General features: G+C 39.8%; 1 protein-coding gene across 2 annotated transcripts; it reads left to right on the top strand.

Moving 5' to 3' along the window:
• The first annotated feature begins 48,055 nt into the window (after positions 1-48,055).
• On the top strand, positions 48,056-257,472 carry LOC126248094 (protein GPR107). Of its 2 annotated transcripts, none has more exons than XM_049948772.1 (13): positions 48,056-48,250; positions 65,666-65,776; positions 92,595-92,740; positions 99,444-99,613; positions 140,291-140,376; positions 144,772-144,876; positions 179,123-179,256; positions 195,151-195,300; positions 203,157-203,274; positions 203,362-203,489; positions 203,599-203,740; positions 211,548-211,708; positions 255,679-257,472. In XM_049948772.1, exons 1-13 carry the CDS (start codon positions 48,176-48,178, stop codon positions 255,812-255,814), a joined length of 1,662 nt encoding a protein of 553 aa, XP_049804729.1. In that variant the 5' UTR covers positions 48,056-48,175; the 3' UTR covers positions 255,815-257,472. The 2 variants fall into 2 exon arrangements, with proteins under 2 accessions (XP_049804729.1, XP_049804722.1); XM_049948765.1 differs by having other exon boundaries at positions 48,058-48,250; positions 140,288-140,376.
• Positions 257,473-288,358: the final 30,886 nt, after the last annotated feature.

Below are 288,358 nucleotides of genomic sequence, written 5' to 3'. Positions count from 1 at the left end.
GGAAATCTGGGGCCATATTTTTTGTTGAAAGGAGGAATGGTAAGGGACTAAAAGCATAGTAGACTTGGAGCAGAAGATGGAGCCAGAACAGTAATCAGGCCAAAGCCAGCCAGCACTGGTCACTGAACTGTATGCTCAGTGGAAGTGATCACCCCTGTGTTGTCAGACCACATGTACCACTGCCAGGACAAATCAAGTCTCCAGGCAGTGCTTCAGCCTGACCCTCTGCCAGGTGTGACGGCCATCAGTGTCTGTGTCCCAGATTGTTTGGTGTGTCATGCATATGCAGCCACTACCACAAATTCAGCAGCAGGCTGCAGCATTTAAACCAGGCAAAACCAACACATCATCATCGAACAGCTGGGGCTGTCACGTGATGCCTAGTCTGCGATGAACAGAGCCATGCTGATTACACAGCTGTATCTACTGCCACTGGGCCTCGAATACCTGCCTGTCGCCTGGGCACTTGGACACTTGGGCAACTCAACACTTTGACACCATCTCGGGAGGATGACACAAGGGCCCAGTCATCCCTGCCTTCACCAAGACATCAACAGAGGACTTCTGCACTCTGGGACACTGGACCATGACACAGCCAGATCTTCTTACAGCCACGACCACAGCTGTAGTATTTTGGCAAGAGGATACAAGCTCCTTACAACACAGGAGCAGCAGCAGCAGCTGCTGCTGCAGGACAAACAGTCACCAACCAGAGGCCATTGTATCAGGGGATGCTGTGATGGAGTATTTACCTTGTATGCTATCATCACTTTCATTTTCGAAGTCCCTTGATTGTAAACAGACAGCATTAAGGATGTTAATGTAACCTCACCAGGACATTCTACTACTACACATGCATCCATTCTTGACAGAGAACTACTGCCCACACCCAGCCATCCTGTTATAGTCTACCCTAAATAGTATTATCTTTGTGTCTGATACATTCACCAGAGCAATAACCACCTGAAGTTTTGAATGGGAAACTAATTTACCTAGGGGAAATTCATTACAATATTTTTAGCAGAAAATTGAGTTTACTGGGGAAAGATAAGGTGATGTTTTTTTGTTGCATACTGAATTACATGTGTGTGTCAACCACACCACAAGCACAGGTAACATCACAGTTGCCATAGCAATCTTCTTAATTTTGGCAACTATGACTTCTGGAGGCACTTCTGTCTTCTTCCAGAATGAGGTTTTTCTGTGTAGCAAGCATAACAGAGACCTTCTGCTTCCACTCTGTGATGCTGTCAAGAGGCCTTTATAAGGTACTAGTGGTTGGGCTAGTCTGACCAAGGTGTGCTACACTTTCATCACTCCTCCTCCACCTTGGCCTGACCTGCCTTCCAGGCGGCATTCTTATACTTTTGTTTATCATCATTGTACTTTCTTTTTTACCTTATTTTTTATGTAAGATTCCATCGGAACATCTGAACCAAAGCTACTTGGTAAGGAGGAAATCACACTGTGATTTAATAAAACTGATAAGAAAATTTGAAAACCAGGACAGAAGAGTATAAAAATAATTTAAAAATCAAGAAAAGATTTGTACTACTGCATACAATAAATAACTTGTTACTGCATCAGGCTTTAAACTACTGTGAGGAACTCCTGTAAAAGAATAAAGTGGTGTGCCACAAGGAAGACTAACAACTTAAATTTCATGAATTTAAGGTTGATTACTAAATTTTTCAGTTTTGCTTATTGGAAACGGAATGTACAAAATAGTGCACACTATTCTGTTCATTGTTTCAAGAAGTATCATCCAATTGGTAATTTTTTTCTACCTAGTGTTTACTGTATGCAGTCTCTTTAGAATATGACCATTTTATTAACCGTGAGCCCCCTGAGGAAGTATGTGTACAGGGGTAGCAGAGCTAGCATCCACATGCTTGAACAATTGTTTGCATATCTTCCAAACTGCACTTTTCTGTACTAAGAGTATTCTTTGTGAATGCACAGAACTGTCCCAAAAGCCACAGGATGCACTTGTAACAGAGTGAAAGTATGTAAAGTACACCAGATTTCATATATCAGTATCAGAGACAATGGAGATTATTCTTGTAGTACACATAGTAACCATTTGGTTTCTGCGAGTTACGGTGAATGTGATATTATCAGGGAAGATTTTCTTCTGTCTTCAATTCTGAGAATTTAAAATGTTCCATTTAACTGATTATCTGACCACGTTGGGCAGTAAAATTTCACTTTTAAAGGAGTTGAGTGGGGGGAGATTGGTGCTAAACATCCCGTCGACAACGAGGTCATTAGAGATGGAGTGCAAGTTCAGATTAGGGAAGGATGGGGAAGGAAATCGACCATGCCATTTCAAAGGAACCATCCCAGCATTTGCATAAAACAATTTAGGGAAATCATGGAAAACCTAAATCAGAATGGCAGGAGACGAGTTTGAACCATCTTCCTCCCAAATGTGAGTCCAGTGTGCTAACCACTGCGCCACCTCTCTCAGTAAAAGGAGTTCAGTGTCAAAAACTGTATGTACCTTATTTTGTTAAAGTTATGCATGAATCACTTGTCTGTAAGTCTCAAAGCTAATCATCAACTATTCTATTTTTTCTAAATCATTTTCATTAATGTGTCATCCTTTCTTTCCATTTGATCTGCTTGAGTGAAAGGTTTACCTAATTATCCTAATTTTACAAGGACAGGCAGTATTGTCTTCCAGAGGTACTTCAGCTGTTAATGAGGCACAGTTGTGACTGAAATAAGTAATCAATGTTGTTGTTGTTGTCTTCAGTCAGAAGACTGGTTTGATGCAGCTCTCCAAGCTACTCTACCCTGTACAAGTGTCTACATCTACGAATAACTATTGCAATCTACATCATTCTGAAGGTGCTTACTGTATTCATCTCTTGGTCGCCCTCTATGATTTTTACCTCCCAAACCTCCCTCCAGTACTAAATTGGTGATACCTTTATGTCTTTGAATGTGTTCTATCAATGGATCCTTTCTTTTAGTCAAATTCTATCACAAATTTCTTGTCTCCCCAATTCTATTCAGTACCTCCTCATCAGTTATGCGATCTACCCATCTAATCTTCAGCATCCTTGTGTAGTATCATAATTCAAAAACTTCTTTTCTCTTTTTGTCTAAACTATTTATCGTCCATGTTTCTCGTGTCTGCACTTTGGAAAAATAATTTCAGAAAAGACTTTCTAACACTTAAATCTATATTCAGTGTTAACAACTTTCTCTGTTCCACTCACACCTTTCTTGCTATTGACAGTCTACATTTTATATCCTCTCTGATTTGGGCATCATCAGTTATTTTGTTGCCCAAATAGCAAAACTCATCTACTACTTTAAGCGTCTCATTTCCTCATCTGATTCCCTTAGAGTCTCCTGATTTAATTCAACTACATTACATTATCCTTGTTTTGCTTTTGTTGAAATTCATCTTATATCTTTCTTTCAAGACACTGGCTATTCTGTTCAACTGCTCTTCCAAGTCTTTTGTTTTGCCTAACAGTATTACAATGTCATTTGAAGACCTCACAGATTTTATTTCTTCTCCCTTACTTTAATTCCTTCAAATTTTTCTTTTGTTTCCTTTACTGCTTGCTCAAGGTACAGAGTGAATAACATCGAGAATAGGCTACAACCTTGTCTCTCTCCTTTCACAACCACTGCTTCCCTTTCATGCCTCTTGACTATTATAACTGCCGTATGGTTTTTGTACAGGCTGTAAATAGCCTTTTGCTCCCTGTATTTTATCCCTGCTATCTTCAGACTTTAAAGAGAATATAAAATTGGCAACTATGACTTCTGGAGGCACTTCTGTCTTCTTCCAGAATGAGGTTTTTCTGGGTAGCAAGCATAACAGAGACCTTCTGCTTCCACTCTGTGATGCTGTCAAGAGGCCTTTATAAGGTACTAGTGGTTGGGCTAGTCTGACCAAGGTGTGCTACACTTTCATCACTCCTCCTCCACCTTGGCCTGACCTGCCTTCCAGGCGGCATTCTTATACTTTTCTTATACTTTTTCATCTCTTGGTCGCCCTCTATGATTTTTACCTCCCAAACCTCCCTCCAGTACTAAATTGGTGATACCTTTATGTCTCTGAATGTGTTCTATCAATGGATAGAACACATTCACATGAACGATCGCGGACCTCCCAGTGAGACAACCATGTCTTGTTTTGACAAAGAGAATATTCCAATGAACATTCTCAAAAACTTTCTCCAAGTCTACAGATGCTGTAAATATAGTTTTTGCCTTTCCCTAACATATCTTCCAAAAGAAGTCAGAGGGTTAATACTTCCGCATATGTTCCTACATTTCTTTGGAATCCAAACTGATCTTCCCCGATGTTAGCCACTACCAGTTTTCCATACTTCTGTGAAGTATTCCTTTTAGTATTTTGCATCCATGACTTATTAATGATACTTTGGGAATCTGTCAGCATCTTTTTTCTTTGGAATTGGAATTATTACATTTTTCTTGAAGTCTGAGGGTATTTCACCTGTCGCGTTCATCTTGCACACCTGATGAAATAGGTCTGCTATGGCTGGCTCTCTTAAGGCTGCCATTAGTTCTGATGGAATGTCGTCTACTCCAGGGGTCTTGTTTTGATGTAGGTCTTTCATTTTTCTATCAGATTCTTCTCGCAGCATCATATCTCCCGTCTTACCTTCAACTGTGTCCTCTTCCCTTTCCATTGTATGGTGTATAAGTTCAGCTCCCTTGCACATACTTTCTATATACTCCTTCCACCTTTCAGCTTTCTCTTCTTTGCTTCATACTGGTTTTTGCATCTCAGCTGTTGATATTCATACAGTTGCTTCTCTTTTCTCCCAGGGCCTATTTAATTTTCTTGTAGGCAGTATCTGTATTTCCCCTGTAGTGAAATACTCTTCTAAATCCTTACATTTGTTCTCTAGCCTTTCCTGCTTAGCCTTTTTCCACTTCCTGTAAGTCTAATTTTTTATGTGTTTGTATTCCATTTCATCTGATTCATATGCTGCATTCTTATAGTTTCTCCCTTCATTAATTAAATTCAGTATCTCCTGTGATATCCAAGAATCTCTACTAGGGTTTGTCCTTTTACCTATTAGATCCTTCACTGCCTTCACTATTTCCTGTCACAAGTCTACCCATTCATCTTCTACAGTATTCCTTTCCCCTAATCTAGTCAATCGTTGCCTAATGCTTTCTCTGAAACTCGCAACAACCTCTCATACTTTCAACTTCTCCATGTCCCACCCCCTCGAATTTCTACCTTTTTGCATCTTCTTCAATTTTACTCTACAGTTCATAACCAAAAAATTCTGGTTAGAGCCGACATCTGTCCCTAGAAATGTCTCTCAGTTTAAAATCTAGTTCTGAACCTCTGTCTAATCATTACATTATCAGTATGAATCCTTCCGGTGTCTGCAGATCCCTTCCACATACAGATCCTACTTTCAGGTTCCTTAAACCAAGTAATAACAATGATTAAATTATGCCCTGTATAAACTTCTACCAGGTGGCTTCCTCTTACATTCCTTTCCCCATTCCATATTCACATACTATATTTCCTCTGTTCCTTTTCCTGCTATTGAATTCCAGTCCCCCATCAGAATTAAATTTTCATCTCCTTTAAACATCTGAATAATTTCTTTTATCTCAACATACAGTTCTCCTGTCTCTTCATCATATACGGAGTTAGTTGGTTCTTGTTGTTGTTGTGGCCTTCAGTCCAGAGACTGGTTTGATGCAATTCTCCATGCTACTCTATCCTGTGCAAGCTTCTTCATCTCCCAGTACCTAATGCAACCTACATCCTTCTGAATCTGTTTAGTGTACTCATCCCTTGGTCTCCCTCTACGATTTTTACCCACCAAGCTGCCCTCCAATACTAAATTGGTGATCCCTTGATGCCTCAGAATATGCCCTACCAACTGATCCCTTCTTCTAGTTAAGTTGTGCCACAAATTTCTCTTCTCTCCAATTGTATTCAATACTTCCTCATTAGTTATGTGATCTACCCTTCTAATATTCAGCATTCTTCTGTAGCACCAGAATTCGAAAGCTTCTATTCTCTTCTTGTCTAAACTATTTATCGTCCACGTTTCACTTGCATACATAGCTACACTCCATACAAATACTTTCAGAAACGATTTCCTGACATTTAAATCTAAACTCAATGTTAATAAATTTCTCTTCTTCAGAAATGCTTTCCTTGCCATTGCCAGTCTACATTTTATATCCTCTCTACTTTGACCATCATCAGTTGTTTTGCTCCCCAAAACTCCTTTACTATTTTAAGTGTCTCATTTCCTAATCTAATTCCGGCAGCATCATCCAATTTAATTCGACTACATTCCATTATCCTCGTTTTGCTTTTGTTGATGTTCATCTTATATCCTCCTTTTAAGACAATGTCCATTCCGTTCAACTGCTCTTCCAGGTCCTTTGCTGTCTCTGACAGAATTACAATGTCATCGGCGAACCTCAAAGTTTTTATTTCTTTTCCATGGATTTTAATACCTACTCCATATTTTTTTCTTTTGTTACCTTTACTGCTTGCTCAATATATAGATTGAATAACATCGGGGACTTGAATTTAATTTATGAGAGGAGAAAATACACAAATGCAGTAAATGAAGCAGGCAAAAAGGAATACAAACGTCCCAAAAATGAGATTGACAGGAAGTGCAAAATGACTAAGCAGGGATGGCTAGAGGACAAATGTAAGGACGTAGAGGCATATATCACTAGGGGTAAGATAGATACTGCCTGCAGGAAAATTAAAGACACCTTTGGAGAAAAGAGAACCACTTGAATGAATATCAAGATCTCAGACGGAAACCCAGTTTTAAGCAAAGAAGGGAAAGCAGAAAGATGAAGGAGTATATAGAGGGTCTATACAAGGGCGATGTTCTTGAGGACAATATTATGAAATGGAAGAGAATGTAGATGAAGATGAAATGGGAGATATGATACTGCGTGAAGAGTTTGACAGAGCACTGAAAGATCTAAGTCGAAAAAAGGCCCCGGGAGTAGACAACATCCCATTAGAACTAATGACAGCCTTGGGAGAGCCAAGCCTAACAAAACTGTACATTTTAGTGAGCAAGATGTATGAGACAGGCAAAATACCCTCAAACCTCAAGAAGAATATAATAATTCCAAACCCAACGAAAGCAAGTGTTGACAGGTGTGAAAATTACCATACTATCAGTTTAATAAGTCATGGCTGCAAAATACTGACACGAATTCTTTATATACGAATGGAAAAACTGGTAGAAGCCGACCTCGGGGAAGATCAGTTTGGATTCTGCAGAAATGTTGGAACATGTGAGGCAATACTGACCCTATGACTTATCTTAGAAAATAGATTAAGGAAAGGCAAACCTATGTTTCTAGCATTTGTAGACTTAGAGAAAGCTTTTGACAATGTTGAGTGGAATACTCTCTTTCAAATTCTGAAGGTGGCAGGGGTAAAATATAGGGAGCAAAAGGCTATTTACAATTTGTACAGAAACCAGATGGCAGTTATAAGAGTCAAGTGGCATGAAAGGGAAGCAGTGGTTGGCAAGGGAGTGAGACAGGGTTGTAGCCTATCCCCGATGTTATTCAATCTACACTCCTGGAAATTGAAATAAGAACACCGTGAATTCATTGTCCCAGGAAGGGGAAACTTTATTGACACATTCCTGGGGTCAGATACATCACATGATCACACTGACAGAACCACAGGCACATAGACACAGGCAACAGAGCATGCACAATGTCGGCACTAGTACAGTGTATATCCACCTTTCGCAGCAATGCAGGCTGCTATTCTCCCATGGAGACGATCGTAGAGATGCTGGATGTAGTCCTGTGGAACGGCTTGCCATGCCATTTCCACCTGGCGCTTCATCCAGTCCCAAACATGCTCAATGGGGGACAGATCCGGAGATCTTGCTGGCCAGGGTAGTTGACTTACACCTTCTAGAGCACGTTGGGTGGCACGGGATACATGCGGACATGCATTGTCCTGTTGGAACAGCAAGTTCCCTTGCCGGTCTAGGAATGGTAGAACGATGGGTTCGATGACGGTTTGGATGTACCATGCACTATTCAGTGTCCCCTCGACGATCACCAGTGGTGTACGGCCAGTGTAGGAGATCGCTCCCCACACCATGATGCCGGGTGTTGGCCCTGTGTGCCTCGGTCGTATGCAGTCCTGATTGTGGCGCTCACCTGCACGGCGCCAAACACGCATACGACCATCATTGGCACCAAGGCAGAAGCGACTCTCATCGCTGAAGACGACACGTCTCCATTCGTCCCTCCATTCACGCCTGTCGCGACGCCACTGGAGGCGGGCTGCACGATGTTGGGGCGTGAGCGGAAGACGGCCTAACGGTGTGCGGGACCGTAGCCCAGCTTCATGGAGACGGTTGCGAATGGTCCTCGCAGATACCCCAGGAGCAACAGTGTCCCTAATTTGCTGGGAAGTGGCGGTGCGGTCCCCTACGGCACTGCGTAGGATCCTACGGTCTTGGCGTGCATCCGTACGTCGCTGCGGTCCGGTCCCAGGTCGACGGGCACGTGCACCTTCCGCCGACCACTGGCGACAACATCGATGTACTGTGGAGACCTCACGCCCCACGTGTTGAGCAATTCGGCGGTATGTCCACCCGGCCTCCCGCATGCCCACTATACGCCCTCGCTCAAAGTCCGTCAACTGCACATACGGTTCACGTCCACGCTGTCGCGGCATGCTACCAGTGTTAAAGACTGCGATGGAGCTCCGTATGCCACGGCAAACTGGCTGACACTGACGGCGGCGGTGCACAAATGCTGCGCAGCTAGCGCCATTCGACGGCCAACACCGCGGTTCCTGGTGTGTCCGCTGTGCCGTGCGTGTGATCATTGCTTGTACAGCCCTCTCGCAGTGTCCGGAGCAAGTATGGTGGGTCTGACACACCGGTGTCAATGTGTTCTTTTTTCCATTTCCAGGAGTGTATATATTGAGCAAGCAGTAAAGGTAACAAAAGAAAAAAATATGGAGTAGGTATTAAAATCCATGGAAAAGAAATAAAAACTTAGAGGTTCGCCGATGACATTGTAATTCTGTCAGAGACAGCAAAGGACCTGGAAGAGCAGTTGAACGGAATGGACATTGTCTTAAAAGGAGGATATAAGATGAACATCAACAAAAGCAAAACGAGGATAATGGAATGTAGTCGAATTAAATTGGATGATGCTGCCGGAATTAGATTAGGAAATGAGACACTTAAAATAGTAAAGGAGTTTTGGGGAGCAAAACAACTGATGATGGTCAAAGTAGAGAGGATATAAAATGTAGACTGGCAATGGCAAGGAAAGCATTTCTGAAGAAGAGAAATTTATTAACATTGAGTTTAGATTTAAATGTCAGGAAATCGTTTCTGAAAGTATTTGTATGGAGTGTAGCTATGTATGCAAGTGAAACGTGGACGATAAATAGTTTAGACAAGAAGAGAATAGAAGCTTTCGAATTCTGGTGCTACAGAAGAATGCTGAATACTAGAAGGGTAGATCACATAGCTAATGAGGAAGTATTGAATACAATTGGAGAGAAGAGAAATTTGTGGCACAACTTAACTAGAAGAAGGGATCAGTTGGTAGGGCATATTCTGAGGCATCAAGGGATCACCAATTTAGAATTGGAGGGCAGCTTGGTGGGTAAAAATCGTAGAGGGAGACCAAGGGATGAGTACACTAAACAGATTCAGAAGGATGTAGGTTGCATTAGGTACTGGGAGATGAAGAAGCTTGCACAGGATAGAGTAGCATGGAGAATTGCATCAAACCAGTCTCTGGACTGAAGGCCACAACAACAACAAGAACCAACTAACTCCGTATATGATGAAGAGACAGGAGAACTGTATGTTGAGATAAAAGAAATTATTCAGATGTTTAAAGGAGATGAAAATTTAATTCTGATGGGGGACTGGAATTCAATAGCAGGAAAAGGAACAGAGGAAATATAGTATGTGAATATGGAATGGGGAAAGGAATGTAAGAGGAAGCCACCTGGTAGAAGTTTATACAGGGCATAATTTAATCATTGTTATTACTTGGTTTAAGGAACCTGAAAGTAGGATCTGTATGTGGAAGGGATCTGCAGACACCGGAAGGATTCATACTGATAATGTAATGATTAGACAGAGGTTCAGAACTAGATTTTAAACTGAGAGACATTTCTAGGGACAGATGTCGGCTCTAACCAGAATTTTTTGGTTATGAACTGTAGAGTAAAATTGAAGAAGATGCAAAAAGGTAGAAATTCGAGGGGGTGGGACATGGAGAAGTTGAAAGTATGAGAGGTTGTTGCGAGTTTCAGAGAAAGCATTAGGCAACGATTGACTAGATTAGGGGAAAGGAATACTGTAGAAGATGAATGGGTAGACTTGTGACAGGAAATAGTGAAGGCAGTGAAGGATCTAATAGGTAAAAGGACAAACCCTAGTAGAGATTCTTGGATATCACAGGAGATACTGAATTTAATTAATGAAGGGAGAAACTATAAGAATGCAGCATATGAATCAGATGAAATGGAATACAAACACATAAAAAATTAGACTTACAGGAAGTGGAAAAAGGCTAAGCAGGAAAGGCTAGAGAACAAATGTAAGGATTTAGAAGAGTATTTCACTACAGGGGAAATACAGATACTGCCTACAAGAAAATTAAATAGGCCCTGGGAGAAAATAGAAGCAACTGTATGAATATCAACAGCTGAGATGCAAAAACCAGTATGAAGCAAAGAAGAGAAAGCTGAAAGGTGGAAGGAGTATATAGAAAGTATGTGCAAGGGAGCTGAACTTATACACCATACAATGGAAAGGGAAGAGGACACAGTTGAAGGTAAGACGGGAGATATGATGCTGCGAGAAGAATCTGATAGAGAAATGAAAGACCTACATCAAAACAAGACCCCTGGAGTAGACGACATTCCATCAGAACTAATGGCAGCCTTAAGAGAGCCAGCCATAGCAGACCTATTTCATCAGGTGTGCAAGATGAACGAGACAGGTGAAATACCCTCAGACTTCAAGAAAAATGTAATAATTCCAATTCCAAAGAAAAAAGATGCTGACAGATTCCCAAAGTATCATTAATAAGTCATGGATGCAAAATACTAAAAGGAATACTTCACAGAAGTATGGAAAACTGGTAGTGGCTAACATCGGGGAAGATCAGTTTGGATTCCAAAGAAATGTAGGAACATATGCGGAAGTATTAACCCTCTGACTTCTTTTGGAAGATATGTTAGGGAAAGGCAAAAACTATATTTACAGCATCTGTAGACTTGGAGAAAGTTTTTGAGAATGTTCATTGGAATATTCTCTTTGAAAGTCTGAAGATAGCAGGGATAAAATACAGGGAGCAAAAGGCTATTTACAGCCTGTACAAAAACCATACGGCAGTTATAATAGTCAAGAGGCATGAAAGGGAAGCAGTGGTTGTGAAAGGAGAGAGACAAGGTTGTAGCCTATTCTCGATGTTATTCACTCTGTACCTTGAGCAAGCAGTAAAGGAAACAAAAGAAAAATTTGAAGTAGGAATTAAAGTAAGGGAGAAGAAATAAAATCTGTGAGGTCTTCAAATGACATTGTAATACTGTTAGGCAAAACAAAAGACTTGGAAGAGCAGTTGAACAGAATAGCCAGTGTCTTGAAAGAAAGATATAAGATGAATGTCAACAAAAGCAAAACAAGGATAATGTAATGTAGTTGAATTAAGTCAGGAGACTCTAAGGGAATCAGATGAGGAAATGAGACGCGTAAAGTAGTAGATGAGTTTTGCTATTTGGGCAACAAAATAACTGATGATGCCCAAAGCAGAGAGGATATAAAATGTAGACTGTCAATAGCAAGAAAGGTGTGAGTGGAACAGAGAAAGTTGTTAACACTGAATATAGATTTAAGTGTTAGAAAGTCTTTTCTGAAATTATTTTTCCAAAGTGCAGACACGAGAAACATGGACGATAAATAGTTTAGACAAAAAGAGAAAAGAAGTTTTTGAATTATGATACTACACAAGGATGCTGAAGATTAGATGGGTAGATCGCATAACTGATGAGGAGGTACTGAATAGAATTGGGGAGACAAGAAATTTGTGATAGAATTTGACTAAAAGAAAGGATCCATTGATAGAACACATTCAAAGACATAAAGGTATCACCAATTTAGTACTGGAGGGAGGTTTGGGAGGTAAAAATCATAGAGGGCGACCAAGAGATGAATACAGTAAGCACCTTCAGAATGATGTAGATTGCAATAGTTATTCGTAGATGTAGACACTTGTACAGGGTAGAGTAGCTTGGAGAGCTGCATCAAACCAGTCTTCTGACTGAAGACAACAACAACAACATTGATTACTTATTTCAGTCACAACTGTGCCTCATTAACAGCTGAAGTACCTCTGGAAGACAATACTGCCTGTCCTTGTAAAATTAGGATAATTAGGTAAACCTTTCACTCAAGCAGATCAAATGGAAAGAAAGGATGACACATTAATGAAAATGATTTAGAAAAAATAGAATAGTTGATGATTAGCTTTGAGACTTACAGACAAGTGATTCATGCATAACTTTAACAAAATAAGGTACATACAGTTTTTGACACTGAACTCCTTTTACTGAGAGAGGTGGCGCAGTGGTTAGCACACTGGACTCACATTTGGGAGGAAGATGGTTCAAACTCGTCTCCTGCCATTCTGATTTAGGTTTTCCATGATTTCCCTAAATTGTTTTATGCAAATGCTGGGATGGTTCCTTTGAAATGGCATGGTCGATTTCCTTCCCCATCCTTCCCTAATCTGAACTTGCACTCCATCTCTAATGACCTCGTTGTCGACGGGATGTTTAGCACCAATCTCCCCCCACTCAACTCCTTTAAAAGTGAAATTTTACTGCCCAACGTGGTCAGATAATCAGTTAAATGGAACATTTTAAATTCTCAGAATTGAAGACAGAAGAAAATCTTCCCTGATAATATCACATTCACCGTAACTCGCAGAAACCAAATGGTTACTATGTGTACTACAAGAATAATCTCCATTGTCTCTGATACTGATATATGAAATCTGGTGTACTTTACATACTTTCACTCTGTTACAAGTGCATCCTGTGGCTTTTGGGACAGTTCTGTGCATTCACAAAGAATACTCTTAGTACAGAAAAGTGCAGTTTGGAAGATATGCAAACAATTGTTCAAGCATGTGGATGCTAGCTCTGCTACCCCTGTACACATACTTCCTCAGGGGGCTCACGGTTAATAAAATGGTCATATTCTAAAGAGACTGCATACAGTAAACACTAGGTAGAAAAAAATTACCAATTGGATGATACTTCTTGAAACAATGAACAGAATAGTGTGCACTATTTTGTACATTCCGTTTCCAATAAGCAAAACTGAAAAATTTAGTAATCAACCTTAAATTCATGAAATTTAAGTTGTTAGTCTTCCTTGTGGCACACCACTTTATTCTTTTACAGGAGTTCCTCACAGTAGTTTAAAGCCTGATGCAGTAACAAGTTATTTATTGTATGCAGTAGTACAAATCTTTTCTTGATTTTTAAATTATTTTTATACTCTTCTGTCCTGGTTTTCAAATTTTCTTATCAGTTTTATTAAATCACAGTGTGATTTCCTCCTTACCAAGTAGCTTTGGTTCAGATGTTCCGATGGAATCTTACATAAAAAATAAGGTAAAAAAGAAAGTACAATGATGATAAACAAAAGTATAAGAATGCCGCCTGGAAGGCAGGTCAGGCCAAGGTGGAGGAGGAGTGATGAAAGTGTAGCACACCTTGGTCAGACTAGCCCAACCACTAGTACCTTATAAAGGCCTCTTGACAGCATCACAGAGTGGAAGCAGAAGGTCTCTGTTATGCTTGCTACACAGAAAAACCTCATTCTGGAAGAAGACAGAAGTGCCTCCAGAAGTCATAGTTGCCAAAATTAAGAAGATTGCTATGGCAACTGTGATGTTACCTGTGCTTGTGGTGTGGTTGACACACACATGTAATTCAGTATGCAACAAAAAAACATCACCTTATCTTTCCCCAGTAAACTCAATTTTCTGCTAAAAATATTGTAATGAATTTCCCCTAGGTAAATTAGTTTCCCATTCAAAACTTCAGGTGGTTATTGCTCTGGTGAATGTATCAGACACAAAGATAATACTATTTAGGGTAGACTATAACAGGATGGCTGGGTGTGGGCAGTAGTTCTCTGTCAAGAATGGATGCATGTGTAGTAGTAGAATGTCCTGGTGAGGTTACATTAACATCCTTAATGCTGTCTGTTTACAATCAAGGGACTTCGAAAATGAAAGTGATGATAGCATACAAGGTAAATACTCCATCACAGCATCCCCTGATACAATGGCCTCTGGTTGGTGACTGTTTGTCCTGCAGCAGCAGCTGCTGCTGCTGCTCCTGTGTTGTAAGGAGCTTGTATCCTCTTGCCAAAATACTACAGCTGTGGTCGTGGCTGTAAGAAGATCTGGCTGTGTCATGGTCCAGTGTCCCAGAGTGCAGAAGTCCTCTGTTGATGTCTTGGTGAAGGCAGGGATGACTGGGCCCTTGTGTCATCCTCCCGAGATGGTGTCAAAGTGTTGAGTTGCCCAAGTGTCCAAGTGCCCAGGCGACAGGCAGGTATTCGAGGCCCAGTGGCAGTAGATACAGCTGTGTAATCAGCATGGCTCTGTTCATCGCAGACTAGGCATCACGTGACAGCCCCAGCTGTTCGATGATGATGTGTTGGTTTTGCCTGGTTTAAATGCTGCAGCCTGCTGCTGAATTTGTGGTAGTGGCTGCATATGCATGACACACCAAACAATCTGGGACACAGACACTGATGGCCGTCACACCTGGCAGAGGGTCAGGCTGAAGCACTGCCTGGAGACTTGATTTGTCCTGGCAGTGGTACATGTGGTCTGACAACACAGGGGTGATCACTTCCACTGAGCATACAGTTCAGTGACCAGTGCTGGCTGGCTTTGGCCTGATTACTGTTCTGGCTCCATCTTCTGCTCCAAGTCTACTATGCTTTTAGTCCCTTACCATTCCTCCTTTCAACAAAAAATATGGCCCCAGATTTCCATCGAAAATTTTGCTGTAACATAGGCACTAATTTACTTACAAGTATGTACAATTTACATTTTTAATTTCACTGAAGGTCACCCTTGCTTCTTTTTCACTATTTATACTTCTTTCGACAACACTAGCAATTGGCTTGCACACAGAGTGTTCATTCACAATTAATTCTATCTTTTGTCGGTCTGTTTCTCATTGGTGAGCACCTTTTGGCTCCACTATGTGGGAGGGAGCAGGTACCAGGATGGCTTCCTTGTACTGCAATCTAATTTGCTCTTATCTACTTTTCTCTATATCATTGTCTGCAAGTTTACACTACACTACCTGTTGCTAAAGAGTAGCAAGGAGAATACACATACTGTGGGCTAAACCCTTCCTTAATCTATGGAGAATAAGACTGACTATGGAAGCAGAATGTTATGTGCACTGCCCTACTGTTTGGCAATACTAGACTATGTGAACCCTCTGATTTTCAAGACAGTTGGTCGTGGTGTCAAGACACTGAGACTGGGGATCTATCCAAACTCCTATACTGTAATTACTCTTTTCAGTCTTTTTTAATTCTTTAATAATTCCTCTCACTCTGTGAGATTTATTCAGTGAATACACTGGCCCACCTATGGACACTATATCAGCCCACCTGTGCTGCACAATAACCCTACCATTTTCCCGGCTACAGGCACTGCCTGTAGTTCTTTTCCGACTACAGGTGCTATATTGGCCTCATCTGTGTCATATGTAATAAAAATCCCTTTAACCTCGCATGGTATCAGCTCTGGAAAAACATATTGTATGTCTGGGGTCTTTTTTGACCCCAAAGTGATTCAAGCAACTTTATGGCGATACAATTTCAAATTTGTCCACAAAAGGAATTATAATTTATTGAGAAACATATGCACAATGTTTATATTACAACTCCATAGTTTCTTGACATAATTAATTTACATGTCAGTTTTAATTATTTACTACATTTGTTTAAAATATGAACACAAATTTTGTTTAGTTCCAAAAATTATTTTAACACAATATATTCATAACCCACACACTATGTAACAATACTGTAATTGATTATTAATGTTAAGAATGGCAATCATCCAACTGAGGATAAAAAGTAGAATTGGCCACCCAATGACATCAGAGCTGTCCACAGATTTCATGGGCACCTAGAAAAACTGTTGTGAGTGCCCCCAAGCCTTCTCAGTCCATAGGAGTTAGTTTCTTCAGTACATTGTTTTGACACATGAGCATTATATAAATGTTACCAGCACAGTGCATTGCCAATAATTACTTGTTAATTGAATGTACTGTATTTGAAAAGAAACAAATTTTAGTACACACAATAATAATAATGATAATAATAGCAGTAGTAATAATAGTAGCTGCTAAAAGAAGCAAACCTAACATTTACCTGAGAAAGTTTTGGCATATACTTTATCTTGATTTAAAAAGTCTGGTTGAAACTGTCAGTGTCAGCTGAAACAATTTCAGAAAACTGTGAATGGAACACTGAAATCTTCTGTTCTTGCAGCTGTTGAAGTTATTCACTACATCACTGAATCTCATTTTAGAAGCAAGTTCATACTCTATTGATATTAGTGCTAGATGATTAAGTTTCTCTTGGCCTAAAATTTAACTTAAGTGGTTTATAATTAATGCTAATTTATTAAATCCTGTCTTCCTGAAGCAACAGCCACTGATAGGTTAATGAGAATCCTGAATGCAATGTGAAGATTATATTTTGATTTGATCCATTATAAATGGTTTCTGAAAGCCTGCGACTGTAGATACAATAGGTTTGTTTATAAATAAATAAATCTTCTGCTACCAGTCACGGTTTTTTCTTTATTTTACTATTCGCACGACGCGTTTCGAGAAATAATTCTCATTTTCAAGTGCGTTTTTTTGATGTGTGTTAAGCCATTTCTTTTGATGTTGTCAGTGTGTGTGAGTCTGCTTCATTTTGTTGACTCACACACACTGACAACATCAAAAGAAATGGCTTAACACACATCAAAAAAACGCACTTGAAAATGAGAATTATTTCTCGAAACGCGTCGTGCGAATGGTAAAATAAAGAAAAATCGTGACTGGTAGCAGAAGATTTATTTATTTATAAACAAACCTAGTGAAGATTATAACCTCAACATATAAATTTCATTAGAAGAATAAATGGAAGCCCTTTGATTTTGTTGTCTTTGTCAAATCCAGAGAAGCACTTGCACTCACTGATTTAAACATTTGTATTTCTTTGATAAGATTATCACTCAGATGATCAGCAGACAGGCCATGAAGAGATCACTCACCAGTGTATTTTAATAACCCTCCTCATCTCCATGGGCTTGAACCAAAGGATTGTATAGCTAGTTCGGACAGCTGAAGAATATGCAGAATAGTTCATTACCTCTCGCAGCAAGTAAACCCACTAAATACAAGTATGAGCTGCACAAGCAGAAAATGTTGACAGTGGATAAATGTGTCTAATTTTTGCTTGCACATCTTTTATTTGTCCAGCCATATTTGATCTGTTATGGATGCATTGATCATGATAGTGCTGTGAAAAAAAAATCATAATGCAGAAACATCTCTTGACTTTCCCATTTATTTTCTTGTTCACCACCACCACCACCACACTCAACCTACATGTGGAAACACCCTACTTGCATACAGTCATGCCAACTTACTTGTAAGTCACCAAAGCTAAAAGGTATTCAGCTTTCTTGCATATTGTCATTTCACCCACCATCACTTACTAGCTTCAGGAAGTGCTGACAGGTGAATCTGTTCCCATTCTGCCATGGTTTATTTAACAGCCCAGATCTAGAATTATTTTTTTTATGCAGATGAAAAGTTAACATCTTGTCAGAATAAAGGGCATAGTCTCCAACTAAGTAAGTAAATACGTTCTAATGTGGCAAAAATGTTTTTAGACAGTGCTGTAGGGACATCATTCTAGCATTTGGCAACTCTTTATAACAATTTATTTGTAATGGAGTAACACAACACCTTTTGATGTGAAGAAAGAATTAAAAAGTTTTGTGACTGAGTGTGAACTTGCTGAGGTTCATATTACTGCAGAACAGTCAATACTGTAAAGGTGTATTTTATTTCAGTATAATGATTATAATTTTTGCTTTAGTGATCGAGTGTAACTATTTTGGTCGAATGGAAATTTACTTCTGTCTTTAGAATTTCAAACTACTCTTCACCCTCATTAAAATCCCATGCAAATACCACAGTGTTTGTATTGGAATTATCATTGAATAATCACTGTTCTGCAGTGTAGTACAAAGTTTGGTTGCAAAGTTAAGTACAGTACTGCACTGAAAAAAAAAAACGTATATTTATAGCACCTGTGACCTATTAGAATCTTGGCAAAGCCTTAAAATAAAAACAAAGCTGAACAGTTCAGACAAAATCCTTACTTTCTAATATGCATCCCGGAGGGGGGGGGGGACCAACATATCTCCCCCGTACAGCAATTTCAGGAGCATCAAATTCATATTCTTTAAGAGAAAAACCTTATTGCCAAAAGCGCATAGCATGCAGTGCATGTTGGTGTATCGATTATTCATATCATTTTGATACGTATCTGTTGGTTTTTGAACACATTCTAAGTTGATTTCTGAACGAATCGTAAGTTTATTTTTGGATGGGTGCATTGTGTACGTGATCTCTGCCAGGGGAATCCCCGTCACATCTAGAAACCCAAAACTTTCTCGCAGACGAAAGGCAACGGGCTATAACAGCTGAACCGGATAAATGCGAGCGGGTTTTCGCCGATCTTTGTTTATTTATATGGTTGACTGGGTGTGCAAACTATCAGCGCTGTTGTAGTTATTAGCGGAATCCCATAGATTCAAACTACCAGAGTAGAAATAAAGGCCTAACAGGAAAACAGGTAAGAAAGATTATACACTCCTGGAAATGGAAAAAAGAACACATTGACACCGGTGTGTCAGACCCACCATACTTGCTCCGGACACTGCGAGAGGGCTGTACAAGCAATGATCACACGCACGGCACAGCGGACACACCAGGAACCGCGGTGTTGGCCGTCGAATGGCGCTAGCTGCGCAGCATTTGTGCACCGCCGCCGTCAGTGTCAGCCAGTTTGCCGTGGCATACGGAGCTCCATCGCAGTCTTTAACACTGGTAGCATGCCGCGACAGCGTGGACGTGAACCGTATGTGCAGTTGACGGACTTTGAGCGAGGGCGTATGGTGGGCATGCGGGAGGCCGGGTGGACGTACCGCCGAATTGCTCAACACGTGGGGCGTGAGGTCTCCACAGTACATCGATGTTGTCGCCAGTGGTCGGCGGAAGGTGCACGTGCCCGTCGACCTGGGACCGGACCGCAGCGACGCACGGATGCACGCCAAGACCGTAGGATCCTACGCAGTGCCGTAGGGGACCGCACCGCCACTTCCCAGCAAATTAGGGACACTGTTGCTCCTGGGGTATCGGCGAGGACCATTCGCAACCGTCTCCATGAAGCTGGGCTATGGTCCCGCACACCGTTAGGCTGTCTTCCGCTCACGCCCCAACATCGTGCAGCCCGCCTCCAGTGGTGTCGCGACAGGCGTGAATGGAGGGACGAATGGAGACGTGTCGTCTTCAGCGATGAGAGTCGCTTCTGCCTTGGTGCCAATGATGGTCGTATGCGTGTTTGGCGCCGTGCAGGTGAGCGCCACAATCAGGACTGCATACGACCGAGGCACACAGGGCCAACACCCGGCATCTTGGTGTGGGGAGCGATCTCCTACACTGGCCGTACACCACTGGTGATCGTCGAGGGGACACTGAATAGTGCATGGTACATCCAAACCGTCATCGAACCCATCGTTCTACCATTCCTAGACCGGCAAGGGAACTTGCTGTTCCAACAGGACAATGCACGTCCGCATGTATCCCGTGCCACCCAACGTGCTCTAGAAGGTGTAAGTCAACTACCCTGGCCAGCAAGATCTCCGGATCTGTCCCCCATTGAGCATGTTTGGGACTGGATGAAGCGTCGTCTAACGCGGTCTGCACGTCCAGCACGAACGCTGGTCCAACTGAGGCGCCAGGTGGAAATGGCATGGCAAGCTGTTCCACAGGACTACATCCAGCACCTCTACGATCGTCTCCATGGGAGAATAGCAGCCTGCATTGCTGCGAAAGGTGGATATACACTGTACTAGTGCCGACATTGTGCGTGCTCTGTTGCCTGTGTCTATGTGCCTGTGGTTCTGTCAGTGTGATCATGTGATGTATCTGACCCCAGGAATGTGTCAATACAGTTTCCCCTTCCTGGGACAATGAATTCACGGTGTTCTTATTTCAATTTCCAGGAGTGTATATTAATCTTCTCAGTGTATCCAAGAAAATGAAATTATGTCAGAAAATTTTTGCCATATCGCTATACTACTAAGGGCGAACTGTACATGTCCTGGTTAGCAACTGCACAAGTTCTATTCTCGGAATAGCGCGGAAAACGCGTTGTACGAACACGTAATAACGCTTAACTGGTGAATAAACGTGGGATAACTAAACTGGTGATTCTTGCAGGGTTAGTGAAGTCAACCGAAGAATAAATTTTGACAATGGCAGGAATAGTTACAGAATTGGTAATGACAAGATTGTTTATTAGAACGAGGAAGGAGAAGGAACACGAAATCGCCAAATCATATGGAAGAATATGATGATTTCAAATTTATATAAAAATTTCGTACTACTGCTTTTCGATCTCATGCTTGAGAAGCTGGAGCACATGAGTGGAATATGAAACCTTTTCCTAATATAAAACTTTTTGCTTGTAGTGGGCCTAATAGGCATTTGATGTTGGTACTTCGTGAGTTATAGGCTGTCGTGTTATTTATGTAAATGAGGTAAATAACAATGACCATTTGAGCCAAAACAGTCTTACTTATTTGGCATGTTCTACAACTGCTGCATGTTATATTTCGTTTGATCTAACAGACAGTGACAAAATAGACCTAATCAAATCGACAAACCACAACAGTCTAGGGTACTATTCGTATTAACAGCTTTTTCAGTGTTGGACAATCACATTTCGATTTTTCATGGTGCAAAACTTTGATGATAGATTCTTTCGCAGAAAGGAAAGCATGCTGTGACAGCTCTAGCAAGATCAGAAGAAAAAAATGATGGGACCCAAGTATTGAAGAACTGTGTACTGTCTTGCTTGTATCTTGTCTTTACTGATTTTATGTTCCTTATATTTAATTTTATATCATCCAAAAGAGAAAGTTATTAGATAATAGGCAATAAAAGTGCAAATTTTCTGAAGAGTTCTTATTCTCCTAATTATAAATAAACCCAGTCAGTATTAATTGTGATTTTTTTTAATGGGAGGTAGAATGTCAAATCGGCCAACTGTGACAGGAGAGGTACCATAAGACATTTTAATTTCCAGGATTGATGGCTCCCATTACAAAATATACCCATTTGAATTCCACAGAGCAAAATGCAGTGACATATGACATAAGAGTGTTGTGTGAAGGGTCATGGCACTGCACCTTGCTACACTTAAGACCACATAAGATGTCTTACATTTTCTTGAACATATATGTTTTATATATCAAACTCTTTAGAATGATGAGCACTACAAAATGAACATATTTTTAAAAAATCTTTTTTTTTCATTTTTAGCGACCTATCTCAATCGCTCGAGGGGGGGCGGGGGGGGGGGGGGGGGGAGCGGGATGCCACTATCAAGTTTTTGCTCAGGTTCGGAAATATTGTAGATCTGGAACTGTAGTTTACATAAAAATTTGGAGACAGTACTCTTCGGTATGCAATACATGTGTTGCAGTGACTCCAGTTGCCAGATATTTCAAAGTTACCTCTAAATAAATGTGGGATACCATGGCATTTCACATATTTATATTAGACATTTGTACATAGCCTGGCCGGCCGGGGTGGCCGAGCGGTTCTAGGCGCTACAGTCTTGAACCGCGCGACCCCTACGGTCGCAGGTTCGAATCATGCCTCGGGCATGGATGTGTGTGATGTCCTTAGGTTAGTTAGGTTTAAGTAGTTCTAAGCTCTAGGGGACTGATGACCTCAGAAGTTAAGTCCCATAGTGCTCAGAGCCATTTGAACCATTTTGTACTTAGCCAGATATATTGCTCAAAAACATTTCAAAATTGTTTTTACTTATTCGAAAATCATTATTGAATGAATCTCCATCCTCAGCAAATGTGTACTGGATGTTCCCGAGTGATTGCTACAAGCTGCCCATTCCCACACAACATTTCTGGGTCCGAGTTTTGTTCGTCAATGTCACTATAAGCTCTTCATCTAAAAGCTCCAAAACTCCCATAAAAATAATTTCTGTTATCACCATCTTGAAAGTTGTATACTAGTATTAACTACCATTTCAGCATGTTGAAAGCACATGAGTTTTGTCACAATGACAAAAAGTTTCCATCACTATCATGAACATCATCAAAGTGGAGTGCACTCACAAAGGATGACAGTCACCACCTTTTTTTTTTTTAATCCAAGTGCCATCCATTGATATGGATTTTGAGGAGATGGTCATTATCTGTTAACTCATGAGCTGCAAAAGTAAATGTAATAAAAAAGAATAGTGAGTACATACTTTTAGTGTGACAGGCTAATAACTGGAAAAACCTTCACAACATTCAAAGAGTTTTGTTTTCAACATTTTCCAACAAGTGTTGAAAGCCTTGATGAAAATACTTTGCATTTCACCTGCATTAACATATGTCAAAGTCTGACAGATGGTCATCCAGAATTTAAAAATAAGTTATAAGAATTTATCAATGACAACTCATTCTACTCAATATACAATATAAATTAGTAATCACATGCTCATTAAAAGAAGCTGAATTAAGACATTTAAAGAAACATTTGGTAAACTGACAATTTCCACATCATTACAAAATGTCGTATTCATGATGTATGGAGCAAGTATTAATCTAATTAACAAAAATATGAACATGATGTTTTCTGTCCCAAATGAACTGAAGTTGTCCCAAGTTTTTGAAAATTTTGTTCAACTGATTTCTTCCCCTTCTTTAATTTTACTATTTCAGTTCGAATAATGCTTCAAATTTGTGGAAAAGTGCTGGCCTTGTTTCCACCTATGCTATAATAACAGGATTATCAATATCAAATTTGTTCATAGTCACATTGAGCAAAGATATTGATGCCATGTCTGTATGTCACTGTGTCGATAGTTGGAAAGCAAATGGGTAGTGGAGAATCCACGGAGAGCTACAATTGTGTCACTTGCGTGCAAAAAGCTAATGAAACCTAGCAGTGCACTTACAGTTTTGTCATGGGCTTGTTTGTGAGTTGGCTGACTAAAAAGTCAACCCGGCTGTCATGTTGTAACATGTATGAATCTATGCGTATCTATGTACAGACTTGAGAAGACTACAGAGGCACTCATGGTGACGAAAAGCACCCATTTGTGGTAACCATAACTTGCATGTAAGCATAGTGGTGAGGGAATGCACATGTAAGTAATTCATGTATGCAGAAACCTGGTTTAGACACATCTGGAGATAATAAACAAGTAGAAAAAAACAGTGCTGCTGCCTTTCTTCTATAATTTTCTGTAATACATTATCTCCACATAAAGATGAAACCCCAGTCTGTGCTCTCGAAGATAAACAGTGTGCCATTTATTCACGTTTGTCTTGATAGCTTTTAACATAAATTGTACATTCTCCTAAAAATGGCTTACTCAACAACTAAATTAACCCCAAGATATTACCATTGTCTTGCTCTCCTAACTGGTGACTGCTTCCCCTAAAAGGTATATTTTGTGAGGATAAAAAGACAGTAACATCTAAAATTCTTTTTAACAGTCATGTAAAAAGTCTCTTTTTGTCAACAATAGTTTTTAGATAGTGAAATGCACACTGCTACCTGTTAAGCTTTGTTCATAACATAACAAACTATTCTTGTTATCAGGAAAAATAGAGTATAACTCTTTCCAAGTGGTTTTTGTGTAATCACATACCTCATCTAGTTTAGCTAAGCTTGATGTAACAGGCTTTTTGGGATCATTCTGAAATAATAGGCATGGTCAACAGAAAGGATTTTTTCTGACTGTCACTCCACATGAACCATCTCTTTTTACTCCAGTTTTGGTGTTAGAGCATTTATACTGCAAGTGATGCTTGGTAAATTTTCTGCTTTATCTACAAACTGTTGATATGTTCAAAGGTCAATAATTGAAACACCCATTCCTAAATTGTAGATATCCCTTCCTGGAGTTTCTATTGTTATTAATTGGATGTGGGAGTTGTCCATTATCACTTGGATTCCAGTCTGTCACTATATCCATCGGATTCAGATTTTTGTTTGTTTACCACTCATTCATCAGATGGCAAAATGCCTACACCAGGCACAGTTTAGGTTTTTGCTCAGAACAAATTCCTGCTGACATTGAAGGGTTATTTAGTTCAACAGTGGATTATCTTTTGGTAAAAAGGATGTAACTATTTTTTTATTTTCTCTAGGTCTTTCACAATTTTTTCGTTGCTTTTACGTTTTTCTGATTGCCCCTTCCACCGGATTTACGTGTATTATCCTGGAAATAAATAATTAAAATACCTATTGAAATATGTTCATACAAAAAGGAAAGCTTTAAATAACAGTGAAAGCAGTAGTACTAAATTATTTTTAAAATTTTGTAAATACCTCAGATTGAAAACGATATTAAGAGAATTTCCTGATGGATTCACAGATACCTGTAGTAACTGCAAATATGGAGCCCAATTTTTACAAAAATAAACAAATTCCATCATTCATAATGCTAAGTGAATAAATGAAAATAAGCACAGACTTAAATCAGAAACACACCACATGTAATCCACCAGCCATTAACAATAGAGCCAAGTGTGAAAACAAAGGCCGTCAGTATTGTTGCCATTTTCATATTGTACAATCACATGAATATTACCACCTGTTAGAAGCCCGAATAATCACCTTTGTCAGTGTGGACTGCTGAGTAACCTACATAAAGAGAATCAATGAGGTTGTGGAAAAAACTGACAGAAATGTGGAGCCAGGCTGACTCCAGTGCCATCGGCAACTATGCTAGCTTCCTCAACTGAGTATCCATGCCTGAAAGCCCAATCGAGATGTCCCACAGTTTCTTGGTTGGACTCAAACACTGGTAGGTGCCACTGTGCTGAGGAAAATCAAACTGCATGTAGAGGTTGACGTGACACCAAGGGTAAATGCATACTTGTATTGATCCATTGTGCGCTCCAGAATGATGAGATCACCCAGGGAATCCCACGAAAATATTCCCCAGATTATAATGCTCCTTCTTCCAGTCTGGACCCTTCAAACGGTTGTCACAATTTGTTTGTATTCAGACGATGCTGATGGAGCATAAAACGTGATTCACCTGAAATGGGTGCCTGTTGCCACACAGTGGATGTCCAGTCGCACTACTAACATACAAATTCCAGCCTTCATCGCTGATAAACAGATGTCACCATAGGTGCATGAAACAGGCGTCTACTGTCGTACACAGCTGTGGTTGCTGAACGATCTCTGAGAAGATGCTGTTGGTAGACCCTTGGTTCATCTGTATGGTCAGTCGCATAACAGTGGTATGTCTATTTGCCTGTACGTTCTCCACAGTTGTCATTCACTTTGCCATCTATGGACCTTCATGCACCACAGTTCCCTCAGTGCCTGTTTTGGATAGCGCCATTTTGCCATGCATGATATATTTTGACCATTGAGTCACATTAGCAGTTTAAAAACTTGGCCATTTTGTAAATGCTTCCGCCCTTGGCCCAAAAGCCAATTGTCATGTCCTTTTGACTTATGATAAGTCACATTACGACAATGACTGCATTTCTTTTTGTGTCCTTCAGACATGCTTTATATATCGCCCACAGCCAGTGCTGCCACCTATCATTTGTGAGTGAATATTGTATGTTGACGTCGAAAATAGGTGGTAGTCACATCAATGTGACTGAACCGTGTATGAAAGTAGCGAAATCACAGTAGTAGAGTCACTAAATTTCTGTAGGCTTATTATCAATGGAATAAACTTGATTTTTGTCATCAAAGGGCTTTTGGAAAGTCGCTCAATCCATGTTTAAGTATATTTCATCTCTATAAAAGTTAACGTTATTTGTCTCTGACAAATGTGACAAATGCCATTTGTGGAGATTTATCATTTAATTTGGCGATAGTAGTGTTCAGTCATCACCGCAATCGATTATCAGTGTGTTGTACAACTGATTTCGATAGTTAGGAGGCTGTAGCTTGTCCAACTTTACTTGAGTCGTCTCAGATGGTAGTGCAGGGAATGAAGGGTGGCCGTGGGGTGAGGAATGTCAAGCGGGGAACATTTCCAGCAATGATGACAACATTGTAAGCTCGCACCACATTCTGACCATGTGCTGTAAAGCAAATGGTGAACAGAAGTAACAAGGCTTCATGAAAGTATGTTAAAATGATGTTCATTTGCACATAATGTACTTACTTGCAGCAACAAAATTGGTATGAAATTTAATTATGGCCACGGTTCAATGTCAAACAGTAAGCGGAGTGTTGTGTAATTGATGCTGCAGTGCCACTCAGTGTCATCTTGAATAGATTGGTAGCAGTGACAAGAACAATGGCCAACATTAAAAAACTTAAGAGCTCTGTCTATGAGAACCAAGAAGTATTAGGGGTCATTGCCCCAAGAAAAGTTGGACAAGTTATAAAATCTTTTGATTGCATCAGTGTATTTTCTGTCACTCTAAATTTATAAACTAAATAAAAAATGTTTAGCATCATTGTCGCTCATACGATCACACAGCTTAGACATAGAAATATAATTTCTTTCCATGGACTCCCCAAAAGTCCCGTCATACTAATATTCGTCGAAGTTGCAACTGCCTCCTCCCCCCCCCCCACTTATGGGCGACCCTGATGACAGAACACACTCCTGAGCACAACATGCTAGAATTTAATGGCTGATTCACATGTGTGTGTGTGTGTGTGTGTGTGTGTGTGTGTGTTCTCCAGAAGCATGTACTGTTACTAATATTACAACAAATATACGCAAAATATGAGGGCGACTTCGAAAGTCATGTACACTGCGCATGCGCGACCATTACAGTGACATGACGAAGTTGAAAATTGTGAGCGACACTTTAGGTGCAATGGTCGTATATGTGTTAGCTGGTTCGCGTACCTGCGTTTTGAGTAACTCAGTTTTAAAATGAAGCTGAAACCGAAGCAAGTCACATTACATGTACTGATCAGAATTTCTACATGAAAATCGAATCCATATGTGGGACGAACCCAACAGAAATTTACAATGCTTTGACAGACGTGTAAAGGAATAGTGAAGTAGGTTGTAGCGCAGTATCACAGTCATCTGCACGATTTCGTGAATTGTGCGGAAGCACTGAGGGTAACCCAAGAAATGGAAGGCCATCAACTGCAGCAGAGTAAACCTCTCAGGTAATTGCTAATGACATTTTGTGGGAGGATCTACGAAAAAGTCAGAAAATTGCATATAATGTCAGAATGTCTGTCAGTTTATTTTAAGAATCATAAGTTAATCGGTATCAAGGTTCATAGAGACTCTCCAAAAAATTTCTTTACTGATAGTGTTATGAATAATAACAACAGTGTCATCAGAAAGTAAATCTAATGTCTTTATTCTGTTACAGATCTGGAGATAGTATCCATTAAACTTACATCACTTGCTTTTCTCTGCGGTTTCACTATGGAGGAAATTAGAAAAGGATTTTTACTTGTGGATCGCGCTGTAGCCCAATTCGACAAGAAAATTGTAGTCCTCCATTGATGGATATTATTTTTAAACAAAATAACTGTAATATTTTCTTCTATCATTCAGAATTATTGGTGTGATTAGTAAACTTTGTATACGATTTTGTATGTGTAGATTGCACAATTTTAACTATGTCAGTTCTTACAACACGGCTCAAGTGAGACTGCAGATCATACTGAGAAATTAGGCCAGGTAATCTGCAATACTATTATATCATCCCTCTTATAACGCTGGAGACGAAATGACTGAACGTTTCGAAAGGTGAGATATTTAAATAACAAAACGTTCAATAGAAAAATAATCCGGCTGCAGCATATGTGGTAAGTCCGTGTATTGTTCTGGTACACAGAAAAAAATACAAGTACCATTTCTGTATACTATATGAAGCTGTGTCTGTTTAGTTTACAGTTCATTGTTAGCTATTGCTTTGTACCTTCTAACCCTTTCATGCAGGGTAAATTTCACAATTATTCTGCAACGTTTACATACATAATATCTGTACTGTCACTAAGGCTGCTGACAAATTAATTTCCTGAATGACGAAACCACATAGCGATACAAAGTGTTCAAAACATTGACATGAAAAATTTCTTCCTATAATCAGCTCATCAGATATGGGGCAATCGCAGTAATACGTTTGATTCAAAGTGCATTTCTCTACACCCACTGAGAAAGTTCTGTACACATCATCAGGCAACAAAACTGTTACACCATTGCTTTGTCGCTAATTTCATATGCTAATAGCGGAAAAATCTTTAATGTTAATATGAATCACTTTACAGGCTGTTATGTTAACAGGCAAGAATTTTGGGGAGGGAAGGAGGTGGTCAAATTAGTAATATGTAAACATCAAATTTTAATACATTGATTTTCTTCATTCAGTATATATTCACATGTCATACTTTGGCAAATATAATTAGCTTCCCCAACGTCTGCCTCGTGTGATAATTGTCACCCTGTGTAGCAGCTGTTGCTTTTCTGTGTTTGCCTTTAATCTAACTTGGAGGTACACAGTAGCAATACGTTTAATTAACTGTGACTCATGCATGTCATCACAGGTAGTGGCAGAGATTAGCGTATGCACTTTGCTAAATACACACATAAAAAAAAAGTTTTGGATCACCCCAGTTCCCAGAACTCCTGAAGATAGACGTTGACTGTGAATATTGTGTCACAGACACAGTCCCTGTGACTGTTCAGAGATGTCACTGAACCGCCCAGAGATGTACACAACGATACATGAGCAGCACCTATTAGATGGAGGGGGTCGGACAGCTGATCAGTTCCAGTCAACCCCCCAAGAAGGAGGTAAACTGCTCATGATGTATGTAGTTTAAGCACGCCTAGACGGTCAATACCGCGGTTCGATCACGCCCGCCTTGTTAATTTGTGCCAGGAAGGGGTCTCAACAAAGGAAGTGGCTAGGTGTCTCGGAGTGGACCAAAGCAATGTTGTTCGGACATGGATGAGATACAGAGAGACAGGAACTGTCGATGACATGCTTCGCTCAGGCCGCCCAAGGCTTACTACTGCAATGGATGACCGCTACCTGCGGATTATGGCTTGGAGGAACCCTGACAGCAACGCTACCATGTTGAATAATGCATTTCGTGCAGCCACATGATGTAGTGTTATGACTCAAACTGTGCGCAATAGGCTGCATCATGAGCAACTTCACTCCCACCGTCTATGGCGAGGTCCATCTTTGCAAACACGACACCATGCAGTGCGGTACAGATGGGCTCAACAACATGCTGAATGGGCCGCTCAGGATTGACATCAAGTTCTCTTCATTGATGAGTGTTGCATGTGCCTCCAACCAGAAAATCGTTGGAGACGTGTTTGCAGGCCGCCCAGTAAGACTGAACGCCTAAGACACACTGTCCAGCAAGTGCAATAAGGTGGAGGGTCCCTGCCATTTTGGGGTGGCACTATGTGGGGCCGACGTACACCGCGGGTAGTCATGGAAGGCTCCATAACTGCTGTACCATATGTGAATGCCTTTTTCCGACCGATAGTGTAACCATGTCGGCAGCATATTGACGAGTCATTTGTCTTCATGGACGACAATTCGCGCCCCCATTGTGTACATCTTGTTGATGACTTCCTTATGGATAATGACATCGCTTGACTAGAGTGGCCAGCATGTTCTCCAGACATGAAGCGTATCGAACATACCTGAGATAGATTGAAAAGGGCTGTTTATGGACGAAGTGACCTACCAACCACTCTGAGGGATCTACACCGAATCGCCGTTGACGAGTAGGACAATCTGGACCAACAGCATCTTGATGAACTTGTGGATAGTATGCCACGACAAGTAGAGGTATTCATCAATGAGAGAACATGCTACTGGGTATTAGAGGTACTGGTGTGCATGGCAATCTGGACCATCATCGATGAAGGTCTCGCTGTATGGTGGTACAGCATGCAATGTGTGGTTTTCATGAGCAATAAAAAGGGCAGAAATGATGTTTATGTTGATCTCTATTCCAGTTTTCTGTACGGGTTCTGGAACTCTCAGAACCCAGGTGATGCCAAACTTTTTTTTTATACGTGTATTATACACTCAAATAAGACAACAGAATTATAAACCTCCAATTACAGGCGACGTGCTGCAACAGTACGAAATTTTTTTTGGGAATGTAGGATATTAATGCATTGTTCCGTTCACTCTTCTTTTCTGCTTGCTATGATAAAAGTAAATGACCAATGATGAAGTTAATCACTGTTGTTTCCACAAGACATTGACTTGTGAGCTCCCACATTCACCTGAACAAATGAAAAACTAAATGATGCAGAAAAAACACTGTTGATACGGCCTCATAATGCGTGGTTGAATTTTAAAATTTTGGCTGAGTCTTTGACCAAGGGACAACCAACGCATTCATCAAATTGACCCAAATGAATACAGTCACAATTTAATAAATATTTAGGCAGGAAAGTGTGCTGAAGGCATATTCACTTCTCACTTTTTACAGACTGAATTTATTGCAGAAAAATTAAATGAAATGTCATTTCACACCATTCACATCAATGTACTATTATAATAGTATTTCTCAGAGTGAGACCCTAAATGAGTTCACCAGCATCACATATTCACTTATCATTTAGGAAACCTATGGAAAATATTTAAAGTGCTTCAACACACTTCTATGTTGAAGTTCTGTAATCACATAGTAAATATATTTTTCACTGTGGGTCACCATCAAAGTTAACTTCAGAAATGTTCACAGAAGTATATATTAAGGCACCAAGCCTAAAACTGTTCAGAGTCCTCACACAAATAACTGTTTCAAATCCTTTGTGACTGAAACTCGTGAAATGTTTACAAGTCCCAACCAGCCAATTCACATGATAAGATTTTTAAAATTCCACACAAACTAAAAAGGATTTCAGAGTTCCTCATGATCATCAGACATGAAACATTTACAACTCCGTGACTAAAGACTACACACAGTGGTGGCTTGTGAAAAATTTTGCTAGTATGCTACAATATTAAAAAATAGACAGAAAACAAATTCATAAAAAAACATATTAAAATAAAACTAGTACTCATTCATTGACGAAAAATGAAGCTAATAAGCCACTGTTTTCTGCTGTAGAATTTATCTATAACTCTGGCGTTGAAACCCTCAACGTTGGTTGCCACATTCTTCTCAGTGAAGAGCATTGTAAGACCATTATGTCATTGCGCTGACATGGTAATCCAAAGAAAGGTCTTGGTCCTCTTCAGAGATGAAAAACAACTTTAGTTCAGCAGTGTCATAAGTATGGTCACTATTATTTTCAGACGTTTTGCTACCTGAGAGAAGGTGTCCTGCATATTGTTGTTGGATGCAACGGTACTGGGCACTGTTTACTGAAGTTTGAATAGTTTGGCTCGAGCCCCCATGTGCTATGGCACGAATATATATATATATATATATATATATATATATATATATATATATATATATATATATATATATATATGGATAATATATATAGCCAATTCACATGATAAGATTTTTAAAATTCCACACAAACTAAAAAGGATTTCAGAGTTCCTCATGATCATCAGACATGGTGGTACAGAGATGTGGCTGGTCTCAATGTTTGGCTACGTTCTTCGTTTTATTGCGCCAGCTCACACCTGTCATAAACTCAGTTTTGAAGCTGAAATAAAATATAAAAACACCATGCAGGCCTGTATTGCGATGAAATTTAAAATATTGAGTCACTCACGTTGATTTATAATTTGAACAAGTAGTTTATTTTCCTACAATAAGTTCACTAAAAACTTAAAATGTAGTCTGAGGGGCTCTTACATAAGGGCTGCTTTTAACAACTGATGCTACAACACTTCGTATGTCGCGATCACGGCACTCGACAGTCTGTTCACAATTCACAAAATGCACTTTTGTCTGCTGTCCTAAACCACTATATTGCGCTCCACTTGATCCGTTTTGAACGTGTCTACCAACGCACTATTACCTCTAGAAGCGCAGCAACTCTTAGCGTCGCTCAGGATCCACCCTCCACTCAGATATGCAGCACATCTGGGTTTAGCCTCGCTCAAACTCAACTCCCCTGTCATCAATGATGGCCGCCCTATACACTGGCTAAGTCAAAACAATGTTTGACAAAAATAATTACGAATACTCTAAAACTAAACACAAAAAATATGATACATTGAAAAATATGGAAAATTTCCGGGCAATAACAATTTAAAGTCCAATTTTTGTATCTGCCACCGTTTTTTCACAAATAATGTTCTTGTGGCGTGATATTGCTTTTCCCGGGTTTTTATACTAAACATAAATAAACAAATAAAATACATACTTAATTACTGATCTACCTCTTTAAACTTTAGAATGCCACTGCTAGTTTCGTCTCTTTAAATTTATTTATTACCAAAAACACAGTTTCTCTCAGTCGAATCCCATATTCCGACCTCTCATTCAAAAATGGTACACACTATGTTAAATCGGCTCTGATTGCTCGATGTAGCTCTACTAGCCGTATCTGTAGACACTTTGTTCATATTAATCAGCCAAAGCATTGCCAAGATAATAGCTTTTGACCTTTCATAAATTTACAAATTTGAAGACAACAATAACTTTCAAACTATTATATATTTTTGTGGCGCATCTAGATAATCTAGCTTTACATATTTTTCTTTCCATGAGTGCCAACTCGCACCTCCACGTCACTCTCAGTTTTGTGTTTTTTCAAGTTTTCTCTGGCATATAAATTTCTCCAAGTGCGCAGACACGGCCATACGCGCCACTGCCCAGCTCTTGGGTTTTTCCAAGGCCGGGTAGACGCCAGCCGCTCGCCATGGCCCTGTAGCAACCGTCAGCCATGTGCTCAGCGGCTGGAAACTGGAGTAGTGATGCAGGTACAGCAACCTGAAGGCTGATTGTTGCTATAATACCAAGAACTCCATCTTTGGCCTTCATTTCTTGTACATGGTGTAAGCCTGGACAGGAACATTACGTTCTCTCTCAGGGACATGTCTTGAGTATTTTTCAAACTTTGAGGAAACCAACATTGTTGCTGTGTGTAGATGATCTAGGGTATGGAAACGATTGTGGGCCTCTCTGATCTTTCCATTGCAGACTTCTTATGCATCAGAATGTCGGCAATGTCTGGTGGTGACTCTGTGAGGTAGCACTTGTTGTGACTGCAGAATGAAATGGGGTACTGAGCTTTTTACTCTTACAGCATCGGCTGATGTTGCCCACAATTGACAGTACATGACAGAGTGCAACTGCTTGACAACAAGTTTGGTCAAACGTTATTTTTCCAGCACTGATAAACCCAGCAGCAAGATTTTATTAATACACATTACATGTATAGTCCGTGACTTTAAATTCTATCTGGCAGTTGGTCTTCTAGGAATCCTTCATGCACGAATGCCACTAATGTGGAAAGTCGTTCTGGCTGAAAAACCTGATGAATTTGTAAAGAATACCACAGCTGACTGATTTTGTGAAGCAGCACGTTCCATTGTTAAATTTAATTGCTGCACATGCATGAGCATTAGAACAGACTGTTTTAATTTTTGCTTCCACCACACTTTTACAACCACTCATTACAGATACACTGTCATATACTTTTGCAAGAATTTTGTGTGGCATGATTTTGAACAAAGGATGTATAACATTCAAAACAAATGTTGTTAGAACATTAGCATTACACCCTTCAGGATTGGGAAAAACTTAGAATCTTCATATGAAACACTATTGTTTTCATACTGCAACACTTATTCTAACTGCATATTTTCGGAAACACCTGTCTTTTTGTCTGCCATTGTAGCAGCAAACTCAGCCTGCTTTATTTCTTCCAAAATAATGTCATGAGATTTGTACATACGTTCAGTAGCTCATTTTGGATGGATTTTGAAATACCCTCAAAAACCTAATTACTCTCTGTATGTTCTTTCATAGCACTGTCTGTATCAGAAATGAAGTCTATCAAATCGAAAATGTCACCCATAATTTTCGGTGTTTCTGACTAGTCAAGCCCTTCCAAAGCCAGTTAGAAAGCAACAAAGAGTTTTACGCCATCGGTAATTCTAGATAGCACATATCCGTTTTTTCTATTTGCTGATTGTGTTGAACTACATGGTCATGAAGGTGTGACTTAAAATTATTGCAATATTAGCTTTGCCTAATGCCCTAAGATCAAGTATATTTTTCATATGTTTATTATTTCCACTATATTTTTTATTAATGCTTTAATATGTCCTATCTCTTTCACTCTCCATGTACCCCATCCATTGTTGTTCTCAAAAAACAAAGATGGGAAAGAAAAAAGTGCATTGCAAACATTACATTTGCAGATTTAACTATTCCCCTCCTTTAGCCTTTTGACTTACATTTAAATTTGGAGTAGGTTTTTCCTAACTCTTTGACTTTCAGTTACTCCTCCAAAGATCTGCTGGAAAGGGGCAATTTAGGAGATCATTTGCAGAATACGCCATGTCGCTTGCTCGCACAATACGTCAAGTACACTTCCAATAAAAAACACACCATGAGACACTCCTTTCAAGAACCAAAGCACTCCATAACAGCACTCTACTGATGTAAGAATGGAAATAAAAGGGATCTAGCAGTATCTCCATCACACCATCTGAGTTCTAACCATGCCATCAATGAGAAGTTGTAAATGGAACACCAATCGAAAAGTTGGTTGTTTTTTTTAGCGCATTGGAGAATTATCACTAACAAGTCACGCTTGGTATGATTTCTTGTAATTAAATATCAACTACTGACACAGTGGGAATAAAAGCCTTCAGAAGATCCTAACATGACCAATAATATTGTTGCCACTGCAAGTATTCAGTGGGGTAGTACTTATCACTGAACTGAATACATTATTTTTGAATATGTAAATTGAACTGTTTAAATATATTTAAATTTTATAATTAATTGTTTAAAATTGCAAGGATAAAATAAAATTACAGAAGAAAAAAATGTTGGTAGGAGTCGGGTATCAAACCCATGCTCAAAACTTGAGAGACAATGTATCTGACCACTCTGGCGTGGAGGCCTTATCACAGTTTCTGCTAAAATATCCCTCATACTCTACTCTTGCGCAATATGATACAGAGTTTCAGAGAAAACTACTGACCTGTTTCTGTGAGTAATGTAGCGCTCCTAGTGTCAGGAGGAACGATGTCACATCAGAGCATGCAGAATCGAAAACAGACATCTACTACCATTCTCTGAATTGATTGTGGCGGGACTGAGTATCATTTCATCACTCAACTCCAATTCCTAGTTACCGCAGAGAGAGCACAAAGAAATATGTTTTTGTCCCTTTTATTTGCATACCACCATGCATTCAAAGAGAAATGGCGTTAATTTCAGTGGCATTTTGGGCTTACATTCGAAGAGAAATTGCATAATTTTGGTGCGATATTTACACTGTGCTGTAGCACATAAAGCAGATCATAACCAGTCGCCCTGGGTAGAGACACAAGGCAACTCTCAGCCCTGCATATGTCCTATCTGTATGTGAACTCTGCTCTAACTGCCTGTAACGAAGCGAATTATTACGAGTTGTCACATTGCATTGAAAACGTAGCTTGCCGTGGAACCAGGAGGAGAGAAAATGTTAGTTCTCACGCTCGCACAGCTGACACTGGCTACTGGGCCAGACGTTCGGTTTATGTGATTAACGCTGCGTACAATACATTACACATACTCTCTATGAATATGAAGAAGTACTATTAAGTATTAATCGATGTTTTTCATACATAGAAAATGGAAATGAAGTCCCATGCTTCTTGACAGAGCACAGGGAAATGATGCGGGAGACCCGCACTGCCGTGGTTTGCCGTTGCCTTCCTCTGACCATAATGGAGATGAATGATTATGATGAAGACGACACAATAACACCCAGTCACATTGGAGCAAGTGAAAATTCCTGACCCTGCAGGGAATCGAACCCAGCACCACATGCTAGGGAGGCGAGAACGCTACCACGACACCACGAGCTGCGGACTTTTCATACATAGTGTACCAAACTCTATGGATAAGAGAACCATACTGCTAAAATTACAAATCAATAATTTCAATACCTTTGGAGATATAAATTTTTACGTAAAATACATAATAATCGTGCTGGCATTGTGGAACTGTGTAGGGACTGTAATATATTGATCTGTAGTATCAACTGAAACTGCAACAAAGAGGATAGATTCATATAATATAATTTTTTGGAATTTTCTATTGTTTCATTGCCACAAATTTCTGACGTAATTAAAAGTAAAATAGAAAATTATTATTTCAATGTGTTTTGGCTGTGTTAGTGTTTTGGAGAGACTACTATACATATGTAAACGTGAGAATATTGTTGTGCAATGGAGGAATTTGCGATATATGTCCGAGTGAGCTTCATTTTGTTTAGGGCAGCCAGAAGGGCCATTGAGTACTACGGGGGTGGTTTGAACAGCTCTCAGAACAGAATAGAAAAAAAGTACTTACATCACTGAAACTTTTTTATTTTTCAATGTAGTTTCCTTTTAGATTAATGCACTTGATCCAACGATGTCCCAGTGCCTTGATCCCATCTCGAAAATGAGTTTCATCCAAGCCTGCAAAACAGTTGTCAACTCAGGCTACCAATTCTTCATTTGAAGTGAATCTCCGTCCACCAAGAAAAATTTTCACTTTTGGGAAGAGATGAAAGTCTGACAGAGCCATATCAGGTGAAAAAGGGGCATGTGGCAACAATTCATACCTAAGTTCGTGTAATTTTGCCATGGCGACGGCACATGTGTGCGGCCGTATGTTTTCTTGATGCAAGAGGACTTCTTCCTTGTAAAACAGGCCTTTCTGTGCGTATCTTTTGTTGCAGTCTGTCCAGGAGGTTAGCGTATCATTCTCTAGTAATGGTTTGCCCAGTGGGGAAATAATCTACAAAGAGAATCCCCTTCACATCCCAGAACACTGATACGATGACCTTTCCCACTGAAGGAATTGTTGTTGCTTTCTTGGGTGGCGGAGAGTGAGCATTCCACTGTTTTGACTGTTGTTTTGTCTCTGAGGTATAGTAGTTCACCCAAGTTTCATCTGTGGTCACAAATTATCGCAAAAAATCTTGTTCGTTTCTCCTAAAACAGGCCAAACAGTGTTTTTGATCCAGCTTGAAGAGTCGCGGCACCTATCTTGCAGATAATCTTTTCATTTCTAATTCTTCGGTTAAAATGTGACATACCCTTTCAGATGACATCTGGCAAGTGTGAGCAATTTCACGCACTTTCAATCGGTGATCCTCCATGACCATTTTGTGCGCTTTTGCAATGATTTCTGGAGTAGTGACAAATCTTGGCCGACAACTGCGTGGATCATCATTTAAGATCTCCCGACCAAATTTAAATCCGTTTGTCCACTTGGCAACAATTGACTACGAAATAGAAGAGTCCCCCCAGCGTATTCTGTAAATCGGCATGAATGTCATTTGTTTTCATACGTTTCTTTACGAAGTACTTAATCACTGCTCGAATCTCATTTTTTCCATCTTCACAAATCGCTAAGGAGGAACAACAACAGAGCCACGTCACCGCTACAACTCTCTTCCAAGAGCACTGACGTGGCACGTGTTAACAGGCAACAGCCGAATGAATATCACGTGAACAACTCGTTGCACTAGCACTGACATCTCAAGGTGATTCCAAGAACTTTTCAAACCACTCTCGTAAATTTATTGGCAATTTATTTTGTGGAAAAGAATCGTATTTTGTTTCCATTAAATTTTATATAGTTTCGGAATTAAGAGATTTCTAGTCTAAATTACGTGTGGTAATCAGATTAGCTGACAATCGAAATACCACGAGTATAGAAGTGCTCGAGATGATTTGATTGGCTGCTTAACTTACTAGTCAATAGGAATTCAGCATTTCCCGCGCTTTTGGGTAGAGCTTCTAGAAAACACCCATGATAAACCACACTGATCAAAATTGTACCAAAATGAAGAAATGTGCGCATTTGATCGGTTCTCGTGTAGGTGATGAAAAGCGACTATAGTGTTGAGTATTCTGAGAAATTTTGAGTTTTGTGAGTGATTTATTTTAGGAGATTTCGCGTTTGTACATTTCAAGTTGTTTATAAACTCCGTGTGGCCTGTTACGTGCAAATTACGAGACATTATGGCGAGCACTTTCTGTACAAGAAGACTATTGAACGACTGACTGTGTTAACTAGCAAATGAGCGTGGATCAGTGACTCTTTAGGACATTTAAACTATTTGCTCGGACTGGCTGCTTTTGTGTGTGAACTTGCTACAGAGACATTCAGTAATATTTTATAATTAGCGTTAGGACATTAAATACTGACTTGATAGCCAAATTCCTTGCTTTACAGACAATAAACCAACGAAACCGAAATTTTTGAAATTTTAAAAAAAAACGACTGATGCAAGGATCTCGAATGCTCAATAGTGTATCTAACTTTCAGATGCTATCCATGGGCTGGAGTTATGTGGCCTTTGCGTGGTAGATATTTAACCGAATTTTCATCAACGCTGCTTCTGTCGTCTAAGCCAGTATCTATTATCGCAGAGTAAAGGGACAGACAACCTTAAGTCTATCCAGGTAGGTGGACAGATTGTTTAAAGTATAGTGAGAGAACGACACGCCCCGCCACCTACCTAGAGGTAGCAACAAGTATCTTGCCTGATTGAAAAACCAGTTACTTAGGAGAAGCAGTTATTGTAATAACCGCTCAATGTGTGGCGCCCTCTGTTTATCAAAGTGCATATTATGCTTGTGTCATATGAGATCTTGGATGGAATGAACAGAGTAGAGGAACAGACAATCTAGAGGGTATTCTGTAGCCCATGACAATAACAGTGAGACTGCCTCCATCTGCGTATCGAAGTGTGTACTATGCATTCATGCTGTCTGCTGCCTGCACAAATTAAGTTGACACTCAGCCCAGTGGCTGATGGGAGTGACCGTAAAGGCATTTCCCATGTACAGTCGTGCCCGTTAGTCACTGTGCCTTTAGTCAGCTTAATTTGTGTGGACAGTACATTGAGTGATTATAAGGAATTCGTGTGACTATGGAAATAACCATCAGAAATCAGTAATGAGTATTGTCCTGTGGCAGTTATGGTATTCACTCACAGTTCCTGTTCTCTGGGAGTTAACAGGCTACCACTAAAGGCAATATGAATTTTGGTAACTGTATGATTGATTCCAGTAGGTTGCAGAAGCCTATGATATTTCCAGAAATGATAGGTACTAGAGTGAATGACAGGTAATAGTGGTTTGGATACATGTGTATGTTACAATACATTCAAATGGAATACTATTGCTGTTATGTAAATAGTGGCACTTGTTAACTCAGAGGTCCAAAAATCAGACAACAGTAGTAGATTTCACACAGTTATAACAAGGTAAATTTTAACAATAAGGTAATAGTGGCTTGGACACATGTTTTGAAAAATTGACCCTTCACTTAGAGTGGAGGTACATTTGCAGTGAGTATAGCATTTTTAATGTTATGACAAACTTAAACGGATTACCAGTAGTAGATATGCAAATTTTAGTATATATTAACTTAAAGATTTGTTTCAGCAATGGCTTCACGATTTCCATCATTGGCTGCCACTATATTCTGTCCAAGGCAGATAGCAGCAGTGAGCAGATTGCAACCCAATTAACTACACTCCTGGAAATGGAAAAAAGAACACATTGACACCGGTGTGTCAGACCCACCATACTTGCTCCGGACACTGCGAGAGGGCTGTACAAGCAATGATCACACGCACGGCACAGCGGACACACCAGGAACCGCGGTGTTGGCCGTCGAATGGCGCTAGCTGCGCAGCATTTGTGCACCGCCGCCGTCAGTGTCAGCCAGTTTGCCGTGGCATACGGAGCTCCATCGCAGTCTTTAACACTGGTAGCATGCCGCGACAGCGTGGACGTGAACCGTATGTGCAGTTGACGGACTTTGAGCGAGGGCGTATAGTGGGCATGCGGGAGGCCGGGTGGACGTACCGCTGAATTGCTTAACACGTGGGGCGTGAGGTCTCCACAGTACATTGATGTTGTCGCCAGTGGTTGGCGGAAGGTGCACGTGCCCGTCGACCTGGGACCGGACCGCAGCGACGCACGGATGCACGCCAAGACCGTAGGATCCTACGCAGTGCCGTAGGGGACCGCACCGCCACTTCCCAGCAAATTAGGGACACTGTTGTTCCTGTGGTATCGGCGAGGACCATTCGCAACCGTCTCCATGAAGCTGGGCTACGGTCCCGCACACCGTTAGGCCGTCTACCGCTCACGCCCCAACATCGTGCAGCCCGCCTCCAGTGGTGTCGCGACAGGCGTGAATGGAGGGACGAATGGAGACGTGTCGTCTTCAGCGATGAGAGTCGCTTCTGCCTTGGTGCCAATGATGGTCGTATGCGTGTTTGGCGCCGTGCAGGTGAGCGCCACAATCAGGACTGCATACGACCGAGGCACACAGGGCCAACACCCGGCATCTTGGTGTGGGGAGCGATCTCCTACACTGGCCGTACACCACTGGTGATCGTCGAGGGGACACTGAATAGTGCACGGTACATCCAAACCGTCATCGAACCCATCGTTCTACCATTCCTAGACCGGCAAGGGAACTTGCTGTTCCAACAGGACAATGCACGTCCGCATGTATCCCGTGCCACCCAACGTGCTCTAGAAGGTGTAAGTCAACTACCCTGGCCAGCAAGATCTCCGGATCTGTCCCCCATTGAGCATGTTTGGGACTGGATGAAGCGTCGTCTCACGCTGTCTGCACGTCCAGCACGAACGCTGGTCCAACTGAGGCGCCAGGTGGAAATGGCATGGCAAGCCGTTCCACAGGACTACATCCAGCACCTCTACGATCGTCTCCATGGGAGTATAGCAGCCTGCATTGCTGCAAAAGGTGGATATACACTGTACTAGTGCCGACATTGTGCATGCTCTGTTGCCTGTGTCTATGTGCCTGTGGTTCTGTCAGTGTGATCATGTGATGTATCTGACCCCAGGAATGTGTCAATAAAGTTTCCCCTTCCTGGGACAATGAATTCACGGTGTTCTTATTTCAATTTCCAGGAGTGTATCTGTGAGGCCCAAGGTACACAAAAAATTTAAGGCTTATTGGCACCCATTTCAAGGCATGACCGAGTATGGCTCTTCAAACTGCAAACATAACAGTATTTTGCGTTCACTGTCTTGCAATATTTTCGCTGTAGTATCTAGTCTGAGAAACAGTTCCTTTGAAATTCAAGTTCCATGAAATGACACTGGCATTCATTTCATGTGCATTATGACCAGTGACTCTGGCAGTGTTAACGCTAATTCTTATAATATTGAAAATATTTCCAACCATTTTGTTCAGTTGCTAACTTCAATTATATTTTATTTTAGTAATCAGAAAACTTCTGTATTTTACCATTTTTCAATATAGGTTATCTGCAAAGAAATGGTTACTGGAAGAAACCTATAATATGTGAATACAGCACATATAGAGTAACAAATGATTGCATGAACAGGACACAAAAATGAATACCACTGAAAATGCCAAAAAGAAACAGGCGAAATATGTCTAGTATTCAAGATTAGATTAGATTAGATTTACTTTCATTCCAATTGATCCATAGTGAGGAGGTCCTCCAGGATGTAGAACACGTCAGAAAAACAATAATACATGACAAATATTCACAACTGAAACAAATAAGCTAATGTACCTTCCATAGGTCCCAAGTGGGATGATCGTCATTTTTTTAAATGAACACAATATGAAAGAATCATTTTACAAACACAAATGCACTGAATTTAAAATAAAAATGTTTCATTTATTTATAAGATAATAAACATGTAATAGAACTACTATAATACTTATTTACAATGAACACATTACTGCACTGAAATGTTGTACTTACATACACACACACACACACACACACACACACACACACACACACACACAGAGACTTATTTACAATGAACCGTTACTGCACTGAAATTGTGGGGAAGTTATATATATATATATATATATATATATATATATATATATATATATATATATATATATATATATGCCTTTACAAATGTCTGCTTGTGTCTGTGTATTTGCAGATGGATATGTGTGTGTGTGCGAGTGTATACCTGTCCTTTTTTCCCCGTAAGGTAAGTCTTTCCGCTCCCGGGATTGGAGTGACTCCTTACCCCCTCCCTTAAAACCCACATTCTTTCGTCTTTCCCTCTCCTTCCCTCTTTCCTGATGAGGCAACAGTTTGTTGCGAAAGCTTGAATTTCGTATGTTTGTTTGTGTGTCTATCGACCTGCCAGCACTTTCGTTTGGTAAGTCACATCATCTGTGTTTTTAGATATATTTTTCCCACGTGGAATGTTTCCCTCTATTATATATATATATATATATATATATATATATATATATATATATATATATATATATATATATATATATAACAGAGGGAAACATTCTACGTGGAAAAAATATATCTAAAAAGAAAGATGATGAGACTTACCAAACAAAAGCGCTGGCAGGTCGATAGACACACAAACAAACACAAATATACACACAAAATTCAAGCTTTCGCAACAAACTGTTGCCTCATCAGGAAAGAGGGAAGGAGAGGGAAAGACGAAAGGATGTGGGTTTTAAGGGAGAGGGTAAGGAGTCATTCCAATCCCGGGAGCGGAAAGACTTACCTTAGGGGGAAAAAAGGACAGGTATACACTCGCACACACACACACATATCCATCCACACATACAGACACCAAGTCTCATCATCTTTCTTTTTAGATATATATATATATATATATATATATATATATATATATATATATATATATATATCAGTTGGCTCTACTGAGAAATTCATCAATGGAGTAGAAGGAGTTCTCTTAAAATGAATTTCATGGGTTGTTAAGCTTTTTATGGCTGCTGGCAAGTTATTGAAAATGTGTGTTCCTCAATAATGCACACCTTTTTGTACAATAGTAAGTGACTTTAAATCCTTGTGAAGATTATTCATATTTCTAGTATTGATTCCATGAATTGAGCTGTTGGTTTGAAAAAGTGATATATTTTTAATGACAAATTTCATTAAAGAATAAATATATTGGGAAGCAGTAGTTAGTATCCCTAGTTCCATAAACAGGCTTCTGCAGGTCGTTCTTGAGTTCACACCACATATAACTCTTACTGCACGTTTTTGTGCCTGGGAAACTTTAGCTTGGCTTGATGAATTACCCCAAAAAATAATCTCATATGATGTTATGGAATGAAAGTAAACATAGTATGCCAGCTTTTTCATTTTTATATTCCCTATGTCTGACACAATTCGCATTGCAAATAGAGATTTGTTAAGACGCTTCAGCAGTTGCGTGGTGTGCTCCTCTCAGTTAAATTTATTATCAAGCTGTAATCCCAAGAATTTAACACTGTTCATTTCTTCTATCTGCTGTCCTTGCGTGTTAGGCATATACTCGTGGGACACCCCTTACAAGTTCTGAACTGCATGTAGTGTGTTTTTTCAAAGTTTAGTGACAAAGGGGGGGGGGGGGAGATTAGTGTTTAACGTCCCGTCGACAACGAGGTCATTAGAGACGGAGCACAAGTTCGGATTATGGAAGGATGGGGAAGGAAATCGGCCGTGCCCTTTCAAAGGAACCATCCCAGCATTTGCCTGAAGTGATCTAGGGAAATCATGGAAAACCTAAATCAGGATGGCCGGACGCGGGATTGAACCGTCGTCCTCCCGAATGCGAGTCCAGTGTGCTAACCACTGCGCCACCTCGCTCGGTTTTAGTGACAAAGAAAACAGTGATTAATGTCCACAAATATTTTATTAGGTCATCTTTCTAAGACTACACCTGATTTGCTAGTTATTGGTAAGTTTGTATTATTCACAAACAAAACGAACTTGGCATCTCGAAATGTTACTGATGAAAGGTCATTGATGTACATAAGAAAAAGTAAGGGCCCTAAAAATTGAACCTTGTGGAACCCCACATGTAAGTAGTTCCCAGTTGGATGATGCCTGATAGCTTAATACATGTTTCTTTCATAATAACAACTTTTGATTCTTTCCAGAGATATAAGATTTGAACCATTTTGCAGCATTTCCTGTTACACCATAATATTCTAATTTACTTAGAAGGATATTGTGATTTACACAGTCAAATACCTTTGACAGACCACAGAATATACCAGTTGACTGCAATTTTTTGCCTAATGAATTAAGCACATTTTCACTGTACGTGTAGATAGCCTTCTCAATATCAGAACCCTTTAGAAATCTGAACTGCAACTTTGTTATTTGAGATAAGATGGTTATAAAGACGACTGTACATTTCTATTTCTAAAATTTTTGAGAATGCTGGCAAAAGTGAAACTGGACGAAAATTTGATGCTATTTCTTTATCTCCCTTCTTATAGAGTGGCTTAACTTCAGCATATTTCAACCATTCAGGAAACATTCCACTGATAAATGACTGTTTACACTGATAGCTTAATATGTTACTTAACTCAGAATCACATTCTTTAATTAACTTTCTTGATATTTCATCTTACCCACTAGATGTTTTTGATTTTAAAAATTTTCTGCTGAGGTAGTGAGGGTCAAATTCGTAGTATGGAAGTTACTTGAAATGTTTGGTCTGAGGTATTCCATAGCAGCATCTACAGAACCTGACAACTCCATCTTTTCAGTGACCGTTATTAAATGTTTTTAAAAAGTACACATCTTTCACCAGTGTATCATTTACTGTTAATGCTATTTGTTCCTCTTCATGTCTGGTTCTACCAGTCTCCTCCTTCACTATATCCCATATTGTCTTTATTAACATCCGTTCGGAGGTTTGCTTTGTCCGTTAATAAACTGTATTGTTGCTAGTTCTTTAATTCTTATACTATATTCTGACTTTTTGTAGTGCAGATGGCATCTCATAAATTCACTTTCACTGTTTCACTGAGCTAAGCAAAGTGAAATTTTGTTGATGTTCCAACTAATAAGAACACACCACTGTTTGATGGCGACGTCTAGTGTGAAACGACCTTATTTCTGATGTTATATACCACCTTTTTGTATAACAGGTTACAGCTGATATTAGGTAATAGTCTAAGCGAGGTGACATTTTGTTGACGCTCCATCTAGTGTGAAGTAATGAGCCCAATTCAGCCGACTAGGCTGAAAACACAACCATTTGCCGCTGATGTCGCGTTCTGTTCTGTTCCATTGGCATGAAGTCCAAAGGGAATCCGCCTGTATTAGATATAAATATCTATAGTAAGGTGAAGATTAATCTCTAAAACTACGTCATTTCCATGGTTTTTCTATCACCTACACACTCGCCACAGGGCGTATTCATTGCAAAACCTGTTTCGTTATTTCTTTACAATCTGAGAATGGTCACAGTCTAACGTAACAGTTGCGACAGTCACTGCTGTAAAAATTTTTACCATTTGACACGTGGAGCGACACTAGCGCACCAAGAGGCGAGAAAAGAGAACGTCATCTGCGTCGTAAGCATGATGTTTGTTTTACATCCCTTTCCTACGTCATTTACGGAGCAAGTAGGAATAAAGGACATAAATTCAGTGGCAAGCTACAACACACTCATGAAGAAACATTTGTGATGTTGGATAGAACTGCAGTTTACCATGTTGATATCCAAAGAATATAAACACACAGAGTTCACACGTAAGAAGCACAGACACTGTGTGCAAAAGGGATCGATGCCCCATTTGTTGTACCATAGGTCTACTGTGTTTCAGTCACTGTCATCTGTTGCCTCATTATATTATTCTAAGTGGGACAAGCAACTGCCAAATACTGGGAGAAATACGATGTGCGTGTAAACCCCAAGCCCTCAAAGACAATAACATTGTCAGAATTGCTGTCATATATTAAATTTGCCATTAGAGACATTTCATCCAATGACATATTCACTATTTTACCAGTATCGCAGAAATTCTGTACCTTCTATTTTAAAGGGTGGAATATATTGTCACTTATTCCACATTTTATTTGTATGCCTTCCACATCCCTCTGTAATGTACGCACTGATGGAAGTATAAAACATTTTGACAAAACCTGAATGCCTTAGTGCCATAACACAATAAATTTAGAGCAGACATCTTATTTTCGTCTTTCCATCTCACAGCATGTTTCTCTTCAATGGCATTCGATTCGGTTCGGTTGTTTGGGGGGGGGGGACCAAACAGCAAGGTCATCGGTCTCATCGGATTAGGGAAGGATGGGAAAGGAAGTCGGCCTTGCCCTTTCAAAGGAATCATCCCAGCATATGCCTGGAGCGATTTAGGGAAATCACGGAAAACCTAAATCAGTATGGTCGGACGCGGGATTGAACCGTTGTCCTCCCGAATGCCAGTCCAGTGTGCTAACTGTTGTAGTTTATGCAGATTAACGCAGCTAAATGACAGGTAACACTATTTATGGAACAAAATAAACTTATGCTTTATTCGCACAACACATATTAATACATTTGACTACCAAATTATATTACGTTGCCCCATCAAGAAACACGGAACACGTATATTCCATAGAGTCTAATGCACTCTGCACATCATATCTTGTGCACCACTATGCACGCTGGAAAATGTTTGTTCACATATCCCCAACGCTAAGCACTGCGCTACCTCGCTCAGTTCAATGGCATTCTAATCTGACTTGACAACAAGTCAAAGGCATTCTTTTTAAATATCGAGATCCTATAGTCTTCAAAATTTGTTTGTCCTTCTTCACTCGATCCTTGTGATTCGGTTTCTGTTGCTGTCTGTACTTAAAATGATAGGCGCTCTTCCTTTTCCCGTAGTAGTTTTGCACGAAGTCTAGCGATCTGCACATTCTGACACTTCACGCGCTTTTTCAAGACATGAATAACTGCACTTAATCTAACCATTTCATCGTCAAAGTAGGTCTGTGTTGACGATTCAGATGAATCTGGTACTGATATATGGAGAGTCGGAATGGCTGCTTCCGTGCCGTAGGACTGTTTTACAGCTTTAGACGGATTATCGGACCTTTATGGAAGTTGCCTCTTCGTCGTCAGTTGAGGTAGCTTCTTCGGGATGTCAAACAGTGTAAGTGCAGCATTCCACATGAGTTGGGATGTCAAACAGTGTAGGTACTGCATTCCATAAGAGTTTATTATTGTCTGCATTCATGAACTAGTTTGGTTCAAAGTGTGGCGAGCAAAAACGTTTAACATTATTGTAAAAGTAAATAGGGTCTTTTTTCATAAGGTCTTCTCGTCTGCTATACACTAACCATTTTCTGCTCCTAAAACGAAACATTAATCATTAATACATCTGCAGTTTGCAAGCGAATCCTGATGATACAGTTTAGTAACATGATTATGTATACCCCTCAGGGTTCTCAGGAAACCTAAATAAAGACAGATGTAGTATCATTTTCTTGTTGCTGCATTTTAGTGCGCTACAGACGCTACCGTTTTCAAGAACCATTTTGGAAACCAAAATAAACGACTACCATTAGCTTTCACGATCGCACCGAACTCAATAGTTGTATACTTAATGGCTGCTTGGCGCGTTGCTGGCGCAGTAGGCAACAAAATCGAGGCGAAATGTCGCGACTGTTATTTAAGGCTGTGGTATGGTGCGGACTGCGGATGCTGCTCCTGCGATTTTATTGTGATGTGTACAATTTCATCATAGATTTAGCTTTTGCGCAGAGTTTAACACATCTCTGGCGCATATGTCAGTAGATCGTGGCGTAAACAGTTGTATTTTTTGTTTATATGATATTACCACACTATGTTTATTAAGTTTATGATAATTATTTCATTCGCTTGTGTTGGATACGCCAGGATACATAAGCTGGAAATCAAGGTTAGTTTGTCAAACTGTCTTTACGTCGTGTGTCACATGAAACTGTGTTTCAACAAATCTTTGTCACTTATTCCGTAGAAGCGTGTATTTTGGTTCTCGACTTGCAACGCAAAATATTTTTCCCGTTCATGGTTTGTGTTACTTTAAACTGTTCACCGCAACGTTCCTAAGGCATGGTTTGTGTTGCTTTAAACTGTTCATGGCAACATTCCTAAGGGATCCATCCATCACCATTTACGTGCAGCCGACGTCTTCGTGAATTATTTGAAACAACGTGTACACTGGGAATTGACATGTTCTACAAAATGCTTACGTGTTCTGTAATACTACAGAATAACTAGTCTGTAAAGGATCAAATAACAAATGTATATAAATTGTATGAAAGAACATCACAAGAAGAAATATATAGCTTCTTGATTGATAGTATAATCATTAATTCGGTTGTCATAGTGCTAACGTGGTTTTGAGTTTAGGTAGTTGGTGTGAAAACGTGGGTTGTGGAAGAATTTTCAGTGAGTTGTTACGATTTTTTAAAATATAGATCTGATTAGTTTAGTGGTTGTTGTGTGGAAAGAAGTCTAATTTTTTAAAGTTGCTTTTATGTTATGTGTGGATATGACAGTTAAGTTCATGAGTGTATTGTTACATTTTGAGATGGGTGGTTATTTCATGTCTGGCAAATAGTTTCTGCAGATGTTCGGCCTTATTGCTGAATATGTTAGATGTGTTTGTGGCAACAACATGAGGTTGACGAGAGTTCCATCTGCTCGAGCCCCGGACGTGTGTATGTGGCGTTGTTGGAGCGCGCGGTGGCGTGTGTGTTGTAACGCAATGCCGTAAATTAATTGTTTTATTATGATATTCGTTTTGGAATGGTGCGGTGTTCTTATTGTTGTATTTTTAGCATGTCCCCTCCCTAAACTCCCAATTTTCCGCGGTTGTTTTGCAAGTTTCATATTATTGTTGAATTATTTATTTATTTATTTTTATTTTATTTATCTACCTCTGAATTAATACTGTACATGACATGCACATGGTGATGCACAAACATACATTTGATGTTGGACATTATGATAATTTGCTGGTATGAAGTAATATGCCAGAAGTTTACACAAACATGAGATTACATACATATTTTCTGAGAAGTTATGAACACACAAATTACATACCTAGTTACACATCTATATTTTAGTGATGTATTCCTGTCACACATATACACAACAGTATCTGGTCTGATATTCTCTCTGCACTTAATTTACTTAGTAGCAGATGATATAGATGCAATATTTTTGCACATACTTGCATTAATGTTTTATTCTTTACAAACTTCTTTGCTGCAATTTGTTTCATGTTTCAAAACTTAGGCAGTAAGAATCATTCCTGTCGACATGAACTACAGTTGGCAGCCAGTTGTTCCCATTGTGTTCAGTTGCCCCAGGCAGAGCCTCCTCCACATGTTTGACAAGACATTTCAGCAACCAGTTTGTTCTTATTTCCTGACCTGCCTGCTAGTTCCCTGAATGGTGCCATTAACTGCATAATGTTGGAGCTCCAAATCAACATTTGGTTTTAAATATTTCACGTGCTATTGTGCCATATTTCCATGTATTCTATTGAAAGTCCCTATGAAGTCCAGTGCATGGAAAATTTTAATGTGTTTAATAGTTCCACCTATTAAAGCTTTTCCTGTATAACCTTCGCTTTTTTTTTAAAGTATGTTGATGAACCCATCTCTCAGCAACCTTAGGGAAAGGGGGGAGGGGGGCCGTAGGGTGCCACCAATTTCAGGTGTGTTACATTTGAGCAAATAATTCGTCATTTCTTGACAATTAGTCATACTTGAGCAGCCTTGCTCATGAGGTTTAAGTGAAGTTTTAACAGGTGCAACATAGAGCATGGAACTGAATTTGTTTATGAGCTAGAAATAAGTTCTGAGCCAGATACTATTTAGACTTACTTCAGGGGGGTAAGGAGAACGCGAGGCCTCCTTGAGTGGGAAGGTGTATTATACACAAGTATCAGTGATGCTGTGCATGAATGGAATACAGACAGTGGTTTTCTACACCATGGAATCTGCTTGCCAATTGGGATAGACATAGCAACAGAGAACCTTAGAATATCATAGTAGAAGCAAAATGTTTCAGACAGATGAAAATTTAAATTATTAGTGATGAACAACAAAAGCTTTCATGAAATGTACAGAATTCGAAGGACTTTTGTAAGTCAGGTGGATTAACATAAAACTTTGTACCAAATGTCAGAAAAAACTCAAAATTTGTTGCAGAGAAGACCTCAGGGTGCAACTATATGGATACTGAAATCACAGGTTAAAGTGGATTGATGAGGATGTGATCTTAGCCACTATGTAAGCAACTAGGGTATAAGCTGATTGTGTTTAGAGAATTGTTTGGTTAAGATTCTTGAAGAATGAGCCATAAATATGAAATTGGACATTCTTCCGGCTGCCAGATTCACCTGCAGGGTTAATGGGGAACCTGAGCGTACCTCAGTTTTCAAGTACATTTATTTAAGGCTTCTACATTCCTGTAATACACTGGGCAAATTACAATTATATATATGATTTATCATTGAAAACTTCCTTTGCAGGCAGTGTTAAACCCTTCCATGAAAATGACCAGCAACAGATAGTTTAAAAATACATTTGCGATGAAAATATGTTGATGTTTTGCTAATTAAACACTTGACATTATTGAGGATATTTGCATCTTCATGGGGATCAGTGATCGTGATGTGGCTGCAGGCTGAAGTGATCACTAAGATACAAAGGGCTTCTAAAACAAGTATTAAATAAAATATGTTAAACAAACTCCGCAGATCACATCAGGCAGAAGAGGGATTGTGATCTGAAGTATTGTTGTTCCTGAGGAGAAATATTCCTGAATAGGCCAGCATTTGGATCTTCAGAAGAATTGTGCACTGAATTAAATTAAGATAAGAAGAGGACAAGGGAAACATCTCTGTTGGGGATTGCTGCATGGAATTTGAAGACAGTGAATAAGAAGGAAAAATAGAAAATTTGAAGAGAGAAATGGAGAGACATAATATGCTTCTTTTAGGTTTAAGGAAAAGGGGAATTTATTGTTGAGACTACAGTATGAGTTACAAAGGATTGGAGAGGAAGGAAAATGGGGTTGGAATTATGTGCAGGAAACATCTAGGCAAGAAGACATGAGGGTTGTTCCAGTTTGCGACCGAGTGCTACCACTGAAATTAAAGAGTAACCCTGTGGTTGCGTTGATCATTCAAGTTTAAGTGTCAAGATCAGATGTACAAGAAGAGTAAGTGGACAAAATATTTGAGCAGTTTGAGAAAGTAAATGAAGACAATGGGAAAGAACAAATAAACTGTAATGATAGGAGACTGGAATAGTATCGTGAGAAAGGGAAGATGATAGTTGGAGACTATAGACTGGGAAAGACCAATGAAAGGAGAGAAACTGATCGTCCTCTTTGAACAATTTGATCTCTGGATTGGTAATATATGGTTTAAGCACTATCAACGAAGATTAGCTACCAAGAATAACTCTGAAAGTATGATAGGAGCTGAAAAGTTTGTGGGACAAAAGTTGCATGGGACAACGGGGGCCATAATATGGCATTGGTTTCTTGTTGCTAGGTGGGGTCACTTCAGAGATAAGAAGGTCAACTTTGTTTTTTTTTTTTAAATGGGATGCTATAGTTTGGTACTTATATTCTGATAGCGGCTATTGAGACGAATCCAGTTATGTGCAACAGTAAGGTCTTTGAAGGTTAATGAAGGTCACAATTGTGGCATGAACGTACATTTAGAGAAGGTGTTTGAAGTGATGACCATTGGTATCAATGAAGTGCTGCAGTCTTCTTATCATGGTTTGAGTGGTATCCCTTGTCACAGCGGCACTTATTGAAGCACATGCTGTGACCATTCTCTCTCGCATATCTTCAGGTGTAGTAGGAACAACTGTCCTTTACGAATCCCCACAAGAAAAAATCCAGAGGCATCAAGTCTGGTAAACGAGCCGGCCACGATACATCTCCTCCGTGTCCAATCCAAAGATTTGGGAATTGTCTCTGCAAATCATTTCTAGCCATCAGCGAAAAATGTGCCAGACAACCATCTTGTTGATACCATATTCTGTTCCTTGAAAGGTATTTCTTCCAATAACAGACCTAATGTTTCTTGCAGGACTGTGGTGTACTTCTTACGTTAAGATTTTCTTCGATGAGATAGGGGGCTGTAATTCTGTCCTCCAGAATCCCACACCATACATTCACCAACCACAGTTTTTGGTGTGCAATTTGCCGCAGCCAACATGGATTTTCAGCTGCCCAATAGTGCACGTTATGCAAATTAACATTTCCATGGTTCGTGAATATAGCCTCATCAGTAAATAAAATCAAATTAATAAATGTGTCATCCTTCTGAATCTGCAGTTGAGCTCATCAGCAGAATTCAGTGCAACACATACAATCTGTATCAGTTAATTCTTGGTGGAGACTGATATGGGAAGGATGATATTTATGGTGATGCAGAAAACGAATAACACTACTCTGGCTCATGCCAGATTCCCTTGCAATTTGACGTAAACCGACACAAGGATCTTGAACGACAGTGGTGAGAGTACTCATTTCCGTTTCCTTGTTAGTAACTTTCCTCTGCCGGATATGTTTCCGATGCGTTAAATATCCAGTTGTTCTCAATTCATCATACAAATATTTACATGTATGACATATAGGGTGAGTACGTTGAGGATATCTTTCAGCGTATAAGTCTCTAGCTCTCACCGAATTTTGTTAGCATTCTGCGTAAATGAGAAGCGTATTGACTTGTTCTTCGAAGGAATACATCATTCACATTCTCTTAATTCGACAATACTAGTCTTATGGCTACTATTAGTGTTGTATTGTGAAACTGTCGAATCATGTTTACATGTCAGCAACACGTTAGATGGATACGCCTTATTTAGTGAATATTTACTATTTGCATGATATACAAGAGAGAATTGTCAGAGCATATGCTTCGATAAGTGCCAAAGTGATGAGGAATACTACTCAATCCATGATAAGAAGACTGCAGCACTGCATTGATACCAATGGTCATTACTTCGAACACCTTCTGTAAATGGACGTTGATGCCACCTTTTTGACCTTCGTTGACCTTCAAAGACCTTACTGTTACATATAATGGGATTCATCTCGATAGTCGCTATCAGAAAATAAGTACCAAACTATAGCATACCATTTAAAAAAACAAAGTTGACCTCCATATCTCTGACGCGACCCCACATAGCAACAGGAAACCAATGTCATATTATGGCCCCCATTGTCCCATGCAACATTTGTTCCTCAAACTTTTCAGCTACTATCATACTTCCAGTGTTATTCTAGGTGGCAATAGTTAGTGACTCACCATGTATATGTGGAAAGCTACGGGAGATATTGCTAGATATCAAATAGACTTTGTTATAATCAATCAGAAAGCCAAAAACAGCTTAAGAAGCCAAAAACCTTTCCAGGAACAGACACCGATGCAGACCATTATTTACTTGTAGCTGATGTTAGGACAAGATTACAGTATTTTAAGAACAGATTATAGGTAAAGAAATTGGATGTTGGGAAACTGAAGAATGAGAACTTTAAGAAAGAATATAGTCACTATGTCAAAAATAAAGTGGAATGTTATAACTACCAATTTTGTGTGAATACCGCTCCATAGTTAGTGAATGAAATTTGTGATTGATTTGGTCACTAGAGGCCATGCAGCCTGCTAATACAATAGCAGTTGCTTGTGCAGCCTGCTGGCTGCACCCCGTGTTGGAACTAATGAATATATAGTGCAAGGCTCCGTCTGCCTGTGTATTGGTAACTGTGTTGTACCCTGACTTCCATGTGTGTGTGCTGTTCAAATAATAAATTACAGTGTTCTTGGGTTAGAATATGGAACATGTAAGGAGAAGTGCAGAAATCAATGGAGAGTGATATACTATTAGAAATACAATGTTGAAATGATTAGAGATAGAAATTGGAGAAGTGAAAAGATCAAGAAATAAGGAAAGTGGGTACCCTGAATTTGTTGGATAAAATGAAGTGCAGGAAATGGAGAACCAACAATTTTGGAAGAAGGCAGAAGACAGTACTGAAATCTGAACAATTAACTAAGAAAGTTAACTGACTAGGCTAGAGATGATTGGATAAGGAAACAATATGAGGAAATAGAAGAATTAGAATAGAACATAAAATTGGAAGAAATGTACAGAATGTTGAAATCTTTAACCAGAATAGAAGTGATGAAAATAACCAAACAAGGAATGTTTAATAACCATGGGAAGAAGACAGTATGTGTGAAAGAAGAGAAGCATGTTTGGAAGGAGTATGTGGAAGAGTTATACAGTACATTGGCATATAACACCAAGCTTATTTTGGAAGATGAAGGGGCATAGAATGAAGAAGATCAAGGTCCTAAGATATCAGAATGGGAATTAGAGAAAGTAGTCCAGCAGCTCCTGGAGCAGAAGACATTGGGCTGTCATAGAATACCATCCGAGACACTGAAAGTCTTAGCTCCAGATTCAGTAGGCCCATTAACTGAGGTAGTAAACGGAATTCGTGACACAGGAATTTGACCTCAGTGACTACCTAAGATCATTCTACTACCTTTACCTAAAAAGTGCAATGAAAAAGAATGTAAAGACTGTGGGACAGTTAGTTTTGTCAGTCATGTTACAAAGGCTGTAGAGAGAGTTGTTCTAAGGAGAATTGAAAAGAAAATTGAGGGAATACTTGGGAAGACCAGATCAGTTTCAGAAAGGATAAAGGAGCAGGAGATGATACAGGTTGTCTAAGGGTGATTGGAGAAAGAGTAATAGAAATGAACAAGGAGGTGTGAATTTGTTTTATCGACTGGGAGACTGGAGTATACTGCTGAGAATTTTAAAAGATATTCTTACAAATTGCAGAGATAGAAAGTCAATAAAAGAGATGTACACAAAGCAAAAACCGAGCGAGGTGGCGCAGTGGTTAGCACACTGGACTCGCATTCGGGAGGACGACGGTTCAATCCCGTCTCCGGCCATCCTGATTTAGGTTTTCCGTGATTTCCCTAAATCGCTTCAGGCAAATGCCGGGATGGTTCCTTTGAAAGGGCACGGCCGATTTCCTTCCCTATCCTTCCCTCACCCGAGCTTGCGCTCCGTCTCTTAATGACCTCGTTGTCGACGGGACGTTAAACACTAATGTCCTCCTCCTCCTCCACAAAGCAAAAACTGACATAATAGGGAAGAGGGGACGGAAGAGGTGAACATTGGAAGGGCTTGTAAGGCAAGGGTGCTCACTGTCACCAAAGCAGTTCAACATGTATCTAGAAGAACTGATGTTGTTGTTGTTGTGGTCTTCAGTCCTGAGACTGGTTTGATGCAGCTCTCCATGCTACTCTATCCTGTGCAAGCTTCTTCATCTCCCAGTACCTACTGCAACCTACATCCTTCTGAATCTGCTTAGTGTATTCATCTCTTGGTCTCCCTCTACGATTCTTACCCTCCACGCTGCCCTCCACTACTAAATTGGTGATCCCTTGATGCCTCAGAACATGTTCTACCAACCGATCCCTTCTTCTGGTCAACTTGTGCCACAAACTTATCTTCTCCCCAACCCTATTCAATACTTCCTCATTAGTTACGTGATCTACCCATCTAATCTTCAACATTCTTCTGTAGCACCACATTTCGAAAGCTTCTATTCTCTTCTTGTCCAAACTATTTATCGTCCATGTTTGACTTCCATACATGGCTACACTCCATACAAATACTTTCAGAAATGACTTCCTGACACTTAAATCTATACTCGATGTTAACAAATTTCTCTTCTTCAGAAACGCTTTTCTTGCCATTGCCAGTCTACATTTTATATCCTCTCTACTTCGACCATCGTCAGTTACTTTGCTCCCCAAATAGCAAAACTCCTTTACTACTTTAAGTGTCTCATTTCCTAATCTAATTCCCTCAGCATCACCCGACTTAATTTGACTACATTCCATTATCGTCGTTTTGCTTTTGTTGATTTTCATCTTATATCCTCCTTTCAAGACACTGTCCATTCCGTTCAACTGCTCTTCCAAGTCTTTTGCTGTCTCTGACAGAATTACAATGTCATCGGCGAACCTCAAAGTTTTTATTTCTTCTCCATGGATTTTAATACCTACTCCAAATTTTTCTTTTGTTTCCTTTACTGCTTGCTCAATGTACAGATTGAATAACATTGGGGAGAGGCTACAACCCTGTCTTACTCCCTTCCCAACAACTGTTTCCCTTTCGTGTCCCTCGACTCTTATAACTGCCATCTGGTTTCTGTACAAATTGTAAATAGCCTTTCGCTCCCTGTATTTTACCCCTGCCACCTTTAGAATTTGAAAGAGAGTATTCCAGTCAACATTGTCAAAAGCTTTCTTTAAGTCTACAAATGCTAGAAACTTAGGTTTGCCTTTTCTTAATCTTTCTTCTAAGATAAGTCGTAAGGTCAGTATTGCCTCACGTGTTCCAGTATTTCTACGGAATCCAAACTGATCTTCCCTGAGGTCGGCTTCTACTAGTTTTTCCATTCTTCTGTAAAGAATTTGTGTTAGTATTTTGCATCTGTGGCTTATTAAACTGATAGGTGAGGTCATAAAGGACACAGAAGGTGTAATTGGAGGAGAATGGTATAAAGACTAATAAATGTGTGGACAATCAAACAGTGATGGTGGGGTCAGATGACGAGGTACAGCAGATATTGAAGAGTATTGCAAGAAGGAACGAGGTGTGTGGCATGAAGGTCAGTGTGGTAAAGACAACAGTAATGAGAATAAGTAAGAAGGAAGCTCCAGTTAACATATTTTAGATGCAAAAAAGAGATAATAAGTAAAATTTGTTCTGTATATGGGAAGCTTAATGACGTGGAATGGAAACTGTACAGATGAAATAAGGAGGACGATATCTTTGGGAAAAAGAGCATTTGAAAAGGTGAAGCAGTTAGCCTGATAACATCTAGAAGAGTTCCAATGGAGATGAGGAAAAGATTGGTAAATGTTCTATCTGAAGTAGAGTGCTATACAGCAGTGAATCGTGGTAGTTAGAAAAAATAAATAAAAAAAATAAAAGAGAAAGATATTGAGAAAGCTGAAAGTTTTGAAATATGACTGCAAAGAGGAATGGTTAAGAATGAAGAAGTAATGAAGAAATTAGGGGAAGCAAGATGATTATTAGAAGGAATCAGAAAGAGGAAAATATCCTGGCCGGCACATATATTGTGTTGGAATTGTTTGCAACACGAGTTACAGAGGGAAGATTGATAGGAATGAGAGGAAGAGGTAGGAAAAGAATTCTAATGATGAGTGACATTAGAAGACGACAAACTTACAAACAGATGAAGGAAGATGCTCAGAAGAGGACACAATAGAGTCTCTAGTCGAAACTTTCATAAGACAGACACACTAAAGAAGGAGTTAGAAATATCCATTCTAATGGATAGTGTTTAGAGGAATTGTGCTCCAAGTTCATACACGTAATTGATGAAGTCCTAATCAAACGTCTATGAAGAAGGTCTGTTAAAGTTGCCAGAGAAGTACTTTCCCCATTATTTCCATCTCCCTACCATTACATACAAACAATAATGGAAAGAATAAAATGTTCTCAGTCTTCCAGTAATTCTGTATCTGTACAATAAAAGGAAAGTTAAAAAAGGGCACTTACTGTACTGTACACCCATCAGTCACCATTATTGTGACACTATACTCGTTCCCCATGTGCATCTTTTCAGAGGTGCATTTGGCCTTGACTTAATTTTTACAGAGGACAATGCAGGACTGCATTGAACAGCGCAAGTCGAGGAGCTCTTGGAACGAGACGATATTCAGCGAATTGACTGGCCTGCTCATTCCCCCATCTTAAATACCACTGATCACATGTGGGATGCATTGGGCAGATGTATTGCAGCATGTCCACATGCACCAATGACCATCCAGCAGTTGTCAACTGCGCTGGTTGAGGAATGGAACACTCTACCACAAGAACTGCTTATGAATCTTGTGGCCAGCATGGGAGCGTGTTACAGAGCATACATTGCCATCCGTAGTAATCACACACACTATTAAGAAGTGTGTCCCAACTTTTGTAATGTCCAGGGAACCATCATAAATCGCAGAAACTTCAGTGTAATTATTGTCTTTTAATAAAAGTATCATTTCTGTTGGTCTGTGTATTTCTTTCAGTTACCTTGAGCAACATACTAAAAATCCTGGCTGGTGGGTATGTGGGGATTTTTGAAGGTCACTTTTTATGTTTTTCATGACTAACAGTAAAACAGCAGCTACCAACAAAAATGTTTTCCAATACAAAATTTAACTACATGACATTTCCAACACAAAAATTTTATTCATTTTTTTATTAGGACTAATAGTTTCCACATTGCAAGGGATGGAAGTAGAAGGGAAGGTAGATCGCTGATTTGTGATCATGCGCTTTCCTTCTTCATAGCTCTGCAAAATGGAGAGTGAAGAGGTGATTTCCCAGTCTCTCTACTGCAGTATGTCACAAAAAGCAAATACAGTGTACTTCACAAAATTATACTGATCCTTCCGCAGCACATCTTATGAATGATTGGCAGCACAGTGTACAAACATGCCTGGAATGGGGGAGGAGGAGGGGGGGGGGTTGCTTATATTCCACAAACACAACACAGATTACAGATATGAATTACTATAATACTATCACAAGAAATGTAAATGGACAGAATCTAAGTAAACCTCTGCACACTGTTCTGCACTGCTTAAGAGGAAATTAATTAGCTTACTCAACTTGTACGGCAGCTGTGGTGTTCTTCTGGGAAAGCTGACTTCCTCTATTACCAGTGCTGCTCACTTTTCAGTTTACTTTCAGACTATTCCTCCCCAGCATTTGCTGTCCAGTTTTCTTATGTGAGTAGACAAAATAAATTCACTGAACCTGCATTTATATAGTGAAGTTATTTTTGTTAAGTGAGTATGTATTTGCAGTTTTTAAGTGAGCTGTCATGGAAAAAAGCTCAAGAACAGGAGCTGTCATCTGCCTACCATACTGAAGAACCCCCAAAGTGTAACTTACAAATGGTTCTGAACATTATGGGACTTAACTGCTGAGGTCATCAGTCCCCTAGAACTTAGAACTACTTAAAACTAAGTAACCTAAGGACATCACACACATCTATGCCCGAGGTAGGATTCGAACCTGCGACCATAGCGGTCACACGGTTCCAGACTTTAGCACTTAGAATCACTCGGCCACTCCGGCCGGCAAAGTGTAACTTACCATCATTATGTATTTTACAATGTTGGTTTCGTTGTCATTGCTATCAGACACTGGAATACTTTCCACAGCATGAGAGGTATCAAATGCATCACCCAAGCCTCAGCTGTCCCAACATCTGAAGAGGCCAAGTGTCTTAAATTGTCTCCCTCTGCAACAGAAGTAGGCCACCTAGGTGTTATGCAGCTTCAGAAATTTCAACATCATTTAAGCAATGCAATACAGCAGATTATTGTTCTAGACTTGAATGTGATCAGTCCCAATCCATCTGACATTTTCACATCCATCTTGTGAGATTGACTGTGGATGTGTGGTAAGTGGCTCCATTCAGTGTAGCCCACCATTCAAGTGCCAGCAATTCCCAAATGGAAGAAATTTATACAGTTCATCAGTAACACAATGGTAGGGGAAGTGCAGTAACTTTCTGGCCATTCATTAATTCACCAAATGACAACAACACGATTACACAACTCTACAATACTCAGCCAATGCTAGATAGCAGCAAGGTGTCACATTTACCAACACAACCCCTTTTCCAGCCACACTGCATAGATCATTAACATCACACTTGCAAAATATTCACTTCTCAGTGATTGTTTATAGAACTGTATTTTACACAGAAGCACACTTAACAACTCCCATTTTAGTATTCACTTGATGAAGGGAAAATAACTCCACTGTATAAACATGAGCTCACTGAAGTTATTTTTTCTGCTCACATAAGAGAATGGGACAGGAAATTCTGTAAACTTGACTGTGAAAGTAAGCAGCTCCCATTGTGGGAGAAATTGTCTTTTCCAGGAGAACGTTACAACTGCTGCACAAAATGACTAACAATCAATTTCCCCTCTAGCATTGTAGAACAATGCGTAAAGATTTACATAGAATCTGTGTGATGTGTTTCCTGCATTTGTTTTATTAGCAACTTATATTTGTATTATTTGTAGTGTTAATGCACCTAGTGGAAAATAAATACCCCTGGGCCTGTCTGCATACTGTGTCACAAGTGATTCATAAGGTGAGCAGCAGAACTATTGGGTTAACTTTGTGTATAAATTATGTTATAGGGTGTGATGGGCTGGGGTGAAGTGTAGAAGTGCGAGAGAAGGCAGGTCGCCACATTGTGGTCATGCACTTCCCTCCTTTGTAGGTCTGCAAACTAAAGAGCAAGCAGGCAATTCGCACTCTCTCTACCACATTATGTCACAAGAAGCAATTATGTGGTGTTTCACAAAGTTAACCCTACCGTTCCGCTGCTCACCTTATGAATCACTGGTGACGCAGTATGCCGATAGTACAATTCTTCTGCACTTAGATGTGCTGGACACATTTAATGTTTGTTCTCAACCAGTTAGATTAACAATAAATGTGAATTTTATACCATTAAACCATTATTTTTAATCATAGCTGGGATTTTCCCATTTTCCCATCACCTGCGACATGTAAATTATTGGTCCTAGAAAAGAAAAAAAGAATAGGGCTGTTTTTGTAGGAAATTAATTTTAATTTTGTGCGTGGAACCATTTTTCAGTAAAAACTGTGGTTTTCGAAGTATTCAAGAAAAACATAAAACAGTGACCAGCCACCCCCACCCCCCAACCCTTTCGCTCACACCTCACCAATCAGGATTTGTAGAATGGTGCTCATGGCAGACCATCCTACCATTATACAGAATTTTGTCTACCCAAGTCTTTTCCCCTATTCAACATTTTTGGTCTTCGTTGACTGGCCTATTTATTTTTTATTTATTTATTTATTGTTCCGTGGGACCAAATTAAGGAGAAGTCTCCATGGTCATGGAATGAGTCAATACATGAAATTATAACATGATATTAGAAACAGATAAAATGAAATATAAAAAAACATATTCGGGTGACAAGTCGTAAGTTTAAATAAAGAAAATCAACAATGTAACACTGGAATTTGCTTAATTTTTTAGCTCTTCCAGGAGCTCCTCAACAGAATAGAAGGAGCGAGCCATGAGGAAACTCTTCAGTTTAGACTTAAAAGTTTTTGGGCTACTGCTAAGATATTTGAGTTCTTGTGGTAGCTTATTGAAAATGGATGCAGCAGAATACTGCACTCCTTTCTGCACAAAAGTCAAGGAAGTGAATTCCACATGCAGATTGGATTTCTGCCTAGTATTAACTGAGTGAAAGCTGCTAACTCTTGGAAATAGGCTAATATTGCTACCAACAAACAACATTATGTTGTTGTGGTCTTCAGTCCTGAGACTGGTTTGATGCAGCTCTCCATGCTGCTCTATCCTGTGCAAGCTTCTTCATCCCCCAGTACCTACTGCAACCTACATCCTTCTGAATCTGCTTAGTGTATTCATCTCTTGGTCTCCCTCTACGATTTTTACCCTCCACGCTGCCCTCCAATGCTAAATTTGTGATCCCTTGATGCCTCAAAACATGTCCTACCAACCGATCCCTTCTTCTAGTCAAGTTGTGCCACAAACTTCTCTTCTCCCCAATCCTAATCAATACCTCCTCATTAGTTATGTGATCTACCCACCTTATCTTCAGCATTCTTCTGTAGCACCACATTTCGAAAGCTTATATTCTCTTCTTGTCCAAACTAGTTATCGTCCATGTTTCACTTCCATACATGGCTACACTCCATACAAATACTTTCAGAAACGACTTCCTGACACTTAAATCTATACTCGATGTTAACAACTTCCTCTTCTTCAGAAACGATTTCCTTGCCATTGCCAGTCTACATTTTATATCCTCTCTACTTCGACCATCATCAGTTATTTTACTCCCTAAATAGCAAAACTCCTTTACTACTTTAACTGTCTCATTTCCTAATCTAATCCCCTCAGCATCACCCGATTTATTTTGACTACATTCCATTATCCTCATTTTGCTTTTGTTGATGTTCATCTTATATCCTCCTTTCAAGACACTGTCCATTCCGTTCAACTGCTCTTCCAAGTCCTTTGCTGGCTCTGACAGAATTACAATGTCATCGGCGAACCTCAAAGTTTTTACTTCTTCTCCATGAATTTTAATACCTACTCCAAATTTTTCTTTTGTTTCCTTTACTGATTGCTCAATATACAGATTGAATAACATCGGGGAGAGGCTACAACTCTGTCTCACTCCTTTCCCAACCACTGCTTCCCTTTCATGCCCCTCAACTCTTATAACTGCCATCTGGTTTCTGTACAAATTGTAAATAGCCTTTCGCTCCCTGTTTTTTACCCCTTCCACTTTCAAAATTTGAAAGAGAGTATTCCAGTTAACATTGTCAAAAGCTTTCTCTAAGTCTACAAATGCTAGAAACGTAGGTTTGCCTTTCCTTAATCTTTCTTCTAAGATAAGTCGTAAGGTTAGTATTGCCTCACGTGTTCCAACATTTCTACGGAATCCAAACTGATCTTCCCCGAGGTCGGCTTCTGCCAGTTTTTCCATTCGTCTGTAAAGAATTCGCGTTAGTATTTTGCAGCTGTGACTTATTAAACTGATAGTTCGGTAATTTTCACATCTGTCAACACCTGCTTTCTTTGGGATTGGAATTATTATATTCTTCTTGAAGTCTGAGGGTATTTCGCCTGTCTCATACATCTTGCTCACCAGATGGTAGAGTTTTGTCATGACTGGCTCTCCCAAGGCCATCAGTAGTTCTAATGGAATGTTGTCTACTCCTGGGGCCTTGTTTCGACTCAGGTCTTTCAGTGCTCTGTCAAACTCTTCACGCAGTATCTTATCTTCCATTTCGTCTTCATCTACATCCTCTTCCATTTCCATAATATTGTCCTCAAGCACATCGCCCTTGTATAAACCCTCTATATACTCCTTCCACCTGTCTGCCTTCCCTTCTTTTCTTAGAACTGGGTTGCCATCTGAGCTCTTGATATTATTACAAGTGGTTCTCTTCTCTCCAAAGGTCTCTTTAATGATTCTATATCCTCGACCTGTCTCTGCAGACCAGCCACTTCCTTTACGACTGACCATATGGTTTTAATTTTATCCTGAGACTTAGCTGTTCTATCTGCATACCACATACTTTTTGCCTTCCTAATAACATTTTTAAGCACCTTACAATACTTTTTGTAGTGGGCTGCTGCATTTAGATTTTGACTGTTTCTAACGTTTTGATATAATTGCCACTTTGTTCTACAAGATATTCTTATCCCTCTAGTCAGTCACCCAGGCTGCTTGTTTGTGCTAGTACCCTGTTTTGAACGTTCTAATGGAAAGCAACTTTCAAAAGCACGAGAAACGTCTTGAGAAAAGCATTATATTTATCGTCTACTGTATCGGCACTATAAACATCTTGCCACTCTTGTTCCTTGATAAGGTTTACAAAGGTCTCTACAGCAACTGGATCAGTTTTCCTAAACAGCTGATGACTATATTTAACACGTGTTGCACCACAAAAATCTTTTAGAGTTAAAATTTGTGCATCATGATCTGAAAGGCCATTCACCTTTTTGCTAACAGAATGCCCTTCTAGTAATGAGGAATGAACAAAAATGTTGTCTATGGTTGTTCTACTGTTCCCTTGCACTCTCGTTGGAAAGAATACGGTTTGCATAAGATTATATGACTTAAGGAGGTCTACCAGCATCCTCTTCCTTGCACATTCACTTATACAATTAATATTGAAGTCACCACATATAACTAACTTTTTGTATTTCCTATAAAGTGAACCAAGAACCTCCTCTAGCTTTAGCAAAAATGTTGTGAAATTGGAGTCTGGGGATCTATAAATAACAACAGTTAGAAGTTTAGCTCCATTAAATTTAACCACACCTGCACAACATTCAAACACCTTTTCAGTGCAGTACTTTGAAACATCAGTTGACGTAAATGGGATGCCATTTTTCACATACATGGCTACTCCCCCATACCGCAAAGAGCTCCTCGAAAAGCTGCCAGCCAACCTGTATCCTGGTAAAGGAAACCTCTGAATTATCTCCTTATTTAAGAAGTGTTCAGATATACCAATAATTTCAGAGTCAACATCTATAAGCAGGTCACTAACTTTATCTCTAATACCTTGTATATTTTGATGAAATACACTAATTCCCTCATTACTCGGATACCTAAGCTTTGTCAAAAGTGGTTCCTTTGTTAGAGAGACTTCCCTTAAGCAGGAATACCTATCAGCTGACTTCAATCTAAAAAAGGTGCAGCTCTAACACCTACTACTGCAGGAATTTTCTCATGAGTGATCCCACCAACCCCACCTATGCTTACACCTATAAGCTTTGCCAACCTCCCCTTCCCATACCTGTTGAGGTGCAGGCCATGTCTAGCGAAACCCGTCCTGCTGATAGACTCCACCGACACCACTGAAATGTGACCCATGCTTTCCGTCATCAGCGCACCCCCAAGTCTCATGTTATTACGCCTGACGGCTGTATTAAGATGAGGCCGATCGTGGCGCTGAAACAGTTCCACAAAATGCACATTCGTGTTGCCAGTCTGAGTGGCTATCTTTTCCAGGTTACCATCTATGTCATACTCCCCATCCCTATCAATACTATTACCAGCCCCACCCACAATCACTACCTGATCCTCTTTAGTAAAGTCCCTACATAACCCCCTATGTTAACAGTCACCTGAGCCAATCCTGCATTAGGCTTCACAATGCTGGTGCCTACTATACATCGTCCAAGTTTCAAATTATGTTACTTGGCAGTGACACATCAAGCAAAAGTTACTTTCATCCTTATGTTTTGCACACCAGTTTGCATACTGTTGGTAGTCCATACACATTGTCCAGAAGAATCTAGCTATGCAACTGCATGTTTCAAAGACAAAATTAGTTGTTATAGAGTGTGTATCAGTGCGGTCGATTACTTCATGGACTTTCTGTAATTCCTCCCAAGGTAGCTATATATTATTAAATCAGTCACATCAGTTTGTAGGCAGAGGATACAGAGTTTTGTGTGTGTGTGTGTGTGTGTGTGTGTGTGTGTGTGTGTGTGTGTGTGTGTGTGTGAGAAAGAGAGAAAGAGAGAGAGAGAGAGAGGAATATATATTCAATTGTGAATGTTTTACAGAATGCTTTTGTTATTTTTAACATTTGATATAATACTTTGTTATTTAATGATGCATAATTATGACTATTTATTGTTGCAGAATGATGCCCGAAAATACATTGCTCTTAGCACATTTGGTTTTTACAAACGTGGAATATTAGATGTGAAACTTACAGACTTCCATGCGCATCCTTTTGATGAAAATGCTGTTGTGAGTATAATACATGATTACTGGAGCTTTTGCATTATTTTTCTTTACATATGGTTCTTGATTTTAATTTGTACAGATTGTGAAAGACAACAGCTGTATAGAGATGTATTTTTTCTTCATTTTCTCTGATTGTATGCCCTCGGCCTTCTTTCTGCTATTTGTACTTGGCCTTCAGAGGAATAAAAAACGTGCGTTATGACCTTGCATTGCCATTTGCATTTGCACACTGTACAACAATATTCACGATGGAACATTATGGATGATTGAAATTGTGTACTGGACTGGTGCTTGAGCTTCAAGTACCCATGTCCGGCACACCATTTTAATTTATCAAGCGTTTTCATAAAAGCTCACAGTGCGGGATGAAATATTAATTCAGGACACTGATAGTGATGTTAGATGACATGTTTGTTTCCAGATATATTCCAGATAGAAACAAGAACCTACTGATGCGATTGTTTAGAGATTTAAGATGACCTTTGACAACAGGTGATGCCCTATGTACAGGGTGTTCCTAAACTGTTAACTGAGATTAATACAGGAGGTAGAGAACATCAAAACAAATATATTTTGGTAAGCAACTTGTATTCCTAGGAAAGGTTTTTTTAGTGGTGCTGAGATAAGCCTTTGTGTCTGTCACTGACTGGAATATGTACTGACATGCAAATATTCACAATTCGCGTGTTTGGGCACATGAGAATCCATGTCGTACTCAACCTTGTGCTTATAAATAGTGATTCGGTGTTAAAAGTGTTGGCCAGCATTCTCGGTGATAGGTTGATTGGACCATACACTTTTCCATTCCACCTCAATGGACATAGATACTGCTTCTTTGTGGAAAGAGTATTGCCAGAACTGCTGGATGCTGGAGTATGTACCTCCAAATGTTAGACAGAGGACGGACTTGCAGCACAGTGGGGCACCTGCCCATTTCAGCATTGCTGTGAGGAATCATCTGAGAGCTTTCTTCGGGAAATGATGAGTTGGCCGAGGTGGCCCTGTGGCCTGGCATCCAGGTCACCTGACCTCATGTGTCAGGATTTCTACCTCTGGGGACATATGAACCAGCTGTTGTATGAAACTGTTGTGTAAACAGAAGATGACCTCATGGTTAGAATTTCTGTTGCTGCTAGCACCGTACGAACTCACCAGGAATTTTTGGAGGCACAACAGTCAACGATCCGATGATGTACAGCATGCAAACAGGCCAGTGGTCGCACATTCGAGCATTTCCTTTTAATGCCACTGTTGTATTTAGCATGCTAAACGACCTTCTGTATAAATCATCCCTAGCATCAGTAATTGCTGTCAGGGACCGCATGACCTGAACTAAATATATTTGTTTTGATGTTCTCTATCTCCTGTATTAATTTGAAAAAATAGTTTTGGAACACCGTGTGTACTTAAGTATTTATCTTAACTGGAAAATTAAGCAAGAAGGTTGAAGCACTGATCAGTAATATGATATATACTACTAACTTTTTGATTAATGTTTCAGCAAGTTGAGGGGCATGGGCCAGGTGCCAGCCAGTTGTATCTCTCTTTCGAGGGCCTTATTCTTACTGTGTTGTCTGTTCTGTAGGTGCAAGCAGGCCCTGTTGACCATGGCTGACTGCACACTGATAACACAGCTCCCTGACCACTGCAAAGTGTCAATCCTAAATTTATTTTATTCAAGCTGTACAAGTAGTAATAACACATTGAACAACATGGAGCATTGGTTAAGATGCTGTATTTAGTGAGGAGTGGGCTTCAGATACTGGCATGGTATCCCAGATTTAGTGTTTTTACAGTTTCTTGAAGTATAACGTCACAATATTTGTTCGACTTTATACATACTACTTTAAATGTATGGCAACCAAACCCAAAATATTCCATGACTTTAATAAACAGGACTGCTGTGTGACTTCGTAGGCTTTTCCAGCATAATATGTCTTGAAAGTCTCTTCAGATTTGCTGCCGGATCCAAAAACCAACTCAGTTCAATATTTGAGAACTATGCACCATCTTCAAGTGCTTATGCTGATGAGTCCCTCTAAGAACTGATGCCAGGCTGCAGATTGACGTCCTATATAGGCCTCCTTACCATACATGGTGCATGTGCTGCTCGTCAGAGTTGCTCCTCTCCAAGACTAGACAGGTGATGTCACCCTTAGTAGAACACCAACAGCAATGATATATTGCAGTCAGAGGCGATTTTCAAACACTTGGACTGTCCGTACTGAAGAATGTTCTGTTTTGATGTGGGATAGTAAGGGGTTCCACGTCCTGCTAAGAGGAAACCCATTGTCTCTATTAATTAAATTATCCACCAACCTAATTTCAATTGCCTCTTTATACACATTGTTCCAAAGACCAGAAGTGTTGGTAACGATAATAGTTTTGTAAAATTTCATACCATGTCCTTCGTTTAAGCAATGTTCTGCAACCACTGATCTTTCCAGCTGTTGTAGACTTGTATGATGTTCCACGCACCTGTCATGAACTGTGCAAATCGAACAGCCGATGTAAGCCTTCCCACATTGACCGGAATTTTGTATGTACCAGGCTTCAGATACCTATATGGAGAGGAGATGGTGAAACTTGTACGGAAGTTAGATAAACTTCGGAGGAAAAAAGGAAAGCTGTTGAGTACACCCGCCTTACAGTTGAACTTGCCATTGCAGTTTTCGAGAGATGTGTCGCCCTGAGTTGACGATTCCACATGGGCACTATCAGATTGGGCACATCGGAGCACCATTACCAGACAGTCCTCTAAATTTGAACGGCTTCTGTCTCATCCTACAGCATCAGAAGGGGAATAACGGTGATGCACTGTGGTTAATCTTTCTAACAAAGCATTGGCTGGGCCCACAGTGGCAATGTTTGAGAAACATTTAAATTTTGCTTCCACTCCAAAGAGACTTACTTTCACAGAGTTTATCTGTTACGTAGAACAAGCAGTACACAGCCTCCCAGAGGACCAGATAGAAGAAATAAGGCAAGAGGTGTCCCACACACTACGTTGGGCTCGGCCACCATGGGATAACATCTCTTCTGCAGAAAGAGCAGCCATTCGTCCCCTTAGGAATGATGATGAAGTCATAGTTTTACCAGCTGACAAGGGGAATGCTACAGTTGAAGTGACATGGGATGATTACATCCTTAAAATGGATTTACTACTCAATGGCCTGGCTTACAGAAGACTATCTTGTGACTCCATAGAATGGATTAAGTGCTAGAAACTTTCTCTTTTGAAAAAGAGCTTGTTGTCCAAAGATTTACGTAAGAAGGGGTTCCTCTACGTCCTGTTGTTAGTAATTTGGGTGTATCCACTTATAACCTGGCAAAGTATTTAACATTGTTGTCAGTCCTTATGTTGGCAAGTGTGAACAGCATATCTCCAGTTTGGTGTATTTTATTTGACGATTGAAATCTGTGAGTCTGGGTCCTTCAGATTTGTTAGTGAGTTTTGATGTGGTATCTCTGTTTCCATGAGTCCCTCTAGAAGAGTCCCTGAGTTTGAGTAGTGAGAAACTAGATGAAGAGTAGGTGAAGCTTTGTTGTCATGTGCTGATATCCACATATATTTTATTTAACAGTAACAATTTTGAACAGAATGACGGAGTGGCTATGGGTAGTCCTCTGTCACCCATAATCGCCAATTTATTTATGGAGGACATTGAGGATATGGCACTGAGGACTTTGGCTTTGCGACAAACGTGCTTCTGGAGGTATGTGGATGATACCTTTTCTGTGTGGCCACATGGACATGGTGCTCTCAATGGATTTTTGGACCACTTCAGCTATCTTCATCCCAGGATTAAGTGTACCATGGAGGTTGAAAGTGATGGGATGCTTCTATTCTTGGACGTTATGGTTTACAAAAAATCGAGTGGTACTCTGGGACGTACTGTTCACTGGAAGCCAATGCAAACAGATCGGTATTGTATTATAAGAGTTGTCATCCACCACACCAATGCAGTGGTGACCTTAGGACTCTGGTATGCAGAGCATATGCCATTTCCGATGCATACAGTTTAACCCAGGAACTGGCACATTTGATTGCTGTTTTTATGGAGAATGGATACTCTGAGAAGCAGATTCATCAAGCTATGGAGATTGGACCATCACCAGAGATGCAAGAGGAGGAGCTTAGATTGGTGACCTTTATTCCTTTTGCTGGGGGCATATCCTTCAAGATTGGAAGAATTTTAAAGAGTTTTAGCATTAAGAGTGTAAGAGCATGTTCTGTCCACCTTCCAAGATTAGGGGACCACTCAGCTATGTGAAAGATGAGTTGGGGTGTAGGAAGCCTGGTATATACAAAATTCTGTGTCAATGTGGGAAGGCTAACATCGACCGTTCGATTCACACAGTTTATGACGGGTGCATGGAACATCGCCGTCATATGAGGCTACAACAGCCGGAAAAATCAGCAGTAGCAGAATGTTGCATAAACGAGGAACACGGCATGAAATTTGATGAAACTGTGATAATTACCAACACTTCCGGTCTTTGGAGCAGTGTCTATAAAGAAGCAATTGAAATTAGGTTGCCAGATAATTTAATTAATAGAGACAATGGGTTTCCTCTTAGCAAGACATGGAACCATGTACCATCCCACATCAGAACAAAATGTTCTTTGGTGCGGCTAGTCAGAGTGTTCGAAAATCATTTCTGAGTGCGATACATCATTGCTGCTGGTGTTTTGCTAAGGGCGGTGTTGCCCAATCTTGGAGGGCCGCAACTGTGATGGGCAGCACACGCACCGTGTGTGGTACGGAGACCTGTATAGGACGTCGATTTGCAGCCTGGCATCACTTCTCAGCAGGGCTCATCAGCAGAAGCAACGTTCTCCTAAAGATAGTGAACAGTGGGATCCCTGAAATATTGAATTGAGTTGATTTTAGTATCCGGCAGAAAATCTGAGGAGATATTCAAGACCGCTGTGACTGTTAGAATTAACGTGACCAGTTTCACAAATTAAATTTGCTTCTTTGGGTGCTTCATGTCAAAAGATTAAACGTTCTATTTAAACTGAGTAAAGCCATCTGTTGACAGATAGTGGTTAGTCGGTGCCGGCAAGAGCAATGCTTCCTCACCAGGCTGTCTACAATGGAGGTTGGGGATGGTCCTAGCCCCCAGTACATTTAATCATAGATGCTTGCACATTTGTGACTCAGAGGTTTTAAATACCGGTGTATAAACGTTGGAAATGGCTTTATCTGGTTTAAATATAACCTTTAAACTTGTGTCTTGGAGGACCTGAAGATGCAAATTTTAATTTACCAAACTGGTCGTGTTCTCCAATAAAGAACTCTGTCACAGTGGTCTTGTTTATTCAAATAATGTTCAACTTTAATAAAGCAATACACTCTTTGTAAATAATAATAATAATGATAGTAGTAACAATAACAATAATACACTCTTTGAAATTCTGAAGATAGCAGTGGTAATATACAGGGAATAACAGGTTATGCTCTACATTTACAGAAGCCAGATGGCATTTAGGATAATCTAAGGACATGAAAGGGCAGTGGTTGAGAAGGGACTGAGACAGGGTTGCAGTCTATCTGTACATAGATCAAGCAGTAAAGGAAGCCACAGAAAAATTTGGAGAAGAAATTAAAGTTCAGGGAGAAGAAATAAGAACTTTTAGGTCAGCAGATGTTATTGTAATTCTGCTAGAGGCAAAAAAGGACATGGGAGTGCAGTTGAATAGAATTGACAAATCTTGAAAGGAGGGTGTAAGATGAACATTAACAAAAGCAAAACAAAGGAATGGAATGTAGGTAAATTAAATCACATGACGCTGAGGGGATTAAGTTAGGAAATGAGACACTAAAAGTAATTGGTAAATTTTGCTATTTGAGCAGCAAAATACTTGTAAATGGTGATGACCAAAGTAGAAAGGATATAAAATGTAGACTGGCAATGGCAAGAAAACCATTTCTGAAGAAAAGAAATGTGTTAACATCAAATATAGAATTAAATGTTAAGAAATCTTTTCCGAAAGTATTTTGCTGTAGTGTAGCCTTGTATGGAAGAGTAAAATGTGGAAGATATGCAATTCACACAAGAGAATAGAAGCCTTTGAAATTTGGTGCTACACAAGAATGATAAAAGATTAGATGGGCGGATTGCATAAGTAATGAGGAGGTACAGAATGGAATTGGGGAAAAAAGAAATTTGTAGCCTAACATGATTAAAAGAAGGGATCAGTTGTTATGACACATTCTGAGACATCAAGGAACCATCAGTTTATTATTGGAGGGAAATTTGGAGTGTAAAACTTACAGAGGGAGAGCAAAAGATGAGTACAGTAAGTAGATTCAAATAGATGTGGATTGCAGTAGTTATTTGGAGATGAAGAGGCTTGTACAGGATAGAGTCATTTAGAGAACTGCATCAAACCAGTATTCGGACTGAAGACTACAACAACAGTGATGAAGCATGGCTTTCCTTGATAAATTGATACTGACCAGTGTAATGATTTTTTTCTTAACTTGGTTCATAAAAATAACTCCATAATGCATCGAAGTATAAGTTAACTATCAGTAGGAATGACGAAAAAGCTGTAGTAACTTGTTTTATTTCTGGAGAACACTGCCTTAAAAGTGGTGATATCAGCTTGAAAAAATCATAGGCTACAATAAGCAGAAAAAATCAGGTTTGGAGAATCATGCATTCTAGTAGAGCAATGAAAACTTTGACAGAATTTTAATTGCTTATACAAAGATTCATTTTTTATAGTTACTTCTTCTTAGTCTTGTTAGGATGATTAGGATGTGTGCGTGCAGTGTGTGGATGCAGGAGGCGCTGGCCGCAGTTTATGAACAGCTGAATGGATTTTCAGCTATGTTCAGTCGCCTTCAGGCTGCTGCCTCGGGGTGTAGTGGTGGCGGAGAATCGGGCTCGCCACATGGGACGCCTCAGGTATCACTTGTTTTGCCCATGGGTTCTGCTTGAGAGGCACTTCCCAGTCCACCTGGCACAGTGGATCCAAACTCACAGCAGCGTGAGTGGCAGGTGGTAATGTGTCCATGTAGCTTGAGGCGGAGGGCCAATGTGGAGACAGGCCATCGCCTGGCATCGCCCATTCTCCCTGTGAGTGATGTATGGTCGCTTCTTCAGTGGGGTGTAAGCAGTTACACAAGGGGGGGGGGGGGTTGGAGGTTTACTAGTTATCAGGAGCTCCAACGTTAGACATTTTATGGAGCCCCTTAGGCAGATAGCATTCGGGTCTGGAAAGAAAGCCAATGTGCACTTGGTATGTCTGCTGGGGTGCCTCATCTGAGATGTTGAGGCAGCTTTGCCTGTGGCTATTGAGCATGCAGGGTGCAGTCTTCTGCAAGTTGTGGCTCACGCCGGCACCAATGATACCTGTCGAATATGTTCTGAGGCCAATGTCTGTTTACATAGGCAGCTGGAGGAGGTGGTGAAGACTGCTGGCCTCACGTGTGAAGTGCAAGCAGAGCTCACAATTGGCAGCATTGTTCCTAAAGTTGATAGTGGTCCTTTGGTTCGGAACCAAGCAGAGGGTCTCAACCAAAGGCTTCATTGACTCTGTGATGGTCTTGGCTGCAGATTTCTAGACATGTGTTATCATATTGGGATTTGTAGGACTGCCCATGATAGGTCGGGGGTGTACTACACAAAGGAAGCAGCTAATCAGCGAGCAGATCACTTGTGGAGTGCACATGAGGGTTTTTTAGGCTACGAGGTAGTTTGAGGTACCCTGATGAACACTCGCCAGTCAAAACGCAGCAAAGGGAATCAGACGGCATTTCGAATAAAGACACTTCAACTGTCAAAATTTTATCAGTAAACTGTTGAAGTATTCATAATAAAGTTCCCGAATTACTGCCCTCTAGGAAAGTTCACACACTCAAATTATTCTTGGGACTGAGAGCTGGCTGAAACATGATATGGAAACCTCTGATATTTAGTGAGCCTTGGAATGTTTATTAGAAAAGACAGGTTTGATACCATAGGAGAGGGAGTTTTCATTGCAGTTGACAAAAATATTGTCTCTATTGAGGTCAAAGTTGGGTGTGAAATGAAGTTATCTAGTTGCGTATAACAGGTGTAGGTGAAACCAAGTTAATTATTGGATGTTTTTAAAGGCCACTTGATTCTGCTGTGACAGTTCGAGAGTCATTCAAAGAAAGTGTACAGTAACTACCGCATAAATACTCAGATCATGCAATACTGGTTGGAGGCGACTTTAACCTACAAAGTATAGATTGGGATGTCTAGCGATTCATTGCAGTTGGTACAGTCAGTCAGTCATGCGAAATACTTCTGAATATGTTTTCTGAAAACTGTCTTGAGCAGGTAGCTCGGCAGCCCACGCACAATTGAAATACCTTAGACCTTGTAGCTACAAACAGTTCTGGCCTTATCAACAGTTTCAGTATAGAAATGAGGATTAAAAACCATGAGTCATTATATCAGTTACGATTACGAAAGTTAATAAATCAGTCATGAAGGCTAGGAGAGTATTTCTTCTAGATATAGCAGATAAACAGTTGTTAGCATCTCACAGAGACAGTGACTTGACACCACTTAGTTCCAGTAAGATGGAAGTAGAGGAATTATGGGCATAGTTTGATCAGATTATAAATTGTGGGTGGAGAGTTACGGTCCTAGTAAGTGGATAAAGGATGGAAAAGATCCACCATGGTTTAACAACGAAATTTGGAAGTTGCTGAGGAGGTAGAGGCTGTTGCACTCTCTGTTCAAAAGAGAACGCACATATGATGATGACAGGTGAAGGTTAGTAGAGATTAGTGCATCTGTCAAAAGATCTATGCATGAAGCATGCAACTACTAACATTGTTGCATCCTAGCATAAGATCTTCCAGAGAACCCAAGGAAATTCTGGCCCTAAGTAAAATTTCTAAGAGGGTCCAAAGCTTCCGTTTGGTCACTTGTTGACCAGTCTGGTGTGTCAGTTGAAGATAGCAAAATAAAAGCCAAAGTTTTAAATTTCATTTTCAAGAAATCATTCACACTGGGAGGATCAAACAAACATAATGTCATTTGACCGTCCGACAGACTCCTGTACGGACAACATAATAATAAGCACTCCCGGCATTGAGGTACAAATGAAAAATTTGAAAGCAAATAAATCACCAGGTCTGGATGGAATCCCATTTCAGTCTTACAGAGAGTACTGTACGCCATGGCCCATTACCTAGCTTGCATTTAATCTGTGTAATATTGTAATCAGTATCAGTTGTGGTCCTTCAAAAAAATTCATTTCAGACTTGAGATATTTGACCATTCAGCCCTTTTTATCTCAGTCCCAATTTAGTTGAAACCTATACAGTGAAATTTCATGAACTTTATTCAGTGAAACATTAATATATTTGTCCAGAAACTGAACAAAACGTCTTGCTAATTCAGCAACCAGAGCTAAATAAGTGTGAACTATAATTATTTCTTATCAGAGTTCATGAGTGTATTCTGTGAATGTTTTCCCTTCATAGCCGTATGTGGCAAATTCAGTAAAACAAACTCACAGATAACTAGAGAGACCATGATCTCTAGCATCAGAAAGACAAAACTGCACATGGAAGCAAAAATCAATTGGATGCAGAATTTCTCATGTTGTTGCTGCTGCCATTGTTGTGTTGCTGTGGTGGTAGTTGTTAGCCTGAAGATTGGTTCAGTGCAGCTTTCCATGCTGCTCAATCCTGTCCAAATCTCATCATCTATGAATGATTAGTGCAACCTACTTCCTATTGAAACTGCTTACTGTATTCATCTTTTGGTCTCCCTCTGTGACTTTTACTGCCCCTCTCCACAATCTCTCTCTCTCTCTCTCTCTCTCTCTCTCTCTCTCTCTCTATCTCCCCCTCCCCCTCCCCCTCCCCCTCCCCCTTGAACTCCTTCTCAAAATTTTTCTTTGATTTCCTGCACTGCTTGCTCAATGTACAGATTGAATATCATCATGGATTTCCTGTCTCACTTTCATCTCAGCTGCTGCTAGCTTTTCACACAATTCAACTCTTATGACTGCCTTCTCACTTCTGTGCAGGTTGTAAATAACTTTTCACTTCCTCTGTTACTTTACTCCTGCTACCTCCAGAATTTCAAAGAGTGTGTTCCAGTCAGCATTATCAAAAGCTTTCTCTATCTTTACAAATGCTATAAACATCTACAAATGCTTTGATATATCTTCTAAGATAAGTCGTAGGATCAGTATTGCCTTGGTGTGTTCCTGCATTCCTCTGGAACCAAGACTGACTGTCACCGAGGTTGGCATGTACTACTTTTTCAATTCATGTCAATATTTTGCAACTGACTTATTAAACTGATAGTTCGATAATATTCACACGTTAGCTCCTGCTTTAATTGCAAATATTACAGTCTTCTTGAAGAATGAGGGTATTTCGCCTGTAACATTTGTCTTGCACATCACGTGGAATAATTTTGTAGGCTAATGATTGAAACCCAGTGAAAGAAGGTTGTATACATGGAAGAACCCTGGAGATACTAAAAGGTATCAGATAGATTATATAATGGCAAGACAGATATTTAGGAACCAGGTTTTAAATTGTAAGACATTTCCAGGGGCAGATATGGACTCTGACCACAATCTATTGGTTATGAAATATAGATTAAAACTGAAGAAATTGCAAAATGGTGGGAATTTAAGGAGATGGGACCTGGATAAACTGAAAGAACCAGGGGTTGTATAGAGTTTCAGGGAGAGCATAAGGGAACAATTGACAGGAATAGGGGAAAGAAATACAATAGAAGAAGAATGGGTAGCTTTGAGGGATGAAATAGTGAAGGCAGCAGAGGATCAAATAGGTAAAAAGACGAGGGCTAGTAGAAACCCTTGGGTAACAGAAGAAATATTGAATTTGATTGATGAAAGGAGAAAATATAAAAATGCAGTAAATGAAGTAGGCAAAAAGGAATACAAACGTCTCAAAAATGAGATCGACAGGAAGTGCAAAATGGCTAAGCAGGAATGGCTAGAGGACAAATGTAAGGATGTAGAGGCTTATCTCACTAGGGGTAAGATAGATACTGCCTACAGGAAAACTAAAGAGACCTTTGGAGAAAGGAGAACCACTTGCATGAATATCAAGAGCTATGATGGAAACCCAGTTCTAAGCAAAGAAGGGAAAGCAGAAAGGTGGAAGGAGTATATAAAGGGTCTATACAAGGGCGATGTACTTGAGGACAATATTATGGAAATGGAAGAGGATGTAGATGAAGATGAAATGGGAAATATGATATTGCGCGAAGAGTTTGACAGAGCACTGAAAGACCTGAGTCGAAACAAGGCTCCCGGAGTAGACAACATTCCATTAGAACTACTGACAGCCTTGGGAGAGCCAGTCCTGACAAAACTCTACCATCTGATGAGCAAGATGTATGAGACAGGCGAAATACCCTCAGACTTCAAGAAGAATATAATAATCCCAATCCCAAAGAAAGCAGGTGTTGACAGATGTGAAAATTACTGAACTATCAGTTTAATAAGTCACAGCTGCAAAATACTAATGCGAATTCTTTACAGATGAATGGAAAAACTAGTAGAAGCCGACCACGGGGAAGATCAGTTTGGATTCCATAGAAATTTTGGAACACTTGAGGCAATACTGACCTTACGACTTATCTTAGAAGAAAGATTAAGGAAAGGCAAACCTATGTTTCTAGCATTTGTAGACTTAGAGAAAGCTTTTGACAATGTTGATTGGAATACTCTCTTTCAAATTCTGAAGGTGGCAGGGGTAAAATACAGGGAGCGAAAGGCTATTTACAATTTGTACAGGAAGCAGATGGCAGTCATACGAGTCGAGGGGTATGAAAGGGAAGCAGTGGTTGGGAAGGGAGTGAGACAGGGTTTTAGCCTATCCCCGATGTTATTCAATCTGTATATTGAGCAAGCAATAAAGGATACAAAAGAAAAGTTCGGCGTAGGTATTAAAATCCATGGAGAAGAAATAAAAACTTTGAGGTTCGCCGATGATATTGTAATTCTGTCAGAGACAGCAAAGGACTTGGAAGAGCAGTTGAACAGAATGGACAGTGTCTTGAAAGGAGAGTATAAGACGAACATCAACAAAAGCAAAACGAGGATAATGGAATGTAGTCGAATTAAGTCAGGTGATGCTGAAGGAATTAGATTAGGAAATGAGACATTTAAAGTAGTAAAGGAGTTTTGCTATTTGGGGAGCAAAATAACTGATGATGGTCGAAGTAGAGAGGATATAAAATGTAGACTGGCAATGGCAAGGAAAGTGTTTCTGAAGAAGAAAAATTTGTTAACATCGAGTATAGATTTAAATGTCAGGAAGTCATTTCTGAAAGTATTTGTGTGGAGTGTAGCCATGTATGGAAGTGAAACATGGATGATAAATAGCTTAGACAAGAAGAGAATAGAAGCTTTCAAAATGTGGTGCTACAGAAGAATGCTGAAGATCAGATGGGTAGACCACATAACTAATGAGGAGGTATTGAATAGAATTGGGGAGAAGAGGAGCTTGTGGCACAACTTGAGTAGAAGAAGGGATCAGTTGGTAGTAAATGTTCTGAGACATCGAGGGATCACCAATTTAGTACTGGAGGGCAGCGTGGAGGGTAAAAATCGTAGAGGGAGACCAAGAGATGAATACACTAAGCAGATTCAGAAGGATGTAGGATGCAGTAGGTACTGGGAGATGAAGAAGCTTGCACAGGATAGAGTAGCATGGAGAGCTGCATCAAACCAGTCTCAGGACTGAAGACCACAACAACAACAACAACAACAACAACAACAATGATTGGCTCTCCCAAGGATATCAGTTGTTCTGAGGGAATGTTGTGTACACCAAAGGCCGTGTTTTGACATAGGTCTTTCAGTGCTCTGTCAAACTCTTCTTGCAGAATCATATCTCCTATTGCATCTTAATTTACTTCCTCTTGTGTTTCTATAACATTGGTTGCAAGTTTATTTCCCTCGTTTAGCCCCTATATATGTTCCTTCCATTTTTCAGCTTTCCCTTCTTTGCTTTGCATTGGTTTTAAATCTGAGCTCTTTAAGTGCGTACAATTACTTCTCTTTTCTCCAAAGGTCTCTTTAATTTTCCTGTAAGCAGTGTCTATCTTTCCCCTAGTTACACAGCCTTCAATAGACTTGCATTCACGCTGTAGCCATTCCTGCTTAGCCAACTTGCATGTTCTGTCAGTCATACTTTTGAATTGTCCGTACTCTTTCACCTGCTTCATTTGGTGCTTTTTTTATATTTTTTCCTTTCTTCAATTAAATTAAATATCTCTTGTGATATCCAAGGATTCCTACTGGGCCTAGTCTTTTTACTTATTTGATCCTCTTTTGCCTTCACTATTTCATCTCACACAACTGCCCATTCACCTTCTAATATATTCCTTTCCCCAGTTTCAGTCAATCATTGCCTAATGCTCCCTTTGAAACTCTCAACAACCTCTGGTCCTTTCTCATATGTATAAGCAAATACAAAAGAATATTTCACAGAATTGTTAAACAGGCAAAACAAGTGGCAAAGAAAAATTCATTAAGGTATCATAAGGAAATCGAAAGCTACGTGGCAGATTGGCAAGACTGAAGTAGGTGCTGAGAAAACTACTCAGTGTAACCTTAAATTAGAAATTGATGAGGAAACTGTTAGAAACTCCAGACAGAAATGTGAAGAACTCGACAATACTTTATAACTTCAAATAAAATGGATGGTGTCTTTCCTCCTCACATAAATTCAAACATAATCCAGAACAGAGCTTGTGAATTGTCTTCTGTCATGAATTGACTAATATTGGGAAGTCCCTAACAATTTGAAATCTGTGGGCCTGAATGCAAATCTAACAAAAATAATAAAGAGAGGCTATCGCAGTCTTGCATCTCAGTTGTGCCAAATAATAAATCAGTTATTTGATGAGGGTTGCTTCCCCAACAGGTTGAAAAATGTGCAAGTTTGACATATCCATAAAAGGGCAGACAGAATGCAACAGGACATTACTATTCAGTATCAATATTATCAGTTGTTTTTGTACAATATTTGAGTGAACAATTAGTAATCAGTTAGAAAAATATAACAAAACTTAATAACATTATTCCCAATAATCAATATAGATGTAGGAAGGGGTGAAGTACTGTAGAGACTGTTGTTGTTGTTGTTGTTGATGATGATTTCTTCAGTCCAGAGACTGGCTTGATGCAGCTCTCCATTTTGCTCTATCCTGTGCAAGCTTCATCATTGCACCCTAAATCCTTCTGAATCTGATTCAGATTCTTTATTAGTCATTCAGCATTGTTACATGCAATAGACTTCGTCAGTTCACTTAACCTATTAATTTTACAAAATAAATTTTTACATATTTAAGTTGATATTGGGCATTTCTAAAAATTCTTCTAATGAATAGAATGGATTAGTTAACAAGAAGTTATGAACATTGTCTTTAAATAATTTGTCAGGCTTGATTGACCCATTTTTAGACAATTTGTTATATATTTTAATTGCCATATACTTATGACTATTGTTAGTTTTAGCTAATCTATTTTGTGGCAACAGCAGAGAAGTACACGTTCTTGTATAGTAGCCATGTCTTTCATTTGTTACACTTAAATTAGGTAGTTCAGCAAGTAGGTAGTTAACACTGTCAAGAATATATAAATTAATTACTGTTAAAATTCTATATTTAATGAACAATGGTTTACAATGTGTTCTATTATCTACCTTAGCCATTACTCTGATTGCTTTCTTCTGGATCACCATAATTTCATTTATTTTTCTGCTGTTTCCCCAGAGTATTAACCCATATCTTAAAACAGATTGAAAAAAGGCAAAGTACGCTGTCCTTACGTACTCAAATGTCACACAACACATCAGTCTCTTCAACAAATATATAACTCTTGACAACCTAACCACTATGTGATTAACATGAGAGTTCCATGTTAGACTGTTGTCAAGTACAATACCTAAAAACTTTGCCTTTTGTTTTTCTATTTTTTTAGTCTTTGATAGACTGAACCACATATTCTGGGTCTTTTCCTCATTTAATAGCAGACCATTGGCATTAAACCATGATGTTGCATTGTCTTTTGCCAATTTCATATCACTTACAAGGTTATCAAGTACATGGTTTACAGATAGAAAAGTTGTGTCATCTGCATACAGATATGTCTTTACATCTATATTTCCTGGTAAGTAATTTATGTGTACAAGGAAAAGAAGTGGTCCCAATTTAGATCCCTGTGGCACTCCATGTTGAACCTTGAGTATGTTTGACAGATGACTTCCTGAACTCACCACCTGGTCCCTTTTATTGAGGTATGATTTGATGAGTTTTAAACTTTTATCACATATTCCATAGTACTCAAGTTTAGAGAGCAGAAGTGAGTGGTCAACTCAGTCAATAGCTTTGCTCAGATCACATAAGGTTACCTGTGCATGCACATGGTCCTCAAATGCTGCTAGAATGTCTCTGACTAAGAGCTCTATGGCATGTATAGCTGACCTTCCTTTTCTGTAACCAAACTGTGATGCACTTAACATACCATTTAGTTCTAGGTACTCATACATCTGCTTATATATTATGCCTTCAAAGACTTTTCCTAGTACTGGAATTAGTGAAATTGGTCTGTAGTTTGCAAGATCTGATTTGACACCCTTCTTAAAGACTGGAGTTACCTTGGATAGTTTGAGAGGATCAGGAAAAAACCCTTCTATGAGACACAGGTTTACAGAATATGTTAATGGTGCTGCAATGTAATGTATGATTTCTTTCAATAGATTGTTTGACGTATTAAAAATATCTGTACTGTATGAATTTTTCATTTCTTTGACTATTTTAAGAACTTCATGTTGGCATACCTCTTTGAAGTGTTTCAATGATGATCTGGCCCTATTATGATTTAGGTTTGCTCTCTTCAGATAATCTATACATGTTACATTGGGTTTACTGATCAGCTTTTTGATATCATCAGCACAGCTTACAAAATATTTGTTGAATGTATCTGCTGGTATTGGGACTGTCTTGTTGAGTTTTCTGACTTCACCTTTAACAGTATTAATTACTGACCAGGCTGTTTTGCATTGGTTTTTACTATTTTTTATGAAATTTGTGTTGTATCTTAGTTTCGCCAATTGCAACTCTTTCTTATACAGTTTCTTAGTGATTTTTTCGAGATCCTTAATTTCATTAGAATTGTTTGCTTTGGCAAGGCACTTCAACAGCAGTAGCTTATTTTTTAGATTCTCCAGTTCTTTGGTGTACCAAAATTTACCCTTTCTTGTTTTATGGTATTTCTTTTGAACAAGATGGGCTTTTAAAATACCTGTTAAGTAATTGTGGAATGTTTCATCTCTTTGTCTCCCTCTACATTTTTACCCTCCATACTGCCCTCCAAAACTAAATTGGTGATCGCTTGATGCCTCAGAACATGTCCTACCAACCGATCCCTTCTTCTGGTCAAGTTGTGCCATAAATTCCTCTTCTCCCCAATTCTATTCACTACCTCTTCATTAGTTACGTGATGTACCCATGTAATCTTCAGCATTCTTCTGTAGCGCCATATTTCGAAAGCGTCTATTCTCTTCCTGTCTAAACTATTAATCGTCCATGTTTAACATCCATACATGGCTACACTCCATACAGATACTTTTAGAAAAGACTTACCCTGCCACATTCAGAATTTGAAAGAGAATATTCCAGTCAACATTGTGAAAAGCTTTCTCTAAGTCTACAAATGCTGGAAACATAGGTTTTCCTTTCCTTAATCTCTCTTCTAAGATAATTCGTAGGGTCAGTATTGCCTCATATGTACCAAAATATCTATGGAATCAGAACTGATCTTCTGCCAGGTCGCCTTCTGCTAGTTTTTCCATTCGTGTGTAAAGAATTTGTGTCAGTATTTTGCAGCTGTGACTTATTAAACTGATAGTTCGGTAATTTTCACACCTGTCAACACCCGCTTTCTTTGGGATTGGAATTATTATATTCTTCTTGAAGCCTGAGGGTATTTCGCCTGTCTCATACACCTTGCTCACCAGATGGTAGGGTTTTGTCAGGGCTGGCTCTCCCAAGGCTGTCAGTAGTTCTAATGGAATGTTGTCTACTCCGGGAGCCTTGTTTCGACTCAGGTCTTTCAGTGCTCTGTCAAACTCTTCACGCAATATCATATCTCCCATTTCATCTTCACCTATGTCCTCTTCCATTTCCATAATGTTGCCTTCTGGTACAACGCCCATGTATAGGCCCTCTATATACTCTTTCCACCTTTCTGCTTTCCCTTCTTTGCTTAGAACTGGTTTTCCATCTGAGCTCTTGATATTCATACAAGTGGTTCTCTTTTCTCCAGAGGTCTCTTAAATATTCCTGTAGGCAGTACCTATCTTACCCCTAGTGATATATGCCTCTACATCCTTACATTTGTCCTCTAGCCGGGCCGGCCGGTGTGGCCGAATGGTTCTAGGCGCTTAAGTCTGGAACCACATGACCGCTATGGTTGCAGGTTCGAATCCTGCCTCGGTCATGGATGTGTGTGATGTCCTTAGGTTAGATAGGTTTAAGTAGTTCTAAGTTCTAGGGGAGTGATGACCTCAGATGTTAAGTCCCATAGTGCTCAGAGCCATTTGAACCATTTGTCCTCTAGCCACCCCTGCTTAGCCATTTTGCACTTCCTATCGATCTCATTTTTGAGATGTTTGTCTTCCTTTTTGCCTGCTTCATTTACTGGATTTTTATTTTTTCTCCTTTCAGCGATTAAATTCAATATCTCTTCTGTTACCCAAGGATTTCTACTAGGCCTCGTCTTTTTACCTACTCGATCCTCTGCTGCCTTCACTATTTCATCCCCCAAAGTTACCAGTTCTTTGTCTACTGTATTTTTTTCTCCTGTTCCTGTCAAGTGTTCCTTAATGCTCTCTCTGAAACACTTCAACTTCTGGTTCTTTCAGTTTATGCAAATCTCATCTCCTTAAATTTCTACCTTTTTGCAGTTTCTTCAGTTCAAATCTAGAGTTCATAACCAGTAGATCGTGGTCAGAGTCCACATCTGCACCTGGAAATGACTTACAATTTAAAACCTGGTTCCCAAATCTCTGTCTTGCCATTATATAATCTATATGAAACCTTCCATTGTTTCCAGACCTCTTCCACATATACAACCTTCTTTCAGATTCTTACATGAAGTGTTAGCTATGATTGGGTGTTGAAAAGCAAACTTCCTCAGCATTCAAGATACAGAAAAAATTCATCAGAGCTATGATGGGAACAAACAACAGGCCATTAATGAAACCACTATTCAGAAACCTTGATTTTTTTGACAGTTCTTCGTTTGTTTATGTGCTGATCATCATTAAAAGAGCTACAGCCAGAAGGACTCTTAACATTTCACTGCAAACTGGATGGGTATGTTGCACACTGTCAGTTATGCCAGTGATAAAAAATATGCTGCGTTGGCCATGCACTCGGGGAACTTGTATGGGGGCTATGACGTCTTACCCATCAATTGATGTAAGAGTGTCCATACAGCCATGCTGGCCAATACAATAGCAGCTAGTGTCATTAGAGCAGCACCAGAATGTGCACTATGCCGAGGCGATATGTTTGACAGCATGTTGCCCAGCTATATGAGTTCAGCAAGCACCAAATTGTGGGGCTGTGGGAGCTTGCTTGATCATATTGGGCTGTGGGAGCTTGCTTGATCATATTGCATGCCACACCAGTCATATGGACATCACTATTGCCTGTTGTTGATGGCAATGGATACAGGAAGGCATGCATGTTGAACATGTAGGATCTGGACATCTGACACACACTGCAAGGAAGGAGGGCCGACAGATTGTTCACCATTCATCAAACCACGTCCATTGGCAATGATAGGGGCCATTCAGTGTGCTTGACTGTCTTCTATGCAAAATCCCCCAAGTGCTTGTACCATGGTAGGCTGTTGCATAATGCAGGACTCACCCCATGCTGACCATTGTGATGCCTACCACCCACACCCCACAACATTGCATCCAACTCACCTGGTGTTGATAATGATGGACATGTGGCAGTGGGTCATCTTCACCCTGCTTCTGCTTTGGAGGTGACAACCACTGGGTCCATAACTGTTGGCGTAGTAAGAGCACCACAAGGAGTGGTTTGTGGTCTTCCATTACACGTCCCACCAGCATGGTGTGGGGAGTTATATCCTGTGGTGCCTGTTAACTGTCTGTGTTCCTTAGAGGCTCCACAACAATTACACTGTATGTGGAGGAAGGCTTGCAAATGGTGGCTCTTCCGTTTGTGAACACCTACGACCATGTTTTGCTCATCATCGTATGTTACCACCTCCTCAGCATGCTTTGGAACTGTGGATACACTGCCATGGCCAGCTGTATTGCCCGATCTTTCTGCTATTAGGAATGCATTGGGGTGCCACAGAACTTGCCATCAGGACTCTTATCTTCACCCATCTGTTGTGGAAACTGTATGCTCAGATGCAAGTGGCAGTGATTCGAGTATCACATGGCTACACCCAAGATCTCTACAACTCCATTCTGCTGCTTCAAATCCATGGGGGCCTGAAGCCTCAATAATAGTATGTTTTGTGGCTGTGTAACACAATAAACATTGGTTCTTCAAAGTTGAAAGTGTAGTCATATCGTATACAGGGCACAGTCTACGTTCCTGCCAACAATGACTACATTCCACCTTGTCCTTCTGGGTGCATCTCTTTTTATGATTAACAGTATATATGAATTACTCCTCCTTGAGCTAAAAAACCTACAACTTTTCAAAGGAAATCCTTTTGCTCATTCTTATGAAACAGCACATAGAGTAGACATGCTGCTTTGTAACAGACTTAACTTGGCTGAAAATAGAGCTTGCAGTAGAAGAGAGATGTGTTCCACAGTATAAAAGGTGAATAAGTGCTCATAATCTTAAGGTATGCATTTTAGAGTGCTTGTTTACTAGACTTGTTTGCTTTGAATGCGTGCCCCTGTCATATCAATGAATATTGACCATACCTCCTGTGATACTTGGTATGACTGTTCTTTTTATACACTGAAGTGCCAAAGAAACTGGCATAGGCATACGTATTCAAATACAAAGGTATGTAAACAAGCAGAATATGGCACTGCAGTCAGCAACACCTTTATAAGACGAGGAGTGTCTGGTGCAGTTGTTAGATCAGTTCCTGCTGCTGCAGTGGCAGGTTATCAAGATTTAAGTGAGTTTGAATGGGGTGTCATAGTCGGCACACGAGCGATGGGACACAGCATCTCCGAGGTAGTGATGAAGTGGGGATTTTCCTGTATGACTGTTTCATGAGTGTACTGTGCAGGAGTCCAGTAAAACATCAAATCTCTGACACTGCTGCGGCCGGAAAAAGATCTTGGAAGAATGGGGCCAATGACAAATGAGGAGAATCGTTCAAGGTGGCAGAAGTGCAACCCTTCCACAAATTGCTGCAGATTTCCTTGCTGGGCCATCAACAAGTGTCAGCCAGCGTGCGAACCATTCAGTGAAACATCATCGATATGGGCTTTTGGAGCCGAAGACCCACTCGTGTACCCTTGATGATTGCACGGCACAAAGTTTTACACTTCGCCAGGGTCTGCCAACACTGACATTGTACTGTTAATGATGGAAACATGTTGCCTGGTCAGTTGAGTCTCGTTTAAAATTGTATCGAGTGGATGGACGTGTACGGGCATGGAGACAACCTCATGAATTCATGGACCCTGCACGTCAGCAGGGGCTGTTCAAGCTGGTGGAGCCTCTGTAATGGCGTGGGGCACCACATTTGGAGTGATATGGGATCCCCTGGCATGTCTAGATACAACTTTGTAAGCATCCTGTCTGATTACCTGCATCCATTCATGTCCATTGTGCATTTCGACAGACTTGGGCAATTCCAGCAAGACAATGCGACACCACACATGTTCGGAATTGCTACAGAGTGGCTCCAGGAACACTCTTCTGAGTTTAAACTCTCCCGCTAGCCACCAAACTCTCCATACAGGAACAAATCTGGGATGCCTTGCAAAATGCTGTTCAGAAGAGATTCCCCCCACTCCCCCATAAATGTCAGTGTATATACTTATTGAACCATTGACAAGTCACCAATGTTTCAAGCAAATATTGTGTATGAATGTATGACAATAAAATTCTATTATGTTCTTGCTGAAAACTGTTGTAAGTGAATAGAATTTCCTGCAGCGTGCTGTGTAAAACGCATGCGAGACCCTGATGCCTATTCGCACAGTGCAGACATACAGTTACTCCACAAAGTATTTGTCTAATACACAATTTAAGGGTGTATAAAGGATGGAAAAATGGCGGACTGAAATAAAGCAGGGACAAGGATGCCTTTATTGACTAGTGAAAATGAGAATACAATAAAGAAACACAGATTGCTATGTAAATAAACATGGTTAAGCATTCAGAGGTACAGACAGGCAACGTAAGACACAAAATAAGTATTCGTCTACAGTACTGAAAATCACACTTTGAACATAGAATGTTGTTCTTAATACTTAGTAAGGCCTCCTTTCCTATTCTTAATCATTTGCATTGTTCTTGGCATGGAATTCACCAGAAATTCTGTTGTTTGCACTGTAATTTTACACCATTCCTTTTGTAGAGCGGTATGTAAATAATTTCTATTGGATATCTGACAATTCTTGATGTTTTTGTCAAGTAAATGCCACAAATTCTCGATAGGTTTAGTGTCTGGGGATTGCGGTGGTGTCTGCATCCAGTGGGACATGTACAGCTTTCTATCTAGAGTCGTCTGTTTTGGGTCAGTATCTTGTGTGAAAACATAGCCACCATTAAGATCCATATGATTCACACTACTGGATAGAGGTGTTTTTAGGATATTTATGTAGATCTTGTGGTCCATAATGCCCTTCAATAAAACACAAACCCCTCACACCATCTGCACTCATGCACCCCCACACAAGTACTGAAGCTCCTCCATGTTTAACTGAGGCTGTTATACTTCTCTCTTCAAGTTCTTTTTTCTCCACACTGTTACACGCACTTTAGACTTAAACATCTCGAATTGACTCTCGTCAGTAAATACAACCTTCTTCCAGAAATCAAACCCATCTGATTTATGTTCGCTTTCAAATGCAAGTGACTTTGTTCTGTTGATTTTACTGATGATGTACAGTTTTCTACAGGCTCTTCGGCCTCCATACCCAGCTTCATAAAGCATATTTGTTACAGTCTGTGCTGAAACAGAGTTTCCTGTGCGCATGTGAAAACCAGTAGCAAGGTGTGGGGTGCTCAGTTTAGGATTTTTGATGACTTCTCAAAGTAGCTGTTGTTTCTCCATCTTGGACAGAACCGCAGGACGGCCGCTTCATGATTTGTTTTTGTACTTTTTGCTCTGATTAAACCGGTATATAATACTCTTCACTGTACTGATAGGTCTACTGATGGTTTCTCCAATTTCTTGAAAACATTTACCTTATCAAAACAACCGGACGCAGATTTTTCTCTCCTCCTTTGTAGTTTCGCAACGTTTTCGACCCGTATTACGTAAATATCACTCAATGGTTTTCAGACCGGAGAGACACTAATCACTGTGCTGGATGGAACACAACTGCATAACAAACATGAGAGTGGTGTGTGTCAGTGCGGCCCAATACCACAGATATTGCTTACTAGACGAATCCTTGTTTGGCGTCCATTGCGATGTGATTTTACATAGCATGTATTTGGTCACAAATTAAACGACATATGCACCATAAAGAGCATTTCATTTCCAAGTGTAGAAATCAACCAATGTAAGAGAATAGTTGTTATTCATTTTGCAGCTATATTTGTATGACTGTGCGTATTATAGTCTATGCACCACGGTTGGACGAATACTTTGTGGAGTCACTGTACGAGACCCTTTTCCTAGGGTGTGGACAATGCAGTGCCGCAGTGGGCTCCACCTGCGAGAAAGGCTCGCGTGCTTTGGATGGAGTTTGTACAGCAAGTCGCAGCGATTTACTTGGCTGGGGGAGTGGGGGTAGTCGAACTGGGCACCAGCAAGATGACAGCTGCACTGTTTGTTTCGCGCGCGTGGGCAACAATAGGCAATTTTTAACCAAGTTGTAATAGAAACAATCACCAGAAATGTTGACTAACCGCTTCTCTGCATTAAATGATAAGCAATTTACCGAACTGGTTTCCGAAAAGCAAAATTTGTTGAATATTGCCAACGCTGATTGGAAAAATCAAATGAAAAGTCTTAATTCGGGCAGAAATCAGAAGAAAAATGAATAAAACAAGTAAGTAGAAATGTCACTCGGTTACAGGAATTACTTCTCAGTTTGCCTTCAGTTAACAAAAGAAGATAATGAAACTGGTTGGGTATGAATCAGAAAAATTCCTTAAGCTTCTCCGCATCATCGAGTAAATGTTTTGTAACTAAAATTTTATATTCTCCTTCTTCTTCACGATACAAGAACATTTGTCTCACTTCTTTGCGCTTCCTGGGTACTCTTTCGAATAACATACAATCCTCCTCCTCTTCCCTAACTTCCACGTACTTTCAGAGTGCCAAAAATAACAGTTTTCTAGCACGAGCACTGTGCTACATGTATAGCCTTTACTGCCTCCGCTGCACTGCCCCGGGCCTAGCAGAGCACCTCGCAGCACACAGGGAATAGCGTCACACCAATGAACCGCACGGAACTGCTCTAGTCTAGGAGAAACCTGTAGCACCCACTGACTTCCAACAAACTGTAAAAATTATTTCAAACCTTTCAGAAACTTTTTCTCGCTTTCACCCTCACAAAAAATGTGACGGGGAAAAGTTTGTCACTTACTACATTTTGGACGTTGCTCTGATAAAAGTCCCGCGTCAGACATTACATTTTAATTTGTTACTTCACTATTACCAATTCTATTGGCCAGAACTTTTGCAGACGTTATCGACATATACTGCTGAAGGCAACTATAAAGTTATGTTGTTGTACGACTCTTAGTTTAGGAAATATGGCATGATAAATATCAAGTAGCGCGAAAGATCAACTTTTCTTAAAATCTTAGATATTTATCTATTTCAATAGCACAAAATGTTCTTTGAGTTAAGAAAAAGGTATCAGGAGATAGCTCACGTATAACTCTATCAGGCGCAGTTGCCAAATTCTAAAAAAGAAATTTCATTATGTAGGTTCTGACGCGCACCATTCCGCGCCTAGGAAAATGTTTCACACATCGCCCTGCGACCCGCATCGCACTGCGGAAGACACAAGCGTATTCTGCAGCTAGGAAAAGTAGCTTTAGTGTCACTCCTAAAAGTTCAAAGTGCTATTTATTTTATGTCATTTCTGCTATAGATTATGCTTGGTTTTCATTCTATGGTGTGTTCAGAATGATCTCTGTCTGAAATCTCTTTGCTGGCAGCAAAAACTAACACACATTTCATGAGCTGTCAAGATCTAGGGAGTGGGGGAGTTACATGCCCTGTCATGAGCAGTAGGTATATTTCGCAGCCCAACCTGTTTTTTGCATGAACTGCAGGATGTCTGCTATATCTATGTATTAAACAAGTAGCAAAGAACACCTCTGAAGAAATTATTTGAAGTGATTTCATCTCAGATATGTATCTATATAAATTCTGTAAAGAAGAAAGACGGAAAGGACTCTCAGTTTGGTAACAGCTATGAATAATACCAATTATGTTAAGTGGTTACCAAAATGGCTTATTTCAGTACTCCTGGCTGTTTGTTTGACAGTGTACTATTTCACAAAGTTAAAAAAAGCCCCTATTTTTCTTTTTCACAAATGAAATATTTGTTCTGGTGGTAGAGAAGACATGACCAAACAGCAGCTGTTAAAAATTGTTAAGGCAAATCTGTAGATGGATTTGAAAAGAAAAGATAGTTTCCTCCTCTATAATGTATTCCCTTTCACTGTCACATTATTCCACTTAATTTAGAACATAATTAGATAACAAGCGCCATTCAGATAATCTGAAGGAAGTTCTGCTGATACGGCTTAAAATTTACTCCAATTACTGAAGGTGTATTCAGAATTTATGAATACAGTACTCATTAGGAATCATCATTGGTAATTAATATGTTTGTTTATATTACTTACAAGCATATGGTGTTTACATTTACATTTACCCATGCACTCCCTGCCAAGCATTAAAGTTGTCAGACAAGTAATATTACGTCTTATCATCACAATATTTTAAAATTATTATCAAGGCTGAAACATACAGATTTACCGATAGTATACAAATCAATCAATCTGCATTTACAAGGAAATCACAACACGTGATATGTTATAACTTTGTTCTTCATGCTATGTGAGCCCAGAATTTTGTATCAAGGCACTTAATGAGTACTTGCAGATGCTGAGCACTGAGGCTATTGGAACACATGATTTCCGTTACTGATTGCTGTCACAATTCTTGTCACTTGTTTGAGGCATTCATGATCGTATGTTCTCTTTGGATCATCCTGTTCCTGATTGTAGTCTGCTCATTGCCTTTCAACTCAGCCACAACTTCAATAGTTTCCAGAGCACTGTTGTGCGTTTGTACTCATCCGTCCATGGAGGTGAGGTCATCTTTCATATTTCCTGCTTTTCTGTGCTGAAGAAACAGTAAGAAGATTGCAGGACCCCTCACTGTGTGTCAGAGAAGATTGTAGGAAGCTTCACTGGTGTGTAGGCATTACTGAGTGGAGATATGTCTGTGCCATGAATGGACACTATCCAGTTCCACTTTGTCCCTCTTTACAGAGGGTAACATTATTGTGAAATGTAAACATGCACAGCCAGAAATGTCACAATTAATAAAATATTCTGGGCTATATGCTGTGGTCAGATGTATTTCACATTAATTCACTCAATTTCATCCGCACCTGCGGAGGACATTTTCAAGGGGGTAGTAGATTCTTCGAGTGTCCAGTTCACACCCTGATATGCTAATGACTGCAGCAAAATTTCATTTACCTGTGCTTCTGCTCAGTGGTGTGATATCACACGCTGTAACCAGCCACAGTTGGCCATTGTCAGTTGCTGTCATCCACTGTTGCTGTTGCCCCATGGTGGAAGACTTGTACAAATCTTCTTCAGCATTGGGATCCAAATGTCATTCACTTTCATGCTCTCTTGCTTTCTATTGAAATTCCTGGTGTGTTTAATAATCTTTGTGGCCTTTCTGAATAATCTTTCATGGTATCCGCTTCTGATTGCCAGTACTTGAGTCCTATCAAAATGAATGTGGTGGTCTTCTGTCTATAAAGCATGTTTTGCAACAACTGATATGTCAATCTCTCCACTTCTACAGTTGTCCTTGTACTCTTCTTTTTGTAGTATCCACATACTCCTCCACATAACTACATGGAATCCTATAAATTCGTGCATCATTGGCCAATTTGAGTTGATCCTCTAGTGTATGGGTGGGTTTGTAGACTACCACAATATTTCGTTTTGTCGAGATTTTCCCTATGCAGTCAGTAACATTCTCAACTAAAGGCAAGAAAACTTTTGATTTCACAGGTACTTGTGCATCACGATTAGTTTTGTACAACAGTCTTAATGCTGACCTTGTCTGTCTGTAGATATATATTAACACATTCACATGTATAGACACTTGGGCATATGTTACAATTTGAACTGCCCAATGTTAAAATTACTAAGAATTCCATTGTTATAGGCAATAGAGGTTATAAAAGAAATCTCAAGAGTTTTATTCTGTGCTGTCCAGTTACAAACATAGTTTACACTGCAGTTTATTAAAATCCATTCATGTTCTCTTTGAAATTTTGGAACATATCGGTAACAGATTATTTTTCTATGCAGTTTCCATTTTGCAACAGCTATATTTTATTCTTTATTCTTGCAGTTTGGATTCAGTCTTGACCGGACATTAAGTGATGCTATGAATCCATATTTGGATAGCCATCAGGATGGTTGTCTCCTACAACACCCTCCAAATGAAGACTCCACTGGAGCTGTTATTTATTTTATAATGGACCTACAAAATCAAAAGTAAGGCATTTTAAGTTCTTATTTGTTAGTGATTTATTGTTAACTGCAAAAGTTATACATAGGCTAATGTGAGTATTGGTGTGATACGCAATTTATATATTACACCTTTTGTGGCTAGCACTGTGTAGATTGCTAAATTATTATTTTTTATTTATTTTATTATTTAGTAATGTATTTGACTACTGCCATCATCAAGTCTAAATTTACAACTGCTGAAACAAATGTTGGTGATAATTTGAAGTAAAACAATATTTGCACTCTGACACCAAGCTTTGTTTCGGAATTTCGAAGTTTGAAAATGATGATGGTAATAGCCAAAACATGTTATGAAATAATAATAAATTTAAAAAACTCAATTCAGCTGGAAAGTATTATTCATAAAAGTTCATAATAATCTTCGTACTCCAACAAATTAATTTCCTGTTTTAGTATCACACCTATGTTTGCTGCTTAATGTAATTTTAATACATTTCTCTCTTCAGTATATTTTGTGCTATATGATTGTTTTCCGTGCAGTAACTTAAAACTTGTGAGGATCAGACTTATTTGTATAGAGGAAAATATACATCAGTGAATGGAAATCTAATTTTGCTGCATACAGACGTACAGGGAATAGAATTCTAAGGAAAAAGAGGAGGAGATGGGAAAAATGTAATACACTATTTGTCGGAAAGTGCTGCAATACAAAGAAAACAAAATTAAAAATGGAATTAATATTTCAATGATCTGAAACTGCATAAAATTTCATAAGACTGAAAATATAAATAACCAAAAATTTTTAACTCATAAATGGAGTCTTTCATTTGACATTTGAAGGAAAATGTGGCATTGCAGATAAAATATAATAAAAAAAAAAACAAGTGAATTTATCAGAGATTAAGTAATAACATAAATAATCAAAATATTTTCAATTGCTTTTGAATGGAGAACTGGCAACTGCTTTTAGGGGTAGTGTTTATTTTATGTATAGAAAAACCTCACTAATTACCTGCCTACACTGTAAAAACAAAACATGTTTTTAAAAGTATAGATACAAACTTATGAATTATAATGTAAAATCTTGTGCAAATTAATTGTATTATTGACTTAATGCAGTACTTGTTTATGTGAAACATTCTCAGTTTTCCCTCCAGATGAAGGAATAAATAAATTGCGATACCATATATTCGACAGTAATATTAACAGCATAAGGAAAAGATAGATTGCTACTTACTGTAAAGGTGACACGTTAAATTGCAGACACACACAACTAAAAGACACTTACCTGTTAGCTTTCCACCTCAGCATTCATCATAAAAGGAAACACACACACACACACACACACACACACACACACAGCAGGCTTCCTGTCTGCAACTTCATGTGTCTTCTTTCCAGTAAGTAGCAATCTATCTTTTCCTTATATTGTTGATATTCTAACCTGTATTTTCCATTGGTCCACAGTAATATTGATCATTTTCTATTATTTTTATATTATCTTCTTCATATTATCGCTAATCAGTGTCCAAAATTTAGGATTTGAAGATAATGTTGATTCTTTTTGACTGTTTTCTTCTATCACCTTCTTCTCACCCTGAATGCCATGCCTAACATCGTTGAGTGTGTTTTATACCCACAGTATGGTTTCCTAGATTGTAACCCATATGCGTACAGGTTTCTTAGAAATTTTCTCCATGTGTTCCAGAGGTATGCTTACATGTCCTGTCTTCCCTCCTGTACTACCATCTTCATCTGTAGAAGTGCTAGAATTTTCTAGTCCCTCAGTACTTCTTTCCAGGTAGTATATCATGTCTACATGAAGTTTGGTTGAAATTGCTCAAAGAATTCCAGAGTTATGCTTTACCTGTCACCATTCTTACACCCAGGGCCATCTCTAGGGGTTAAATGTCATCGTCACTGTCACTAGTCAGCCCAGAAACCTCAGATACTATGGATTCTACTGTCTCGCCCAATGATGCTAAGGCTGTTTTACCCCAACAGTGTATTTTCAAGTATGTGCGAAGTTTTGTTGAAATTTCATTGGACATCCCAGAGTTACATTTAATTTATCACCCTCTCCCATTCACCCAAGTATTAAGCTTAGGGTGTGTTACACCAAGATAATTGTGTCCTGGTACTAGGTCTAGAGTTTACATCTACATCTACACTCTGCGATATAGCTGACAAGTCACAGAAGTTGTGCATGCACAGTAACACCCTTGGCATTGTACCACCATGTTTGTTTACAAATGCCTGTTTGATCTTGAGTGTTCTGTGGAGTCAATTGTTGTATTCTTTGCACTTTGTGGGTTTTCCTTTTTTTTGTACAAAGGGCCAAGTGCACCAGAACATAAAACGGTAAAGTCTTGGGAAGCCATTGCAAATTCTGAACAGCTGTGCATTACCAGACACACAGATACAAATCACAAAATGTAAATGCATGATCACACGTGTATGACTTGCAAGTAGCTTACTTCTACGAGTGCCAGTACATGTCCCAGATATGTCTATATATGTCGCGCATACTTGAACCGATACAAATCCGAGATGTAAATGTACCTTTAGGGTTTCTTCTCATTTTATTCATGTGTGAAGTATGGGGAGGGTGATTGTTTGAATGCCTCTGTGTGCTTATTCTAATTTTGTCCTCATGATGTCTGTGTGAGCAATACATAGAGGGTTGTAGTATTTTCCTAGAGTCATCATTTAAAGCCAGTTCTTGAAACGTTGTTACTAGACTTTCTTGGGTTAGTTTATGCATATCTTCAAGAGTCTGCCAGTTCAGTTTCTTTGGCTCCTCAGTAACACTCTCCCACAGATCAAACAGACCTGTGACTATTCGTGCTGTCCTTCTCTGTATATGTTCAGTATCACCTGTTAGTCCTATTTGAATGGGTCCCCACAGTACCTGTACGAAGTATATGTGAAAACGCACTAGACATTCCAGAAATATGTTTTCTAAATTACTTTTGAAAATTGTAGTTTAACTTTGTAAATAGTGCAGCTGGGCATTACTTTCATTATTGGTTTCAGCATATCTATGAATGCTGTATAAATGTAATGTATTATACCCTCAGATTAAATGAGGATCTACCTCAAACCTCAGTTATGTTGTGATACAGAAATTCTTGTTAAGGATATTTGTGTAATAATGTGCATAAAAAGTAGATTGTAGATTTATCAACACATTACACAACATTTATTTCAACATCTTTATCACCCAACTATATCCTTGAGTCATGCTAGCCGGAAGCATGATGTGTGTAACAGTATCTCAGCAGAGCACAATAAAGATCATTTTGTTTCACCATCCTTTGTACTTAGAAGTAGTTGAAACTATGTACTTGAGCGTTACACACTCTTCCTAGCAAGCAGTTCCCCACAACCTACAAACCATGCAAATAGTGGACCTAAATGTCTCAGAAGAGAACAAACAATGGAAATATCTTCATATTCATTTCAATTTGAATGTTGTTATCTATTTTCAAGAGAAACTTACTGAAATCTTGAAGTTGGGAACACTTGTGGTTTCTCCCGTCATGTAGGTTATTATTATTATTTCTCATTCGATCTGCCAGATACGTTGTAGAAAGAACAGATAAGATTAATATAAATCATAATAAACGTTTGGAACTTACAATGTGGAAACAAATTATATCAGTTATTACATTACAATTATGTAGAAATTTTACAGCATTAGATTTTGAAAATTGTAATTTCAACAAACCACCAAATACAGATTTTATGCAAACAAGTATGCCTAGTGACAGTAATAGCATATTTAAAACAAGCACAAGTCCGTATAGAAAGGTCTGAAAGCTAAAACTGCTTTGTAGAAGAGTGTCATTAATGTACTTTCATTGAGTTGTCACAATAAAGCATTCAGAAGTAGCTTTCCGTAATGGACTCAATCCAAAAGCCCTGCTAATACATTTCTGTGGCCTTCATATCCTGGTCAAATTTTTTACCCATCTCTTCACTCACAACAAGTTGTTTGGAAAGAAAACTGAATGAGAATACAAAAAGTTTTAGAGACGTACAGCAACTCACGTCTCTGTATGTAACCAGAAACACCATTATGTCTGGTCCTTCTAGAAGGCCTCCTTGTGGCTTGTCAGTTGAAACTGTGAGAAACTTTCTATAAAATGCAGGAATCATTTTGACTCCCTCTTCCTTATGGGTTTTGCAAATACTTTAGCCAGGCCAAGCTTAAAACGGAACACTGGAATCTGCATTCTGAGTAGACAATTTGTGGTTGTGTTCGTTATGTAATATTCTCATGTATTTCACCTGTCCCAAGAGACTAAGGAAATGGGAGCATTTAGTGAAACTCCCCTGTATTCTCATCAACTTGGCATGGACTTTTAAGTCCCAGTTTAGTAAATTACATACATAAATGCATAAATTTGTGTACTTACTGATAATTGACAAAAATATTCTGAACATAGAGTTGTATCATGATTCTCTTGCTCTTCCAACCCAGTGCCTAGCTTATTGTCAAACATCTCTTTCTCCTTGCTGTTTTGATATTTCCTTTTTTTACTTTTGCAGAATTTTTTTAGTATATTGTAGTCATCAATTTTGCACATGAATTAAAATCATTTTTTTTTTTGTTACACCACCTTACAGTCACATGTAAAATATCAAGAGATTCCAAGATTACAGAAGTATGAGTTTCTCTGGATTCAGGGATGGAAGATAAAAGATAATGTGCAAATGGATAATATTACAGAGGAGTTATTTAATGGTGGAAAGGCACATCAAAAAGTGGCAGTTATTGTTGTGGTGTCATTGAACTTGGAACTTTCATCAACACTGACTAAGAGCATAAGTTTGATAGCTGAGTGACAAGTAATCACTAATTAGTGTACTTACCTGCTGCTCAACAGTAAATAATGTAGAACTAATTTTTGTTATGATTTTATGACTCGTAGTGTATAATACCCATGGAACAAGTGCAATTTTCAGGTGCATTTACACTGGTCAACCAGAACATTATGGCCACCGACCTACTATCAATATAATGTGTCCAGTTGATAGCAGGGTCACCTGGTGAGGAATGACTGCTAGTCAGACACATGCATGATGCACATAGTACCACTGAGCGTGCTGTCTGTGTGTAGAATGGGGAAGGCACATTATCTATCTGAGTTTGACTGAGGGCAGATTGTGATGGCCCTGAGGCTCAGCAAGAGCATTCAGGAAACTACACGACTTGTCAGGTGTTTGAGGAGTGCTGTGGTGAGTGTCTTCAACATTTGGGGAAACCAGGGTGAAATCACATCCAGACGTGGTGGGATTGCGTGTCCACCTCTCATTACAGATTTCGGACGTCATAGGCTGGGCAGACTGGTAAAATAGGATAGGCGGTGAACTGCACCAAAAATAACATCAGACTTTAATGCTGGGGAGTGTAAAAGTGTGTCTGAACACTCCTAACGAAGGGCCTCTACAGCCGACAATACATGCATGTGACAGTGCTAACACCACGATGTTGGCAACTACAACTGAAATGGGCACGTGACCATTGGCACTGGACCTTGGCGCAGAGAGAGAGCATTGCATTGTTTGATGAGTACCAACACCTTCTTCATCATGCCAATGGGAGGGCACGAATCCTTTGTTTTCCGGGGAAACAGCTCCTTGACACCCGTAGTGGCGGATGGAGACAAGCTGGCGTTGGCTCCATTATGCTCTAGGGAACATTCACGTGGGCATCCATTGGTCCAGTGGAGGTCGTGCAAGGCACTATGACAGCCGAGGAATATCGTACACTAGTTGCAGATGACATACACCCCTTCATGACGATTGTGTGTCCCAATGGCAGTGGCATTTTTCAACAAGATAATGTGCCATGTCACAAGGCCAGGAGTGTGATGGAATGGTTTGAGGAACACAGTGGTGAGTTCCTGTTGATGTGCTGGCCCCTCAACTCTCCAGATCTGAACTTGATTGAATACATCTGGGATGTGATTGAATGTGGAATCAGAGATCATCGCCGCCACCCTGGAATTTACGGGAATTAGGTGACTTGTGTATGCAGATGTGGTGCCAACTCCCTCCAGCAACGTGCCAAGGCCTCATTGGTTTCATGCCATGACATGTCACTTCTGTTATCCATGCCAAAGGTGAACATCCTGGCTATTAGTCAGGTGGTCATAATGTTTTGGCTGATAAGTGTATATCAGTATAATAATTTCAGTGGATTCTGTTGTATAGCTGTCACCTGTTTTCAGAGTTATCACTAGACCCAATAAATTTCACCCTTGGCCACATGCCTAATATAGTTGCTACAGTTAGCGTAATAATTCTAGATCCAAAATAACAATGTATTCTTGCACTGTTCGCCACAGTTGATTTATTGTTTCCCAAGATTGTAATTGAAGGTTCTCCATAATGTCAGCCTAACTATATTAACAATAATGTGAGGAGTCATCAGAAACTACATATGGTTCGGATAGCTCTTTAAACTGTAGGTCCCCTTCTTTCTGGATGGATAACTTGGGTAGATTAGGTACGCATAGGTGTCACTTGGAATGTGTGTGTTCTTTTTGTTTTGTGGCTTAATAACATTAATGGATCAAAATTGGTCCAATATTGGTATCATGGCTAAATTTCATCTGTTTGCAAATAAAATAGCTACTAATTTTAATTACAGGGTACTCACACAGTGACAATGATATGTATATCAACATTTAAACAACATTATTGTCTCCCAAACTAGGTTACGTGTGAACTGCAGTGGTGAAATGCAGAATCTTAGAATTTACAAGAATCGAAATGACATGCCTCCTGCAATGAGACCCAAGAGAGAATTTGGTATATCGCCACTTACACATACAACACTTTTTAATCAGAGAACAAGACGCAGCATACTTCGGCATGACAAACAAGGTATTTTTCTCTTAATTTTGTCATGAAAGAGTTATTTTTGTACTTTTTTATCAGGGCCGTTTCGTCATCTTCATTAATTGCTTTATAGCTTACAACAGTATGGTCATTTAAATTCCAACTTCTGTAAATTCTTTTCTTGACATGGCATTAAGTCAGAAGACATAGTATTTTGGGAAAGAATCAACAAAATGTTGAGGTAATTATATGCATATTTTGTTACAAATTTGTATCTGTGGTGTCTCATCAGTTTATTGAATCTCGGTGAGATTAATTTACTCGCTGGTTCTCTCTCTGTCAGGCTCCCCCTCCCCCTCCCCCTCCCCCTCCCCTCCCCTCCCCTCCCCTCCCCTCCCCTCCCCTCCCCTCCCCTCCCTTCCCCGTGTGTGTGTGTGTGTGTGTGTGTGTGTGTGTGTGTAAAAGGGACCTTTTTGTTTTAGTTTGCTTCCATATACTATTTTGATTTGTGTACTTAACAAATTATATAGACAGTTTTCTCAAAGGCGGACATTACATTTGATGAATGAATGAATTCAAAAGTCACACTGATACCTTTTAGGAAGTAATTCCAAGTTTTATGTTTCTGGAAAGCCACCTTCACACCTTGTCTAAGTACTTTCCTTCAAGTTGTATTCACAGATGCACATTCTAAACGTACTTGAGCCATAATATGCCTTTCTAGAAAGGATGCTCAGAAATACTCTGTGCGTAGAGGCAGCGACTTGTAGTGACTAAAAATAAGTTCACAGATAGTTTCTTTTCCTTTGGAAAGAGAAAGATGTTGCATCAGGAGAGACTGTGAACATAAGGTGGATGTTTTGGACACCTCAACAAGGTTTGTGTTTTGGCTCCCTTTTAGTGAAACAAGATGTCTGCACAGACCTTATCTGGTATGGAGGCAGCCGATGTCAAGGATGGGAGAGGGATCACTTTTGAGTGCCTGAAGGGAGGTGGTTTTAAACGAAAAGAGAGACTTAAAGGAAACTCAGGGTGTATTCTGGAAATACATTATAGATGAGACCTCATCTGGGCTGGACTGTAGGGGAGTACGCGTCTGAGTTTTAGTCGAAATACGGAAATAGGAAGGAGACAGAAAGGTGGTTCATGTTTAAACTAGCCAGTGGTTGGTCGGGGAGAGCAGAGACAGAGTCAGGGAGCATGAGATTGCCTGCACTGCCTGAAAGGAAGAAACCAAGAGCACCTGCTCTGTCCCGGGGCAAGAACTCAAGAGAGAGAAACAACTGCTCTCTGGAATTCAGGATATGGTCGGTAGCAACCACATGATCCCTTTCTCATATCTCCCTATTGGCTAGTTGGTGGCAGGGGCACGTTTTAGTGTATTCAGCAGAGGGCTGAAAAGGTATCCTGTCAACAGATTTTACCAGAAAAAAATCCTTCTGTTCTGGGGAAACAGGTCGGTTGGTCATATGGGCACTGGAAGAACTCGTGCAAGTTTCCAAGTCTAATAAATTGTCCATGAAATACTCGTACATTTCTTTTAGGTCCACTGTTGGCTAAATCTCATGAATTCTGTTGAAAAACATAAGGAACATACTTCAGTATACCAAACTACAGTTTTTCTCCCATCTTTGTTCAAGTGTCATTTTGGCAATAGTCAGTTGCAGGAAATTGACATTCAATGCTGTGAGCTTATTCCATATCTTATTGCCATCACAGAGCTGTATCTCCTATGAGAGATCTTTATGGAAGCATTGTATTTTTTTGTTTGCTCCTGGAACAATGTTATCATGTCAACCTTGTAAGAGAATTGTATTGTGTGTGTAGTGTGCCAGTTGCCTGTTTACTAGCCTGTGGACTGTAGGCAGGAAATGCGACTTTCAGGGTGTTATTTGGCGCTGTTCCTGCTGTATTAATTTCTTTCCTTGCTACCTGTGGCACCTCCCCTTGTGCCCTGTAGGTGTTAAGACATTGGTATCTCAGGCCTGACTGCATTCCATAGAAATCCATAATTGCAGGTGAGTAGGTCTACTTCTGATGTGGACACTTGACATTTATTTATGGAAGCGTCGACTAAGCGTCAACCAGGTTTTACAGTGTGAGGGTTCATGGCAACAAAATGCAACTTCTTGCAGTTTTGAGTCCGGTGCTGGTCGGACGACTACCGTACAAAATCTCAAAAAAACTCTTCTTGTGGTGTTTTCAGGCTACTGGTAGAACGTCCTTATACTGTGCAACTACTTTCCATGAAATTATTTGATTAACAAAAGTGATATGTTATCCCTCTATAATTACTACAATCCATTTTGTCGCCCTTCTTAAAAATTGGGATCAGAATCGACTCCTGCCACTCTTCAGGTATCATCTCCGAGTTCCATACTTTAGTTATCACTTTGTGAACTACTTCCACCAATTTCTGTCCCCCATTTTTAACTAATTCTGCAGTTATGCAATCTGATCCTGGTGCTTTATGGTTTTTCAATTTGTTGATTGCATCTCTTACTTCCTTTAACATTGGCTCCAGTATCTGGGGTTCTGCTGTATGTATATCGTATGCCTGCTCATTTCCTGCTTCCTGGTGTACATTTAATAGATGCTCAAAATACGCCCTCCATTTACTTAATATAGCACTGGGGTCTGTCAGTATTCCCCTGGCATCCCCTCGAAGTGCATTTGTCCTAGCCTTGAACCCCTTCCTATACCCATTTATGTCTAGGTAAAGTTCTCTAATGTTTTCTGTTTTACTGTTCGTTTCCATTTTTTTAATTTGATTGTTCAAATAATCCCTCTTCTTTGCCCATAGCCTACAACCAACTTCCCTTCTCATATTCAAGAATATTCACCCTGCGTCAAATTTTGGAAAAGAAATGGGAATACAATAAACCAGTTCATAATCTTTTCATAGATTTTATAAAACCATATTGTTATAACTTCAAGTTGAATAAATACAGGGTGTTACAAAAAGGTACGGCCAAACTTTCAGGAAACATTCCTCACACACAAAGAAAGAAAATATGTTATGTGGACATGTGTCCGGAAACGCTTACTTTCCATGTTAGAGCTCATTTTATTACTTCTCTTCAAATCACATTAATCATGGAATGGAAACACACAGCAACAGAATGTACCAGCATGACTTCAAACACTTTGTTACAGGAAATGTTCAAAATGTCCTCTGTTAGCGAGGATACATGCATCCACCCTCCATCGCATGGAATCCCTGATGCGCTGATGCAGCCCTGGAGAATGGCGTATTGTATCACAGCCATCCACAATACGAGCACGAAGAGTCTCTACATTTGGTACCGGGGTTGCGTAGACAAGAGCTTTCAAATGCCCCCATAAATGAAAGTCAAGAGGGTTGTGGTCAGGAGAGCGTGGAGGCCATGGAATTGGTCCGCCTCCGCCACCGAATCTGTTGTTGAGAAGCATACGAACACTTCGACTGAAATGCACAGGAGCTGTGCATGAACCACATGTTGTGTCGTACTTGTAAAGGCACATGTTCTAGCAGCACAGGTAGAGTATCCCGTACGAAATGATGATAACGTGCTCCATTGAGCGTAGGTGGACGAAACTAAAATGAGCTCTATCATGGAAATTAAGCGTTTCCGGACACATGTCCACATAACATCTTTTCTTTATTTGTGTGTGAGGAATGTTTTCTGAAAGTTTGGCCGTATCTTTTTGTAACACCCTGTATATTTCAAGGAAGACGCAATACATGAAAGTCACAGATCAAGTAAACAGAGTAAGACGTGTGTACACTTTAACAGTCAAATCATAACTGAGTCTGAGTCTAGTGGCCGCTGGCTGGCTGGCCGCTTAGGTGGTGCTGCTGCTGCATGGCTGGCAGACAGCGCCGCATGTAGAGGACACGCGTAACTGCGCGGCGGCACTTTGAAAGATCGGCGAGTCACAACACTTTTCCCCCCTTTGAAGTTTTTGCACAGGTCTTGATGGAGGTGGCCTGTAGATTGCTAACGTCCATAGGTGTTGTTTGACTGGCCGTAAAGTCTCGAGGAGGAGGCTTCTCGTACGGACGGAAGTGTCCCCTGTGATAACAGGTCGAGATGACAGGAGACGTGGGGGTTGAATCTGCTGGGGCCTCGAGCACCAATCTGCCCGTTGCGGCAATTCCGGTTGTTATAACAGGAGTAATGGGCGATGTGTCCACGTCTGTAGGAGAAGGAGGCAAGTAGAGTTGCTCCGACAGATGATGGTCATCTGGTTCCTGCATGGGCATGTCTCCTGGTGGCATCAGTTCTTGTGCTGGCACCGATATGATTGTGAGAGGACTGTGTTGTTAGTAATTAGAGATTCCAGTATCCCAAGCGTCAGGTAGAGCCGAAGGTGGTGTAGCAGCATCCGGAACAGGTGTTGCCGGCACACAAGGCTGGAGCTGGTCCGAATGACACACTACAACACCCGTGCCCGTCTGGATTTCATACAAGCGTTGGCCACGGTATCGTAAGATGCGGCCAGGACTCCATTTTGGCCGCCTGCCATATCCCCATACCCATAGAAGGTCGTCGATGGTAAACCGGCCAAGTGAAGGCACCCGTGGCCGTGAGATGGAAGGCCGCAGAAGATGAAGTAGCATGCGGGGCTGTCGGCCATGTAAGATCTCAGCCGGGCTGTGGTCGCCCATGGCGGTGAAACGGTAAGAAGCCAGAAATTGGGGAAGCCATCATCAGCAGTAAGGAGTTTCCTCATTTGAGCCTTAAATGTGCGGTCCAGTCGTTCAGCCTCATCGTTTGACTGTGGATGCAATGGAGGGGCCATGACATGCATGACGTCATGATGGGCACAAAAATCTGCAAAATCGGAAGAGGCAAATTGTGGACAATTATCAGTAACAAGAGTAGAGGGAAGGCCTTCCAAAGAGAAAATGCGAGTTAGAGCATTGGTGGTTGCCGCGGTGGTAGGCGATGTGCAACGGACAATGAAAGGAAAGTTAGAGTAGGTGTCAATAACAAGAAGCCAATAAGTACCTAAAAAAGGTCCCACGAAGTCAGCATGAATACGCTCCCAGGGCTTCTCAGGCGAAGGCCACGGTGACAAAGATGACTTGGGGGCAGCGGCCTGTGACGCACAAGGGCCGCAGGCAGCGATCATATGTGCGATTTCAGAGTCAATGCCGGGCCAGTACACATGACAGCGCACCAGAGATTTTGTGCGAGAGACACCCCAGTGCCCTTGGTGAAGGGGGCGCAAGACTGAAGCACGCAAAGACGCAGGTACCACAACACGCGGCGAAGCATTTTCAGTGGAAAGGAGGATACCACCACCCCTTGCTTTAATTTTGGCATTTACAATATGAGTATAGTAGTGTTTTTTAACGAGCAGTGTGTTTAAACTTCTATTTGGTAACAATGGAGCTTCCATCAAATGGTGATTTGTATAACATTTGAGGTTCAGTAATACATCAGGGTTCAATTCTTAAATATTATTGTTTTCCATTTTTCGTGGTTGTAACTTATTGTGTGTAAATTACTGTCTTAATTAGCCTTCTTGAAACATTGATTCAGATCCTTTAAGTAGCATTACCAGTACATGAGTTAATTACAGTGTACAACATTTCTGATGGATCAACTTCCACTATGTTCCTAGGTGTCTAATTAACCCTTTTTGCTGTGGTATCTGACCATAACTGAATATTTATATGTATGTTCCCATATAGGAAAGAGTCTTATTATCTATACTTTTACATCAATTATCAATACTAGATAATAGAGTCTTCCCTTTATAGGAGGGAGGACCTTATTTTCACCATCAATTATACCATAAGAACTAGTGAACATTAAATTGATTAGGAGTTTACTGAGGCTTGACTGCCTCTGACATTATCGTTATTTGACTGGAAACATTTTGATCCATTGGTGCCCTGTCAAGGTCCATATATTATTCTTGCACACTGACCAAAATCGGCAATCAAGAGCAAATAGTCTACTTATAACTACTTTCCCCTAGAAAACTATACAAACCATCACCCAAAAATTATTTCACCAAAACAGATAGAATCATCTTACCCCACAAAAAAGGATTACTTATTACTAAATAAGTAATGATCATAGATTATTAACCTGTATGTCATTATTACAGTTTTGTTTCAAAGAGTGGAGAAATATTGAAAGGTGATTGGTAGTTAGAGGGCAAACATGTCATTTGCCATGGATATTGTTTGCAATGCAACAAAACTTATGAACTCTTATAACTGTATTAATAAGCTCAGTCACTCCACAACACTACATTAACAAAGGAAGAGAAAATTTTCATTTTACGGAGCAACTTTATAGTCTTTATATAAAAGCAATAAAGAATAATTCACCCATACAAGAGTAGTTGTGCTAGTAGTACTCATTATGTACCTGAATATCTGTGTGTGTGTTCCCGTCTCCCCCCACCGTAAGGCAGTCGACCATTGTGGTTCACTTCGAAAACTGACATTATCTATAACTGTTCAGTTATTATTTGTTATGAAAGGTTGCAAGTCTTGAGTATTAAAAATACCTTTCACCTTTTTAGTAGTTGGGCCATTCAGTATTGCGCTTTGGGGGAATGCATTCTTGTAATTACAGGAGGTCCTTCATACAATGGGCAGAACTTAATTTATCAATTTCTCATTCTTAGAACTATTTTTATGGCGTTTCAATAATACCAGGTCCCTAGTCTTATAGTATGTTGGACTCCCTTTTTCCACCTCTTTTTCCTTCTTTACTTAATAATTCCTCAATATTATTTCTTGTCACATTTGTGAGGGTTCATTTACTTTGGGCTCTTCTATATGTTTCAACATAGATTCTCCCTCAACTTGTCTACCCCTACTTCTAATGGAGATATTTTAGTGACTGAATGAGGCATTTTGTTCAGTGTTTTTTGAATTCCCCCACCAGATCTACCCACATAGATTGTTGGGTTGCACAATACGTGCGACGCAACCTATTTAGTGCACATGTAATTTCCTTGGCCATATTTCCTTGTGGGCGATATCTGGAAGTTAATATATCATTTACTATCTCCTCAGCCAGAATTCTTTGAATTGCTTAGATGTAAATAGGGTGCCGTTGTCTGATAGCAAATTCTTTGGTTTCCCCACATGTTTAAAGTAATTACTCTTGAGCTTCGACACAGTGCAGTTGGTTGTGGTGCTTCTCAGTGGATACAACTGAAATTTGACCAACATTCAACCACAGTGAAGACGTACACCATTCCTCCCCACCCTCAAGGCAGTGGACCGCAGAAGTCCACAGCCATTAAATCCCAAAATGCTTGTGGTATTATGGAGTAGATCAAGGTGCACATCTTCCAGGTTCGTGTTTTGCCTGTCTGACATGTACTACTTGATTCAGAATTTTTCTAACTTGCCTGGACATGTTTCTAAAATGATAACCCTTTCTGATGTGCATTATGCACTTTTTCAATCCAGGATGAGCTTACCCTAAATGAATATACCAGGTTATTAGATCTATTTTATTCTTAGGAATACATAGTAACCAATTGTTAATATTTTTGTTTTTATGGAAAAGTTTAAGGAGCTTCCAGTCATTATTGTCATTTGGATTTTGTTCTAAGTAATGAATATAGTTGCCCAACACATCGTGATTTTGTCATTCCATTTCTAAAGTTTTACTAAGCAATTTATTATTTTTTTTTTTAATTGTTCACTTTCAAGAAGTAAATCATAAAATTACCTCTCTCCTTTATGTCTTCCATAGGTTTTAATCTACTGGTAATCTTGACAGTGCTTCTGTCACAACATTGTCTGTATCCTTTACATAGTGTATTTAAAAATTAAATTCTTAAAGGAATAACACCCAGTGTGTCAACTGTTTGTATAAAAGCTTACTTTTAAGTGGGAAGCTCAATGCACTATGGTCGGTGTGCACTATTGTTTCATGTCCCGCTACACAGTATTTAAACTTCTTGAATGACCAAACAACTGCCAGCATCTCCTCTGTAATTCCGTAATTCATGAGATGTAAACATCCTACTAGCAGATGCAATCGGGCAGTATTTCATTCTATTCACAGAACGTATTTCTTGATAGGGATGGGATCCAGTGCCATATTCTGATGTGTTGGTAGCCAGATGAGAAGATTCTTTAGAGTTAGGATGTACCAGTAGTGGTGCTTCCACCAAACTAGTTTTCATGTTGTTAAACTCTGACCTACATTCCTGTGTCCACTGGCAAGAGGTGTTTTGCTTTAGTAACATTAATAAATGAGGTGTGTTCAGCACCCCCTGTAGTAAAAACTTACTGTAATAACCTATCATGACTTTAATTGTTTCTTAATAGATGGTTCTAGACATTTGGTTATAGCATTCAATGTATGTAGGTCTGGTTTTTATACCTTCAGTATTTAATACATGACCTAAGAATTTAACTTCATGACATAATTATGATTTTAAGAGCATAATAGGTATTCTCTGTGAATACAATCTTGCAGAAAGTTGTTTTAACGGTTGAAGCTGTTCAGTCCAGTTTTTGGAAATGACTGCAATGTCATCCACGTAGTCTTAGATCTTTCCACATAATTCCTCAGCTATGGCTCTATCCAAATCTTTAATAAATACAGATAGTGAGATCTTGAGCCCAAGCTCTTCAGCCCCAATGGATGTACCTTAAAAATAAAAAATAAATATAAAATATCCTAGACTATGCATGTAACTTGATCTGCCAGTAGCCCACGTTAAACCCATCGTGCTTATATATTTTGCTCCTGTAAGTTTTGACAATAATCCTTTGATGATAGGAGGTCTGTATTGTTCTGGTTCTATGATTTTATTAACTGTCCTTGCATCTAGTACTAACCATACCAATCCATCTGGTTTTCTGACAATAAATGATAGACTGTTATAACAACTGTTTGATGGTTCAATAGTCCCTACTTTCATTGCTGCTGTTATGGGATGTAAAAAAAACAAACACCATCTGAACAGGCCTTGAAGGCCGAACAGTACTGACTGGCTGTCATGTCGTCCTCAGCCCTTACACGTTGCCAGATGTGGACGCGGAGGGGCAAGTGGTCAGTGTAGTAACACTGTTCACGTTTACGTCGCACTTCACTTAGCGTAGACCGGGACTGGGTCCTAGGCATGCCCGATGTTGACTCACTGGGCACGGCCCGTGCTGCTGGAGTTGTTGTTGTTGTTCTTGTTGTTACGCCGGCAGAGGTCGCGTCCGAATTCTCGCGTGCCCTCTGGTGGACGGGACTCTACTTGCGGCAACTACCGCCCGTGACGCGCTGTGCCAATGTGCGCCTCCCGCAATCTTTCTGGTGGCTACTACACTCCTCCTCCTTCGGGGGGTGAAGCCACTGTGATCCACTGCGTCGGAAGGTGGAGCGTCGGGCAGGAGTGATGACCTCCACATCCATTGGATGGCCGGAGTCGAGGGGATCTGCCAACCCTCGAGCTGGAACCTTCGAATACAGCTGGAAGTGACCCACACGAAGAGGCCCCCGTCGTCCCACAACCGGAGCTCGGGACAGAACGGGTGACAAGCTGTCGAACTCCGGATCCCGTCCCACCTCGGGAGGGGCAAGACCCAGTGGTGGGGATGAAGGGGAAGGGACAACCACAGGTGAACTAGCCCCCGGAGAAACCGAACCTGCTAGGGGGGCCGGCTCTCGCTGGGGCATCTCGAATGATGGCGATGCCGGTGCTGGAGCTACTGGAGGCTGCCAAGGCTGAGAACCATCGCAGTGCGGCAGAGTCACAGCGGGGAGAGGAGGTAACGTCCCCTGTGAAACCAATACAGGTGCCGGCAATGGGGAAGCCGGTGTCCGAGAGGTCAGAGGCTGGGTGCCCGAACGTGGACGTAGCTGATTTTGGTGACGACGTACCACCCGATCCCCCGCCTGCAAGGTATAGAGCCGGCGGCCATTTCGGCGCAGGACCACCGCCGGTATCCAACGTGGATTGCGACCAAACCCACGGGCCCAGACCGACCTACCCAGTGGAAAGCCAGGTACTTCGTTTTGTGAAGACTGGCGAGGACCAGGCCGGAGGAGGTGCAGCAGAGTCCTAGGTTGACGCCCATGGAGGAGCTCTGCGGGGCTGCGATCGCCCATTGGTGTGGTCCGGTATGCCGTCAAGAAAAACGTCAAGGCTTCCTCTGCAGGAAATTCTTGCACATACTTTTTCATCTGCGTCTTAAATGTGCGCACCATGCGCTCGGCTTCCCCATTCGATTGTGGATGGAAGGGGGGAGAGCAAACGTGCCGAATACCGAAGCGCCTACAAAAATCCTGGAAGGTCTGCGAAATAAACTGCGGTCCATTGTCTGAGACCAGGGTGATTGGCAGACCTTCCACAGAAAAGATTTTTGCTAGTGCCTGGATTGCAACTTCTGAAGTGGTTGAGGAGCAGCGAACCACATATGGGAATCGGGAATAAGCATCAATGACAATGAGCCAAAAGCCATTGAGAAACGGGCCCGCAAAATCGATGTGAACACGTTCCCATGCTTGTGTTGCCGGCGGCCATGAAGAGAATGCTGCCCTGGGAGATGCTTGTTGGCTCGCACACTGGGAACAGGCGGCCACCAAGTGCTCAATTTCTCTGTCAATACCGGGCCAGTACACATGTCTGCGAGCCAAGGTTTTAGTACGGGAAACACCCCAGTGCCCCGCATGTAATAACATGAGGACCTCCCTTCGTAAACCTGCAGGAACAACCACGCGAGGAGCTGTATCATCGGTAGCCAGAAGGAGAACCCCTTCCAAGACCGAGAGGCGGTCTCGTAGAAGAAAATAATTACGAAGAGGGTCCGAGGCCCGGCCTGGAGGGCGGGAGGACCACCCCTGCTGAATGAGGCGAACTACTTGCCGTAGAACCGGGTCAGCCGCCGTTTCCCTGGCGACTCGAGAACTAGTGATCGGAAAGCCATCAACTGCTTGGCGGGATGCCACATCCAGATGAAAACACATAATCTCCTCTCGATCGAACGTAGGATCCGGGCCCACCGGATGACGGGAAAGAGCGTCGGCGTTGGCATGCTGCCCTGTAGGGCGAAAATGAATGTCATAATGGTACTTAGAGAGGAACAAGGCCCAGCGCTGTAGTCTGTGGGCCGCCCTATCTGGAATCTGAGAGGTGGGACCAAATAACGATATTAACGGCTTATGGTCAGTGATTAACTGAAACTTCGTGCCGTACAAGAAAGGGTGAAACTTGGTAACAGCGTAGACAATGGCCAAAGCCTCTTTTTCCACCTGGGAGTAATGGGCCTGCGCGGGACTAAGCGTTTTAGACGCAAACGCCAGTGATTGCTCGGAACCGTCTGCGTTGCGATGGGCCAGGACCGCCCCCACCCCAGACTGCGAAGCATCTGTAGCCAGGACCAACGGCTTACGGGGATCAAAAGTAGCCAAACAAGGGGCTGAAGTGAGGAGGCCCTTCAACGAGGTGAACGCTCGCTCGCATGCAGGCGACCAATCAAACGGAACACCCTTGTGCAGAAGGCAGTACAGGGGGTGGGCTATAGTGGAAGCCCTGGGAATAAACCGGTGGTAATAGGCTATCTTGCCTAAAAAAGCTTGTAACTCTTTCAGCGAAGTGGGCCGAGGAAGGTTGACGAAACCTTGGACCAAACTTCCTAGTGGCTGTATGCCATGCCGAGATATGTTGTAGCCCACATACTCAATGGACGGTTGGAAGAAGGTTGACTTACGCAGGTTGCAACGCAAGCTCACAGACCTGAATTTAAGAAAGAGGGTGCGAAGGTTGTGCAAGTGTTCCTTCGTGCTGCGGCCTGTGACAATTATGTCATCCAGGTAATTAATACAACGAGGGATTGTCGACGTGACATGCTCAAGATAACGCTGGAATATCGCCGAGGCACTGGATATTCCAAAAGCCAACCGCTGGTATTGGTAAAGGCCAAACGGGGTGTTGACGACCGCCAGCCGTTTGGAGTCCTCATCAAGAGGTATCTGATGATAAGCCTCCGACAGATCGATTTTCGAAAAATATTGGCCACCCGCTACGGCGGAGAACAATTCATCAGCACGAGGCAAAGGATAGGTGTCCACCACCAATTGGGAATTAATGGTGGCCTTGAAATCGCCACAAAGACGTAAGTTTCCTGAGGGCTTCTTGACAATAACGAGGGGCGAAGCCCACTCACTGGAAGAAACGGGAAGAACGACCCCTAGGGCTGTCAGCCGGTCTAGCTCTTCCTTTACCTGAGGGCGGAGAGCCAAGGGGATCTGTCTCGCGCGTAGAAAACACGGGCGAGCCGACGCCTTCAACGTTAAGTGAGCTTCAAAATCGGAAACACGCCCCAGGCCCTCCTCAAAAATATCTGTAAAGTCTGAGATCCAAGATTCCAATGAGTGATAGGGAACGTCTTCGGAGACCAACTGTATGGTGTCAGCAATAGAAAAACCGAAAGCCTGAAAGGCATCCAGGCCAAAAAGGTTAGCGGAGCTCGCATCACTGACAACAATAAAAGTAATAGGCCGAGTGACTGATTTGTACGTCACGTCGGTAGTGAATTGACCCAGTAGGGGAATGAACTGTTTACCATAACCGCGTAGACGCCGGTAAACTGGCGCCAACGGGGGCGATCCAAGGTCGGAATAAGTTTGTGCATTCAACAACGAAACTGCCGCCCCCGTATCTACTTGCAGTTGTAACCGGCGCGACCGAACCGACACCTCAATAAAGAGTTTGTGGGCCGATGCGTCGGGAGCCTGGCCCGATGAAACTTCCTGAATGTCAACGTCCATGTCCTCTGTACTTGCTTCCTTCGATGCCTTTGAGGCTGAGCGGCAAACTTTAGCAATGTGACCTTTTTTATTACATTTGCGACAAACGGCCCAACGCTGGGGGCACTCTGACCGATCGTGATGTATATAGCACGACGCACAGGACGGCAACAGGGGCCGGCGGCCGGAATTCTGTTTACGCGCCGTGCGGGAGCGGCCGTAACGGCCGGATTGTACCGCTCGCACGTCGTCCACCCCGGACACAGTGGAAGCGGCCGCGCCACCCTGAACCTCCGCGACGTCGCACCACGCTTCCAGCTGTTGACCTGCCGCGTGAGAGACTTCATACGATTGAGCAATGGACAGAACTTCCTCGAGGGAAGGGTCTTCTAACTGCAGGGCCCGTTGCCGGACCTCCCTATCAGGGGCCGAACGAACAATGACGTCGCGTACCATAACGTGGGCATACGACTCTCGCGACTGCTCCGTGACAAAATGACACTTGCGACTAAGACCGTGCAGGGTAGCAGCCCACGTCCGGTAAGACTGATGGGGCTGTTTCTTGCATTGATAGAACTCGACCCGAGCCGCCACAACATACGTGCGGCGGCGATAATATGAAGACAGCAACGAACACAATGCGTCAAAAGTCAAGGACGAGGGTTCCTGCAACGGCGCTAGCTGCCGCAAAACTTGATACAGCGAGGGAGATATCCAAGACAAGAAAAGAGCACGACATACCTCCGCCTTGGCAACATGAAACGCCTGGAAATGCTGCCGAAGGCGATGTTCATATGCGTCCCAATCCTCCGCCGTCTCGTCATACGGGGGAAAGGGAGGAGGGAACTGCGCCGGAGCAGACGGCGTGGAGAGCAACGCCGGAAGCACCTGTTTCATGGTGGCCATGAGTTCCGTCTGCTGCGCAACCAAAACTCGCACCAAATCCTCCATGCCGTGGAGAAACTGCGAAACCGGAACAACGACGCAACACGCGAAAGAACGACCCTACTCGTCGCCAATTGTGTAGTAACACTATTCACGTTTACGTCGCACTTCACTTAGCGTAGACCGGGACTGGGTCCTAGGCATGCCCGATGTTGACTCACTGGGCACGGCCCGTGCTGCTGGAGTTGTTGTTGTTGTTCTTGTTGTTACGCCGGCAGAGGTCGCGTCCGAATTCTCGCGTGCCCTCTGGTGGACGGGACTCTACTTGCGGCAACTACCGCCCGTGACGCGCCGTGCCAATGTGTGCCTCCCGCGATCTTTCTGGTGGCTACTACAGTCAGCACCCTGCTCTTGAGGGGCATGTGGTCAGCACACTGCTTTTCCACCCATTCTCAGTCATCATGACCAGTGCTGCTACTCCTCAATCAAGTAGCTCTACAATTGGCTTCACAAGGGCTGATTGCACCTTGTTTGCATACAGCACTCGGCAGATGGCCGTACAAAAAGTGGTTCATGTGGCTTAACTTTCAGAATTCACTCAATGTCTGTAATTATCTCTGGTTTTAAAGAAAGAAACGTCCATTTTTGTAATCAATGATGATATTGAGTCTAACTTCTCATGTAATGAAGTTCCTGAAGCCTTGTTAACTATATTCATTATATCTTCCTCCTCAACTCTCATATTATAATCTAAAATACAATTCTCTGTATTATTGTACATAACCATTTCAGCAATCAAGGATTTCTTATCATTGCGCAGAGCCATTGCATCAAAATTTAATGTTACTCTTCTCTTATCTATCCCATAATGAAACGTTGGTAAACTCTCATTATAATCTAATAACTCGCTATGTTCTGATAAACAGTCTTCTTCTGTGGCACTACAGTCTAGGATGAACCTTGGCCTTCCCCACGAGCTTCTGCCCTCTATCATGGTCACATGCTACCTCCTCCAGTTTCTGCATCCGAGCTTCCGTAGGTCTTCTTCTACTCCATCCAGCCATCTTGCTTGAGGTCGATCTCACCCTCTTTTTGTTCTTGGACTACCAAAGGGAATCTTCTTTATCACCTCAGGCTCCTCCATTCTTGCCACATTACCTGCCCATCTTATCCTTCCTGATCGTATGATTTTTGTTACAGGAGCATCGGCTTATATAGTGTACAATTCTGCATTTTACCTTTTCCTCCATTGTTCTCTCTCATACACGGGGCCAATTATTCTCCTCAAAGCTTTCCTCTAAATCTGTTGAGCAGCCTTGCATCGGTTTCCTTCACGGGCATGTTTCTGAAGCATAAGTGAGAACTGGTCTAACAAGAGTTTTATAAATGGTGAATTCCGTTGGGCAGCTGAGGAGTCTTGACCGGAATAAATTACTCAAGGCAAAATATGCCTTATTTGCTGATATCAGACTAATCTTAATTTCAGTTGAGATGTCATTAGTGCAAGTGACTGTGGATCCAAGATACTTGAAGCTATCAACTCTTTCAAATGTGTATCCATTCACACTGAAATCTGACGGCATATTGGGTTGATATACTTTCCAACAGGCAATGTATTTAGTTTTATCTTCAATTTATCGCAAGGCCCATCTTCTTACTTGCTCGACTTAAGGCTGTAAAAGCTTCTTTCATTGCTGGTGCTGTCCGTGCTATGATGTCTACGTCATCTGCATATGCTAAAATCTGCACTGACTTGTAAAAGATGGTGCTCATGTTCTATTGGCCTGCTTCCCTAATCACCTTCTCGAGTGCTACATTAAATAATAAGTATGCTAATGCATCTCCTTGACATAGCCCATTTTTTGTTTCCAGGAGGTCTGAGTAATTTCCTCGAACTCAACTGCAGATTCTTACGTCAGACATCATCATTTTAACCATTCTCAGGAGTTTTCCATGTATCCCCATCTCCTGTAAGGCATGAAACAACTGGTTTCTATTGACGCTGTCGTAGGCAGCCTTAAGGTCAATAAAGAGGTGATGCGTTCCAATTCTATATTCAACAGTTTTCTCCAAAATTTGGCTCAGATTGAAAATCTGGTCTATTGTTGACCTTCCTTGTCGAAATCTGCGTTGGTGTATTCAAATTTGTTTATCCACCTGTGGGAACAGCCGATAAAAAATAATATTAGATAACACCTTGTACCCCAGGTCCAGGAGGGTGATTCCATGGCACTCCGTTCGGTCGCCCTTTTTATGAATGGGTCATAGTATTGCTTCATTCCATTCATTTGGCATCCTGTCCTGTTTCCATATGAAAGTGATAAGTTCAAACAGAGACTGCTCTAATGTTGCTACTACACATTCTAGCAATTCTGCAGGAATGCTATCAGTGCCAGAGACCTTGTTATTCTTCAGTTTCCTTAAAGCTTTTTTAACGTCCTCTAACCTTGGGCCATCCAGTAGCTGTTCATCATCCATTCCTTGCTCACAATCATTACAGATATCCTCTGCTTGCTTTGTCTCTCGATTCAGCAGGTCATTAAAGTAGCTCCGCCATCTTTCCAGAGTCTGTTTACTCTCACTTATTATGTTTCCTTCTTCATCTCTAATCTAGCTGGTTATTGGAGCAAATTGTCTTCTAGCATTGTTTACTTTTATAAAGAACTTCCTTGTTTCATTCTTCTTCTTGGACAATTCCATACATTCTATTTCAGCCTTAGTCCATTCCCTTTTCCTTCGACGATGTGTCATCTTTTCGATCCTCCTTTTCTCTCAATAATCGTCCAACAAGCCTCTTGTGCATTTTTCCTGTTCTTTGCTTCAGTCACTCTCTTTTGCTCATCATCAAACCATGGGGGCCTTATTGATTTTCTCTCCATCCCTAGTGTTTCCTTAGCTGAAATGTCTATAGCTCTTTTTATAGTCAGCCATTTTTGTTCTATGTCATTACTGTCTCGCATTGTTACATGTTTTTGTTCTTGTTCCAGGACCTGAGAAACTTTCTGACAGTACGATTAGTAAGTTTCTGTTAATTGCAGTGCTGCAATATTGTACTGTTCTTTCCTAGTGTGTCTTTCTTTCTGGCATTTGATATCCTACTTCCTTATCTTGGCGATTATAAAAAAATGATCTGAATCCACATTAGGACCACAAAAGGTTCAAACATCCAACAAGTTAGATTTATGTCTCTGGTCTATCAGTCCATGATCAATTTGATTAATGGTTCTACCATCAGGTGACTTCCATGTGTCCTTGTGTATCTCCTTATGGGGAAACCAGGTAGATCCCACTATCACATTCCAGGAGGCTGCAAAGGGGATCAATCTTATTCCATTATCATTAGTGGATCCATGTTTACTATGGGCTCCAATTACGGGCTGGAACATGTCTTCTCTGCCAAGTTGTGCATTAAAATCACCCAGCAAGATCTTGATGTCATTCCTTGGACACTTATCATAAGCTTTTTCAAGGGCATCATAGAAATCATCTTTTAGGTCTTCAATAGATTCTTCTGTTGGTGTATGTCCATTAATTATACTATAATTAAAGAATCTTCCTTTATTCTAATTACTGATAGCCTTGGATTAATAGGTGTAAAATTCATCACCAAATGTTTCAGACCTTTATGAACAAGGAAACATGTACCAAACTCATGTCTGTTATCATCACAGCTATAGAACATAGTGCCCTCTTTCTTTTCCAATACCCCACTCCCTGTCCATCGAATTTCTTGGAGGGCAATAAAGCTCTCCTTGAGCTGGGGGAGGGGAGATAACCAGTCTATTCCTATAATTATAGGTGAATTTAACCCAGGTACTAAAAGCATTGAGTATTCAAAGGCGTAATTTTGTCGAGTAAATTTCACTAATAACTCTAGAGATTTGCTTGCCTTTTGACCATGTAATGCCTATGTCTTGCTCGAAACATTCCTGACGGACTAGTTGTAAATATATTTCTCACGCAAGACATTGCATCCATTGTGAAAATTCCCAAATATTTCATCAGCACAACTGAATGACTTCACCAGGTGTGGCGAACACATTGTTCAGGATGTGACCGAAGTCTTCTGTTTATGACTATCAGAGAAGAAACTGTGCAGGCTTGAAAGCACCAAATTTTGGTGACCATTAGTGCAAACATGCAGATCGGTAGCAAGAGAGATGGCTACTCCACCTGTCAGACGATACACACACATGCAGAGGCTGTCAGTCGTACTGTGAACTGCTGTCGGCTGCCTCAGCACTTTTTGTTAGGAGCTGCTGGCCGAAATACGTGTCCACAATAGCGTGTGCCTGTCCTCTCCATTGTCAAAAAAATAACTATGTCACCACCGCAGTGTCATCCCTCGTACAACCAACAGTTGTTTCTTGTGATCACTTTGATTTTATCGTGGCTGGCACTGGATCCCATGCTGTACTGAGTTAATATCCTTTGTCCCTGTTATGCAAATTAGTCGAGCTGCAAATTTCCACTTCTTCTTTAATAACGCTGTCCCAGTACGAAGGTGCCATTGACAGAATTTTGGTAATCTGGTATTCCATACAATGTCCTGTACTGAGGCAATGCTTGGCCATTGAAGATTTTTCTGGCTGGTCCAGACGTGTGTGTCATCAATGCTCCACAAATCTGCCCTCCACGGGGTGATAAGTCTGTTCAATGTATAACATCCTGCAGCTACAGGGTATCCAAGCCTTCTTAAGCACAGATCGTCTTTGACTGAGTTTAAAAGAGTGCCAAGTTACGTTGGTGGATGAAAGATGCATTTAACTTTGTTTCTCCAATAGTCTTCGTATTTTCAAAGAAACAGCACCAATTTATGGTAAAACAACCATTACTCTTAGTTCATATCTTTCTTCCAGCTCCTGACTTTCATTAACATGCACCGGACATAAAGCATGGCCAGTCTCTCATTTAGAATATCCATTCTCTCAAAATATGGAATGGAGGTGGTGTGGCTCATCAGACAAGCTGTCAGAATCTGATATGGTTTGTGCTATGTGGACCAACAACCTGAGCACTCCACTTCATTGTGCAGGATGGTGACAGCTGGTGTCCTGTAAGTATAAATCCATTTGTGTAAGTTTACAATACACAGGATGACCCAAACTGCCATCCTCTTTTCTCCATACAAAAATATCCAGGAATGGTAGTTCACTGTTTTTCTCCATCTCCACCATGACCTTGATGTTCAAAAAAGCTAATAGTATCCAGAGTGGGTGGTATTCTTGGGGTGGGTGCAAAGTTCAGTCCCTTCTGTAAGCCTTATCTCTGAGGTTGTGGCCAGAAGACTCTGTACATAGGCACCTGCCGCCCCCCTCCCAGAATATATATGGACTGCTTAAGATTCACAAGGATATCATGCCTCTTCGACCAATATTTAGCAATATTGGGGTGCCAAAATGCAACCTGGTTAAACATCAAGCAATGTAGTTGAGTGCTGTTGCTTAAGAACTTGTGACTTGCACCGTCAGATATTCTCATTAACTTTGTTGTGGTCTCACTTTCCACTCAAGTGCCATTGCCGGAATCACTGTTGCTCATTGGTGAGAAGCTGGAAAGGAACTTGTTGATTTATTTAAGCTTGTGCTCACATCAACTTACTTTTTGTTCAGTGACCAATACTTTGAACAGACTGATGGTGTCACAATTATTAGGCTCTTGTTATCCATTGTGGCCAATCATTCTATGGAATATTTTGAGGAGGGAGTTCTCCCATCAGCGAAGTTGAAACATACGTGCTTTTGGCGATATATGGATGACATCTTTGTTATCTGGCCCCGTGGCACTGCATCGCTGGGTACGTTCTTGCAACACCTAAATTCTACATCTACATGTGTAATCTGCAAACCCCCATGAGCTACATGGCAGAGGGTACATCCCATTGTACCAGTTGTTAGGCTTTCTTCCTGTTCGAATCATGTATGGAGCCCGGAAGAATGAATGTTTGAATACCTCTGTGCATGCAGTAATTATTCTAATCTTATCCTCATGATCCTTGAGTGAGTGATACATAGTGGGTGGTAGTAAATCCATAGAGAAATCATTTAAAGCTGGTTCTTGAAACTTTGTTAATAGACTCTCTCAGGGGTCTGATTCTCTTCATTCAAATATCAAGTTCACTATGGAGATGGAGAAAACCAGCGAACTACCGTTTCTGGACGAGTTGGTGTGGAGAAAAGAGGATGGCAGCTTGGGTCACGTTGTGTACCATAAACCTATGCACATGGACTTATACTTACAGGCCACCAGCTGTCACCTTCCTGCACAATGAAGTGGAGTGCTCAGAATGTTGGTCCACAGAGTATGAGCCATATCGGATTCTGACAGTTTGTCTGATGAGCTAAGCCACCTCCATTCTGTATTTTGAGAGAATGAATATTCTAAATGGGAGACTGGCTGTGCCTTACGTCCAGCACATGCTAGAGCAAGACAGGAGCTGGAAGAAAGAGATGAATAAAGAGGAATGGTTGTTTTGCCATTCGTTGGTGGTGATTCATCAAAAATAGGAAGATTATTGGAGAAACATAAAGTTAAATGCATCTTTTATCCACCAACAAAACTCGAAGCTCTTTTAGGCTCAGTGAAAGGTGACCGGTGCTTAAGGAGGCCTGATGTCGATAAGATTCTCTGCAGCTGCTGGATGTCATACGTTGGACAAACTTATTGCATTGTGGAGGACAGATGTGTGGAACACTGATGACACACACATTCTGGACCAGCCAGAGGAATCTGCAATGGCTGACCATTGCCTCAGTGTGGGACACCATAGGGAATATAAGAAACCTACATTCTGTCTTCTGGGACAGCGTTATTAAAGAAGAAGTGGAAATTCACAGCTCAACTAATTTGTTTAGCAGGGACGCACGATACCAGCTCAGCATGGCATTGGATCCAGTGCCATGTTAAAATCACAGTGATCAAAAAAAAAAAAAAAAAGGCTGTTGGTTGTGCAAGGGATTATGCTGTGATGGCAACATAGATATTTGGCTGACAACGGCGAGGACGGGCATATGCCAGTGCGGACACACATTTCTGCAGGTGGGGCTCTCAACAGAGGGCACTGAGGCGACCAACAGCAGCACACAGTATGGTTGACAGCCTCTGCGTGTCATCTGACAGATGGTGTAACTGTCTTTCTTGCTACCAATCTGCATATTTTCATTGTTGGTCACCAAAATTTGGCACGTTATTGCCAGCACAGTTTCTTTTCTGATTGTCATAAATAGGAATCTTTGGTTACAGCCAGGGCAATGTGTTCACCACACCTGAAGATGCTGGTCAGTTGTATCAACGAAATATTGTTGAATTTTCACGATGACATCCAATGTCTTACCCAAGAACTGTATCTACAATTCCTACTATTTTTACACCATTTACAGGTTATCTAGGGAACGTGTGCAACATATTGAGCTGTTCTAAGAAGTATTGACCTGTAACACAGGTTTCACAACCAGAATCCACAATAATGGTCACAGGACTGGTACCTACTGTTCCATCCCATTACGGTTGTAAATGTTTCTTTGAATTTTACTCCTTTTCATGTAATAATTTGTATGATATAAATTTCCCTATAGCATACCTAGTGAAAGTAGAATACAATACCTGTGACTTGTTTTCAGCAGCTTCTGGGGATCAAGCTCATCCCCGGAAGCTGTCTAATTTCACCTTTCAGTATTATTATAATTAGTTCTGCTGGACATTGTAAGTTGGAATTCCCTAAGATTTATGATGATGTCGTTGTTGATGGTATACCCCTCCACTGCTGTCTATACCAAATTTTTCTTTGTTCATTATTTTCAGCACTAACATTTCTTGGCTGTCGATTATTGTTCTTTTGATTAACATTATTAGATTAGTGTGCATTACCATTAAAATGCCACTGCTCAGATTGAGTTTCTATAGTCTTTAACTGTTCAAGGTGGTCTAAAAGATTATTCAGTTTCCCCCAATCTCTGCCCAGGAGCTTGTCCCTTACTTGCCAAGGTAGTCAACTCATAATTACTTCCAGTAAATGTTCTTCCCTAAATGTAGCTTTTCTAGCTACTACTGTTATACAGTTTGGACCCTAATAACTCTAAACATAATTTCTTGTGAGCTCCATCGCTCCAATATTTTAATTTAAATACATTTTCAGAGTTCCTGTAGGTTATAAATTAATCTAATTTGAGCATGCTGTATTGTGTCATGTTTCCTATGAAATGACTGATGACAAATCGTAACTTACTGTGCTCACTCCACATTTCAGATTGCATTCCTTCAAAAGCGGTCAAAAAATCACAGTTTGTATATGACCAGATGGGAAAAACTTTGAAAACTTATTGTTTAATCCCCTACTCAACACAGTAGAAAAAGCATCACATTATCAAACACTGACTTACCTTTATTTAAATCAACAGCATGAGTTTTTCTTTTCTCTTGACGTGCATAATTGGCAAACAGTATGCTGATACTCGCATTATTTGTATACATGATACTGTTATCTCTTCCTAGTTGGTAAAGATTATTTGAATTCCTGTAGAAAATTAATGAAAAGGTGGATCTGTTGAAATTTTTATTATACTGCCGTTAGGATTAGTATGTGTACTATTAATCACAAGTTCACTTTTACACTCTAACTTCTGTATTCTGGGCTGTAATTCATTAATCGTCAACATTATTGCATTTGCATGTTTAGTTGGTACTTTCTGTAAATTAGTTCTTGTTTCGAAAAGTTACTTTTCCAAAGTATGTACCCTCTTAAGTAGATTCTCCTGTACGACTTTTATTGCATGTGTCAAACAGTGTCAAGTCCAGGTGTGAATACAACAATGTAGGAAAAGACAGATTGCTACTTACTGTAAAGAAGACATGTCAGGTTGCAGAAAGGTACGATTAAAAGACACTCACATATAGCTCATCAACAGTGACGAATAGGGATCCAGGAGGTAAAGGGATGGGGATGGCGGAGAGTCGGTGAAGGCAGTCGTCGTTCCCCTACTGAAAGGATTTCGGGACTCAGTGGCCAACACCACCATCCAACTGCCCATAATCTAGCCACCCACGACAAAGTCACCAACCGCTTCCTTCATCGACTCTCCACCATCCTTCCCCCTTTACCTCCTGGGTCCCTACTCGTCACTGACGATGCCACCTCCCTATACACCAGCATCCCTCATACCCAGGGTCTTACTGCCATTGAATACTACTTTTCCCATCATCCTTCAATCTCCAAACCTACTACCTCATTCCTCATACACCTTACTAACTTTATCCTAACCCACAATTACTTCTCATTTGAAGGGAAGGTATATAAAAAAATCCAAGCACAGCTGTGGGCACCCGCATGGCACCCTCCTATACCAATCTATTCATGGGCCATCTAGAGGAGACCTTCCTAGCCTCCCAAAACACCAAACCCCTACTCTGGTCTATGTTCATTGATGATATCTTCATGATCTGGACCCAAGGCCAAGACACCCTTTCTTAATTTCTTCACACCTCAACACCTTCTCTCTCATCTGTTTCACATGGTCCTCCTCAACCCAGTGTGCCACCTTCGTAGATGCTGACCAACTCCTCTCTGATGGCTCCATTCACATGTCTTTCCGTAGTAGACTCACCAACCACCAACCACAACCCGAATCCTCCCACCACCCCTGAAAACCAGCCACAAAGGAGTGTCCCCTTTTTCACTCAATACCACCCCTGACTGGAACAACCGAGCCACATCCTTTGCCAGGGCTTTGATTGCCTATCATCATGCCCTGAAATGAGGTACACCCTACCTGAGATACTTCCCACCCCTCTTAAAGTGGTGTTCCATTACCCACCCAACCCCCACAACATCCTAGTCGATCCCTATGCCGCTCCCAATCCCAACCCCTTGCCACAAGGATCATATACCTGTGGAAGGCCCAGGTGCAAAACCTGCCCAACCACCCACCTAGCACTTACTATTCCAGTCCTGTCACAGGTGTATCCTACCCCATCAGGGATGGCACCACCTGTAAAAGCAGCTATGTCATTTACCAGGTCTGCTGCAATCATTGCACAGCTTTTTATTTTGGTATGACTACCAACCAGCTGTCCACCAGGATGAAGGGCCACCGCCAAACTGGGGCCAAGAGCAGAGTAGACCACACTGTGGCACAACACGCAGCTGAATGTAGCACACTTGAGTTGAATGGGTGCTTTACTACCTGAGCCATCTGGATCCTTCCCTCCTCTAGCAGCTTTTCTGTACTGCGCAAATGGGAGTTATCTTTACAACACATTCTCCACTCCCCTAATTATCTTGGCCTCAGTCTATGGTAACATATTGTCCCCACACCATCCATCTAACAGTTTCCACCCTCTCTGTCCTATCATCTCCTCCCCATTTTCGTCTGCCACCCTGTTTATTTGCAGCCCTCTGCCAATGCATCTACCATCTTTCTCTGTTCTCTCTTTTTTGTTCCTTTTTTTCCCCACCTCCATGCCCCACAACCTCCTGATGCTGCACCTGCTGGCAGTGTAGTCCGTGCACACTCAACCAGATAGTGTTCATCTCTCTCACAACCCCTAAAGTACTATCCCTTCCCCTTCCCACCCATTCCAGATTTCTGCTTGCATCCCGTGTGATTTTGCATTTCGGCTCAAGATGCTGGAGTTGGCGGTAATGTATGCATGAAGTGTGATTGCTTTTGTGTGTGTGTGTGTCTCTCTCTCTCTCTCTCTCTCTCTCTCTCTCTCTCTCTCTCTATACTGATGAAGGTTGTGGCTGAATGCTATATGTGAGTATCTTTTAATCATCCCTGTCTGCACCTTGACATATCTTCTTTGTGCTAAGTAGCAATCTGTCTTTTCCTAAATTGTTTTATTACATGTATATAGTTAAATTTGTTGTCAAGTTTATCTTCTATCATCTGCAACCGTTCATCTACCTCTGCTATGGGATTAAAACCTTCGTCTAATCTTTGTTCTAAATAATCCATTCTCCCATTTATCTGCAATATCATTAGGACATAGATTTGGACATTTTCTTATCTATGGTTGGAGAATTATCATTCATTTGTACTTCAGATTTGTCATTTTATCCATGTGTATTAATTTGTTTTCAAATAGCATAAAATGTTCATTCATTTTTGATCAAGTTGCATCCTTTCAAAATCTGTGAAAATTATTCAGATACTGCCTACATAAATCCCTCCACCATTATACCTTTCTCTGTAAATGACATGGTTGTCTCTTTGTTCACAATCAGACATTAACACAAATTATAGTATGTACACAACCTCAAGATATACGTGTTTCCTATACTGATCTCTCCTGTATTTAATGTTGAATACACAGTAAACAATAGTTCAAGCTACGAAAAGATTATAAGCAATATGCCAGACCACTGATTAGTTGTTAATAACTGATGATTTGCAGTAACTGCTACTGAAGGTGGCCCGCATGTGTAGTGGCGAGCACTGCTGCTCGGAGTCCCAACGTGTTTGTACTACCTCTGCAGACTCTGCCTACTGTAACTGATATATTCACTGACTGCAGTGATGGATGAATGTAATTGTCGATACCTGATCTTCTTAGTTCCAGTTACTCTTGTTACTAAGGTGCTGACGACTCAGCAGATGCCAATAAAGTAGAACAGAACCCACTTATTGGAATTGGAGCTCTCAACACCAGTTAGTTACTCGTGATACATTAAAGTGACTGCTTCTTGAGTCGTATAGCAACATGTTATTAACTGGTGTTGCCCAGCTCAAATCACTTGTATTTGTTAAAAAAATGTTCACGTTTTCCCGTAACACTTTTAAATTTTTGTTATGTCCCTTTATGGTCAACTGTCTTCTTCTACTGTGACTACACTGAATTGTGTGTTCTTATAGAGTTATGCACCCTGACGTGTGGTAGCATCTTACTGTGAGAGTGTCTCCTGAGAAAATTTCATCATAGTTAATTTAAAGTCTTGATATCATTTGCACACGGCAGATTTCTCATACATAAATAGTGGTTGCCACTTGCAAGACTTATCTTCTTTCAGTTGTAATTTAAATAGAGAAATTGATTCTTTGTAGGATCATATGGCTGGGCTACCACTTATGAGGGTTCAAGCTGACAAAATGCAACATCTTGCAGTCGGGTCCCGGTGCTGGTAAGACTACCACCCTGAAAACTCTCAAAATAATTCCCCTTGTGATATTTCAAAGATACTGATAGAAAGTCCTAGACTGTACAATGACTTTCCCTATTACGCGTGTATCAATCTTTAACATCAAATTATCTATCAACAAAAGCGAGATGTTCTCAAGTCGGAAACAACATAGGTTATGAACTAACTGAAAGGATTTACACTGAATCTTCCATTTATTATTTGATTGTTGAGAAGCTCCTTGACAAAGAACTTCTCCAGGAGAGTTCCACGGCATGGCTCACAGCACTGGAGACTCCGAGGAAGCACTGTACATGATGCAAGCATGTCATAAGGAAACCCTGTGTGACCACACAATGCTCCAGGAGTACCTGAAACATACAAATTCACTCTTGATGAAACCAGCATCACACTAATACAAGGGCTATCCAGAAACTAACAGACATTTTGAAATAAAAAATTAAGAGTGTGAGAAAACCAAATTATATTACATACACTTTAAAGGTACACTCATAAGCTACTTCGCCACGTAACCGTCATTGAAATGAGGCACTTATACTGTGGCACAAGCTTTTCAGTACTGTCTCTGTAGTAATTTGCTGCTTGCGATTGCAACCACTGCTTTATACTGGCATGCAGTTTGCCATAATTACCAAAACGTTGTGTAGTGAGCCATGTCTTCATTGCCTGGAAGAGGTGGTACACGCTCGGCGCCAAATACATTCTTTCCTGTGGAATATGTGGATGTGGTTGGTGATGGGGAAGAACATAATAAGTAGGAAAAAGGGAAGGGTACCACCCATACAGCCTACCGGATGGAGGGGAACTTACAAGGGAACCTCCCTGTCGCACCACCCTCAGATTTAGTTATAAGTTGGCACAGTGGATAGGCCTTGAAAAACTGAACACAGATCAATCGAGAAAACAGGAAGAAGTTGTGTGGAACTATGAAAGAAATAAGCAAAATATACAAACCAAGTAGTCCATGCGCAAGATAGGCAACATCAAGGATAGTGTGAGCTCAGGAGCGCCGTGGTCCCATGGTTAGCATGAGCAGCTGCGGAACGAGAGGTCCTTGGTTCAAGTCTTTCCTCGAGTGAAAAGTTTAATTTTTTATTTCCAGACAATTATTATCTATCCGTCCAACCGTCCAATGCAAGGTAACTGCACCTTAGTATGGGGACGCTACACCTAAACAAACATCGAAACACACGACGTCAGTCGACTACAGCGCACGGAAGAGAGAGTATTCCTGCTAACGAGGCTCCCTGGCTGGCAGTTGACTGTTCGCTACTTTGGATGAGAGTGCATTAAATACGTGAGATGTATTCCGTGGGCAATATGAATCCAGCAAATATAGCTCGTGACTTCAATAACAAGGTCAATGAATATTTTCCGAACTGTAAGGAATCAGAAAGTTACTTAAGGGATCGAACGATTGTCGAACATTTGTATGATTACTTCCTACATTTGTTGATAAACAGTACGTGTGGTGATGACGATACCTTGCTGATTGCTGCAGGGCTGTATGTACCAGAGGATGAGATTGTTGACGATCTGTACGAAGAACACGAAGAGGAAATAGTGCGACTTCAATCTGATGGTATTTCTTTGGGTTACATGAAGAAAATGCTCCAATACAGGTTACTGCCCAAACCAATTAAAAGACGCAAATATAGATTATGGAGTGAAGTAACAAATAAATTTAAGAAATTTAAAGGGATGTAGGAAAAAAAACACAATTAAATATTGCAAAGAAGTCGTCGAACGAGGTGGAACCCGAAGACAGAAGTTCAGTGAACTAGAAATAGAAAACCATGTATACCGCCAATTTATTAAAGCCAGAAATGAATTAAGTGCAGTGCATGATACAGACCTACAGATTTGGGGATTACATTACGCTAAACAAATAAGCCTGGACTTCAAGGATTCATTTCATTGGCTTGTCACGTTCAAAAGAAAATACAAATTTACGAGCAGGAAGATTACGAAATATGTAAGCATGAACTACGCGAATAAACTGGAAGAACTTTTAGAGTGTTCCAAGACGTTTGTTACAGAAACTAAAGTCAGATTCCAACAGTATGGAGACGCATATATTATCAACACAGATCAGTCTGGTTTTAACTATGAAATGAAATTGACCCGCACGTTATCGTTAGTTGGAGAAGGCGACACGGAATGTATTGTAGACCAACTGCATGCCACTTCACATAGTTATACCATACAGTATGCTCTGAACAAAGCAGGATTCTTTTACCTACATTTTATTTATTTTTGCAGGAAAAAAATGGTGTATTTGGACCGCAAGTTCAGCAACAGGTGAATAGGGTACTTGCGAAAATGCCGAATGTCATTGTGAATTGCAGTGTGTCAGGAAAAATGGAGAAAAGACTATTGAAAGACTTTAATGAACGTGTAATTGCTCCTTATGCGGACAAAGATTTTGCCTTACTCCGTGACAACTATACAGGACAGAAGGTCTGGCATTGTACAATTTTAGTGCTGGAGTAGATGTGATTACCATTACTCCAGGTTTTACACCTCTTGTGCAACTGTTAGATGTGTTTGGTTTTCGGCAAGTGAAATACTTTGTGAAAAGATTCTATGATTTTGCGAAGCTGCACAGGTACACAGAGCAGTATTGTTTATGTGATCATGTGTCAATTATCAAAGTTCAGGCACTCACTCATAATCAACTTCGCTCTCCAAAATTCCAGGACATGTTCAGATTTACTTGGACATATCCAGGATTTGACGGTCTACACATGGAAAAATTTTAAAACGTTAAAAACATATGTTTTGACAGAGCACAGGGAAAACAGTGCAACTGTGAAACTCTTGCATTCATTTGTTGCAGTTTATGTGACAAACTCTTATGTTTTCATCACATTTTTGGGAGTGATTATCACATCCACAAGAAAACCTAAATCGGGCAAGGTAGAAGAATCTTTTTACCCATTCGCCAAGTGTACACGTTAGGTGGGTCAACAACATATTCCTGTCATGTGACGCACATGCCGTCACTGGTGTCGTATAGAATATATCAGACATGTTTTCCTGTGAAGAAATCGGTTGACCTATGACCTTGCGATCAAATGTTTTCGGTTCCCATTGGAGAGGCACGTCCTTTCGTCTACTAATCGCATGGTTTTGCGGTGCGGTTGCAAAACACAGACACTAAACTTATTACAGTGAACAGAGACATCAATGAACGAATGGACAGATCATAACTTTGCGAAAATAAAGAAAGTAAATTTTTCACTCGAGGGAAGACTTGAACCAAGGACCTCTTGTTCTGCAGCTGCTCACGCAACCACGGGACCACGGTGCTCCTGAGCTCACACTATCCTTGATGTTGCCCATCTTGCTTATGGACTACTCAGTTTGTATATTTTGTTTATTTTTTTCATAGTTCCACACAACTTCTTCCTGGTCTCTCGACTGATCTGTGTTCAGTTTTTCAAGGCCTATCCACTGTGCCAACTTATAACTAAATCTCAGGGGGGTGCGATGGGGAGGTTCCCTTGTTAGTATTGAGGGAGCAAAATCATTTTCTCAAGTTAACTAACAGCCTGTACTGCTCGAAAACAGTGAAATTGGTGAAAGAAAATGTTAGAGATTACTAGTGTATAAAAGAGGACTTTACAAAGAGGGAAGTATTCTCAAGACTTGACCATTCCAAGTAGTGCCCTGATCTTGCTGGGTGGACAGTACGGATTTTGTGTTTCCTCAGGATTCTGTTGGTCTTAGCAGAGACAGGCCTAGCATAAGCTAGAAGGGCTACCTTCCTGGTCTCTTCTTCTTATTCCTCTTCCATTGTATCAGGTCATCTGGTGGGATGTTATGCTTTGCAGATGTCCCTGGTTGGAATACCCATTGTCCTGGAATACTTATTGTAGATGTTCTAACCCTGCTGTCAAGCTGTCTAGGTCAGAGTGTGTCTTGGCTTAGTGTACAAGTGTTTTGAATGTCTTGTTCTTCTGTACTAGGTGGTGACAGCTGTTGGCCTGTTGATATATGTCGGTGTGATGGCTTCCTATACACAATGTGGCCATCTGCCTTCCTCTTCACCAGGACATTCAGAAACAGCGGTTGACCATCATTCTCTAGTTTCATGGTGAACTTAATGTTGGAACATCTTAAGTTCATATGGTCTAGGACCTCATCCAATCTTTTCCAATCGGGCTGCCAGAAACCGAATATGTCCTCTTCATATCTGAAGAAACACGTCAGCTGGTAGGCAGCAGTTGTAAGGACCTTATCCTTGAATTTCTCCATAAGATAGGGAACAACATCAACCACCTGAAACCTTAGGCATCACACAACCTCAGAGCAGATGTAATATGGAACACTACTTGGCAGCTACCACCACAAGAGATAATTGCAGGGTGCACAGACATAATATGCAACTCCAACAGGAGCCTAATGCCTCTTGAGGTGCACCTGGCAGGCATGTACCAAATTCAGAATGCCAGGATGACATGGCTGCAAGAGTAAGTCGCAGCTGCTGTAAACAGCATAAGGAATGTCTACAATTTCATGATAGTGCTAGGAATGCGCCTGGTGGGTGTGGATGTAATGCAGAACAACATGTGCAGATGGGATAGGAAATACCTAGAGATGAATACCACCACAAGAAACACGCACAGCGAGTGCAGATGGTGTAGTGAACACCTGGTACTGTCCAAGCATAAATATGGGCCTGGTCAATAAAGTGACGAGTATCGGGAAACATCTGATGAAGAATCACTGGGAAAGTCTAGGAAATTATAATAAACTGTGTGATCAAAAGTATCTGGGCACCCCCAAAAACATATGTTTTTCGTATTAGATGCACTGTGCTTCCATCTAATGCCAGGTAATCCATATCAGCGACCTCAGTAGTCAGTAGACATCGTGAGAGAGCAGAATGGGGCGCTCTGCGGAACTCACAGACTTCGAAAGTGGTCAGGTGATTGGGTACTACTTGTGTCATACATCTGTATGGGAGATTTCCACACTCCTAAACGTGCTTAGGTTCACTGTTTCAGATGAGATAGTGAAGTGGAAACATGATGGGACACATACAGCACAAAAGTGTACAGGCCAACCTCGTCTGTTGACTGACAGAGACTGCCGACAGTTGAAGAGGGTCGTAATGTGTAATAGGCAGACATCTATCCAGACCATCAACAGGAATTCAGACTGCATCATGATCCACTACAAGTACTATGACAGTTAGGCGGGAAGTGAGAAAACTTGTATTTTATGGTTGAGCGGCTGCTCATAAGCCACACATCATGCCGGTAAATGCCAGATGATGCCTCATTTGGTGTAAGGAGCATAAACATTGGATGATTGAACAGTGGTAAAATGTTGTGTGGAGTGACGAATCATGGTACACAACGTGACCATCCAAAACGTGACCATCCAATGGTAGGGTGTAGGTATGGCGAATGCCCAGTGAACGTCATCTGCCAGTGTGTGCAGTGCCAACACTAAAATTCGAAGGCGGTGGTGTTATGGTGTGGCCATGTTTTCCGTGGAGGGTGCTTGCACCCCTTGTTGTTTTGCATGGCACTATCATAACACAGGCCTACATTGATGTTTTAAGCACCTACTTGCTTTCTACTGCTGAAGAGCGATTTGGGGATGGTGATTGCATCTTTCAACACGATCGAGCACTTGTTCATAATGCACGGCCTGTGGCAGAGTGGTTACATGACAATAACATCCCTGTAATGGACTGGCCTGCACAGAGTCCTGACCTGAATCCTGTAGAGCACCTTTCGTATCTTTTGGAATGCTGACTTCGTGCCAGGCGTCACCGACGTCTCCTCAATGCAGCAGTTTGTGAAGAATGGGCTGCCATTCCCCAAGAAGCTTTCCAGTACCTGATTTAATGTATGCCTGTGAGAGTGGAAGCTGTCATCAAGGCCAAGGGTGGGCCAACACCATATTGAAATCCAGCATTACCAATGGATGGCACCACGAACTTGTAAGTCATTTTCAGCCAGGTGTCTGGTTACTTTTGATCACATAGTGTATGTGGTGTTCAGCCATACTGATCAGGTTGGTACCTGTATAAGGAGCTAGGCATTTTAATTGTACTGTGATAATAGATATATTCACTAATGAAGTCCTTCATCAATAATCCACTGCAATGTGATTCTTCAGTTTCTCCAGGCTTATTTGTTGATTGATTGAAAAGTCCATGGGTGTACTACTTTTTCATACTGTTCAACAGGCACAATGCTTTGATGATCAGACATGATGGTGGTGACATGTCTGATTGTCGAAATATTGTGCCCATTGGTGCATTTCACCATTTTCCAAATTTCTTTAACTTTTTTGCAAATTTTTTCACTGGTTCATCTTGTGGACTCAGTTTATGCTGGAGCACATCGAAAGATGATGGCATTTTCCTACCATATATAACTTTGTATGGCGAGAGACCTGTTCCAGAATGAGCTTTGCATTGTAGGCACAGATGACTAGGTTCAAATAGATGTCCCAACTTAAATGCTGTGACTCAACATAGTGACTCAACATCTTAAAAAACGTATTGTGAACTCGTTCGGTTCGCCCGTTTCCTTGAGGATGAAATGGACTGGTAGGTAACTTCTTAATTTGTAATAACTGACATAGTTGTTTCAGCAGTTCAGATGCAAAAATTTTTCCCTGGTCTGTAATAATAGTTTCAGGTATACTGTACTTACATAGCCAATTGTTCACCATTGCTTGTAGTACTGTACTAGCCTTCTGATCAGGAATAGCTACCATAACCAGATAACGCAAAAAATGGTCCAAAATTGTTGAAACATATTTGTTCCCAGCAGGTATTTTGTTAAAAGGGCCCAGAATGCCTAATTCTAAGAAAGAAAATGATCTATATGCTTCAGGTAGTCATCGTAACTCAATCTTTTGATGACTTAAATCTGATCGTTGTGTGCATGGAATACAGTTTTTACATATTGCGCTACATCATTGTGATGTGTCTTCCACCAGAATCTTTCAGCTACACGTTGATCTATTGTATGTTTACCTCCGTGACCTGATAAAATATGGCCATGGATGTGATGTAACACTTCTTACTTCAGCACTGCAGGAACGACAATGTGTGGTCTGCACTTTGTAGTTCTGCACAGCAAGCATTCTCTTATTTCAAACTGTACTTGCCTGCAAAACAAGGTGCACTCTCTGTCAGGTAGTTTACCTTTATCCAGTCCGTCTGATGAAAACCTATTATTTGTAAAGCTGCAACCTTTCTGCTTAACGTGTCAGCATTTTTATTTGAAGTTCCCGATTTATAAATCGCTTCATAATCAAATTTACTTAATTTCAGTGCCCATCTCGCCAGTCGGCTTGATGGATCTGTTAACCCTAGTAACCAACTAACTGAGGGAAGCATGGTCCGTAATGACTTTGAATTTCCTACCATACAAATAACAACAAAAGTATGAAATTCCATATATGATAGCTAGCATTTCCTTCTCTGTTGTGGAATAATTTGTTTCTGCTTTATTTAACTGCCTGGAGGAATATGCCACTGGATGTTCATTTCCACTTATATTTTGACTTAATACACAACCCAATGCGATATAAGGTGTGTCACTTGCCAGTATAAATTCATGTTCAAAATCAGGAAACACTAACACAGGATCTGACACTAAAATTTTCTTAAGTTTCTCAAAAGCCTCATGACACTGTGGTGACCATGCTCCTTTCTTAAGCAACCTGGTTAATGGTCATGCAATTCAGCAAAACCCTTTACAAATTTATGATAGTAATTACATAAACCAAGATAAGATTGCAGTTGCTTATTAGTCTTTGGCACTGGAAAGTCACATACGGCTGATATAAATCTCGGATCTGTTTTGACTCCCTCGCTTGTAATAATATGACCTAGATACATTGCTCTTGCAAAATGACATTTCTCTACACTTAAAGTAAGACATGCTGCTCATAACCTACTAAACGTTTCATTTAAACTTTTAATATGTTTTTACATTGCTTTTGAATATACTTTTACATCATTCAGGTAGACCAAACAAATTTAGGGCTTTAAACCAAGAAGGACACGATCCAGCAACCTTTGAAAAGCAGCAGGAGCATTCTTCCAACAGGACGGCATTCTCTGATGTTGGTAGTGTCCAGAATTGGTGGTGAATGCAGTTTTATGTCTATAATCTTGAAACCCTTCTAGTTAGTGGTAACCACTTCGAATGTCTATCATTAAAAAATACTTACAATTTCCTAGGTTGTCTAATGAATCTGTAATGTTAGTGATTGGATATGCATTCATTGTAGTTTGTGCATTTAAAAACCAATAGTCGCTACAAAATCTGTCATCAACTGACTTTTTGGGACCATGACTATATTGCGTGACCAAGCAATATCACTATGTTCTGTGATACCGTCACACAGCTGCGGGTCAGTGAACTCATGACACATGCTAATGAAGACAACTTACAAATACTGTTATGTAGAATTGCTATTTCCTCCATCCCATATCCAAATACTACTAAAATAATGATGAGAACATATGCCTTGTACAAACTCTACCTGTGACCTAGCCACCGGAACAAGAAAAATGTTTTTGTGATGCTCACCACTTTGCAGTTGCTGCTAAGAAGTCTGAATTCTCGCTACAGTGATCTCCTGCAAGCATTGAGGTGAGGTGGAGCACCTCTGATGCACAACTACAGATGAAAATAGCGGAGTTGACACTTCTGACGCTGATTTACAGAGGGGTCAAGTGGATGACGCCTTTGCACGATGTCAGGAATCATCTGAAAGTGCTCGTGGCACTAAGAAAACATGATTATTCAGTGAATTTTTTATTTTTACAACTTTTACAAGGGTGGTGCACTGTTTGCTGTAGTTTTCTCCTGCCTTGGATGCTTAGCCCAACCTAGTACAGCATGGATGGCAGCTACCGGCTGAGGGAGTGTATTCCATCCCACTCCATGCTTCTTCTTCCCTGTACCACCCCATCCATGGAATGATGTAGGCGGCAGGTGTTGAACCCAGTACTGCTGGCTGGGTAGGCCCCACAGCTGGAGGTGCTTAGGCGTACCGTATGGTGGTCTGCCAGGAATCCTGGTCATCGTCTTTCGTCCCACACTCAGAGAGTACAGCACCTGATATTGCACTGCTGCTGGTAGTTCATTAGCTCTCCCATCAGTAGTGGTTGGTGTGACACAGCATGAAGTTCATCAGTGGAGTTCAGCTTTGTGGCAATGCACTGCTGACTGCTACTGCACTGGTTGATCTGAGACAAGGTTTACTAAAACTACATGGTTATGGAGCGAGATGTCATCGACACGGGCTCCATTGTTCCCATTGACCTGAACTGTTCTCCTCTACTTGGAGCTGGGGCTGGTATTTAAAGAGCTCTCCATACTTCTGTGATGTGTGGTTTACTAGTGATGTCTGCATGTGGCCTCATTATTCTGCTACCCTTGCTTTAATTCTCTATTAGCAGCTATGAGTGTTTTCCCTAGCCATGTCCTTTTCTGTTTTCCTGCGGCATGTGCTGTCTCTCACGCAGCTACTGCAGAGTTGTAACTGTGCTGCCTGTCTGTCATGCATCACCGTGCTTCCTGGTCTGCCACTAATCATGGCATAACCAGCCTATCTTATGTCAAGGTGTTCAAAATCCGTTACAAATTTTATAACTTGGAATCTGTATTACTCTGTGTCATAATAGTATCACAGAGGAGTACTTCAGACATCAGTCTCGGAAAGGCGTTTTCCAAGAGAGTTGTATGATTCCCTGTAGAAACTAAGTTTTTATTTAATTCACTGGCAGTGCTCAGAAAGTGATTCTTAAATACTGTACATATATCTGACTTATCAGTAACACAAATATTTTTACCACAAACTAACATTATATTGTTGACATTGTGCTGCTGACAAGACACTTCCTTCATGACCGACTATATGGTTTTCACTTTATCCTGAGAATTAGCTATTCTATTTGTGTACCACATAATTCTTTGCCTTCCTAATAATGTTTTTAAGTGCCTTACAGTACTGTACTCTCGTTTGTGACTACTTCTAACATTTAAATGTAATTCCCACTTTTCCCTACGTAATATCCTTATCCCTCTAGTCAGCCAAACAGGCTGCTTTTTATTGCTTGTACCCTGTTCGTATCATTCTAATGGCAAGCAACTTTCAAAGAGCATGAGAAATGTGTTAAGGAAAGCATTATATTTGTCATCTATGTTGTTGGCAGTACAAACATCCTGCCACTCTTGTTCCTTAACGAGGTTAAAAAAATCTGTATTGCCATTGGATTAGCTTCTCTTCATAATTTCTGAGTATATATAACAATTGTTTGAGTACAAAAGTTTTTTAGTGTTAAAATTTGTGCATCATGGTCTGAAAGGCCATTTGCCCTTTAATTAACAGAATGCCCATGTAGTTATGAAGAATGAATAAAAATATTGTCTATGGCCGTGCTACTGTTCCTCTGCACTGTAGCTGGAAAATATGCAGTCTGCATCAGATCACATGAATTTAGGAGATCTTCCAGAATCCTTTTTCGTGCACAATTGCATACAAAATTAATATTGAAGTAACCATATATAACTAATTTTTGATACTTTCTATAAAGTGAACCAAGAACCCTCTCTAGCTTGAGAAGAAATGCTCTGAACTCAGAATCAGGGGATTATGAAGAAGAACAATTAGAAGTTTAGTTTCACTAAATTCAACTGTCCCTGCAAAACATTCAAATACCTGTTCAGCGCAGGGCAGAGATACGTCTACGGACTCAAATGTAATACTGGTTTTTACTTACATAACCACTCCCCCACTCCGCAAAGAACTCCTTGGAAAACAGTGAGCTAATGTGTATCCTGGTAAAGGAAGCCTATGAATTGTCAACTTATTTAAGTGGTGCCCCGACATACCAATAATGTCAGAGTCAACATGTATGAGCAGTTCACTCATTTTATCTCTAACATTTCTTACATTTTGATGAAATATGCTAATTCCTTCACTACTTGGATATCTGGCCTACTTTGAAGGAGATTGCTTAGAGGGCCTGCCTTTAAGCATGGATACCTATCAGCTGACTTCAATATAAAAAAGGTGCAGATCTAACACCAACTACTACAGGAATTTTCCCATGATTGATGCCTCCTCTGCCCACTACGCCTCTGCGATCAGCACCTTCCCCAGCCCATGTTAACATGCCAATAGCAGCATTAAGATGCGTCCAATCATGATGTTGAAACAGTTGTACGAAGTGCACATCAGTGCCACCAATTTGAGTAGCTAGCCGTTCATAGTGCTCAGAGCCATTTCTTTTAGCTAGCTGTTAAGCTAATTTGTAAAAGATAGGAACAGTTGATAGCAGCTGAATCAACCTAAAGGATACATCAACATGGCATACTTCAAGGAAGTACACTTATTTTAGGACTTTTCTGTTCCTTGTGTATATTACTGATTTAATTGAATCCCAAAATTGCAAGGTTGTAATATGTATGTGGATGATATATCCTATGCATAACGCTGCCAACAGTAGTGAAATCAATTACAGAATTCTGTCAGCTTACCTTACTGCAAACATGCTATTTGTAAATAAAGAGAAGACAGTGACAAAGCTATTCCTGCTTAACTATAATCTAAATATAATTGTTACTCCTTTTACACCTTCATTGTTATTCCGCTATACAAATAAACAAACATTTTTGGAAATAATTATTCACAAACACCTGCCATGGAAGAGCAAATAGGTCATATTTGTAAGAAAGTCAGTACAAACATGTATTTTTTAAAGTGGGTTTCAGCCTCCCTGAACCACAATAATTTAAAGCAAATATATTTTACATTGATAAATCTACATCTGCAGAACAGTATCGACATTTTTTTTCTTTCTTTTTGTAATGTGGAAAGCCTGCTTTCTGGATTACAGGCTTTCTAGAAAACAATAAATAAATAAATAAATAAATAAATAAAATAAAATAAAATAAAGGGAGGGCAATAAGAGTGGTAGGTAAGGTAAACAAGAGAGAGTGTTGCAGAGAAATTTTAAGAAAATATAAACTACTTACCATGTGAAACTAAATCCAGAACATAATGTAATGAACAGTAATGTAAATAACAGCAACACACTGAGGAGTAAAAAGTGACTGACACCTGATTTTAAGATAGCTAATTTAATATCTTGAAGAATAAACTGAAACACATGTTAATAGAGAAATGCTGTTCTTCAGCAGAAGATTTCAAACTATAATGCTGCCAAAATATAGAAAAGCATAAAAACTAACATAATAAACTGCAGACCAATATCGTTAACTTCATAACTTAGCCATTAATGTATAAAGCCATAAGCTTGTTTTTGTAACAGAAAACTGATAATTTTTGATCCCTACTTTTTATATCAGCGCATACGTGTATCTTTTATTGGTAAGAGACAGTTAGTACAGCTTTGTGTCTCAGCAGGCTTGTAAACTAAAGCTCTGACTATGTCCACTGATTTTTACGGGGGTTATCCTGAAAGTAAGGTTACAGGGCATGTAACTTTAGCAGGAAATGTCCATAGGGGAAGTTGGTAACGCTGATGTGTGGCAGGAAGCCAGCAGAACGAACAAGCATTCCAAACAATTAGTAGCTCATCAATTAGTGTTGTGGAGACTGTTAGAATTGAGCGTTCTCATTATGGCCCCTACCAAGTGCAAAGTGTGCGCTGTAAATCGCTACCTAAAGGCTAAGGGCATAAATGCTGCTGCCATTCATCACAAAATTGTTTCAGCTTATGGAGAGGACATAATGTCAAGGCAGAATGTGACGAAATGCATATGGATTTTCAATTTTGGAAGAACGGAAATTCATGAGGAAAACAGAAGCGGAAGGCCGTCTGTTGTGACTGATGATGTGGTGCAGAAAATTGAAGAACATCTACTCTCTGATCACTGTTCAACAATTAATGATCTGTGTGCAGTTTGTCCAAACATTTCACGAACTGTTGTTCATAAAATTGTAACTGACTGACTAAATTATCGCAAGTTGTGTGCATCTGGGCACCCAAAGTACTTACCAAAGCACACTGAACAGTGTCATTGCTGCTTGTGAATTTCTTGACCATTTTGAGGCTGAAGGTCAGGCTTTTCTCAACTCCATAGTGATAGGAGATGAAACTTGGACTTATCACCATACTCCTGAGAGCAAATACAATCAATGCAGTGGCACCATACTCATTCTCCTTCAACCAAAGAATTTAAAATTTGGCAAACAGTGAGGAAAATCATGGTTCATTGTTTTGGGACGGAAAATGGGTTCTGCTCTTTGTTTTTTTGGAAAGAAGTGAAATAATAAATGCTGCAAGATATTGTGACACCATGAAGAAACTTCGCAGAGCCTTACGAAACAAACGTCGCAGAATGCTGACAACAGGAGTTTATCCCTTTATGACAATGCGTAACCTCACACTGCTCATGCAACACAGGAGTTGTTGACTTCATTTTATTGGGATGTTTTAAGCCACCCCTCTGATAGCCCAGACCTCGCACCTAGTGACTATCATCTGTTCACTAAATTGAAAGAGCACGTCTATGGAAAATACCTGTCTGACGACGACGGGTGAAATTCAGAGTGAAGAACTGGCAGGAGATGTCTATGACACAGGAATCAAAAAACACATCCCATAGATGACAAAATGTATTGAGGTAAACGGTGATTATGTGGAAAAATAATGCAAGACCTATACTACAATGCACGTACATTTTATTACAATAAATTCATTTTTTGTTCTTCGGAAAATTCTTGTAAACTTACATTCCAGATTAGTCTCATATAAGGACAGGAAATAAATAAATAAACAAACATACATTCCCCTTTCTTTGTCCAATTAAAGGGAGTTAAAAACTTCCCTTACACCTCATAAACATAATAGGATTTTGGATCCAGTTTCTCCTTAAGACAGGTTGTAAAAATTCACGAAATTTACCAAGTTAGAAAATTATATACAATCACGTAGTACAGCGGAGATCAGAAATGCCTCTGTGTATTGCAAAATATTATTTTTACAGTGCTCTCTGTCAATTTACTATAACACTACTGTAAATGGAACCTGGGTGAAATAGTTTAATCTAGTAAGTAAAGTGCTAAATAATATCTAGGTGCATTGCTTTATAATTTTGTGAGTGAAAATGAAACATGATTACTGGAGAGAGCGTTACCTGAACTAGCCTATAATTCATACATGTAGTAACAGCTACAGAAAGAATTACCATAGGTGTTCTGAAGTAATCCATTTGCTTAACTAAATTGCTCAATTGCAGTTGCTTTTATTTTATTATGGGATCTATATATTTTCTTTCTATTGAAGTGGCAGTTTTTGTTGTTGCTTCAGTGTAGTGATGTGAAGTATTACACACTTTTTATGCAGATATAACTGACAGAAAGAAAGAGAAAAAAAACACAGTTTTGTTACTCATTAGAATTGGTGTCCATGTAAAAATATTTTTCATTCATGATACTGTGTATTTAGAGTGCATTTTATTCAAGTGCATCTAGAGTAACTATTCCTTGAAATTTCCTTTATATTTACCTAAGTGGCTAACGTGCAGAAGTAGTATGATTGCTGATGTTTGCCAGCCACTGTGGCTGAGCGGTTCTAGGTGCTTCAGTCCCGAACCGCGCTATGGTCGCAGGTTCGAATCTTGCCTCGGGCATGGGTGTGTGTGATGTCCTTAGGTTAGTTAGGTTTAAGTAGTCTAGGGGACTGATGACCTCAGATGTTAAGTCCCATAGCGCTCAGAGCCATTTGAACCGTTTTGCTGATGTTTAGAGAGAGATATGAAGGCATTACCATCTAACAAGCACAAAGAAAAATGCTTCATGAATGTGTAAATATAATCTTAATTTCAACTGCCCTTTTATTCAGTAGTATCAAAACTTTCTACTGTTTAGAACTAGATGAATTGAATTGAAAAGCAACATTTATACATTCTTGTTCATAGAATACTTATCTTTACGTAATTTCTGTTGTGTAATTTTACATTTCAGCAGCTAGTACACCATCTGGAGGTTGTGTTCAGCAGAGCTTCAACTTGATTGTTCAGACTCGGGAGAATGAGAATTACTACAATGCTAATGTGAGTTTTATGGGCTGACTACTAATATAATAACAGAAAAAAGCTAAATGTCACATTAAAAAGGGAGAAAACCTGTTAATTAAAAAGTGAAATTAATGCACACCAATGAAAATAATGCACAGAAATTCTTCACTTTGTTAAAAAATGGTGATAAATTCTAAAGTATGAGATAGTTCCTTTCTTCCTTTCTCTTGTCTACCTCTTGTGTACTTTGATAAATTTATCAATTTATTGCAGTATCATGAAGTTACCATAATTTAATGACAGTGCTATATGTATCTCCTATGTCTATCTTGGCTGTGTGAAAATTTAATTAAACACATAATATGATTCTGAAGAACTCAGTCGACTCCATGTATGTACCATGAAAAAAAGGGAAAAAAAGAAAACCTACACAATCAAGTCCAGAGGACTGCGCAATGTTGACTGGCCAAAATGTTTTCCTCAGCTATATAGCATCATTCAGTTGTGATATGGAAGGACATGGGGTCAGCACGCTGCTCTCCCAGGTGTTGTAGATGTTATTGGCTTTCCAGACTTGGTTGTCATAACTTCTCATCGAGTTAACTTCTCAGGTGGCATCACAAGATTGACTGGACCCATTCCAGTCATGCCACAATGAAAAGTCTCTGATGGTACTAGGAAATGAACATGGGGCTCCTCATGGCAGTCAAGTGCATTCACTTCTCAGTTTTGGGACAGATCTTGTATGCACACTGCAGCATACAAAAGAGGCTGTTTCACATATAATGCAAGCACTCTGTTTGGTGTTAGGTGGGTGCTGGTACTGAAGAGGTAAACTCCAATTGCTGCATAGGCTCTGGCCTGTTCTTCAGACATTTACATGTGGCATATCAGTTTTAACTGAACTGGCTGAGTTACAAGTGGCCTTGTCAACAAGCCTAAAAAAATTGTGCCATTTAGCTAGTGCGTTGAATGGTCAATTCAGATCACGTTGCCTCACGTCATTCTGCAACTGGCTGTTGTGGTCTATGCATGATGGAGAGGTTGATCCTGAAGTGTGCTTTTTTATGATAAAGCATGGTTGCCCATTTGTCAGGGTATGTGAACTCACAGTCAAGTTTGGAAGGTAGGAGTTGAGGTACCGGCGGAATTAAAGCTGTGAGGATGGGTCGTGAGTCGTGCTTGTGTAGCTCAGTTGGTAGAGCACTAGCCCATGAAAGGCAAATGTCCCGAGTTCGAGTCTTGCTCCGGCACACAGTTTTAATCTGTCAGGAAGTTTCATATCAGTGCACACTCTGCTGCAGAGTGAAAATCTCATTTTACAAATGCATTTGTTCTTTTGGTAAATTTTCTCATTGAACTTATACGAGGGTGGTTTGAAAAGTTCTCAGAATCACCTCTCGAGGGTGGTTTGAAAAGTTCTCAGAATCACCTATCGATGGTGGTTTGAAAAGTTCTCAGAATCACCACAAGAGGTCAGCGCAACTAGTTGTTCATGTGATATGCATTGTACTGTTGCCTGTAAACACGTGCCATGTCAGTGCTCTTCGAAGAGAGCTGTGGTGGTGTCTTAGCTCTGTTGTTGTTCCTGCAAAGTGATTTGCGAAGATGGGAAAAATCGAGATTCGAGCAGTGATTAAGTACTTTGTAAAGAAAGATATGAAAGCAAAGGACATTCATGCCTATTTCCAGAAAATGCTGTGGGGGCACTGCTCCTTCATATTCAACTGTCGCCAAGTGGAAAAATGAATTTAAATTTGGTCGGGAGAGCTTGGATGATGATCTGCGCAGTGGTTGGCCAAAATGCGTCACAACTCCAGAAATCATTGCAAAAGTGCACAAAATGGTCATGGAGGATTGCCGATTGAATGTTTGTGAAATTGCCCACACTTGCCAGATATCATCCGATATCATTGATATCATCACATTTTAACTGAAGAAATAGAAATGAAAAAATTATCTGCAAGATGGGTGCCGCGACTCTTGACAAGCGCCTGCACACATGTGCTGTCGCCATGGCAAAATTACATGAACTAAGGTTGCCGCACTCACCTTATTTGCCTGATATGGCTCTGTCAGATTTCCATTTCTTCCCAAATCTGAAAATTTTTCTTGGCGAATGAAGATTCACTTCAAACGAAAAATTGATAGCTGGAGTTGATAACTATTTTGCAGGCCTGTAGGAAACTAATTTTTGAGATGGAATCAAGGCACTGCAACATCGCTGGACCAAGTACATTAATCTACAAGGAGTCTGCATTGAAAAGTAAAAAAGTTTCAGTGATGTAAGTACTTTTTTTCTATTCCGTTCCGAGAACTTTTTCAAACCACCCTTGTAGCATTAATAGTTCGTTTGATGCTGGAGATGCAGATTCAGGAGTGGCCTATCTGGAACGGCCCACTTAGTGGTTTTTGTCTTGAGTAATTCGCTGAGAGTCCTGTTGGTGGATGGAGTTTTTAATAATTCACTTCGGTTGTTTATTTTTGTAACTTCACAGTCAACTGAAATTTCACTTAAACAAAACTCTGTGTGCACAGCTGTACTTTTTTAATTACTTGACCTCACAATAAACTACTACTTTGGACTGAACTGTATTACACAAGCATAAACGGAAGGTACATGACTGTTGTTTCAAAAACAGATGGCCAATACATGGTGAATACATTAGTTTCTTGTTGTGTACCAATAGCCCTGCTTCTGCGAAATACACAGGTACTGAAATAACGCCTCTTAGTTTAAAATTTAACAGGTTAATTATATTCCAAACTTTATATTTTCATCTATAATTATATAAGTGTAGGATTAAGTTTCAGCAATATTGTAACACTGCATTAAAGGAAGTTTGAGCCCAAAACGTACTCTGCCATTGCTGCTAGAGAGCAGAATTGTGCTTCTGTAGGTTTTGTACTTTACTGCTCTCTAACAGATGGAACATGAATCTCCAAGTCAGAGCAATCTTGCCTTTACCCTTGCCATAAGAACCATACAGAAACTGACAACCATAGCCCATTATGCAGAGCTTATGAGCATAGACGGTGTCAATGTGGAGTTGGCTCTAAGCTTCAGAAAACTAATGGGAGAGTGTGTGCAGCTAAATGTGCCTCTTCTAATCAGAGAACACATTCTCAAAAACAGTGTTTTATGCGCATTTCATAAGAAAGTTGAAAAGTCTCATTTCTCCAGAATTTGACACACTAGACAGACATTGTGGTTTACTACAACATTCAGTAACCATATAAATTAATGTTGTTTGAATTAAACCAATGTGATATAATGCAGGGTGTTGCAATACTGAAAATATCCTGCAGGGTGTAAAATTATGGTATGTTGTTTGCCAATGGCCTAATTTGGGCACACCCGAGTTAAAACAATAATTTACAAGTCTGCAAACTCAGGGGACCTTGCAGACTGATCCTTTTAAATTTTTTTGTGGTTATAGGATTGAAGGTCATTAACCAGACATCAGTTTACTAAAACAGTATGATGCAATTGAAAAAATAAATATTGGCTTTGAAGATTAGAAGATATTAAAGTTTGTTAAGTATAGAACATTTGTCAACCATCACTATCATCATCAGTAACCCAGCATGTAGCATGAAAGTCTGGCAATTTCAGAGCTATATATTGAATCATAATTGTTTTCATAAAGATAATTTTTGATTGCTGATCATATGAAAGTAAATTAAAATTTGACACAAACATGCGGCATTTCTTATTGTTAACAGAAAAATATATTATATAAATCAATAATATTGTTCACACTCCAGAAATAAAACAAATGTATTTTATTTTCTTTCTGACATTTTGCATTTTTGCACCAAAGTTTAATTTATTGTGAATACTGGCATTTTCATGCAATTAGTGATTAAACATAAAAATATTTTATTTTTAATTAAATTATGATTCAGCATTTCTTAAATAACATTTCTGTTTCTTAACAAATATAGAATTTAAATAATAGTAAAAAAGTTGCTAGTGCTAGTAACAAAATGAACCAGCAACTTTAGCAATCACAGACTTCCATTCTTTGCACTGTGCTACCAATAACTTTGTTAATGGATTACAAATTTTTCATACTTAACAGCTCTCAGAAATCTTCAAATCTTTAATGGTGAGTTTTTGATTTGGTTTGAGACTTGGATCATATTGCCTTAGGAAATGACCTTCAAATTCTATAAGTTTGAAAAAAACCAAAGACAGCCAGTCTGTAAGGTCCCATTTAGTATAATATTTCTGTTGTGTCTTAAATTTTTTTTTTTTAGTAATTTGAATAGTTCAAACAGCAAATGTTATTAATGAAATGTTTCTATTATTATTATTATTATTATTATTATTATTATTAATGATACTGAAGATTTCAGAGTGTAATTGTTAATGTTATGTCACACAGTCCATGCTGTGTCATTAATTCTTATTCTTTTCTTTTCTAGTTTTCTATGCGTGTGACCAGTGAGAGTGATGAAGGATTGTACAATCTGTACTTTCATAACTGTGCAAACTACAAGGAAGGTACAAAAGTGAGCTTAGATTTCACAGTAAGTTTTACATTTTGAAGTATTACAGAAATTTAAAATACATTATAAAGTCACTAATGTTTTGGTTATTGATCCTTGTACCTTAAGTATGGTACAATTTACTGAGGAGTTGAAAACTGTTTACAGTTAAGGTAATTATGAACATAAAGTCTGAAAAAAATGGGGAAATAAGATGTATGTTGTAAATAAGAAATAATATGTTCTTCCATCAATGCATAAGCCTTACAAATAAAAGTAACGTTTATAACTTGGTACAACACGGAGCCATTTTTATAAGTGAGACAGGGTGGGTAAATATCTGTACTACTTACACTAATTCAATAAACTTCCCCTATGAATTCTGTATAAACCCAATCATAAAACTTAGAGGGCAGAAAAAATCTTTATATTTTGTGGCAAAATACGGTGTTATCTTTTGCCATATTTTGTATTATTTTTCCAGATTCATTGTTATTTTTTACCAAATTAGTTACTGTTTTTGCTAAATGTGTTATTCTTGTTTTGGCAAGGATGACAACTTCATTATCTTTTTTGCCAGATTGATTGTTAACTTTTTACTAGATTTGGTGTAATTGTTTACCAATTTAGTGTTATTTTCTTTATCAAATCTGGTGTCCTTTTTTGCCACATTAATTGTGCTTTTTGGCTAAATTTGGTGTTTTTTGCCAAATTTGGTGTTACTTTTTTTTTGCTAAATTCAGTGTTTTTTTTTTTTTGTCAAATTGTCTTTCTTTTGCCAAACTCAGTGGTCTTTCTTTTGTCAAATTCATTATTGTGTTCTTTCCAAATGGGAAATAGTTTTCTTGCCAAATTGGATATAGTTTTCTTGCCAAATTCAATATTATTTTGTTGAAAAATTCGGTTTGTATTTGTCAGATTCAGTGTGATTTTTTTTCCATATTTAGTATATTTTGTGTCTAAATTTGGTGGTTTTTTTACTGAATTTGGTGTTTTTATTTACCAGATTTGCTGCTGTCCTTTTTTTTTACAATTTTTTTTCCCCAATTCTGGTGCTATTTTCATTGTCACATCGAAGTTCCTTCTCTGGAAAATGAACTGTCATTTTAAGATTGTACATGAACCTGAGGCTCGAAGACATTAAAGTACAAACACAATTTTAACAGTCGGTTAATATCAGTCTGGGGTTGTTGTTGTTGTTGTTGTTGTTGTTGTTGTGGTCTCCAGTCCAGAGACTGGTTTGATGCAGCTCTCCATGCTACTCTATCCTGTGCAAGCTTCTTCATCTCCCAGTACGTACTGCAACCTACATCCTTCTGAATCTGTTTAGTGTATTCATCGCTTGGTCTCCCTCTACGATTTTTACTCTCCATACTGCCCTCCAATACTAAATTGGTGATCCCTTGATGCCTCAGAATATGTCCACCCAACTGATCCCTTCTTCTAGTCAAGTTGTGCCTTAAATTTTTCTTCTCCCCAATTCTATTCAATACCTCCTCATTAGTTATGTGATCTATCCATCTAATCTTCAGCATTCTTCTATAGCACCACATTTCGAAAGTTTCTATTCTCTTCTTGTCCAAACTACTCATTCTCCATGTTTCACTTCCATACATGGCTACACTCCATACAAATACTTTCAGAAATGACTTCCTGACACTTAAATCTATACTCAATGTTAACAAATTTCTCTTCTTCAGAAATGGTTTCCTTGCAGTTGCCAGTCTACATTTTATATCCTCTCTACTTGGACCATCATCAGTTATTTTACTCCCTAAATAGCAAAACTCCTTTACTACTTTAAGTGTCTCATTTCCTAATCTAATTCCCTCAGCATCACCCGATTTAATTTGACTACATTCCATTATCCTCGTTTTGCTTTTGTTGATGTTCATCTTATATCCTTCTTTGAAGACACCGTCCATTCCGTTCAACTGCTCTTCCAAGTCCTTTGCTGTCTCTGACAGAATTACAATGTCATCGGCAAACCTCAATGTTTTTACTTTTTCTCCATGAATTTTAATACCTACTCCAAATTTTTCTTTTGTTTCCTTTACTGCTTGTTCAATATACAGATTGAATAACATCGGGGAGAGGCTACAACCCTGTCTCACTCCTTTCCCAACCACTGCTTCCCTTTCATGGCCCTCGACTCTTATAACTGCCATCTGGTTTCTGTACAAATTGTAAATAGCCTTTCGCTCCCTGTATTGTACCCCTGCCACATTCAAAATTTGAAAGAGAATATTCCAGTCAACATTGTCAAAAGCTTTCACTAAGTCTACAAATGCTAAGAATGCAGGTTTGCCTTCCCTGCTCTATTTTCTAATATAAGTCGTAGGGTCAGTATTGCCTCACATGTTCCAACATTTCTACGGAATCCAAATTGATCTTCGCCGAGGTCGGCTTCTACCAGTTTTTCCATTCGTCCGTAAAGAACTTATGTTAATATTTTGCAGCTGTGACTTATTAAACTGATAGTTCGGTAATTTTCACATCTGTCAACACCTGCTTTCTTTGGGATTTGAATTATTATATTTTTCTTGAAGTCTGAGGGTATTTCGCCTTCTCATACATCTTGTTCACCAGATGGTAGAGTTTTGTCAGGACTGGTTCTCCCAAGGCTGTCAGTAGTTCTAATGGAATGTTGTCTACTTCCGGGGCCTTGTTTCGAGTTAGGTCTTTCAGTGGTCTGTCAAACTCTTCATGCAGTATCATATCTCCCATTTCATCTTCATCTACATCCTCTTCCATTTCCATAATATTGTCCTCAATTGCCCTTGTATAGACCCTCTGTATACTCCTTCCACCTTTCTGCTTTCCCTTCTTTGCTTAGAACTGGGTTTCCACCTGAGCTCTTGATATTCATGCAAGTGGTTCTCTTTTCTCCAAAGGTCTCTTTTAATTTTCCTATAGGCAGTATCTATCTTACGCCTAGTGATATACGCCTCTACATCCTTACAGTTGTCCTCTAGCCATCCCTGCTTGCACTTCCTGTCGACCTCATTTTCGAGACGTTTGTATTCCTTTTTGTCTGCTTCATTTACTGCATTTTTATATTTTCTCTTTTAATTAATTAAATTCAATATATCTTCTGTTACACAAGTATTTCTACTAGCTCTCATCTTTTTACCTACTTGATCCTTTGCTGCCTTCACTATTTCATCCGTCAAAGCACCCTATTCTACTTCTACCGTATTTCTTTCCCCCATTCTTCTCAATCATTCCCTAATTCTCTCCCTGAAACTCTCCACAACCTCTGGTTTTGTCAGTTTATCCAGAGCCCATCTCCTTAAATTCCCACCTTCTTGTAGTTTCTTCAATTTTAATCTACAGTTCATAACCAATAGATTGTGGTCAGAGTCCGCATCTGTCCTTGGAATTGTCTTACAATTTAAAACCTCATTCCCAAATCTCTGATTTACCATTATATAATCTATCTGAAATCTGCCAGTATCTCCAGGCTTCTTCCATGTATACAATCTTCTTTCATGATTCTTGAACCAAGTGTTAGCTATGGTTAAGTTATGCTCTATGCAAAATTCTACCAGGCGGCTACCTGTTTCATTCCTTACGCCCATTCCATATTCACGTACTACGCTTCCTTCACTTCCTTTTCCTACTATCGAATACCAGTCACCCATGACTTAAATTTTCGTCTCCCTTCACTATCTGAATAATTTCCTTTATCTCATCGTACATTTCATCAATCTCTTCATCATCTGTGGACCTAGTCAGCATATAAACTTGTACTACTGTGGTAGGCGTGGGCTTCATATCTATCTTGGCCACAATAATGCGTTCACTATACTGTTTGTTGTAGCTTACCCACATTCCTATTTTTTTTATTCATTATTAAACCTACTCCTGCATTACCCCTATTTGATTTTGTATTTATAACCCTGTATTCACCTGACCAGAAGTCTTGTTCCTCCTGCCACCGAACTTCACTAATTCCGATTATATCTAACCTGAACCCATCCATTTCCCTTTTTAAATTTTCTAACCTACCTGCTCGATTAAGGTATCTGACATCCTATGCTCCGACCCGTGGAACGACAGTTTTTCGTTCTCCTGATAACAACGTCCTCTTGAGTAGTCCCCGCCTGGAGATCCAACTGGTGGACTGTTTTAGCTCCGGAATATTTTACCCAAGAGGGTGCCATCATCATTTAACCATACAGTAAAGCTGCATACCCTCGGGAAAAATTACGGCTGTAGTGCCCCCTTGCTTTCAGCCGTTCACAGTACCAGCACAGCAAGGCCATTGTGGTTAGTGTTACAAGGCCAGATCAGTCAATCATCCAGACTGTTGTCCCTGCAACTACTGAAAAGGCTGCTGCCCCTCTTCAGGAACCACACATTTGTCTGGCCTCTCAACAGATACCCCTCCGTTGTGGTTGCACTTACGGTACGGCTATCTGTATCGCTGAGGCACCTATCTTGTAAAAATCATGGATTTCATGGTACTTCACTAAAATAACTAGTATTGTGTTAATTTTGCATTTTTGCAAAATTTTCTTATCCCTACTCTTAACTCATAACAATCACTGTTACTGCTGCCCATTAGAACAGAATGCAAACCCTCACACAATATTGTTATGTAATAAATGTGCCAAACACTTACAAACTGTACTGAGGTAGACTCACAAAATATGTATCCATAGCGAATTGTTGGATGCACCCAGTTGTTCTTATATTTTATGATATTTCTTAATAGACCTGTTTTTCTTGACCCCAGCACATATCTCATCCCCTATGTCACTACCGTAAAGCTGGAAGAGTTACCTTTCAAGACCAACTAACAGCCTTTTGTTGCCTTTCATACTGTGCCTCTTTATTCATTATTAGTTACAGTAGAAATATCACACAAAGCTCAGTTATATCCACATTAATTATTTAGTGATCCAGTATATCACTAGGCCATTACAACTCATGTAAGTCCACCCCCCCCCCCCCTCTCTCTCTCTCTCTCTCTCTCTCTCTCTCTCTCTCTCTCTCTCTCTCTCTCTCTCTCTCTGGTCTCTGGGCTGGGCAGACAGATATAGTCAGGATGGCAATTTGCAGAGGAATGGCAGCACTGACGTCTCTGATTTGATAATGCCGAAGTGAATATACAAGAATGGAATAAAGAGTTGATGGTATATAATGAAAATGAAATATCTGGGCAAAAGATGACACAGGCAGATTAAATTAAAGAAGAAAATAGCACAATGAGAGATAGAGCAGGCATTATTAATTGGCTTGTTGTAACAACTACAAAAAGAAAATGATAGTTATACAGAAAATTCACAACAAAAACCAGAGAAAATACATGCAAGTGCATTGCTAACTATGCCCCATAGAGATGCGGAGCACGGGGTCCCGGATTCGATTCGCGGGGTCAGGGATTTTCACCTGCCTCGAGATGACTGGGTGTGTGTGTTGTCTTCATTATTTCATCATCATTCATGCACATGGCAAGATTGGACTGAGAAAAGGTTGGGAAATTGTAAGGGTGCTGATAACCACGCAGTTGAGCACCCCACAATCCGAAATCATCATCATCGTCATCATCATCAGTAGAGATGCAGCTAAAACAGCATCTGGTTCTAAAATCACAGCAGTGCAAACAACGCAACAAGTACAAATGAAGACTCAAAGGTAGTGCAACAAAAACTAATAACTTTAATAAACCCCACCAAAGAGAACATTTGTATAAAGAAGATCAAGCAAACCAATAATGCAGTCAACATGCAAACAATTACACAAAGTGACACAGAAAGGATAATTATCAGTGAAAAGGTGCAGGAGACACTGATATGTAAATAGCCTAAGAAGAAGAAGCCTTTGATGATAGTGTACATTCTACAGGCCACAGATGCAAAGACACTAAAAGACACATTATACACCGAAGAGCCAAAGAAACTGGTATAATTGCCTAATATCGTGTAGGGCCCCTGTGAACATGTAGAAGTGCCACAGCATGGCATGGCCTGTACTCAAATAATATCGCTAATATCTGAAGTGGTGCTGGAGGGAATCAACACCACGAATCCTGCAGGGCTGTCCGTAAATCCGTAAGAGTATGAGGCGGTGGAGATCTCTTCTGGACAGCATGTTGAAAGGCATCCCAGATGTGCTCAATAATGTTCATGTCTGGGTAGTTTGGTGAGCAGCAGAAGTGTTTAAACTCAGAAGAGTGTTCCTGGAGCCACTCTGTAGCAATTCTGGACATGTGGGTTGTCACATTAACCTGCTGGAATTGCTCAAGTCCATTGAAATGCGCACTGGACATGAATGGATGGTACGTGTCACCTGCCAGAGTTGTATCTAGATATATCAGGGTCCTATATCACTCCAACTGCACACACCCCACACCATTACAGAGCCTCCAGAGTCCCCTGCTGACATGTAGGTCCATGATTTCATGAGGTTGTCTCCATACCTGTACATGACCATCTGCTCGATACAATTTGAAACAAGACTTCTCTGACCAGGCAACATGTTCCCCATCATCAACAGCCCAAAGTCAGTGCTGACAGGCCCATTCCAGTACTACAAAGCAGTCATTCCACCACCACACACAGTCTTTTTTATTTCTCTCCTTTTCCGCTACTTCTCCCCCCTCCCCACCTCTCCCCTGCCCTCTGTCTAACCTGCAGCACTTCACTGTCTTCTGCCGGCCGCGGTGGTCTAGCGGTTCTGGGCGCTCAGTCCGGAACCGCGCGACTGCTGCGGTGGCAGGTTCGAATCCTGCTTCGGGCATGGACGTGTGTGATGTCCTTAGGTTAGTTAGGTTTAAGTAGTTCTAAGTTCTCGGGGACTGATGACCACAGATGTTAAGTCCCATAGTGCTCAGAGCCATTTGAACCATTTTTTTTCACTGTCTTCTACCCCCACCGTAGTATCCCCCCCCCTCCCCAGCCTCCTCCTTACCCCCACCCCGTCGCCACTCCCATCATGCACTGGTGCTGCTGCTCGCAGTGTGGCTTCAGTTGCCTGAGACTGAAGTTGTGTGTGTGAATTGCGGTTGTGTAAGTGTGTGTGTGTGTGTGTGTGTGTGTGTGTGTGTGTGTGTGTGTGATGAAGGCCCGTGGCCGAAAGCTTTAATTGCGAGAGTCTTTTTGTTGTGCCTATCAGCGACTCAGTATCTCCTCTATATGTTCTATATTTGAATACACATGCCTATATCAGTTTCTTTCAATGTACATGTAGAACCTCGAAAATTAAGTGACCAAGGATAGCTTCGAAAGCGGCTTTACAGCATGATTCAAGACAGGATCAGTAGGAAGAAAAGTGGTCCATCAAATTATTGAAGTGAGACGTGAAGATAGAACAGCTCTCATGAAATGAAAGAGATTATTTCTTGGATTTCGTTTGGTTTTGACAAAAGACTACCTAGTAGCGAGGCAGTGTGCTCGATGCCAAGAACTTGGTTGTCTGGCAAAGCATTGTGATAAACAAGTAGTAATTTGTGGACACTGTGTGGAAGAAGATAACAGCAGAAAAGACTGCAATAAAAGCAAACAAGTGGCATTATGTGTGTCATGCAAATACAGGGGTAAAAAGTGCACGGGGAACAGAGAGGAACGTCACATGTATCAAACCCTCCTAACAAGGCAGATTTCAGGAACAAATTATTTATAGGCATCTCATAACACTAGAAAACAGTGTGGACTCTGATGACACAAATCACCATTGAGGAGGAGTAGGAGAGATGCCAAAAGAGCGAATAATTTCTTGCAGAATATGAGCAGTAAGTACCATAGAAAAGAGCATGTGATGTAGACCAAAGTAGATCTTCATGCATCTTTGAAAAAATAGGAAAGAAGTTTTTGGTGAAAATTCAGAACTATGTGGTATAACAGAGAAGGGAGATCACAGGCTGAACTAGGAGTGACATAATTGTGATACAGGTGAGCAGGATTTGGTGACAGAAGCTGAGTAACTTATATGTCGAGTGTGATAGCACACAACCTGAGGATTGTACTATGTTGCCTACAGTGATGAAAGATGATTTGCTGCCAATGCAGGATATGAATCTGCAACATAAACAATATATAAGACTCAGAGTCAGTTCTTACAGGAAACAAACACCTGCTGCAGTGAAGTAGGGAGTAGAAAAAAAACAGGAGTAGATCCGTATCAGAGTTATGAAAGTATTGAGAATGCAGTGCAACTCACTAAACTGGGATAGCCAGTGACACATACTGCAGCGTTAAGACATCTGGTAAGGAAAATGCACCCAAAAGGAGAATATGTTACTTTTCCTGTATTTGATTTCCTAGATAGAATCCATCTCGAAGTGAATAATATACCAACAGAAGTGAAATCCATCTCATAGTGAACAATCTAGCAACAGAAGTGGAAAAACTGGAGAAGTTATTGAAATAGATTACTGCAAGAAGAAATGAGCGGTTTTCCTTAGATACAGTGTACAAGCACTTTGTGATGGTGCGTGGTTGTGTAGCATGGAATTACAGACAAGAATGGCCAGATTGTGTAATGTATATCCATCATCCCTAATGGAAATAAAAGTAGGACAGCTTAATACCATGAGAACTCCCAGTGTATTGCATGAAGCTAGAAGAATTGAAGGCAGATGCTGTTTGTCTCTAAGAAATATATGCTAAAGCAGGAAATGTTCCCAGTAATCCAGTAAATGCCCATATAATCACCCAAGCATAGTGTCCTATGGCAGCAATAATAGAATTTAATAAAGCAGTTACAGCAACAAAAATATCACAGTATTGTTCAGAACAATTAATCTATGTGGAAATGTTAACTGGAAAGGGGAGCTGCATCTTGGTTTCCATGTATTTTCAATTTAGTGATGAGATCGACGAGTATCTGCTAAGGCTAAAGGATAGTCACCTAGAATGTATTAAACCTCTGGTGGCTGTGGAAGACAACTAGAAGTAGTCATTGTGGAACTCAGTCTACAGGTATAGAATGCACCTCACAACACACAAACCTATGAAGAGATGGTAAGAACAATGTCAAATATAGATATCAAATATGGCAATGTGAAAGGCTGGAAGGTTGAGTGTGGAATGACATACTCTACACCATCACTGGAAGTACATAAGGCCCAAATACATCAAGGAGGTTAACTGAGAAAACTGAAAAGGATTTTTCAGTGTCTGGGAAGTCCATCACTGGATGCTAGTGTAGATGTTAAGGCACGAGGACTATCCTTCCCTAATCTGATGAGACCAATGACCTCATTGTTTGGTCCCCTCCACCATATCAACCAACTAACTGACAGGGACTACACATAGGGCAGTGGGGGCATCAGTACTTACCAGGAGCAGTCCTTCTAGAGAAGGATCTTCCATCTGGATGGAGGATCTGCAGAGATTAAGATGCGAAACAAGAAGAGGCAGGAAGCTATACCAGAACAGCATGACCCAAGAAGAAGGAATCCAAAGGCTGCATAGTTACAAGTATGTCAATCAATGTTTTAAGGAAGAATTAAAAAACTGAAATGCTGGAAGCAATTCATGGATGCTAACTTATATACTAATCTCTGGGGTGTACTATAAAAAACTTACTGTGAGAAAACACAAGCCCCAACACTCTTGTCCTCTCACAAAAGAAATGGTTCGATGGTAACAGGAAGTTGGGTACAGTCAGCTAATGCTAATTGGAACACATTTTTCTGATGGTGGTGAAGAAGGTGAGACATAATATCAGTGTAAGTTATGAAAAATGATATGGAAATACTATAGGAACAATAAGCTTGTGTACCCCTTTGCATGAGAAGAAAAAGCAAATAATTTTAAGGCTGAAAAAGAAGAAATCTCCAGGACTGGATGGGATTTGTGCCAAGTAATACAAGCCTTACTAACCAATTAGATATTTACTTGTGTGAACTGTACAATTGTCTCATGCAAGGAAGGGACTTTGCACTATGAAAGAATGATGAAGTGGTGATAATAGTAAATGACAAGATGAGGATCCAATGATATGAAAATCATACAGACCAGTTTGTCTTCTGAATGTTCTCAACAAGGTATTTCAAAGCTATTACACACAAGATTAGAAGATCCCAGACTGCTGCACTGGATAAGCCCTCACCAGTAGGGGTTTAGGAGAGACAGTCATCTGAAGATGCAATTAATAAGACGACCGTGAGGACAACACATACACTTTCTGCATACGCTCTAGTGATGATCAGTTTTGCTAGTGCTTTCGATAGCCTATGGTGGCCATCTTTCTTGTAAAGCTCCAGAATGTCTTGCTGTTATTGGACTCGTGTATGGAAGTTTTACATAGAGAATATGCATTGTTATGAAAGAAACCTGACCATGTGCCTAATTTGGATACGTGTTCCTTATCCTTCCCAAATACTAAACTTATTCAGTTAAAAAATGGAAAATGTCACTTTGAAATAATAACATTATAAGTCGAATTACTTTCTTGTATTGTCCCATAAGCAATTAATACATTTCCCTGACAATGTCTAATCTCATCCAGTCTAGTGTTAACAGCTAAGCTCGTTCCACATTCATTCTGCAGTAACCATTGTACCTTGTTTGTACACATTAATTAAAAGGTAATCACTGATCAGAGAAGCATTTTCATTTACATTCTACTATCAATATGTTTCTCCATTAAAATTACTGGTTCACAAACGTGACATAGTTTCGTCCATAAATCTCATAACTAATCCCAAGTACCTTTGTGCAAAATAACTGAATTAATCAAACACTTTCCTTCTATGAACCAACGTAACTCTTAACTATACTTTCTACGGATTACTTCATATTGATTTATCCATGACGCACCCGTGCACAATTGCTCTGCACTGAAGCCCAATGACGATACTACTGTACACAGCAAGATGGTGTAGCCATTACTAATGCTGCATTGTTGCCATTATGCAGCAAGAGAATGCTTCCCTTGTAGAAAATGTGCTAGCGATAAGTTAGATGTAGAATATCAGTATTTTACAACATTAAAGATAGCAGTACTTCTTGTAGATTTTTTTCGAAAGTGAGAGCAAAACGTTTTTTGAAAACCCACAAAATTAGGAAACAGAAATCGCACAGAAATTCTCACCTACCAAAAAAATACCCACAAACACAAATAACTGATGAACAACCCAGCTATGATCCCATCCTGAGTTGTTATAGTGTTATGCAATAAAAATGTCAACCACACATTGCAGTCCCTTGTCCCTACCCCAAAATTTTACAGTTGTTTAAATGTTGCTTAATATTTGTGACAAGTGAGCATTCAACATGCATAGAAATGAAAATAGTTGAAGAAAGTGTATACTACTGTATAAAGACAAATTGTAGATTAAGGTTGTTACTAAAAATCGTGAAAAGTTCTTGACTGATTTACTTCAGTTGTTACACAATACTCTAGTAAATGCTTGGACTGACATAGATTACACATTTTTTAATGTATGTGGCACATAAATGTAAGTATACTACATAAAAGGGAAAAAATTTTAGCAAAAAACTCAGATAGTTTTTCACCAGTTTATTTCAAATTTTTACACGATACTCTAATAAACATTTGGACAGACATAGGTTACATACATTTCTTTTAATATATGCATTATATAAATACATTGAGATGGCAAAAGTCATGAGATAGCAGTATGTTCATATACAGATGCACAAGGTATAAAAGGGCAGTGAATTGCCGGTGCTGTCATTTGTACTCAGGTGATTCATGTGAAAATGTTTCTGATGTGATTATGGTCACACAATGGGAATTAACAGACATTGAGACATTGGACGTGGAATGGTAGTTCGGTTAGATGCATGCAGAATTCAGTTTTGGAAATTGTTAGGGAGCCACAGTACTAAGAATACCAAATTTCAGGCAATACCTTTCACCAGACAATGCAGTAGCCAATGGCCTTCACTTAACGGCCTTCACGTAACGGCTGAGAGCAGTGTCATTTGTGTAGAGTTGTCAGTGCTAACAGATAAGCAACACTGCATGAAATAACTACAGAAATCAATGTAGGATGTATGACTAACATATCTGTTAGGACAGTGAGGTGAAATTTGGTATTAATGGGCTATGTGGCATCAGACGACCAATGTGGGTGTCATTGCTACCAGCATGACATTGCCTGCAGCGCATCTCCTGGGCTCGTGACCATGTCGGTTGGACTGTAGATGAAGGGATAACTGTGGTCTGGTCAGTTATGTTCAGCTACTTGGAGACCATTTGGAGCTATTCACCGTGTTCCCAATCAACAATGGAATTTTCATGAATAATGCGCAATGTCACCGGGCCACAATTGTTCACGATTTGTTTGAAATACATTCTGAGCAATTTAAACAAATGATTTGACCACCCAGATCGCCCAACTAGAATCCCATCTAATATTTATGGAATATAATCGAGAAGTCAGTTCATGAACAAAATCCCGTGCTGGCAACACCTTCACAATTATGGATGGCTGTAGAGTCAGCATGGCTCACTACTTCTGCAGGGGACTTCCAATGTGTTGAGTCCATGCCACATTGAGTTGCTGCACTATACTGGGGAAAAGGAGGTCCGTACACTATTAGGAAGTGTCCTGTGACTTTCGTAACCTCTGTGTATGTACTTAAAATCTATACTTACATATGAAGACAAGTCATAGTTTAACTGTGTTACCAAAAATCACGAAGTTCATGACTGATTTACTTAAGACATTTACATGGTACTCTTAAACATCAGATGGACATAGGCTGCATATTTTTTTAATGTAATTGATTTATAAATATATATCTAATACAGAAAGGGGAAATGTTGTTATAAGAAATCTCGAAAATTTCTTGACCAATTTATTTGAAATTTTTGCACTGTTGTTGTTGTTGTTGTGGTCTTCAGTCCTGAGACTGGTTTGATGCAGCTCTCCATGCTACTCTATCCTGTGCAATCTTCTTCATCTCCCAGTACCTACTGCAGCCTACATCCTTCTGAATCTGCTTAGTGTATTCATCTCTTGGTCTCCCTCTACGATTTTTACCCTCCACACTGCCCTCCGATGCTAAATTTGTGATCCCTTGATGCCTCAAAACATGCCCTACCGACCGATCCCTTCTTCTAGTCAAGTTGTGCCACAAACTTCTCTTCTCCCCAATCCTATTCAATACCTCCTCATTAGTTACGTGATCTACCCATCTTATCTTCAGCATTCTTCTGTAGCACCACTTTTCGAAAGCTTCTATTCTCTTCATGTCCAAACTAGTTATCGTCCATGTTTCACTTCCATACATGGCTACACTCCATACAAATACTTTCAGAAACGACTTCCTGACACTTAAATCTATACCCGATGTTAACAAATTTCTCTTCTTCAGAAACGATTTCCTTGCCATTGCCAGTCTACATTTTATATCCTCTCTACTTGGACCATCATCAGTTATTTTACTCCCTAAATAGCAAAACTCCTTTACTACTTTAAGTGTCTCATTTCCTAATCTAATTCCCTCAGCATCACCCGATTTAATTTGACTACATTCCATTATCCTCGTTTTGCTTTTGTTGATGTTCATCTTATATCCTTCTTTGAAGACACCGTCCATTCCGTTCAACTGCTCTTCCAAGTCCTTTGCTGTCTCTGACAGAATTACAATGTCATCGGCAAACCTCAATGTTTTTACTTCTTCTCCATGAATTTTTCTTTTGTTTCCTTTACTGCTTGTTCAATATACAGATTGAATAACATCGGGGAGAGGCTACAACCCTGTCTCACTCCTTTCCCAACCACTGCTTCCCTTTCATGGCCCTCGACTCTTATAACTGCCATCTGGTTTCTGTACAAATTGTAAATAGCCTTTCGCTCCCTGTATTTTACCCCTGCCACCATCAGAATTTGAAAGAGAGTATTCCAGTTAACATTGTCAAAAGCTTTCTCTAAGTCTACAAATGCTAGATACGTGGGTTTGCCTTTTCTTAATCTTTCTTCTAAGATAAGTCGTAAGGTTAGTATTGCCTCACGTGTTCCAACATTTCTACGGAATCCAAACTGATCTTCCCCGAGGTCTGCTTCTACCAATTTTTCCATTCGTCTGTAAAGAATTCGCGGTAGTATTTTGCAGCTGTGACTTATTAAACTGATAGTTCGGTAATTTTCACATCTGTCAACACCTGCTTTCTTTGGGATTGGAATTATTATATTCTTCTTGAAGTCTGAGGGTATTTCGCATGTCTCATACATCTTGCTCACCAGATGGTAGAGTTTTGTCATGACTGGCTCTCCCAAGGCCATCAGTAGTTCTAATGGAATGTTGTCTACTCCCGGGGCCTTGTTTCGACTCAGGTCTTTCAGTGCTCTGTCAAACTCTTCACGCAGTATCTTATCTCCCATTTCGTCTTCGTCTACATCCTCTTCCATTTCCATAATATTGTCCTCAAGTACATCGCCCTTGTATAAACCCTCTATATACTCCTTCCACCTTTCTGCCTTCCCTTCTTTGCTTAGAACTGGGTTGCCATCTGAGCTCTTCATATTCGTACAAGTGGTTCTCTTCTCTCCAAAGGTCTCTTTAATTTTCCTGTAGGCAGTATCTATCTTACCCCTAGTGAGATAAGTCTCTACATCCTTACATTTGTCCTCTAGCCATCCTTGCTTAGCCATTTTGCACTTCCTGTCGATCTCATTTTTGAGACGTTTGTATTCCTTTTTGTCTGCTTCATTCACTGCATTTTTATATTTTCTCCTTTCATCAATTAAATTCAATATTTCTTCTGTTACCCAAGGATTTCTATTAGCCCTCGTCTTTTTACCTACTTGATCCTCTGCTGCCTTCACTACTTCATCCCTCAGAGCTACCTATTCTTCTTCTACCGTATTTCTTTCCCCCATTCCTGTCAATTGTTCCCTTATGCTCTCCCTGAAACTCTCTACAACCTCTGGTTCTTTCAGTTTCTCCAGGTCCCATCTCCTTAAATTCCCACCTTTTTGCAGTTTCTTCAGTTTCAATCTGCAGTTCATAACCAATAGATTGTGGTCAGAATCCACATCTGCCCCTGGAAATGTCTTACAATTTAAAACCTGGTTCCTAAATCTCTGTCTTACCATTATATAATCTATCTGATACCTTTTAGTATCTCCAGGATTCTTCCAGGTATACAACCTTCTTTTATGATTCTTGAACCAAGTGTTAGCTATGATTAAGTTATGCGCTGTGCAAAATTCTACAAGGCGGCTTCCTCTTCCATTTCTTCCCCCCAATCCATATTCACCTACTATGTTTCCTTCTCTCCCTTTTCCTACTGACGAATTCCAGTCACCCATGACTATTAAATTTTCGTCTCCCTTCACCACCTGAATAATTTCTTTTATCTCGTCATACATTTCTTCAATTTCTTCATCATCTGCAGAGCTAGTTGGCATATAAACTTGTACTACTGTAGTAGGCATGGGCTTTGTGTCTATCTTGGCCACAATAATGCATTCACTATGCTGCTTGTAGTAGGTAACCCACACTCCTATTGTTTTATTCATTATTAAACCTACTCCTGCATTACCCCTATTTGATTTTGTATTTATAACCCTGTATTCACCTGACCAAAAGTCTTGTTCCTCCTGCCACCGAACTTCACTAATTCCCACTATATCTAACTTTAACCTATCCATTTCCCTTTTTAAATTTTCTAACCTACCTGCCCGATTAAGGGATCTGACATTCCACGCTCCGATCCTTAGAACACCAGTTTTCTTTCACCTGATAATGACATCCCCTTGAGTAGTCCCCGCCCGGAGATCCAAATGGGGGACTATTTTACCTCCGGAATATTTTACCCAAGAGGACACCATCATCTTTCAACCATACACTAAAGCTGCATGTCCTCGGGAAAAATTACGGCTGTAGTTTCCCCTTGCTTTCAGCCATTCACAGTACCAGCACAGCAAGGCCGTTTTGGTTAATGTTACAAGGCCAGATCAGTCAATCATCCAGACTGTTGCCCCTGCAACTACTGAAAAGGCTGCTGCCCCTCTTCAGGAGCCACATGTTTGTCTGGCCTCTCAACAGATACCCCTCCGTTGTGGTTGCACCTACGGTACGGCCATCTGTATCGCTGAGGCACGCAAGCCTCCCCACCGACGGCAAGGTCCATGGTTCATGGGGGGATTTTTTTTTTTAGTGTATTTTTGCACTACGCTCTAATAAAAATTCGGAGAGAGATGACCCAAAACATTATGACCACGTACATAAAAGAATGTTGGTCTACTTCTTGAACGCAATTCAGCAGTAATTGTGCATGCTGTGGATGCAACAAGTACTTGAGAGGTTTCCAGAGGTTTGTGGCACCAAGATGCCTATGTACAGATGACACACTTCCCGCAATTTATGAGCTGTTGGTTTGTGAGTGCAGAGCTGGCATCCAATTAGTGTCCTAGTGGGATTTCATCAGATTCAGATAAGCCAAATTTTATGGCCAAGACATCAACTTGAGTTCACTATCATATTTGTCAAGTCATTGCAGCTAAATTTTGGCCTTGTGAAAAGGGCTCTTTAATCTGCTGGAAGATGCCAAGACTCAAGCATAACGGGTTACAGGTGGTCCGTAATGATATTCAAGTAGTTCACAGCTGTCACGGTGCTTTTGATTACTTCCACAAGCCCCATGAAACCCCATAACATAATACTGCTCCCACCAGCCTGCATCCATGGTGCACGGCTGCATGTTTTGAGCAGCCGTTTGCCTGGATGACAGTGTATCTGGACATAACCATTGGCCTTGTTTAACAATAAACAGGATTCATCCAACCAGGTGACATCACTCCATTGATCGGCGGTCGAATCTTGATGATCCAGTGCCCACTGTAATCATAATTGGGATGTTGTTGGGTCAACATGGGAACATGTAGGGGTCCTCTGATGCAGAACACCATGTTCAATACTGCGCACTTAACAGTGTGCTCCAAAACACTTGTGCCTGCACCAGCAATGTACCCTGTCATCAGATCTGCCACAGACCTTCACCTATCCTTCTTTAGAGAGCAGGCAAGCCTCCAATATCTGTATTCTGGGATGAGGTACGGACATCCAACTTCTTGTCGCCTACTTGTGGTTTCAGCATTCTTCAACCACTTTCCGTAGATGCTCATGACAGTAGCATGTGAACAGCCAACCAGTGTCACCATTTCCGAGATGTTAGCACCCACAAGCTCAGGGCCACAATAATGTGGCTTTTGTCAAAGTCATCGGATTTCCGCATTTCTGCCACTTATCATTGCTGGAATGTTCCCCATTCTTCTCTGCCTGACTCATATATTTCTCTTACCACATCACGCACCCTCATCACCACCAGGCAGCATAAAACCTCGTGGTGGGCAGTGGTCATAATAAAAGTTCTGAACCAATTTATTTGAAATCATTACATGATGCTCTAATAAACGTTTGGACAGACTGTGACTGTATATTATTTAAATATATGTAATGTATAAATACACGTATTTAACATATAAAGGGGAGACATTGTTAGCAAAAATCTCAAAAAGGTCTTGACTATTTTACTTCATCTACGACAGTGATTGAAGCAGAAGAAGTGAATTAAAATTTGTGCTGCAGCTGGGACTCAAACCCAGGTCTTCTTGCTTGGTAGGCAGAAAAGTTAACCATTACACCACCACAGCACTATGGTTAACATTGCTGCACTAACTACCCAAGCTGAGTGCCCTCCCCAATACAAACCTCATTTCATATCTTCTGCTTATTTTCCCTTACATTTTCACTACTGCTAGGGCTTTGTGTTGAGGAGGGCACTCAGCTTTGGTAATTCGTGCTGCAATGTTAACCATAGTGCTGTGGTGGTGTAATGGTCAACATTTCTGCCTAGCAAGCAAGAAGAGCTGTCTTCAAGTCCTGGCTGCAGCACAAATTTTAATTCGTTTCTTCTGTTTCAGTCATTATCGTAGATAAAGAAGAAACTTAAATGTCTCAGGGAAAAATATGATTATAACATTTTACTTCAATTTGTTACATGATACTCTACTGACTTTCAGACAGACATAGGATACGTATTTTTTAAACAAAAATGTACAGATTTTCTGTTAGAACAGACTGCGAGAAAAAAAATGCTGTGCTGTGAAAATGTGTGATTTTGTTTTCTTTCTCACAGTCAGTTTTGGTGTAGATGTCAGGACATTTAAACCGTTAGACACATCGTTTCTTCCCCAGATATTCTTTCTTCGTATATATACAGTGGAACATCGCATAGCGAGCATAATTCATTCCAGAATGTTACTCACAGTGCGAAACACTCAAGTGAAACAGTTTATCCCAAGTAAATTAATGTTAAATTTGATAATGTGTTAAAAAAGAAAAAAGAAAAAAAAGTTTTATCTTATTCATGGCATTTATTCAAAGAAAATTATACATACGTTATTATGTACTTTATTATTCATGGTACATAAATAATTAGTTTTTACTAGGAAGCTGTCTATAGTCATTTGTTGCTGCCAATGCTTCAACACATGGCAGAAAAGCGACATAGCATTATTGTTAAATAAATTTGCAGCACGTGTAGCCACTGCTTTATGTATGATGCAACCGATTCCCATGCTTTCAGCATTTCTCTTATTTTGCCAGAAAATTGCTGCTTTACTGTTACTTTTACCGTTACCGCCTCCTCTCCACAACTTCCTACTGTGAAGCACACTGCAACTCCATAAGCTCTTCAGTGGTTATTTCTTGGCTGTGATCTTCCACAAGCTCATTGATATCATTGTTATCCTCTTCTAGTCCCATGGTCTTGCCCAAAGGCACAATCTCGTTGACTACGAGGTCTGCAGGTACAGACTCAAATCCCTGAGAGTCACATTCGACAATGCACTCCTGCCAAAGTGGCTTCCTAACGGAAGTGAGAATTTTTTTAATAACCCCTTCCCACACCTTTTCGATCATCTTGACGCAGGAAATGATGTTGAACTGATATTTCCAAAACTCTCTGAAAGTGAGATTGGTAGCTTCAGTCAATTCAAAGCAGTGCTCAAGGAGTGCTTTAGTGTAGAGCATCTTAAAGTTAGAAATAATCTGCTGGTCCATAGGTTGCAGTAATGGAGTGGTGTTGGGAGGCAGAAATTGGAATTCTTCAAGCAATACATGGACTGACAGATTCATCTCAAGCAAATATTTTTTAACCGAAGGACCAAACTCTTCATTGATCCTATCACAAAAAAGACCACGTTTCACCCAAGCCTTGTTGTTGGACCTCCACATCAAATTTAACATGCTCTTCTGTATTTTACACTTCTTGAAGGCTCGTGGAGTTTCTGAATGGTAAACAAGCAGCAGTTTAATTTTCAAATCACCGCTTGCATTGGCACAGAATGCAGTGTAAGATGGTCTTTCATTGGCTTGTGACCAGGTAATGAATTCTTCTCTGCTTTTACAAAGGTACGCTTTGACATCTTTTTCCAGAGTAGGCCTCTCTCGTCACAATTAAAACCCTGTAGCAGCAGATACCCCTCAGAATCTATGAGCATCTTGAAGTTGCTAATGAAGTTCTCTGTTGCCTTAGTGTCGGAGCTGGCTACTTTGCTGTGCCTCTCAGTGCTGTGGATACTGGTTCTTCTCTTAAACATTTTGATTCGCCCACGGCTTCCGGTAAACACTTCTTTGGGCACTAATTATCCTGGGCTCATCTTAATGAGGTCGGCAAAAATCATTTTTGCCTTCTGACAAATGATGTTCTTGTACTTGTGTCACCTTACAATTGCTTTTCATGTATCCATATAAGGAGCACCTTTTGATATCATCCCTCTCCTTCCCTCTTTCCTGATGAGGCAACAGTTTGTTGCAAAAGCTTCAATTTTGTGTGTGTGTTTGGGTTTGTTTGTGTGTCTATCGACCTGCCAGCACTTTCGTTCGGTAAGTCACATCATCTTTGTTTTTAGATATAGTATGAAACTTTTATTTAGATATTCTTGTCACTCCCTTTGAAGCATCTGTCTCATTAATCTTATCCTTCTTCTTGAGGATAGTGCAAATAATAGATGTAGAGTGATTGTATGTGGGTGAAATCACCAACACTCACGCTATGTTCGCCTTGTTCAATGTTTTTTTCATTTCATTTCTAAGGTCATTTTCTTTCTCTTATGGTCATCTTCCATGGCTTTATCTTTGGGAACACTTCTATGAAGGTTATTAAAATTTGCATACATAAAAATAAACACATGTGAACACAAGTTTTGAAAAAATGTGTGATCACAAGCTGCACTAAGATGGTGCAGAAAGAGGACTAAGCCCAGACTGCAGCATGTACTAAAAATATTGTTCATATGCTGTTGCCGACAATGAAAGGTGTTCATATTGGTGAACCTTTCCCCCGCTGCTCACAAACGGCTGTTGACGACACACTAAATCGTCATCACTCTTTATGCAAAATATCACTTGTTAAGCAAGTCATTTTTTTACAATTTGTTGTGCTCATTATGCAAATTGGGCATCATGGGAGGTGCTCAATAATCCAGGTTCCACTGTAGTTTTAAGCCAAAATGGGTATACAGTATAGTGCTGCTTTGTTTTCTTTGTCACATTCAGCTTTAAGAAGAAATAGGAATGTTGTATTTATGGTTTATTGACTTATGATTGGAATACTATTATGGAATCTGAAACTTCGCAATTATTCCCGTTCACAGATTAAAACAATGAGAAATACTGTCATTGAAGCTACTGTCTTCACTGATACTGCAGATGGAGAGGTATTTCCTGTAGCCCTTATGTTAATGATCCCAACTGATTTACCCCTTCATTGTAAGTGACTTTATTTTCCAGCTGAGGATTTGTTTGCAATAAAAATAAACAAGGCTCAGGGTTAGTGAGAGATAGGGGGAAGAGGAGGTGGACAGAGAGGGCGAAGGTGGAGAAAATAGAGAGAGAGAGAGAGGGGGGGGGGAGATGGACAGAGAGGTGTGAGAGGAGGAGATGGAGAGGGTTTGGGGGGGAGGGGGAGGAGATGGGCAATGAGAGGGGAAGAGGATTTGGTGGACAAAGAGAGGTAGAGGAGGAAATAGACAGAGAGAGAGATGTGAGAAGGAGATTAGAACATATGTACAATTCCCGCACATATTTAGCAACAGTGAAGTATTGGCAGGTTTGCTGGTATATCACAATTTCTTTATTCATTGAATAAGTCTCCATGACACATAACTCATCCTAATTATTAATTTTTCTCAATTAACATGATCATATTTACTACAATAAGAGCATATTCACAAAGATCTGTAGACGTCATGGACACTGGTTGCGCAGAAAATAAGAGTGCTATATGAAAGTGTCAGAATTCAAAACTTTGTATACTTTCCTTTTTGTCTAATTCCACATCACTACTTTTCTTTTTGTCTAGCTCCACATCACTGAAAATACAACTTCTTTACCGTAATCCTGTATGACTTTCACTTCCTTTAATTGTATTTCTTCAAACTGAGAGCAATTTGATACCTTAACTGTCCTTTGTATTCAAGCATTGGTCAGCGTATGGAAAAGGAATATTATTGTACTTATAAAGGCTGCTCAGCTCATAAAAGAAATCAAGAAAATGCAAACTTTCATTAAACTGGATCCTAATTAGTTACCAACCAGTTACCTAACATGGTTCAGCATCTTACAGATGTACATCAAATAAAGCGTCATTACTCAAGTGATAATCACGTTAGGAAAAAAAGAAACAAGAATTTATACACATATGACAAACAACACAAGCAGCCATTGAAATTGAGCATGTTGTGCTCAACTTTGTGTGATGCCATAGGGTGGGCAACTTCATTCTTGTTAGCAATTTGGTGTTGGCTATTCACCCTGGTTAGGAGCTGATTCATAGTTATACTGATATAAAAAACTGTGCGGTGTTTGCAGCTGAGTTGGTATTTGACATGGCTGCTTTCACAGGTGGCCCAGCCACTGATGGGGCAATGGAGTAGGAGAAGCCTGTGATAGGACTGGAGTAGGAAGTGCTGGGTGGGTTGATTGGACAGGACTTGGTACTTGACAGTGGCAAGGGTTTGGAAGTGGGAGGTGTAGGGATAGACCAGGATCCTGTATAGGTAGGGTTGGCTACAGAAAACCACTTTAGGAAGAGCGGGAAGGTGTTGTGACTCGCCGATCATTCAAAGCGCCGCCGCACAATTACGCGCGTCCTCTACGTGCGGCGCTGTCTGCCAGCCATGCAGCGGCTGCGCCACCTAAGCGGCCAGCCGAGCAGCGGCCGCTAGACTGGGACTCAGTGCTCATTCGAATGCTAATGTGTACACATGTCTTGCTTGTCAACTTACTCTGTGACTTATATGTGTTGTGTCGTTCTGAAATATATGTGTTAAACTTGACGTTATAACAGAAGGATTTTGTGTAGAATGCCCCTAATTTCAGGGCATAATGAGAGATAATAAGAGTCCTTGAAAAGAATGTATTTAAGTTGTTCCAGTCCAGGAGGATATTGGGTGATTTTTGGGAGGAGGGGGGGTGCTCCTATGTAGCAGATTCTTGGGGGTGGCAGGAGGATTGGGGCTATCTGAGGGAGTGGTATGGGAAATCTATTTGTGGGCTAGGTTCGGGGGCATTGCGTGTCATGAAAGCCTCCAGCATATTGGGCAAGGTATTTCTAACCACTGCAGATAAGTTATCTACGAGTTGCTGGGCTCTTGGGGAAGGATTTTGTGATGTGGAGCAGATGGCAACTGTCAAAATGCAAGTACTGTTGGAAATTAGTGGGTTTAATGTGGACAGAGGTGTAGATGGAGCTATCAAAGAGGTAGAGGTTAACATCCAGGAAGGTAGCATGTTCGGTCACAACAAACACAGAGTCACTGATGAGGGAAATTGCAAATGATTGTTTTGTGAAAGCTGTCAACTGGTTTTACACAAATGCATGTGCTCAAACAGATATACTGTTCACTCATCTTTACACTATGAAAAAAGTAATATTGTAAATTTAACTGCAGTCACAGATATCTGTAGTTATATGTCAATAAGTATACTGTCTCATGTTCTAAAGTTTCTATAATGCATAAATACAACATTCCTCTTTCTTCTTAAAGCTGAATGTGACAAAGAAAACAAAGTATCACTCTACTGTATACCCATTTTTGCTTAAAACTACAGTGGAAACTGGCTTAATGAGCACCTCCCACGATGCGCAATTCGCATAACAAGCACAACAAATTGTAAAAAAATGACTTGCTTAACAAGCGATATTTTGCATAAAGAGTGATGACGATTTAGTGTGTCGTCACCAGCCGTTTGTGAGCAGCGGGGGAAAGGTTCACCAATATGAACACCTTTCATTGTCGTCTTCACTTCTTAGTTTGAACATAAGTTAGTTGTCAGTTATCTAACACATATGACATTAATGCTGCATACATATTTATCAAGTCTGTCTCATTAATCTTATCCTTCTTCTTAAGGATAGTGCAAATAATAGATGTAGAGTGATTGTATGTGGGTGAAATCACCAACACTCACACTATGTTCGCCTTGTTCAATGTTATTTTCATTTCATTTCTAAGGTCATTTTCTTTCTCTTATGGTCATCTTCCATGGCTTTATCTTCGGGAACACTTCTATGAAGGTTATTAAAATTTGCACACATAAAAATAAACACATGTGATCACAAGTTTTGAAAAAAATGTGTGATCACAAGCTGTACTAAGATGGTGCAGAAAGAGCACTAAGCCCATACTGCAGTATGTACTAAAAATATTGTTCATATGCTGTAATTTAAAAGTAAAAACAACAAAAAAAAATTTCAAAATGAATTTTCACGCTGCACTCTGTACTGATTTGAAATTACCTGGCAGATGAAACAGTGTGCCTGACTGAGACCGAAACCTGTAATCTTTGTCTTTCTTGGGAACATGCTCTATTGTATGAGCTTTCCAAGCATGACTCACAACCTGCTCTCACAGCTTTATGTCTGCCAGTACCTCATCTCCTACCTTCCAGGCTTCATAGAAATCGTCCTGCAACCTCACAGGACCAACACTCCTGGATGAAAGGATATTCCAGTGTGAGAACCTCAAGTAGTGGTGTCAGTCCATGTCCAGGAATCTGCTGATAGTCAAGATGAAATCTTCAGATAATGCACCAGCAGATCTTTAGACACAAAGTCCAGTTCCTATCAAGTGTTGTTAATCCTCACTCTCATGTGTGTGTGGGTGGCTGGTGATTTAGATCTGTTGGCAGCTGCAGCAGCTGCAGAGTTCATAGTGTCACTTTAGCAAATTGAAAGTGATAACATGATACGGAAGATAAGCTAGAATACACTTCATTGATTGACCATGTACAATCTGATGGACAAAACATCTGCCTGATAATGCAGTTTTGGTCTTGAAGATGCGTTTGAACTTCATGACCATCCCAAGGATACCACTCATGCGGTAATCATTAACTCTTTTAGATAAGGACTGCTGAAACTATGCAGGAATACTGCCTGTAGGATCAGGCAGAAGACCTGCTGTGCTCTGATGTGGGTGCTAATACCCAGGAACATTGTCTCTGTAGCAGAGAGGTTAGTGCTTCAATCCCTATGAGAGGACCCTCATACTACAATCTTACCAGTGGATAAAGGCATTGCAACTGTCATTCTCTCCAGGATGGTGTACTTAAGCAAGATGAACCAGTTCCAGAACAACTCCACATATCACACACAAAGTAAGGGCCCCACGGCTAAAATACAGTGAAGAACTTTCTAGCACTTCAAGCGTAGCATGATCTAAGTTGCAGCCAAGAAACTTCATGCACATGCACCTGCCCCTCCCAGAGTACAAGGATTGCCTAAAATTAATAACAATAGCATACTACTTTGCCCAGTTGTGCGCGGTATTGGGGCGCCAACATACAGCTTTCCAAATGACTGGCAGCACAACTGAACCATTTAGTAGGATAATGTAAGCATCACATACATAACTGAAAAGACTTCATTTTTCAGTTCAGGAACTTGGGACTCTCACAATTTATGATACCCATGAGTTTTGATATGCTCTCAGATTTCACTCAAGTGCCATTGCAGAAATCATTGAAGTTCATTGGAGAGAAGCAGGAAAGGAAATTAGTAGATGTTTGTGTTTAAGTACATGCTCACTTTGCCCTGTTTTTTTATTCAGTTATCAATGCTGTGAACAGACTGAGTGTGTCATAACGGGTAGTCTCTTGTCATCCAAAGAGGTTAATGTTTTTATGGATGATTTTGAGGAGAGCTGACAGAGCTAAAACATATGTCCTTTTGGTGATATATGGATGGCATCTCTGTAATTTGACCTGTGGCTTTTTATCACTGGAAGTACTTCTACAGTATCTTAATTTTCTTTATTTTAATAACACGCTTATGTTGGAGATGGGAGAACAGTGTGGAAAGTGTAGGATGTTACCTTGGACCTTGCTGCTTATTGTAAGCCAACACACGTAGACTTATACTTACAGGCCACGAGCTTTCTCAATCTGTGGCATCGAAGTGGCACGCTTAAGAAGTTGATCCACAGAGCACAAGCCATTTTGGATTCAGACAGCTTTATCCAATGAGGTTTGCCACCTCTGTACTATATTCCTATGGTTGAGAGATTTGTTGTGCATATCAGACAATCTGAGGAGCTAGAAGAAACAAGAAATCAGAGAAGATTGCCATCTTTCCATATCACGGTATTGTATGTCTTTAAAAATTGGAAGATTACTGTAGGAACATAAAGTTAAATGCATCTTCTAGAGCTACAATATTCGAAGCTCCTCCAGGCTTAATCAAGAACATTATTAGCTTGAAAAGTTTGGCATGTATGGTTCCCTGTAGCAGCGGGGAGTCATACATCAGACGAACTTATCGCACCAAATCCAAATGAAGTGGGCCTATAAAAATTAAGTTGGTTGCTTGACAATTTTTAAATATTTTAATTTTTTAATATGGAATTATTCTATAATTGAGAAGTTCAAAACAGTTTTTAAAATAATTTATCGTGGACGTTGACTGAAGGGTGGCCATTTTCATTTGTAAGTGTGTGACGATGTTTCAGTTTAGAGACATTAGCAAAAATATGAATATCTCTGCACTGGGTGAAGTCACAATATTGCAATTGACTTGATTGTTTTTAGAAAGGTGTCCTCTACAACATTGTCTATTACAAAAAATACCCTAAATTCAAAAATAACCAGTCAAAATGACCTCCAAAGTTCGTTATCCAAATTTTCAAAAATCCACTTTTTAGGCCCAAAAATTACAAACAAGGAGTGATTTATGAGAGTCTGTTTTTTTCCTATAGTTAGATATCATACACTACTAGCCTCATATAGAGCAAGAACACTTACAAATGTTTCCTTTTTTATGAATTTTTGAAATTTGCAAATTTTCAATTTTTGTAAAGTTTGGGGATAATTATCTCAGGTGGGACTTAATATAAAAATATGATTTTTGCATAGTTTGTACATCTATATGATAGCAATGTACTGTAAAAATTTCAACATTGATATCTGACTGTGAACAAAGATATGAATTTTTGAAAATGAAGAGGCAATTCACATTACTCTACAACTGATCTTATGGCTGTTGCCTATTCATGTGTGATATTGGCAGAATGTAATCAGTTATTATTTAAGTAAGGTACTGAATTATGCACAAAAAGTGGAAACATCACTGAAATTAACATTTTTATTATTTTGACATACTTAAAATAAATATTTTCAATTAACATCCTTCGAGATGCGACTGTTCGTAAATCTGGTGGTGAATGACAAGAACGCTTATTTCTTCAGACAGCTTCTGTGATATAGAATAAGACCTGCTAGCTGCTGTGGTAAATTCAAGCACTGAAAGTTTCCGCAAAACATTTTTCATTGGTATCCAAACTTTGTCACTGGTAGATTTCTTGAATGATGTTCTTGGGCCAGCAGGGTGGTAAAAATGCACAAAAACATCATTGTTTTCCAAACTTATTCTTTCAATCTCTGCAAGCCACCGCTCTCCATCATACACACATGCCAATATTTCATTCAACGTTAAAGACAAAGATGTAATTTTACTGACACAATGATCCTCACAAATTTTGGTTTCTGATGTTACATAGCATTGAACTAAGTTTTCTTCAATGCCAAGGTATTTGTGGAAATGCCTTGTTCCTTTTATTGTTATACAGTTTTCAAATCTGGTTTGAAGTGTTGTATTCATAAGCAGAACCACTTCTTCTTTATTGATCAGAAAATAGGTAATGCATTTAATATTATCCTTGCAAAAGACATACACGTCCTGTACTGTAGAATGTGATCTGTGGTTGGCTTTTGCAGGCTGGCTTTACTTACTTCACGTTTTATTGTACCTCCTACTGCATCAGCATGGCAGTATGCAAAAAAGTACCATTCAGCCTCCAACCAAAGGTATACTTTGTGGTTGAACAGATTTGAAAAATTCTTTTTGTTCTTATACTGACTACCACTTCCATATTAAAAGTATATCAGCTTCTCGACCTTTGGAAAATTTTCTTTTATGTAATTTATTACATACTTTTGAAACCCATGTACAGCCAAAGTGTTGTGCTCCAAGTAGTCACCTAGAATGCAAATTGAAGAACTGCAAACTTCATCTTTCTCATTTTTAAAGTAGAGAATGAATGGATGCACTGTATTGCATCCTGAATCACAAATGTAAAATTTTCTGCGATATCAGCTGGCACTATGCATTCAGTTTCATGAAGTTGTGCTTTTTTGTCCTTCAGAAACTTACTTACGATTTTAGAAACATAGTGGTGACTTTTGAGTTGTTGCAAGTTATCAATTAAAGATTCCAAGTACTCTTCCTGAGATTTAACCACTGTTATCATTTCTGCCCTGTCAGTTATGACCCACTGTTTGAAGGTAATACTGTCGGGCATTTCCTCCTCATATTCGTGAAACAATTCAATAATGGTTTTCTTACCAGGGCATTTATTACACAGACTCATCATGCAATCATAACTGTTAGTATCACAGACCATTAAATCTAGTAACTCTTTGTAGTTAAGATCACTGCGTTTTGCACCCACAATCATCAGTTTGACATTTTTATGATATAGACAAACACATACGGAGTGTGTCCCTGAGGTTCCAGCCAAAATACACCACTTAGGGTGGAGGTCACAAAATTTTGACCTTCCAATTTTGTATTCAGGATGAGAATTTTTGAAAACTACATAAGGTTCATTTAAATTTGACAGCACTAGTCGTTTCTGCTTTGTTACTTTAACTCCATTTATAACAACTCTTTTGCTATCTTTGCAACCTGGGCACATGATACTGTTTCCATCGTCTTCAAAAACCTGTTGGTTCTTTTTAATTGTTTCCTCACTTATACCTACTCCTTTCTTCTTTCCTAAAACTGGAAAAATGCCTTGCTCTTTCACAATTTTCGAGTTAGTTTAACCAAACAATGGGAAATGTTGAATTCATAAACAATTTTTTTCTCTTGACCATGAGTCAGAGAGCAGACTTAAAATTTTAACTTTTTCCTCTTTAGATGTCACTGAACATTTAATTTTTAATATCTATATTAAGCTAAAATATTCAGTGTCAGATGATGGTGGTGGTGGTAGGTTTTGTTCTTCTTTAGAAACAATGTTGGTATCTTTATTATTAAAGCATGACTCCAAGCCTTTTCTAATTTTGTTTGAAATTTGTTGTACCTTATTTTCAATAGCTGCTTTTCTTTTTCTGCTACTTAATTTTATTATTTTTAAAGCAAGAGGTACGTCTAACTTAAAACAAGCAAAACCCATTATGCTAACAGCTTCCTCATTAGGAATATTAATGTCATTAACAAGGTTACATGATTCTGGTTCTGGATTCACAACAAATATTTTTGAGTAACAATTTGGGTCTAGTAAATTTCCAGGAATCATATTACGTTTCACTCGCGAAGCTGTTTCACTCGCACATAACAAGGACAAATGTTCAAGTTTTATTTCCCTCTAACCTTTAGTAATAGGCTTTTTAAGAACTTTAAGTGGATCACAGCACTTTCTTCCAAAAATGTGGTTGTACTTCAGACTGTTTCTTCTCATGATACTCACACACTCATGGGCGTACCCAGCGAGGGGCGTGGAGGGGGGGGGAGGGGGGGGGCAGATAAGCAATCCGCTCTGCTACTCTCAGGCATGTTACGTCGCCAAGGAAGAGCGTATTCACTTGTAGGCAGTAAGGGATCATGACTGTGTGAAGTTTCTAACGAACAACATCGTTTCTCCTACCATATTTAAATGTAAAATTCTTTTCTGCTCCTAAACTATTAATTTTTTAGTTACAGCTGACTGTAGATAAATAGCAGTTGACGTGCAGTTTATGACAAGCAGTAGATGGAGACATTTAGTGCAAGTGATTTATAAAAGAATTTTCAGAACGTTCCACAAAACTGGCCATCACTGAAAAACTACCGGGCACTTCAGTAAAAGCCGCATTAGGGCTGCCTGAAGCCCTTGCTCACTTGCATAATTTAATGAGTCCATTTTCTGGATTGTTACTAAGTGACGAAGAAAGATTATTTACCAAGAAATTATCAGCGGCTAGAGTGCTAGTGGAACGCACGTTCGGATTTTTGACGAGCAAGTTGCATATTCTCCCAAAGAAAAGAAACTCCTTTAGAACATGAAGACATTGTTATTTAGTGCATCTCCTTCTTTCACAACATATTAATTGATAAAGATAGACCCAAAATCTCCCTTCAGTTGAGTTTTTTCCAGGACATAATCGAAAACAGCGCTTCGAAGCATGCTTTCAGAAGCAAACAGTGGAGCTTCAAGAAGGATGAGGAGCGGAGGACAGGTGTTCAAAACCTGTCAAATGTCATTATTGCAAATTTACCTCATGAATCATTTATTGAATACTGTAACTACTGGGCCATCATTTCGTTATTAAAATGATAAAATTTGTACGTAACTCAAATATGATAATATACCAGAGTTTATGCGTTTCTTGTCTGTAGTAGTTTTGGTAGTTCCCATTTTCAAGAAGGGTCATAAATCAGATGCGAATAATTATAGGCCTATTTCGCTTACGTCAATCTGTTGTAGAATAATGGAACATGTTTTATGTTCTCGTATTATGACGTTCTTAGATAATACAAATCTCCTTCATCATAACCAACATGGATTCCGCAAACAGAGATCATGTGAAACTCAGCTCGCCCTATTTGTCCAAGAAATTCACAGTGCCGTAGACACTGGCGAGCAGATTGATGCCGTATTCCTGGACTTCAGGAAGGCATTTGATACGGTTCCGCACTTACGTTTAGTGAAAAAAATACGAGCTTACGGAATATCGGACCAGGTTTGTGATTGGATTCAGGATTTCCTAGAAGAAAGAACACAACATGTCATTCTTAACGGTTCAAAATCTGCAGATGTAGAGGTAATTTCGGGAGTACCGCAAGGAAGCGTGATAGGACCTTTATTGTTTACAATATACATAAATGACTTAGTTGACAACATCGGTAGCTCCGTGAGGCTATTTGCAGATGACACGGTTGTCTACAAGAAAGTAGCAACATCAGAAGACTCGTACGTACTCCAGGAAGACCTGCAGAGGATTAATGAATGGTGCGACAGCTGGCAGCTTTCCCTAAACGTAGATAAATGTAATATAATGCGCATACATAGGGGCAGAAATCCATTCCAGTACGATTATGCCATAGGTGGTAAATCATTGGAAGCGGTAACGACCGTAAAATACTTAGGAGTTACTATCCGGAGCGATCTGAAGTGGAATGATCACATAAAACAAATAGTGGGAAAAGCAGGCGCCAGGTTGAGATTCATAGGAAGAATTCTAAGAAAATGTGACTCATCGACGAAAGAAGTAGCTTACAAAACGCTTGTTCGTCCGATTCTTGAGTATTGCTCATCAGTATGGGACCCTTACCAGGTTGGATTAATAGAAGAGATAGACATGATCCAGCGAAAAGCAGCGCGATTCGTCATGGGGACATTTAATCAGCGCGAGAGCGTTACGGAGATGCTGAACAAGCTCCAGTGGCGGACACTTCAAGAAAGGCGTTACGCAATGCGGAGAGGTTTATTATCGAAATTACGAGAGAGCACATTCCGGGAAGAGATGGGCAACATATTACTACCGCCCACATATATCTCGCGTAATGATCACAACGAAAAGATCCGAGAAATTAGAGCAAATACGGAGACTTACAAGCAGTCGTTCTTCCCACGCACAATTCGTGAATGGAACAGGGAAGGGGGGATCAGATAGTGGTACAATAAGTACCCTCCGCCACACACCGTAAGGTGGCTCGCGGAGTATAGATGTAGATGTAGATGTAGATGTAGATGTATTTATTTTAATTTTTTGTACTTATACAGTTCATTCCAAGCTTGGCATACCAGACCTCTGTCGTGGCAGTGTTTGTTTTTCTGATCCCACAACACGGGATGTTTACGTACATATGGGACTTTCGATGTCCATCGCAAGAAATCACATCCAACGATTGCACGAAACAAAACTCGGAGCTACCGTGCAGCACTGTTCTGCATTGCTCTGCTCAGCCCGCAGTCTAAACGGGTACCTCACTATGCTACTGTTCTTATATTTAAAATGTTTATTGAAAGCAGTTTTTCACTAGTTTACTGTTTTATTTAATAAGAAGTGCTTATGTTGTTTCGAGTCCTTGTTTTCTGAGACTAGTATGACCTGCCACCCCCCCCCCCCCCTCCTCCCCAGTTCAGATCCTGGGTACGCCCTTGCACACACTGATGTTACGGAAGAACTTACTCGAAATTTAAACAAAGTTTGTCTAACTTCATCAAAGTCATTGACATTTTTCAAGTGTTTTGAAACTGAACCGTAAACTGTTTTGTGGCACACTTCGCTTGCTATCTGCCCAACAGAGCACTGTTCACCCATGTTATTGCGTTCCAGTTAATCTCTCAAAATTAATTACAAATTATACACAGAACAAAGCACATAACACATTCTACACTCTCGATGAAGTATGTAATCAGCTCCAACAGAGGTTTCAGAACAGACTGACTACAACAATGCCACAACCAGCAGTAATGTACTTCTTTATCGACAATAAACCTAAACATAAATTACTATAGAACAAAAGGAAAAGCTCCTATTGTTTAATATTGCATTATTAAAAATAAATAAACTAAATGAATATTGGGTGATAATGTTAACTAAATATATGTCACACTTAAAGTTTATTACAATGAAACAATAAACCATTTAAATAGGCAACAGCCATAAGATCAGTTGTAGAGTAATGTGAATTATTGCCTCATTTTCAAAAATTCATATCCTTGTTCACAGTCTGATATCAATGTTGAAATTTTTACAGTACGTTTCTATCATATAGGTGTACAAACTGTGCAAAAATCATAGTTTTATATTCAGTCCCACTTGAGATAACTAACCCCAAACATAACAAAAAATGAAAATTTGCAAAATTCAAAAATTCATAAAAAATTACGGAAACATTTGTAAGTGTTCTTGCTCTGTATGAGGCTAGTAGTGTATGATATCTGACTATAGAAAAAAAAAATAGTAGACTCTCTTAAATCACTCCCTGTTTGTTATTTTTGGGCCTAGAAAGTGGATTTTTGAAAATTTGTATACCAAACTTTGGAGGTCATTTTGACTGGTTATTTTTTAATTTAGGGTATTTTATGTAACAGACAATGTTGTAGAGGACACATTTCTAAAAACAAACATGTCAATTGCAATGTTGTAGCTTAAGCCAGTGGAGAGATATTCAAATTTTTGCTAATGCCTCCAAACTGAAAACTCGTCGCGTGCCTACAAATAAAAATGGTCTCCATCCAGTAAAGGTGCAGGATAAATTATTTTAAAAAAACTGTTTTGAACTTCTCACGTATAGGGTAATCGCATATAAAAAAATTAAAGTATATAAAAATGGTCAAGCAACCATCACTGGACCACTTCATATGGATTGACCCACCAGGAAGACAGACAACATACACATCTGGACCAACCAGAGAAAAGTGCAGTTTCCAGAATGAGATTTTCACTCTGCATCGGAGTGTGCGCTGATATGAAACTTCCTGGCAGATTAGCTTCTGTAAAGTTTGGAAGGTAGGAGACGAGATACTGGCAGAAGTAAAGCTGTGAGTACCGGGCGTGAGTCGTGCTTCGGTAGCTCAGATGGTAGAGCACTTGCCCGCGAAAGGCAAAGGTCCCGAGTTCGAGTCTCGGTCGGGCACACAGTTTTAATCTGCCAGGAAGTTTCGAAAGTGCAGTTGCCAACCATTGTCTCAGTACAGGATACAATATGGATTTCAAAAGTACTAGAATTCTCTCAGTTGATATCTTCATACTGGGACAATGCAATAAAAGAAGCAGTCAAAATTCACAGCTCAACAAATCTTGTAAAAATGGATAATGGTTTCCAACTTAGTACAGCATGGGACCAGCATTGGTAGTATTAAACTCACAGCGACTAAAGGGGGAAACTAGTGGTCACCCAAGGGATGATGCTTTGATGATGAATTAACTGTTCGGGTAACATTGGTGAAGATGGATGCAAGCTAGCACAGACACATGTATTTTGGCAAACAGCTTTCAAAAGAGATAGCTGGAGTGGCTTGGTGGCAGTGCATAGGAGGAATGACAGTCTTAGATCATATGCCGATCCTTGATTCATCATCCGACATGTGGTGTAGTGGTCCTTCTCAGTTGTGAACAAGAATGTTTTGCTATTGGCCACCAAATTTGATGCCTTCATGCTTGTGTGCTTCCCACTTAGACTGCTATAAACAGGAGGTTGTAGACACAGCTCGGGGTTGTGGACACACTTGAGCAGTGTGTTCATCTCAGCTGAGGATGTCAGTTGTAACAATGAAGTGTTGTGGAGATTTCACAGCAACATCTGATGTTTTGCCTGAGAACGATCTCTACCTCTAGTCCACTGGGAAAGGCTCAGTGAATTATTATTGTTATTTGCTCGTTTTTTCGACTATGTGGACACAGGCTGTTACTCGACAACAGAATAAATTGATTTACAGGTTACAAAATGCAATAGAACAAAGTTACCCTGTATTAAAGTACAGACTACATGAATGCAGAATAAGGAAAGTTTAGATGTTGTACCATAGGAAAGAAAGCAAGAGGCATTAATTATGTAATCAAATATATCTTAATCACAGAGATTAATTATCACAAATTATGGTACGCACATATGGAATGTTTGAAAATTAAATTATAGTAAAGGTATTGAAATTTGACAAAGTTATAATTTTCTATCTTTTTACTGTATCCCTTCCCCTAATCCTTCATTGATTTCACATTTTAATTTGTGTGAATAAAAAGACAGTAACCTTATATATATATTTTATTAATGACTGGTGTGTTTTTGTGTGTTGTAGATATCCATAGAGGAAAATAATGATGGTAACTACTTATCAGCAGGAGAAATGCCACTTCCAGCATTATATTTCACGATGGCTTTATTGTTTTTCTTGTCTGGATGCTTTTGGGTTTTCATTTTGAGGAAAAGCAAGTAAGTTCAAAAAGAAAGACAGGAAAAAATCTGCTACTAAACTAAATTGCTAGAATGAATAGTTTTGTTTGTGCTCTGTTTGACATTATGTCCCATAAAGCTGGAGATGGTGGCAAAGGGATGTAGGTATTTTGGATGATTTGAATTGCTTCCTAGCGATTATTTAAAGAACTGCTTAACAAGAACTATTTTCTCTTTGGGTGCAAAGAGATGCAAGTGCAAATGATCATGTCTTTAGTTCCAAATGTATTGTAAACTGTTGTCAGACAATTTGTATGCATTGGAATTTGGCAGAAGAGAATCTGTTTGTGCAGTCAGATCATTAAAATAGAAGAATGAAAGAAAGTGAACTTGTTAAGAAGAATGGAGATAATCTGCTAATGATGTGATGTGTTCTGATGATCCTATGTGGGACTCAGAACAGACATTTCCAGTAGTAAAAGCAAACGGAAGTATTTGTATGCATATTTGCTAAAAACTAACTTGGAAATATTTTGTTTCTTTGTGTAACATTGTTTTCATTTGCCATACACAATCAGATTTATGTGTATGGGTTAATGTAGATGGGTGTAAGAGCTAAATAGATTATTGGTGAAGACATAGCTGAACAAAACATTCTGAATTTAAATCACTGATACAATATGTACAACTTGATAAATAATCACCACATATTGCGTACAAAATAACAAAAGAACATAAAATTTTATGGCGATAGGTGGTTGAGTCTCCAATATTAAATGCTTAAAAAAATTTTCATATTTTACAGAAATGATGTCTCATCCACAATAATTGCTGTGCTGCTGTCTTCAGTAGCAAGAGATGAAATGTCAACAAAAAAAAATGCTTTATACCATAACTAAAACCCCAGAAACTTATTGGAGGAGGAGGAGGAGATTAGTTTTTAATATCCTGTTGACAGTGAGGTCATTAGAGACAGAGCACAATCTTGGATTAGGGAAGAATGGGAAAGGAAATATGTCATGCCCTTCCAAAGTAAACAATCTTGGAATTTGCCTGAAGGGATTTAGGGAAATCATGGACAACCTAAATCAGGATGGGCAGACACGGTTCAAACCACCACCATCCTGAATGGGAGTCCATTGTGATGACAACTGCACCACCTCGCTCGGTCAGAAACCTATAATATACAAGAATATTTCTCCTTTGTTGTCATCTTTTAGGTGTTATTTATTCATTTAACATGTACTGTAGATCCTGTGAAGAAGGAGAGTCTTAAGGTATGTGGAAGAAGGTTAACAAATGGTAGAAACTTGATCTGTATTCTCTGTTAACAGCAAAGAGTCACTATATTGATTAATGCTTGCACTAGCTAATCGAGGAAATTAGAAAGAAAACTGCTAGTCTGTCTCCTCAGTTATATCACATAACTGGTGTTTACCTTTTATTGGTAGCTGTAATATTTACTTGATTACAAAAGTATTTTTTTTTAAATTGCCTACACCTGTAAATACTGGGTCCTGTTTTCAGTAAATTACTACTTGTTATGTAGCTTTACAGTGAATACTGCTAGTTGCCATGTAACTAACATAACTTTTAAATTCTTAAATCTAGATATTCAGGTAATTTGTGGAAAGAGTGGCTAATGTGGTATTTTTTTATTATTATCTTCTTTTGAACTGGTAACAATTCCCATTTGGGTGCTTCGTATTATATTTCATGTGTCAGAGTATATATAACTTCACTTTCAACCCAAGGTAAAGGAGACAAAGTATATATGAAAATTATTTTTATGTTTCATATTGTGATTGTACAAATCGGAACACAGCTGACACTGATGTATATTGAAACTTCCTGACAGATTAAAACTTTGTACCTGACCAGGACCCGATCCTGGAACCATTGTCTTTTGCTGACTACCCTCACAGGTTTACTTCCACCTGTGCCTCGCTTCTATCTTCCAATATGGTTTGGGTCCTTGTCTTTCACACAATTGCTGCACACTCCACTGTAGAGTGAAAATTCATTCCCATGTTTACTGTCAGCCATATAGGTCATCAAGGAGTAAATGTATTGGGAAGTGAATCTAATAATTCCAGGATCCTTAAAAAGGCTTCTGCAAGATGTACAGTATCTACTTTACACAGTATTCACACTACTTTCTTCTGCTGAATAAATATTTCATTTACTTTTGTTACACTACCTCAGAAGATAATTTCGTAAGACAACATGGAGTGAACGTATGCAAAACAAGCCAACACTCTTGTCCTTTTTTTTTTTTGTTGAGTCTTCTTACTAATTTGATGTGGCCCATCATGAATTCCTCTCCTATGCCAACCCCTTCATCTCATTGTAGCACATGGAAAGTATGTCCTCAATTATTTGCTGGTTGTATTCCAATCTCTGTCCTCTACAGGTTTTACTGTATATAGCTCCCTCTAGTACAGTGGAAGTTACTGCTGATGTCTTAACAGGTGTCGTGTCATCCTGTCCCTTCTTCTTATCAGTGTTTTCCAAATATTCCTTTCCTCACTGAATCTGTGGAGAATCTCCTCATTCCTTACATTATCAGTCCACCTAATTTTCAACATTATTCTGTAGCATCACATTTCAAATGCTTCAGCTCTCATCTGATCCAATTTTCCCTCAGTCCATGTTCCACTACCATACAGTTCTGTGCTCCAAATACCCATTCTCAGAAATTTCCTCACCAAACTAAGGCCTGTGGTTGATACTATTGTTACCAGTGATAGTCTGATTTTTATGTCCTCCTTGCTCTATCCATTATGGGTTATTTTGCTGCCTAGGTAGTAAAATTCCTCAACTTCATCTACTTCGTGATCACCAATCCTGATGTTAACTTTCTCACTGTTCTCATTTGTGCAACTTCTCATTACTTTTGTCTTTCTTTGATACTCTCAATCCATATTCTGAATTTGTAGACCGTCCATTCCAATCAACATATCCTATAATTCTTCATTTTTACTGAAGATAGCAAATGTCATCAACAAATCTTATCATTGATATCCTTCCACCTCAGGTTTTAATTTAACTCTTCTCAAACAGAGTATTTGCTGTTACTAGCTGAAGTTTATCACAGAACTCAATTAGTCTTTCTCCTCTTTCATTTCTTCTGCCAAGCCCATATTCTCCCATAATACTTCCTTCTACTCCTTCCCCTACAACCGAATTTCACTCCCCGATAACTTTTAGATTTTCATCTCCCTTTATGTACTGTATTCCCATTTCTGTATCCTCATATACTTTCTCTGTCTCTTCATCTTCAGTAAGTGATTTTGGCTTAGTGTAACTGATATGTTGTTGTTGGTGTTGATTTAGAGTTGATTCTCATAAGAACAACCATATCATTAAACTATTCACAGTAACTCACTCTCTGCCCTACCTTCTTATTATAATGAACCCTACTTGTGTTTTACCATTTTCTGCTGTTTTTGATATTACCCTATACTCATCTGAGCAGAAATCCTTGTCTTATTTTCATTTTAAGTCATTGCCCCCACTATATCTAGATTGAGCCTTAGCATTTCCCTTCTCAGATTTTCCAGTTTCCCTGCCATGTTAAAAATTTTGACATTCTGTAACCCAGCTTGTAGAATGTTACCCTTATATTGATTATTCAATCTTTTTTCTCATTGTCACCTCCCCTGTGGCAGTCTCCTCCTGGAGATCCAAATGGGGGACTAGTCTGGAATCTTTCGCCAGTGGAGAGATCGTCATAACACTTTTTCAGTTACAGGCTACATGCCCTGCAGATACGCAGTATGTGTCTTTAATGCAGTGGTCTCCATTGTGTTCCGCATCCTCGTGTTGTTGATCATTGCTGATTTGTCCTCCTATTAGGGGCAGCTTCCCACCCCTAGACCAAGATAGTGCCCTGGACACTCCTTCCACCCTCTTTGACAAGGCCATTGGCAGAATGAGGATGACTTCTTATGCTGGAAGATTTTTGCAACATTGATGATGGGTTTTATTCAAAGTGTAAGCAGTGGTGGAGTTCGAACCCTGGACTAAGGACATTTTGATTACTGTTCAAAGATGCTACCCCTAGTCATTAAGTCAGCACACTAAGAAATGCTTCTGAGAAAAGAACATGCTGAACTAAATTTCTTAATTATTTGATGTGTGTACTGACCTCATTTCAACTTGTCATCCATCTAAACCCCAATGAAGTTCATTTCATTTAGTGTGCTACTTTTAGTGTCTAGTTTCAGTGTTTGAAACTGTATTATGTGATGCAAATATGAGTCTTAGTCTTATTAAGATTTGAGCTGTTAACTGTGAACCACATCATCAGCAAACATTTCAATTTTTGAACCACTCTTTCAAGTGATTCAAGAGTAACTCATGTACTGTAGATTAAGAACAAGAGTGTGCCCAATGCTGATCTTTGTGGGAGCCCTCACATTATGTTGCCCCATTCTAAGGTTACTTCCAGACCTGTACAGTCTAGTCAGTGAGACGCTCTGCTCTCTGTTATGAAGGAAAGACTCCATCCATGCAAGATGAATGCCATTAATCCCATAATACTTCAGTTTGCAAAATTTTTTATTAAAGGCTGAATAGATAATTTTTAATGTTTAGCTCTGCCAGCATTTCATTTGTGGGTCTTGTCTTGCTTTCTATGTGGAAAATCTCTTACAAATCTGAATGGCATTCAGCAAGTTCTGCTTAGTTAAAAAGTAAGTATTCTACTGTAGGTATCTTTGTCAAACACTTTTGAGAAGACTGGATGGAGATGATTAGCCAAAACATTATGACTGCCTGCTTCACAGTCCAACAATGTATTCCTTTGGAACAAAATACAGCAGAGATTACGTGTGGCACAGATTCAACAAGTGCTTGGTAGTTATAAAGAGTTAAGTGGAACCAGATGTCTCCACACTGGTCACATCATGCAATTCCCATGAATTATAGCACAGTGGTTTGTGGGTGCTGACCTCGGGCCCAACGGTGCCTCAGATGTGTTCCATTGGGTTCAGATCAGATCAAATTGGCGATCAAGACACCAATATAAGTTCATCAAACAACTGTACCATGATTCTGTCCTCATGACATGAACAGATATCCTACTGGGAGATGCCATCGCCATAAGATGATGTCAAGCATAAAGGGGTGCAGGCGATCTTCAGTAATTTTTGAGCAGTCCACAGCTGTCATGGTGCCTTTGATTACTATCACATGCCCTATGGAAGCCCAGGTGAATATCCCCCGTAAGATAATGCTATTCTCACCAGCTGATTGCTTGAACTAGGGTGTATCCAGACATGACAGTTGATCTGGTGTATCAAGAATCATGATTTATGTGACCAGATGACATGTTTTCATCAATCCACGGTCCAATTTCAATGATCCCATACCCACTGCAATTGTAATTAACAATATTAGTGGGTCAACATGGTAACACACAGGGGTTGTCTGTTGCAGAGCTCCATGTTCAACAATATGCGCTAAATGGAGTGTTTCAAAAACACTTGTGCCTGCACTTGCATTGTACTCTGTCATCAGATCTGCCACAGATGACTGCTTGTCGTGCTTTATAGAGGGGGCAAGCCTGTGTCCTCCATGTTCTGTGACGATGTGTAGATGTCCAACACCTTGTCACCTCCTCCTTGTTTTACCATCCTTCAAGCACTTTTTGTAGATGCTCATGAAAATAGCACACAATCAGCTGACTAGCTTTGCTATTTCTGAGTCGTGATTGGGTAGCTCCGATGGTAGAGCACTTGCCCGCAAAAGGCAAAGGTCCCGAGTTCGAGTCTTGGTCCGGCACACAGTTTTGATCTGCCAGGAAGTTTCATATCAGTGCACACTCTGCTGCAGAGTCAAAATTTCATTCTAGAAACATCCCCCAGGCTGTGGCTAAGCCATGTCTCCGCTATATCCTTTCTTTCAGGAGTGCTAGTTCTGCTAGGTTCGCGGGAGAGCTTCTGTAAAGTTTGGAAGGTAGGAGACAAGATACTGGCAGAAGTAAAGCTGTGAGGACAGGGCGTGAGTCATGCTTGGGTAGCTGAGATGGTAAAGCACTTGCCCGCAAAAGGCAAAGGTCCCGAGTTCGAGTCTCGGTCTGGCACATAGTTTTTATCTGCCAGGAATTTCCAGAATTACTACTTTTTAGTGACCTGATGAATTTTATGAGATCTGTATGGTTCTATTTTTGCAACTAATGGTGATTAGTGGTGCTCACTGTGTATGCACCAGTAAATGCACTGAAGAGTCAAAGAAACTGGTACACTGGTCTAATATCGTGTAGGGCCCCCGCAAACATGCAGAAGTGCCACAACACAACATGGCATGGACTCTACTACTGTCTGAAGTAGTGCTGAAGAGAACTGACACCATGAATCCTTCACGGCTGTCCATAATCCATAAGAGTACGGGGCAAGGAGATCTCTTCTAAACAGCACATTGCAAGGCATCCCAAATATGCTCAATCATGTTCATGTCTGGGGAGTTTGGTGACCAGCGGAAGTGTTTAAACTCAGAAGAGTGCTCCTGGTGTTACTCTCTAGCAGTTCTGGATGTGTTGGGTGTCGCATTGTCCTGCTGAAATTGGCCAACTCCATCGGAATGCACAATGGACATGGATGGGTGCAGGTGATCAGACAAGATGCTTACATACATGTCACCTGTCACAATCATATCTAGACGTGTCATGGGTCCTATATCATTCCAACTACACATGCACCACACCGTTATAGAGCCTCCACCAGCTTGAACAGTCCATTACTAACATGCGGGGTCCATAGACTCATGGGGTTGTCTCCAACCCATATACGCCCATCTGCTCAATACAATTGGAAGCAAGACTCGTGCGACCAGGCAACATGTTTCCAGTCATCAACAGTCCAATTTCGGTGTTGACGGGCCCAGGCGAGGTGTAAAGTTTTGTGCTGTGCAGTCATAAAGGGTACACGAGTAGGCCTTACTCCAAAAGCCCATATCAATGATGTTTCATTGAATGTGTTGCACGCTGACACTTGTAGATGGACCAGCATTGAAATGGGCAGCAATCTGCGGAAAGGTTGCACTTCATTCACGTTGAACAATTCTCTTCATTCGTCATTGGTCCCATTCTTCCAGGATCTTTTTCTGGCCCCAGTGGTGTCAGACATTTGATGTTTTTCCAAATTCCTGATATTCGCAGTACACTTGTGAAATGATCGTATGGGAAAATTCCTACTTCATTACTACCTTGGAGATGCTGTGTCCCATCTCTCATGTGCCGGCTATAACACCATGTTCATACTCACTTAAATCTTGATAACCTGCCATTGTAGCAGCACTAAGCAATCTTTCAACTGCACCAGACATTTGTTGTCTTATATAGGTCGTGCCGACTGCAGCGCCATATTCTTTCTGTTTACATACCTCTGTATTTCAATATGCATGCCTGTACGTTTCTTTGACACTTCAGTGTATAATGCATCGGAATTTGGTTGTGTATTTGTGGGTGCAGCGTGTACTGCCACTGTGAGGGAGTAAACATTGAATTTGCTAGCCATTATTTTGAAGGTGTCACTATTCTTGACGTAGCTATTTTCTTGGGGCTAGATTTAATTTGAGCCACTGTTTTTGTTTGTTTCTTGTTTGATAACATTCCAAATTCTTTTTTTTCTTTTTTCTTGAAGCATATTATCTTTTGAGCATAGTTCATGAGTTTCCCTTCTTTAATAAGCTGGAAAATTTAATGGTACAATTGGTATGGTTATGGAGTTTCATGTGTTTGACTACAGCTTGTTCTCAGAATTAGGTATAATTCTTTCTTCCTAGAACAAGGTACTTAAAGCCTGAAATTATCAGCTGCCCTGTTCACTTTTATCCTTATTTGTGTTTGGGGAAAATAATACTCAAGTTGATGTGGGAATATCTTTAAGAAAGAGTTACATTTTTCTTCACTGTATGCTTCACTGTATGCTTTATAAATTTTCTACAAATGTTCTTTCCATGCTTTATCTCCAAATACTGTGATCACATTATTGTTTAATCATTTGCTGATACTATGCTTTTCTTCTGATCTGTACCTAAATGGCCACTATATTTCGTTGTTGAGATTTGACCAACATGATGGGATAAACTATTAGCTATTGGTTTTACAGCTAAATCACTACTGGTTGTTGGATCTGAAAACAAATTGTCAGTGGCTGTTGCACTGTTATATTCAATTCTCATAGGGAATTTTATCATTGAAAATAATCTGTACCTAGATCTCGTCAACTCTAGGTGCTCTTGAGCAATGCTATCTGACACAAAATAAACATTAAAGTCTCGACAAACAGTTAGTCTCCAGTTAAGTCTGCACATCTTTATATTAAAACTATTTCTATCTGCTTCATGAAGCTTAAGATATTTTCTACTGGTGGCCTGTAATCTATCAGGACTACAAAAATCAAAAAGCTGCTTATCACAATACTTATTAACGTGGAAGGCCTATGATGTCACAAAAAATTGTGCTTGTGTACTGCAGTTTCTTTTTTCTTCCTTTTTCTGTAGCAATATGGTGTTGGCTCTTATCCATCAAGATGAATTTTTTAAGTGTAAGTGATTTCCATGCGATGTTCTGACATGCGCAACAAATCTGCTGACATTCCTTCCATTCTTCAGTTTTCTTGTGGGGATGTCATCCTTTTTGTTAATGAAGTTTTGATGCTTTGATGGAAGACTCTGAATACATTTACTTTAATATCCATTACTTTTTTCATGCTGCAGTATTTTGTTTTTACCAGTAGCTTTTTCAACTGCAACTATACTGATTCTACAACTCTGTCTTTCAGGTGAATATACAATGAAAGGGTTGAGGAAACACCCTGGAAATCAGTGGCATGGTATAGATACTCTTTCGGTCAGGCTGAATGCATCTGGCAAATAGTCTTGCAAGTAGTGTCTCACCAGAATGTTCTATTGTAAACCATGCTCTGTATGAAGTGATTGATGATGCATCAGTCACATCCATTTGTGAATTTCCCTCTCCCCTGAGTGATTTTCTAAACTCTGCATTTACACTTTTCACAGAATGTATAATCTAGGTTTATCATACTGCTCAGAGAGTTGATACCATCTTCACACTATTCTGGGGATCATTCTTAGCATTGTGCCTGACGTTATCTTCAGCTGTATGATGAAGGTTATGGTCCAAGCACTTACCTACACCACCTGCTATTATTACATGATTTCATTTTTGGCAATATCATTCCCCAAAGAACCTAAGTCACATGTGGCATAACTGAGACCTGCACTTTGGAGTTCCCAAAGAATTCTGTACTTCTTCTGACTCTCCCCTCATGTGACTACTATCTAGCAATAAGATGCTCCTGGTAATCGTAAAACTCCCCTTCCTCTGCTTAGTTTGTACCTTATGCACTGTACTGGCAGACTGCTTCTGTTTCCTTGGGCTGTCTGAATTCTGTTGTTCTCAGACTCCAATGCATTCAAACTACTGTAGACAGTTAGACTGAATCTGTCAGTTTTGCAGAATTTCAAAGGCTTGAGTTATTGAGTTTTCAGGTCTAACCCTAACATTACTGCAGCAGAATGCAGCTCAGAAACTGCTAATTCATCTTGCATTAATGACAAATCAGGGTGAAACTTCAAGATAAGAAACTCTTTTTCCAGTACTGTTCAGTAACAGTACCTCCTTTCATCTTCAGAAGTGACTAGCATCATTCCTCATACACACTGAAACAACAATAGTCATGGCATAAGAATATGCACATATACTTATGGTGGAAGTGTCATGTGCACAAGGTGTACAAGGGCAATGAATTGGCGGATCTGTCATTCGTACTCTTGTGATTCATGTGAAAATGTTTTCGATGTGATTGTGGTTGCACGATGGAAATTAACAGACTTTGAATGCAGAATGGTAGTTGGAGCTAGACACATAGGCATCATTAGGGAATTCAATATTCTGATATCCACAGTGTCAAGAGTGTGCCGAGAACACCAAATTTCAGCCATTACCTCTCACCATGGACAGTGCAGGAGCCGATGGCCTTCACTTAATGACCGAGAGCAGCGGCATTTGCTTAGAGTTGTCAGTGCTAACAGACAATGAACGTTGCATGAAATAAGCACAGAAATCAGTATGGGACATACGACAAATGTATCAGTTAGGAGAATGTGGCAAAATTTGGTATTAATGAGCTATGGCAGCAGATGACAGATGCGAGTGGCTTTGCTAACAGCATGACATCGCCTGCAGTGTGTCTCCTGGGCTCATGACTGTATCAGTTGGACCCTAGATAACTTGAAAAGTGTGGCCAGATCAGATGAGTCCTGATTTCAGTTACCAGTCCTGATTTCAGTTACCAGTCCTGATTTCAGTTGGTACGAACTGACAGTAGGTTTTGAGTGTGTTGCAGACCCCACAAAACCATGAACCTAAGTTGTCAGCAAAGCACTGTGCAAGCTAGTGCAGGCTCCATATTGGTGTGGGCTGTGTTTACGTGGAATGGACTGCATCCTCCAACAGAAGCAATCATTGACAGGAAATGGTTATATTTGTCTACTTGGCGAACATTTGCAGCCATTCATGGACTTCATGTTCCGAAACAATTATGGAATTTTTGTGGATGTGCACCATGTCACCGGGCCAATTGGCCCGCAATTGGTTGTTCGCAATTGGTTTGAAGAACAGTCGGGACAATTTGAGCGAATGATTTGTCCACCCAGATAGCCTGAATCCCATCTAACATTTATGGGACATAACCGAGAGGTCAGTTCATGTGCAAACTCCTGCACCAGCAACACTTGCTATTATGGATGGCTGTACAGGCAGTGTGGCTCAATATTTCTGCAGGGGACTTCCAATGACTTGCTGAGTTCATGCCATGTTATGTTGCTGCACAACACCAGACAAAAGGTGGTCTGAAATGATATTAGGAGGTATCCCATGCTTTTTGTCACCTCAGAGCACGTTGTATTACAACATACCACATGAAAATAATGCTGTGATTCCTCACACTTATATAGTCATTCTGAGTTTCTGCGACAGTTTGTACACTTGTCTGTTTTGACAGTTACGGTATTTTGTTAAAAAGCTTTATTTAAATTAAGATAGCATCTAAGGAATTTCTAAATCTGTTTTTTTTTTTTTGATAAAATTGCTTGAAAAGGAGAATTGTATTATGTAATTCAAATGTAGCTTTTAAGCTAAAGTACTTTGTGCAATGAAATTTAATTACGAGAGGAAATGAAAAGTATTCAAGATAAATAATCTTATTTACGAAAGAGAATCAAACATGTTTAGCAAAGATTATGTTAATACCTTTGGTGAGAGCACTTTATTTTATGTTAAGTGTTGATAGTTTGCTGAGGTATGTACAAAAACTTCCTCAGTCTGTAACGACCCTCATTGCCTTTAGTGACCATGCAAGACTCAGTAAAAGGAAAACAGCATCATTAAGTTTTGGATGTACACCGTAAAGTACGCTTCACTGAAGACCGTTGACCACAAGTTCCTGATTACAGACCACTACTGTATGGAAAGTTTTATAAGACTACTTTCAGTGATGGCCTGAGTTCGATTGCATTTACTTAAGATGTTGAATCCTAGGATGCCGAAGTTCAGTGATAATACAATTGAATATACTGTCACCACCTGCCATAACAGAGCAATATCAGAATCTGCGAGCAGTTATGTCTATTTGTGCCTCCAGTTGACCATCCATTCTATACAAATCTTGAAGCACAAATCAAAAATCATCTGTTTCCAAACCATATAAGAGATTACCATCAAGTGGAGGGAGAAGCACACAAGCTGCTAATGATGCTGTTTATGATACTGTGTGGGATTCTGAATAGACATTTCCCTTAGTAAAAACAAATGGGAGTATTTGTTTTGCATATATGCTTGCTGGGATATCTATGTTTCCGTATGTAACATTGTTTATTCATTTGTCGTATCTACACCATAATATGTATAATGAATAAAAGATACATGTATAGATTACTGGAATACATGAAAATGGGACAAAATAGTGTATTACATTCTTGTGTTTCATTAAAACCTGACATTAATGAGAGTCAAAGGGATGCAAGTAACATCCTCGGAGAAAAGAAAAGGAGGGATGTGTAAATGCTAACTAGATTACAACTGAGCACAACATTCTCAATTTAATTCACTGGCATGGTATGTACAGTTTAATAACCACTTCATATGATGGGTACCGTAAACAATATAACAAAAGATATAGAATTTTAAATTTAAAACAAACTTTGAAGCTCATTTTCTCAGAAAAGTGATTGTCACTCACGTGCCTTTGCTTTTAACTGCCTCAGTTTTGTGGTGTGCTCGTTTTTAGTGTTGTCCAGCAGAAAAACTTAAAGCAGATTCCTCTCACCTTATTGTGCTTCAATTCCCCATTTGCAGTGTGAAGAGGATGACCGGAGATCATTTTTTTCTAGTAACAATTTTGTATTAAATTATATGTTCATTAACAAAATTTTTTAACTTCCTCTTATGACAGATCTTACCTCATATTTATGATATTCTGTTAGTTGACAGTATTATTAATTCAGCATTATTTATCTGCTATAAAAGGTTTTTGGTGTACAATTCTCAAATGACAAACTATGTCTTAAGAGGTTTCTTAGGTCAGAGCTCCTATGTAGTGGCTAGGTTTCCTTATTTGTATTTTTTGATGGACTTTGATAATTTGACTATTATTTGCAACATTAAATGCCATCTAAAATAAAGGTGCTGAAATATGCTCATAAAAATACTCCTGGTTTGAGTTTCTTTAATTTTTTAATATGTTAAGCAGTAGGGGCTATGTTATTTTAAGATTTCTTCTAGTTAGAAAAAACTTTAACATAGTAGTTCTGAACATACATACAGATTGACTTGCTTGTTTATGTAATGTCTATCTGAGAGCAGTCAGTTTGCCAAGAAGCACCTGACATTTAGGCTTTAATGTTTTGATATATAGTGTTATTTTCTCACAATATTCAATCTATACATTTTATAAATTAAAGTCCTCCACTGATTTTCTGTGTGTATGTGAAGGCTATTCTCATGATTTTGATACAGTATTCACCGATAAGTGGAGTGATTAATGTGGAAGGACTTGTGTGTGTGTGTGTGTGTGTGTGTGTGTGTGTCTAACTTATTACTCCTATGCTAGACATGTCATATGGCCATAGATACTTAGTGCTATCTCTGTGAAGCTGTGATTGGTCTCTCTTGTGAATACTAAATATTAACTAATTAGTACTGGCAATGGTAATTTCCATTCCCCAAACCCAACCCCCCCCCCCTCTCTCTCTCTCTCTCTCTCTCTCTGGAATAGCAGTAATGGATAAAATTCTGAAGACACAATTCCCAGCTGCTTAGTTCAGATGACTTGGTGGTGTGGAAGGATTCAATGGCACAGTGGAGGCAGTTATTGAAGTCATCAGCTTTGTAGTGTGTAGAATATTGAACAATTGGATGGGCCACTATACAGCTAGCCACATTTTGGGAATGGCCTTTTATTCATGCTGTTGGACAGCTAATTACTTGTCATATCGATATGGAAGGCTACAGGGTAATTGAACCACAGCTGATGCAAGATATGGCTACTTTCACACATGGCTGTGCCTCCGGTGCTCTGAATTTTTCTCAGCATTATCATAAATAATTCCTCAGGTCTAGATGACCAGAACATCCCTTAGTGTGAAGGTTTTTTCGTATGCTTCATGTTTCTTCAGTAGGGTTGCATTGTCTGCTAATGTTTCTAGTGGGAGATACAATTTTAATTTAGGAAATCCAGAAACAGATTTTTGTGTCATTTGTTTTCTGTGGCATCAACAAACCTATCACCACTGTGAACCAGCCAAAAACCAGTACATCCAGTATCACCTAAGCCTCAAAAACAGTAATCACATCCTTCATCAAGGCTTCACCTATTTCTCGCTGGGATCTGATGTGCAGGATATCCTTCCCAAAATCCTAATCCTATACCCTTGCCCCAAAGTCACCCACCCATTTGTCCATCCTTATGCAACCTATTTTGCCAATCAAGCACCTCACTGGTTATTCCAAAGTGGGTAACAGTTGTCAGACCTGTTCCACTCACTGAAGTGCAGTTATAGGCACGGTCCTTCCAATTAGAGGTGGGATCACATGTGGAAGCAGACACTTTATATGCAACCCATGTTGTACTGTGCAACATTCTAGGTGGTTATAATGATGAACTGTGCTGTTTTTGTACTTTCCCAATATATTAACCACTTAAGTAGGTCTCGGTCATAATGCTAGATGATGATATAGTAATTGCAAATTTCTTTGAGGCCCCACTTCAGCTGTGGACGTGAGGTAGGGTCCCCACAGTTTTAATTAGCACATGATGATGGCAAGACACTGACTCATACAAATATTATGCATTTACTGCATCATCTGGAGTTATTCCCAAGAACCACTTAAGTAATTAACCAGTTTTTTGTGTACTTGGACCACTGCAGAACTGTTGCAGGAAACTTTATCACTCAGTTGCTGAAAATATTGCATAACACAACATCAGTGACTGCAACAGCTGCTCAAGTAACCCTACCATTTGGCTCACCCCCTTTCTCCACCATTAGCTCCTTTGAGCTCCAGAAGCGGGAACTTTCAGTCCAACACATCTTTCATTTTCACAGTCCCCTTGGACCTAAACCTGTGCTAGACTGCATCATAGGGTGCTCTCTTCTCAATCTCTTGTTCTCATCATTTCCTCTCCTGTCATTGTAAACCCTATTACTCCCACATTCGAACACTGTGGTCCACTGTACCCTGTAACTGACCTCCCCCCCCCCCCCCCCCTCCCCACAGATACCATCTATCCTTTTCTGCCTCTATCTCTACCTCTCTCCGCATCTCATTCTCACCTCCTCCTGCCTCACGGACCAACATATCAGTTTTGTGTTTTTTTTAGACCAGATTTACACCCTGGACTCACATTGGTTTCACTTGACCCTGCATTCCCCATCTCTCTATACATACCTTCCATGAATCCCCTGCCCTCACCCCCTGTCTTCATCGCCTCCCCTTCCATGCGTCACCACTTTATTTCTGTGATTGATACCTTATCCAGTCCTCATTTATAACTATCTCTAAGAGTCACTTGTCTCTTCCTCCTCTGCCTCTCAATACTTAACTTTCTATGCCTTACAGTGCACATCCTTTCACCTACCCCCTGTCTTCCCAAATCTGCCTCGGCAATTACTTGTCAGCATTCATTGTCCCCTAAGTCACAGGAATGTTTGTTTCGAAAGTGAAATTTTTTATGTTGTTGTGCCTGTCTGTATGCCATACATTTGTCAGCTGCGGATAAATCATTGCATTTACTCATGGTTCTTCGCTATTTCTATCCTATAATTTCCTTTGCCATAGTGCTATGTCATAGTACTCATATTTGGTTATTTTATGAAATTTACAGTCATGAGAGTGTTAATAAAATGATGATGATGATGATAATAATAATAATAATAATAATAATAATATAGTGGATACACAATTTTTAAACACAGTATGAGTAGACATGTTTACATAAATGTGCACACTTTTCATCTCTCAGCACATTGATGAGAGTTGAAAAGTATATATGTGTATGTAAATATGTCTGTTCATACCATGCTTAAAAACTGCATAACCACTAGCAGAAAAAGACCAGTAGCAACATTTTTTTTTTTTTTTTTATAAAGAGACTGAGATTGATCAGGCAGCTGAAGATGAGCTCCAAGGCTTGAAATGCATGTATTGAAATAAAAATCATGATTTGTGACTGAAGGCGGTTTCTTTCTCTTTTACAAAAGCAACACTGACAGCAGTGCACAAATTAAAATAATAATAATAATAATAATGTTTTCTAATTTGGATGATTAAATTATACATCATTTGAGCGTAACTGATTGGTTCCGATATTTTGCCATTTTCTAACAGTTGTATGTTATTTGCAGGCATCCAGTCTTCAAGATACATTATCTGATGGCTATTCTTGTGTATTTAAAATCACTATCCCTAATGTTCCATGGGATAAATTATCACTTCATACAGACAAAAGGTGAACATATTGCAGCTTGGGCAATACTATACTACATTGCTCACTTGTAAGTAAGACAGTAAAATATAGTTTTATTTTGCTTAATAGAAATTGGACCACACACGCACACACACACACACACACACACACACACACACAAAGTGATTTATAAGTCTCATTTTTGTTGTTCGCATTGTCATTACATTTTTCCATTTGCTCTTTGTACCTTTTTCTTCCAGTTAACGAATCCAAAATTTTGTGATTCTTCACTTTCACTTATTTCTGTTGGCTGTGTTCGGGATGCAAATAGAGACTTCCATTCTGTCTCATCTGTGAGACAGCTGAATGCTAATTGAGTCTGAATGGTTCTGCTGCAAAGAGAAGAGTGAATTAGGATTTAAGTGTCCTGTTGATGTTGTGTCTTCAGAGGTGGTATACAAACAGAAATACATCTACATCTACATACATATTCCACTAGCCACTGTAGGGCGCATAGCAGTGGGTACTACATACCACTAATCATCATTTCCTTTCCTAGCCAGCTTGCAAACAAAATGAGAGAAAAATGATTTTCTACAGGCCTCTGTACAAGGCTTAATTTCTCACATCTTATCTTTGTGAATTTAAGGTGAAGTGTGTATTGGCAGCAGTAGAATTGATCAACGGTTGACCTCAAATGCCCATTCTCTAAATGAAAGAAATAATGCCTCACAAAAAGAGCATCGTCTTCCCTTCAGGGATTTCCATTTGAGTTCACAAAGCATCTTTGTAATACTTGCATGCTGGTTGGTCTTCTCGTAACAAATCTAACAGAACACATCCGAATTGCTTCAATGTCTTCCTTCAGTCCAGCCTGGTGGGATCCCAGACACTCCTTCGGTACTCAAGAGTGGACTGCACTAATGTTCTATATGTCATCTCCTTTGTAGATGAGCTACACCATCCCAAAATTCTCCCAGTTTCAAAAAACAAAAAAAATGCACTTGAGTATTTGTGTTCCCTACTACCAAGCTAATCTGCTCGTTCCATTTCATCCTGCTTTGCAACTTTATGCCTAGATATTTAATTGTGCTGTGTCAAGCAGCTCACTACCATTGCTGTATTCAAAAGTTACAGGATTGGTTTTCCTACCAGTCCCTATTAACTTACATTTTTCTACATTTAGAGCAAGCTGCCATTCATCACACCAGCTAGAAGTACTGTCTTAGTCACCTTGTATCCTTTTACTGTCACTTTACGATGCCTGTCCATACACCACAGTGACATTGGCAAGCAGCCATAAATTGTGGAGAAGGACATCTGCTATGTCTTTCCAAAAGGGAACATCGCAGAACTGACGTTAATTGATTTTAAAAATCTACAGAAATGCTAAAGTCAGATAATTGGATGGGGATTTAAACTTCACTCTTCTTGAATATGAGTCCATTGCCTTGTACTCATGTTTTGAAGGAAGTAGAATGGAAAACACATGGAGTTTTTGATCATGTAAGATGATTCATCACAGTGCACTTTGCTATGATCGTGGTGGTCGACATTTTGAACAATACCTGTAACAGAAAAATTCTCTATTTGTTATATGCTGCACTGTACACTGACAGTACAGACTGATGAAAGTGTACATGTTTCATGTGAAGGTTGGTGTGTTACTCTGCATTGTGTGTTATGTGTTGTATGTTTTCGTTATTGCATACTACAGGCATCTTATTTGTGAGGACATTTTCACAGAAACAAGGGTGATTATGATAACAAACTGTATAAATTGTGATACATTATTACTCTGTAATGAGGCATCGGAGACCATGGATACCTTATACCAAAATACTCAGAAGGTAAAATACTCAGATTGGACAACCCAGTGAAGTTCTGGTTCACCATGTATAACAGTTTTTTTGCTATAAGTTGTCTATGAAATCAGGATAAATAGTTTAAAACTTCATATCATTCTTCATCATGACAATGCCAGATGGAAAAATTTATACATGCATGGACAGCAATTTTCATCACCTTGAGAAACTGTATATCCTTTGGAAAACATTTATTTAAGGGACCATCATAAGAGTGGCAGAATTGTTTCCAGATTTGGTTTAAATGAATACTGAAATGTAACTTTCTCAACAAGGTTTTCCGTATAGTATATGATCCTGCAATTTAGTGAAGTACTTGATACATGCATATTTCATTTTCGTATAGTGTGACATATCACTTTGGTGAAGCTATTTGTTGCACAAACAGTTTTTGAACTGATGAATGATGATCACCGCAATAAAAAGTTTATTTTTGAAATGAATCAGATAATCTACTAATAGTTACCATTAAAATCAGTCTTGATCACAAATTTATTTATTCTGGTACCCGATTTCGAACACGCCTGTGGTCATCTTCAGACCAAAATGCTGTATGAGCAGGAGCCTCCTTCTGGTGGTTTTTTGGTTTAATTTGTGACATCGGGTCCTGCCTTGGAGATATGGTATGATCCATGCTATGAAGTCTTGGTGAAGAGAGAGAATGTGTTATATCCTCACTTAATTGGAATCTGTAAACAAGAGTACAGTGTATGATACATTATTTATGAGAAACTTCATATGTGTCTCAAGAATTGGAGGTTGGATTTGTATTCTTAACTTCAAGCAGTAACTGCAGCACTTTGAGAAACTAAGTTTTATCAGAAGAGGTTGGTGATTGTGCTGAAATAGTAAGGTGAGCAATAGGAAGTCTTAGCTCCTGATCAGAATTCACTTCACCACCCGATATCGTGGTAGAGAACCAGTGGAACATTGCATGTGGTGACCATTAACCACCCAGAACAAATATGGCTGGGAGGAAATTAAATTTATGAAGAACAAGAATAGTAATCAAGTATTTGGAATTTTAGAGAGAATTGGTAATTTTGAGTATACAGGTTTTGGGGAGTTGTCAGTAGTAATAAGATCAACAGCCAGAATTACACTGTATTGCAAAATCAATTGGTAGCAGTATGAATGAAGAATTTTGAAGAGGTATTGGTGATTGACAAATGATTATTAAATCCTTCAGCTGCAACTATTACAGAGAGGAAAATAACAAGCCCATCAGTCAGAAGGTTTCGACTACAACTACAGAGGGCTTCTATTGTATTAATCCGGTGACTAGTCTACCATAGTAGTCACAGATTGCAGCTGCAGCATGTTGAACTACAGCAGTATCTACAGCACACCCACTTTCAGTGACACAACATGATGTACATGCCAGTCTAGTTTCCCAGCAGCATCTAGTTGTGCCAAAGATGCTGGTGAGCTGTATATAATCTGTTTTGATTAGTTTCCAAAACTTCCTTTTATGTAGTGGTGTTTGTGTTGTGGGGTAAACTTCAAGTGGTTTTACATCCAGAGCTTGTGGGTGTACTACAGTGGCATAGCTAGCCTAGTTACAATATTAACCTGCAACTAATTAAAAACATGTTTTTGCAGACTTTGTATGCCCATGGTGATGAGAAAATGAATGCAAATGTCCTGGCTTCATTCACAATATTTAGTGTGCAATTGATTAGTGACTTAGAGGAGTTAACTGCCTGTATAGGGAATACTGAAACCAAATAAAGAATGAAATAAAAACAACAAACATTACACAAAATACTAAAACCATATGAAAAAAGGAAATAAAAGTGACTAACACTACACTAGAAAAGCAAATCTGTGAATCATGTAAGGAAAAGAAAAAAAATAGAAAGTAGCACATTGCAGTTACAGATGACACAAGAAGACTAAAATCTGGAAACATTGCAACAGTGCAATTTATTTTGAAATAAAGTGACTGAGGAATTTAGAGACATGAACAAGGACTTGAAACAATTAAAAGAACTAACTGAGCAGGAATTTAACACAATACATGATCAAATCTCGGCACACAAATAAGGTCGAGAGCATTGGAATGAAGGAAGATTTAGAGTGGGTGCCATTTCAGGCTCTACACTTGATAATTTGGACGATGGTAAAATGTCAGAAAGGATTGGATCCTCTGTAGATACGCTTCATAGTAATGTGGAAATAGATAGAACATAGAGTGAACCACAGAAAATGTGGACCAAATTGACAAGAGTAATGAAGGAATCTCTGAGGAGGTAAATAGTTTAACTGTTGATGCCACAGCACAAATAGATAGATCGAGGAAGGATCTGGAGGAGGCCTAATGATGGAAGTTTCTGAAGTAACAAGCTCTTATGAACCAGATTTTAAGCAAACATTTATGTATCCTTGGTAGTGTACTAACCTTAGAAACTTACCTGAGATGTCCAGAGTATTTTCAGATACTAGCACCTCTCACAGATTCTTATCCTTACCAAGAAATGAGAGCCCTGCAAACTACTAATCTACTTGCCAGTTGATAGATTATCACTTCCAGGTTCAAGTGCTCTTATTAGAGGAAGTGTTGCATGAAACGTACCTCTGGCACCTCTTCCTTACTAACATATTTGGAATGCTGTCTGAAACAGATGTTAGCAGGTACTTGTACCCATATGTTGCTCTTCTCTTGTAGAAAAGTATACAACTTTTCAGTCACTAGCAGGAGAAATCCAGGCACAATGTATGATTGATAACTGTGGGCACCATATCAATAAAATACGCAGAACTAGGTGCTCAGACCCCATCTAAGACAGAATTATCGTAGACTTGTTGACAGTTAATGATGTTGAGGATATCCTTTGCATTTGGGCACCCACTGTCTTCCTGTAATGAAACACACAGATATCACGTGGTGGGCAGTACATCATGATCATGTGATATGCTGAACTGTTTGATTTGCCATGGGAAAAGAAGCATAGTGCCTCCAATACATTGGTTATCTCTAATTCAGTAGTTCGTAAGTATACATATGCTGCACACAGATAGATGTTTGATAATGTGATTCTATTCTCGTGCAAAGATGGCAAAAAATGAGAATCACTTTGATTTCCTGAAATGTACTAACTCTAGTACAGCCAAAGCTTCTGAGTACTGTTGACTTGTGCTAGAACAGTGGATGTAATTTTGATGAAGAGACTGTTTATGTCTTGCAGTTTCCTGAGTTATGTAAGCATGTGAGAACTCACAAGGGGAATCTGCCATGGGTCGATCTATGATACAATCAAAACTTAGTGGAGTGAAAAAAGGACAAAAATAAGGGGAAGATGTTTTGGCCTAGGTGCCAACATGCAAATAGCTTGCAAGAAAATGATGGTCAAAGTTTCATCATGATTTCATCAGGCTACTCATATGGCATAAATCCAAGTGCGCCGGTAGCGCAGTGGCTAAGAACACAGTTCCAAAATTTTGTGCCCCATTTTCAAATTCCATCTTATGTTTTTTTTTTTTTCCTTTTGTTGTTGCAGATGTATGTGACATCAATATTTTTTACTAGCTGATACTCGTGGCTGTGCTCACATATCTGTATTTTTTTTGTGACGAGTTATTGTGAGTAAGTAAGCTGTTGTACGTGCAGGAGTGTCAGCTGCCCTGTTTATCTAACTGTTCTGGTAAGCATAGTTAATGATGGGTGTGACAACCCCCCTCCCCATTCCGCTGTCCAAAAGCACGATGCAGTGGCATGCACACCGTTACTGCCAAGTGGTTTGAGCAGAGTGGTGTGGGCTGAGTTCGCATATGATGTAAAAAAAAGATGTTCCACCCCATACTTCACACTCTCAGGGATAATTTTTTTCCCCTCTAAAGTAGCCTACGGTCTTCATCAGGCCTCAAGCTATCTCCATACCAAGTTTCACTGAAATCACTTCAGCAGTTTGGTCTTGAAAATGCAACAGATTGAATTACTGCTACATTTAATAATATTGGTGTGGAAGTATGGATTAAATATATTGAGCATTTTATTAGCATTGTATTCGTTATGTTGAATCATATTATGTAGAACATATCAGTCAATAAAAGCATTTCACAAGTATGATATAGTTCAAAGGTCAAAGAGTAAACAATTTTTATTTTTTTCCATTTTTTTTTTTTCGTAGAATAAATTTCTTTCTTTATGTTATGTGGATGAAACTGTAAATTATGACATCTTTTTTTGTGATCTGATTTTGATGAAACAAAGCCTGTAAGTTGCCATGAGCTACGCTGAAGTTACTTGTGAAAACCCCGTGAAGATTCTTCTAGTAGTTTTGGAAATTAACATGTTGAAACACACCGACATGACAGTATTTCAGTTTTATTATTAGTATATTCTTTATGACATTGTGATATACGATGGAATTAATGGCTAAAAAATTGAGATTTCAAATCTTATTGAAAAAAATTATAATCATAACTGATATGTATGAACACCTTCCAGAAAACTACTACCAACAATTTAAGTCTGTCACATGGAAGCATTTCTGTACATGTTGTCTCGTGAGATGGGCAAAACTATCCCTGTGTATATGATGGGCTGTTTCTCGATGAAATCCGCCAAAGTGTACGGTCCTAATTAAACCTTGCAATGTATACTCTTATTGACAGGTAAAGAATTACATTCACTAATTACAGAAGTGCCCTACTCTCATAGCACAGCAAAGGTAAATCTCAAGTAGAAGCAATGCATTTAAAATACACACCTTGATACATAATCAGTTGCAGCCTCCAGCCTTTGAGAAAATGTCTTGATATTCATGGTTTACCGCAAGATTATTGCCAGTTTGCTAGGTTGTTTTCCAAATGATATACACACGAAACAATGTGACTATAGTGTAGTGCTATATGTGACTTCATATGTTGCTCATGGTACACCAAATTTTTAAGTTTTGAATGTTTTTATAAATTCACTGGCTCTCTTAAAGCTTAAAAGTAAAATACAAAGAAAAAATTGAAATACTAGTTTTTTGGTTTTTAATTTTCAGTTACAGTTAATTATTAAAGATTTTTGTTGAAACAATCTATTTTTAATAAGATCTATTTTTAATCAAGAATGCATATTTCATTTGCCAAAAATTCCATTTTATTTTACAATATCACAAAAAATATTGATGTGGCATAAGATACTTCCAATACAACAAAAGAACAACAAAACGTAAGACTGGGTCTGAGCATGCTGTGCGGAATTTCGAAACTGTGTTCTTAGCCTCTGTACTGCCACTCACTTGGTTTTATGATGTGCAAGTTGACTGACGAAGCCCTGTCAAAAGGTAGATTTCATTTTCTGAAAAACTGTTGAGTGGCGGCACCTAAGACTAAATAAGTGTCCCTTGATTTTCACCCTTCATTTACCATGTCAAATTTTAACTGTGTCAGAGAGTAGCCTATGGTGAGTTACCTTGTCAAAAACTTAATGTTATAAAAATGATACTACAATTTGGCGTGTCTTGTCATAACAACATCATGGTTCATTTGCTGATTGTATTTGCTATTGTTTTAGTAAACATTTTCACTTACTACATTTTACAGAAAAAATAGATAAAATTTAAAGATATTTGTATAATTGATGCATTTTCATAATTACTTCTGATACATGACACATTTTGTTAAGATGTCATTTATGAGTATTATTTCTCATTTTCCTGACTTCCTGTGGCTAGAATTTTTTATTTGGAAAGTGTGAAAGTTATTATCTGGTGTTGCTACAAACAAAGAATTGTTGAAACAAATGATTAACTCTATAATGCGGCAAAGCTCAATCAGATCAGATGTAACCAGTATCGGAGTATCACATGGAAACTGATTATGTTTGTGTTTTTAATCTCATAAACACTTGCATGATTAAAAATCATTGTTATAACCATGAAGATGGAAAGTAAAACCAAGAAATGGTGTTTCATATTAAATGAAAGTTTGAAGTCAATTATATAATTTAATGTGTAATATTCTCATTATCTTATTCAGAATTTTCTAGGTATTAATTAAATAATGAATGAAGAAGAAGAAGAATATTCTCATTATCTTTTTCAGAATTTTCTAGGTATTAATTAAATAATTTTTCTGTTTGCAGACTGAAGGGTGCAGTTTTGTTCATAACAATTGTTCTTGTTGGAACAGGGTGGACATTTATCAAACATATTTTGTCAGAGAAGGACAAGAAAATATTCATGATTGTTATTCCTTTGCAGGTAAGGTACAAAGACATTAATATTTTTTAATTGTTGTTTAAATAAGTTATCAATTCTTGTTAATGATTTCATCAATTGTGCTTGCAGGTCCTAGCAAATGTAGCTGAGATAATTATTGATGAATCAGAAGAAGGAGCAGTAGAACATAGAATATGGAGAGTTGTGTTTATACTTGACCTTCTTTGCTGTGGAGCAATTCTGTTTCCAGTCGTATGGTGTGTTACCTATTAATTTAGTAAATTAAATGTTTTCTTTAGTAATGTGAAATCAGTAACTTTGTGCAAGTAAGGAATATTTACTGATACCATGTTTAATTATTTCCAGGTCTATTAGGCACCTACAGGAAGCATCTCATACTGATGGAAAGGCAGCAATAAATTTGCGCAAATTGAAGCTTTTTCGTCATTTTTATATAATGATTGTGTGCTATATTTACTTCACCAGGGTTATTGTGTATTTATTGAAGGTTTGTTGAAGTTTTTAATGTTATGAAGCAATTTTATGGGTGTTCCGCATATTTCTACAGCCAAATTTGTTGATAATTTACAGATGAGTAATGGTGCACAGTCACCTGGTGGTTTTAATGAATGGCACTGGGTATTAAAACTGGAGCATTTTCTAAACAATGGCTGAGGTCGTGATTTACGTATACCTTAACTTTTAATGACAATAATCATAGTAAAATAACAGGGTAGCTAACAAAGAGCTCATGGTCTACTTTGAAGGAAGGCTACTCAGAGATGTAACAGGAACTCAAAATATGTAGACATCGAGTTTGGTAGAATACTCAGTTACAAACAACATCTGCTAAGAACAGATGCCAAAATAAAAATAATGTTCTTAAAAAAAACTCAGTGGCACATCATGGAGATCCTCTGCATCAACACTTTGTACTTTAGCTCTGGGATTGGTTAACTGTGTTGTGGAATATTGCTCTCCACCTTTGATGAATAGTACTCACACAAGACTTGTTGACATACAGCTCAGTCATACTATTTGTCTTACCATTGGTACAATCAGACCGTCACATTCTGGAAACCTATACTTAGCCACATACCATCTCCTTCATTGTGACAGGAAAGTGCACCTGTACGAAGTACACAAAACTACAGAAAAATCCTCACCTCCCTGTTCATGAAGATATTCCCAACATCAGTAAAGGAAACTGCAAGGATGTTAGTACGCAAAGGCTTTAATACTAATGACTGCTGGGGACCCACATGGCAGATTAATACTCTGAAATAATAACTCAAGATACTGTGCATATTGACTGAACCATCTGCTTTTGAATTGCCATGCAAGATCTGGTCAGTTCTTGACCAAATAACTAACACTGGCACATGTGCCAATTCTGTGCACAAATGGAAGAAAATAGCTTCTCAAAGTTGTGAGTGTGGTGCCTGAAAGCAGACTACACTATGATGTAAATGGATAGATAAAAACATCTACTCACCAAGCAGCAGCAGCAGGAGAACAAACACACACACAAACACACACAAAACCTTATTTATTAATTTATTTATTTTACCTATGATGTATTGAACAAAAGTGCATCACCACTCTATCGTTTTTCGGCGCAGTCTCAGTCACGTTTAACACACTTTCTACAACACTCAGGAAGTGCAAGAATTTATCGGGGGAGGGGAGGAGCGAGGGAATCTTACGGAGAGGAGGATTGATGAGTATAGTGGGTGTGCAGGAGTAGCAAATTGAAGATTAGTGATGGTGACAGCAGTTGTATGGCATTATGCAATATTGCAAAATGACACATTTAGTCAAATGTGTTTTCATCAGTTTGATCTGATTGCAGGCTGAAGATGGTTTTTCAACAAATCAAAATATGCACCGATGATGGTATTTCCACTGGGTGTGCTGTGCTCCAAGATAATGCCTCTCATATCAAATGACAGTCAGCATAATCTTCTCTGCAGATGGTTGTTCATAGATCATCTTGGAATTTGGAGATGAGGAATGGCACTAAGCCTCTCGTATCAAATGGCAGTCAGCATAATCTTCTCTGCAGATGGCTATTCATAGATCTTCTTGGACTTTGGAGATGAGGAATGGTACCATTCCTTGTTTGTTTTCTTGGTTTTATGGTTGATGGTAATGGTTCCATGTTCTGTGGTGATTTTCATAAGGAAGCCAGCATCGTCTGCTTAAAAGCAATTTCTCCACAGGCATCAAAGCATCGCTCTTTTGTTATGGAGTGAGATGCCATGGCACTTACATTGCAGATACTTAGCAAAACCTAAGCACTTATTTAACAATCTTAAATGTTGGGCCATCACTAATGTTCAGATTTGTGGCTGTTTTATCCACCATCACGTGGTGATTGTCCATCACAGTGGCTGCAGCTGCTGCAGTAGACTCTGGTGTCACAGCACAGTAGTAGTATTAGTAATAGTAGTAGTAGTAGCTTTAGCCATCTGTAGATCTCTTTTTACGAGGATATAGGACATGTCAAAGTATTTACAAGTTTAGACCAATTTAAAATAAGCTAATTAGTATACACATATATTTACAGACTTCTAGTTAGAGACAATCATTGGATTTTACTCCTGGTATTCAGTACTTTTTTTACAAATAACTTTTTAAACAATGTAATACCACACTGTTCACTCATGTCTCACTATTAGTCGCTGCACACTATACACACATTGTTTCATAACACTTCACTCACTACACACACACACACACACACACACACTCACACACACTGGTGATCTCTGTGCCATTTTCTGTACCACAACTTCCCATTTGCTATCCTGAAAAACTGAGTGAGCATCCCTCTATAATGAGTGAGATGTTGAACTCAGAAAGAGGAAGAGGTGTTAGTATTGTGCTATGCACAGCTTGGAAGTAAGTATTTCTAGAAAAGAAAAAAAGGAGGACAAAAATGTAATTTGGAGGTGTTATGTGGAATGTTGGATGTTTTATAATCATTATTATTATTTATTTGTATAACTTTTTTTATCAAACCCCTACTCTGTTTTATATAAATAATTCTTCAAAGCATAAAATATATTGCATAACAGGTTCTTTTTAGCTAACTTTTTAAATAAATGTATTTTTGCAATTTCTTTAATCTCTTTTGGTAATTTATTGTACAGTTTTATTCCTGGGTAGAAAATGCTGTTTTGAGCTTTATGTTTATATTTTCTTGCTAAATGTAAGTTGAGTCTACTTCTTCTTGCATGGTCATGGACAGAGCGGTTTGTGATTTTGCATTTGTTACACAGTCTACAGAGGTGCCATCTACATTTAATTTAACATTGTAATTTTTCCTCTTCAAACTGAAAATCATGGCTTTAGTTTTCTTTATGTTCAGTGTCACTTTATTGCTTATGACCAATCATAAGCTTCCTTGAGAATTTCATTTGCTTCCTTGGCAAGGAGTTCTCTTGTTTTCTCAGTGACTATAATATTGCTGTCATCAGCAAAGAGAATTTCTTCACCGTGAGTAAGACTATTGGGAAAAATCATTGATGTATGTCAGGAATAGTATTGGTCCTGATATTCTACCTTGCGGAACTCTATATTAATGTATTTTTATTCTGATAAGTGTTTTACTAAATTTTTGGATCTATTTGAAGTATGTGTTGCCTCTACTCTATTTACCCTATCTGCCAGTTATGATCAAAACCAGTCATTAGTTACCCCTCTTATTCCTAATGCTCCTAATTTATTTAATAGAATCTTGTGGTCGACTGTATCAGACGCCTTAGAAAGATCCAAAAATATACATGTGACACACGTATCTTTATCAAGAGCATCAAATACAACTTTTGTGAATTCTACTATAGCTGACTCCATATTTTTGCCACTTCGTAAACCAAACTGTGATTTGCTTCAAAGATTGTATTTATTCAGGTAATTCATTAATCTGCCTTTCATAATTGCTTCTATTATTTTTGAGAATGCTGACAGCAGGGAAATGGGCCGGTAATTTTCTATGTCTTCTGCATTACCTTTCTTAAGCAAAGGTACTACTCTTGCTCTTTTAGCTGCTCTGGAAATGTCCCTGATGTGAAGACTTCATTTATTATATTTGTTAAGGGGCCTTGTATAATCCCTATGCATTGTTTCAGTACACACATTGGTACTTCACCTAAGCCTACTGACTTTTTATTTTTTAGTTTTTGAACAGTGTTATTGACTTCATTCTCTGTGCTTGGAAGTAACATCATTGTATTTAGTGCAAAGTTATTTACAGGTGTTATATATGTTTGGGGAATTTTTGCTGTAACTTCTCTGCAATACTTGAAAAATGCTCATTTACATAGTTTTCTAAATGTTGTGGATCATTTATTATCTTATCCCCCTCCCTTAGCGGTATGTTATTCTGTGTCTGTTTGCCTCTCCCTGTTTGCTTTTTTATAACATCCCAGACTGCTTTGCTTTTATTCTCTGCATCATTTATTATTTTGCCATAAAATGACTTTTTGCAGCAGTCAGCAACTCCCTATAGATGTTTTTGTATCAGTGATAGAAATTTAAGAATTCTGGATAATTGCAAATCTTTTTCATGGAACTGAGGTGTTTAAGTGTTTGATAGGACTTCTTAATACCTGCTGTTATCCATCTGTTTTTCTGAGATGTTGATACAGACATGCACACTTTTCGAAGTTCAATTTAAACAATGTAGAGAATTTAGAGAATTTCACATTCACATTGGTTTCCTTACACACTTCATCCCAGCTTTGATTTTCTAGCTCTTTTCAAAAATCTTTTATTTTGATTTCTGATAGATGTCATTTGTAGGCTTGTAATTTAGGGAATGATTTGATGCCTGATTTTACTGTTGTTATTTGATAGAAATGGTCCAATAGTCCGAGATCTCTTAAAGCTACATCACATTTTTCCCTGTCCATATTTGTGGCCACATGGTCAATTACTGATGCAGTCGTTGTAGTAACCCTTGTTGCACTATTGACCATTAGGGACATGCCAAAACTTAGAAGAATGTTTTATGAAGGTGCTGCTGGATTCATTTATGATATTAGTGTTGATATTAATGTCCCACACAAAATTATGTTGACCTTTGTACTTGAGACTTTATCTAGAACTTCTGTTAATTTATTGAAAAAAGTGTCCACACTACCACTGGAAGATCTATACACACACACAATGATTAATTTCTTGGTGATATCAAGCCCTGTTAATTCAATAGCTGATATTTCAAAGTGTTTGTTTTCACTTACTGTACTGAGGTCATGTCTTGATTTGAAATGTGTTCCTTTCCTGATCCTCCACCCCTTGAAGTAGTTCTGCTGTAAGAGTTTGCCCTTTCATACAATGATAATACTACATGTTGAATTTCTGTGTCTCTATGCCAGTGCTCAGTAATACAAACTACTGTGCAGTTCCAGATTGGAGCTCAACTTCTAATAGTTGTATTTTATTTTTTATTGATTGGTAAGTCTGTGAAATGCCCCATGTTCCTTTTTCCAATGGTTTGTTTTTCTTTGTGACATCTGGTATATGTGATATTTGAAGTGTTAAAATCTGTCTTGTGAGTGATTGTTTCAGTATTTTTTAAACTGCTGGAGATACTCTTTAGGCAGGGAACCTGTTGTCTGTATTTATTCCAAAAAAGACCTACTTTTCCTACCTATGACAATATGTATTTGACCATGTGTTGCCCGAGTCCACCCCCTATATTTTCATGAATCAGCTGTACCAATCTTCCCTTCCCAGTCTTGTTTAGGTGTAGGCCATGCCTAGCGAAACCCCATCTGTTGATAGTTCCGACTGGCACCAGAGAAACATGACCAAAGTTGGTTGTCCTCAGAGCCATCCCTAACATTGATTCGTCTCACAGCTCCATCAAGGTATGGTCGATCATGATGCCGGAACAGCCTGACAAAGTGTATATTGGTGCCATGGGTCAGGGAAGCTATCTTGTCGAGGTCACCACCTATGTCATATGCTCCATCCCTGTCCAAACTGTTTCCCACCCCACCCACTATCACTACATGGTCCTCTTTTGTAAAGCATTTGGCTTGAAGATATTGGTGGCCTGGTATGCTGCCCCTAAACTGTCATGTAACTGAGGGCCTACACCTCGCCCACGGCTACTACCTAGCAGCAGTACTTTCTTCTTCCTAACACTTTGTACATTCCTAGGCTTCTTGGCCTACACATTTCCTGCTCCTTGTTCTACCCTAGTCTCCTCTCCACTTAACTCTGGCAGTGGTAGATACCTGTTTTTGGTGTTGATGATAAAACTTTCAGATCGCGTTCTCTTTCTCCCTATCCTCCTACCAGCTGCCAGTTCCCAACCACCCTCCTCCCCCCTATCTCCCTTGATCCTTATGAGCTCCTTTCTTGCTTCCTCTAACTGTGCCTGAAGGGCACAGATTTTCCTTTCCTGTCCCCCAATCAAAATGTTCCTACTGCATACTCTGTAGTTCCACGAGAGAGCCTCTTCTGTTCTCCCAACATTCTCCCCACTGCACCCCCCCCCCCCCCCCCCCACGAGTGAAAATATTTCCTACTAGATTGGCAACAAATCGCTCTACTCACTACCCTATAGCAGCTCCCATATTTCTCAATCATGGTCAGTTTCGAAAGAGTAATTAAGTTTAAAAAGTGTTTTAAATTTGTCAAGGCTGCTTGATTGGCAGTGTGTAAACAAAAAACGACACAAACGTCTTATGTGCAGTGGTTTCTTTTGTACTGATTTTGAGATACAATGACAGAGAAATGAATTTGTGATTACTTTGCTTTTAGAGGATTTACATTATCAGACATGTTTGGTCAGGTTTTTAAAATGTTTATAACTTTGGAAAATTTAGTCCTAGATTGTGTCTATGTAACTAGTAAACAATACAAATTGTGTTAGTTCAGTACGATTTAGAAACATTTAATTACACTTTTATTGTGACAGTAGACACTGATGAAACTAGTTGCTGTCTTTTTTAAATGAATTTTGCACTATCAAGAAAGTTTGAATAGAATTTTTTGTGTTTATGTCATGCATAATTTCGGGTTATGTCGCGATTATCAGGACTTCAGGTAAAGAATAAGTTTTTTTCAAGAAAAAGCTCTGCTGGCACGCTAATATTCAGTTGTGTGACAAGAACGGACACTACAGCAAGTATACAAAACAAAGGAAATTTAAATTTGACACTATTTCCTCTTAAATAAGCTCTTTTAGCAGACAAAGAAAATACCTGTGATCTCACTTGGTGGCCATGTATTAAAAAAGTTTAAAGGGATCTATATTTATATTATAATATAAAAAGTCACTCTAAGTAAAATTAGCTTTCCAATTTGCCTGCCCCCACTGCCCCCCTCCCCCCCCAAAAAAAAAAAAAAGGGGGGGGGGGTCCTGTGTGTGGGCCTGGTTGGGTATTCTTTACAGCACTAGTAACTGTACTGCTAATGTACAGAACAATAGTGCAGGAAACAAAATTTTTATTACATTTTTAAGGTTTTCATTTGACTCTGCTTCATATACAATAAATTTTGAAGTTTGTGGCCACCTTATTATGACCAGTCCAGCACCATTTCATGGGTGCAGTCTCCACGTAGCACCCTGGCTGGACAGTGCGCCATGAGAACAGTCGCCATACCTTTATCCGAAATCACAAATGCATCCCCATCCTGTCTACACTTGTACAGTTGTTTACATTGCATATAAAAGGTCACACCAGAAAAAGTATAACAGACTGAACTTATGAATGCAAGCAAATAAATCTTCTATGAGCTCATAATACACAAGTAGTATGCAATACTGCCATTAATAGGAGTTAAATATGAATGAGATCTTCAATTGTAAAACGTGTTTGACAGTAGTAGTCAAGTGTAAGCATTATGCTGAGGTTACGGTGGATGATAAAAAGTGTACCTTAAAAGTATTCCCTCCTGGGACGAGAGAAATAAATGAGGGATACATCTCATTCAAGTGAGACAAGTACATTAAAGAGTTGCATCATGTAGTGATGCTCCTGCAAATACTTCTGGAAGGAAAGTGCTGTATACATTATCTGGTCTTCTTTATGGATAAATTGCTTTTACAGTGAAAACAGGTGTTTCGCCCATCTCTAGATGTAGTTGCTCCAAATAATGTTACTTACAGAAAATTCCTTTATTTTGGTTACGTTGTCATCATCAGCTGTATAAGAAGTAAATATAGTCAACTATGTATTAAAGTATTGCACCAGAATTTGTAACAAGTTATAAACTTTCTTTCTTCACATGAATTGATATTGTTACCAGTTTATATTTATCTAAGTCAAAAAGATGATTGTTCCAATTTGTTTCAGATAACAGTACCATTTCAGTATGAGTGGTTGGATGAAATGTTCAGAGAAATGGCTACATATGTGTTCTTTGTACTCACTGGATATAAATTCCGGCCTGCATCAGCAAATCCCTACTTTCAAGCAAATACAGATGATGATGACGATGAAGAAATGGATGTTGTGTGAGTACCATGATGCTATTTAGAGAACTATTATATTACCTTGAAAGAAATCCATACATATTACAAAAAATATATATCTGTGGTCCCCCCCCCCCCCCTTCCTCACGTAAACCACCAGACCAATTTCAACCAAACGTGGTACACATATCCCTTACTATCAGGCAACAATCAGTGTGGGGATAAGAACCACCTATCTATCATAGTTCACGAGATATGACATCACACTCAGTGAGATGTGTGATAAACTGCCACATCATGCATGATATTTAAATTTAGCACTTATATGCTACTAACTCTATTCGCAATAAATTTCACAGACAGTATACACATAAGGTGCTAAATGCACCTACAAAATTATATCATGGTACCACACAAAGTTCAGATCATATGAGATGTGTGGAAAACTGCCTCATTGGCCTTACTTTTAAATTTATTACAATAACTCTATTTGTAATACATTTTGCAGACAGTATCCACGTATCCCGCTGAATTATTGTAAGACGCATAAATTAGGAGATAACGATGTCATAAACACTGAGATCTGTGAAAACTGTTGCATCATGCATGACATTTAAATTTATCACTTCTTTGGTACTAACTCCATTTGCAACCTATTTCACAGACAGTATCCACATACGCCACTGATTGTACCTACAGAAATACACTGAAGAGCCAAAGAAACTGGTACATAAGCCTAATATCATATAGGGCCCCCGTGAGCATGCACAAGTGCCGCAACACAATGTGACATGGACTTGGCTAATGTCTGAAGTAGTGCTAGAGGGAATTGACACCATGAATCCTGCAGGGCTGTCCATAAATCTGTAAGAGAACGAGGAGATGGAGATCTCACCTGAACAGCATGTTGCAAGGCATCCCAGATACAATTAGTAATGTTCATGTCTGGGGACTTTGGTGGGCAGTGAAAGTGTTTAAACTCAGAAGAGTGTTCCTAGAGCCACTGTATGGCAATTCTAGATGCGTGCGGTGTTGCATTGTACGGCTGGAATTGACCAAGTCTGTGGGAATGCACAATAGACATGAAAGGATGCATTTGGTCAGGCAGGATGCTTATGTACATGTCACCTATCAGAGTCATATCTAGGTGTATCAGGGGTCCCATATCCCTCCATCTGCACATGCCCCACACCATCACGGAGCCTCCACTGGCTGCAACAGTCCCCAGCTGGCAAGGCCCATGGATTCATGAGGTTGTCTCCATAACCGTACACATCCATCCACTCGATACAATTTGAAACGAGACTCGTCCGACTAGGCAACATGTTTCCAGTCATCATCAGTCCAATATCGGTGTTGACGGACTAAGGCGAGAGGTAAATCTTTGTGTTGGATAGTCATCAAGGGTACACTAGTGGGCCTTCGGCTCCGAAAGCCCGTATAGATGATGTTTCATTGAATGGTTTGCATGCTGACACTTGTTGATGGCACAGTGTTGAAATCTGCAGCAATTTGCAGAAAGGTTGCACTTCTGTCATGTTGAATGATTGTCTTGTGTTTTCATTGCTCCCGTTCTTGCAGGGTCTTACCGACCGCAGCGAAGTCAGAGAGCCGGCCGAGGTGGCGGAGCGATTCTAGACGCTACAGTCTGGAACCGTACAACCGCTACGGTCCAGGTTCGAATCCTGCCTTGGGCATGGATGTGTGTGATGTCCTTAGGTTAGTTAGGTTTAAGTAGTTCTAAGTTCTAGGGGACTGATGACCTCAGGAGTTAAGTCCCATAGTGCTCAGAGCCATTTGAACCATTTTTGAAGTCAGAGATTTGATATTTTACCGGATTCCTGATATTCACAGTATACTCGTGAAATGGTCGTACGGGAAAATCCCCACTTCATCGCTACCTCAGAGATTCTGCGTCCCATTGCTTGTGCGCCAACTATAACACCGCGTTCAAACTCACGTACATCTTGATAATCTGTCATTGTAGCAGCAGTAACCGGTTTAACAGCTGCTCCAGACACTTGTCTTATATAGGTGTTGCTGACCGCAGTGCCATATTCTGCCTGTTTACATTTCTCTGTATTTGAATACGCATGCATATTCCAGTTCCTGTAGTTCTTCAGTGTATATTATTGTATGACAGGTAGTTCAAGAGCGATGACATCATAAACCAGGCTGTTCCAACCGAGCTCCAGGGAGCCGGAGCGCTCACTGCGGCAGCTCGGAGCCCGCATGGAGGGGGAAAACGAACTCACTGCCCCCTGGCCACATGCAGTCGCAACTGACGCAATAATCTGTGTTCAATGACAGCTATGACAGCCGCGGTAGCCCTGTACCTCTGTTGGAGGATACCTTTCTATTCGTTGAGAGGGATGGTCGCCGCAGTGTGTTGTATGTCGTAAAGTATTTAATTTTGCGAAGAGGTACAAAATACAACGACATTATACACGTCTTCACACAGCGCACTACGATTAGGTTGAAGGCGTTGCACGCAGAGAACTGGTAGCCAGGCTTAAGAACGACCTACCAGGAGAAGTATGTTTAAAAACGGTTTCGTAATACGGAGGGTATCAAAACATGCAACATAGTTCGTGTTCTGTAATGCATTTATAAATTTCAGGTGAATGAATGCGGAGAAAACACTACTGAATCTGAAATTCGAGCAAGCTACAGGGTCGCTCACATTATTGCGACGAGTGGCAAGCCGTTTTTGGTGGGACCACTCGTAAAATCTTACATGGTAGCAGTTGCCGAATGTTTGTTTCCAAGGGAGTTGCAGGCAATTGAAGGGGTAATTTAAGGGGTTTCCCTGTCGAAGCAAACAATGTCTCGTCGAATCCTGGACATGATAGCGGATTTAGAGACACAGCTCAGGAAAAAGGCGGAGAGCTTTGTTGAATTTTCGCTAGCGCTGGACGAAAGCACCGACATATCGGACTGGGCTCAGCTTGCAGTCTTTGAGCTGCAAGTAACTGAAGAACTATTGGATGTGGTATCACTCGATTGCGCCGCAACAGGACGTGACATTTTTGAAGCTGTTTGTGAATCAGTCGACAATATGAATGTGCCGTGGGATAAGCTCCGTTCTGTAGCGACAGACGGTGCACCAAAAATGGTCGGGCGTCACCAAGGTTTTGCTTCTCGTTTGAAAAATAAACTCAGGGACGAATTCAGAAAGACATTTTGACTCTTCATTGTTTTATTCACCAAGAGGCACTATGTGCAGAAACAGTAGAGCTAGGTGGCGTAATGAAAGATGTCGTGAAGTGTGTGAATTTTGTGCGGCGTCACGGTAGGAATCATCGCCAATTCAAAGGATTCCTGAAAGATATTGAAGCGGACTATGAGGATATACCTTACCGCAGTACAGTTCGTTGGCTGAGTCGGGGAAAAGTTCTTGATGTTTTCTTTGCCATTCGTGAGGAAATATCCCTTTTTCTCGAAATGAAACGGGAAGAAATGCGTTGTCTGAAAGATATAAAATGGATGTCAGACCTGGCGTTCCTAGCTGACCTAACTGTGCATCTGAATAATTCAAATCTGTCATTGCAAGGCAAAGAGCACCTAATCGTTGACATGCACGACCAGATCAAAGCGTTCATGGAAAAGTAATGTTTATTTGAGAGGCAGATGAGTAGTGGACATTTAACGTTCTTCAATCGTCTTGCTTCTTTAAAACTACCTGAAGGTACTACTTTCAGCTATTACCAAGCAAAGTGAAGGCAGCTCATCACGTCATTTGAAACACGATTCCAAAACCTCACTGGTTTGAAAATGGAACTTAAGGTGTTTAGCACTCCTTTTTCAGTTTCCCCCGATGATTTGTCATCGTCACTTCAATTGGAGATTATTGATTTCCAAAATTCAACTTTGTTGAAAGAGAGGTACTACAACACGTTGGATTTGTCACGATGGCATCGTTCATTACAGCGAAAAACATTTCCCAAGCTTCACAACAATACCGCTCAGATAATTTGCATTTTTGGATCTACATATGTTTGTGAGCAGCTTTTCTCAGCAATGAAAAGAGTAAAAAGTAAGGAACGATCGTTTCTTCAGGATGCAACAATGTAGGCCATCCTCCGCATTAACGCTGTGAACACTTTGATGCCTGATATTTCCGATCTTGTAATGAAAAGAAAATGTCAAGCTACAGAGGCCCAATAAATTTAATATGCAACTACTTGTAAAACAGTTGTTTCTTACTTATTTCCTGAACATCGTATTTCCTGGTCTAGCATGTGACCACGTCGTAGCAGCTAAGAGTATGAGGTTGTCGATCTTGTAAGACACAGCTGGCACATCAAAATGCTTGCCTTGCTGCCTGCCTCATCCAGCCGTGCAACGTGCCTTCGTGCCGGCCCACTTGAACGGTCACAGCGAGGGACACGGCTCCCTGGAGCAGGGAGCACTCTGCGGCTCACAACGGAACCAACGAGCTGGAACAGCCTGTCATAAACACTTGAGAAATATGAAAAACTGCCACAGCGTGCATGCAGTTTTAATACATTTATTCTTTACTGCTAAGACACTCCCACATGTGAGTCAATGTAAGGAAATTCCTGATATCTGGCAGCATCTTTGACAGCTTTCAACTGCAAAAGGATAGTGGCTGTAGCTAGAAACAATAGCCATTTATAGAGGTCTGAAGATGCGTTACCATAGAGCAGCTGGAATCCAGCATACTAGAAATTTCTGAGTTAAATAAACATTACAGGGAATTTGTATTTTACATATTATATTTTTTATTTTGGATACTATACTTTTACATTATGCATATTTCTTTGTGCAACTTTTTCATAATTTCAAAAGTGATTTCACAAATACATGGAAATGAAATTTTTTCAATATTTCACTGCAAATAAGTTCATTTTTGTTTTTGTTTGTAGTAGAAAATTGGCAAAATAAATACCCCTACAATGCTGGGTTTGACAGCTACTAAACTCCAACCTTACCAGACAGAAAACTTATCACTTTGTGCATCAAAGCTAACAACAAATTCAGGACTCTGTATGTAGTGTGGAATGAGAGAGAGTTGGTGGCAGTTGGTTGATAAGTGTAGTGCAGTTCGTGTAGTTAATACACTATTTTATTAGTCACCACATAACTGTAATTCTTGAAGAAGCTGAATTACAAGTGCACTCGACATACACAAAGCAGACATTCTTCTTGATCTCCTAGGTTTGGTAGATCACCCCTCAATCTGTGTATTTTCTGGTTCAGCCCCTGAGGTGTTCGGGGGCCCATTTTTATCATGTTCTACTGCTGATTCAGCAGCTGTGGTCCCTTTTCATCCTGTTCACTCCTAGTTCTTGAGGTTGCCAAACTAACTGCCATTTCGCCTCAGTGCTGTTTTTCCCAATGTTCTTCCAAAGATGCTGCATTTTATGATTTGGTTTTGATACCTTTTGACATTTCCATAAGACAGTTTCACAATGTACAGCATATTTCGAAGCAACTTAATTATATTGCCAGTGATCCATGGTGTCCCACGTGACAAATGATTTGAGAAATTTTTATCAGACACTTTATCTCCAACCTGGAACTGTGAACTGTTCTTTGGCTTTGTCTCCTCTTGTGATCGAAGGATCAGTGACAATATGATCCTTGGCTGTTTGTGATGAAGTAGTTCAGCAGGTGATTTTCCAGTTATTGGGTTTGGAGCTGTACAATAAGTAATCAGCATTTTCTGTAGGACATCTTGCTGTTTCTTTCCTTCCTACTTAGCCTCTATCATAGCTTCCTAAAGTCCTGACAAATCTTTCTACTTTCACATTTTAAGCTGGGTGAAATGGAGCTATTGTCAGAAACTATGGTTTTGGGGATCCCGTCTATGGCAAATACCTTTTTGGGTACCCTTATTGTGGATTCTGAACTTGTCGATGTCATGTCAAATAGAGAATGTCCCAGAAGGAATAGTCAGTATTCAGGGATATGACAGGGACGAGCATTACAAGCAAACAAGTGTAGTAAACCTAGGCTCTAAAGTGAATACCTTTTTACGAACAATGAGAACTACTTCGTCACTGACACTGTGAAACAAACCTCTTCTACTACAAACTCTTTGCTTTCCATATTTTGGGAGGATCTGGTATGGACCAAAACAAAAAAAAAATGTGTGTTAAACATGGGCTTTAAAATACATACCTTAAGAACTACGAACACTTGTTTAATAGAAGAGATATGTTTCACAGTAGCAGAGATGAACAAGTGCTCATAGCTCTTAAGGTATGCATTGTAGACTCTTGGCTACTGGACATTTTTTCTTATTTTAGTCCACACTACCACCTCTCAAAATATGGAAACCAAAGCATTTACACTAAAAGAGGCTGGTTTCACAATATCGAAGATGAAGAAGTGCTCATAGCTTTTAAAGTATGCATTTTAGACCCCATGATTGCTAGACTTTTTTGTTTCGAGTGATTGTCCCCATCATATTCCTGAATAGTGGTCATTTTCACAGGGGACAACATGTATAAATGGGAGCAGGGGCTATGCGTCCACACACATGAACCACGATGCTTTCCAGAATGGTCCAGCATAATCAATGTGAATTCTTTCCCATAGTTTTGTTGCTTCGGCCCAGTTTTGAAAATCTTTTTTGGGATTTGATTTTACTATTTCACACCACGAAACCATTTCTTCAATTTCTTTGTCCATTTTTGGCCACCAACAATATTTTTTTTTTCCATTTGTTTCATTCTGATGACGCCCCAATGTCCACCATGAAGTGTCTTCAAAATATTATTTTAGTGCATTTTGAGTGTGACAGATCTGTCTGAAGAAGTAACAAGCCTTAGCTGGTGCTGAGGTCAGTCATTTTGTTAAAATATAGGTGCACAATTTTTTTGTCCTTTTGAAAGTAGTCTGACCATCCATTTTTCACATAATGCAGAGTCATTTTTAGTGTAGCATCTTCACCCACGGCTTCATGAATTTTTCTCTGATCAACTAGAAATGAATTGATCTGTTCATTAATTTCTTCATACAGTTGCAGCCAGGATACTTTAGACATATCAAATTTTTCATTCAGAGCACCAGGCAGTCTAGATAAGGTATCAGCATTGCAACATTTTTCTGTAGGTCTGTGTCTGATTTCATAGTTATAGTCTTTCAGTGTGATTGCCCAACTCTGTAGTCTCTGAACTGTCATTACTAGCAGCTGTTTGCTTGGATGGAATATTTAAACAAGAGGCTTGTAATCTGTGATCAGTTCAAACCTTCTTCCATATAAGTACTGGTGAAATTAATTGGCTACATAACATAAGGATAGTGCGTTCTTTACAGTCTGGCAGTATCTGACCTAATGTTTATTTAAAATCTTGGAAGCAAAGATGATGGGTCTTTGTGATACATCTGAATACTTGTGAAACAGTACTGCTTGAATTCCATACGATGTTGTATCAGTGGCTAATACCACAGTTTGAGTTGGGACAAAGTGCGCCTAATAAGTTTCCTTGATAATTTCCTCCTTGAACTTCAAAAAGATGCTTTATCTTGCTTGGTCTGCTTTAACTGCGCATTTTTCTTTTGAAGTTTATTCAATGGGTCAGCCATTTCAGAAAATTCTTTGATGAATTTGTTGTAGTAATTTACTTTTCCAGTTGAAGAGTGCAGTTCCTGTATACTCCTTGGATGAGATAGTTTTCTTATTGTTTCCATACTAGCTTTGGATAGTTGGGTTGCACCAGTACTAATGATGTGGTCTAGTTATCCTGCATTGTTCTTGAAGTATCCTCATTTTTTTCTGTTATGTCTTAGGCAACTTTTTTCCAGTGATGTAAAAGAATGTCCAAATACTTCATGTGCTCATCTACATTTGTATCTGACAAATATATTGTCCAGGCACTTTGCACAATCAGTTACTCTATTAGTGATTTATTCCACAAATTGTTGGTATATTGCAGGAGCACTTGCTATGCCAAATGGTAATCTCTGGCATTTGAACAGTCCAAGCAGAGTATTGACAACTGTCATCATCTTGGGCCTTCAAGGCCTGTTCAGATGGTGTTTGTTTATTTGTTTCATCTTCTTGGATTTGTCATCCAGTTGCAACTGGAGATATGCATCCAATAAATTTATTTCTGTAAAACATTTGCTATTCCTGATTTTTTCGAAAGAGCTCCACTCACCTTGGAATCGGATATGATCTATTTCCAGCTTTGGATTTACAGTCAGTTCTAAATCTCCACAGATTGTTATTGATCCACTGGGCTTTGGTACAGCCACAATTGGTTTAGCCCATTGACTGGTCTCCACTGTTTCCAGATTCCTTCTTTGACCAGTGTTTCAATTCCTTCTTTAACTTTATCCATCAGCAAATGGTACTGGTCTGGGTTGAAAAATGGTGGTGTGGCTTCTGTCTTTATTTTCAGGACTGCTTTGTAGGTTTTGCATTTGCCCGAGCCAGACTATAAAGGAAATTCATGATCCTGACTTATTTTCTTCTTGACTTTCTTTAAAACTATTTTGATCCACCATACTTGCAATCAGTAACTTATTTTCAATAATATTAAAATTGAAGGTAGTGAAAGAGTTCATGCCAAAGAGATTGGCTGTTTTCTGTGAGGTGACAATCATTGATGGAACTCTTTCCTTTGTTCCATTGTATTTGACTATTTCCATCATTTTTCCATTGAATATTTCAGTGTTGAATATGTATTGAAGTATTCTGGTGTTACCAGCAGTTTGTAAGCATCATGGTTTATTAGTGAGCAAGTTGCACCAGCATCGTAGGAATTTCATTGTGCAGCCTTTGATTTCCAGTGGAATGTGGATTTTGCTGCATCTTACCTGCTGATGATTTTGTTACTGCTGATTTCTTCAGTTGATGCAACTCCATTTGCTTCACTCTTGTACTGGCCTATGAGTTGGAATGCTGATGCTTCTTGGCAGTGGAAGTACCTTTATTTCTCTACAGGCATATGTAGCATATGGGGCCAGTCTTCTTGTAGATAATTCACACTGTATTTCTGAATTTGCTTTCATTCCAGCTGTGGTTAACTCCATATTTTGGGCAAGACTTGTACTTTCCCTGGTAAGGGTTCCTCTCTTTTGACGCATTTCTTCAGTGTGGCTCTTTCGATTTGTAGTGGCTGGTTATTTGAAAAATTTCAGTTGAATCCTCTGTATTTTCAGCCTTGAATGTTTTCACAGTTTGTTATGTAGTTTCATGTGCTTCAGTAACCTTTAAAACTTCATGCAGTGAAGTATTGATGTAGTGTAGAACAGAATTCTGCACAGTGTCATGAGGGTATGCAGTATAATGATATCTTCAATCATTCTGTCATTATAAGCAATCTCCTGCCCAGGCTTTGTTTTTGTACTGGGAAATTTGTAAGCAGCCGCCAGCATATTCATTTTTGCTTTGAAATAGGTTGATAGTTGCTTACCCAATTCAGAATGTTCTGCTTCCTTACATCCTCGTGTCCAGTATGCTTTCTCATTAGGTCAAATGCATCATTGTCGACCCATGACAGGAAATGAGCCCTTTTTTGTGTGCTTCAAAATGTCAATGTAGGAAGGAAAGCAGGAAGTACTGGTACCTTTGATTTTTGATCAAGTGATGGAGCACTTCATTTTGTCAGCAGTGTAACAAATAACTTTTATGAAAAGGATAGATTGCTTCTGACCATAAAGCCGACACATTGAGTTGCAGACAGACATGATGAAAAGACAGTTACATGTAAGCTTTCAGCCAAACCCTTCTTCAGAAAACAAAAAGAAAACACACACATTTACACAAGCAAACACACTGCGCACACACAGACACACTTGTGATTGCCATCTCCAGCCAGAGTTCTACTAAAACGTGTCAAATGGGAGCAACAGTATGGAGTTACTGAACTATATACAAAAAGTGATCAAAATCAACCAACTGTTTGTTACCTGGCATTCTGATGATGTATTCACAAAATGCATCATAAATAAAGAAACATTAAATGCTTTTCAGACAGTACCTGCAGTAAAGTGACAGCCTGGATTGGCAGACATGCCTGCAACTTACGCATTTAAAGGGTTTTTCCACATTGTCAAAGCCAAATTTGTCTGTGACTATCCACAGAAAGTTAAAAACTATCCTGTGAGCAAGTCGTAACACAGCCACACTGTGGAAGAAAAAACATGGAATACTGATGAACTGAAAGAATTAAAACTACAAAACAGCAAGAGATCCCATTTCAAAGAAAAACATGTGCACATTCACACAAGTAAGAACACCACACACACACACACACACACACACACACACACACACACAAAATTGCCATCTCCAGCTGGCAAATATTTACAAGTAAAAAGGCTTTGTAGAAAGGATGTAGAACAAACCAAAAAGAAAAGCAATTATAGATTCATTGAAGGAATTCGCAACTCATGCTAGGCAGCCTTGGACCTAATCAGTGAACACTGGAAGGAAACCACGTCTCCCTTAAACTTGTGAAGTCCAGATGACTTTAATAGTTATTTTATTGACTTTGTGGAAAACATTTTAAGTACAATCCCATGCTTCGGCCGCTGTAATAAATGACAGAAGGTGCACCATGATGAACTTAGGGAATTACAAAAAAATTAAATACTACAGGTTGTACAATCTTATAAACCTTCCTGTAGTCAGGATACATACAGGATATCTGCTAATACCCTCAAGAAAATTACCTATGAAATTCCTGAACCATTAACTATGGCAGTTGATAAGTGTTTCACCGCTGGTGTATTTCCAGACTTTCTGAAACTTGCATGGACCGTGCCCATTAATAAAAATTGTGACCCAGCCATGGTAGCAAGCTTCAGAACAGTCTCAGTCATTCCAGTCTTAGCCAGAAGTCATTGGGACTGCAATAAAAGACCAACTATCAAATTACTTCAAAATTAATGAACTCTTGACAAATGCACAGCATGCTTTCTGGAAAGACAAATCTGCAAAGTAACAGCACTAGATCCGGTTAGTATGATAAAGCAGAGTTTTGAGAACAAAGAATTTGTAGCTCTGATACTTTGCGGCCTTTGTAAGGCATTTTACTGCAATTCCTCATAAGGTTCTACTAAACAAGCCCAGTAAATACCGTATGGAGTTGGAGGCACTGTTCCAACATCCCTCAAATTTTGTTTGGGAAACAAAAGCAGATTGTATCAGTCGAAGGAGCACTATGGTATGAACAGAAGTTAGAATACGGTGTGCCATAGGAATTGGTAATGGGCCCCCTCCTGTTCCTATTATGTAAGTGATTTAAGCTCTCATGGACAGTGTTGCAATTTGCAGACAACACAACTCTGTACTCGAAAGACATTGACGCCAGCGAGGCTCAAGAAGAAGTACGTGCTTTGTTTGATGATGCAAGGTAATAGTTTGTTATAAACAAAATGAAGATAAATGAAGAAAAAAATGTGAAAATTAGTATGTATCTTCAGTGACATAGGATACCTAAAAAGTGCAGGAACTGTGAAGCTTCTGGGATTCATGATGGATAGTTAACTCACTTGGCAAGAATACACTGCACATGTATGTGACGAACATCATGACTCTTGAGGAAACTGAAGCATGTGATAACTGATCAATACCTGCTGATGGTGTAGTATTCACTGTGTTACAGCCATGCCATCTATGGGTTGTTACTGTGGGGCCACTCTAAAGGCTGCAAGAAAATTCTACTACTACAAAAAAAGCAATAAGGATTATAGCATCAAGCAGGAAACTGTACCACTGCAAACCCACCTTCACATGTCTAGGAGTGATGACAGTTTACAGTCTATATGTCTTCACCTGTCTCTTGTAAGTGAAACAAAATCATGAAACATTCACCAACAGGAATGACATCCACAATTAAACTCTCCATGACACAGCACAGTTTTCCAACAGTAGCTATTAAAATGTTCAGCCATCTAAATACTAAAATGTGATCCTTGGACTGGGTGAAATTTTGAGAAAAGAATCACAAAATCTATGCCAAAAACCACTGTACAGTATAAATGAGTTTGTTGACAGTGAAACAGTAAATTGGACTTCCTAACCAATGCATTGCTGTATGAAATGAAGTGAATATGTACTTGTTAAAAATTTCTCACTATATGTCGTTAAGTGTTATGCCATAAGTATGCAAATTTGTTCTGTATTATTATGCAAATTTGTGCTAATTTTATATTATAATGCTTGTGTAATCTTAACCTTGTAACACTGATGCAGTCAAGAGTGGATATGTAGCAATGGGCGAACACTATCCCCAAGTTTCATGGTCTCATGTTGATTGATTGATTTTTATTTTATTCTATTCTATTTTATTCTTTATTTTTTAGGTGATAATTGAAGCTATAACTACCCCTCATATATATGAAATAACTTTATTTGCAGCACAGGAGACTCAGCACAGTTTATAATTATCTCAGCACGCTACTACAGCTGTTGAAAGCATTTCTTACAGATGAATACAAAACAATGGTTTACAGAATATAATTTACAATATGTTTACAAATTCCCGCAAGGAATAGCAGCATTTTTCTGTCAGCACATTCTGTAGTATCATCTACAGTATCCATAGCTCCAAACAGTGGATATTTCTTCCCTTTAATTTATTATAATTTTCATGTAGATGTATTTTGGAGTCTGAGCATACAACTTTAACCTGTAAGGAGGAAACATGAAAGTTTTGTTATATCTAGTTTCATATGTATATGTATGGTGAAAATGTTTTTCTGGGTTTTGTTGCAAGAACTAAATTAGCTCAAAAATATACAAAAAGAAGGAAAACTTTGCATATTGTGATCTCTGATTAACAGGTGACAGGTTTCTGTGAGTTTTGCATTGTACATGTTTCTATTTTTTCTGTAGAATTAATATTTTTGACTTATTAGTTGCATTATCCCCAAAACTTATTTCATTTGTTGCAACAGATACAAAATATTGGATTCTTACATGTGGTGGCTGTGCAATGATGCAATGCAAATTTCAGCTGGTCCCAAGCATGTCCATTTGGTTTCATGTCGGCATATACTACTGGCCATTCCATTCTGAGTTGCAGATAAACACAACAAAAAGACTGTTAAACAAAGCTGTCTGGCCTTAGCAGCCAGAGACTGTGGTGATGTGTTTGTGATTTGCGTTTGCATGTGTGTGTGTGTGTGTGTGTGTGTGTGTGTGTGTGTGTGTGTGTGTGTGTGTGTGTTGTCTATTTCTGATGAAGGCCTGCTTGACCGAAAGCTTTGTTTGACAGTCTTTTTGTGGAGCCTATCTGTGACTCAGCATCTCTGCTGTATGGTGAGAAGCAACTATCCTTTTCATAACATTGTCATTATTCTATCCTGGATTTTCCATTGTTTGATTTGGCCATTCCATTCGGTACATTCCTACCTCCTGGAAGAAAGTGTTAAGTAGTTGGGTGTGATATAGCCCCACATTATCATTTAGAAAGACAAACCATCACTGAAATGTTGACTGTAGGGCTATAGAAAAGTTGGAGGATCCTATTCCCAATACTGCCCAACTCTCAAATTATCCTCTATAGTGATGAGAACAATCAAACATCATTCATCAGTTGCAAGAACATGATGCCATTGATCCATGTTGCATTTCAGGCGTTCCCTTTAACACCTTCTTTGCACATTATGGTGGTGGATGGATTTACTCTTGTTCATAACGGGTACCCAAAGGCCACATTGATATCATGGTGAGAGTTTGCACACTATCCTGGCTGATACAGCTCTTCCAATCACCTCTAAAAAAAGACAGTGTGCACTTCTGCTGCATTTTCTTCTATTGTACCTACAGATCATAATTTGTAGATAAAAGTTACTAACCGATGCTGTTGACTATGGTTGACCACTATATGGCAGATCTTCAGTGTTTTGTGTCGAACATGTTTAAATGACACTGTTGTGGTATATGTGAATTCAGTGGGCATCTTCCCATGCTGGCAATTCTTCTTGTAGTAAAGTCAGAATGTACGACAGTCTAAGCTTAAAATGAAGCTTCAAAGTGTGACAAACTGAACAGTGTCCACAAGGCACATTGTTCCATTCCCAGGTGGATATACTGCACCCTCTACTGAAACACAGATTTATTTTTACCACCATGAAAAAAAGAAAGAAAAAATCTTTTTTCCTGGGTGTATCTTCACTATTTACCAAAACTGTGGTACCCGTTTTGCAACCATAAATGCAATGAATCTAAAGTGAAACATGTTAATAGCACAATTGTTCATATGTACATGATGACTAATATGAATATAAGCAAGCATTCATTGTTCTATGCCATGACTCACAATGCTTTTCTATAAGACAAGTTTTCTGTATAATACGTCTTATTGCTACAGATTACTGTTGTTATGGGGAAATGGTAACATAGCAGTGGCATTAGTAGTCATACTTGACATGAATTAAATAATAAAGTAATACAAGCAGAATAAGAATATTGAAAATCATACAAAATGGGAAGCCAAATATATTTGGCCAATGGATTTCCTAGTTGGTTTACTCCCACCCCTTTTTGATTGGTTACTTCAGTGTTATCTGTGGCTGCCCTGTTTTTAAATTAAAGTCGTCACTGATTCCACCACTAGTGAAAACAGTAGTGACTCAAGTTAAATGCAGGGTGACAGTGAATAGTGCTGAAACAAGCCAATCAAACAGGGTGGAGCTAGACAATCACAAAATGATAACACTGCTCAATAGATAGAAGAATATTATGCTCCCAAGTGCTGTTGTTGGTCTCCTCATGAGTGAAAGAAATGTTTACCAAGGTGGCTGTTGAACAGGAAAACTTGTTGTATAGGTATCTTGAGCAGGGTCATATTATCTCCCACGGGCCTCCTTTGAAATTGCCTGCACTGTTTGGATTCGAGAACTCAAATGTGACAGGGGTTCACTATTTATTGTAATGCCTTGTTGGCACGTTTAGTGAGGACAGGAATGTGTTAACTATTACTATATCTATATCTATACTAATCTAACTTATGACGTGTTGTACGATGGAGAATACGTTGCCCACCCATGTCACATCCCTTCTTTTCTGTTCTATTTGTATATGGTGCAAGGGGAGAACAACAGTTGATAGGTCTCTTTACAATCTCCAGCCTCTCTGATTTTCTCTTCAGGCTCTTTTTGCTTGGTATATGTAGGAATAAATAATATATTGCCGGCCGGTGTGGCCATGCAGTTATAGGCACTTCAGTCTGGAACCGTGTGACCGCTACGATCGCAGGTTCGAATCCTGCCTAGGGCATGGATGTGTGTGATGTCCTTAGGTTAGTTAGGTTTAAGTAGTTCTACGTTCTAGGGGACTGATGATCACAGATGTTAAGTCCCATAGTGCTCAGAGCCATTTCATTTCAAATAATATATTATCTGACTCCTCTAAAAATATATGTCCTTTTAACAGTAAATCACAATTAATGTGTAATGCTTTTCTTGTAGCCTACCACTAGTGTTGAATCAGCATTTCATTATTTTTCACCCTCATTAAATGAAGCTGTGAGTAAATTGTTGTCCTTATTTTACCTTCTCTATTAGTGTCAGTTGAAGAAGGATTCTGTAGCCTGCCTTCTGATGATTCTTTCAGCTGGTGTGTGCCTTTATTGCAATTAAATTTGTGTTGTCAGTCCACTTTAAATCGCTCTGCATGCTTACTCCTGGATACTTAATTAATGTGACTATTTCCAGTCATCATTCTGCAGTCATGTATTCAAACAATAATTTCTACCTATTCATGCCTAATATGTTACATTTGGTTATCTTGTGGCTCAACAGCCAAATTCTTACCAGTCATCAATCCTCTGCAGGTCTTCCAGCATTTTGCTACAGTTTTCTACCATTGGGAATTTTCCATGTACAACGCCGTTATTCATGAACAGTCTCATGGCCATGTGGGGTAGCCACGTGGTCTGAGGCACCTTGTCATGGTTTACATGACTCCCTCCATCAGATGTTCAAGTCCTCTTTTGTGCGTGGACTTGTGTGTTGTCCTCAGCGTAAGTTAGTTTAAGTTAGATTAAGTTGTGTGTAAGCCTAGGGTCCGATGACCTCAGCAGTTTGGTCCCACAGGAACTTACCATTGCCAAAACACTCTCATGGAGGTTCCAACATTATCCTGTATGTCATTTAAGAGTATAATGTGTAACACTCACTCAGAGTATGCTTGAAACTACCTTGACATCAGAAAATTTCATTCCATTAATAATGACATTTTGTCTGTTAGGAACTCTTCAAGCAGTTACAAAGCTCGACTATTATTCTGTATGCTCTTATTGTGTCCAGTGGGGAGTAAATGTGGAATTGTATGAGACACATTCTGAAAGATGAGACACACCATCAATCTGGATGCCGTATCTTCTGCATTTTGGATATTGTAACCAAATAGAGCGAGCAGGGTTTCACGTGGTCATTGTTTGCAGAATTTGTGTTAATATCTAGATATGAGATTTCAGTCTGCAGAAAAGTCATGATTAGGGACTGGATTACATGCATCATAAAGTCCTTAAAATATGCATGAAAAATGCTTAAAATACATGAAAAGTGCTTAAAATGCATGAAAAGTGCTGAAATATGCAAGATCAAGTAATAATAAAAACATGGTAGTTACTGCATGCATTATATCTCAAAGTTGAACGTGTGCATGTCAATCAAGAGGAAAAGTGCCGGCCCTGCAAAAAAACGGTACATTTAGAACGCTGAAATTTTCTGAATACTTTCTGGTAGAGCTTAGGAAGGGGGCCTTTCTGGGATTGTTTTCTAAAAAATTTCAAAATGGGGACACATACTGTGTTTCAAGAGTTGTTCCTTCTTTGATATTGTTGTCAGTAACAAGCGGATGCGATGCAAGTGAGTTGCAGTGAAACAATTGATACATACAGGACCAACTTTGAGATATATGGCACGCAGATGGGCACGCTCAAAAACTACATAATATTTTACTTAAAAAACTAGATACAGTCATGAATTTTTTGAACAGCATTAACTTTTAAGCATCATTTACAATTTATTTTACATTTTTATGCAGTTGTAAACAGAAACGATCAAGTACTGCTCCAAATTTTCGGTAGTAAGATTGTGTCTTCCATCACGTAAAACATTTTTATAAGCAAAAAAGGACCGTTCTACATCAACCGAGGTAACTGGGCAGTATTTGAATTTGGGTGCTATGTTGGAACTTACTGTTTCTGGTAAAAGTTCACATGTCCCATTAATAAAACTATCAATTTGGCACAAGGGTTCAAAGCCTGGGTTATTATTTAAAATGTTTTCAATTTTTCTGTAAGTTTTCTTGGGAATACCGTCAGCAATGAGGAGTTCACTAGAATAATTTTATTCATTAACTGAATAGCTTCATTCAGCGCCAAACCTTGAGTTTCAAGCTTTTTAATACCAGAATCATTTAAAGCTTCCTTGCACTGGCAAACTGCCAAAGCCTCTGCACTATTGAAGTCGTTTACTACCCCTCTAATGGCCTTGAAATGTTCGTTGTAAAACAACACACTGGTTCAGGAGGTAAAGGCATTTTTGGTACCTTTTCTTTGAGGTCTTGATGTGAGCAGGAGCCCTTAGAAACACTTTCTTTGTGGATGAAATCAGTTTATTTACATTCACAAACATGGAGTGTAATTCTTCAGCTATGCGATGTACTCCATGAGCAAAGCACGTCACATGAATCAAATTGGGATAAACTACTCGGAGGGCTTTTCCTGCTTTGATCGTATATAGAACGGCATCTGAAATAAACATAAACACCCTTTCATCTGCAGAAGATTCTGGATATATTTTTCTAATACCTTCATTCACAAATCTGGCAATCGTAGAGTGATTTACTTTATCATGTTCTTTGCAGGCCACTAAATAGGAAGAAGAAGTCTCTTCTTCTAAAGCACCGACAATTAAATTTGCAATGTAACAGCCACAAGTGTCTATAGTTTCCTCAACTGAAATCTAGATAATGTTATCCTTGAGTTCTGTTATAACTTCAAGTTGAACAAATATATTTCAAGGAAGATGCAATACATGAAAGTCACAGATCAAGTAAACAGAGTAAGACGTGTGTACACTTTAACAGTCAAATCATAACTGAGTCTGAGTCTAGTGGCCGCTGGCTAGCTGGCCGCTTAGGTGGCGCTGCTGCTGCATGGCTGGCAGACAGCGCCGCATGTAGAGGACGCGCGCAACTGCGCGGCGGCACTTTGAAAGATCGGCGAGTCACAACACTTTTCCCCCCCTTTGAAGTTTTTGCACAGGTCTTGATGGAGGTGGCCTGTAGATTGCTAACGTCCATAGGTGTTGTTTGAATGGCTGTAAAGTCTCGAGGAGGAGGCTTCCCGTACGGACGATGATAACGGGTCGAGATGAAAGGAGACGTGGGGGTCGAATCTGCTGGGACCCCATGCACCAATCGGCCCATTGCGGCAAGTCTGGTTGTTATAACAGGAGACATGGGCGATATGTCCACGTCCGTAGGAGAAGGAGGTGAGTAGAGTTGCTCCGACAGATGATGGTCATCTGGTTCCTGCATGGGCACGTCTCCTGGTGGCGTCAGTTCTTGTGCTGGCACCGATATGATGGTGAGAGGATTGCGTTGTGAGTAATGAGAGATTCCAGTATCCCGAGCGTCAGGTAGAGCTGAAGGTGGTGTAGTGACATCCAGAACAGGCATTGCCGGCACACGAGGCCAAAGCTGGTCCGAATGACGCACTGCAACACCCGTGTCCACTTGAATTTCATAAAGGCGTTGGCCACGGTGTCGCAAGATGCTGCCAGGACTCTATTTTGGCCGCCTGCCATATCCCCATACCCATACAAGGTCGTCGGCGGTGAACTGGCCAAGCGAAGGCACCCACGGCTGTAAGGTGGAAGGCCACAGAAGGTGAAGTAGCGTGCGGGGCTGTCTGCCATGTAAGAGCTAAGCCGGACTGTGGTCGCTCATGGGGGTGAAATGGTAAGAAGCCAGAAATTGGAGAAGCGCATCATCAGCAGAAGAAGTCAGGAGTTTCCTCATCTGAACCTTAAATGTGCGGACCAGTCATTCAGCCTCACCGTTTGACTGTGGATGGAACAAAGGGGCCGTGACATGCATGACGCTGTGACGGGCACAAAAATCCGCAAAATCGGAAGATGCAAATTGCGGACCATTATCAGTAACAAGAGTAGAGGGAAGGCCTTCCAAAGAGAAAATGCGAGCTAGAGCGTTGGTAGTTGCCGCGGTGGTAGGCGACGTGCAACGGACAATGAAAGGAAAGTTAGAGTAGGCGTCAATAATGAGAAGCCAATAATTACCTAAAAAAGGTCCTGCGAAGTCAGCATGAATACGCTCCCAGGGCTTCTCACGCGAAGGCCACGGTGACAAAGATGACTTCGGGGCGGCAGCCTGTGACGTACAAGGGCCGCAGGGGGCGACCATGTGTGTGATTTCAGAGTCGATGCCGGGCCAGTACACATGATGGCGCACCAGAGATTTTGTGCGAGAGACACCCCAGTGCCCTTGGTGAAGGAGGCGCAAGACCGAAGCACGCAAATACGCAGGTACCACAACACGCGGCGAAGCATTTTCGGTGGAAAGGAGGATAACACCATCCCTAGCCTTGAGGCGGTAATGCAAAGCGTAGTAGTTCCGCAACAGATCAGAAGTCTTAGCGGACAGACGATCCGGCCAACGCTTCTGAATACAGCGTAAACCTGGGAGAGGGTAGGGTCAGAACCCGTAGCAGCCACCAGCTGGTCCGTGGTGATGGGGAACCCGTCCACAACCCGCTGCTTGGCAACATCCAGGTGGAAACACAAAAGTTCGTCCCTATAGAATGCCAGATCAGGACCCATGGGAAAGCAAGACAGTGCATCAGCATTCGCATGTTGAACCGTCGACCAGAAATGAATCTCATAATTGAAACGAGACAAGTAAATAGCCCAACGCTGGAGGCGGTGTGCAGCTTTGTCGGGAAGTGACATTGATGGATGAAACCAGGAAACAAGTGGTTTGTGATCCGTAACAAGATGAAATTTGGATCCATAGAGAAAAACACCAAACTTATGAAGAGCATAAATAATGGCCAAAGCTTCTTTTTCAATTTGAGAATACTTTTGTTGGGCATCCCTGAGCGTTTTGGAGGTATAAGCAATGGGTCACTCAGAACCGTCAGAAAAACGGTCTGCAAGGACTGCACCCGTCCCATATTGAGAGGCGTCCGTGGCAAGAACAAGATGGTGGCCAGGTCGATAAGTAGCCAGGCACAGGACCTGTTTCAGCATAGTCTTCAATTTCCGGAAAGCCGCATCGCATGATGCGGACCAGTGAAAAGGCACATTTTTATGCAACAGGTGATGCAACGGCTGAGCCACCGAAGCAGCAGATGGTAAAAACTTGTGATAGTATGCTATTTTCCCCAAGAAGGCCTGCAATTCCTTAAGAGATGAAGGGCGAGGAAGGGCATCGATTGCAGCGACAGTTTGCTGAAGCGGACGAATACCATCCCGAGAGAGTTGAAACCCCAAGTAAGTGATAGATGCCTGAAAAAATTTTGATTTCTGAAGATTACACTTAAGACCAGCAGTCTGTAAGACATGAAAAAGTGTGCGTAGATTTTGAAGATGTTTGTCAGTGGTGGAGCCAGTGACAACAATGTCGTCCTGTTAATTTATACACCCAGGGACAGTGAGCAATAATTGTTTCAAGAATCGCTGAAAGAGAGCAGGGGCACTGGCAACCCTGAATGGCAACATGGCTGTGTTGAGTTGTTGCGTAACGCCTCGCAAGGCGGGTGACCTTGAACGAGCTTCGCCTGGCTGCCGCTAGAGTTCGGAGGATCGCGCCAAGTTTTAACTAGGTGCGATCCGCTGCTAAAAAGCATTTCCAGTAGGGGCGACACCCTTCCGCTGTGCGCTGATTGGCTGCCGCACTTCTTATCAGCCGCTACATCCGCTGGGGGCCCAGTCTCACTCGTGAGGCAACAGCATGTTCATTCAACTCGAGGCTGCCGAAAAGTACACATGTTTACGACTACAAGTAGTGACGTATAGGGCTTCGTTTTTTTGTACACCTTGCATCCCGTTCTCTCTCGTGAGAACACAGTTTGAAGCTACTGCGTATATAGCTGTTCACGAAGCTACAGATGCTTTGTTTTATTATTATTTTATTATGACTATAGTACCTCATACAGATTAGTTTTTATTTTTTAATTAAACTACACATTGATCTTGTCAAAAGCCGAGAAGCGATTCTTCTTGGTGTTTTAGCTCTCTGGAGCACTCTGGGATGCTTTCTGGGGCACTCTGGGATTCTCTCTGGGGCACAAAGCTGCAGATGCTTTGTTTTATTATTGTTTTATAGAGGCCAAAAGGCGTGTTAAGGACCAGAAACTGCCGGAAAGCAGCATCGAGAGGAAGTTGATGAAATGCTTCTGACAGGTCAAGTTTAGAAAAATACTGGCCTCCAGCAAGTTTAGTGAACAATTCTTCAGGTCGAGGCATAGGGTAAGTGTCGATAAGGCATTGAGCATTTACAGTGGCTTTGAAATCGCCACAGAGACGAATATCACCATTTGGCTTATCAACGACAACTACAGGAGAGGACCACTCATTGAAAGTGACAGGAAGGAAGACCCCGGAAGCAGTGAGACGATCCAGCCCCCATTTGACCTGATCACGAAGGGCCACAGGAATGGGCCGAGCCCGAAAAAACTTAGGCTGAGCAGTGGGTTTGAGTGTGATATGAGCTTCAAAGCCTAGGAGAAAAAAGGGGTGAAAATGTCATTGACAAGGAATCCAATTGAGCATAAGGAATAGCATCAGAGATGATATTGACAGAGTCATCTATGGAAAACCCAAAATCGCGAAAGGCATCGAAACCAAAAAGATTCTCCGTGTTTCTATGGTCGACCACAAATATGGGAACAATGCGAATAACAGATTTGTAAGATACCTCAGCATCAAATTGTCCCAAGAGAGAAATCTTCTGTTTATTGTAAGTCCGTAATTGCCTAGTGACAGTTGACAGGATTGGAGAACCCAACTGAAAACACGTCTAAGAACTGATGATAGTGGCAGCAGAACCAGTATCCACCTGCATGCGAACATCTCAACCAAGTATTTGGACAGTGAGGAATAAATTAATAAATTCCCTGAAAAGGAAGAGTACATGTATGCAGTCAGATTTGCAAACGGATGACACATGACCCCCCCCCCCCCCTTCTTCTTCTTCTTCTTCTTCTTTTTTTTTTTACACACACACACACACACACACGCGCGCGCGCACACACACACACACACACACACACACACACACACACACACACGGCCCAACGTTGTGGACAATCTTCTCGTGAATGTTTCGTAAAACACCCCGTGGACATGAAGGAAGTTGCCGTCGATTTTGCTGCAGTTTCTTAGAGGTTTGTTTACGGTTAGGCCGAGGCTGTGCTTGGGAGCATACTGCGGCCACGTCGGCCGGCGGGGACACGCCACACGCTTCGTCAACATCGCACAGAGGTTATATTTCCCCGACGTCGCCCCATGCCTCTATTTGCGCTCCAGCGGCGCAAGAAATTTCAAAATACTGAGCGATGGATAGGACTTCACTAGAGTCGAATTTGCCAACTGAAGGGCACTTTGCCCAACTTCCTTGTCGGGCGCCGATCGGATAATAGCATCCCGTACCATGGAATCAGCATAGGATTGTTTGTGAACTTCAGTAACAAATTGACACTTTCTACTGAGGCCGTGAAGTTCAGCAGGCCAAGTGCGATAGGATTGATTCGGTTGTTTTTGACAACGATAAAGGGCAACACAAGAGGCTACCACATGCGTTTGCCTTTGAAAATAGACGAACAGAAGTGAGCACATTTCAGCAAAGGACAAAGACGCAGGATCTTTCAAAGGAGCCAATTGCGACAACAACTGATACATTTGAGGTGAAATCCATGTGAGGAACAGAGATTTACATGTTTGTTCGTCCGCGACATGAAATGCCAAGAAGTGCTGTCGAAGACGTTTTTCATAATCAGACCAGTCTTCCACCGTCTCGTCGTAAGGAGGAAAAGGAGGTAGAGACAACGACGAGAGACGCCCCACATTTGAAGCCATGACGAAATCACAAATCGCATTTGTGAGAAGCGTTTGCGCATTTGTGAGAAGCGTTTGCTGTTCTATGAGACCTTGCAATAGTTCCTCTAAAGTAGCCATGGAAACATGTGGGTCAACAATGGAAAAGAAAAATCACTACCTTGTCGCCAATTGTTATAACTTCAAGTTGAACAAATATATTTCAAGGAAGACGCAATACATGAAAGATACAGATCAAGTAAACAGAGTAAGACGTGTGTACACTTTAACAGTCAAATCATAACTGCGTCCAAGTCTAGTGGCCGCTGGCTGGGTGGCCGGCCGCTTAGGTGGCGCTGCTGCTGCATGGCTGGCAGACAGCGCCGCATGTAGAGGACGCGCGTAACTGCGCGGCAGCACTTTGAAAGATCGGCAAGTCACAACAAGTTCATTGCGTATTTCTTCCAGAACATTTATATAAATTGTCGGTATGTAATTTGTACACAATGTTGATTTATACGGTATATTATGGCTTAAGCAATATTTCTGCAGGAAGCCTTTGAGGGTGGGGTTTGTAAGTTTGTGAAAAGGAATATTGCTTGCAATGAATGCTTCACATAGATCCATGTTAAACCGACTTTTTTGGTTACCATTGGACAAATCCCTGCTACTGCAACTTGCTGTTGTCAGAAGTTGTTGTCGTGGGCCTTTCTTCTGCATTCCTGTGATAAGAAGACTTGTCTTGACAAGCTGGTCTATTTGAAACTTTTTCTACAGGAAACGTTTTTCTCGCAAACTCGTCAATATAAAACAATTCCTTCATATCTGTATGTTCCAGGATGGTCAGCTATTCACGAAATGATGTTTCTTTTTTTGGGCGTAATGGCACACAACACATTACACATTACACGCCGTAAACACGTTAAACTGTGTACAAGCAAATAGAAAGCTAAACTGAAACAATGTATGTGCGACTAAAAGCTTGCATAGTTTAATTTAATTGTTGCCCACACATACGGTATGACAGCGGAGGGGATTAATCAAGGGCACGGATGCAGGAGCATTCACTCTACCTGCCCGTGTTCCTGTTCCTCTTCTGTAATGCTTTTGCTTGGCAGTGGCCTCTTGGTTAGCAATTGCAGGCCATTCTAGGTCGCTGTCAATCTGTGAGACATCGAACTCAATCTGTGAGACATCAAAACTAGATCGAGCTAGAGACCGCCTGTCTAGATTTTTAAAATATTGTAAACACAGAGTGAAAATATGCATCGTCAATAGTTTTTAGTTAAAACATCCAATAACCAGTGAAATGGAGCCAAATATGCAAATGCATTTGCAACATGCAAATGCATTTATTCCGGTCTCTAGTCATGATATTAGAGCATAAAATATGTTCCAAAATTCTACAGTGGCTGTTCATCAGCAATATAGACCTATAATTGTGCGCATATAGTTAATGATCCTTCTTAAAAGTGAGAACAACATTCCTATTTTTCCATTCCCTTGAAATACTTTGTTCCTCTAATGATCTGTTATGGATTGCTGCTAGAAGAGGAGCAAGTTGTTTTGCATACTCTGTGTGGAATCATGTTGTTATCCCGTAAGATCCAGTTGCTTTTTGTATCCAGTGGCCTATCATTTTGGTACCTAAAGAGGGAAACAGCAGTATGATTTTCCTCAGTGAAACAGTTTGAGCCTTCTCCCTGTCATCCTCCCATTTCAGTTCCATTATGGTCACTGAGTGAGTGGATAAATGGATTTGATCCATATCCTGATGTAACATATGACCAAAATTTCTAAGGGCAGATTTGGTAGATAGCATTTTATTTTCAATTTTGTCGAACACTTCATGCATGGCTCTCCTACAGTCATTTTGACTTCATTCAGTTTTTCTTTGTCAACAGGACTTCGGATATGTTTGAATCTGTGAAGAAGTTCTTTGTGCTTTCAGAGGAACTTTCTATAATCAAAACTGTGTGTGGCTCAAGCACATTTAACATGTTTTGTACAGTGCTCTTGGATGTTGTTCATTTATGCTCAACTTTTTCAGCCCTAGATGAATTTTTGATCTTGATTACTGAGGTAATTTGAAATTTGTCTCTTATCATAACTATTGAGCAGAAACATCAACAATGTAGGAATAGATATATTGTTACTGTAAAGAAGACAAGTCAAGTAGCAAACATGCATGATTAAAAGACACTCGCATATAGCTTTCGGCCACAACCCTCGTAAGTAAAGTATCACACACACACACACACACACACACAGACACACCGAGCAGGAGTTGATCAGAAATATTTTCCTACCTTAATTACACCATTTGTGATTATGTAGTGGCTTCATTATCACAGATTCCCTCCTCTGCGTTGACTGAGTCAAAAGTTCAGGCCTGTTGGTAACCAGATCTTAAGACACTCTTCTCATGAATTGAGTCTGTGATTAACTACTGCAGATAATTGTTGGATAAGACTTTTAGATCATTATGATATAAATCCCTGAACTACCACCCTCCTTAATTCTCTGAGTATCCTAGTCTCTAACTAGTAAACAGAAATCCTTCCCTCATATACTAACTGTCAGGAAATTTATGGCCGATCCTATGCATGTTTTCATGGAAATATTCCACCTTTATGAACCCTATAGTAGTAAGTCTATACAAGCACTCAGTTAATATGTTTGATCCATCTTTAACACTTATCTTCATCCAGACTCATACATTTCGTATCTGTACTAACCTTGCTATGTCTGTGTACTTATCCGCAAGCAATCATATGGTGCCTGATGGAGTATACCTTGTGCCACTAGTCCTGTCCTGTTGCACTCACATATGGAACAAGGGGAATGTGACTGTCTATATGCCAAAAACTGGCATTCTACGGATCGGAGCGTGGAATGTCAGATCCCTTAATTGGGCAGGTAGGTTCGAAAATTTAAAAAGGGAAATGGATAGGTTAAAGTTAGATATAGTGGGAATTAGTGAATTTTGGTGGCAGGAGGAACAAGACTTTTGGTGAGGGGAATACAGGGTTATAAATACAAAATCAAATAGGGGTAATGCAGGAGTAGGTTTAATAATGAATAAAAAAAATAGGAGTGCGGGTAAGCTACTACAAACAGCATAGTGAACGCATTATAGTGGCCAAGATAGACACGAAGCCCACACCTACTACAGTAGTACAAGTTTATATGCCAACTAGCTCTGAAGATGATGAAGAAATTGATGAAATGTTGATGAGATAAAAGAAATTATTCAGATAGTGAAGGGAGATGAAAATTTATTAGTCATGGGTGACTGGAATTCGATAGTAGGAAAAGGGAGAGAAGGAAATGTAGTAGGTGAATATGGATGGTGGGTAGGAAATTAAAGAGGAAACCACCTGGTAGAATTTTGCACAGAGCATAACTGAATCATAGTTAACACTTGGTTCAAGAATCATAAAAGAAGGTTGAATACATGTAAGACGCCTGGAGATACTAGAAGGTAGCAGATAGATTGTATAATGGTAAGACAGAGATTTAGGAACCAGGTTTTAAATTGTAAGACATTTCCAGGGGCAGATGTGGACTCTGACCACAATCTATTGGTTATGAACTGTAGATTAAAACTGAAGAAACTGCAAAAAGGTGGGAATTTAAGGAGATGGGACCTGGATAAACTGACTAAACCAGAGGTTATGCAGAGTTTCAGGGAGAGCATAAGGGAACAATTGACAGGAATGGGGGAAAGAAATACAGTAGAAGAAGAATGGGTAGCTTTGAGGGATGAAGTATTGAAGGCAGCAGAGGATAAAGTAGCTAAAAAGATGAGGGCTAGTAGAAATCCTTGGGTAACAGAAGAAATATTGAATTTAATAGATGAAAGGAGAAAATATAAAAATGCAGTAAATGAAGCAGGCAAAAAGGAATACAAACATCTCAAAAATGAGATCGACAGGAAGTGCAAAATGGCTAAGCAGGGATGGCTAGAGGACAAATGTAAGGATGTAGAGGTTTATCTCACTAGGGGTAAGATAGATATTGCCTACAGGAAAATTAAAGAGACCTTTGGAGAAAAGAGAACCACTTGCATGAATATCAAGAGCTCAGATGGAAACCCGGTTCTAAGCAAAGAGGGGAAAGCAGAAAGGTGGAAGGTGTATATAGAGGGTCTATACAAGGGCGATGTACTTGAGGACAATATTGTGGATAAAGAAGAGGATGTAGATGAAGATGAAATGGGAAATATGATACTGCATGAAGAGTTTGACAGAGCACTGAAAGACCTGAGTTGAAACAAGGCCCCGGGAGTAGACAACATTCCGTTAGAACTACTGACAGCCTTGGGAGATCCAGTCCTGACAAAACTCTAGCATCTGGTGAGCAAGATGTATGAGACAGGCGAAATACCCTCAGACTTAAAGAAGAATATAATAATTCCGATCCCAAAGAAAGCAGGTGTTGACAGATGTGAAAATTACCAAACTATCAGTTTAATAAGTAACATCTGCAAAATACTAATGCGAATTCTTTACAGATGAGTGGAAAACTGGTAGAAGCCGACCTCGGGGAAGATCAGTTTGGATTCCGAAGAAATATTGGAATACGTGAGGCAATACTGACCCTACGACTTATCTTAGGAGAAAGATTAAGGAAAGGCAAACCTATGTTTCTGGCATTTGTAGACTTAGAGAAAGCTTTTGACAATGTTGACTGGAATACTCTCTTTCAAATTCTAAAGACGGCAGGGGTAAAATTCAGGGAGCGAAAGGCTACTTACAATTTGTACAGAAACCAGATAGCAGTTATAAGAGTCGACGGGCATGAAAGGGAAGCAGTGGTTGGGAAGGGAATGAGACAGGGTTGTAGCCTATCCCCGATGTTATTCAATCTGTATATTGAGCAAGCAGTAAAGGAAAGAAAAGAAAAATTCAGAGTAGGTATTAAAATCCATGGAGAAGAAATAAAATCTTTGACGTTCGCCGACGACATTGTAATTCTGTCAGAGACAGCAAAGGACCTGGAAGAGCAGCTGAATGGAATGGACAGTATCTTGGAAGGAGGATATAAGATGAACATCAACAAAAGCAAAATGATGATAATGGAATGTAGTCGAATTAAGTCTGGTGATGCTGAGGGAATTAGATTAGGAAATGAGACACTTAAAGTAGTAAAGGAGTTTTGCTATTTGGAGAGCAAAATAACTGATGATGGTCGAAGTAGAGAGGATATAAAATGTAGACGCAATGGCAAGGAAAACATTTCTGAAGAAGATAAATTTGTTAACGTCGAGTATAGATTTAAGTGTCAGGAAGTCGTTTCTGAAAGTATTTGTATGGAGTATAGCCATGTATGGAAGTGAAACATGGACGATAAATAGTTTGGACAGGAAGAGAATAGAAGCTTTCGAAATGTGGTGCTACAGAAGAATGCTGAAGATTACATGGGTGTATCACATAACTAATGAGGAGTTATTGAATAAAATTGGGGAGAAGAGGAGTTTGTTGCACAACTTGACCAGAAGAAGGGATCGGTTGGTAGGACACGTTCTGAGGCATCAAGGGATGACTAATTTAGTATTGGAGGGCAGCGTGGAGGGTAAAAATCGTAGAGGGAGACCAAGAGATGAATACACTAAGCAGATTCAGAAGGATGTAGGTTGCAGTAGGTACTGGGAGATGAAGAAGCTTGCACAGGATAGAGTAGCATGGAGAGCTGCACCAAACCAGTCTCAGGACTGAAGACCACATCAACAACAACATGCCTCCATCAGAGCTCTAATTTCTCTTATCTTGGTCTTCGTGGTCCTTTGCATGAAATGTACATTGGCAGCAGTAGAATCATTCTACAGTCAGCTGCAAAAGCTGATTCTCTAAATTTTCGCAACACTGTTTTGTGAAGAGAACATCATCTTCCCTCCAGGGATTCCCATTTGAATTCATGAAGCATCTCTGTAAAACTCACATGTTGATTAAACCTACTGGTAACAAATCTGACAGCACAGGTCTGAATTGTTATGATGCTATCCTTTCATCTGACGTAGTGCAGATCCTAAACACTCAAGCAGTACTCAAGATTGGGTTGCCCTAGTGTTCTGTACATGGTGTCCTGTATAGATGAGCTACAATTTACTAAAATTCTCCTAGTAAACTGAGCCGACCATTCACCTTCCTCATTATCGTTCTTATGTGCTTGTTCCATTTCCTATCACTTTGCAATGTTAAGCCTGGATATTTACAGTGGAACTTCGATTTTACCTTCTCTGATATTACGTCTTTCGCGACTCTATATCATAAATTCATAGCCCCTGTGAAGAACCCATAAGATCAATGTTAAAAATTCCCTGTTTTTACATTTCATTCTTGTGAGGTTTACTCGATTCTAAATTCTTATTCGACATCTTGCTTGACTTCATCCCATTTTCTTCGTTGAGGGAATATTTTAGGCCATTGCAGGGAGGGGAGACTCTAGAGAGGAACTGCTCTTGTAATCCACAATTGGTGTTGCCAACACAACATGCACTGTTTAGCTTCATCGTACAGTGATGGTGGGTCTAGAACGTTTCACACTACTTTTTGCAGGAACTGACATAATCGTAATGTAATGGCTCTGTAGCCATTACACTACAGCATACTCATCTGAATTTTCTACTGTGCATTAGTTATGATAAAACCTCTTGAAGCCTTACATCATTGATGCTTTATTAATTGATATTTAGTTATAAGTGTGACATATTTGTGGAATACTTTCAATACACCGTTGCTTTGAAACAGCATACTGCACACATAGGCACACTATGAAGGAAATGAATAATCAAAATACACACAGTTCACAAATGATGTTCACAAGTGCTCGTAAAAGTCGATAGCAGGCATCACCACTGCAAAAAGTAGTGTGAATCCGTGTACACAATGCCACTGGAAGTATGTTTCTGTTGGAAACATTATTTCCTACAGTGTTTCGCATCTGTTTCTGACTTTCTGTCTTGTCTCTGTTTCTGTCCTCACTGGCAGCAACATTTCTCAGTGTATTCGCACCAACTGCAATGTTATTTGTTGTATTGTTTTTGTATTGCCTGCCAAGTCATGTCTAGAGACGAGGCAACCGTAACATGTGCTGCTGCATTATTAATACTCGAAGGTGCATGCAAACAAAATTAAAGACTTCACTGTGGTTCATTCTTTTTTTATTTACTTATCATGACTCGTCACTTGAAGGCCATAAGCTTATCTCAGTGTTTCGTAGTTTTTCAGAAAAAGGTTGCATTTATGAAAGAATTTCATAATTGGTTTTAAAACTATGATGTTATTTTGATGGAGAGTTTGTATAGTAATTGTTAATGGTTGATAAAATTGGATTAGTAGTTGTATGAAATCAGTTTGTTGGTTTCCATACAGTTGTTGTCTTTGGTGAGCGAAAACATACTAAAGAACAATTGTTAGGAAAAATTTGCTACATATGGGAACTGAATATGGAAGACAGCTCTAGTTTCCGTAATTCCCCTTTGATGGATTCCACATTTTTTTAAAAAAAGAAATAGAAATTTCAGGAAAGCAATTACAATCAGATATGCTGTTAGTCTTAGTTTTTTGTCAGTGGGAACTTCATTCCAGAGCCTTGAGTATTCATTTCATGTTTTGAAGCAAGCTATGACAAATGACCCTATTTTGTTTCCTACACTGTCTGTCTCACTATTCTTCCAAATGTAGCAGCAGTTTTCTGCAGAGCATCATGCTTTATTTCTGTTCTCATACTGCTTGCTTCATGTATTCCACAAGCAGCTGTCAGTTTGGTTCAGTAATAACAACTCGACAGTCTGCTGTCTTGTCCACTGCATTTTTTTCTGGAAAAAATACAGGAAGAGAAAACAAAACACTAACAACTCTACATGGCAGATGACACAGTGTGACATATAAATGTACACCTGCGCCGTTTGGCGGTGGCATGCGGTAGCTGGCCTGAAACATTGTTTCCTTTGATCTGTATGGACACTGCTACAGATAGATGCTTCCGTATTTAGATGGTTCCGAGTGGTGTTCACATCAAGTGGCTCGAAAAATGTTTCAAAAATATGTCTCAAGCTGAGTGTGTACACGCTTGAAGTCCAGTCAACCAAATTGCTACAGAAGAAAACCCCGCTCCACTCCCCCACCTGTTAAATTCCAGCACCTTTCACTGTACTTCACATTTTTCCGTTTAATTCACCATGTTCATCAATTTTTGCGTTTTTAGGGATGAACACAAAGGAAAGATGTCTCAAACACGTGTGTTTTGATGTATAATTTGTGGTCATAGCATGTCAGAAAACAGCTTGATTACCTTGTACCCAGATACCAATTTCAGTTTTTGACAGTTCTTACTTGCTGTTACCTATCTGTGATTTCTTAAGAACTGATGAAATTGATTACCACAAATTATTGTATAAACATTGTACTGTACACTTAACTTCCTTCATTTATGCAGATTTTATACACGGTGTTGGTGAGAACTATGATTTTTAATCATATATGCCAATTACATATGTTTTTGCTCATATTTTGGTGATTTTAACATTATTCTTGATTCAGCATTTTCCTCAATTTTGAGGATTTTAAGTCTGGACTCCACAAAAACGTAAAATAGAGGTTTCACGGTAATCGACGTGACTATGTCAAGCAGCACACCACTAATACTTTATTTGAACATTGCCTAATTATTTTTCCTAATCATCTGCCTTAACTTATGTTTTTCTATATTTAGAGCAAGTTGCTGTTCATCACACCAAAGAGAATTTCTGCCCAAGTCATCCTTTATCCTCCTACAGTCTCTCAATTATGATACTTTCCCATATACTACAACGTCATCAGCAAACAGTCACAAACTGCTACTCACCAAATCTATCAGATCATTTACATATATCAATATAATAGAGGGAAACATTCCACGTGGGAAAAATATATCCAAAAACAAAGATGATGTGACTTACCGAACGAAAGTGCTGGCAGGTCGATAGACACACAAACAAACACAAACACACACACAAAATTCAAGCTTTTGCAACAAACTGTTGCCTCATCAGGAAAGAGGGAAGGAGAGGGAAAGGCGAAAGGATGTGGCTTTTAAGGGAGAGGGTAAGGAGTCATTCCAATCCCGGGAGCGGAAAGACTTACCTTAGGGGGAAAAAAGGACAGGTATACACTCGCGCGCACACACACACACACACATATCCATCCACACATATACAGACACAAGCAGACATATTTAAAGACAAAGAGTTTGGGCAGAGATGTCTGCTTGTGTCTGTATATGTGTGGATGGATATGTGTGTGTGTGCGAGTGTATACCTGTCCTTTTTTCCCCCTAAGGTAAGTCTTTCCGCTCCCGGGATTGGAATGACTCCTTACCCTCTCCCTTAAAATCCACATCCTTTCGTCTTTCCCTCTCCTTCCCTCTTTCCTTATGAGGCACAGTTTGTTGCGAAAGCTTGAATTTTGTGTGTGTGTTTGTGTTTGTTTGTGTGTCTATCGACCTGCCAGCGCTTTCGTTCGGTAAGTCACATCATCTTTGTTTTTGGATATATTTTTCCCACGTGGAATGTTTCCCTCTACTATATTGATATCAGTAATTTGAACCCAACAATTACGTTTGTTATTGTCACTGTTGCATTTCGAAATCTTTTCTGTCGTCTTATTTTCTCTTTCTGTTTTTGCCAGTAGTTTCACTTTGTATTCACCTTCTCCTTTTTACCGTAATCTGCTATACAATTTTATCCCGCCTATATATACTCAATAATACGTAACCCACTTCCAAACCATAACCAAAAAAAATTATTTTTTTTACCGCTTTCAACACTACCGCCGCTATAAAATCCACCATTTCTAGTTCACAAACAGTTCCTTTCACCTTTTAAACAACCATTTCGGCTAGTTCTAATAACTTTCGCTTTATTTCCGTTTCTGTTTTTCCCACATCACTGATAATTTTTATCCGCTTCCCACAGGTTTTAACGTCATTATTTCTTCGTCAGACAATTGTTAGCCTCATTTTCATAATCTGCCACCACAAAAGCACTCCTTTTAATATATTACACGCAGTTTTTTCGAAATTTTCCCGAATTTCTCCGTCCTTTGACGTGTTTTGGCGGCAACACAACCACCTAACCTTTGTGCACATCGTTGTCTACCAACCCAAGTCCAACATAGCCCAGCTGTAACCAACACCTTCTCGCCTTTTTTCACACCAGATCTCCAGTTACTTTCCAGTCCACCTTTATCTCTCTCCATATATTTTTATTTTCATTTAGACTTCCGCCTCGACTGACATCTCTGCCCAAACTCTTTGTCTTTAAATATGTCTGCTTGTGCCTGTATATGTGTGGATGGATATGTGTGTGTGTGTGAGTGTATACCTGTCCTTTTTTCCCCCTAAGGTAAGTCTTTCCGCTCCCGGGATTGGAATGACTCCTTATCCTCTCCCTTAAAACCCACATTCTTTCGTCTTTCCCTCTCCTTCCCTCTTTCCTGATGAGGCAACAGTTTGTTGCAAAAGCTTGAATTTTGTGTGTGTGTTTGTGTTTGTTTGTGTGTCTATCGACCTGCCAGCGCTTTCGTTCGGTAAGTCACATCATCTTTGTTTTTGGATAGATCATTTACATATATAGAGAACAAGAGTGGTCCTACCACACTTCCCTGGGATACTACTGATGATACCTCTGTCTCTGATGAACCTTGCTATCCAGGATAGTGCTCTGAGTTCTATTACGTAAAAAGTCCTCGAGGCACTCGTGTATATGATAACCTGTTCAGTATGCTTGGAGCTTTGTTAACAGTTTACCGTGGGGCACTGTGTCAAATGATTTCCTGATATCTAGAAATATGGAACCTGCCTGTTGAGCTTCACTAGGAATTATCATCTTATTTGCAGCTGTTAACACACTTTCATCACTAGTGTCCAGCACACATTTGTGATATAAAATCCAACTGGGATTAAAATTTTTGTTGTTGTTCACTTCTGATTTCATCCAGCTTTGTGTTCCTAGTAGTTTGCAGGCAGTGTTTCACTTTATATGTGAGACTAGTGCTGGAAGCTTTCGTAGAGGCAATTACAGTCAATTAATGTTATATCTGTTTTCCTGCCTCTATTTGCGACGATGAACGCTACCCTTTGCAATTAATGGGGCTGATTATCTCCCTTCTCCGAAATCCGTACATAATTCATCACGTCTGAGGAGGGATTAGCTGCTTGTATTCTGCTACCCTAATAGCAGGTTCCTGAATATAGTGCACTCTTGACCTATTAAGGGGTGTGTTCTAAAATACTCCACCCAATAGAGGAAGTCGAAAAATCCATACTTTCAAGAGTGTCACAGAATTATCTGAAACTTTAGTTGAAGCCTTTCACATGGCTCCAGACCAGAGGACTTCGTTTGGTTCTGGAAACACTACTGCAAAATGCTAAATGAGCTTTCACTCCATGTGCAAGGCTAGTCAACTGTCTTTAAATATCTCTATAGATACCTATATCTACATCCATACTCTGCAAACCACTGTGGAATTCGTGGTAGACTGTACTTCACATTGTAGCACATATTATGGTTTGTTTATAAATAACTCATCTGCTACCAGTCACTTTTTCCTTTATTTTATTTTTCACACTATGCATTTCGGGAAATGATTCCCACTTTCAAATGTGTTTTTTTGTGTTTGTTGTGCTATTTCTATGTGATTTCGATGTGTGGGAGTCTGCTTAATTTCGTTGATTTTAAGTTTCCTTATGGTGCATTTGTGCAGAGTCTCACAAGAAATGTCAACGAAATGAAGCAGACTCTCGCACAATTGACAACATCACATAGAAATGGCTAACAAACACAAAAAAAAAATGCACTTGAAAATGGGAATCATTTCCCGAAACCCGTTGTGCAAAAAATAAAATAAAGAAAAACTTGACTGGTAGTAGATGAGTTATTTATAAACAAATCTATTGTTTTCACAGTCGCAGGCTTTCACAACCGTTTATAATGGATCAAATCACATATGAGGACTTACACCCATTACATTGATATGTGGTGTGTGGGAGAAATGTTTGCTTAAACACCCCTATGGGCACTGTAATTAGTCTAATATTGTCCTCATTATCCCTAAGAGACTGATTTATAGAAGGTTGTAGGATCTATCATTTAAAACTGGTTCTGCAACTTTGTAAGTAATGCGTTCTGTGGATGTTTTGTGTCTGTCTTCAAGTGCCAGCCAATTAAGTTTCTTTTAGAATCTCCTTAACACTTCTCCATGGATCAGATAAACCTGTGACCATTTGTGTTGCCCTTCTTTGTATATGTTCAATATGCCCTGTTTGTCCTATTTAGTATAGGTCCCACATATTTGAGCAATATTCTTGCAAAGTTGGATTGGTGTTTTGCAACCCATCTGTTTTTCAGACTGATAGCGTTTCCGTAGTATCCAAACAGTGAACTGAAGTCTGCCATGTGGTTTACCTACAACTGAACCTATGTAATCATTCTATTTCATATTCTTACAAATTGTTCTCCCCCAGGTATTTGTACGAATTGACCAATTTCAGTTTTGACTCATTAACATTATACTCGTAGGAGACTACTTTTTTTGTAGCGCAAAATTTTGTATATCTGAACATATAAAGCAAGTTCCCAAACTTTGAAGCATTTTTCAGACAGTTCTTCATTGTAGACAACAATACCATATGTGAAAAGTCTGAAGTTACTATTAATATTGTCTGCAAGGTCATTAAAATACAACATGAACTGCAAAGGTAACACCACACGTACTCTGTGGCAAATCTGAAGTTACTTGTAAATTTGACAATGACTTTCCATCCAGTATAATGTGCTGCATCCTTCCTATCGAGAAATCGGTCGCAAATTTCACCTTATATCCCATACAGTTGTAGTTTCACTAATAAGTGTAGGTGTGGTGCTGACACAAATGCTTTTTCGAAGTCAAGAAATACTGTAGCTATCTGATTGCCTTGATACACAGCTTTCAGGATGTCGTGAGTAAAGTGCGAGTTGAGTTTCACATTATTGATGTTTATGGAATCCATGCTGCTTGTGATGAAAATGGTCATTCTGTTCAGTATATGCCATTACATTTGAGCTCAAAGTATTATGACCATACAACAAATCAGTGTCAGGGATATATTGATCCCTTCTCGTAGCTGGGTGTGACCTATGCTTTCTTCCAACTACAGTGCATGCTTTTTCTTGTTTGAGAGTTCTACTGTTCTTTTTGGTTAAAAGAGGAGCTAACTTAGTCACAAATTCATTGTAGAATCTGATGGGTATTGTTTCGCATCTTGGAGCTGTATTCAGCTTTAGCGATTTCAGCTGTTTCTCAACACCATGGACATTAATATCTGTATCACTCATCTTAGCAACAATGTGAAACTTAAATTGGGGCAATGCTCTTTATTTTCCTATGTAAAGTAACATCTTAAAACAGAATTCAGTATTTTTTCTCTTGCTTTTATTATCTTTAATTTCAGATTCTGTCTCATCCATGAGTGTCTGGACTAACTTTGGTACCACTAACAGCCTCTATATATGACCTGAATTTCTTTGGGTTGTGTGAGAAATCTTTTAATAATATTTTGTTACTGTAGTTGTCGCGGGCTTGACACATTGTCTTCCTGAGAGCTAAAGCTATTTAATTCAGCATGTCTGTACATTTGCTTATTGTGCAGCAGTCTCCATTTCTTTAGAAGTTTCTTTACAGTGACTGAAAATCATGAAGGGTACTTTCCATCATGAACTTTTATATTTGCTACATTTCTGTCAACTGATCATCTATTCTTTTAAAACTGGACCACAGTTCTTCTACATGCTCCTCTCCAGAGCTAAGTGTATTTAGCTCCTTATTGAGATACGACAGTATCTACGAGTACCTTCCTGAAGATGTAAATCCTTCTATTTCTTTTAGTTGCCTTTTGTACTGTGGTAATCTTTATTACTACAACTGCCTCATGATCAGTGATACTAGTTTCATTGTCGACACCCTCAAAGAGTCTGGTATGTTCGCTGCCAATACATCCAGTAGATTTCTAGCATGACTGGACTTCAGTACTATCTATTCTAAGTAGTTTTCAGAGAAGACATTAGTAATATTTCACAGGAAATCTTGTCTTACCCATCACTTCATCACTTACAAGATAGTAACTTTTCCAACTGAGTGTTGGATGACTGAAGTAACTTTTCCAACTGAGTGTTGGATGACTGAAGTCTCATCTGATGATGAAAGTATGTTGGGCCATTTACATACTAGAAAACAGGTTTCTCTGAAGTTTTCAGGTGCATCTGGGAGTGAGTCTGGTGGTCAATAGAAGGATCCAATTTTAAGTTTATATGCATCCTTGATACCAAGTTTTGCCCAGATAATTGTGCATGTAGCTTCAGCTTCTGTCTTGGTGGATTTTAGTTTCTTGTCTACTGTGACAAATTCACCACCTCCATTTTTCATTAGCCTGTCCTTTCAATATGCACTTAGATTTTACCTAAAAATCTCACTGCCATCAATTATGTGTTTTAACCATCTTCCATCTAATATTTTGTGAACACCACTGTTTTTTAGGAATATTTTGAACTCTTTTGACACTTCATTGTGAATGCTTCAGAAATTAATGACAAAGGTTTTAATATCTTCACATGTAGGGATCATTTCTTTGGATCTTATACTGATACTTCCAGGTCTCCTACAGCTGTCATTGACTGGACTCGATGGAGAGTTGCCTAATCTAAAAAAAAAATCCTTGTGTGCACTCCAGACACAGTCAGCTACCTGGGTAGTAGCCTCTGATGTGTATTGGACACTTGGCCCATTAAGGGAGACCCCATAGTTCTCAACTGTATGGTGCAAGTCTAGGAAGTCACAGCCTAGCATGCTGCATAATTTTTGCAGTATCTGGTTTAAGCCGTCCACTCAACACAGAACCAGGAGGCCATAGTCAGTTCAGGAAGAGTGCTGCAAATTGTGAGCTTCATTAAAACACCGAGCGCAAGACTAAACCAGCCTTTGCAGTAGGTGGAATGATACAAGTGTGGTCTTGGAACCCAGATGACAAGCACTGCTTGTACTGATGTGCACAACAATCTGCAGTTGGTTGCACTCTTTTTCCTCAGTGACTGCCAGAACAGCCTCTTATTAAACTTTTTGAATGAGGCTTCCGGGTATACAGACAGAGTATACCTGTTGTTCCTTCACATCCCTTGCTGCCGCCATTTCCCCAAGGAGTACCCTTACCCAGTGTATGTTTGAGCTGTTGATGACAAATTGGACCTCTACCTTTTTGTGTTTGCTTCCTCCTGAGACAGGACACAGCAGGTTTCCCAACAGGTGGAGTGAGTCACACTGGCTCAGTTTAGGTTTCAGTGAAAGACAGCACCTGAAACATGTTAATTAGTGGGTGAGTATAATAGTCTTAAGCTCTCCCGTGTACCTGCCTGCTCAGTACAGTGCACCTAGCACTGACATTCCACTTTAGGTCAGTGTATGAATGATGATAAATACGATGCTTCTTGCAGAGGAGACAGAAGCCACAGGAGAGGTCAGTTCTTGAGGTACCTTTGATATCTCATACACATGACTCTTGGTAGCAGTTCCAACACACCCATTTGCAGCAGGTTCCAACTGTAGTCAGGGTGATTAAACTAAACTTGCCAATACCTTTTCAATTTCTGAATCGAGGCTAAAATTATTAATAGTTCCTTTTAAGAACTTAAGCAAGAAATATGAAAAATGTGATTTCTATTAAGGCAACAGAAAAACCAGGTATAAAAGTTACTAAATTTTGTGAAACTGTTTTGTGATCACTGCCATTAACAAATACAAAAATAGAGTTAATTTATGATAAACACATTTAATATACACTCATGTTGCAAGAGAAATATGCCTTTATTCATTTTGATATACACTGAAATTTGTGGGAAATATTTCTTTCTCCTCCTCCTCCTCCTCCTCCTCCTCCTCCTCCTCCTCCCCCCCCCCCTCCCTCTCTCTCTCTCTCTCTCTCTCTTTCTTTCTTTCTTTCTTTTAATACTACCGCTAAAATTGTCAAAGCACAACATTAGATTACATCAGATGTCATAGTACAGAATATGGTTTTCATAAATCTCATTATAGAAAAACATACTCTATATCATGATTTATGCACAAGTTTTGATACAGTTAATGTGAAAAGCATATTTAAATTTTATGTGACGTTTTTGGACTTATGCTTTCAAAGTGAATGTATCTGACACACTTGATTCCGCCTGGACACAAAGGAAATACCAGAAGTCAGCTTGTGTATGTAAACATCAGTAAATAAATGTGCAAAAAGCACAGATTTTGCACTTTGCTGGTTTCATGATACCTGATACATTCATGTTCCAAAGATGAGCACAGCAACGTAAGCAAATCTTACAAAAACAATGTAAAATATGGAACACAAAAAAGCACTTCTTTTGCATGCACACCCACAGTGGCATCTCAGCCCATGCAGTGGTACCATTTGTGCCACTGTGAGTCATGATTTGCAGGTGACTGCACCCAGTGTACTCAGTAGCCACCAGCAGAGCCATCTCAACTCTTGCAATGAGCCTATCCCCTCCCTTTCTGGCCAATATAATTGAGCAGTTACAGTTCTCCCCGGTATTCGGAAGGGTGTACCGTAGTAGCACACCTCCACAGATCAGGAAATTTCATTTCTACCAGATTAAGTTAAAAGAGGGAAGGGAGGTATTAGATTACCCCATGAAAAACAAATGAAATGATCATATGGCATAGTAGGCCGAGAGGTCGCATTTGGGTTCGGCCAACAACTGCAAGTCTTATTTCAGTCGACGCCACATTGGGCGACTTGCGTGCCGATGATGAGGATGAAATGATGATGAGGACAACACTAGATCCAGTCCACGAGTGGAGAAAATCTCCAACCTGGCTGGGAATCGAACCCGGGTCCGCTGCACGGGAGGCAAGCATATTACCATCCAGCTAAGCAGGTGGACTAGATTACCCGATGTTGTGTTATGTCATCATTTCATGAGGTATACCATGACCATATGCTGCAGTGTGACTTGCTGCAGACAGTGTAGATTATATCCCCCAGTGAAAGGAAGCATAATTGTAAAATAATTTATTGTTGGTACTGAAATTAAAGTTGTCCCTTAAAGCAGTTCTCAGGAGCACAGATAGTTTGATCTTATTTGTGGCTGCTGTTAACTGTGATTAACTGCTGTGATTAACTGTTCAAGTGTCTTTTGTTCTCTCTCTCCCTCCCTCCCTCCCTCCCCCTCCCTCCCATAAAATTTTCTTTATAGTCTCCATACATTCTGTTCTTACTTTGTTTATTAATTTGCTGGCGTTTCGCTCTTGTTGACCAGGAGATTTGTAGGTTCTCTGCAGTTGCCCTACATTTGTTCCCAAAGAGGTATATAATCAACGTGGAGAGGCTATCTATGTGTGAACAGCACTCTGGGTGGCAGCAACATGCAACACTGGCCATCATATTTTGCAACGTACACACACTTGTTGTGTTAGTTAAGTGGGTGCGATACAATGGCCTATATAAACATTATATACTTCTTTTATACAACAGAAGCTTTGATTTGTAATCAGAAACTAATACAAAAGTATTTTTTCTGAACCATAAATTGTACCCAGTCTATGTTCAAAGTGGCAGAAAGAATCTTATGGAATTGTCAACCATCAGCAGACAATTTTCACGTAAGTTTATATCTCGATGTATTCAGAATGTTGGAACAAAGACTAAGTTTATTTACTAGGTTTGATCATCTAATGGTTCCCTCTGAATTTGTAGAGGACTGTCATTAGTGTATTCTGATAAATCTGTTGTTAAAACAGTACTTCACCTGTACATTACATCATTTGCGTGAAACTAAATCAATGAAGGACAGAGGAAAATAATCAGAGAAATGTACACAAAGTTAATTTTATTTCAAGAGCAGTGATAGGCCTTTCATGTAAATTGGTATACTTAATGTATAAATATAGTTTCAAGTACATTTTAATGTCGAATAACTGTAGGTCAAAACAGGGCACTATTTATTATTATACTTGCCAATTACTGTGTGCCATAAATATATTTTATTTCGTTTTGACAATATTATGAAAACCATATAGCAGAGATGCTGAGACTGTGTGTGTGTGTGTGTGTGTTGTATTCTGGATCTTTTATTTCATTTCTATTTATTTCTCTTAGCTTTACAACAGAAATATTAAGTTGTCAGTAAAGATTCATTTCTTAGCTCAGTGCATAACATACAATAAAATGATTATTTTATTTTATCCATTATCAAATGGTACTTGAAAGCATGCTGCTGTAAAACCAGTGCTCTTGCTTGTTAAAACAGTAATACTTGCTTTTACGTAATGACAGCAGCAGGTTGATATCAGATTTGTGGTATCCTGTAGGATGTTGAATCACACAGTGGGTTACACAGCTTTATGGACATTCAATGTAAATGCATTGAGCATAGAGGTCTTTTAACTGCTCTTTTCTGAGAAACAACTGTCCTAATGCAATGTGACATGAAACCTAACGGTCTTGTCATCCATTATAACAGCTCAAAGCCACATAAAAACAACAATGACAAAACAACAACAACAAAGAAGTCCTGTCTATATATTCTCTTCAACAGCAGTGATAATTAAGTGTTTTTAATTATTTGTATACACGTCATTTGCTTTCACTGTAAATACTGGTACAAACAATCTGCTGAATGTACCCCTGATAAATATGCAAGGCCTGCTTCCCAAGCGTGAAATGTGATTTGATTAGAATAACTGAATATGAAAGCTATAAATGAATGTGCTTGTGTCTGCACAGAAAGATAAATAGTAATTACAAAAATAATGCACAGCTTGTACATCGCAAACATCATGCATAAGATGACATAGTATATGACAAACACATTTCATTATTGGGATCATTTCCTAAAACTTGTAATTTCAGTGACTGGCAGCAGCAAATCCTATTGTATAACAAAAACAAACATATGATCCTTTTCTGCCAGACAACTAGTATTTCCCAACTTGATGTTGCAAAACATGGTGGCTAAGTTTTCAATTGACTCCAAATGTGGCGCAGCCTTTGCCTGTCTATGTTGTTTATATAGGTCATCGTTTGAACCTGTGCTGTGCTTCATTGTTCCCCAGTTGCAGAGCAGCAACAGCTAGAATCTGTACAGGATACTGTGGCCAGTAGATATGCATACTTCGGGAAAGTGATAGTGGTGGGGATTGTGGGAAGATGCTGTACAGGAAATGCCAAGTGCTGGAGGGAAAGTGCCATTCTAAACTGAAGCCTGCACTCACATTTCTTGTAAATATTAAGTGGAGCCCCTCCACACCCACACTTACATGGTGAACATTCAGAAAAATCTGTCACCACTGCTCTGGTTAGTACCTAAAAAGAATTAAGCCAAAAATGCAGCAATTTATTTTTGCTTGGATTGTTAACTATTTCTAACCTTCAGAGAAGTGTCAAGAGTGGCGAGTTTCGAGTAAAACCTACACATTTCTCTTCTTGCCATGTTAAAATTTGAGTTTGCACAGTCTCAACTCGTGAATGTGTTGTGCAGATGTGATTGCAAGAAAATTCTGAAACTATGGTTTATTAAGTTTATTACATGAGAAACTGAGAAAAAGGGAGGTCAGTATCTTATGAAAAAGCACATCCTTGGTACAAAGTAAATGCGTAATGTCTTCCTTTATGTTGGTCCTTAAAAATTACATTCTTTCATCAAAAAAGTCTGTAGTTAGTGGATTAACATAGTAGATAATGAAGTTTTGCATAATAACTGTATGGAAAAATACTCCCTCATTGCGTGCTGTCATTTGTCAAAATCTCATTTCAGTATCTCAAACAATTTATGAAATCTGAGGAATGTTGTAAATATTTCACCTGGCTTTATCGCTGGCACGACACGATCGCAAAAGAGTGTGCTATGTCAGATGAATTGTCTCAAGATTGGTGACAAATAGAGACTTTCATTCAAGTCTAAAGAAAAATTCAATTTGTTAACTAAATTTCATAAGAAACAACATATTATGTAATATTCACCAAATGCAAAATAATAGCAACCCCTAGTTTTCATTGAAAACCTTTTCAAATTTTGCACAATGTCTTACTTCCACGTAAATATCACAATAACTATGACCATTAACAAAGTGATGGGCACATCATCATGAACGTGACGTATAAAATTACAAGTAAAACAAAAATGATTTTTTTAATTGAATAGTTTCTGTAAAATCATTTGAGAAAGATTGTGGGGCATGCGCCTTGATTCTGTCATCGACATCTGGCTGAAGGATGGCAGTCACTGTCGGCCTGCCCTTCCAAACAAATGAACGAACTTGCCAATTGCTTTGGATGAAAATTCGTCACTGTGTCTCGGCCACCGTATCTTGTGTGGACCCAACCATTGAACTTGGTCTGTGTGTTGTCAGATTGGTGCATAACTGGCATGGTGGAATACACTTCTGATGTGATTCCACTTATTCTGATCACTATCCTTCTACTTCTTTGCTTCAGCGTAGCAAGTGACAAAAGACTAACACATATAAATGAAATCTTGACACTAGCCTTTGAAAACAGAGGTTTCTTGCTTCACAAGGAAGAAATGAACAAAATTTCAAGAAATGGAAACTATTTGTTGGTTACAGATTATTTGCATTCTAGATCATTTGCAGTGGATATAGATTGAGTGTTAAATTTTAGAAGTATTTTACATTATGTCATTTAAATGGGGGGGGGGGGGGTATTCTTATAGCACAGTCCAATGATATGTTTTGTTTTCTACTTAATTTGTGATTCTGGTACATTATTTATTATTCATACCGCTGTTGATTTTTTAATTTTTATTTTTTGTTTCAATATATTTGCCCTGCAGTGAGCACATGTTATTCTTTTGTTGTTGTTTGGATTTGAAATTTCAGTCATTTTTTAGCTTATATTTTATACTGCTGTTCAAACATAATCATTTGTATAGTTCACTTTGTTATGTTTTTCATTTCTGTTTGTTGCAGGATTAGTCAATCAGGCCTTACCGAAGGACTCACAAAGATTGCACGCTCCTCTAAGCAGCACCCAGTTGAAGATGCATCTGAAGAAGAGAAGGATGCCCTCATTGCTAAACGTGAAAGTAGTCATGAATATGACTGACTGAATCATGGAAGTACAGTGTAATTTCCAAAGTTTTACACATGTGGAAAGAAAGTATGAACTGTGTACATATTGATGGTTAATTTATTGACTGATCACTTTATTGAAAAATACATTTTGTATCAAAAACTTTAAGTGGGCAAACATGTTCCTTGTTCTGTTCAAGACACAATGCCACTCAAGATCTCAACAGAGAAGCTCTTCTGGGTCATAATGCTGCATATTTTGTGTAATCTGTGAAATGTGGGATACCAGATATTTACTTTAAAGTTTCATGATGAAGTAATACAACTGTATTATTATGGTGATACATCATCTTTGATGTGTTAATCATTGTCCCTTGCGTAACTGTATTCAGTGACTGTGCAGATGCAGTATTGTTAAATTTTGATGAATTAATGTTAGTTTTGAATTCTCTCTGTCAGCTAAGATTGTGACTTCATACTTTGGTAAACACTGATAATGAGGTAGTATATATTGATAGATAGTACAAGATTTATTGCAAAATGAGGACAGATAACTAATTACTAAATAGAAGAGTTGCTGAGTAGTGAACAGGCACATAGAATGTTTGGACAATATATTGACAACAGACAGTCTTCCTTCAGAACACACACACACACACACACACACACACACACACACACACTAAAAAGTGACTTAGGTTTACCATACATTTGTTAAGTGTTGATACTTTACCTTTAAGTCCCCATGGTGAATTAATTCCACAAGTAAAAATCAAAGTGTGTATGTACTCATGAGAATTGTTAATTAATTAGGGTTCAGATTATTTTTGTCAGTTTGGAAGATTAAAAATGAAAACTTATCTTCATGAGGAGCTGTGGTCTTCAAGCTGCCATTTTGGAGTAAGCACCAGCAAATACATGTATCACAGTGAATAGAGTAGTACATTGTAGTATTCAGTGTGACTTAATAGACATTTACAAGCATCCTGACAAAAGGAAGCCTTTGCTGATACATCAGTTGTCATTCTTCAGGACCGAATTACAGGTTGACACCTGCAACTAAATTTTTTAGCTATGGGAAACATAAAATATCAGTGTTTATCAGTAAATGGAAGCCACATATGTTTCAGCTGTCCTTTACTTGTAGAGCTTTAGTGTATGATAAGGAAAAGTGCAGCCCTAAATGAAAATAAATGATTTTTCATTTCACCTTTTTTAAAATCCTCTTGTGGGTACCTTGTATTGTGTGACATTTCTATCTAAAGCTTGATAACTTACATTTCCTCCAACAATCTCTTCTTAAAAAGTGAAGGCAGTTCAGGTTAGTATATTACTGACTCTTCTGCTTATGTGTATTTGTCAGTGTTCTGCTACTTAATGAGTAGATGCTTTTCATAATTTTAGTATTTGTGATACATCACCATTGTTTTTGCTAAAGCAACAGAATAATAAAAGTAGTATTAACGTAGATGTCTGTTGAAGGACATTGTACAAAAAGACTTTCTGTTCATTCTCTGAATAAACCAGTTTGCTGCTGCTGCTGTGAGACTGTCATTGGCTCTACCCAAAACACTAGCATTTCATGGTATTTTAAAAATGTATGTATGTATTGTAAAATGGAGTGTAAATACAACTTTATGCTGTCGCTAAATGGTGAAATTTATTAAAACAGCTCGGTGGGATAGTGAAGAATGGCATCTTGGTGTTAAATTATTTATCTTTGTACATTACAGTAGCTGTTGTGTAGTGTAACATGGGATTCTTTGGAATAAAAGGTTCCACTCTTTTCCTCTTAGGCTGACGAAAGATGTTCTTGAGAGCTGAAAGACGTATTTTAGGTAGCTGGTAAGGGTAAAACACTCAACACACTCTAGTTTTATGTCTGCACAGATAAACTGTAAGTCATCAGATCTGGACTTCGACAAGATGACACGACAAATAAAGCTCTCCACCTTCCGTGGTAGAGCACTTGTTCTTTGGATGTGCCTTGGAGGTCAGGGACCAGAGAGGTGCACTCAGTAAAGTAAACAAGCAGAAACAAATGAAATATCTTTTTAAGAACTGACACTTACTCTTGATCGCTAATATTATAGCAAGGCACATGGCTGTTTTAAATAGTCTTGACCCTTCATTGAGATTTAAGCTGTGGATAAAAATCGTTGGGCGTAAAATACAGAAGAATTACCGATAAGCTGTTTACGTCATTTAGTGGCTTGGACAGATTACATTGTGACAAAGCAAAGTAAGTAGTCTGAGAGAACGGTCATGTGGCACTGCATAGCAGTACCATGCAAGTAATTAACTTTGAGAATGGCAACCAGAAATTAGGAGATAAATTGGCATACACATATTCTGGGTGACAGATTGTGCTTGAAGTCCACATCGTCAGGTACATCTACGTCTACATCGGCATTATTGCTGCACAATTCACAGTTAATTGCCTGGCAGGGAGTTCATTGAACTACTTTCGAGCTACTTCTCTATCATTCCAATCTCAAACAGCATGTGGGGAAAGCGAACACTTAAATCTTTCCGTTCAAGTTCTGATTTCTCTTATTTCATTATTACGATCATTTCTCCCAATGTAGTTAGGCACCAACAAAATATTTTGCCACTCTGAGCAGAAAGTTGGTGACTGAAATTTCATGAGAAGGTCCTGCCCCAACAAAAAAACTCCTATGTTTTAATGACTGTCACCCCAATTCGTGTACCATATCCATGGCACTTCCTCTCCTGTTTCATGATAATACAAAACAAGCTGCCCTTCTTTGAACTTTTTTGATGTCCTCCATCAATCTTATCTGATGCAGGTCCCACATTGCACAGCAGTACTCCAGAAGAGGATGGAAAAGTGTAGTGTAAACCGTCTCATTAGTAGACCTGTTACATTTTCTGTGTGTTCTGCCGATAAATCACAGCCTCCGATCTGCTTTCCCCACAACATTATCTACACAATCGTTCCAATTTAAATTATTTGTAATTGTAGTCCTTAAGTACACAGTTGAGTTTATAGCCTTTAGAATTGCATGATTTTTCGTGTAACCAAAATTTAGAGGATTCCTTTTAGTACTCATGTGGATGATCACACTTTTTGTTATTTAGAGTCAATTGTCACTTTTCACACCATGCGGATATCTTGTCTAAATCATTTTTCAGTTCATTTTGATCATCTGATGTTTTTACAAGATGGTAAATGACAGCATCATCTGCAAACAATCTAAGAGGGCTGCTCAGATTGTCTCCTAAAATTAAGGTAATATGACAGAACACCTGATTTGGCTTAATCATGCAACAGGACTGGTTGTTACACCTCAGTTGTTAACTCCTTCAAGACTCAAACCAAATATGATTGCAAATGTTGCCCAAAATAAACCTGAAAGTAACTGCACTGGTTTCCAATTTTTTTTAGCTCTCCACACAGTCAACATGCTATTTTGAAACTTGCCATAACTGCCATCTTTGATGTGAAGTAAAATTCACATACAAGTACACATGAAAGTTTGCTAACAGATTTGTGAAAACCATTGTTTATTAGTGTGGTGCTTGTAAGGCAGTTGTACGCTAGTGCTTTAGTTAGCTGTTGTTTCAGGAAGTGTGATACCGCTTTATCAAGAGAATGTGGTGCTCCCTGAAAAAGCTTAACTCATCAAGGCATTAAAAAAATGAAGCAAACCTTAAGATAATATTCTGGTTATTGCTTGAAATACACTGTTCTGACTAGAGTTCGAGCTTGAAAAATATTCTGTATGTTACTGAATCTCGCAGTGCAAGTGAAGGGGAACCCTCAGAACATTTTCTGCTTGCTGTGGATATCTGCAGCAGTTGTTAGCTTGTGCCAATAAGAGGACACTTGAGGATAATTTGGAATGTGAAATGCTGATTTAATTTTTGTGCAAATTCAGTGAACATGGGTATTGCATATTATAATATGATATGAAACTGTCATAGCAATTCTAAAGAAATTTTTTTTTTTGAATTTTCTGAAGTTGTTCTGTATCATAGAAAAACAGTGTTCCAGATTTATGTAAGACACACTCAGAAATAATGGTGACCCTCTGAACTTCTCCGTAAAACTATTTCTATTTAGTGTTATTGATATTATCCTGCCTGATCGGACTTAAGATACTGCAGATGATAAGGATGTCAAAGAATCCGTTGTTATTTCAAGTTGGAGTACTTGTTTAAAGAACTCTTACAAAAGTAAGTCTAGAAGGATAATATAATTTGAAGGCCAGAAGTAAATGGTTCTCTGATTGCCATTGGCAACATTTGCCAGAAATTGGTTCTTTTCTTTTGTCAGTATTTACTTCTAATTTTCTAATTCAAAATAGGTTTATATATTTAGTTAATGGCGTAGTATACTGTGCCCAATCACTAAGAATACAAATATTGACCAAGAACAGTTTTAAAAAATGCAAAACTCAGAACATCTGGTCAGTCCTACATCAACAGTATGTGTCATAAAATATGCTGTAATTGTCTGACACACATCCCTTTCGACGGATGTTTCATTGGATGATACCGAATCATAGGATAGGCATAACTTAAATCAAACAATGGAAAGTCCATGATGGAATGTAACAATATTATGAAAAGGATAGAAGCTAGTCACCATATAGCGGAGATGATGATTCACAGATAGGCACAACAAAAAGACTCGCAGAAAGTGAGCTTTCAAACAACAAGGAATTTGTTGCAAATAGGAAACTGACTATTTTTGACGAATACCTTGTCAGCTGAAAGCTCACTTTCTGACAGTCCTTTTGTTGTTCCTATCCTTAACTCAGCATGTCCACTAAATGATGAGTAGCAACTATCCTTCTCTTAATACTGTTATGTTCCATCCTGGATTTTCCATTCTTTGAATTTGCTTACACATTTTCTTCCATTTGTAACTCTGCGCTGTTTTCCTTTGTTACTATTTTCTAATGCCTTACTGTACTCAGTGTTTGTCCTTCTTTCTCTTCTTTCCCCTGTTTATCTTGTCACCTTACAAACTGCAGTGGATGCTCTACTTATGAGGCACACTGTATCGAACTGTCTTGGCCACGCACAACAGACAGCTACAAGGTGACGCTGATTGTTGGTGCAGCATCTGATGCCCCACATTACTCCCACTGATGTCATTAATTCTATACCTTCATATTGATCACTCTTCCTGCATCACTCTCGTGTATTTTTGTGTGTTATTTCCCTACCTTCCTGTGCCACATCAACTTGTATCTCATTCTACCAACCCTTCTGCACCCCGCCTCCTCTCTTTTCCAGTTCACACCTACTAACTTCACTTAATCTAGTCACATCTACCATCCCCATTCTTCACACTCATAGACCTGCAACTCGCATTACAGTCTTTTTATTTCTTTTTGCTTTGATTTCATTGTGTTTTCACACCAATGTCAGGTGGTTTTTGGCTTTCACTTTCAGCGTACCTCCTCATATTTCATCTGTTTCATAATTTTTCCCATGAGTGTATTTTTATGAGTTGTTTCAGATTTATTTCTAAGTCATTTACATATACAATCCCAAATTCATGAATCCTATATCACAAACTGAAACTCTTGCCCTCCTGGAACTAGAGCAACATGTACAATGTCTCCTCAAAAACTATCCATCCCGTTCACTTCCTACCCCCACCTTGGACTACCACTATCCACCACCTCTACAACAACTTCCAAACCTCCCCCACATCCCATCATAGCTGACAAACCCTTTCAACCTACTACATTTACTCCACCCTCAAAAAGTCCGTCCCACCACCATACAGATACCAGGATCTAAACAGACCTAAACACAGTCGTGAACGTTTTTTCCTAAAGCCCTAGCCCTGCAGAGGCCTCACCTTTTAACCCACTCCCAAATTCAATCATGCAGGACTTGTTAAAGGCCTTCTCTTGATCCCTACAGTGCAAACACTTTTTTGTCACCAACCCTACCAATCAGCCTCAACCAAAGACCAATACTGAACCCTGCATGACTCTGTTCACTCCTCTGTTCAACCACGATCAACCCCCACTGCCTGGTGAGGCAAGGTTAGAGGTTAAGAAATTCTGTGATAAACTGATCATTTGTTCCTCTGCCAGCTGTCAGATTCATCCACCTACAAACCCTGGCACAGTGACCCCATTCCAGAAATCTAGCAGTATCTACAGTCTCTCCTCAAAACCTTAGCCCCATCCCAGAACCTCTTCCTGAGTCCATCTCTCTCCTCACGCCCACTGCTCCCCACATGCCTACCTTTTACATGTTCCATAAAGTCCATAAACTCAATCACCCAAGATGCCCCACTGCAGCCAGTTACTGTGCCCCTACTGCTCTGCTCTCATAGACCAACACTGTCAGCCTATTTCCTGCAACGTATCCTCCTATATAAAAGATACCAACCATTTCCTCCACTGACTCAATAATTCCTGCCCCTTTACCACATGGTGACCTGCTCGTCACTTCCTCTACACTAACATTCCTAATGCCCATAGCCTTACTGCTATTGTACACTATCATTCCTAACGCCCTCCGGATTCCAAACCTGAAACCTCCTTCCTAGTTGCCATGACCAACTATATCCTCACCCACAGTTATTTTTCCTTTGAAGCCATTACCTATAAATGAATCTGGGGTATGGATATGGGCACTCACATGCCACCATCCTATGCCAACCTATTCATGGGCCATCTAAAGGAATCGTTCCTAAACACCCAAAATCCTTACCTGGTTTAGATTCACTGATGACATCTTCATGATTTGGATTGAGTTTGAGGACACCCTATCCACATTCCTCCAGAACCTCAACATCTTCTCTGTCATTCTCTTCACTTGGTCCTACTCAACCCAACAAGCCACCCTTCTCAATGTTGACCTCCACCTCAAAGATGGCTACATCAGTACCTCTGTCCATATCAAACCTACCAACCACCACCAATACCTCTGCAATGACAGCTGCCACCAATTCTGCACCAAGAAGTCCCTTCCATACAGCCCAGCCACCTGTGGCCATCGCATCTGCAAATGAAGGGTTCCTCTTGAAATATACTGAGGGTCTCACTGAGGGCCTCACAGACTATAATTATACTCCCAGCCTTGTACAAAAACTGATCTCCCGTGCTTCATCTTACCAGTCGCCTACAGCCTCCCAAAGTCCCACTGTCTGGCCAGCAAGGAGCATTCCTTTCATGGCTCTGTACCACTCAGGACTGGAGCAACTGAACCACTTTCTCCGCCAGGGTTTCAGCTACCTCTCATTGTGCCATGAAATGAGGTATGCCCCTCTCACCCATCACACAGTGGTATTCTGTTGCCCACTGAACATACACAACATCCCTGTCCATCCCTACACAACACCTGCTCCCAACCCTTACCTCATGGCTCATTCCATGTAATGGACCTAGCTGCAAGACCTGTCCCATAAATCCTCCCACCACCACCACCACCACCACCACCTACACCAGTCTGATCACAAGCATCACCTATCCCATCAAAGGCAGGGCTATGTGTGAAACCAGTCATGTGATCTACAAGCTAAGCTGCAACTACCATGCTGCATTCTATGTGGGCATGACACATTCTATGTGGGCATGACAACCAGCAAGCTGTCTGAAACTTCCTGCCAGATTAAAACTGTGTGCCGGACTGAGACTCGAACTCGGGACCTTTGCCTTTCGCGGGCAAGTGCTCTACCAACTGAGCTACCAAAGCGCGACTCACGCCCCATCCTCACAGCTTTACTTCTGCCAGTACCTCGTCTCCTACCTTCCAAACTTTACAGAAGCTCTCCTGCGAACCTTGCAGTCTCGGTCCGGCACACAGTTTTAATCTGCCAGGATGTTTCATATCAGCGCACACTCCGCTGCAGAGTGAAAAATCTCATTCCGGAAACATCCCCCAGGCTGTGGCTAAGCCATGTCTTCACAATATCCTTTCTTTCAGGAGAGCTGGTTCTGCAAGGTTCGCAGGAGAGCTTCTGTAAAGTTTGGAAGGTAGGAGATGAGGTACTGGCAGAAGTAAAGCTGTGAGGACTGGGCGTGAGTCGTGCTTGGGTAGCTCAGTTGGTAGAGCACTTGCCCGCGAAAGGCAAAGGTCCCAAGTTCGAGTCTTGGTCTGGCACACAGTTTTAATTTGCCAGGAAGTTTCATATCAGCGCACACTCCGCTGCAGACTGAAAATCTCATTCAGCAAGCTGTCTGTCCGCATGAATGGCCACCAACAAACTGTGGCCAAGAAACAGCTGGACCACTCCATTGCTGAACGCACCACCCAATATGATGTTCTTCATTCCAATGGCTGCTTCACAGCCTGTACCATCTATACGCTTCCTGCTAACGCCAGCATTTCTCAATTGCACAAGTGGAAATTCTCTCTGTAATGTTCCTGTAACCCTCCTGGCCTCAACCTTTGTTAGTCATTGTCCTTAGCCATCTAGTCCCTCTTCCCTTTCCCATTCCAGCATTACACAGCCCTCTATTGCACTGATGCACCCACAGTTTTCTTACTTCCCTCCTTTTCCACTACCACCCCACCCCTCTGCCATATGTCTAACAGTCTGACTGCACCTAGCTGCCTTGCGCCTGTACACTCCCACAAGCAGTGCTTTACTGCCCCCACCCCTACTCTGCTGTCCCTTTGGCCTCCCTGCCCCCGTCTCCTCCTTACCCCCACCACACAGCTGCCTCTCCCAACATATGCTGCTGCTCACAGTTTGGCCTCAATAGCCCGAGACTGTGGTCGGGTGTGTGAGTTGCATTTGCGCGTGCGTGCACGTGTGTATGTGTGTGTGTGTGTGTGTGTGTGTGATTTTTTTATCTAATTCTGACGATGGCCTTTTGGCCGAAAACTCACTTTCTGACAGCCTCTTTATTGTGCCTATCTCTGACTCAGCATCTCTGTTATATGATAGGCATTGGTTACCAGTTCTTGCTTTTGATGATAATAGAAGTAAACCAGTAATACAAAAACTGACACCTTTTTAAGTAAAATCCAAGTTTATTAATACAACACTATTGAAATACACTAATACTGGAATAATAAAAACATTCCAAACATTGCTTGAATTTTGAGATTTGATGCATTCATAAAGCGGTTTGTCTTCAAGTTTTACCAAAAATTTCATCATAATTTTTAAATTGTCTTTCTTATGTTCTGTAAGTGATTTGCACATCATCAGTATTGCTGTCTGCGATACTTTCTTTTTAGCCACACCTTTCTTGTGAAATCATTAATTTCAGTGCATTGTTTGAGTTTATTGAAGATCCTTTTATTGAGGATCCTGGTTTATAAGAAGTAACTTTTACTCATGAAAGTTTTGTAATGTTAACTCTTGCTATGTTAATAATAAAGTATCATTTTCTATCATAGATGGAACATTGCATTTAGTAAGTCTTTTTTGCTTTTCAATAAGAGTGAATTCATGATCGCCATTAAGAAAGAAGTGTCCTCAGACTAATTACTTTGGTTTATTCCAGTACAAAACTAAATATACCCACAAAAATACTTTCATTGTGTTTTTATTCTGCCCACAGCAGTTACCACTCCACGTTGTAAGTTTGTCAGTAGATTCAATTTCTTTGAGATCTCAAAAGACACAGGATGCAACTTCATTCACTCCCCTACCTGATATTCCTTCATGTCATGTATTCATAATACTGGTGTTATTGTGGAAATGGGTACAAAGGTTGAAATTTGAAAGTTGTCTTAAGTAGTACATGTTAGTATCAGTTAAGATCGGTAAAGACAGTAATGCTTCTAAATCAAATGCAAATGTTGCATTAGGAATTTGAGATTTATTAAAATCAAACAATGGAAAATACAGGAGGGAATGTAATAATATTATGGGAAGGAAAGTTGCTACTCACCATATAGTGGAGATGCTGAGTCTCAGATAGGCACAAAAAAAGACTCTCACAATTTAAAGTTTCGGCCATTAAGGACTTAATCAATAATAGACACACACACACACACACACACACACACACACACACACACTCACGTGCGCAAACACAACTCACACACACAACTACAGTCTCAGGCAACTGAAACCACACTGCGAGCAGCAGCACCAGTGCATGATGGGAGTGGCGACTGCTGTCTCCCAGCTCCTCCCAAAGTTCCACCGTCTGGCCAAAGAGGAGCATTATCCTCGTAATCCGGTACCACCTATGACTGGAGGAACTGAATTACATTCTCCGCCAGGGTTTCGATTACCTCTTGTCATACCCTGAAATGAGAAATGTTCTGCCCACTATCCTTCCCACCCCTCCCGCAGCGGTATTCCGCCGTCCACTGAACCTACACAATATACTCATCCAGCCTTACACCACACCTTCTCCCAATCCCTTACTTCATGGCTCATACCCCTGTAATAGACCTAGATGCAAGACCTCCTCCCACCACCACCTACTCCAGTCCCACCACTAATATCACCTATCCCATCAAAGGCAGGGCTACCTGTGAAACCAGTCATGTGGTCTACAAGCTAAGCTGCAACCACTGTACTGCATTCTATATAGGCATGACAACCAACAAGCTGTCTGTCCGCGTGAATGGCCACCGACAAATTGTGGCCAAGAAACAAGTGGACCACTATGTTGGTGAACATGCTGCTGAACATGATATCCTTCATTTCAATACTGCATCACAGCCTGTGCCATATGGATCCTTCCCACCAACACCAGCTTTTCTGAGCTTCACAGGAGGGAACTTTCCCTACATGTCCTACATTCCAGTAACCCTCGTGGCCTCAACCTTCGTTAGTCACTGTCCTCACCCATCCAGCCCCTTCCCTATTCCCATTCCAGGACTACACATCCATCATTCCACCACCACACCCGGTCTTTTTTTACTTCTCTCCTTTTCCGCTATTCCCCCCCATCCCCACCTCTCCCCTGCCCTCAGTCTAACTTGCAGCACTTCACTGTCCACCACTCGCGCCATACTATCCTCCCCTCCCTGCCCCAGCCTCCTCCTTACCCCCACGCAGTCGCCACTACCATCATGCAGGTTCCCTGAGACTGCAGTTGTGTGTGTGTGTGTGTGTGGGCGCGCACGCGCTAGCTATTGTTGATGAAGGCCTTAATGGCTGAAAGCTTCAATTGTGAGACTCTTTTTGTTGCGCCTATCTGCGACTCAGCATCTCTGCTATGTGGTAAGTAGCAACTTTCCTTCACATAATTTTGTTAAATTTATTAAAATCTTTTTTCTTTCCATTTCTTTTTCGTTTTGCTTTTTCAGGTTGCAAATTATGAAGTTTTAGTGTATTTCTGAACTCCTTTAGCTATACCAGACAATGTTGCAATTTGACAAACAAGCAAATCACATATTGTACATTTGTCATTTCTAGGTTGCTCAAAGGAAAATTTACTTTTGAAATGCTTATTAAATAGCAGGTAATAAAAATGGTATGACGCAGTGGCGTGGGAACTGAAACGAGAATCTCTGGAGGGAAGAACACTATTAAGAAAATTTAGAGAACCAGCATTTGAAGCTGACTGCAGAATGATTCTACTGCTACCAGTATATATTTCAGGTAAGGATTATGAAGATAGGAGAAATTAGGGCTCATCAGAGAAATACAGACAGTCATCTTTGCCTCACTCTGTTTGTGAGGGTCAGGAAAGGAAATGTCTAGTACACACCGTACTATGACTTGCGGAGTATGTACGTAGATGTGGATATTTTTTCTTAAAAACCTTGTACAATGTGGAGATGTTCAAATGGTGGAAAAAGTGTTCCTTCCCTGAATCCTGCCTCCTGTAGTGGCTCATATAGAAAGGCTTTGTCATAATGAGTAAATTTTCTATCAATTTTCGTACTACCCCTTTTTTCAACTTACACTGGGTTAGCAGTCTGCTTGATTCATACTAAAAGCTGGCACAGCAAAAAATTTCAGAAAGTATTCTTACAAACTTGCATAATTCTCCGTTCACCATTTGCAACAGTGGCATACCGCTTTTCAGTCTAGCCTCTGGAACCACTTCTAATGGATGGTATCCACTCCCCCAGGAAGTCTTCCAAAACTGGTTGCAGCGACCATTGTATTCTGTATGGCCTTCAGTACACTGGTGCTTTGTTCTCTGTTGGAATCCTGTGTTGCATTACTGGCATAGATGCCAACAGCCCTTGGGTAAAAAACAGACACTGAAATTTTAGCAACAGGCCCTCCCTATGTATCCTTTCTGTCTCCTTTAAATGCTTCAGTTTATGATGCAATGCAGTTCTAGCAGCATCCTGCGTCCTCTTATCCCCTACACACACTGTGTGGCAAAGTTTCCTCATCTGTAATCTCTAGTATAGACCAATAACGTTCCTTTCAACAACTTACACTTTAGCACCAAAATTATCCACATTAATAGGTACTACTTTGCCTCTGTCCCATTGTTGTACACATACAAGGCTAAGTTTCAACAAACAAGAAGCTATATCCAATATTTCACTAACTTCCAGTAGTTCTAGTACAAGTAACATTCTTAGGGGTATTTATCACATCCACCATGAAACATAAACTAGTTGATAATACTGCACTTTATTAGCAATCTAATAAATATTCTTCAGAGCACAAAACATGGAACATCATCACACTCAAAAAGAACCTGAATTACCTTACATTTAGAAATATCATTTTAATCTTACAAGTGATCGAGCCCCTGACCCTTACTTGATTGCACAATGCAACAGTGAAAAAACTTTTTTTTGCAAATGTAGGTGTTCTTTATCTATTTCAGCCCCCTGAATTCAAAAAAGATACTCAAATTATCATCCACAGTTTTGGCACCAATCCTATACTTTGCCAATATTGATCTCCCATATTGAGTAACTGGTAGTACATACATATGGCACATGAATCATGCTGAAGTAGAATACAAATTAAAACAACAACATACTGAAATATACACACAGCGAACAATTGCATACAGAGAATGTGGTACAAGACATACACTACCCTCATTCATTCCATGCTTTCCTAGTTGCCATGGTGTGGCCCCTACTTATCCTCTTATGGGCCCTCACTGTGTGCTCCCATTAAAGCATCCAGCAGTAATCACCCATCATCCAAAAGCATTTTGAATTTTGTCAGCATTCTCTCAACTATGTCGATATACTCTGGGCTACAATTGTTTCCCATGAAGCTTTGAACCACACACCTAAAAACAGTCCAGGCTTCTCACTGTATGGCGTTCATTGAATGAAGGAAATCTTCATCTAGTATTAGTTTCCAAATTTCAGGACCAGTGAACATGCTTTTCAAATTAACATTTGACAGGGGTAACACTGATATTTGAAACAGTTGCCACACTTAGGTAATTCCATGTAAAACTACTTCATTATGCCCGGTTTGATGTGTGGAGGTGGCAAGAGTATCCTGTCTCTTACCACTAGTGAGATGAACCAATAAATAGTATCCAGTCACCTGGCATGTATGGAATGTTGAAATGATCTATCAGACCTTGTACATCACTGCAGTACACCAACAAGCCATTTTGAGCAACAAAATATTGTATAAATATCAAATCCCTTTTTTCTGTAAAGCCACTAACAAATGTCTTTCATGCAGTCTTAACCTTAGGAGCCCTGCTTTATCTTTCATCAGTCCCAGATCATGGACTAATTAATTTAGATATGAAACTTCCTGGCAGATTAAAACTGTGTGCTGGACCGAGACTCGAACTCGGAACCTTTGCGTTTTGCGGGCAAGAGCTCTACCAACTGAGCTACCCAAGCATGACCCACGCCCCATTCTCACAGCTTTACTTCTGCCAGTACCTCGTCTCCTACCTTCCAAACTTTACAGAAGCTCTCCTGCGAACCTTGTAAAACTAGCACTCCTGAAAGAAAGGATATTGTGGAGACATGGCTTAGCCACAGCCTGGGGGATGTTTCCAGAATGAGACTTTTCACTCTGCAGCAGAGTGTGCGCTGATATGAAACATCCTGGCAGATTAAAACTGTGTGCCGGACCGAGACTGCAAGGTTCGCAGGAGAGCTTCTGTAAAGTTTGGAAGGTAGGAGACGAGGTACTGGCAGAAGTAAAGCTGTGAGGACGGGGCGCGAGTCATGCTTGGGTAGCTAAGTTGGTAGAGCTCTTGCCCGCGAAAGGCAAAGGTCCCGAGCTCAAGTCTCGGTCCGGCACACAGTTTTAATCTGCCAGGAATTTTCATATCAGCGCACACTCCGCTGCAGAGCGAAAAATCTCATTCTGGAATTTAGATCTGGCTGAGTGAACAGAAGAGGGCGCTTTCCTGTGCCTACATCAAAGTCAGTATCATCTGTCTCCTGCATGGTATATCTGTCATCACAGTCATCCTAATGTAATGTCTGTGGAGCCTGTGGTGTAGATGTATCTGGGCCATGTAGAATAGAACGAATTGCTGGGTGAGTGTTGTTAACTTACAAGAGCAGAAGGAGCAGTCATTGGTATGATTCTGCTGCTCCTGCCAGACCATAGGGATGCCAGATTGTAATGACCTCTTCTTTCCTGCCACCCACCATCTTAAATATTCTATGCACATGACATGTGGTGCCCATGCTTTATTAATCTCACCTACTTTCACTCCGAAACAGGCATGGTAGACCTTTCTCATGAAAGCAGTAATGTTTCTTTGATCTTCTTTCACAAGTTCACCAAAAAAATAACGAAAACTTTAGCCCCAGGTAGTCATTATACACTAATGCTAAAACGTCCTCCCTCCCTCAAAGACAGTATAGTGACAGTCAGGCAGTGCCATGTGCAGCAAGACAGTTCAGTGGTTGCTGCTAGGGATGCCAATTGTTGAACACTTGAAAGCACATGGTGTTTTCATTATAGCAAATGTATAAAATTTGTGCACAAACTGTGAGCAATATGATGTTTAGAGAAATGTTTTTGAATTCAGGAGGTTGAAATACATGAAGAACGCCTTCATTTTCAAAAACGTTTTTGTGACCTTTCAATTTGCTGCATTGCGTTATTAAGTTATTGCATTAAAAGTCCACCACATCAGCCCCCTTCCCATTTTCCCTTGCATGGAGAGCTGTGACTCTTCAAATGGCTTACATTGTATACACAGTTTTCAGCAACACCTTGTGGTTTCCCAGAAAGGTTATTAGGGACCAACTTGTTGCCTCCGAATTGTCTTCATAAAAGCAGGTTTAGGCAATCTACCAATATGTGTCTGCCTTGCCATTTCTTTCAATAATAAACGCTTTCAATATTTCAGTGCCTTTGTTGTTCAAATCATTGTCATAATTTTATTATAAAGCTGATGGTTGTCCATATTCAGAACTGCAAATACATTTCATGTAATAAAAACTTCGTCTCCATGCTAAATAACCTTAAAAGGACCCAAAAATGGTGGGCTGACCATATTGTCTCTGATCCAAAGAAACTGACATGTATTCAAGTCTTTGTTGAAAAAGGTAGGCCTTACACTGTGCCTTTCAGGATTTTTTTGATTTTCAGGATTTTTTTGATGCCAGCCAGTGCCTATGGGTCTTTAGGTTGCGCAGATTCTGCATAGTCTCTGATATGCAAACTCTATAGGGGTGAGGGCGAGAAGAAATCACTGGGTAATTTCAGTGGTTAACCATCTCAATACTGGTGGGATGGTAACTCACAAGCGGTTGTGTTTATATCCACATATTTGCTACAACTCTAAAAATAATTGACACTCGAATTGACAACCCCTGTCTGAAGTTATTACCTGTGGGATGCCGAAACATGAGAACCACATATAAACAAAAGTGCAAGCCACTGAAACTGATGTAATATCCAGTACTGGCACTGCCTCCAGCCATCTGAGAAATGGTACCCATCAGGAGGAGGAAGAGGGCCTACAATATCCATGTGTAAATTAGAAAATCTCCCAGAAGGAGAGGGGAAATGACCATTAGGAACTGAGATATCCATATTAATCTTGCACTTTTGGCACTATAGGCGTTCCCTTTTCCAGCACCAGCAGTCCTATATTTCCAGGCAAATTACTTTTTCTGCTATCAATCGCATGGTCGCCCTAATTCCAGAGTGTGCCAAGATGTGAGAAGATTAAAAAAATAGGACATTGCCACTTTGCAGGAGTGAACATATGTGCCTTTTTTCCAGGTCTGTCACACCAGATACCTTGACTTGAGTGCAGGAGGAGGTTAGCACCAGCTCCATCTGTCAATGGACAAGGAATGGGTCTGTATCGTGTTCTGCAGCCACGTCCACCCAATCAACAGTTGTAACTGATATGCAGTTGCAGGACTAGCATTCTGGCACTACACTGCCTTGCTCCCTTGCCTGAGACAAGTTGAATATCAGTGGAAAATTGCTCAATGAATTCTGTGTGATGCACCTGCCTTGCAGAATTATGCTCTGTGACTCGTCTCAAGATAGATGTCAGTGGCTTACGATTGGTGAAAATACACTCCTGGAAATGGAAAAAAGAACACATTGACACCGGTGTGTCAGACCCACCATACTTGCTCCGGACACTGCGAGAGGGCTGTACAAGCAATGATCACACGCACGGCACAGCGGACACACCAGGAACCGCGGTGTTGGCCGTCGAATGGCGCTAGCTGCGCAGCATTTGTGCACCGCCGCCGTCAGTGTCAGCCAGTTTGCCGTGGCATACGGAGCTCCATCGCAGTCTTTAACACTGGTAGCATGCCGCGACAGCGTGGACGTGAACCGTATGTGCAGTTGACCGACTTTGAGCGAGGGCGTATAGTGGGCATGCGGGAGGCCGGGTGGACGTACCGCCGAATTGCTCAACACGAGGGGCGTGAGGTCTCCACAGTACATCGATGTTGTCGCCAGTGGTCGGCGGAAGGTGCACGTGCCCGTCGACCTGGGACCGGACCGCAGCGACGCACGGATGCACGCCAAGACTGTAGGATCCTACGCAGTGCCGTAGGGGACTGCACCGCCACTTCCCAGCAAATTAGGGACACTGTTGCTCCTGGGGTATCGGCGAGGACCATTCGCAACCGTCTCCATGAAGCTGGGCTACGGTCCCGCACACCGTTAGGCCGTCTTCCGCTCACGCCCCAACATGGTGCAGCCCGCCTCCAGTGGTGTCGCGACAGGCGTGAATGGAGGGACGAATGGAGACGTGTCGTCTTCAGCGATGAGAGTCGCTTCTGCCTTGGTGCCAATGATGGTCGTATGCGTGTTTGGCGCCGTGCAGGTGAGCGCCACAATCAGGATTGCATACGACCGAGGCACACAGGGCCAACACCCGGCATCATGGTGTGGGGAGCGATGTCCTACACTGGCCGTACACCACTGGTGATCGTCGAGGGGACACTGAATAGTGCACGGTACATCCAAACCGTCATCGAACCCATCGTTCTACCATTCCTAGACCGGCAAGGGAACTTGCTGTTCCAACAGGACAATGCACGTCCGCATGTATCCCGTGCCACCCAACGTGCTCTAGAAGGTGTAAGTCAACTACCCTGGCCAGCAAGATCTCCGTATCTGTCCCCCATTGAGCATGTTTGGGACTGGATGAAGCGTCGTCTCACGCGGTCTGCACGTCCAGCACGAATGCTGGTCCAACTGAGGCGCCAGGTGGAAATGGCATGGCAAGCCGTTCCACAGGACTACATCCAGCATCTCTACGATCGTCTCCATGGGAGAATAGCAGCCTGCATTGCTGCGAAAGGTGGATATACACTGTACTAGTGCCGACATTGTGCATGCTCTGTTGCCTGTGTCTATGTGCCTGTGGTTCTGTCAGTGTGATCATGTGATGTATCTGACCCCAGGAATGTGTAAATAAAGTTTTCCCTTCCTGGGACAATGAATTCACGGTGTTCTTATTTCAATTTCCAGGAGTGTAGAAAAAAGTCTGACCACCTAACCATGGGCAAAAATGTTTCGCCACTAAATAAAGAGCTAGAAGTTCTCGATTGAAGGTGCTCTGTGATTATTGCTGGACCAGTAAGTTCTTGGAGAAGAAACCCACCCTCCAGATATATACTGTTGTAAGATGGCTCCAATTGCTCTTTGGCACCCACTAGCAGGGCAATGGGAGCCCTAGCAATTGGGTATGATAATAATGAAGTTTGAGCCAGTGTATTTTTTAAATCCTCATAAGCTCTCGCTGCTACTGGGGAATCGAAGAAATCTTCCTTATTGCCTTCAGAGGTTGTTGAAAGGCTCTTGTATTTCAACCAGCACTGGAAAGTGTGTCAGTAACAGTTGGGCATATTTACTTATTCTTCATAATTACAGCCTATTATCTGAAAAGCTAAAGTAGGCCATACTAATCACATTTCTTTGGATAGTAATAAATTTATATATTAACTGTTATTTCTGATACTTCATATTACAACTACTTTTACTACTACAATCAAAACCTTAAACTGTTGCCCCATTACTAATACTATTATAAGCCCTACAGAATCTGTTCTCTGTTTGTTAATTTATTTTGGTGCATTTAACTCATAGATGGTTGTTCCCACTATTGGATCTGCCCTCATACTACTCATGTCAACAGCCATTGTCTGTCGGGCAGCACATCAGCAGCATTTCCACTCTAACAACCAATTCCATCCATCACTGTCACATCTTAAAGTCCGCTCTTCCATGATCACTTGCATCAACGCATTGCAGGTTCTTGGGAAACTATTTGATTTGATTGTCAACAACCTCAGATATCTTCTCTCCATCTGCAGAGTATGTTGTTAGCGTGCATGGCATCATGCTGACTTATGGCTGAATGCCTAATAAAGCCTTCCTTGATCTTCCTGAATACTGCAGTTGCAGTATTGTCCAAGATACACTAGGTCGACTTGCTCTTTAGTGCTACTTTGGGATCCAACATCCTTAATACCTGACGTCTATTACCCGCCGCATCTTCATAGAGCACGCAGTCCCACAACGTGTGTTCTGATGTGTCCACACTGCCACAGGCTCTGCTATCACTCATCTGTATTTTGATTTTGTGTAGGTACGTAGCATATGGGCCATTGCCAGTCGGGTAATGTTTCAATCCACTTGACAGGTTAAGAAATCTCATTTTTAATCCCTCCCAGATGTTAGGGAGAAATCTATATGTTCTCCTGCCTGTGCCTGAAGTCTTGGTCCACTGTGGGACATCGTACATATCGCGTCCTGAGTCTTGACGTGGCAGTGTTGTGAAGCGATAGGCCATTTAATGATATGCTTATTAACTAAGTTGGCCACAATAGAAAAATGTCTTACGAAATTGGCCTGTATTATTGGTTCTGTTGTAACCACAACAGGAACGGTCACGAGGTTGCCGCTAACGCAAATGCAGCGGGACTGAACGGGAGCGCCCCGCAAACAAACAAGACGGACAAACGGGAATGGACGGACAAGCACGACGACAGAAAACCAGGCAAAACACCAAGATCAACAACAAAGTATTAAGCGATGGGGTCACAAGAGAGAACCTCACGAAATCAAAACAATGTCCACTCGTAATCAGGAAGTAAGCACATGCAACATAAACATGATGTCTGTAAGCAAGATGTCAACTGACTTAACGCGAATACCAGAATGCCTCGCTGAGTGAGAGGCAACCGCCTAAATACCTGACAGGGTATGTCGTTATTGGCCGCTGGGATCACTTGCTCCACAGTGGCACCCTCACATTAGACTCGTGGCCAGGAGCGCGCATAGCCACGGCGTACAGCGCTACTGCTGCAGAGACCTCTAGTGGTCATCGAGTTCAATGCCGTCTGGCGCGGATTCGAGACCCACAGTGCTCGGTGCCAGAGGTTCAGTCACATCAGCCACAATAAAAGTCCACATTGGCAAGAAACTGTCCTCAAATTCCAAAGCCATAGTTCATTTACAAAATGTCTTGTTAGACAAAATGTTTACCTCCATGATGATAGGCACCTTGGTATTTCTTTGGCATTTGCCCTCTGATTGTGGACTTAGACTAGTTTTAAATCCTGTATCAATCAAGGAAAATGAATTGCATTTCTCGTCTCTGACAAAAAGCCTCACAGGATCGATAACAGCAGTCACTGTTGCATTCAGTTTCCAATGTACGCACTATGAATGAGTCTAACAAGCACACACACCTACTGACACTCATCAATGATGTCTGTGTAAGTGCAGGGCCTTGTGCACAGCCTTGTCACTGCCCCAAAGCATTTGTGACACTAGCACCAACGGTTGTTTTGCTATTCTCTGTTTCATTCCCAATTAGCGGCCCTGTCTTCTTGCCTGCGCAATCTCATACCCAGCCATGCGAGCTCATTGGATAAGCTCACTGTCAGTGCAGGCTGTTTGATGCACAATTCCATGCACCCTATAGCAATAAAGTAAGGGTCAGGGCCTCCCTTCAGCTTTCCTAGCCAATTAATCGATGAAGAAACAGGTAAAAGCTGACGTAACTGCCATCACATTTTTTGGGAGTCTTCGCAGCCAAAATATTTTTAAAGACACCTGCACCAGAAGTTCACTACCCACCAGTATGCATAGTGGCTGGAGAATCTGAGACGGGGTTTCACCCAAATACATTGCACTGGCAATGATTTTCTGGAGATGTGAATCTGGTATTAATACAAAATGCTAGAGAACAGCCTCTTTAAGCAAGGTATAACTGCTGGTGCAAAAGTCACTCAATTGTTCAGTCACATTTAAGTCCAACTGAGAAATGATTAAATCGCTCTGAGTGTGACGTGAGACCACCTAACCTAAATATGGCCTCAACTTGAGTAACCCACAGCTGTGCTCTTGTAGGCCAAATTGGAAGCAACTTTATGTTGAAATTCAAGTTGGAGCTGCCAAAGCCATGGGTGGCAGGGCCAACAACTGGTGAAGAAACAATGTAGCTTGCTTTAGGCAAAACTACCATCTTCCAGCAGTTTTTGTGAGAGGCTCCGTTGTATTACTTTGAAGACACCAGAAAGTGAAGCACTGTTCAAAATCAGGGTCATCATTTTTGCGAATTCATAACATCCGCCATGAAACATAAAGTAATTGGTAATACTGCACTTTATTAGCAGCCTAATAAATATTCCTCGGAGTACATAACATGGAACATCAATACACTCACAAGGAACCAAAGAACCTGTATTGCCATATACCGGGTGATCAAAAAGTCAGTATAAATTTGAAAACTTAATAAACCATGGAATAATGTAGATAGAGAGGTAAAAATTGACACACATGCTTGGAATGACATGGGGTGTTATTAGAACCACCCAATATTGCTAGATGCGTGAAAGATCTCTTGCGCGTGTCGTTTGGTGATGGTTGTGCGCTCAGCCGCCACTTTCGTCATGCTTGGCCTCCCAGGTCCCCAGACTTCAGTCTGTACGATTATTGGCTTTGGGGTTATCTGAAGTCGCAAGTGTATCGTGATCAACCGACATCTCTAGGGATGGTGAAAGACAACATCTGACGCCAATGCCTCACCATAACTCCAGACATGCTTTACAGTGCTGTTCACATTATTCCTCGACTACAGCTATTGTTGAGGAATGATGGTGAACATATTGAGCATTTCCTGTAAAGAACATCATCTTTGCTTTGTCTTACTTTGTTATGCTAATTATTGCTATTCTGATCAGATAAAGCACCATCTGTTGGACATTTTTTGAACTTTTGTATTTTTTTGGTTCTAATAAAACCCCATGTCATTCCAAGCATGTGTGTCATTTTGTACCTCTCTATCTAAATTATTCCTTGATTTATTCAGTTTTCAAATTTATACTGACTTTTTGATCACCCGGTACAAATGTGTATCATTTCAATCTTAGCCATCTACGATCAAACTTCTAACACTTGACTCAATTATTAACTCAAGTCCCACAGCACCAACTGGTAAGCCAGGTTCCACATTAACCCATACTAACTTTCTGGTGCCTTCAGACACACAATGACATGAATCAAGCCTTAATGTCATTGCTTGGGTTTTAAATAGATTGTCTTGTATAGCAGACACTCTTTGCAGTAGATTAACATTGACATGGAATGCCTTTCCACTAAGTTCCACTAAACACTGTTGAAGGTCAGTTATAGCATGATGTTGATGCAGAAACTCTTAACTCTAGGATTATGCTGTAGCCTCTGTTTCCATGAGGCACCACCTCTATACATTGCGTAAACTCTGTTGCCTCTAGTGAGAAAGCCTCAGTTACTGACTCCACTGGTCATATATCACTGTCCTGTGCCCCAAGCAAATTGTATGGTCTATTCCAATGCCTTCTGCCCAATAATTTTCTTGAGACCATTGACACAAGTGCCCCTGTATCCAACAAAACATTATATTCCCTACTGTCTTCCACACCCACTGTGGTGCATTCCACCTCTGCATTCACCTTTACTGCATTTGTCTTTACTGGGAACTCTCTCCAGCATCTCTTTTCGAGTTTAACAGGTACTTCTTACCACCCAGACCACCACTCCTATTACTCCTACATCTTTTCTGCTGGTCCATACAACCCTTACTATTGTTTCCTTTAAACTACCTGGAGTCCATGCCACCTCTATTAACCGTACGCAGATAATTGTGTAGTCTGCATGTTCCCTGCACAACCACAATTAAAACCTCTTACATTCGATGCAAACACACTCCTTCAATCCCTTACACTGATGGAAACGTCAATCTCCTCATACTCCAATGCTAACCTAACCTCTGGATGGAGATCTTACAGCACCACAACATATACCCTCGTAGACATATCTGGTCCCAAACCTCTCAGAAAAGCATCAAGCATGCATATTTAGTTTCCTAATCCTCAACTGCTTCATTATGTCTTTTGGAAACCATACTCAACAGCTCACAGAAAAACTGTGCACTGTTTTGCTTCCTATACCTTTTAAATTATTTAGATCATTGTTGTAGTTTATGAGGGTAGTGTCATCTGCAAACAGCACAGTTTTGGAACTTATAAAGGACCTACCCTCCTTTATAAGTTCCAAAACAGTTCTATTTGCAAATGGCACTACCCTCCTAAACTACAACAGTGATCTAAATAAGTTAAAAGATTCTGCTGACAGTACACTCGCCCAAATGTCATATTGGTTCAGGTCAAATGAGTTTGTCCTGAACAAGAACAAAACACAAAAAATGGTATTTAGTCTAAAAGACAAAAGTCCTTTTAATGATCCCTGTTATATAAAGTTCTTGGGGGTATACCTAGATGACAAATTGCCCTGGGAGCAACACATAAAATACATTTGTGTTAAATTATCCAGAGTATGAAATGTGTACCAGGAGCTTATGTTAAAATCCCTTATTTTGCACTTTCTCAAAGTACTATGTCATATAGACTTATTCCCTGGGGAAATTCAAGCCACATTCAAAACATATTACTTCTGCAGAAGAAAGCAATCAGAGTCATTACATGTTTCAGCATAAAGCACATTGTAAGCCCTTGTTCTCTGACTGTAAAATAATGACTGTTATAAATCTGTATATATACCAAGTTTTAACTTATACAAAAAATAATCTATACGAAGTAAAACACAGAAATAATATTCATGGTCACAATACAAGAAATAATAATTCCATATGTATGTCATACCATAGATCATCAAAGTCAATCAATAGCTATGAGCTAGTGGGCCACAAACTATTTAATAAGCTTCCACAGAGGGTAAAAGACCTTCCAGAGTGTGAATTTAGGAAAACATTAAGTAAATGGCTTGTTGCCAACCCCTTCTATGAATTAAAATAATTTTTTGACTGTAACATGAATTGTAAGCTAAAAATTGATATGGCCAAACAGTTTTATTTGCTAATGTAATGATTATGTCATATGTATAAAAAAATTGTCAACTGTTGTAAAGGCCTAATGACAATAAATTATCTTATCTTGTCTGAGCTGTTCAAAAGTCTGTGCGTTGCATAACACCTCTGTGCACCACACAAATGACTTTGCTTTCCATGTTAAACATAACCTTGCTATCAGTAACAACTGTCCATCAGACTAACCCCCTATGTCAGTTGATGAGCTGAGATCCTCCACAAATGCCAACACATCCTCAGACACTATCAGAGAAGGGATAAATAAGGTTAGCAATCGCTGAATTCACTCCTAGAGCCTGTGACCTTAATCCCTCTCACGTATGACCATATAGCTGCCTCATTGGTGACAACTTGTATCTGTGAATTTGCCACTGCCTCCTCCCAACTCACCTTTACGACTTACAATCAATACCTCAAAACAACAGAAAACAATAATCTACTAACTACTGAGACAGAACAGGTAGCCACAGAGTGTTTACAATCATGTTTATTCTGTCTAATCCTGAGCCACCTGAAATATCTACATTGTCTGGCCATCTGCCCAAAATGATTACACATGAAGCAAACAACTGCTACAGGCCTGGCATAAGGGGCAGAATGTCCAAGAAATCTGCACTATGCACAATACACAGGTACTAATCACTTTTCTCTAGAAATCCTCTTAAACTGTGATAAGTCTCTGGTTTCATAAAGGTAATCCTCATATATTCTTGCCACCTAAACTCCAACCCCATGACTATCACCTCAGAAAAATAAAAATAGTCTCACTTGCCCCAAATAAAGACAGTGTAGGCCGTGGCTCAGATATTGTGCTGTGGGGGCCAGTACATCTACATCTACATGCATACCCTGCAAGTCACTGTACAGTGTGTGGCTGATGGTACCTTGTACCACTACTAGTTTTTCCCTTTCCAGTTCCACTCGCAAAAAGAGTGAGGGGAAAAACAACTGTCTATATCATGGGTCTCCAAAAATTTTAGCCTAAGGGCCACACTGGCTTTTCCACCGAGCACCAAGGGCCACGACCTCCCTGCAGTTTGTCAAAGTTCTCTTCTGGCCTGATACCCCAGTACCGCTGGGAACTTCTCGGTATAGTTCAGAAGTTTTGCTGGTGCTTACCATTGTTGCAATTCTTTACTGAGTGGCACTGCAATAGGCATTAAGCAGTGAACTGTTTTTTGTTTGACCTTGAGCTGTGGACTTAATTTCATTTCAGTTACATTGGTGCAAAGAAATACTATATAATTTTTTCTTAATGTGGGGCCACAGTCATAATATCTTTCTTTAAAATCAGTAACGCCATTAGACTGTTGTTTATTTACAGTGTTACATTTATGCTTACACAATCATGATTTCGGCTTCAAAGTGCCATTATCAAGTGTTTTCTGAAAGCAGGTTAGACAATAACAGTGAAATACATAACAAGTGATATATATCTAAAAACGAAGATGATGTGACTTACCGAACAAAAGCGCTGGCAGGTCGATTGACACACAAACAAACACAAACATACACACAAAATTCAAGCTTTCGCAACAAACTGTTGCCTCATCAGGGAAGAGGGAAGGAGAGGGAAAGACGAAAGGATGTGGGTTTTAAGGGAGAGGTTAAGGAGTCATTCCAATCCCGGGAGTGGAAAGACTTACCTTAGGGGGGAAAAAAGGACGGGTATACACTCGCGCGCGCGCGCCACACACACACACACACACACACACACACACACACACACACACACACACACACATATTTAAAGAATCTGCTTGTGTCTGTATATGTATGGATGGATATGTGTGTGTGTGTGTGTGTGTGTGTGTGTGTGTGTGTGTGTGTGTGCGAGTGTATACCCGTCCTTTTTTCCCCCTAAGGTAAGTCTTTCCGCTCCCGGGATTGGAATGACTCCTTACCCTCTCCCTTAAAACCCACATCCCTTCGCCTTTCCCTCTCCTTCCCTCTTCCCTGATGAGGCAATAGTTTGTTGCGAAAGCTTGAATTTTTTGTGTATGTTTGTGTTTGTTTGTGTGTCTATCGACCTGCCAGCGCTTTCGTTCGGTAAGTCACATCATCTTCGTTTTTAGATATATTTTTCCCACGTGGAATGTTTCCCTCTGTTATATTAACAAGTTATATAATGGTATAACAATCCATATTTGTAATGTTTACTTACAAGTGTTACAAATTGCCTAAGATGGCTTTCATATGTGGTAGCTGATTCAGTTTTTAACATTACTATGTCATTTTTACGTCATATATAAAGATGTCACTATTATAACATGTAAATAAGATTTATAGCACCAAGATTTCAGCCATATGTATCAATACCATGGTGTACTCACGTCTGTAATTGTTATCTCATCAACCATTAACAAATACTACGATATCCCCACTTTTTATATTATGTTAAATTTAAATGTGCTGTTTAACTTGAAATTTTTTGATTCTTTTATTTACTTAAATGCTTTTATGTACATGACATGTTTCACAAACCTGTGTTATTTGCACTTGTTCCTAAGTAATGTTCCAACACGTATAAACCAGGAAGTTGTTTCTGAAATGATTATTCAAGACTAAAAAGATAGCACTAAACAGATTTTTTATGTGAAATAACGTTCGTTAAGCAGGTTAGTTTCTTACGTTTTTCCACTAGTTGTACTAATCACTCGTTATGGGATGTGCTTGATAAGCAAGGTTCGAAGGTAATAAAAAAATAAAATATGACGAGCCGGGTACCACGCATGTCTGGCCCATTACCGTGGGCCGGATTGATGGTGTTCGTGGGCCGGTATTGGCCAGCGGGCCATAGTTTGGAGACCCCTGGTCTATATTACCCTGTATGAGCCTTATTTCTCTTACCTTCTCTTCAAGGTCCTTACACAAGATGTACATTGGCAGCGGAGAATTGTTCTGCTGTCAGCTTCAAATGCCGGTTCTATAAATTTTCTCAGTAGTGTCCCTTGAAAAGAACATTGCCTTCCCTCCAGGGATTCCCATTTGAGTTCCTGAAGCATCACTGTAGTGCTTGTGTGTTGTTCAAATGTACTGGTGACAAATCTAGCAGCCCACCTCAGAATTGATTTAATGTCTTCCTTTAATCTGACCTGGTGTGGATCACAAACACACAGAGTACTCAAAAATTGGTTGTGATAGTGTCCAATGATGGTGTGTGGGATACAGCTTGCAGCTTTCTGGTAGGAGTCGAATGATGGCCGGAACTATAGTGCCAAGTCCCACTAGGAACTCAGCATCAGTGGCAGCAGACATACACAACAGGTCAGTGGGACTGTGGTACCAAGTCTCATGATGGATGTAATTCTGGCAGTTGTCCCACTGCCGGGGCATAGCCGTGGCATAAAGGTGGTGGTGCTGATTGCCAGCAATGAGAAGTGATCCCCTGTCTCAAAATTCAGACTTATTATTATGCCTCTGGCATGCTGTTGTTTCCCTAAAATCCAGCACCTAGTCATGTTGCCCATAACCGGGGACTTGCCCCTGTGTGGTGGAATACGTGTTGCCACACTGGCGGCTACCAACTCATGGCTGTTAACGCAATGCTCCATGACAGCTTCTGCGCTATTTCTCATTACTTTTGCTATAGACCTATAATTTTTACTGAAAGACTGGGTGGTGGTGGCAAACATTACCAAACAAGAACAAAACTTCAAATTCTACCTGCCACAGTTTTACTTTGACTATTAGACTTATAATTGTTTCATTAATTGAGATATGTTAGAGATAATTAATGTGAGAAATTAATATCAACTGATCACAGCAGTTTCAAATTAACCACTGTGACAATATTCTTAAATTCTTGTCATTAGTTATACTATCAGTTTTCACCATCACAGTTTAAAAAGTTGTTGATATACATGTAAAATTTATTAAAATAGATATACTGTATATAAGAGATAATACATTCTCATCTCCTGCTCAGTAGGTCATAACTACTGCTTAAGGTAGTTATGGTTCCTGAATTGAAAAAAAAATAATATAAAAGAGAGACAGTAAAAAAAGTCTCTCATTATCTCTTTAGATTTTCATTTAACGTAATCTCTTTAACATAAAACCTACGAAATCATGAGTTGCCTCCTTTTCCTTACTTTCACTAAAACTAACTTCAACTAAATCCTGAGTGTTCTCAGGAAATTAAATAAGACTCCTTAAAACTTACTTTCTGCCATGAAACTGATATAGCAAAAATCACTTTCTGCCATGAAACTGATACAGCAAAACTAGCCATTTGCAGCTAATTTTTGTAGGGTGAATAGTTTTTTGATTTTTATAATGCCATTTTCAAAATTAATTTTGGTAACATTTGTGGAAGTAACAATAAGGCCTGGTAACATTTCCTTTCTGTCCACTTCATTATTGTCAGATCACTGTCAGTTGCAAAACTGCCTGTCTTACATGACAAAGGTGTTGTTTGTATTCTTAGTCTGTGTTTAGAAGTTTAGTTTTAAATAAAATGGAAGACAAATGTCCCAAACCCATAATGGAAGTTGAAAGGGGAAGGAGGAGAAGAAGAATGTCATACAAGAACTAATGGAAGATACCGTGACAAAAGTACAGGGCCATTGGATACCAGATCCAGCCACCTTTCAAACACACCTGTATGTCAATAAGAGGGCCCTGTTGACTTGTCCTACGATGAAATTGATGGTAAGCACACAACAATACTTCTGATTAATATTTCATCCAACAATTGAAACAGTCTAGCACTGCATACACAGTATTAGAAATTAACTGAATTTTACTAGACTACTTTCCAGGTTTTCGGAAGCTTCTGTATATGACTGCATTACAACTTCCAGGAACGGATTTCTGTTATATATATACATTTTGTGGGGAGTCATCTTAGTGGAGATTCTCAAGAAAGGACAGAAATTCCTCAGTGCCATGGACACAGCCCAAACAATGAATACGATGAATCATGTCAGTAAAGAAAAGATTCAGATATGGCAAAGTTGATAAGCTCTTTGAAATACCCATGATGTCACAGGATTCTAAGAAAACATATTGAAGGGGAATAGAGCTGTGGATAGTGCAAATATAAGTGATGTGATGGGAAATATAGATGGTGGGGAAGCAGAATGAGGCACTGGACTATAAACATATTAATTGGATTGATTTAAGATATTTAAATATTTTTTGTAATGTAAATACTACACTCTACATTAGTATTACTTAAAAACATTATATGTAATATATCTGTTTAGTGTGTTTTCTTGGTAAATGAATGATTAGAATGAAAGATGTACAAGATTTAAGATCACTTACTTTGATCCAAAAATATGCCATTGTTTAAAGCAAACATTTTCAGTAACTTTACTATTAATAATGATTAGTTTAAAAGAAGCCTAAAGGAGCTGTTGTTATCAACTCCTTCCACCCCATTGACTAATTTGTCAATAGAAGTGGGGTGGTGGACAGGAAGTCATTTACTTTTAAAACATTGTCAGATTTTCAGTTTTGCTTCTACAAGGGTGAAAATGTCACACACTGTAGACCATCTAGGTAAATTTTATTAACAGAAGACGAACAAATCATGTGGAAAACAATATCAGGAAAATAACAGCCTTTGCCTGCAATGTTATGCGGTAAGGATGTTTTGAGATGATTAGATTAGATTAGATTAGATTAGTTTTTTGTTCCATAGATACAATAACAATACAAATAGTATGAATATATACAATACATAATTTGTTTCTATTAAAAAATTCGTCAATGGTATAGAAGGAGTTGGCCACTAGTAAGTCTTTCAGGCTCCTTTTAAACTGATCTTTATTTGTAACTAAATTTTTTATTATTGCTGGCAAATTATTGAAGATGGGTGTTCCTGGGTAGTGGACCCCTTTTCGAACTAAAGTAAGTGCTTTTAAGTCCTTGTGCAGATCATTTTTGTTCCTGGTATTGTATGTATGAACTGAGCTGTTTGTTGGAAAAAGAGATATATTATTTAGGACAAATTTCATTAAGGAGTAAATATACTGAGAGGCAGTAGTTAGTATACCCAGTTCTTTGAAGAGGTTTCTACAAGACGTCTGTGAATTTACTCCACAAAGAATACGTATTACACGCTTTTGGAATCTGAAAACTTTTGTTTGACTTGAAGAGTTACCCCAAAATATTATACCATATGACATTATGGAATGAAAGTAGGCAAAGTATGCAAGCTTTTTCACTTTTATGTCGCCTATGTCTGCTAACACTCGAATTGCAAATACAGATTTGTTAAGGCGTTTCTGCAGTTCTGTGGTGTGCTCCTCCTAACTGAATTTATTATCAAATGATTTGATATTTTCATGGTCCTTTTTAAATATATGTATTCAGATTGTTCTTTTGATTTGTGGATGTATCAGTTTCTGTCTAGCAATTAATTAATTACATTTGAAGTCTGCAGACTTTTCATCCACATACAAACCCCTAAAAGTCTTTTGCGTTTCCTGAAAAATTACAATCTCGCAGAAACCATGTTCTGAAAAAACAGTCCTCAATTTATTCCTTAATCAAATTTGTCATAAATAATCTCCCCCTCTCTCTCTTCTCTATTGGCAGATACTGTAAGGGGGGGGCCACAGTCACACAAGGGGGTGATCCCTGTGATTTTTGGGACCAGGCAGACAGGGTTTTTTAGATTAAAGCCAAATTCCAGACAGACAAAAACCAAGGAAAATAGAAAAAAGGAAACTTCATGCACAGCAAATAGGGATAAAGCTAAGGGTGGTATCAACTTACTTCACCAGAATGTCAGGGGAATAAAAAATAAAGTAGACGAGGTGATAATGTGTTTAGATGAGCTCAAAAATAAGAATGAGATTGATATACTTTGTCTGTCTGAGCACCATGTAATTGTGGGGATGAAAAATATCAGTATAACTGGGTATAATTTAGCATCTTACACTTGTAGACCTAGTATGGATAAAGGAGGAGTTGCCATTTTCATAAAAACAAGGGTATAAATAAAGAACTGCTGAAGTAAGCAAATTTTGTGTTGATCAGCACTTTGAGGTTTGTGCATGTGAACTTTAGCTAGATAATGTTGTGTTGATATTAGCAACAGTGTACAGGTCTCCACTAGGAGATTGGGAGCTATTCATAAAAAAGTTTGACTCCTTATTATGCTGTCTGTCAGACAAAAAGAAGAAGTTATTAATCTGTGGTGATGTCAATGTTAACTTTCTAAGCAATTCTGATAGGAAAAGTGAACTAGAAGTGTTGTTAACAACATATAACTTAGAATCAGTAATAAATTTCCCTACACGTATAGCTCAGGACAGTAGTACTCTAATAGAAAATAGATTTGTACAGCAAGAGGATGTAGAACAAACACATACTTTCCCTGTGGTAAATGGATTATCTGACCATGATGCACAACTGATGAACTTACAAAACCTACCAGGGTGTACACTTCAGAAACCATTAAGTAAAAGTGTGAGGGTGCTCAACCCGGTATCTATAAATCACTTCAGAGAAAGCTTAGGAAATGTAAACTGGGAAGATGTATATAATGAGCCAAATGCTAATGATAAATGCAGCATATTTCTTGATAAATTTATATCCCTTTTTGAACATTGTTTACCAAACAAAATTACTAAATGTAACACCACAAACTTTTCAAAGAAACCTTGGTTTACTACAGGTATTAAAGTGTCTTCAGAAAGAAAAAGAAAACTGTATGGGACAGCAAGAACTAGTAAAGATACAGAAGTAGTTTTACACTATAAAAATTATTGTAATATACTGAGAAAAGTTGTAAGGAAATCAAGAAAATATGTATGTTAGAGAAGAAATTAACAACTCCAGCAATAAAATCAAATCAATATGGAATGTTGTTAGAAGGGAGACAGGAAAAGTAACCACCGGGGTAGGTAGTATTACTGTTAAAGAGAATGAGACCATCTTAATCAACAGTACACAGGTAGCCAATGTATTTAACAATAACTTCTTAAGTGTAGGAGAAAAAATTGGTGAGAATAGTTCAAAAGAAAAAGCCAGGCAGTACATGGAAGAGTCAGTTTTGAAAAATTTTAGTCAGATTAAGTTTCATCTAACAACTTCTTGTGAAATAAGGAAAATTATTAAATCTTTGAAAAATAAATGTTCTGTTGGAGTATATGACATCTCTAACAAGTTATTGAAACAATGTGGAGCAATTACAGCTGATGTTTTGAGTCACATATGCAATGCATCACTGACTCAGAATATTTTTCCAGACAGGTTAAAATATGCCATTGTCAGGCCTCTCTACAAAAAGGGGGAAACCACAGATGTTAATAATTACCAGCCAGTATCCTTGCTTATAACATTTTCAAAAATCTTTGAGAAAGTAATGTACTCAAGAGTGGTTAGCCATCTCAGCAGTAATGGGATACTTAGTAAATCACAGTTCGTATTTCAGAAATGCTGTTCCTCTGAGACAGCAATATACAATTTCACTGTCCACGTAATAGAGTCTTGAAATAGTAAAATGTCACCAGTAGGAATATTCTGTGACTTATCCAAAGCATTTGATTGTGTGAATCATGACATTATGTCAGAGAAATTACAATTTTATGGTATAAATGGAACAGCATATGAGTGGTTTAAGTTATATCTACAGAACAGGAAGCAAAAAGTCTCTTTATATGCTTCAAGTGATTCAAAGGAGTTTGCCACTTCATCTAACCGGGGTGAAATTAGGTGTTCCACATGGTTCGATCATGGGTCCCCTCCTGTTCTTGATATATGTGAACGACCTCCCTTCTTATGAGAAACAAGATGCTGAACTGACACTGTTTTCTGATGATACAAGCATAATTATTAATCCAGTAAAAGAAAGTCCAATAGAAAATGATACAAATGTCTTTGGAAAAGTTATTAACTGGTTTTCTGCGAATGGGCTTGCTCTGAACTTT

Source organism: Schistocerca nitens, chromosome 1 (genome assembly GCF_023898315.1).
Source record: "Schistocerca nitens isolate TAMUIC-IGC-003100 chromosome 1, iqSchNite1.1, whole genome shotgun sequence".
Taxonomy (NCBI): domain Eukaryota; kingdom Metazoa; phylum Arthropoda; class Insecta; order Orthoptera; family Acrididae; genus Schistocerca; species Schistocerca nitens.
Note: the sequence above shows the minus strand (reverse complement) of the source record. Positions and strands in the feature narration are given on the sequence as shown.

Excerpts from the sequence above, each read along its gene's own strand:
- LOC126248094 (XM_049948765.1), top strand. The coding sequence starts at position 48,176 with ATGTTTATTAAGTTTATGATAATTATTTCATTCGCTTGTGTTGGATAC. Across the intron at positions 65,777-92,594 it reads CTTTTGATGAAAATGCTGTT|TTTGGATTCAGTCTTGACCG; the intron begins GTGAGTATAATA and ends TTATTCTTGCAG. Across the intron at positions 203,490-203,598 it reads ATTCTGTTTCCAGTCGTATG|GTCTATTAGGCACCTACAGG; the intron begins GTGTGTTACCTA and ends AATTATTTCCAG.